The following is a 288,358-nucleotide window of genomic DNA, read 5'->3' as shown; positions in this document are numbered from 1 at the left end:
TGAGGTCGAGAACCCTCCACCCCAATGGACCCCCAGAAAACTTCCCTACCCTTCGTCAGTCTTCAACCACCAACCCACAACTAGGGGGACCCCCCCGCCAATTGTACTACCCTCCCCCCACCCCATTATTTACTAATTCACCAACCATCCTCTTAAGACACTTCAGGTGTGTTCCACTCCCACTCATTCAGTGGCCTATGAAGGCCAGGGGCGAGACACCCCAGCTCAAACAGCAGCTAAAAGACACTAGCAACATGTCCCACAAAATCCTCATGTGCCTTTTTCCTGGGTGCCAGCATCCGCCTTCTCCGTATCTAGAACATCGCCCGATGCAGACCGCCGTCTGGACCTGGACCTCCAGTTGTCTTTTGTCCGCGCCCCCCGGGAAGACCGCGCCTGCAGCCCACTGCCAGAGGAGTCAGAGTTCAGTCCCGGTGGCGTATGTACTCTCACGGGCACAGTTTCATCCGTCCATTTGAACACCTCTTCAGGGGACTCGAAGAATTGAGTGCGGGTTTCGTACACTACCCTAAGGCGAGCCGGGTACAGCAGGGCATATGGTATTTTCAAATCACGCAGCCGGGCCTTCGCCGCCGTGAAAGACTGCCATTGCTGTTGTACCATGCGGGTATAGTCTGCAAAAATCATGACGCGATGATTATCATATAACATTGGCTCTTTCGCTCTGGCGTGCTGTAAAATTATATCCCTATTGTGATAGTTCAGTAATTTGGCAATCAATGGCCGAGGCCGTGCCCCCCCCCGGTGGTTTTTGCATCAATGCCCGATGCGCTCTTTCAATTACAAAGCATCATGAAAGGGACTCGGGGGGAGCCAGCTCTCAATCCATTGCGCTAGAAAGCTCTCCATGTTGCCCTTTTCGCAGCCCTCCGGCAGTCCAACAAAACGGAGGTTGTTACGCCTGGCGCGCCCCTCCGCATCCTCCACGCGGAGCGCCAGGTCTTTCTGAGCCGCCTCCATACTGGCCACCTTGCGCTTCAGAGCCGCGATATCATCATCCGTCCCGGAGATACGCGTCTCAGCCTCCGTAATGCGAGAGACGGCATTCCTCAGGTCTTGACGCAATAACATGACGTCGGATCCCAACGCCCCGATCTTCACCTCTAACATGTCCCTTGACTGCGTGATGGCCGCCATGAGGGCCGCATTGTCAGGCCCCGCATCATGATGTCCGCCCATGGCCCCCGTATATTTGTCGATCGGGCCTTGCTTAGGGGGACCACACCCTCCTGAACCACGCGTCATGGTTCACTGAGTGTCCCCTCCCGAAGACCCGTGAACACCGGCCTCCAGAGCGTGACCAACAGCGCCACCCAGAAGCACGCCGCGACCCGGCCTGGCCGCCGAAGCACCCCTCGAGTGTCACCTCCGCTATCTCGGACGCCCAGCAGTGGCCCCCGCACACTCTACTAACAGTCCGCGGTGGCGGCGGGCAGACCACCCCAGCTCTCAGGCAGGGCTCCCCCAGATCACTCCCATAGGAACCCCACACACCTCCTTACTGTTCGCCCCGGCCGGGCCCGCTACTGTTGATGCCAGTCCTCAGAAAAGCTTAGCCGCCAGATCCATGCTCAGGGTAGCCCCTCAAAGGCAGTCCCCAGCTGCAGTGTCCGGTCCGCGCCACCACTCCGTCCCTGTGGCCTGCGCCTGGTCGTTGGGCCACACTCGCCGCACTTCCTGTCAGCCTAGATCCGTAGCTGGTCCAGCCAAGTCCGGTCGGGCTGCCACCTCCGCGTCACTGCACCAGGGGCCTGTACCTTGCACCCCTCACCACCAGTATCACCTTTTGCAGCCGCCACTGGGTCCCCCGTGCACACTGGGTCTCGGCCTCACCCGATTGTGCAGGCTCCACCACTTCCGGTCACCATCCTGGGCCCTCAGACCCCCAAGTACTTCAGGGACCGCTGACCAGGCCCACTACTTATGCCCAGGGCGTGAGCGTGATGTTCTGCCACTGTCCACCAGGCCAAGTGGTGAGGCGGCGTATGAAGGTAGATGTCTGGTGTCACTCCGTGGGACCCCCCCACTTACTGCCTGAGGGGCGCCTCGCCCCACGTCACTGTCTACTGCCACCGGGCCCACCGCCACCTCTGTCGATCTGCTGTGCAGCGCCCGGGCCAAGTCACCACACTCTGGGGCACCCTCCAAAATTGAGGCCCCGGCTTCTCCTCCTGGGCTAGGCCTCTCCGCCACCACCAGCCACCAGTCCGGCCGTCCAGCTGCACACCCAGCACTTCTCCCGATGTCCAGCGCCTCCACGGGACCAGACCGTGTCTCCCGACCCCCGCTGCCTCTGCTCCTCGTCCGGGGGCGGCACCGCTCCTCCCCGCTGCCTCTGATGCCTCCGCCGCGGGAACTCTCGAAACTCGAGGTCCCCGGCTTCACTCCTCAACATAGGCCACAAGCGCCCGGGCCACCCTCGCTGATACTCAGGCCCCAGTTGCTGCGTGTGGGGCTGCATATCAGAGTCCGACAATGGATTCTCCCCTCTGTGTCGTTGCTGGGTGGGAGGAGGCAGCATTAGATGTCGGATATCGGTAATGCGGGACGGAGCTCTTCTAAGCTGCGTCCGCCATGCTTGGCTCCTAGGCCACGCCCCCGTTATGGGTGCTTAACCCCAAGAGTCGCTGCAGAGGTGTCCGCCATCGCAATAGTTACGACGTGAAGCATAGGTTCTTAGACCTACTCGACCTCTCATTGGCACGGTTGTAACTATTGGCAGGCCTGTGAGATTTTCTTCCCTTCCAGAGGGCCCATGGTCAATATTGTCTTTATGGAGCTATATTCTGGAACATCTTCAATGATCTCTTTGTGCGTTCCCAGAACATTTCATAACTGCTGATATTTAAAGAATTGGGATGTATATACCTCCAATATCTTAGCTATTTCCTGAAAAGATTTGATGTGGCTCATCTCCCAGATGTCTCACACTCTCAAAATACCAGTATTAACCAAGCCGTAGAACCCAACCTGTTTAATAACCTGTTTTAGCCATTTCTGGTGCCAAAACGGGGTCTCTTTTCCCATCACTACTGGATCCATGAGTTTCTGTATTTCAACCCACATTGCTGGCCCCCCCTTCCCCAAAATAAACAGTCATTGAGGACAGTTAGTTGGGCTGACCAGTAGTACAAGTGTGTTACCGCCATTCCAAGGCCACCCTCGTACCACTATTGAACACACTTATCAAATGTGACTCTGGTCACCTTATGTGCCCTCAGGATTGTGCATGAATATTCACCTAACTTTTGAAAGAAGCTATGTAGGATTTCAGAATGGTAGTTCTAGGACACCTGAAAGAACATGAGAAATGAGACCATTTGAAAGAGGGTCCATCTTCCAGCAATTGCTATTGATAGTGACTTCCGGTAGCATAACTCTATCCAAGTTATTTTAGCAATATGGTTAGATCTAATTCCCCGGTCAACTGGGAGTCTACAGTGACCAGCATTCCCAAGTGACCGTCCTGACTCCTTGTGAAGCGGTCGCTCCCCACGCTCCCTGGCCTGGGTATCGTTGTGCTTTGCCCGCATTGCTTAATTGAATTGATGCCTGCTTGAGCTTACTGCTGCCAAGCATTATTTTGCCCATTACTCGCTTTGTATTTGTGCAAATTTTCACTTTGCTCGCATTTTTATCTGTTTAAGTTTCGGAGCGCTCGCACTGCTTTAATTAATTAAATAATCATTGCCTGATTGTGCCGGTGCTACTGCCCATAGCGACACTGTACTTTGTGCCCCAATCTCGTCCTGTTTTCGGTTTTGCTTTCGCTGCCATCTTTGCTATTGTGCCTCGTAGCCAGCCTCTCCCCCCGCTCCCGCCTCCCAGCTGCTCCTCCCTCGCCCCTCCCCCTCCACTATCCACTTATGACAGATGCTTTTGCGTGCAGCGTTCACGCGCAACGGTCGCGCCCTATGCGCGCTGAAGGTGCGCCAAAGGTAAGCCCGTCTATGCCCGTCCGCGCCTGGACCGCGCCCAGCGCCAGACCCCCTACCCCCCGCAAAACCCATTCCACCCGCATAACATACGACGCTGCAACCCTCTCAGCACTTAACCCCGGCCGCACACCACAATGCTACCAAGCTGCCCCAGGACACACCCATGGACCCTTCACCTGCCACTCCTGCTAGTTCGACTGCACCAGGACCCACACCAAATCCACAAACTCCGAACAGAGCTCCGACACTAACCACCTGAAGTGCATCCTGCTCAACACCTGCTCAGTCCACAGACACTCCATTGAACTCTGGAACCTACTCGACACTACTTCGCCGGACGTCGCCTTCCTTACAGAAACATGGATGAACGCCTCTTCAGCGCCCGACATCGCCATAGCCATCCCGGACGCCTACAAGATCATCAGAAAAGATCGCACCAACCAAACAGGAGGAGGCATCGCCATCGTCCATAAGAACACCATCCGCATCATGACCAGTTCCGACGACAACATCGCTACCGCCGAACACCTTCACTTCCAGATCCACACCGACCCCAAAACCACACTCAGAGGCACCCTCATCTACAGACCACCAGGACCCCGCACACAATTCAGCGAAGACATCGCTGACTTCATCAGCCCACATGCCCTCCCCTCCGAGAACTACATTCTACTGGGAGACCTCAACTTCCACCTGGAAAAGAAAAACGACAGCAACACCACCACCCTTCTGGACAACATGGCCAATCTCGGACTCAAACAACTTGTTGACACCCCCACCCACCTTGCCGGACACACGCTCGACCCTATCTTCACCTCCAGCAAGCACATCTCCTTCGATCACGCCACAGCTCTCCATTGGACGGACCACAGCTGCGTTCACTTCAACTACAAAAAGACCACGACCCACAACCCCCCACAACCTATTCCTCGAACAAATTGGAACAAAATCACCACCGACCAGCTCTTCACATCGCTTCACCAAACCCCCCCTGCCAAATCATCGGACCCAAACCAAGCAGCCACCAACCTCACACAATGGAACACCTACAGCGCCGACGAACTAGCACCCTTGAAAAACCATCTAATCAAGCAAGGTAGCATAAAAGCCCCCTGGTTCAACGATGACCTTAAGAAATCCAAGAAGTTCTGTCGTTCTCTCGAGAAAACCTGGAGAAAAAACCCAACCACTGACAACCTGACCACCATCAAGAACGCCACCCGCAAACACCACCAACTGATCCGATCCACCAAGAAATCAGCATTCAAGGATCGACTTGACAACAACGCCCAAAACAGCAAGGAACTATTCAACATCGTCAAAGAATTTACCAACCCCACCGCCGGCACCAACGACATCACCCCCTCCCAAGACCTCTGCGACTCTCTATCCTCATTCTTCCACAACAAAATCGCCGAAATACATAACAGCTTTGAAAACCAGTCCGAAGACCAGTCCAATCCACCCACCTCCGAACCAAAACCGCACTCTAACAACCTTTGTGCCTGGAACCCAATCACCACCGAAGACACCATCCGCCTGATGAACTCCATCCACTCAGGATCGCCAACCGACCCATGTCCCCACCGCACTTTTAACAAAGCAGACTCCATCATCGCACCCCATCTCCGCGATGTCATCAACTGTTCCTTCAACTCCGCTACCTTCCCGGAAAACTGGAAACATGCAGAACTCAGCGCCCTTCTGAAGAAACCCACAGCAGACCCCACTGAACTTAAGAACTACCGCCCCATCTCGCTCCTCCCATTCCCTGCCAAAGTCATCGAGAAAGCCGTCAACAGTCAGCTCGCCGCCTTCCTCGAATCCAACAAATCCCTCGACCCTTCACAATCCGGCTTCCGAGCCAAACATAGCACCGAAACCGCCCTCATAGCAGCAACAGATGACATTCGAACACTACTGGACAACGGAGAAACAGTTGCCCTCATCTTACTTGACCTCTCCGCAGCCTTCGACACAGTCTGTCATAGCACCCTCATACAACGCCTCAGCAACATCGGAATACGAGGAAAAGCTTTGGACTGGATCATCTCGTTCCTCACCGGAAGAACCCAGAGAGTCCGCCTTCCCCCTTTTAGATCAGAGGCCACCAAAGTCATCTGCGGCGTACCACAAGGATCATCACTCAGTCCCACCCTCTTCAACGTATACATGAGTCCCCTCGCATCCATTGCGCGCCTACACAACCTCAAAATCATCTCCTACGCAGACGACACCCAGCTGATCCTCTCCCTCACCTAAGACCCAAACATCGCCAAAACCAACTTACATGAAGGAATGAAAGAAGTAGCTGAGTGGATGAAGAACAGACGTTTAAAACTAAACTCTGACAAAACGGAAGTCCTCATCTTAGGGTCATCCCCCTCTGCCTGGGACGACTCATGGTGGCCACCGGCCCTGGGAACCGCACCCATACCTACGGATCACGCACGTAACCTGGGATTCATCCTGGACTCCTCCCTCTCGATGACCAGACAAGCCAACGCCGTCTCATCATCATGCTTCAACATTCTACGCATGCTCAAAAAAATCTTCAGTTGGATCCCCACCGAAACAAGAAAGACGGTCACTCACGCACTGGTCACCAGCCGACTGGACTACGGAAACACCCTTTACGCCGGAACCACAGCCAAACTACAGAAAAAACTCCAACGCATCCAAAACGCCTCAGCCAGACTCATATTGGACATCCCTCGGCAAGCTCACATCTCCGGACACCTGAAAGACCTCCATTGGCTCCCTGTCAACAAGAGAATAACGTTCCGTCTCCTCACCCACGCACACAAAGCCCTCTACGACCCAGGACCCGAATGCCTCAATACGCGACTATCCTTCTACACCCCCTCCCGCCAACTACGATCAAGCCCTCGCCGCAATTCCGCGCATCCATAGATCCACCATGGGGGGAAGATCCTTCTCCTACTTAGCGGCCAAAACATGGAATTCTCTCCCCACCTACCTCCGCCTCACACAGAACCACCTCTCCTTCAGAAAGCAACTAAAAACTTGGATATTCAATAAGTAAAGCACCCCCTCCCTCAAGCGCCTTGAGACCCTCTGGGTGAGTAGTGCGCTATACAAATTTTGGAACTTGAACTTGAAGTATTTAAAGCTTTTCTGTGCCACAAGTAGCTGGGACTTTAAGTTAATTGCTAGGCAGCCCCCTTGCGGTGGATATATCATAGACTTAATCATTCCAAATTTGTTGAACATTTCCATTAGTCTTGGACTCGACCTTTAGGGTATCTGATGTATAAAGTTATCTGTGTATAATGACACATGATTATCTCTGTCTCCTTTCCATTCCAAGCCATGTACTAGGCCATCTTTCTGGATCCGTGCCTTGAGAGGTTCAATAGTAGGGCAAATAACAATGGGGAAAGAGGATATCCATGGCATGTACCCCTGTGAATAGAGAACAGGGAGGACAGTATGCCATTCACTCACATGTGCTTGAAGGGCTTTGTATGCAAAAGTCTAGTGTCCTTCATAAACGTTTACCCCAACTTAGACCTTTCGAAGACTTGAATTTATTAATTCCAGTTTGGAGTCTATTAGTTTAAGTCTATTTGGATGACAGAATGCGATTAAGGTAGGGTATGGATTGTTTATCTAATTGTATACATCTTATATTATGTCTTGTTCCCCTCCTGGGCATGAAGTCATTTTAGATCATGATAACCAATGAGGTGATTACTTTTGCCAGGTGGGTGGCTATGGCTTTTGCATTTACTTTGGTTTTTGTGTTAATGAGGAATATGGGGTGGTAAGAGCTATATCGATCCGATGTGTTTATTGGAGAGCCAGTCCAGGAGGTTTGTCCAAGGTTATTACGTTTTTCAGAGTAGCAAGAGGAATTTGTGACTCAGGAAATGGAGGCACTTTTAAGGAAAGGGGCCATAGAGAGAGCGAACAAGAGCCCGACTTGTTTTGCAAGCAATATTTTTCTGGTCGAATAAAAGGACTTAGGGCCACATGTAGGAGCCTAAATACCGGTCGGTAACGGCCGATTTCAGCCGTTACCGACTGGTATTTAAGAATTGGCATGTAGGGGCATTTATTTTACAGAATCAGTAAATTTACCGAATCGGTAAATTTACCGATTCTGTAAAATACCGAATCAGTAATTTTACCGATTCGGTAAATCCAAATGTAGGTGGGACTCTTCTGAGTCCCAAAGGCAATACAGATTCGGTATTTTACCACCCAATTCAATTGGGTGGTAAAATACCGAATCCAGGTGTGCATGCACATGTGTGCATGCACACCTATGCCATGTGACAGACAGACAAGCCCTTAGGGCATGTCTGTGTGCCACATGGCACACATGCCTGTATTTGGGGTGCAAGAGTGTGTCAAAGTGACACCCCCTGCACCCTTGCAGAATTCGGTATTTCCCATTGATTCCTATGGGCATCACAGCCCATAGGAATCAATAGGAAATACCGATTCAGTATTTACCGAATCGGTAAATACCGAATATTAACAAATCGGTATTTCAACATCTGGAAATACCTACATCTCCCCCCTTCATATTTACCGATTCATAAATACTGAATCGGTAAAATTCGGTATTTATGAATCGGTAAATAACATCTACCTACATCTAGCCCAAAGTGATTTGGCCCGTGATCAATCTGAGAGAGCTGAGCAATCGGGTGTATTACAATCACTTCAAGATGGAAGGGATACACATGTTAAGAGATATGTTAAGGAAAGGAGATTGAATGATAAGACTGAATTGAAGATGCGTATCTGCCGGTTCCAGTATGTGTTGACACTGTGATTATCTTCAGTTCCATTTGAAGGGTGTGGGATGGAGGTTCACAAGTCTACCATTCGGGTTAACGTCAGTGCCATGATGCTTTACAAAGGTCATGAGACCTGTGATGGCATGGTTGAGATCAAGGGGTCTACGTCTGATAGTGTATCTGGATGATGTTTTGATTATGGCAAAGGAGAGAAAGTTGGCTTTGAAGCAGACCAAGTTGGCTGTGTGAGTATTGGAGGATTTAGGATTTGGGATTTGCCAGTACTGGTGGCTCAGTGGACTAATGCATCCACTGCAGGGGCCTGTGTTCAAACTCATGGTGACAGGTTCAAATCCCGGCGGGTCCACTGAGCCTTTCATCCATCTGAGGTCATCAAAATGAGTACCATTGAGTTGAGTAACAATAAACATCTGTTATTCGGCGCCAAGATGCCTACGGGTGAACGTGCGCTTTACAAATACACGTTAGTTATGTTATTTGTAGTAAACAGGCAAAAGTCTTGTTTGATACCGGCGCAGAGGATTCATTTTTTAGGGTTTCGGATACAGACCTTGAAGGGTGTGTATACCTATGGAGAAGGCTGAAGAAAATTCACAAGAAGTTGAAGAGAGTGAAGCAAGCGGAATGAATTTCTTCCCGTCAGAAATCAAAGTTGTTAGTGCTCCTATCAGTGTCGATTCAGGCAATATGTCTGGTGCTACTGCATTACAGAGCACTGCAGAGGATGGGGTTATCATTTTTGCATGAAAGCAAAGTATTCTCAGCAAATAAGGATGAATCAGGAGGCAATGCAGGAGGTGTACTGTGGTTGTTAAACATGGAAGCATGGGAGGGCAATTTTTAGGGAAGTGCCTAAGGTAGTAATCAAGTGAGATGCAAGTCTGTATAGACGAGCCAGATGCATGTCTGTAACAATGGGCCACATTGGTCACTGGAGAGACCCTGAAACAGGAACTGGCATGGTAAGGGTCTCCTAGGTTAAGTACTGTACATTGGGTGGAAAGTGGGACTCACTGCAATCCTTCCACCATTCTCGCTTCCAGTTCCAGTAACTGTATGCATTCTGTATAGGCGCACCCGACTTACTCTTAGACCCCACTCAAAACCCCTCGGGGACATCAACACTCTCTCTCCGCACTTTAATAATTTTTTTCCTACCTCCCCATGTTTATTGCTTTTTTATCCATATTTGGAAAGCAGTGGTGCTTTTTTAAAAACTGTTTAATTGCAAATTGTTATGGTTTTTACGAACTAAAACAATACATTTTGAATTTGAATTTGGTCAGTCACAGAGGGGGAGATTTTATATCAATTGTCTGGAACTATTGGCAGGTTCATTTGCAGTGAGGATCTTTAGGAAGCTCATACATGAGCACCCATATGAACCCCCTCCTGACAAGACCAGAGCGGCACTTACCTACATGGCAGCCACTCCACAAAAGCTGCCTTTTAGCACCCCATGTGGTGTGCGTTTCTTTTTCCTCTAGCAAATGGGCTCTAATGGATTACTTTGCAATAAGGCCATGGTCTCATATCGACTATCTAGCCACTGGATTTTCCCTCATAATTTTTTCCATACAACTGAATCGGCGGAATATGGTAATCCCTACCCCCATATTATCACCACTCTGAATAAGGCCACTGGCCGATAGACACTGTCTGACCACTGGACCTTCCCTCATTTTCCACACTACCGATTTGACAATACGAGACAATACTCGTGAACATTACACATGGAGTTTTATTATTCTATCACTATACACCAATCTTCAATTTCCGTCAGTTTGTTAAAACCCAACACATTATTACACTCAATTAGTCCACTCCAACATTGCCACCAAACTCGTGCCCAGAGTTTGGATTGACGAAGGCTTCATCGGCGCGTTATGCGAATACGCGCGCATGCACACCTATCCTGGGCTGAGGCACTGTCACTCTGGCACGTAACCGTTGATCCTGCTCACCGGCACGTACCAAGCCATGCCATTTTACTTAAAAGCGCACTCCCTCGCAGCGTTCCACACCAGCCGGGACTACGAAGGAATCTTGCAGGTTTGAATCAGGACACTCACCAAGACCAAGTAAGGTAACACGCCCTCCCGTCTCCATTTAGACGAACGATCATACATGGACCTCCATGCTCACTATGCCGCTATTTGCCATCTTTATTCTATTTTAGATTGGGACATCGGAAGAGAACCTCCCGAGCCTCGATTAGCTGCCATAATATAGTGTAATTATGACTTTTGGCATCATGCTTTCGCGAATCTATACATAATGTTTGTAACAGAGCACTATGTCACATGACTGCATGTTTGTACCTCATGTATGGCCATTTCTTGATAAGCATAGCGCGCTCCTGACCACATGTTATATTTCTCATGTGGCTAACACTTGTCACACGGTGCACAACTTGACAACATGTCAAAACCACACGTGTGGCCAATACTAGCTGCACAGCGCGCCACTTGACCGCATGTGTATTCTGGCCATCATCTGTCCAGGCCAACAGGCCCAGGCTTCGCTATCTTTGACCTCTAAGGAGCAGCACACCCTTACACAGCGCGTCACCTGACCGCATTCTCTTATGTGGCCATCATCTGCCAAGGCAAACACGCCGAGTTGATCCAAGGCTCCACTTGAAGCCAGTAACTACTCATTTGCAGGCGCAGCATGCCACGTGTCATCGCACATCGCCATCAGCATGCGCCGCATAAAGTATACATTCACTGTGGTAGTCACCAAGGCAATGACTACAGCAACTTTTAAGATTGCATTTTATGTTGCTTTAATCTATGTTTCTTGTCTTGTCCTTTCTCTCTCCAAACAGGTTTTTGACAAGTGTCAGTAAGTACGCCGACATTTATACCACACACCTTAGCGCGTGTGTAGGTACTTCACTTTTTTCACGTGGCTGTTTTCACCTTTGCCACTCACCAGTCTCACTAACCCGGCCCTGAAGAAAGCCCTTCCATACATTCTGTTACGGGCTGAAACATGTAGACCTCAACACAGTCAACTATAGGTAATAACCTCCTGATAGTTGCACCACACATATTTTTAACAATATACTGAGCCGCCAATAATAAAGTCTAGAGGCAAGGATTCTCAGAGATATTTTTAATATAATTAATTCACGTCACATCACATATTTGCACCACACCAGCTCTGCTGTAATCAGGCATCGTAGCACAACCGGGGGGCACTCAGCCACCCGCTTGGGACACCAATGATGAAGCATGGCACCAACCAGGTTGGTGTATGAGGTGTCTTTTAAGTACACCTAATAGGTCCATGTACTTACCACACCTAGTGATTGTAACACACACTCATAGTGTGTTTGTCCACATTGTTTAAGTCGATCTTTGTGAAGCACCAGGTAAATTAATTTATTTTATTTATTGATTTATAAAGGTTTTTATAGCGCAAACATGATCCCGAAGGTTATCAAAGCGCTTTACAATTGGAGGGAATGGAAGGTAACAATTGCATTACAGGCATCAAAAGGAATACCAACCCAAGCACATATCAAATAGGCATACCAAACAAAAAGGTTACAGTCGAAAGGGGTCAACAAAGAATAAGATAATGGCTGGTACATAGCGAACTGGGAGGGGAGTAAATGATTAGTAAAGAAGAATAACAACCAGCGCAGGGCTTAGGGTGTAAGTCTAATGCATTAGAGCAGATGATCTGAAACCTTGTTAAGGTAAGAACTTGTTCATAAGGAATCTTTTTACTTCCAATTTGAAGGCAATCTTGGAGGATTCTTCATATTTCCTGTAGGAGAGAGTTCCAGATCTTCAGCTCAGAGCCGGAGAAAGCTCGGTGACACATTCTCTTTTTGAGAAAGATCTGTGGTTTCAGGAGGTCCTAGAAGGTCTACCTCCTCCGAATAATTCTAAATTGTGCGCTAAATAACTGGGGGTATTGGAATGGAGGGCTTTGTGAGACAGGCAGGCAATCTTTAGCTGTATTCTTTCTTCATAGATTTGGCTGAGTCAATAATGAGGGGGGAGCAGTTGAAGGCTTTGATGTGGTTCATTCAAAGGTCTAACTCGGGGATGTGATTGGGAGGGGAAATGAGAAGGAATTCTATTTTAGAGGTGTTGAGCAGGAGGTGGTTCTCAGTTAACCAGTTTAGAGTATTTATTAGGGTAGTGTTGAGTGATATGAGGTTATGAGGGGGAGATTTTAAGATAAAGTTGCGTATCATTGGCATACATATGGAAGAGAAAGTCAGTGGAATTTAGCGCATTAGCTAATGGTTTCAAGAACAAGTTAAAGAGTATGGGGGATAATGTGGACCCTTGGGGGACCCCCATGGATACTAGTGATGGCTGGGAGAGAGAGTGGTTTGCCTTAACTCTTTGGGATCTGTGGTGGAGGAATGACGAGAACCATTGCAGCACCAAACCAGAAAGGCCCATCCTGTGCTTCAAAATGGATAGGAGGTTGTCATGATTAACTGTGTCAAACACAGAGGAAAGGTCAAGAAGGATAAGGAAGTAAGATTAATTTTGGTCAAGCATTTTTAAAATGGTATCCATAACGTGAGTGAGAGCTGATTCGGTAATGTGTCCACTCTGAAAGCCAGATTGATGTTGGTCCAGGAGATGGAAATTCTCAATGTGAGCACAGAGTTGAGATTGGACGCATTTTTCTAGGAGTTTGGCTAGAGTGGGGATGTTAGAAATAGGGTGGAAGTTGTTAAGGTCAGTACTATCTGCCGTCGGCTTTTTTAAAATAGGTGTTACCTGAGCGTTTTTTAGGCAATTCAGGATCGTGCCTTGTCACAGAGACGCATTGACAATCTTTGTCCAGATGGGGTGACAACATCCTTGATTCCTTTGAAGAAGGAAGGTGGCAACGGGTAGCTAAAACGATTAGAAGGGTTGATACTCTGAAGAATCTTGGGGCATATTAGCAACAAGTAGCGATAATTATCGCTAAATGAGCTTAGCGATTATTTTTTTAGCGCCGCGCATCGCCAGATTTTATCGCAGAGATAACGTGCTATTAGTAACGTTTATCTCAAATGCGATAAAATATCCAGCGATAGCGGCTCAATGCGTGAATATCGCTGGAAATCCAGCGATATTCAGGCTTCATCGCCAATAGGGTCTTAACCTGAATATCCACCTCCCATTGGATATACAGGTTAAGAAGTGGTCTGAGCAGGAGTTAGGTTTTGGCGAAATTTTTTTATCGCTTTGCCTGCGTTGGTAATAGGCGATAGCGATGTTAGCGACTGCTTTCAGTCGCTAACAGTTTGGGTACGCCCACTTTGCATGTCATTAGTGATAAATATCTCTGACATGCAAAGCGGGCCCCAAACCGGTCGCTATCGCCTACAAGCTGTCGCTAACTGCTGTTAGTGACAGCTTGCTAATAGGGCGATAAAATTATTACTGCTTTAGCGGGAAAAAGTCCAGCTAAAGCGCCATAATGCCCTTGATAATATGCCCCCTTGTTAATGTCTCTTTCACTGAGGGGAGTGAAGGTGCCCCATGAGGCATTGCTCTTGGTGCTCAGGCTAATCGGTTCTATCGTCTCCAGTAGGGCCCGGAGGGCGCAGACCCACCGGATAGCAATAGAGCCTTCCTGGAGTCAAGATCAATGTTGATGAGTCTTGATTTCTCAGTAAAGAAACCACCCAGGTAATCTCATGAAGGTGGGCTGACTCCAGAGTCCGGGCGATTTGGTGCTTCCACCGATTGTTGTTTAACCAGCTCAAAAAGTATCTTGGGGTGATTAGCAGCTTCATTAAGTTGGGATCTGAAGTAGTCGACCTTAGCGATCTTGATTATGTTTGTTATAAGAGCTCCTAAGGATTTTTAGCTGGTCTGAGGATGGTTTGGGTTTGAAGGATCGTTCGATTGCCCTACGGTTGCGACGTTCCGAGTTTAAGTTGCCGTTGAACCACGGTTTGGATATCTCTGTTGAGGCATTTTTTTGTTGGAGTGGAGCAATGGGATCCATGACACTAGAGAGAATAGAGTTGTAGAAGTCAGTGAGTGCATGTACCTCAGACATGTCAACTTGGGAAGAGAGGCCACATTTACAGTGTGTTTCTAGATCGGATGTATTGATATCTCTGAGGTCACTTTTCCAAATCTTCGATTTCGTTGGTTGAGCCTTCCTCAGAGAGACCTCCATGTTGATATAAAAGAAGATGCTGTGATGATCAGACCAATTGCAAGGGCTAATGGTATCCAGTGTGATGGTGTGACCTTTGGCGATGTTGAGCTCCAGAATTTCTTCTTTATTATAAGTTGGCCGGTCACAATGTTGAATCAAATTGTGATCCCTTAAGAAGGATTTGAGGCATGTTGCAGCTTGGTCATTGGGGTTAGACCAGTGAATGTTGAAATCATCGAGAAAGATTTGGGACAAAAGGGAATCAACGTTGCCAGAGACAATTTTCATTAATTGTTAGATGAAGGGGAGGGTGTCCCCAGGGGGTTGATAAAAAGTGTGTAGTTTGCACACTGGAAGGTTGTGACTAGAGATGTTGAGACAAAGGTATTCGCATGAGGATGGCATAGAGGACTCCGAATGAGAGACCGCAAGTTGATAATGGAAAATGTGTCAGTGGTTAGGTATGTCAACAAGATAGGGAGCCCTCAGTCGAGGGCATTAGCAGAAGTGACAAAGGAATTTTGGAGCTTCTGTTTAGAAAGGGAGATTATGGTTCAATCACAGCACATTCCAGGGAAGTTGAATGTAGAGGTGGATTGGAGTTCACAACATTTTTTGGATGCAAGCAATTAGAGTTTAAACAGGGTGGTGTTTTTGAGTCTAGACAGGAGATGGGGCTCGTTAGAGGTGGATCTGTTTGCAAACAGGTTGAATGCACAGTTGCAGAGCTTCTACATGTGGAGAGCGGACCTAGAAGCAAAAGCAGTGGATGCTTTTCCACAGAATTGGGGGAAAGGAAGATTGTACGCTTTTCCTCCATTCTCATTGGTTCAGAGTGTACTTATGAAGGTCCAGAGGGAGAAAGCGGAGTTCATGTTGAGCACTCTGTTTTGGCAATCACAAGTGTGGTTTCCGGATGTGATGAACCTGTTGATAGACAATCCATTCTTGTTATCATATATTTCACAGCTGCTGGTGGGTGCCCAAGGAGAGTGGCACAAGTTGGTAGAAGAAGGACAGTTTGTGTTAATAGTTTGGATGATTTCAATGGAGTGTGGCAAGTACCTGGATTATTGGAGGAGGCTACAGAGCTTATTAAGGAGTCCTGGCTCCAGGGACAAGAAAGGCGTACAAGAAGGTATGGAGGTGCTGGAGTACTTGGTGTGTTGCAAGGACTCGGGATCCCGTATCAGCAGATGTAGTTGAAGTTGTAAATTATTTGACAGAGTTGTTTAGGAAAGGTTTGGCTTACAGTTCTAGGAATCTGAGCAGATCAGCAATTTCAGTGGATAATGAGTTGGTGCATAAGATTCCAGTCGAACTACATGCTTTAGTGAAAAGGATTATTAAGTATTTGTTTTGAGAAACCACCTATGACCAAGAATGCTCCTTTATGGGATGTGTCCAAGGTATTAAAGGAAGTTAAGAGATGGGGAGAAAATGAGTTTATGCTGCTGAAGATACAATCATGGAAAATGGCAGCTTTACTGTGTTTGGTGTCTTTTTGGAGAGTTTCTGATATATGCACTTTGGAGGTGACCTCGAGGAGTTTTCAGCAGTGGGTGTGTGTTTTGAGACATGTAAACGTACAAAAACTATGTCCCGGATGGTATTTTATCCTAGAATGGTGGAACATTATGATTTGTGTGTGGTGTGATGTTTAAGGGAGAATGAGAAAATGACTGTGCGTTTGAGAGAGCTGTGATGTTCTCAGTTACTAATATTTTTTTTCAGAAAACTCTTCAAAGCAGTGTCTGCACCTACTTAAGCAAGATGGGTTAAAGAAGTTACACAGTTGGCTGGCATTGATGCAAGTGTATTTGGAGCACATTTCACAAGGGGGGGCTATGGCAAGTAAGGCTTTTCTGTGAGGAAGCAATTTGAATAGCATCATGAGGGTAGCAGATTGGTCAAGTGATTTTACATTTAAAACCTTTTACTTTAAACCTGTGGACAATGGTGTACAGAGAGTAATGGATGAGCTTTGAACATGCATAATATTGGTCTCTGTGCCTTGCCATAAAATTCAGATTTTTCACAGATTTAATGGGAAGAAAATCATGATTGTATTAATGTCATGGAGGCGTATATTATCTCTCCGAAAGGCAATGCCCAGCCCTATTGATCTGTCGGATTTTGTTTTGTGGGACAAAACTAAGAAGATGGTTTTGGGGGAGGACCATGGTGAATTGGAAAACGTATTCGGATTTATGAATGTTGCAGTTTACAGTTTTTCTTTGAGTCTGGACTTTATGGGCCTGATTCACAGAACTAACTTACTACAAAATCCTAAACATTTTGGTATTCACAGAAGACACTCATTTTGGTATTCACAGAGGTACTTACTCATTTTGGTATCCACAGAATGCACTTACTCATTTTGGTATTCACAGAATGCACTTACTCATACTAACTTTAGGTCCACACTCGGGCCGGAGATTCCGGCCCGGTGGTGGAGATTCGGCCCTAAAGCGGAGATTCCAAACCGGAAGTGGAGGTTCCGGCCCAGAGGTGGAGATTCCGGTCTGATGGTGGAGATTACGGCCGGTGGTGGGGATTTCGGCCGGTGGCGGAGATTCCGAAATCTACGTCACTGGGCCGGAATCTCTGGGCCGAGTGCCGACCTAAAGTTAGTATGAGTAAGTGCATTCTGTGAATACCAAAATGAGTAAGCGCCTTCTGTGAATACCAAAATGACTAAGTACCTTCTGAGAATACCAAAATGAGTAAGTGCCTTCTGTGAATAACAAAATGGTAGTAAGTTTAGGATTTTGTAGTAAGTTAGTTCTGTGAATTCGCAGCAAAAAATAAGGAAGATGGCTTCAGTCCAGTGCTTATATGTATGTTCTAACTGTTCTAGAATTTTTAAAGATGTTCTGTTCCATTTCTACATTCTATGTTGTTGCAATGTATGAGGCAATAAAGGAGATAGTGTATAATATTCGACACTGTGTCTTTACTAAAATCATGATTTTCTTGCCATTAAAACTGTGAAAAATCAGATTTTTTTGTTGTTGTGGAAGGTTGGACTCCAAGGAGAACATAGATTCTTCTTGCGTTCTCTTTTGTTTACATTAGTATGCCGATGCTGTACTCCTTATGTGACTGTCTCTTCTTTGATATATTTCTTAAAGCAATCAAATCTTGTAAGTCAGGTTCTTCCCTTGATCAAATTCCTATGTAATGTAATTCAGATGGAAATTCCCTAAGGTTCATTAACTATTTAGAAACATATCTGTCTATTCTACCATTCAGGGACTGTCCCATAGGAGCTTAAACAAGGAATTGTGAAACCACTTTTGAAAAAGCCCATTTGGCAACTATTGTCCCATCATCCTCCTGCTTGTTGTAGCCTCAATATTAGAAAGAGTAGTAGCCAAATCACTCTGTTCGTACCTTAAAAACCGCTTATTGCTAGAATGATGATCAAGGCAGTTTCTGTCCTAGTAGAAACAGAGTCTGCACTAGTCACTGTTTTGGACAATCCACAAATGGCTGCTGACTATAATTTTAATTTGACTTACGCAATGCTTTCAGTCGCTTAGGGATATGAGCGGCAGGCATACACAGAACAAGAGTCAGCAGATTTGCAGTTCTGATTTAACAGAGAAGTTCATACATTCTGACTTGCAAGAGTTCAGCATAAGGAATGTGGGGCAATCCAATGTCAAATTGCTATGAGGCAGTTGGATACTAAATTGTAATGCATGTGCAAATGTTGGTAAGGAGGACACAATTTGGGTGTTATCAGCATACAGATAGTCTGAGAAGCTGAATGAAGGAATGAGGAGACTAGGACTATAAAGCAAACAGGGAAAAGCAAAGCACCCAGAACTGACTCTTGAGGAACAGCAGCTGGTATAGGACTACATCTTGTTGAACATAATGTTACAGAGAGGGATCGGGCACACATATAGGTCATAACCAGTTGAGTGCTTGTTCCATTAGTGTAGAAAGTAGAGTACCAAGGTTGATGGTATCAAAAGTGACCATTGCTTTAAATTATAATTGTATTTAGTGAGCACATATGAGGAAGATAAACAATTTCACATCTAGTTGTGAAATAAAAAGCATAACTTTCAAACTCTTCCAAATATTCCATGTTCAACAATTCAGCAGTTGAGTTACATCTCAACTGACTAGAGCATTGCAGCAGTTAAAGTCCTAGGGATTCAGAAAAGGGGGTGGTGATGAACAGAGTGCCTGAATTAAGCAGACCACTCTTACCCAGTCCAAAGATCAGGGCTTGATCCATCACCGTTTTTTAGCTCACTGCACCATCCCAGCTAAGAACTTGGCTATATGCAAATTAGCCTGTTCCTGTCCCAGTGCATGATGGGAACAGGGCAAACCAAACTACCAAGCCAATTCCTATACTGGGAAGGAAACAAGCTTCCGGGGACCGGTTTCTGCCATTTCAGGCATCGTCGGCCCGGCTTGCTTGAATCCTGATGGTGCAATGAGCAAGGGACTCACATCTCAGTATACCCTTCCACGCTTATGGTGGACAAAATGATTCAGAAAAGGGGGTGGTGATGAACAGAGTGCCTGAATTAAGCAGACCACTCTTACCCAGTCCAAAGATCAGGGCTTGATCCATCACCGTTTTTTAGCTCACTGCACCATCCCAGCTAAGAACTTGGCTATATGCAAATTAGTCTGTTCCTGTCCCAGTGCATGATGGGAACAGGGCAAACCAAACTACCAAGCCAATTCTTATACTGGGAAGGAAACAAGCTTCCGGGGACCGGTTTCTGCCATTTCAGGCGTCGTCGGCCCGGCTTGCTTGAATCCTGATGGTGCAATGAGCAAGGGACTCACATCTGAGTATACCCTTCCACGCTTATGGTGGACAAAATGATTCAGAAAAGGGGGTGGTGATGAACAGAGTGCCTGAATTAAGCAGACCACTCTTACCCAGTCCAAAGATCAGGGCTTGATCCATCACAGTTTTTTAGCTCACTGCACCATCCCAGCTAATAACTTGGCTATATGCAAATTAGTCTGTTCCTGTCCCAGTGCATGATGGGAACAGGGCAAACCAAACTACCAAGCCAATTCTTATACTGGGAAGGAAACAAGCTTCCGGGGACCGGTTTCTGCCATTTCAGGCGTCGTCGGCCCGGCTTGCTTGAATCCTGATGGTGCAATGAGCAAGGGACTCACATCTGAGTATACCCTTCCACGCTTATGGTGGACAAAATGATTCAGAAAAGGGGGTGGTGATGAACAGAGTGCCTGAATTAAGCAGACCACTCTTACCCAGTCCAAAGATCAGGGCTTGGTCCATCACCGTTTTTTAGCTCACTACACCATCCCAGCTAAGAACTTGGCTATATGCAAATTAGTCTGTTCCTGTCCCAGTGCATGATGGGAACAGGGCAAACCAAACTACCAAGCCAATTCTTATACTGGGAAGGAAACAAGCTTCCGGGGACCGGTTTCTGCCATTTCAGGCGTCGTCGGCCCGGCTTGCTTGAATCCTGATGGTGCAATGAGCAAGGGACTCACATCTGAGTATACCCTTCCACGCTTATGGTGGACAAAATGATTCAGAAAAGGGGGTGGTGATGAACAGAGTGCCTGAATTAAGCAGACCACTCTTACCCAGTCCAAAGATCAGGGCTTGATCCATCACCGTTTTTTAGCTCACTGCACCATCCCAGCTAAGAACTTGGCTATATGCAAATTAGTCTGTTCCTGTCCCAGTGCATGATGGGAACAGGGCAAACCAAACTACCAAGCCAATTCTTATACTGGGAAGGAAACAAGCTTCCGGGGACCGGTTTCTGCCATTTCAGGCATCGTCGGCCCGGCTTGCTTGAATCCTGATGGTGCAATGAGCAAGGGACTCACATCTGAGTATACCCTTCCACGCTTATGGTGGACAAAATGATTCAGAAAAGGGGGTGGTGATGAACAGAGTGCCTGAATTAAGCAGACCACTCTTACCCAGTCCAAAGATCAGGGCTTGATCCATCACCGTTTTTTAGCTCACTGCACCATCCCAGCTAAGAACTTGGCTATATGCAAATTAGTCTGTTCCTGTCCCAGTGCATGATGGGAACAGGGCAAACCAAACTACCAAGCCAATTCTTATACTGGGAAGGAAACAAGCTTCCGGGGACCGGTTTCTGCCATTTCAGGTGTCGTCGGCCCGGCTTGCTTGAATCCTGATGGTGCAATGAGCAAGGGACTCACATCTGAGTATACCCTTCCCCGCAGTCCTAGGGATGGCCTGTGTTCCAGCTAGCAAGCATGGAATGTTTATGTGTATTTGTATAGTGCTATCACCTGCAAGGATATTCTGGCGCTGAGCAGGTCTGTGTACTTTGCACTGTCCATGGTACATTAGTTAATTAAAAAGGGTTTGATGTAGAGTGGGAGGTTGTTCCACTGTTTAGGAGTGATGTAACAGAAAGGCCATCTCTTGATCTGGTTCTGTGTATGCGTGAGATGTGTGTGAGTAGGAGTCCTGAAGAGCGGAAGTGTCTAGTTGGTTGGTGGAAGGACAGCTATATGTTACAGAAACCAAAGCAAAATGCTCAGTTTTTTAAATGTCACCCTGTGCTGGAAAATAGCCAAAGCAAGTAAGGACAAAGAGAGAGAGAGGAGCTGTTCAAAGATGGGGTACATGGCCAGACCCGGATGCAAGCCTCCACCAATTCACCCCCACCCCTTTGTATTCTTAAAAACACACTCTTGACTCACACCCTACATATATATGTAAAACGCTTCATTGCTTCCCTGCTGTGACCTTGCTTTATAAGTACCCATGCATACATTACCTAGGTCTATATTCCCAATTGGGGTTCCGAAGAATGAATACTGGAGCACTAGAGCTGACAGTTCCTAGCATTTCTCTCTGCGAGTTTCCACTGCATCACACTGGCTGTTGAGTGACAGCAGGTGCCAGGTCAGATGAGGAACAAGGTAACAAAGTCACATTTGTGGCGTGTGATGTGATCATTAATCTCGCGCTTACTGTCCCCTCCTAAAATCTTGTTACATGCTTACCTTAAAAGAATATAAAAAGGACATCCTCCTCGCCAAAACTGCGTATTTTTCTGGGAGGGTTCTTGATGCTGAGAACCATTCCAGGGAGATATTCTCTATAATTCGGGAACTGTCTTCATCTGACAGGGCCTCCTCTAAAGTTCCTCCTTCCCAGCTGTTGTGCAACTCCCTCAACGATTTTTTTGTTGAGAAGGTCGCCCTCATTAAGGCCGGGATTCCGGCTCCATCCTCTACCTTTTGTGACCCCCAGCCTCCTCCTCCTGTCTCCCGCCTGACCCACCTACCTCTATTAACTAGAGACTCCTTCCTTTCTCTACTGACTCGCGTCAAATCTGGCTCGCCTGTGGACGTTGCTCCGGCGCATATTCTTCGCAGGCTCTTCACGAGCTGCTATCTCCCCCCCTCACCTTCCTCAACGATTCCCTTGACCAGGGGATCGTCCCAGCCCTTCATAAAACTGCTATTGTCATTCCTCTTTTAAAAAAACCAGGGGCTGACCCTACCTCCCCTTCCAACTACCGTCCCATTTCCCTCCTCCCCTTTCTGGCTAAGGCCCTGGAGGCCCACGTTACTCAGGTCCTAGGTGCCTTCATTGAGGAGAGTGGGGGATTTGCTTCCCGGCAGGCCGGCTTTCGCCCTCGGCACTCCACCGAGAAGGTTGTTATTTCTGTGTTGGACGACCTCAGAGAGGGGCTTGACACCAATACGCCCCAGGCCCTGGTCATTTTAGATCTCTCCGCCACCTTTGACACGGTTGATCATTCCATCCTTCTCACCCGTATCAGGGCGGCAGGCGTTGAGGGTCCTGCCTTGGCCTGGATCAGCTCCTTTCTGAGGGATCGCTCCCAGGCCGTCCATCTGGCCCAATTCATCGCCTCCCCTCACTTAGTCCGGTGTGGTGTTCCCCAGGGTTCTTCCCTTTCTCCGTTATTATTTAACCTATATATCTATCCCCTTATTTTTGCACTTCAGAACATGGAGGTCACCGTATACAATTACGCTGATGACCTCCAACTAATTTTTCACCTATCACATTCCCCTACCAGTATACCCAACTTCCAGTCGGTCATGCTGTTCATCAGTGATTGGATGAACGGCAATCATCTGAAATTAAATCCGGACAAGACGGAACTTGTTGTTACTGGTAGCACTCCCAGTCCTTGGTCCCCTAGCTTTTGGCCCCCTTCCCTGGGTTCCTCTCCCACCCCCTCTTTTTCAGTAAAAACTTTAGGGATTTCACTCAACAAGCACCTCACCCCCCACACTCAGATCAATTCTGTTGTTTCCTCCTGTTTCTTTGCCCTTCGCACCATACGTAAAATCTCCCGGTTCTTATAAGCTCCTGCCCTTAAACTCATCCTGATGGCGATGGTTCTGTCCCGGCTGGATTATGGGAACATTGTATATAATGGAGCCCCCGCGTATGCTTTCCACCGTCTCCAGCTAGTCCAAAATCAGGCCGCCCGACTGATCCATGGCCTACCTAGATTTCATCACGTCACTCCCCTTCTTCAATCCTTACACTGGCTCCCTATCAAAGAGCGGGCTCTCTTTAAATTGGGATGCACCACTTTTCAGGCCTTGGCGGGGACTGCTCCTGACTTCATCTCCTCCGCCATCAGTACCTACTGTCCCAACAGAGAACTCTGTTCCTCTACTAAATCTCTGCTCTCTGTTCCCCGTTTTAAGAAAAAGAAATCCGGGGGCTCAAAATTTAGGGTTCTTGCCCCTATTTTTTGGAACTCTCTTCCCTTTCACATTAGTTCTATTCCCTCCTATTCTGATTTTCGCAGAGCACTTAAGACCTTTCTTTTCTCCCGTGCTTTTCCATCCTAGCATTCTGCTTCACTTACCACCCACCTCTGGCTAAGCGTCCTCCTAGCGCCATGAAACCGCATGGTATAAGTGCGCTATATAAATTGCTGTAAATTCAAAAATTCAAATTCATTGAGGATGTCATATGTGATGCCTCAGAGAAGTAATTTATGGTCATAACAGTGATGATATGTGTGAAGTGATGAGCAGTGCATAGTGAGGAAATGTAAGGTTGAAGAGCTAAGTTAACTGGCACATTTCTTGGGGTTGGAGGTTTTAGATCAGAGTCTGTACATCACTTTCACTACAGATGTTTCACTGTCTTTATAAAAATCTTATACTGATACAGATGACTGTTTAATTTTTAATCAAACATATATTTGTACACATATGAAAAACATTTTCATTTTTATAGTTAAATAATATTTCAGTACATTTTTATACTAAATAATACATGTAGATAATGTTTGAACAGTGTTGTACATTTTAAATGTTTATTTCACTTTATAGAGTGTTGTACATATATTTGTTATACATATATACACTTGTTCCACATTAAGTTTTGTTAACAAATTCTAATTCCTTTTAAAGTGAATTTTAAATAGTACTATATTGTTTATATTATTTATTTTATACTACATAAGTCTTTCATCTACCTTTTGATGACATGTTTCATATTATTTAAACATTTTTAAATTTTTAAAGCAATTTGTAAACTATTTGTTATTTAAACCCGCATTGCTTTCTATACGTTGATAGTCTTTTTTTTGTTAAGCTTAATTTAGTCGCCATTTTTTTCTGCTATCTTGTTGTTCATTAGATCAGGTAAGACCTTTTTTAAGTTTTTCTGTATGATTTTAGCGATAAGAGGTATAGAAGGTACTAATACTAGTAAATGGTTGTTATAGTGTTTCTTTCTAGTTTTTTGAAAGTTTATTTGTAGTTTGTGTTATTTTGTTTACTAGTGTTCTGTGTTAGGCCTAGTTAGAGATTTGTAGTTATGTATCAATATTTTATATTACGTTATGTATTTTGTATAGTGTAATTGTAATGTTTATATTACGCTTGAAGATAGTTTTTTTGTTGCTGGGTATTGTTAATTTTTTTTAGAGGTTTATGAAGTTATCGTATGGCTATTTAGTGTTGTTTTTTTTTAAAGGAAATCCTTATGGTTTTTAGTAAATCAATATGTTTAGTTTTGATTTCTGTTTATTTTTTTGTTTTCCTGGCTCATTTCTTTTTTAACACTTTTTCAAGGTTTCTTTTATGGTTCCTTAAGACTTTGAATTGCTGTATTGGATGTAAAATTATTATTGCCATTTTTGGGGCTTTTTTAGTATAATTCTTCCCATTTTGGTGATTTACATTCATGATTACATGGATACAGATTAAGATCTATAGCTACAGGACAGTAAGTTTTAAGTTAGATTTTTTTGGGTAGGAAACGTTATATTTTATTAGGGAAGCGTATTTGATGTGATTGGTATTTAATATATTACAATTTATGTGTTGCATTTAATTGATCCATTTAGGTTTGTTATTTTGAGCTTGGTGGGTGATGCCTTTTTTAGTTTTTTAACAAAATATTATTCATATTCATTTTACGCATCAGTCTTATTTGCTATTTCAGTTCTATTTACTTTTAGTGATGGATATAAATAACTTATTAAATTTGTAGTTACAAATATTTTAGGTATGCTGGTTTAAATTGTGCTTTAGGTTTATTGGTTACTGTGTAGATATTTATTTTTTTTATAATAGGATTTTGGGTATTGATTCTAAGTAGTACACTCCCTTGTTTATTAAGAGTTTTACTTTACATTGTAGCATGTCGGACATTTAATTGGTTTGTTTACTAATTGTAGGTTTAATTTGGATTACTGATTGCTCCATTTGTAGTTGTTGGTAGCTTTGTTCTTTTTGTATGGCTACTTTGAGTAGAGTAGAGTTCTGGTTCTGACTAATGTACATTGGAAGGCATTGTGCCATACTTTTACTGCTTTGTTGATCTTGGCTTCTTGAGCCATGGTACCATCGTATTTTGGAATATGGGTTGGCGTCTGTGTCCAGAGCAGTACAGTCTGCCAACACAAGTGTTTTCAAAGTAGTCCATTAGGGCACTTAGTTTGTTTCCATATTGTTGCTTGAATGGACTTTCTATAAGTAAGTTGCCATGGTTAAATGCCTCTGTTCCAGGGACATAGGCTAGTGCAATCATTTTTAAATTTCAAAGGCAAATTGGCTATTTGGTGCATATTCTATACTTAGTGCGAATTGTTTTTGGTGTCTTCAAATGCTTTTGTTAAAATGGTGGCAACAGCCCTGTTTGACTGTGTGTGGGTATAGTTTAAGGATAGTTTGCAATATGGCTTGTTCAAAATCAATAATTATATTATGTAGGGAGTAGTTATTTGTTTCAATTTCAATGTGGTTTATTAGTTTGTAGTAAGTGCTACTTTGGTCATTAGATATGTTAGTGTTTGATTTTAGTATAGTAGTGTTTTGCTATTTACCATGTATGGTATTTATTTGAGTAAATGGCTTTGGGCACATTTTAAAAGTCCCATCCATCCTCCTTGTTTTATATTAGCTTGGTTTTAATAAGTTATTTTCTTTAGCCAATAATATAATGTGTTTTTGTTTGTTAAGACTGTCACATAAGATGAATGGTTCCTCATTATGTGTGGTGGTTCAGGAATTTGGGTGTCTTGGTATCTTCTACAGGGAAGAGCAGTATCCCTGGTGTTTTATTTAGTTTGTACTGTTAAGCGTTTAAAGGTGGGTGTAGCTGGTCTGTGATATGTTCAGGATCTTTAGGGATTATATATTTAGCATTGTAGTTGTGAGCTCTTGGAAGCTAATGCTTGACTCTCTTAAATCTTGTAGTACTTGCCACACTTCGATTTCGGTGATGTTTGAGAAAGGTTATTGTTATGTTTATAATCTGCGTGGCGGCTCGTGACTTGCCCTGGCCTCGTGTCAGCTTGTCCCTGTGATCTTAGCGTTCTGCACGCAGCCGTTAGAAGGGGTGGAGAGACCGCCGCCAGCCGCCACACCATTATCGCCTCCAGTAGGTGTCACCTCCCCGTGTATCCCGTTCTGCAGGAAGATGACTGTCACCATCACACTAGGTATCAGGTATGCTAGGAATGAACTCTTAGAACTTAACGCCCCTCATGCCCTAGCATCGGAGGCACTATTAGCAGACATTTGGGCGGCCCCTTGCTCCCTCAGTGTAGAACCGCCTGCTGAGAAAAGGACTAAGAGGGCAGAGCCTAATGTCAATCCTACCATTTCAGCCCTGAGCAAATTGACGGCTATCTATCTGAACGCCAGATCAATTCCCAGGCATGCACTTGATATATGGAGCCTCCTCGATGCTGAAACTCCAGATCTGTGCTTTATATCAGAGACCTGGCTGCATGAGCATGCCACTCGCGATCTTCATGTAGCTTTTCCCCAACAATATGTAATAGTCAGAACAGACAGAAGGGGAGCTAGAGGTGGGGGTTTATTGATTGCAGCTAAGGAGACTATGAATGTCTGCGTTATAGAAAGTGTGGTGATTGATCTTACGGAAATCATGGTTTTTAAAATGAGCGGCCCTCTAAAGGAGATCTGGAAAGGGGCTTTGCTCTATCGACCTCCGGGGAACAAAGGAGAGTTCGCCAACACCCTATTAGAAACTATTGCTCCCCATGTACTAACGGCTGACAGGTTTCTGTTATTGGGCGATTTTAACTACCATGCAGATGATCAGTTGGACGCTGAGACAGAAAGACTAATCTCTGCTATGAGACTCTTAAACTCAGTCAAAGGATCATGGGTCCTACGCACCGGGCGGGACACACACTCGATCTTCTATTTACTAACTCCCCTAACATCTGGACGGATCCCCCAATTCCACTACTGTGGACCGACCATTGTCTGGTGAAATTCACCATAAATAGATGGGTATTGGGATTGCCCAGTAAGACCAATTTGAAAGTGTGTAGAACCCTGAAAAAGATCACTCTTGCACCTTCTCCGATAAATTTCAGAAGGACTCAATAGATTTGACGGCAAATATTGATTTAGCTGCACTACACTTGGAGTCAGCCATTGGCAAGGCACTGGATAGTATTGCCCCCCTGCGCATGGTCAAGTGCAGAGAGAAGTCATCACCCTGGTTCACGGACCAGCTAAAAAAAACTAAGTCCATTACGAGGACTGAGGAGAAAAAATTGAGAAAAAGTAGGGACACAGCTGATCGTAAAACTTATCAAACTCTGCACACCAACTACATGAGGGAAGTGAGAACAGCTAAGAGGCTATATTTAGCAGAGCGCATAATCAAAGCCGGAAACTCAGCGATAGAGCTTCATTGTATTCTAAAAGAATTCACTTCTCTTAAAAGTCCATTAGCGACCCCTGACACTATAGAATGGACCGAAGCGCTCTCTAAATTCTTGGAGGATAAAATCACAACTATATGTGAATCCTTCGATGCAGACACTGTGCCTATACTGTACCAAGATCACGATCCCATGACTGAAGAGCTCCCTCCGAGGTGGGCCTCCTTCGAAATGTTTGACGAGGATAAGACCATTTCTGTAGGGAAAAAAAATTAAATCAGGCGCCCTGAATAACCAACTATCCCCGAAATTATTCACTATACTTGCCCCGGCTTTAGTGGACTGTCTCTCTAGCCTCCTTAACAAGTCTCTGCGGGAAGCGGATGTTCCAACTATGTGGAAGGCGGCGAGAGTAAGGTCAATATTGAAAAAGCCAGGAGCAGGCGCTAATATCCTTATAAACTATCAACCCATCTCCTTATTGCCATATTTTGGAAAAATGCTGGAAGCAGCTGTCAACGAACAGCTGGTAAAATATCTTGAAATGAATGACCTACTTGACCCCTCACAATCGGGCTTCCGTGCCGCTCATAGTACGGAGGCAGCACTGGTTGAGGTCGTAGATAACATTAGGTGTGACCTGGACAAACGACAATCTTCCACTCTTGTCCTTTTGGACCTGTCTGCGGCCTTTGACACCATCTCCCATCGTATCCTGATGCAGAGACTATGGGAGATTGGTGTCAGAGGGCAGGTATTGGAATGGTTTAACAGCTATCTATCCAATTGGACGACCACAGTTCAAATAGGCAAGACCTTGGCGAGTTCGCGGCCAGTCACAAGGGGTGTACCGCAGGGCTCTATATTGAGCCTTACGCTTTTTAATGTTTATATGGCCCCCCTGGCCAAAGTAATCAGAGCGTTCGGCTTTGATGTTTTATCTTACGCCGACGACACTCAAATCCTGGTCACTCATGGCCCTGACATTTGCGAGACCAAAGGTCGTTTTAAGAACTGCCTGATAGGGGTAAGAAACTGGATGGGCCGTAATCACTTGCAGCTGAACTGAAGCAAGTCAGAGGTCATGCTGTTTGGCAAAGCTACCGAACATTGGACCCAGGACTGGTGGCCTTCACAGCTGGGCGAGAGTCCTGCCCTTAAGGAATCGGTCCGCAATCTGGATCTGCACATGGATAATAAGTTATCCATGAAAACCCAGGTAAACCATATTGTGGGTACCTGCTTTGGAATCATGCGTAGTTTACGCAGGGTTTTCAAGTGGCTACCAGCTGAAGCCCGCAAGCCCTTGGTACAAGGTCTGATTATAAACAGGTTAGACTATGGCAATTCGCTACTTCTGGCCACTAACAAAGGCCACCTCCGGAAACTGCAGGTTCTACAGAACACGGCGGCGCGCTTGGTTTTAGATCTTCCCCGAGGGTCTTCCTCCGCGCCATGTCTAAAAACCTTACACTGGCTGCCTGTAAAAAAACGGATCATTTTTAAAACACTATGTATGGTACATAAACACATGTATGGAGGGGCCCAAAATATTGGAACCAAAAGCTCACATGGTATGTACCAAGGAGGCAGCTGAGATCGAGCATGGAGTCACTGCTCACTCCGTTGAGAATCCAAACTACCAGGAATGGAGGCCGCGCCTTCTCCTTTTTGGCCCCATCCCTTTGGAATAATATTCCCTTGAGCCTTCGCACAATCTCTGAACACACCAGTTTCCGAAAGAAGCTTAAAACCTGGCTTTTCTGCTAAATTCATCTGCTCACCTTTGTCAGAACCGTCTGCATGCGCCATGAGACTCTTTGGATGTAATATGTGCGCAATATAAATATCCTGACTTGACTTGACTTGACTTGGAGAGCCTGGCACTGCTGGTCGGGTTTTCCCTATGCTTCATCTTTACTGAATAAACCCAATTACCTTCACCAACAATGATTCCCGCTTCGTGTTCACTACATTTTCTGGCGACTTGGTCCACGCGGTGCTACCATTAAAGACACGAAGGGAAAAGTCAGTTGACGAGCAGAAGCAAGAAGCGAAGACCTTGGGAAACCCGACAGCGCGCAATTCACAAGGTACTGGGTTGGCCTTTGTGAGGACAAGGTACGTCGTTTAAGATTTTTAAGACAATGCCTTACCTCAGCGTTGGCAGTAGGATCGAGGTGTAAGCGCTGATAACAGAGACACGATTACTTCACTTCCCGAGGGTAAAATAACACTGACTCCACCGCTTTTCGACAAAATTAAAAGAGAAATCCCAGTTAAAGCGGCGATGCTTGTATTGTGGGCCCCACTAAGTGAAGTACCCAGTTAAAGCGGCGATACCTGTACAGTGGGCCCCACCAAAGTAAAATAGACGCTACATTGCAAAACTACTGCTAAAGTGAGCCTAACATTGTGCATTTTGACGAAAGGGCTGCAAGCTTTAGGACAAATTGCTGTGCACAGAGGGAGTGAGACTGTCACTGCACATTTTTAACGGAAGTAGTGTACTTTGAGACAGTTGCTATATGTTCAAGTGCATATCCATTTGGAATCAGCTTCTCTGATACACACACATTACAGCGTGTATCCGAAGTGCTGTTTACTTTGAGATAGTTGCTGCACATACTTGTTTCAAGAACTAAGTACTCCTCATTCTGCATCTCCATTTGAAATCAGCTTCTGTGATACACACACATTACAACGGGTATCAGTTTCCTTCGGATTGTTTTTCTTCTGTGATACACACACATTTCTCACAACTGAGATACACCTCACTCACCATCACTCAAGATGAATGTTAATACAATTCAAGCGCCTGTTCAATTTTTGGTTGTTCCCGAGGAACCAGCCATGGAGTGGAATGATTGGTGTGAGGCATTTGAGAACTATATTATAGCTCTAGATGGCACAAAATTTTCAGCAGTCAGGAAGAAGGCATTATTATTGGGAGCGTTAGGCAAGGAAGGCTAAAGGATTTTTAAATATTTACCCGCCCCACCAGTAGAGATTGATGATGTCTATAAAGATGCATTGTTCAGACTATATACTAGGTTTGCTAAACAGGAGAACATTGTCATGAGAAGGCATACATTTTATACCCAGCCACAGAAACAAAACTAATCTATTGATGAGTTTGTTTCCAGGTTAAGGGAATTGTCTGTAAAGTGCCAATTTGGTAGCATGCAAGACGAAATGATCAGGGATCAGTTAATTGTCCAATGTTACAGTAAAAAAACACAGGAGAAGTTATGGGCTGCCAAAAACCCTTCCCTCACAGAGGCTATAACCATAGCAAAAGTAGCAGAAGTAAGCGATAGATGCATGAAAGAGTTGAAAATTATTCAACAAGGCAACACTTCGGAGGTTGGAGCAGTACAGGTTGAAGGTAGCGAGACCATAAACCCTATAAAAACAAAATACGCACAAAGTTCACAAGCTAAAATAGGTCATAGAGGTGCTACTTCATTTACTAAATCAAAACTACCGAACAAACAAAAACAGAACATACACTCATGCAGTAGATGTGGGAGTCCGTTTCATCTAGCAGATTCAAAAAATTGTAGTGCTTTGATGAAAGACTGTTTGAAATGCAGCAGAAAGGGGCACTTCGCACGGATGTGCAGGTCAGCCAACAATAGACAAGTTGCGATGATAGAGTGTGACACAACCGATGACGAGGCAGAAGTGATGATGATTATGTTCAACGATGACCCAGGGGACACTAACCACATTGTCTTATCTTGTCCAAAAGCAGACTTTGATGTTAATGGGAAAATTTTGAGCCTCATGGTAGATACAGGTTCATTATACACAATCATCTCCAAGAAACTGTATGACGTTTCTTGTGCCACAGAGAAATTGATTACATCAGATGTCATTTTAAAAGGTTATCAAGGGGTAAGCATTGGTGTGTTGGGATATTTTGAGGCATGCATCACATTCAGTGGAAGACTTAACCATGGTAAGATTTATGTTTCTCCTCATGGTCCTGCTATTCTGGGCTGGTTACACCAGTATGACTTAAATATTAGGGTAAATCCTTGGGCTGATCCACCAGTCATGTGTGTTGATGATGACGCCAGTGATGTACAAACCATTTTGAGTAAATATGAGAAAGTATTCGACACAATACCTGTTAAGCATGTCGCACGTAAGATACCCTTGTCTGCCAGGGATGAGGTAAGAAAGGTTATTAATAAAATGCTTGATGAGGACATCATCGTGCCGGTGGAGGCAACACAATGGTTGTCTCCAGTCGTCATCACACAGAAACAGGATGGCTCTTTGCGCTTCTGTGTAGATATGAGAAGCTTGAACAAGGCAGTAGTGATGGACAATTTTCCTTTGCCCAACATCAATGAGATCGTTCTAGGCTTGGCTGGTGGTAAAGTGTTCTCTAAGCTCGACCTACGAAGTGCTTATCACCAAATTAACACCTTCAGCGCGGCGCAAATTTTCGCACTGTGCTGAAGGTTCTAAAAAACGGTTGTGGCCGTGACGGAATGGTTCCGTCATAAGCACAGCCCAGCCGGCGCTTGTGACGGAACCATTCCGTCACAAGCATCGAAGGGGTTAAACTTCATCAAGATTCAAAGGAGTACACTTCGTTCATCACTCCGGAGGGCACCTACCAGTTCAAGAGGCTACCTTTTGGGCTGTGTTCAGCTGCAAGTGCTTTTCAAAGGATTATTACGGATATCCTCAAGAACATTGAACGTGTGGTCTTTTTTCAAGATGACACATTAATATATGGTTTGGACTCAAATGACCACAACTGCATTTTGGGTAAAGTGTTGTCGTGTTTAATAAAAGCTGGCCTAACGTTACGTAAGGAAAAGTGTGTTTTTGCGGTCAAAGAAGTTGATTATCTAGGATACCATGTTACTGGGAATGGGATCCAACCAAAAAAAGATCTTGTTAGCGCCATACTCAATGTGGCAGAGCCAGATAACAAAGATAAACTACGATCGTTCATGGGCATGGTGGAATATTATGCGAAATTTGTGAAGAATTTTGCAGAGAAGGTTGAACCTCTAAGAGATATTTTGAGAAAAGGGAAAGTGTTTACCTGGGGGGCAGCACAAAAGGATGCTTTTGAGTTAATTAAGAATAATATTGTGAATGCCAATATTCTTTCAAGTTTTGAACATTCCTTACCTACATTTCTCACCGTGGATGCAAGCTCTGTGGGCATTGGGGCGGTTTTAACACAGAAGCGTGGTAGTCAGTGGAATACAGTTGCTTTTGCGTCTCGTTCGTTGACCATGAGTGAGAGAAATTATTCGGTCATCGAGCGAGAGGCGTTGGCGGCTGCATGGGCAACGAGATATTTTAGAGTTTATTTGTGGAGGGTTCAATTTACACTCAGGACGGACCACAAACCTCTCTTGAAAGTTTTGGCTCCTGGAGGCATCAAAAATTTTTCAGGCAGATTGGCTAGATTGGCGGTCAGTGTTCAAGATTTTACATGCAATGTAGAGTATGTACCTGGATGGTGCAACAGTGTGGAGGATTGTTTATCCAGGTTGCGGGACATCAAAGTTAGGCCAGAAGAGTTGGTGACTGAAAATGTTGTTGCTTATCTGGAAGATCTTGCGGGGATCTTTCTAAATCAGTTTCTAAAGACGAATGGATACAGGCAAAGAAGGAAGACCAGCTTATGAGAAGTTTGATTAGGGTGTGTAGGGAAGGTGTTTCCAGACAGAGCACAGTACCACCCAATCTTAGACCCTATGTACAACTACAGGATGAAATATCAATGCATGGAGATTTCATTTTAGTAAGAGGGGAAAGGTATATTCCACCGGTTTCATTGAGACCTCGCATCATTGGCCTGTCACATGAAGGTCATTTGGGCCAGACTCTCACGGCCAGGCGTCTCAAAGAAAACTTTTCGTGGCCGGGTATATACTCCCAGGTTAGAGCTTGGGTGGAACGCTGCGAGCTCTGTAGGGAGTCGGAGAAAAGGCTTCAAGTAGGAGCGAGTGCTTGACTTGGTGGACAGGTAGTATCTGAGGAGGGGGTTTGGAAAAAAGTTTGTATTGACTTTATAGGACCTTTCCATGAACTTCAGGAGAGTGAAAATTTTGCAATGGTACTGGTTGGTTCAGCTTCGAAGTGGGTTGAGGCTGCATTCATGAGGAGCATTAACGCACAGTCCACTATCAAAGTACTTAGTGACATTTTCAGGAGGGAGCGCATTCCAGCTATGGTTTTGTCAGACAATGGCACACAGTTTACATCCAAAGAAATGGAAGAATATTTTGCTCACGTAGGTTTGAAACACTTGCGCACGTCACTCTATAATCCCCAAAGTAACGGTCTGTGCGAGAGGGTGAATAGATTGGTCAAGGGCACTATGCAGCTTGCTCTGGCTTCAAATCAGTCTGTCCAGGGGGAAATCAAAGAATTGCTTTGGGCATATTGCACAACTGTACACCAGACATGAACAAAACACCTTTTGAACTCATGAGAGGGAGATTGGCTGGTACAAAATTAATACCCACATGGATGCAAAAATCACACTTGGCAATGGACCAACACACTGTCACGGTTGGCAAAACGAGTATTTCTGAGGGTGATTTAGTTAAGGTCAAACCGGGAGGGAACCACAATATGTTTAACAAGTTCAGGTGACGTTTTCAGGTAAAATCTGTGTCTGGTAACTATGTCAGGTTACAAAAAGGTCAAACATGGAATCTCCGGAGGGTGGCATTGTATCAGAAATGTGATAAGAGTCAGGGGTCTCAGTTACTTACATCACCTCCTCCTCGTCAAGTTATTGGTGTGAAGGGGGATAGACCTGTTTGCAAGAGAAGGACACCCACATATTTGAAAGATTTTGTTTAATGTTTATGAAAGGAGTGGGTAGGATTGTAATTTTCTGCCATTGTAATTTTCTGCTCTTGTTGATTAATGTTTTTATTGTGCAGGTTCTTGTTTTTTGTCCCTTGTTTTTTTTCCTTCATTAAGCCACATTTTATGTTTATTTTTCCCAGCATCCACATGATATTTACTATTAGAGTGTAATAGTTTTCAAATTGATATGTAACCAATCTGTCCTCATTATTTCAAGTCAAAGGAAAGGAGATGTGTTAGGTTTATAATCTGCGTGGCGCCTCGTGACTTGCCCTGGCCTTGTGTCAGCTTGTCCCCGTGCCTGTGATCTTAGCGTTCTGCACGCAGCCGTTAGAAGGTGTGGAGAGCCTGGCACTGCTGGTCGGGTTTTCCCTATGCTTCATCTTTATTGAATAAACCCAATTACCTCCACCAACAATGATTCCAGCTTCGTGTTTACTACATTTTCGTTCTCTTACATTAATACCATTATCATCTTTTGCAGTAACCTTCCCATAGCAAGCATTAGATTAATATTTAGTACATTTCCAGTTTCTATGCTAGTACTTTTTTGGCTGTAAGTGTAGCTCATGTGAGAGAGTAGTTGTTTTCCTTTTTGTGATGGGACGTATCTTGCTCTTTCTGTCATTATGTCTGAAAAGAGTGTAAACATGCAAATAATTACATGTTACATTATTTTATGTTATGTTATGTTAGGGTCATTTATAGAGCGCATGGCTGCCCCAGCAACAGGGTGTCCCAGCGCTAGCAAACGGGTGACCAGAAGATATAAGGCTAGATAGAGGAAAAAAACAAGTTTTAATCAGTCTCCTGATTGCCCAATGATCTTGAGTACTGCGGGCAGCCAATGGAATAAAATTCCATAATGCCGGGGCCTGAGCTTTAAAGGAGCGTCGCCCTGCTCTACACCGGTGCACCTGTGGAATGCAAAGCAGATGGTGGTCAGCGGAGCACAGTGGTTACGATGGAACATATGAGATGCACAGTCCCTTTAAGATTTGAGGACCCCGGCCGTGTAAAATCTTATGTGTGGTGCAGAGAGTTTTAAACTGGACTCTCTGTTTGATTGGCAGCCATTGAAGACGATGTAGAAGATTGGAGGTATGGAAATGCCTTGGTAGGACAAAAAGAGTGCGTGCCGCTGCATTCTGTACCCGTTGGAGTTTCGCAGTAACTGTTTTATTCACGCCAAGAAAAAGCCCATTGCAGTTGTCTAGACGCGATTGAACAACAGATTGAACAATCAGTTTGAGGATAGGAGCATAAAAAATAAAAAAAATGGGTTGTAGGCCACGCAGGAGGCCAAAAGATGTACCAGCCACTTTTTGTGCATGAGGCTCGAAAGAGAGGGCGGTATCAATCAAGACCCCTAAATCCTTGACTGCGTTTTTCGGTTGGGGAGGGGTGCCCAGGGCCGCGGGCCACCATTGGTTGTCCCATTTAGGGGTATCACGGCCTACCAAGAGCACCTCCGTCTTGGCAGAATTGAGCAGTAGATAATTGTCTGCCATCCAGTCTGAAATGGCCAAAACATCCGCACGAAATTTCAGTTGGTCCTGAGCAGGATTGTTAGAAAAGGTGAATACCAACTGGGTATCGTCCGCGTAGGATACCGTTTTGCTGTTCCGTGCTTTGGTCAGAAGGGCTAGAGGGCGGACATACACGTTGAACAACGTGGGGATCAAGGCAGAGCCCTGAGGAACAGCACAGCTAAGGGGGTAGTTACTAGACAGATAAGTGGGGGGCATGTACCTGAAAGGAGCGCTTGGATAGAAAAGAGGCAAACCAGGCCAGAGCCCTACCTTTGACCCCGATCTCCTCTAGCCGTTGGAGTAGAATCTTATGGGAGACCGTGTCAAAGGCCGCACTAAGACCGAGTAGAAATAGTGCCGAAGTATTACCCTCATCTAGCGTGGCCCACAGCTACTCAGTGACCGCCAAAGGAGCTGATTCCGTGCTGTGTCTGGATCGGAACCCGTTCGGAGAACTGTCTAGAATCTGATTAACCTCCAGATATATAGTCAGAGTGATGTTACCGTGGGACTCCATAATCTTGGCCAGGTATGGAAGCAGACAGATTGGTTGAAAGTTCTCCGCCACAGATGTGTCTAGTGTGGGCTTTTTTTTAGCAATGGAACGAGTTTGGCATGGTTCCATGACTTAGGAATCACTGCGAACAGGAGCAAGCAGTTGATGAGTTCCCGGCCCTCAATCATAAGACAGTTACAAAATTTCCTAAAGATGTCCGGTTTTATAGGATCATCAGGAGAGCCTGGTTTGAGTTTAGCTGCCAGGACAACTACGTCTTCAAGAGATATGGGTGGCAGAATTTGTTGGGAGTAAGAGGACGCTATTGAGGTATACAATATTTATATTACATTTGTTATTGATATACAAAGTTAGGGTATTTATTTTCTATTTTTATATTTACATGTGTGTTCCTGCTGGTAATTGCAGTCTTAATTTTTGGGTTTCGCCTGCCGAAGGCTGCGCTCTGCGCAGCTTTTCGGCGCAGGCGAAATCCATTGATTACAATAAGGACTTCAGGAACGTCCCCCGGCTCCCATTGGCTAGCTCCATAAATGGAGGCTAGCCATTGGGTGCCGGATCTGTCCGTCAAGGCCGGACCAGATTCGGGGGCGTTCCCGAGAATTTTTCTCTTTTGGCCACGTCATGCAGCGGTGGGCGGGGCTTTTTTTTGGGCTCGTCGAGGTTTGTTTGGGCCATTTGGCGGCCGACCGCCGGCCGAGGAAGTCCAGGTGAGTGGTTCCTTTCCTGTCCCCCCTCCCGCTGTCCGTTCCTTTTCTGCCCCCCCCCTCCCGCTGTCCGTGTCTTTCCATAGCATGAGTGATGTGCCCTCCTTCCCACAGCTAGGCCAAGCTACACGGAGCTGTACCCACGTGGCTGGGAGCTGTGTTCGGCTGAATAAGATTGTACGAAAATACGGGTTCACACCAGTCTCCTATGCTGATGACACTCAGCTCCTCTACCCTTTCACCTCCCTTGGCCCTAAAGTGAAGGAAAACTTTGCTGAAGGTATGAGGGCAGTGTCACATTGGATGGCAGCAAACTGCCTCCAATGCAATGTGACAAAAACAGAGATTATGCTCTTCGGCAAAGCTAATCTCCTGTGGTCTCCCGATTGGTGGCCGCTGGACCTGGGTCCAGCCCCAACATCAAAGCCACATGTCAAAAACTTAGGGGTGAAAATTGACCAAAAACTAACCCTCAAGGATCACACGAACCATATTGCAGGATTGTGCTTTCACACCATCGGCCTCCTAAAACGAGCCTTCCCATACCTCCCTGATACCCACAGGAAGACTCTCGTACAGGCTCTGGTCACTAGCCGCCTGGACTACTGCAACGCCCTGCTGACACTTGCTAACGCGGATGCAGTGGGACGTTTGCAGGTAGTCCAGAATACAGCGGCTAGACTGGTCATGAATGCACCACCTAGGACGCCATCCAAGCCCCTACTGGAGGAACTGCATTGGCTTCCTATACGGCAGCGAATTAGTTTTAAAATTTGTTGCACGGTACACAAAAGCCTATATGGAGATAGCCCCAAATATCTCGCACAATCACTGGAGCTGTATCAACCTTGTCGGTCACTTCGCTCCTGTAATCAAGCCCTCTTGAAACCACCAGTCACAAAAAAAGCCAGACAGGGTGACCGAGCATTCTCCTCTATTGGCCCCGCCCTATGGAATAAACTTCCCATTGAGCTGAGACTGACTACTAATCATATGTCTTTCAGAAAGTCTCTAAAAACTTTACTCTTCCGTGAGGCATTTCAACCGTAATAACCCTCACCATATCTACTAACTGTGACATTCTGGCCCTGACGAGCAAAGCGCGGAGATACCCTTACGGGATTGATTCCTGCGCGATATAAGAATTTAAATAAATAAATAAATAAATAAAGACGTGTCTGTTTCACAAGCACCATGACTCAGACGGAGAATTGAGCCTTGATAGGGGGTACCAGAACGGCGCCAACTTCCTGAGAGTTTTACCAAAATAGTTAAAAGTATAGCCATGATATCCCAGAGGCAGCCTCGGATTGGGATCACAATTAGTCCCCGGAATTGCCCCAAAAACTGCGCCACCATCTGGTTAGTCAATTAGCTTTATACAGTGTGAACACATCACAAAGGCACTGACTAGAGCAATGCCCTTAAGCACCAGTCACATTGAACATTTCAAATGTATTTTTATTTGAGGGAAACTAATTTTACTTTAGGGAAGATAAAATGATTTATCCATAATCACAGGAGCGGGGCTTTTTTTTTGGCTCGTCGAGGTTTGTTTGGGCCATTTGGCGGCCGACCGCCGGCCGAGGAAGTCCAGGTGAGTGGTTCCTTTCCTGCCCCCCTCCCGCTGTCCGTTCCTTTCCTGCCCCCCCCCCTCCCGCTGTCCGTGTCTTTCCATAGCATGAGTGATGTGCCCTCCTTCCCACAGCTAGGCCAAGCTGCACGGAGCTGTACCCACGTGGCTGGGAGCTGTGTTCGGCTGAATAAGACGTGTCTGTTTCACAAGCACCATGACTCAGAGGGAGAATTGAGCCTTGATAGGGGGTACCAGAACGGCGCCAACTTCCTGAGAGTTTTACCAAAATAGTTAAAAGTGTAGCCATGATATCCCAGAGGCAGCCTCGGATTGGGATCACAATTAGTCCCCGGAATTGCCCCAAAAACTGCGCCACCATCTGGTTAGTCTAATTAGCTTTATACAGTGTGAACACATCACAAAGGCACTGACTAGAGCAATGCCCTTAAGCACCAGTCACATTGAACATTTCAAATGTATTTTTATTTTAGGGAAACTAATTTTACTTTAGGGAAGATAAAATGATTTATCCATAATCACAGGATGTTGAGCTGATGCCAGGACTTGAACATAGTTCCAACGTTTGCAGCTCTGACCATAACGTGGAGTATGAGATTTTGTATGACTTTCAACATTCTCAGTTGATTTTAAAATGTTCTTTGGTTGGTCAATTGCCATCTGAAATGTGTTGACAGTGGTGAGGTTTCTTGGATTTTTCATACTTCATTTATACATTTCGTACTGTTGCTGCTTGCCTACCAGATAGCTTTTAGCTGTCTGTAGGCCAAAGACTTATGTGTACCATGCCAGAAACCTACAGTGGGCTTACAGCTTTGCTATTGCGTACCATAGTTTGGCTTTGTTATTACTCTTGCTTGCTTCTTAATGGATGGCTTGTCTTCTTGTGTTTGTCCCTTCTCTGAAGCATTGCCTCTTTGCTCTTTTTACCACTTTTTTGATTGGCTACTTCTATTCTTCCGCTGCACACATTTAGGTAGCTAAAATGTTTCTTTAGCCCCTCCATGCTCTCTCCCTTATGTGCTTCTCCCCCCAAAGGCCTGCCACACATGCTTCGTGTTGCTCTCTACTGCCCCATCTTCTCTTTCCCTCATGTGCAACTGTTCCATAATTCCAGCTTCATCATCTCTCTACTTGCTTTCACTCTGGTGTGCTATTCTTCGTGTCTATATATCACTACGTGTTCCTCTCTTCTTTCCAGCCCCACCATTTTATTTATTTTTTATTCAAACCCCCGCCCCCTGGCTGCGCTTGCTTCCCTGCCCCCTCGCTGTGCTTGCTCTCCTAGGTGTGTGTGTGTCTCTGGGTGTGTGTGTGTGTTAGTAATTGCTGTCTGCTGAGATCGTCCAGTAGGGTACAATATGTCTTACATTTGCGAGAGATTAAGCTGTTGGCAATGTAAATGACAATGCCATTTATTTATCTCTTTTAAAAACCAACACATAAATAACATTTTTGACATTTACAATGCCAATAGCTCTAACTTTTGCAAAGGCGAAACCGTTGCATTGTAAATGCTTGTTTTGTTTTCCTTTGAGGGTGCTGTAATGTTGGTCAGGAGGCCTCTTTTCTGTTGGGAAAAAAGTTGTTTTTGTTTTATTTTAAACGTTTATTAATTGGGAGCTAGTAGGAGGTGTGGGAGTTTACTTTTATTTTTATTTTTAGCCTCTTAAGGTGAGTTGGTCTTCAGAATTTTGTTTTATTTACTTTTTCAGGTATGTGGTTGCTGTACTTTTTCAGTAGATTAGTAGTTTGTCGATGGTGTTGTAATTTCTCCGGACTGTTTAAAGTTTAAGAGATAAAAAAGTAGAGGTTTTTTTAGTTATTTATTATTTTACTATTTTAAATTAATTAATTTATAGGTAAGTTTAAATAAATGTTTTACCTAATTCAGAAGGTATTTGTTTGCATTCTTCCACTTCTCTTTTCAGATTGTCTTTGGCAAATTGTCATCTTGCAGCTTTTGAAGTTTTTGGCGTAGTAACTAGTCATGTTTTGTGTGCCCTCTTTAATGTTAGTTTAACTGAGAATATCGTTTTATTGGTATTGGTTACTTTGCTTTTCAGTTTGTTTGTGAACACTAATTAGTGTTTATTTTATAATGTTGAATTTATGGTTCTATTTTTTTGTTATTTTGTATGGATTAGTTATGCATATATTTAAAATAATTTTGTTTAATGTATATGTTAGTACTTATAAAGATATGTTTAAATATTTTGATGTATTTTAGTGTATTTTGGGGGGGAGCTTAAGTTTATTTTAGTGATATGAAATTGTAATATTGTTGTTACAATATTTAGGTATTTGTATGTTTAGTTGGATTTTTTGGTTAATGTAAAATGCTTTTATTTCAATATTTAGTAATGAAATATCTTTTTTGGTAATGTTAATGTAGTTCATATTGTGTGTTTCGATATTTTTCACAATGAATATGTTTATTTAAAGGTTATGATATTTTTGTTATTGATATAAGTAAAATTAGATATTTTTAACTGTCATATTTTGGTTATTGATATTTGTGTTTTTATTTGTTAAAATCTAGGAAAGTGATACAATTTTCATTTTCCGATGTTTGTGTGAATCAATATAGCTGCTATCGATATTATGTCATGGATCCCAGCTCCATAGCTCTTGGCAGTGAGCTACCATCTCTCAAACTTTAATTAGCTGCCAGGCTTCCCCTCCACACACACACACACACACACATTTCATGTATCATCACATTCTCACAGCACCCACACTCAACATTCTACTGCATGTCCATATAGCTCATGTGTGTCCATGCTCACACACACACAAACACACACACACACTTGCAATAATCACTACATTGCCCCTTCCCTTACCAACAGGATGACACAGTCAGACCAAGTCAGTACACTGAACATTGAACATGACGTTCAACAGGACAACTACATGCACTAAATACATTAGTCTTACACAGCCTGCAACATTTGTTTACAGACCACGTTTGTTTTATGTGAAGTTGCGCTGATACTACCATCAGACACCCGAATATAGGGGCTCATTATGATGGAGGATTTTCCGCATCCTCCAGGCCGGCGGAAGCCACCGCCGGCCCGGAGGATGCGGAAAATCCTCTGCGGACCCACCAGAGACCCACCGCCACATTAGGATGGCTGGTGGGTCCTGGTTTAGGTCCGCTGCTGTTCCGCCGCGGTTGGCTTACAACCGCGGCGGAAAAGGCCTGATATGGTGGCGGTGTCTTCCAGACACCGTCCACCATATTAGGATGTCTGTATTTTAATGCCTTTACACGGCGGCATGTCCGCCGTGCAAAGGCATACGGATTCTTGTTTGGGGGCCCGTTGCGGGCCCCCAGGGGTGAAGAGGGGGTGGGGGGTGCACATGGGGGGTACCTATGGTACCCCCCTGCATTTGCGAGCACAGAGCGGCAGGCACCGCGCGGTGCCTGCCACTTTGTGCATGCAAATGCAATGCGTGCATTTTTACCATTGCGGCGGGTGCCGCTTGAAGCCGCACCCGCCGCAATGTTAAAAATAGAGGATGTGACCGCCAGGGTGGCGGTCACATCCTAATTGCACAGGAGGGAACTCCGCAGGACATGCGGAGGTTCCCTCCTCCTCTATGGTCTCGGACGGACTCAAGTCCGTCCGCGATCATAATGTGCCCCATAATGTCTTATACTTGTATATTGCTATTACATGCTCAGATTGAAGATATGATCCAGCCAACATCTTTCCATCGATTTTCATATTCTGTTGTTTCCGTTGGGGATTTATTTTGAGAACTATCACTGATAGTTTTTGCTGAGTTCTTACCTTACTTAGACAGCATTGTCCCTGCTCAGTTAATAAAAGAGTTAAAGTTGAGTTGTATTACAGGGCCATTGCGCTATTCACAACAATTTTATTTAATGGAGAATGCCATCATCTATAGGCTTGAACTCCTCGTTACTCAAAAAACAGGTCTAGGCAGCTCTGTGCTCGGTCACTTTTGTGTGATCATCAGTCTTCCATTCTGCCACCCAAGCAAGTAACTAACACAATCCTGCATATCTTACCTGTTGAAGGACCCATGTTGAGATGGACAAAGAGACCTGCAAGACACTAGGGGGCAGATTTACAAGCCCCTTGCGCCTCTTTTACGCCACCGCTGCGTCACTTTTGTGATGCGGCGGCGGCGCAAAGCCAGCGCCATGCTGCGGGGTATTTATAATGTGGCGCATCTGGGAGATGCGTCATGTTGTAAAGCCCTGTGCCACATGTAGGCATTCAGGCGCGGGGGCGTTCCGGTGCAGGGGGAGACGTTCCGGTGCAGGAACGCCTCCTAAAAGTGACTGAGTGAAATCTACAAGGTTTCACTCAGTCACTTTTAAGGCCATGTTGCGTCAAAACGCTGCGCCTGCTTGAAGCAAGCGTAAGGATTGACGCAGCATGTTAGGGATAGGGCACCCGCGAGCCTTGCTGGAGCTGCGTCGCGCTTGCGACGCAACTCCAGCAATGCGCCGTCTTTCTAATGGGGGATGCGACACACATCTGCCCATCCGTGCGCCACAGTGTGCTGCATTGTAAATGCAGCGCATCAGTGGTGTTGCAAGGGTGGGAAGATGCATCGCAACTCTTTTGGCGCATCCCTGCTGATTAGCAGAGATGCACCAGAAGTAGTAAATCTGCCCCTGGAAATGTGAGTGGTAGGTGAGTTTTACACACACACACACACACACTCTAGCTCACATGCACCACATCTAAACTAGCGTATCACAGGCTTTGATTATACACCAATCTGGTGAAGAACATAGCTGGCAAAAATCATTAGCATGGTTAAAATAGGACGCATAAGGAACGTGTACAGAATAGAATGAAGGAAGAAATCATTATGTATTCTCTGCATGTCCTAGCACTAGCAATTGTGCCAGTAGCAGAGATGAAATATAGCGGCGGCAGACTTGGAAAAACAAGACTGAACTTAGCCCACAGCTGGTTGCCAAGCCATGTCTGCGGATGATGTCAAATGTCCTTGGTAATGTTCTTTCCTCCCTGGGAGATCAGTCCTCTCTGCCTGGAGGCAGAGCATAATGCCCCTTATGAGCAATACAGAGAGTGATACCTGAGAAGATGCTCCTGTATTTGTGACTTATGGTCTAAGTGATTATCTGAGAAATTATGTGGGGGAGAGAATGTGGCCAAATGGCTAGGGCGGTCGACCTCCAAGCTGGGGAACCGGGTTCCAGTCTCGGCAGGGACGCTCAACATTCTGTGATTATGTGCAAATTACTTACGGCCACATGCATCATTGCACCCGTTTGCGATTCCTAAATTGTGAAAATTAAGGAATCGCAATTTAGAAATCGCAAACTGCAATGCATTAACAAATCGCATTTATTTTTGCGATTCTGTATTTTTCCTTAATTGCGATTCACAATTTGCGAATCGCAATTAAGGAAAACCCTTCCCATTCATTCCTATGGGCCAAAAGGCCCATAGGAATGAATGGGAAGGCATTTACATTTTGCGAATTTCAAATTGCGATTCGCAAAATGTAAATGCAATTTCAAGGGTGCAGGGGGGGTCCAAAGAACCCCTCCCTGCCCCCCTGAAATGTAACTTTAAATGCAATTACACACACACATGCCCCAAGGGCATGTGTGTGTGTAAATAAAACTTTCAAAAATGCAATTTGTGCATATTGGAAAGTTTTCGGGAAATTAGCATGAAGTTCAATGTCATGCTAATTTACCACTTCCAAATTGCGAATTCGCAATTGAAAAATGATCATGTATTGCATTTAAGAAATCTGAAATTGTGATTTCTTAAATGCAATCGCAATTTTAGAAATCGCAACATGGTTGCGATTCCTAAGATTGCGAAATGCATGATGCATTCCAAATTAGTCAATTGCATTCGCAAACGGCCGAAAATTACGATTCGCACCGTTTGCGAATGCAATTGACTTTGATGCATGTGGGCATTAATCTCCCCGTGCCTAACAAAAATGAATGTGTCCTCAAGTAACACAACTGGTGCTCATGTAAATTGCTCTGATACCTTCAGGTCTAGTTGGCGCTATATAAAACTCCACCCAAAAAAATGTGTAATACACTCATGTATAGGACTTGTTAGTTTTCAGATATTACTCTCATATAAGATTCTATTATTGTGCATTAACAAGAGAGTAAACTGCCTTTGCTAGGTTATAAAACACGGGCACACTATTGCGAACGCATGTTAATAATATAACATAAGCACAACATTGTGGCTTTATACAAAACAGGTTATACGGCAGAGGATAGGGCTTATAGGCATTAGTAATGGTGAGAGGTCACACAATCATGACAGAGCAGAAAACAACATTGTTCACATATTTGAGGAATAAAAAATGGCTTTGTATGATTGAGCATCAGTGACCAAAGGAGCATCATCCAAATCTCAAAATAGAATTTAAAAAACAAAACTCTAAATGTAAATCTTTAATCAGATCAGCTAATTCTTTCTTCTATACAGAAAAATTGTATAGTGTTCTGAACCTTTCATGAGCTATATTTTTAACTTCGACTGAGCTCGAAACTCCTCAACAAACCAATGACATCAATAGATTCGATGACAAATGTATCCAATTTGCAGATTATTTTCAAATTATAATTAAGGTGATTAAAATTAGGATGGTTGTTTGTTTACCTTACTCATAAAACATAGTGCTGGCCCCAAAACTCTGCAGGGACTTTGTTCCTTTTATACTCCCACGCGCGCACTTCGCTCAGCGGACCTTTTTCTAGCTCGCACTGTCAGGATTCGGAGGAGTAGAGCCGGTGGCCGCTCCTTCAGGTATTTGGCCCCTAAACTTTGGAATTCTATCCCCTCAAAAGCTCGGGTCACTTCAAATCACCTGCAATTCCGAAAACTTATAAAAACCTGGCTGTTTGCGTCCATTTAGCACACTTTCTGTCGCACTAGCCTTAGGCATGTCCGCAAGCGCTGGGACGCCCCGTTGCTGGGGTAGCCATGCATACAAGATTCCATAACATAACATAACATACCAGCTATGCCACCCCCAGCTAAAGCCTTAGGTTGAATGTGCCTACAGCCTCTGCATCTTTCTCCATCAAGTGATCGACAATGTGCTCGGATTGTACACAACAGCAGCCCCTCGCGGTCCCCAGACATCCTTTTGCCAGGCAGACTGTACAAAGATCATATGCAATGAGAAGATGCAGAGGTCAAAAAACATATTCAGTGGTTCACTTGTTACGTTCTGCTAGAATGAAAGCGTGTCCACGACAAAGCAGATGACATTGCCTGCATTATAATACATCGGAACCTGTAATCCACGTATAAACAACAGTCACTAATTTCTTTAAAATTGGCGACTTGGGACCAAGAAACAAAGTCAGAACTTGACCATTACAAGGTTATTGGAGTCGAGTTCTGACGTCACAATTCCTGTTGCCAGAAGCTGAGGCGAAAGGCAGGGCAGGGAGCATAACTGAAGCAGCTGTTTAAAGCAAAGAAACACGGACTGTTGCTTTTCTTTCTTCTGTTCTATTTTAATAGCTTACAATGCCAATCACAGAGAATATCTTTCTTTTTTGCGCTCCTTAGCTCGAGAAAAGCAAGATTCTTTCTGCCTCTTTCTACACATTCTGAACTACTAAGGCTTGTTTTTATAAAAAAGCGGACTTGTTTTGAACTGTTTCCAATATATGTTTGCAACACATATCTAAGAGTTGTCTTATGTGTTTCATTTTACACTAGAGGTTTTCTTTTCATTCTTCATGTTTCCAAACATGCTCACTCTTTCATAGGAAAGAGATATGCACCAAGGTTTTAAGTGGTTTATGGGAAAGGTGATGGTGAGGCCATGTATTATATGGGATAAAGTACCCCCTGACATACATGATAAGGACATTGCAAGTCACCTCAGAGTTCCATAATATTATAAAGGAACTTGGCCTTCAGCCTCAATCCTCTATACGGCTATAGAACTCCTCAGTGACTTATAATATCCTTGTAATGAATGGCAGGAGGTACTTTATCCCTTTTATAAAGATAATCAATTCTGCTATAAACATCCTCTGTGCTAGTGTTGGCAGATAATTATAGGATATCCAGAGGCACTAATCCAAAGCCAAACTTCCAGTATCCAGTTTATGGGGCTCCCATTGGTCAGTGCAAAGGGGGGGCCCTAGATTCAGTGTAGACGGGTAGCTGCTTCAGCTGGACTCTAGGGTCAAAGTTCAAGCAAGGAACTACTAATGCTGGAAGTTGGTGTAGAAAGAAGTACCCACGAGGGTTGGTTGTGCTCCGAGATGGCCAGGAACACCACCCACATGGGATATCACCTAGTTCCTCTTGTTCCGGCTAGTAACTGTGGAGCTGAGATTTAATGTTATAATCCAGATGTGTCTTTAAAGCACAATATCTCTGTAACTGTTAAAGATTGAAAATAATGGTTGAAGTTGTCGCCAAATCTGGGGTATCAGACTCAGACAACGTGACTTCTCCCCAAGACTGAGGACAGCGGGAACATGGGAAAGTTCATTGGCTACCGCTCTAGCTGGAAACTGAATAATATGTTTTGAGGTGTACATTCATGGGAATAAATATTACATTAGTCCACCTCTTTTGGGGGTGCTTGGCTCCCACCATGCTGTCCCTGGGCTGTCAGTATCTGGATCATCCGTTCACATATTGTACAGTCACTTTATACAGGAATTAGTCTTGTGTCTCAGTTGTGCACGTTTGAGGAGGCGAGTCTGAAGGGTCTAGTGTCTGTATCCATTTCTTTAGTACTGCGTGTAGTGTTTCTTCTAAAATTGTCATGTAGTTTTGTACAAATGCAAATAAATCCTGACACAACATCCCCCACCTCTTCAAGAAAGAGGAGATGTCATCTGCCCCACTTGAAAAGAAAGACCCCTTTTGCCCCTTCATTAATGCGTTGTTACATCTGGTTTTGCAGCTGCTGTGGTCATCAGGCTATGCCCTTCATTGGAGATTGAACTGTAGCAATGGGTTGACCCAATATACCCTTGGAGGCATGGGCGACTATTGTATTAACAAGTAGAGGGTGCCTACACGGGGATTTATTTGAAAGTGTTTAGTTATTTTTCAGATGGGTCTTAGTGAGTTCTAAAACCAACATTCGCATTAATTCAAAACAAAAATGCAATCAAAGCATTAAGCGAAAGTGACAATTGGGAAAAAAACAGAGAAACACTGGAATATCTTATCAAAGTGTGTAAATATATTTGATAGGGTACATACAAAAGAATTTCATAAGATCAAAATGCAGAAACATGAAAAAGGCCCAGTAAATTCCGACCTATAATTTATGAATACAAATGTCAGTTCCTCAATAAATCAAATTTTAAACAATTGTCATATTTGAACAATTTGTTGTCATGCAAACATTAATTGGTTGGGGAAACAGACAGTCAAGTCGACGTTTCGGTCTTTACGATATTTAGAACACAAGATGATATGATATGCTGATAGGGATTTTGGCTATACAATTCAGCACATGGATTGATGGGACATCACTCGGCCAGCTTGTATTTTGTATTGTTCTGCTACTGGCAATATCAATTGTAGCATATCTCTTGCGAGAACAGTATATCGGCCCTTGCTCATTTCTTTGTCTCTCACCATGTGTGCATGTGTGTTTTATCTTCTTAGTCACTTCTGTGCAGTGCTTTAAATGAGAAAACATAAGTGCAGGTACTCATTACAATGAGCTAGAGGTGTGGTGAGTGGGCGGGAATAGGGCAGGGCTAAGGGCAAGACATAATAATACTTAAAAATATAATAGTTGCAGCACATACCAAAACACATAAGAAATGTGTTTATATAAAGAAATCAGGCTAACATTACACAAAATGAAAGCCAAACGCAAAGATATATTTCCTTGTTTTGTAATAGTTGTATCCAGTGGCAGCCGGCACGGCTTGCGGGTGGTGATGGGGGAGTGGCTAGGAAGGGGGGCACGGGCTGCAATGTAAAAGAAATAACACTTATTTTGCCGCTGGGTCCCGCGCCTTTGCTCCTGCTCTCCTGCGTCTGACTCCAGGAACAGGAAGCTGGCAGCTAGGCTCCCTCCCCTAAATCCAATCACAACGCGTGTTACACGGCGCTCAGCCAGTGGCTTGAGGAATGGGCATGTTCTCCACGTAGGCTGTAATGCAGCCTGCATGGAGAACAGGGAAGTGTGCATGACTGTTTTGGGTGGACCGATAGGCCGACCAAACAGTCATTGTGCACTTAAGAGAGGGCAAACCCCTCCTTCCCTGCTCTACAGCCTCGCCCACTCATGCAAAGCTGCTGCAGCAGGAGGACAAAATAAAATGATAATAACATTACGTTATTACATTTTATTTTTTCCTTTCTTAACTGCTGAAGATTGGGTGACGCTCCTCCGCCTCTGCGGAGGAGCCGCCACTGGTTGCACCTTCTTAATGCCATACTGTTAATTGCTGTTCTTTGGCACAATACTATATATTTTTGAGCATGGCAGTAGTCAAAAATTGAAAAAAAACCTACTTCGAACCAAAGCTCTTATGGCACTAAGCAAATAAAGAACTCATCACGTCCCTCCCCAGAAGAGATCTCGTGTTTCTTCCATCGATCTATCCACCCTTTAACTCATCCATAAATCCTTTCGCACATCCATCCATCTACCCTTTCACTCCTTCATTCCATCCACCATTTCACTCCATCCACTCTTTCTCTCCATCTGTCCTCCCTTTCACTCATCCATCCATCCTCCCTCCCTTTCATTCATCCATCCATCCGTTGTTTCACTTATCCACCCATCCACCCTTTTATGCAACCATCCATCCACCCTCTCTTTCACTCATCCATTTCACTCATCCATTCATTCTTTCATTCATCTATCCTTTCATTCATTCACCATCCATCTATAGATCCACCCTTTCACTCACCCATCCATCCAGCCTTTCACTCGCACACCCATACATCCTTTCATTCACTCACCCACCAACCTTTTTTTTACGTTTATGAACCTTTGTCGCCGAGCAGACATGAACACACAAAGCGCCACGCATTTTCTTTAAAATACCTCCTGAGAGTGTCTCGATTATCTCCCTCTTTCTGTCACATTTCTCTCATAGAAATAACACATGCAGGCAAACACACAAAAGCAGACACACAAAATACTCAGGTATGGTTAAAGCCATTTTAAACTCTTTACTTCCCATGGGTTTCTTAATTGGCGCTGTCAGCGGACTGCCTTGATTACTGTGTTTGCACAAATGCACACAATAGTGTGAATGTGATTGACATCACAGGCCCTGAATGGACCCTGCTCTGTCAAACACAGCGTGATGGTGAGCACTCGGGCAATATGCAAACGAGCACTGCTGAAGAGCTCAACTGCGGCTCAGATCAGGGCTACAGAAGCGGCAGATTGGCTGCCAGAGACAGGCTCCACTCCTGCTCGCTAGCACTCGCAGCCAATGAGCCTACCCCTTCATGAGTACCGGTACTCTCCTCGGCAGTAGAGAAGTGCCAGTACTCAGAGTGATAAAACTAAGAAGTGCCGGTACTCAGTACAGGTGAGCACCGGCCCATTTAAAGCACTGCTTCTATGGGATGAACTAGTGGTGTAACACAGGCCCCTGCAGTGAGGGGGCCCCGAAGCTCCAGGCGGGCCCTCAGCCCAGTACTCTGGTTGGAGAGCTCCTGATTGAGGTCAGAGGGGACCCCTACACATACCTTGCAGGGGGGCTGGCTCAAGTTTCGTTACGCCAGTGGAATAAACTGCCAGTTGACCCTCACATGGACACGCCACTGCAGCTCGACGACACAGGAGACATGCTTCTCCCTGTGCTTCATGACTCTCTGCAGATGGTCGCCAAACAAGCACTTTCTCATCCTCCACTCACACCACTCTGTGGTATCTTTGAGCTTCATCTCTTCAGTGGTGCAAGCCAATATACCCTTTACCTTCCTTACTGCTGTACCGATGCTGTCTTCTGATGTATATGTCACGCATGAGTACTTAGGAATGCTGCTGTCCTCTAGAGTATACATTTGCTCCAAACTATGTTGGTATACTGCTGCCGACAAAAGGTACATTTCTCTCACTTGCCCTCTTAGAGTACCCACCTTTAATATTTAACCCTCCTGTGAGATTAGTAACCTTCACTTCTTACTGATAGGTCTCTGTTGCACGGTTTTCTGCCACCATCCCCAGTCTAGCAGCCCTCTATAACACATAATGAATTCAATTTAAAAAGTGCAATGCTGCCTGAGGTCACAAGCAAAGTATTATGAACAGGGCATAGGCTGTGCAATGTATGTACTGACTGTGTGTACTTGGTGAAGCTCATTTACATATATCCTGTGGGTGCTATGCATTGTGTGACCTGTACACAGGGCGCTGGCCATGCCCTGCCTAAGTATACTCAGGCCACAGCAGCTACCATGCCCTTGCTATACTGCACAAAGTCTAATTTTCCACAACCCCTGCTGTTGCTGGCATACACAGGAAGTCATGTAGCCCAAACTCACCTCAGGAAAATTCATGAGTCGTGCCATGTACTCCTTGAACCCAGCAACTCTGTCCGGGGCTGACTTTAGGGCGGTGCAACCAGTGCGACTGCACTGGGTGCTAAACTGGAGGGGGGTGCACTGACTTCAGGGGGGTGCTGTATTAGCAATAACATAGGATTTAAAAGCACCTGCTGCAGAGTTCCTTGTGCATCCTACTTTCAGGCAGCAATAAAAATGTCAAAGATAACTCTTATGATTAATGTTTCTGTTACAGGGAGAGAGATGTCCAGTGGCAGTTTTGACTCGCCATAAAGAAGCGCAGAGGGTTACTATGCCTGCTGCAAAGAAGACATCTGTATTTTATGTGGGTAGCTGAGTGGATTAGTAAAGCCAGTCTTTACCAGCGCTTTTAAACAAATTAAATGTATTTGAGGGAGGGGCTATGGAGAGAGAGCAGCGCTAAAGCCGGCCCTGACTCTGGCCTGCATTGATTCGTTGGGACCAAGACGGTGATCACACATGGCTGCACTTAGTGCAGGGCTGTGATGGGGCCATTGTGCACATCTTGCACCCAGACTTGTGTGTGTTGCTGTAGTTCATTAGAACTCATTGTACCAGGGCCGGCTTTAGCGCTGGTGGTGCCCGGTGAGACAATCATTTTTGGCACTCACACTCCATGACCACCTCCTCGGATTCTCTCACTACCACCAGGCAAAAGTCCCCCTCATCTCTCCAATCATAAGTTATTGCTAAACACAGCGCCCCCTCCTCCCATGAGGTCGGCGCCCCCTCCACAGGTCAGTGCCCGGTGCAGCTGCACCAGTCGCACTGCCCTAAAGCCGGCCCTGCAGTGTACATAGTGAACAGCAGCTCAGCCTCACACAGTCTTCACTGGGCTCTCTGCGTGTCCGCCATTGCGCTGCGAGCCCGGAACAAGCGCTGCAGTCCCGGGGGAGTTGCAAAGAGTCGGTTATTGACCGCCAGCCGTCTTCTTTAATTTGTGTGACATACATTGTGCTCGAGCCTATCGCTAATGCCAGATGCTGCGGAAAATCCATACTTGGATAACGTGACTTTTGTCAGCAGAGGTGACTGTGTTCAACCCCCGCCCCTCGGCGGGTGTCCTGCAAGGATCCGTTTGGACGAACAGAGCATCAATCACAGCCTTTTAGATAATTAGACATCATTGCCTTTTTCACTTTCTTGCCCTTGATTTTTATGGGCCTATTCTCGTCATCTCCAATTTGCATACATCTCTGCTCTCACCTTCCTTTAGTTGCAAAGCTTGTAGATACCCCCCCTCTTCTCGTATGTATTGTGTCATGAGTTCAATTTCTTGGCATTGACTATTTTTGTGATTTGAAACAGTGAACTCTACTTTTACCAATGTAGGCTCTAATTACAAGAGGCCTGGGGAAGGCTGAATAGTTACTGCACACAACAAATACTTATACCGAGGGATGCAGCGTTTGCAGGTGTGTGTGGTAAATACCACTTATAATAATATTTCCTCTAGAAAACGAGGGATTACTGCACATTTCTGTTTTCCACCCACAATTTATCATGGATCAGAGTCCACTGCATGTTTTTAGGGCTCGCCTGCTGATGCGCATGCACATAGCTGGCGAAGCTCTATAGTGGCTTATCCAGAGTTTAACCACTGGCGATTCCACTGGCGATTCCATGCAGTGCATGTGCTTTTTAGGTCATTGCGCAAGCGCAAGCCCTAAAAAGCGCGTGCACAATGCCACCAGCCGCCTGCCTGCCTGCCTCGCATTACCACATCAAAGGCAGCCCAGCCTCTCTCCCCCTAATTATTCATGGCCGGCCGGCCGTACTTTCCCTTTTCCTCCCCCCAGTGTACTTTTTTAAAAACTTGTTTTATTTCACCCTAGTCAGTCGTTGCTTGCAGTCATTGATGTAACAGAGTGCCTACATATTGGCTTTAGCTTCTGATTGTCGCTATATTCATTTTGTTTTGCTTGCACCTCTTCTCTCTCTGTTTTTCATGTTTTTTAATTGATCTCGCGTTTCTCCTCCCCCAGTGTACTTTTTTTTAAACTTGTTTCATTTGACCCTCCCCACCCCTCCTCCGAGATCGCTGTTTATTTTTTAATAATTAAATAACACAGTCTACGCAGAGGCTCGAACCCTGTACTCCAGCTCCAACATCAGAAGCTTCAGCAGCTGCGCAGCCTGTCAAAAGATAAGCGCACCTTTAAATCGTGGCATTGTGGTACAATCAGTTCTGCCCATGCTTCTTGTTGTTGACCTACTCTTTACGGGACATGCGCTTTTTCAAAACTGCACATATTATGTAACGCATTTTTGCTTATTTAATCTTACTCTTTCTATGCCTATAGTTTATTAATCCAGCATGCAGTATGTACAAGCTCAGAGCAGCCTCAGAATGGAGGTGAGATTTGACATTTCTTTTCATACAGCTTGGGGCTGCCAGACACTGGCTCGGATTTCGCCACTCTCATCCTGATATTTCAAACTGGACGAGCAATGCGCTTGCTGGTTTCGAACAGCGCTTAGCACAAGATGGTGCATCGAATTCCCCCTCCCCATACAGAGAGCATTGGAGCTGCGATGGATGGAGATATCAGCAGTTTCTCTGCGTTCCCTTTGTCCGATAAAAAGTTGTTTGCCAACTTACTACGCGGCCTTTTTGTTTCAATTCCTCACCGACTTCTAGATGGTTTGATAAATCGTCGTGACAAGGCCCTTTTTCGCTTGCACATGCCTCTGCTGTTACAGGGTCGTATGTAAACGCGAGCCGTGTCTCTTGGGGTTCTGGAAGTTTTGCGTGCTTTGTTAGTGATACTTGGTTTCCACGTCCATTACTGACATTCCGTTCCGTCTATTTGAGCATTCCATACTAATAGCGCCAAAACTTAGACCCTGTTTACACTAGTTCAAGGCCATGAACGTCGGCATGGCTCGCTGTATTAATCGGGAAGTAGACATTCCAAAAATCCGACAACTGCACATGGTTTATTTTTCTTTGTTATGTGAAGTGTTTGAAGCCAGTAAGAGCGCAGTACATTCAGTTGTCTCTTTTTCTTGTTCTCCTGTTTCCACCTCGACTCTTTCCATTTTTCCTTCGTCTTTATTCATTTGACAGGCTTCCTATGTTTCCCTCCCTCATATTAAACAATCCACACCTTCCATGCTCTTTTTTGCAGACCCTCCTTCTTCCCTTTTGACCATTAGATGTCCCAGTCTCCATCCCTTCCAGTCTGCGCTTCTGTGCGTCTGTCCATTTGTTGTGTACACTACCTTCAGTGTGAGAGCCTAATGACAACTTTACAAAATATCTTGATGTCCAGCTTTTGAAGGGACCTGAGAGACATTGGTCTGTTTTTACAAGCATCAGAGACAACTGTAGTCATGGACAGAAGGAATTCTTAGCGAATGTACATGTACTAGACGAACACGGACACATTTAAATTCACTATACAGTTTCAACGTACACGTTGCTTTATTGCTTTTAATGTAAATCGCAGTGAGCTGGAGGTTGCAATCAGGCAGCCGCTTTTTGAACGCCTTGGCCCCCTCCTTTCTGCTGTCAGGATCCCAGATCAGTGACACCTGATGCGGCTTGATTCTCAAAGGTATTTCTTCACAGCACTGCCCATCCCCCTGCGTCTGCAGCGTAAACTGACTTCAGCGATTCGGGCACACTGGCCTCTTGACATGCTAATGGCCCCTTTGTTCTGCGCAAGTGTGTATTTGCATGGGGGTATCTGCCCATCCCGAAGCCTCTCGAACAGCAGACCAAGGGAAGGGCTTCGTGTACATGATGGAGCGTAAATAAACGGCTTGCATGCTTTAACTACCTTGCAAACGGAATGTGAAAAATATTTCCTTCTTTAGTCAGAAAATTCTGCATTTCATAGTGATATGTTTTCACGCGTATTTTACATGAATTATTCTAAGAATTTCTTTACAGACTCATCGAAAATTGGTAATTCATTCAAGGGGGCACTCATATTTTAAAATAATACCTCACATATCAAATCTTTTTTTTAAAGATTCACGGCTTCCGTGTCAATGTACCTCCTACATTATCACTCAGCACCACCACAGCACCACTCAGCACCACCATATTATCACTCAGCACCACCACATTATCACTCAGCGCCACCCCAGCATCACTCAGTGCCACCCCAGCATCACTCAGCGCAACCACAGCATCACTCAGCGCAACCACAGCATCACTCAGCGCAACCACAGCATCACTCAACGCAACCACAGCATCACTCAGCGCAACCACAGCATCACTCAGCGCAACAGCACCACCACTCAGCACCACCACAGCATCACTGGTTCAAATATGTTCTTTCAATGTTTCAAGCTGTTTTCAAGCTTTCACGCTTTATTACAAATCACAAAAAGATGTTCATATTTCACTACTGTTCTTGGATTTTCGTCACAATAAAAAACACTAAACATAATCTTCACAAAAGTTATTTACAAAAATTTAAGCTATTGTCATTACAAATTAAATAAATTATTGACGTACTAATTATTTAAAAAAATTAAAAGCATTGTTATTTGTAATATCAATACATCTAAGTCACGTAAATACAAAACATGTTGCATTACAAATGCTATAGGTGTCACATTTGCGAAAGTTATAACTATTGCCATTGTAAATGACAAAGCTATTAATTTAACTATTTGAAAAAATAACACTTAAATAAAAAAAAACATTTATAAGACCAATAGCTCAAACTCTCCTAATGCGAGCCCTATTGCATTTCCAATGCTTGTTTATTCCAGTTAACTTCAGCAGATTTGACCTGCTAATGATATCAGGTAATAATTGTGAGGGTGCAAGGATACGAATTTACCACTTGTATTCAGGGTCTAAAGGGTCATGCAAATATCAGGAATCTCTGGGGAGGCCTCAAGACACGTAAAATAATGCTGACATTACCGTTTTGGACATTGTAGCATTTAAAACATCTTTTTGGGCAAAAGTGTGTAATGTGTTGTATTCTGTCTCGTGCATTGTGCAGGCCTATTTTAAAACCCACTTCTTTTATAGGAAATAAACAAAAATGAAAAAGAGCTCTTCTTCTTACCAAAGTCTTCCTCATGCACTTAAGACAATAATGGAGAAATTGGATATAAGGGCCATATGCCACGGTTGGGAGAGGGGCCGCTGTTGGTTCTGATTCATCTTTTTCATTGAGGCATGGGTAAAAATCCAAGGGTCTCAATCACACAGCCATTTGTAAATACACCTTATCCGCGGATGCAGCTCAACTAACGTGTGTAAGGTAGTCACAAAAACTGAACTCACACTTGTAAATCAGTTTACTCACAAGTAATATTACCCATCGTCTTTACCTCTCCACAGCAGGAAAACCAGATTGGATCTGTAATTCCACTTAACTTTCCATCATCCAAAATTCTGGAGATTTTGGGCCACATTATGATGGCTGTCTGACAAGCTTCCGACTGCCATCATAGCGGGATGGAGAGCATCCGACAAGTAGTCAGCGGCTCCACCCACCATATTGGGATGTGACCGCCTTGTAGGTTGTCAAAAACTTCACTTTTTCTATTGTGGCTTGTGCTGCGGCCTGGAAAGGACCGCAGCACAAGCCACAATAGAGAAAGGGATGTTTTTAAACATCCATGCACCGTGTGCCAGGAACATGGTGCATGGATGTTTGGGGAGCACCACATGGGCTCCCCTGGCCACATAGCGGAAGCCCTCTGGGGACAGGGGCCATGCTATGGGCTCCAAAAATCCCTTTCCACCAGCCTTTCCATGACAGTGGGACCGCCATGAAAAGTTTGTGGGAAATTGACATCGTAATCCCTACGGCGGTGCCTGCGCAGCATTGTAAATTGTAAATTGATACTTGTATAGCGCACTACTCACCCGCAAGGGTCTCAAGGCGCTTGTACGAATACCGCTGTGGAACCCATCCTGGCTTTCCCTGTGAGGTGTCCACTCCTGGGCACCCCCAAGGTGGAGGCCAGGCATCCTTAGCGTTGTGGGGGCCATTGTGGAGATTAAGCAAGCTATTGCCCAGAGTTGCAGAGTGGGACTCCATGATTGGAATAGGCACCGAGGCGAGAATTATCAGGTCCGTGGAATTTTTGAGCCCAGGACCCGCCGAGGCAGGGAATTGAACCCTGGTCCCAGGCTAGACCTCTGCATCAGGGTCTGCCGCTCTAACCATTGATAAGTACAATCCTGTGGGGAGCGTCTAGTCAACGCTCCACTCCCAGACGCACTGCGCATTTCTGGATACCAAATCCAACCATTGATCATCCGTTTTAACCTTCTCCATCTTCGTCGTGTTTTTATAACAATATTAACATATTTTCATTCTCTTTGTTAGCTATTCCACGTCTAAAACAAATTGTAAAGATGAGAACCTGACGTTTGTTGCTTTGCAAGGAGAAAAAGATGATTATTTAAGCAGGTACGCATTGAGTTCTGTTTTGATCGGTCACACGTGGCTGTTAACAGCTCATTTGAAAGGTGAATGACCGTCGGTAGGCGCCCGTTAAATGTGTGGTGCAAGTCAGCAGGATATGTCCGTTGAGAGAGGGATAACAATGTTTGGGGGTAGACAGAAAGCTTTTTTTATAAAAACGCTAGCTGCACAAAGCATGAGTTCGGGGTTCTAATTATAATAAGAATGATGTTTGAATTGCCGGTTTCTCGTCTCTATTGATGAGCATAATGCACGATTCCCAAAAAAACAAAGTCTGATTTTTAAGAATGTAAAGATACATATTTGTTTGAGTTCTACTATGCTAATGAAGGGATGAACACTAGATAAAAATCGGGTTAATTAAAGAAATGGTCATTGTCAATTCACATGCAAAACATCATATGTGCAATGTTAAACCAAGATGAATATAATTTCACTTAAAACAAAATACATAGTAAAATAATGTATGTTATTTTCGACTTTCAGTTACCCCTGACGAAGGGCTGGTCAAAGCCCGAAATGCATTGGGTTGAAATAAAGAACTGCTGCTTTAAGCTACTGGTTGTATTGGACCCTATTTACAAGGAGGCCTGGATGGGCACATGTGAATATGTGAAGTTTTCCAAATACAATTTGTTTTAGACATGGAATAGCTAACAAAGAGAATGAAAATATGTTAATATTGTTATAAAAACACGACGAACATGGAGAAGGTTAAAACGGATGATCAATGGTTTGATTTGGTATCCAGAAATGCGCAGTGCGTCTGGGAGTGGAGCGTTGACTAGACGCTCCCCACAGGATTGTACCTAAAAATGGTGCACTTCAGGGCATGGCACTGCCCAGTTCCGCACGCGAACTGACAAAGATGTTTAAGATTTATGAACTAAGTAATGATTATAAAGAATAAAAGCGGTGTGCATACCACCACTTTCAATGCTCTAACCATTGAGCCACACTTCTCCACCCCATTGTAGAGATTACAGTCTGCACGCCTCCCGACGGGCTCCTTGAGTCTGCCTGAGGCGACGTCTTTCCCCCGGCCACTGTGATCAGACCGCCGATATCTTAATCCGAAGGTCAGACCGTTTCTCTGGCTGTTGGGCGGACTGCCACCGATGGCCTGTCGGTGGTGGTCCGCACGATATCCTAATGAGGACCATAGAGTTTGCCTGATGGGGTATTCTGCCATTAACAGGGCGCTGTACCCTGTCTGGCAAACAGAAGGTCCCCCCAAACTATTTTGAGTTAGGTGGATCGTCATGTTTCCCAAGGTGGCGCCCGCACTGCTCTGTCGTTAGAAACGTAGACTGACCGCTGACGTAGTTGGGACCGTTTGTTTATGTGGATCAGACCGTCAGACCCATTTAGAGAGGAAGGTGTGATGTACGTTTTTTTCAGTTCGAGACCACCATGGACATTCTGGTGACCTGAACTGTAAAAAAAGAAAAATGACCCCCCTCACACTGGGAGTGTCAGTGTCCCAGTTTGAGAGTTTGTTTTTTGGAGAACAAAAAAATCTGATAAGCCACTCACCAAACTTCAAACATGCAATGAGGTGGCTCATTTAAAGGGACAGAGATTTCCATGGAGGTTGCTGAGATCTCAAAGTGAGGGGGCAGTAGTCCAGCGATGGTAACTGAGAAAGTCACCAGCCATAGTCAAAGGTAGCAGAATCCTCATGCAGAAGGGCACTGAGATGTCCAATAAGTGCACTTGGCACCCATAAGCTTTTGTGCACACTTTGAAGTCCTTGTGGCTCGGAAATCTGATTTCCAGGTGTTTGTACATGTACGGTTGAATGCGCATGTGATAAAGTAGCATGTAGATTTAGGGCATGCAGTAACATCACATGCGATGATAGTGCATGTTCTAAAGCCACATGAGGTAGCACTGCACGGAATTACTACTGTTGCCTACAGATAATGTTTCCAGCAAAAATATTTCTGCAAGATATTTTTCCTGCAAACTTCCTAATTTTTAGGGCATGAAAACTCCTACTTAAGTATATATATGGCATTTGAAAATTGAGGTTAAAAAATTTGAGAGCAAAAATATCGAGATTTTAAATGCTGAGGGAAAGGATATTTGTTTTACAATAATATTGATGTTTAAAATATTTTTTAGCAAAATATCATTATATTTAATATTAATTTAATGTGTTTTACATGGTATTTATTTTTGTTATAAATTAAAATAGAAAAATGGTAAATGTTTGACTGCTGATAATATATTTTACATATGTTACATTGTTCGGGTTGTGTTGGGTATTGGGATGTGGGAAGGTAATGCTCTTTTAAAAATAAATGTTAATTCATATTATATAAAATTTTCATATTTATGATAATTGTTTTACTTTTTATTACTTTCTTAAGATGTTTAATTCTGTTTTGATTATGATATAAATTTGTGTGATGTGGTTATGGGTTGTGGGACTTGGGAGGGCAGGAGATATGTTAACTAGATTTACAAAGCATTAATTGTAAAACATTCTATTGATTTAAATTCGTATTATTTAATTTATTAGATGAAAATAAAAAAAATTCTTTAAAAATATTGCGGTTCATGAATTGGTATTTTTTAGTATTAAATCTTTTTTATTGAGCAACAAGGAAAAACATGGCATCTCATACAGCCGCCTGCACCTGTCTGAGCACATGGCGGTCAAGGACAGTTTACGAGCGCACAATTGGTATTTTTTAAATATAAAAATATTTTTTATTGGGGAATTAGATGGGGGTTTTATTATTATTATGCAGACTATTTAGAATAAATAATGGGTGATATTCATATTTTCATGAATGTGTTTATTTGTTTAAACTTGTCTGAATTAAGTAAACATATTATTATTTAATTATATTTTTACAAATGTTAGGGTTCTGAATTGCTTCATTTTATTACTTATAATGTACCTTAGATTCTAAATAAAAAAATAAAAGTAATATTATATATGAACCATAACAGTCTATTAAAAATGTAAAAAAACCTTTTAAATGTATGTCTACATTTATTTAATTGAATTTAATAGTTCAAGTCTAGAATATCAAAAAAATACATGTAACCAATTGTTTCTTATTGTTTCATATTTTATTTTTACAAATATCAATTTCATGTTAAAAATAATTACATGTGGGGGCGTGGCTTGCCGAGCTGCGGAATGGCTGCTCTGTGAGAGAGCTCTGCCGGCCGAGACCCTCATTTTCATTTATCTGTACATTTTATAGAGACAAATCCTGCCTTTTTGACCCATCTGAAGGCGTATGACATGTGGTGTCTGTCGGAGGAAGTCTGATGCGTGACGCTGCAACAAGAAGGGAGTGAGCGTGAAGGCCTGCACCCACAGCTGGGACCTGAAAAAGCTGTGTGGTGGCCTGATGGACTGGCATTGCAGGATAGCCCCTGAGGCGCCATTTTAGGTGTGCTGCGACACTGTCGTTCACACAGCGGGAGCACTACTGATTGTACTTCAGCGAGGAGGGATCGCCCTGAGCTTTTGGGAAGCTGTTGTGTGCTGATAGACTACCTGTAGCTGGGACTGAAAGATAACCCTATTAAACGTGGTGATTTTTGCGCTGCTGCGACATTGACAACTTGGCCCCGCCATTTTCTGAACCTCGCTGTATGGGCTGATGTGAAGACGCTCAGAGGGACATGCGGATGGCGCGAGGTGGATGGCATGCCACTGGGCCAGCAAAGAACCTGCCATAACATCTTTTACCCGGAAGTGGCATACCTCGTGGCAGTGGCGTGATATTTAGGCCTGGGGGTGAGTTCGGCTGCTGCTGCTTATGCATGGAGGTGAGACCCCGGACGGGCCCTGAGACAGGTAGCTGTAATTGGTGAGTCCTACCACATACTGGTCACCCTGGGGCATTGAAGACTCATACTTTGTGCGGGTGGACCGCGATGCCAGCGGAGGGAGGCTGCCTGTGGGGCACTTGCAGTGCGGGGAAGGGTCACTAATACTGCTTCGCCATGGGCAAACAAGACGTCAAACAGCCCAAACTAAGCTTTGAACTGGGCCGGTCCACCAGACAACAAGAGTCGAACACTGAGGCCGTTGCGGGTGGGTCCGCTGATGGGCAGTGCGATGACCAGGGAGAGGACCTGCGCGCCCTTATGCTGGAGATGCGCTCTAGCCTACGCACAATCGACGCCAAATTAGATACTCTTACGACGCAAATGTAGTCAGTGAAAACACAGGTCGGAGTGCATGAGCACAGGCTGGATGTCTTAGAAAATAAACATACAGACCTGCATGAGTTTCAGGTGGAAACCAAAGAACAAGTGTCCCAGATGGACATACTCCTCCACGTGATCCGCGCTAAGAACGAGGATTTGGAGGCTAGATCGCGTCGCAATAATCTACGCATCACAGGAGTGCCAGAGACTACGGCGATCACGAAGATGGAAGTCTATGTGACAGATTTGCTTCGAGACCTGTTTGCTGCGCATCTGTCACCGTTTTTTGCAGTGGAGAGAGCCCACCGTACTCTGGGATCGCGACCGCCAGTGGGGGCTCCCCCGTGGTCCATATTGGCGAGAATTTTGAACTACCAGGACCGGGATGTGGTGCTGCGGCAGGCCCGAACAATGGGCACAATCACACACCAAGGGAATCAAGTCGCCTTCTACCCAGACTTCACCCCAGCGGTGCAGGCTGCCAGAAGAGAATTACTGCCTGCAAAGAAGATCCTATTGCAGGCGCAGATTCCTTACTCTCTCCTCTACCCTGCGAAACTCAAAGTCTCCAAAGTCTCCTATGATGGCTCCGCTCAAATCCGCTTTGAAATTTGCCAAACATGTGGGGGGCAAGCAGAGCAAGAAGAACCCCGGGACCAGTGGACGCAATGAAACGGCAACTAAGTGATAAAGACTGAATAATAGACATTTGTAGTCTTTGTGTAAAATAGTTTTTTCCAACACAACTGCTCGTAATTCTGGTAAATGTAATTTTTTGTATTTAGGTTCCGGAATCTAGTTTCCGGCTTTCTCTGTAACACATGTTTGCATCTGATTTTTTTTGTTGCTATAATAATTTTTCACGGTTCACAGCTCTGTATGCGATAGGTCTCACTCGCACCCGCACCCGTGTGCTTCTTTGGTTAAAACGAAAGAGGCGGTCAGGGAGGGAGGAATGATTGTAACCACAAGTTGGAAGATGCTAATAGTACATCTTGCCTTACGACCGCATGTTATGTTTGGTTAGCTACATTGCAGGTCTAGTCTCTTGCAGTATCTCAGCCACCCTGCTACGGTACGGAAGTATGCCGGTACTCATGCGTCCCCATGGGAGATTTCCCTGATATATTCCGTTTTGAGTCCTTTCGGGTGGGAGGGGGGTTATTGCTTCAACCTAATTGGGCGGTTGTTGTGGGTGGGGGGTAAGGGTAGGGTTTGTTCTAGGTTTGTTTGTGGGTGTGCGGCCATTGAATGATGAAACTGATACAAGACGTATAAGCAGACTTCTGTGTCAGATAGGGTGCAGCGATGACACACGTGCAACTTTACTGACGATATCGAGACTAAGGTGAATTGTTTAACATGGAACATACGAGGCCTTAATGACAGTAGGAAGGCGAGGTTAGTTCATGCATACCTCACAAGACACAATATCGACATATGCTTGTTACAGGAGACTCCTCCCCGATCCCAACAATCGACAACACTCAGAAATAGGCGCTAGGGCTCAACATACAAGTCAGTGTACTCGAATTTCTTTAGGGCAGGGGCTGTGTTGGTAAGGTGAGGCATAGACTGGAGAGAGAGAGAAGCATATTCAGACCCTGATGGCCGGTATGTTATACTCTTGGGGTATTTGGGAGGCACTTTACTGTCAATTGTAGCACTATATGGCCCCAACACGGATTCCCCTGGCTTCTTTCAGGAAGTATGGGCTAGAGTTAGAGCCACAGGGTGCACCACGACCCTTTGGGGTGGGGACTTCAACGCCATTATTCATGATGATCTTGACAGACAGGGTACAGCTAGGACACATCACCCCGCAGCCAGCAAAGTACTAGACACCCTATTAGAGGAGGGCGACATGGTAGACATATGGAGACTTTGCAATCCACTGACTAAAGAGGGCACCTGTTTCTCCGAACACCATCGTGCCTGGTCTAGGTTGGACTATTGGTTACTGATAAAAGATGTGGCCAGCTGGGTGGTGGATGTTAGGCACCTGTCAAGAACCATATCGGACCACTCCCCATGCCTGCTGACTCTTTCCCTGCCCAACACTACACGGAAGGCCTTCTCTTGGAGACTGCCCCCACAGGCGCTCTTGGACGAGGCATTTAAAGAAGAAATACATACTGATATTATTGATTACTTCACACTTAACACGGGGTCCGTCGACACTGAGGCCTCACTATGGGAAGCGTTCAAGGTGGTCATTAGGGGTCAGTGTATCTCACGCCAGGCAGGTGTCCTTAAGGCCATACGGAATACTTTGTGTAATATTGAGACATGTATACAAGCGGGTGGTGAGGCCGGCCTTATGGCCGTGTTGAAGGTTAAGCTGTTAGAATATGAAGAGGAAGCGCAACGGGAGGTGAAATTCCTGGGGAAATATGCGGAAGCCAGAAGGTATGCCGAGGGAGATAGACCCGGGAGAACGTTGGCTGTAATGCTTTGGGTCACCCGTTCCATGGCCTTTATCCCCGAAATCAGAAGTCCAAGGGGTGACATCGTCAGGGGCTCCTCAAACTTTTTCAAGAAGTTTTCATCATTTTACACCAATGTTTACACTGCTACACAAAGTGAGTGCCCGGAGGGTATGCAGGAGTTCCTGGATCCAGTGGCGCTGGTGTGGTTTAATGATAGACACAGGGAATATATGCACCTACTGTTCTCAGTGGACGATGTCAAAGATGTTATCATCAGCCTGCCTCTGGATAAGGCTCCTGGGTCAGATGGTCTGACGGCGGCGTTTTACAAAACATATGCGGAGGAACTGGCGCCCAAACTCCTCGCTGTCTATAGGGAGGCACACAACACGGGCATACTTCCTCAGTCAATGCGGGAAGCTATCATTATTACCCTTTTAAAACCTGGCAAACCTGAAACTGATTTGGATTTATACAGACCACTGTCACTTATCAACGTAGATGTTAAAATCTTAATAAAACTAATAGCGACTAGGTTACAACCTTTACTTTCTATGATAGTGTTACCTGATGAATCGTGTTTTATACCAGGAAGATCCACATCCCACAACCTTAGGACAGTGTTCTCAGTGTTGCATTACCTGCACTCTGATGTTCAGGCAGCGGCGGTCTTCTTGGATGCCACAAAGGCATTCAACTCGCTTGAATGGCCTTACCTCTTCAGAATTTTGACACATATGGGAATTGGCCCCCTTTTCCTTAAATGGATACAATTGCTATACACTGAACAGCTGGCTAGGGTGCCCTTGAATTATATGCTCTCGGCCCCAGTCCATGTAACACGAGGCACTAGGCAGGGATGCCCTCTGTCCCCTTTACTGTTCGCCATCGCTATGGAGCCATTGGCTGCTCGTATCAGGCAACATTATACCGACAAGGGCATAGGATTTGGAGCAAGAAGTCTTTTGATTTTGCTATATGCCGATGATATCACATTGTATATTTTGAATCCTGAGCGCTATCTGGATACAGTGATAAGGGACCTCATCAAATTTGGCGGCCTCTCTGGGGTGACCAATAATTGGTCTAAATCTCTGGTATTTCCTCTCACTGATAATACAAGGACAGTTGCCTCGGAGTTCCCATTACGATGGGAAAACGAAGCTGTGAAGTACCTCGGAATCTGGATAAGCAGGGATCTGCAGGAGTTATGGAATTTAAACTTTGGGAAGGCCATTGCCTGGCTGGAGGAACAGGTTATCCTGTGTGCTAAACTTCCACTCTCAATAGCAGGGAAAATCGCTTTGGCTAAGATGGTTGTACTATGTAAATTTTTGTATCTATTCATGAATCTCCCACTTATACTCACCCAATCTTTTTTCAGGACACTGCGGTCTCTGCTAATATCTTTGGTATGGGACAGAGGTCAGGCCCGGGTTTCCTGGGAGCTTTTATCCTTACCGACCAGACAGGGAGGGTTGGGTGCCCCGGACATGAAGCTGTACACTTTCTGTGTGCAGGTGTAGTTCTTGCAATGTTGGGTACACCAGATGCCATTTCAGCCTCATGTGGCTGTTGAGAAGGATGAGGTTGTGCCTGTTTCACTCAGAGTTGCAGTGTATCAGTCATTTAAACACCCCATAGACTGAGACTCTCAGATGGGCTTGGGATGGGTTGCGTAGACGGGCAGGTGCACAGATTCTGTATGCACCTTCAATCCCTCTGGCGCAGAACCCCATGCTTCCAAATGTTAAGGATGAAATCACTAAAAAGGTAGAGCAGACTGTCGCTTCACACATTCGCTGATCTCTACCCAGGCGAAGTATTCAGGGACCCTCCAAGAGCGTAAGAATGCTAGCAGTTATCTTTCGGATTGACATTTTTATATCATAAACTCCGTGCAGCATGTAGGGAGCTCCATGCAGAATTCCCATCCCAGCCCACCCCACTGACTGCTCTAGAAAATTTGCTGGTTACGCCATCACCATGCAAACTGGTTACCAGACTGTACACTCATATGCAGAATGAGGCACCTGTGGCTGTCTCTGCTGCTCGCCTTAAATGGAATACCGAGATGGTTCCATCTGACGACCAATGGTCATATTGCTGTGCCCAGATGATGGACTTATCGCCCAACTATAAACTTTGACTAATTCAATTTAAATTTATACATTGCTACTCTAGAACGCCAATCAGTTTATTTAAAATGGGAGTCAGAGAAGACGACTGCTGTTGGAGGTGCGGAGCGTTCGAGGCTTCCTTCCTTCATATGGCATGGACATGTCCGGTACTCGCTGAGTACTGGAATCAAATTTTTGAATCCATAAATCTGATTTTGGGCCTGGCGTTATCTCCATCCCCACTGCTCGGATTGTTAGGGTATGTCAGGGACACACGTTAAAAAACGCAAATTACATGCGCTGTTATTGTTATTTGCCAAACATCAGATAGCTTTATGTTGGGGGAAGAAGAGAAAACCCACGGTCCGGGATTGGATTCGGGAGGTTATGTATGGACAACCTCAACTTGCTATATTCTGGGAACTAATGCCACCTACCCCCAGACCCAAAGATATGGGAACCTTTTATCGACTGGGCTCGTGCCAGGTCTACTGGTCCTGATGCTGATATGGCTGCCGGAGCTACTGTTGGGCCTGCGTGATTCATTTTTCAATGTACCTAGCAGTATGCCTTTGTTGGGTGCTGGAGAAATCTGATTTGTCTGTATAACTTGTGGATATTATAGAAATCAATGTTCTACTACTGCCAAATTAAATGTTGTCTTGCATGATTTGCACTAGATTTAAAAAAATGCAGACTGTGAAGACTGTGTTGTACACCACTAAGCCCACTGTCTTAGTACTTTTTAGGAAATAGTTCTGTGAGATGATCAGAATGTAATAATGGCCTCCCACACACCACTGTTTGTTTTTGTTTATGATGATGTCTTCATTTTGTTTTGTATGCAATTTGAAAATCAATAAATAAAAAAATAAAAAATAATAATTACATGTACTTTCCCCACTGTTTGCAATACTGGAGGTAGGATAGTAATTACGAACCACTAAAGATATATGCACTTTACCCAATGTTAGTAGAACTGGAGTTAGAATAGTAAATCTACCTCCCCTCCCCAGTAATATGCACTTTCCAGACTTTCTCCAATGTTCATAGAACTGGAGTTAGACTAAGGAATCTGCCCCATCAAATATATTGACTTTCCCATTGTTAGTGGCACTGGAGTTAGCATAGTAATTCTGATTCCCCAACTTTATGCACTTTCCCCAGTGTTGCTAAGGCTGAATTTAGAATAGAAAATCTGCCCTTCCCGCACATATATGCACTTTCCCCAGTGGTACTAAGGTTGGATTTATAATAGAAAACTTGCCCTTTCCACAAAAATATACACTCTCTCAAATGTTTGCAAGATTGGAGTTAAAATAGCAAATTTACCGTCCCACTATATATGTGCTTTCCCTGTTGCATTTTGGGTGGCATTAATAATAGCACATCCTTACTCGCAAAGGCAGTGACATATAGAAATATATATATATATATATATATATGCAATACTTTACTTTCATTTAAAAAACAAAAACAATATAGAATCATTTATTATTAAGCCCTTCGCTGCGGGTGTAATTCCCCCGCTGTGCTGGGGGGTGGGGGGGCGCGCACAGCGCCCCCATGCTCATGACGAGCTCAGCTCGTCATGAGGCACAGTGCTCCTGTGCTCATGATGAGCTGAGCTCGTCATGGCCGCACCCGTTTTTGTGGAACGTTCAGCACAGCAGGGGAATTAGCCCCGCGTCTGAGCGTTCCACGGCTCATGACGAGCTGAGCTCGTCATGAGCATGCATGCTGTTAATCACAATATTGGAATTAAGATCATATTTGAAACTACATACTCTAAAGGCATTTAATCAGTGTAAATCATTTTAATAATGTTTAAATAAAGATCAAAACATTAAAACAATTAAATAAATTAAAATGTATTTTCAAAAGAATATGTGTGATTTGGTTTTGATTATTGACATTTAAATTACATTGTAGTTGTTTATGTAATTTATTAAAGGATTGAAAAACATTTAAATATTATTAACAATATTTTGAGTGGTTAAATGTGTTTAGAGCATGGGTTTTTAGATATGTGTTTTACATTAAGTACTAAAATATTCTACATTGTTTTTGATTTTAAATGACAATATTTAATTTTCATGTTTTAGTTTGTAAAATGTTGTAATTGCGTACATTATTTCTGTAGTCAAAAGTATTTAATGTTAGTCATGGAGTATGATGAAAGAAAGTTATGTTAAATGGGGAGAGGAGTTGACCTAACGGCTAGGGCGCTCGACCTCTGGGTTCGAGTCTCGGTAACGTCGCCAAAAACCTCCTGTGATTCTGGGCAAATCACTTAATCTCCGCGTGCCTAAAATGAATGTGTGTCCGTCCTCATGTAACGTAACTGGTGCTATGTAAAGCGCTCTGATACCTGATTCAGTTCGGGTCTAGTTCGCGCTATATAAAACTTTGCACAAAAAAAAATATATATATACTTCTTTTTAAATATGAATAGCAAGTATTTATTAATAAACATGAAACATATATTTTAAATTTGATAGATGATTTGGTTAAGTTAGTTTTAGAAACATAGGGCATCACTATGAGCCCGGAGACCGCCCAACAGGCAGGCGGTGGTCCGACCGTCCAATTACAATTTTACCACTGTGTGGGCAGTCGGAAACTGCTCCTGCATTTGGTGCCCTGGTCTGTGGCCCAGAAGAAGGGCCAGAGCACATGCCGTCATGTACAAGAGCAGTTTGTGCACATCCATGCACCGTGTGCCAGGCACCATGTGGTGCCTGGCGCACGGTGCAGGGGTGTGTGTGGGGCACTACATGTGCCCCCAGGGCCACTTTGCAGTGGCCCATGAGGGCCCTGCTTGGAGCCCCCAAAGTCCCTTTCTGACAGCCTTTATATGGCTGTCGGAAAGGGGAATCGTAATTCTGACAGGGCAGCATGCCGCAGCACCACCGTCCTTCGGTTTGCGATTCCCGACCCTCACCACATCTGGATCAGTAGATCTTGTCGGAGGTGGCGATCTTTCCCCCGATGGCAGCCAGTCCGACCGCATGCATCCAAATGTGGCGGTCGGACCTAAGGGCTGTCTGTCGAGCAGACCGCTACTGATTGCCTGTCAGTTGCGATCCGCCCAACATCTTAAACAGCCCCATATTTTTTTTAAATAAGTCATGTTTTAATTACTTTAAATTATTCATTACAAATGTATTATTTTAAAAATTATTTTATAAATATTTTGTAGTAGATATTTTTTCATTTCTAATTTTGCTTTACAATATTAAATGTGGTTCTACATATTTTTATACTGTATATATGATTTCCAGTAGATATTTTAGTTATTTTAATTTTAATTAAAGAAATTCAATATTTTAGTAGTAGTTCATTTGCCATTGATATTTTGGTACATAAATACTTTTTGTGCTAGATAGTTAGGACTGCAACCCTGCAAAAATAGGTCTTGCATGGTAAGTGGTTCTTACCTCAAAGCTGCCTTTCTGTGGGATTTGTCAGCCATTATGTTCTTAAAGCTTTATCAATTTTGTGAAGCTTTCAAAAAGTACAAAACAGACTTCATGACATTGGCCAAAGCCAACTTTGCCATTCCCTTGTTAACCTTTTTTTCTCTCCTGGTGGAATATGACTCATTACATCACATAGCAATACCACACATGCCATTACAATACGGGTATTACTACACAATATCAATTACAACGACTACCATTACAATGCAAAATTTTACCATGACTATGCCTTTATCACGCATGCCATTTCAACGTAAAGGCATGCGTTGTAAAGGTATACTCATGGTAAACGTTTGCAAGGTAAGTGACTCCACCCTACCCTACCCTAAACCCTAATGTAGTACCCCTGCACGACACTCCCCTGACCCCCAGTCCTTTCCCTACAATAACACTACACTACCATGCATGACCTCCCGACACTACCCTAAATCCTAAAACACTACCCTACACTACACAAACATCACAACACTACCCTAAAACACTACCCCCAGCACAACCCTCCCCATACCCCAGTCCTGTCCCTACACTCATAAACTACTCTGCACGACCTCCCAACACTACCCTAAAACCTAAAACACTACCCTACATTGCACAAACACCACAACACTACCCTAAACCCTAAAACACTACCCCCAGCATGACCCCCCCCCCCCTCTTCCCCCAGTCCAGTCCCTACACTCAAACACTACCCTGCATGATCCGGACACGACCCTAAAACCTAAAACACTACCCTACACTACACAAACACCACAACACTACCCTAAACCCTAAAACACTACTCCCAGCACAACCCTCCCCATACCCCAGTCCGGTCCCTACACTCATAAACTACTCTGCACGACCTCCCAACACTACCCTAAACCCTAAAACACTACCCCCAGCATGACCTCCCCCCCCTCCCCCCAGTCCAGTCCCTACACTCAAACACTACCCTGCATGATCCGGACACGACCCTAAAACCTAAAACACTACCCTACACTACACAAACACCACAACACTACCCTAAACCCTAAAACACTACCCCCAGTCTGGTCCCTACACTCCAACACTACCCTGCACAACCTCCCGACACTACCCTAAAACCTAAAACACTACCCTACACTACACAAACACAACACTACCCTAAACCACTACCCCCAGAACAACCCTCCTCCTACCCCCAGCCCGGTCCCTACACTCTAACACTACCCTGCACGACCCCTGACACTACCCTAAACCCTAAAACACTACCCTACACAAACACCACAACACTACCCTAAACCCTAAAACACTACCCCCGCACGACCCATCCCCTACCCCCAGTCCGGTCCCTACACTCAAACACTACTCTGCACAACCCCCAACACTACCCTAAAACCTAAAACACTACCCCTAGCACGACCCCCCTACCCACAGTCCAGTCCCTACACTCTAACACTACCCTGCACAACCCCCCGACGCTACCCTAAATCCTAAAACACAACCCTACACTACAAGCTGTGTGCATGGGTGGGGTCTTGATCTTGACTCCCTTGGCTCTGGTGACAACTTGAACGCCAATGAACAAATGCAGACACCTTGAAGAATTTGGAACTGACACAGTACTAGGAAGACAAGTCCTTTCACTCATCACTTTGTCTGTGGCTCCTTCATTGTCTTACGCTAGACTAACCTTTGAGGTCTTTGTGGTACTTCTTTGACTGGTTTTCTATGTGACCTCGGTCCCTTTATTGGTACAGATCTTACAGTGGCAAGTGTTTATCTTACGTTAACATCTTAAATCGAAATGTTTATGTCCCAAACATTTGAGGGATGTGAAATACCTTTTTGTAGCTACCAGATGCATAGTCCTGCAACAACAGCCACAAGCCCTCACACTGTGTCCCAGCCACATGTGTATAGCAGGAGAATTTATGCTGTAACACAGGGCTTTCTTCATCAGTGAGTGGCAGTTTCCAGAAACAAGAAAATGGCTTGGCAGGCATCCATAAATCTGAGAACCCTTGTCACCAATATTGTGTAAGCATGGCTGAGGTGAGTACAGTACACAATTGCACATAATGGATCAAACACAGTGAATGGATGCATGCCTAGTGGCTTCTTCAGAAGCAAAAACAACAGTTGATGGACAGAATGCAGAACAATGTCATACATTCACCCCAGTACAGAGATATGGGCCTAAATCCATCGTTTTTTTGCTCACCATGCCATTCCAGTTTGAACCCAGCCATATGCAAATCAGTCTTGACGCTGTGTCCCATGGGAACAGTCCAGCCCGAACTGCCAGGCCAGGTCCTCCCTTGACTGGAAACAAGCATCCTAGGACCGGTTTCGGACGGGTATGCTCTGTACTGGGGTGAATGTATGACATTGTTCTGCATTCTGTCCATCAACTGTTGTTTTTGCATTTGGAACCCCGAGTGGGACGGGTTTGTTCAGACGTGAGTCCCGTGCTCTCCATGACACTTGAATCAAGCTATCCTGGCTGATGAGGGCTGAAAGCCCGAAACCAATCCTAGGATGCTTGATTCCGGTCCAGGGAAGACATGGCTTGGCAGTTCGGCTGGACTGTTCCCATGGGGCACAGGGTCATGACTAATTTGCATATGGCTGGGTTCAAACCGGAATGGCATGGTGAGCAAAAAAACGATGGATTTAGGCCCAGATCACTGTACTGGGGTGAATGTATGACATTGTTCTGCATTCTGTCCATCAACTGTTGTTTTTGCATTTGCGGCTTTTTCAGGGCACATCCCACTTCAAACAGAGAAACCTTGTTGAATTGGCTCCATAGATAATCTCACCCTCTTAGAGTAGGTGAACATCCCATTCCCCCCTTAGTAAGGATAAAAAGGATTTGGTGAATTACTACATTCTTTAACCAGCCACTAGTACCTGTGCAAATCCTACTACGAGTGCCCTTGTCAGCCGCTAATGAAGGACATCTGAGAAGAAAAGTTCATTCAATGAAAGTTTAGAGCAGCTGCTTGAAGCCAAACAGCACACAGCGATTCTGATTAAACTACCACCACCACCCCCTGAAACGGCCCACTCTGCTGCAATGACTAGAAGCCTGCGCCAAGTGAAAGGCTGGCTTCAACAGTCCTAGCAGCAGGACCACCCTCTTAAAAGGGCGACTTGTTTTTAATTTACATTACAAATGTAAGCAATTACGTAGGTTTACACCATACCAGATGCTATATATAGATTTCAGCTGGGATGGCCCATAAAACGCTACATGTTTTCTGTGAAGTTTAATGAGAGAACAATTCTGGGTGATATATTTGTAGTTCTTTTCAGTAAATGACGCAAGACTGCTGACGTGAGAATCTCCTCGTGGAATTTCCTGCAGTAAAAAAGAAAACAAGCATTGGCAAAATCAATAGGTCTGCCTTTAACTCCAATAAAGTCTGCCAAGAGCATTTTTTCATGCTGATGTTTCCATGTGTTGCGCATTACGACCAGACCCATTGAACGTCTTTGACGCCTTACTCTCTGTAAGCGGATCCCTTACTGAGGCTAGCTGTATGGCATTATTTCAACTTGTGGTAAATAATCATTAGATTTATTTGTTTGCCACACAAATAGTAGGAGCCAACATGGAAAGTTGTCTAGTGGGTTAATGCATCTGCTGCAGAAAGCAGAAGCAGGATATGAGTCATAAAAATGAGTTGCCGCCAGATCCAAGGGAGTCGTACATTTTTAGGTCTCGCCTACAGTAAGTTGCCTAAAGACCTCACACTCATTTGCTTCTTAGTCAATGTCTTACTTCCCTCATCTTGTGTTTGTCCCTCTCCTGGGACTTGGCATCTTTACCATCTTTTTGATTGAATGACTTGTATACTTTATTGTTCATAGTTAGGGGAAAACTTCTTAGGACTTGTCTACCAGACAGCACAAGCCGTCTATTTACAAAAGACCTCTTGTGCACTTACAGTGGGCCCATAGCTATCCCAACTCCCTCTTTGTTTGCTTTTCAATGATTTCTTGTATCCCTCTTGAGCACTTTGATTTCCTTTCCTTCGTTGCTCACTCACCTACTCCCCATTCGTTCCCTCCCTGTTGACTCTCCTTCACCCGTTTCCCCACCCACTCTTCTGTTGCTGTGCACCCTTCCTTGTTAGGTCTCGCCTATCCCATTCCGCAAGGAATGGATAGGACGAGACTATTGGGGCTAAACTAAGAGCTAAACTAAGCTCTCAAAAAATGTGGATTTCCAGAAGTGCATGTGTCCCGTGCACGCGCTTCTATCCGCCTGCCTGCCTGCCTCGCATCACCACATCAAAGCCAGCCATCTGTTGCTTCCCCAGCGTGGTGCCGCCAGCAGCTTCACTTCAAAGGGATCCACTCCGCCCCCTGCTGCATCAAAGGATTTTTTTTCTTTGAACTTCCAGCCTTTTTGTAAATTGTACATTTTCCGGAGTACGGAGCAGAATACAAAAGTACAGCAGACTAACAGCGACAGTACATGCAATGTGCAATAAGCAAGCCTTAATTTGCAGGCAAACCAGTAATCTCTTATAGCATCATTCCTTGCTTCGCTTCACATTACTCAGATTACTTCACTGGTTTGAACAGCCACAGCGACCGTGCCAGCGCCTTGAATTTCAGCCCTCCAATTTAGCTGCTGCCGGTTTAAAAAAACAAAAAGCATCTGTGGCATCCTTTTCACTGTCTTTCACTGCTATTTTACTTCATTTGGAAAGCCTCGTTCCTCCACCTTAGAGCACAGCAATCATCGCGCTTTTACCTTGGGATAATTGCCACACATCCAGGAGTCCAGAAATCCTTGTCAGTAGCCCCTAGCATGCCACAATCACTCCTCGGCATACGGGGACCTAGCAGCACCTGGAGCAGCCTTTCAGTGGCGTCCCAGCAGAGCCATCAAAGTAAGAAACAGAGTCAAGCAGGAAGTCGTGTGGCCGTCCCCGATATCATCACCTAGTTCCCGAAACTCGCACGACAGCGTCCACCACTCGGCACTCGAGATGCTTCAAGATGCGTCCCGCAGCACTGTGTTTTACCGCGTTCTCAGCGTTCTCGGCGTCTCGCCTTCTGGCGCCATTGCCAAACTTGCGAACATTACTGGCGATCGGCGGAGCGACCAGCACCTGAGCTACGGAGAGGCGAGAATCTCCATATATGCACCCTTTCTTCTATTTTGATTGTGGATTTCTTATGTAGTATTTTCAGACCTTGAGGTTGCAGAAGTAGAATTCTCCCTAAATGAAAAACTGTTTTCTTCTGTTGAAACCTTGCTTAATTTTATTAATGATTTTGCCTCCTTAACACTTGAATAAGCATGTTATCTGAGATGCTTCGTAGGTGGGTCTTTGGACCTCAGCCTGTAGTCCCCAGAATGTCTTGTTTTCTTCTTTTTATCGGCTCTGTCAGCCCCACCTTGCTGTATTGCCTCTTTGATCCTTCCACACACACAAACACCTCTCCTTATCTCGCTGCCCCTCCCTCCCCTTCCCCCTCCCCCAACTGTACCCCACCTGTCTCTGGCTGGTAGTCCTGGGGTTAAACTATCCTGAGTCAATAATCACCTTTGATATAATCTGTTTTCAGAGAGGTGCTGTAATGCACCATGTTGCATCAGCTGGCCATTCCCAGGCCCAACCCTAAGCAGATTGGAAAAGCAAATTGTTTCATCAATCTGGTGGTTCACGGGCAGTATGTGTGTGTGAGTGGTGGGGGCACCTATTACACCACAGGTTACAGAGAACAATGTTAGACGGGTGTGTGTTGTGTAAGTGTGTCTTTATATCTCTGTACAGCTGCTTATAACATGACTTACCTGTCTAAATCTCTAGTGGCACATGTGCGTGTGTGTTTTTACTGTCAGAATAAAAGCAATTATAATACAATAGCTGTGTGCCCAACTGTGTCTGCAGTGGCACCCATGTGGCTGGCTGTCTTGGTGTATGCATATGTCTGTATCCAACTATGTGCCCATAAGTATGTCTCCCTGTTTAACTTTTTGTGTGTGCGTTTATGTATAATTGTCTCTCTTCAAGAGTGTTTGTTTTCAGGTATCTGTGTTTGACCTCCGTAGGTGTGTGTGTGTGTTTGTGTTTTTGTTTAGGCTGTGATACGTGACTGTTTGCGTTGTGGTGAGTTGATGTAATTTTGCCTTCTCCTGCCAAATAATTTACTTAGCCCTACCATATAATTCCAGTTGCCCTGGTCTTAGCATTTGTACGTTATTGTGTGAATGTTCAAGTATACTTCAATGTGTCTATTCTAGTGTCTCTTTATTCTGGGCAAATAACTTAATCTCCCCTTGTGTTCCCCTTGGATCAATGGACATGTTTGACCTTCCTGCTCTTTCTTTCCCCAATTGTCTTAATTGATTTATTTTGCTTCCACCACCTTGCCATGCTTGTCCTACTTTCTATGTATGTTGTTTCTCTTCCACCCTGTGTTGTAATTGGCTTTTGCTCCTACGCTACTTTATTTCTCACTCCCCAACTTCTCACTTTCTTCTCACTAGCTTCTCTCTGCTTCTTTCTCCTTTTCCGTGCCCCCATTTATTTTTTGGATCGGTGTTTTCCCATACCTTTCACATAGTGTTCCGTTTATATTTTCCTTTCTCTTTCCCTAGTGTCCGCACTGTCTTCATTCTCTCGTGTACCTCGCTTTACTTCTCTCCTTTGCTGTTGTCCCTAGATCCTTATTCTCACTCTCCAGTTCTCTTTTTTGCCTATCTCTCACTATTCCTCTTTCGCTCTCTTCCCTTTCTCCCCGTCTCCTTTCTTTTGTTGTTCTCACTTCCTTGCATTGCTTTCTTCCCCGCTCTCCAAGCTTCTTTTGCAGTCCTTCTTTCTCCTGTTTCATGCCTCTTTCTGCATTGATGTCAAGTGCTCCCTGACAGGTGAGACACATCCAGACAGTCCTGTTTTCTTTAACCCAATAGAACATGTGTTTAAAGGCATATTCCTGCAACGGATAATACAAAACTACAAAGTGGTAGAATGAGTCTGAAGGTGTCACATAGCACTTCGTTGTTATGTGAGCTATTACACAGTTTATAAGCATGCCAAATACAGATGTTAGTTGTATTTTTATAGCGCCATCAGTGGATATATGGCACAAGACAGGTCTATTGTATGCCCCTCTCTTGTTGAGATAATGCTTGAGTTTAGTTTGATTTATATTGAAGCATGTCTTTCTGAAAGAATGTGCACACTATTGCAGTGCCAGAATAAAACGTATCAATTATGGAGCTTTACCGCTCATATCTTCTCTACTTCTACCCTCCCCCTCCAAGAGAGCCTCCCTTCAGATACAACCCCGTCGCGTATTGTGAGTGCCAATCTCGTTCTTTCACATGGATTTTTTTTAAAAGGCGTTGACGATCTGCCAAGAGCCTTCTTTTCATGTCAACTCTGAGTCCGTCTGCCCTCCTCGCTTTATTATGGAAGTAATCCTTCCTGTTCCTCTGATTATTTTACTGTATCGAACGATGGAATCCTACCATTCGCCGTTTTTTTCAGGGAGGAAAGAGTACTCTATTTTCACCCAGCAAGCATTACCCCACAAATTGGAGTTTGGATTTTTTATCTCGGATTGAAAAACGACAAAACGATTTACATGTAGTGTCTACTTTTTTAGGTCTCGCTGAGCCAACGCACACACACACAATCCCCACCCCCACACACACAACCCCACACACACAACACACACACACAACCCCCCAACACACACAACCCCCACACACACAACCCCACACACATACAACCCCACACACACAACCCCCACACACAACCACACACACACCCACAACTACACACACACACCCACACACACATAACCACACACACACCACACACACAACCCCACAACTACACACACAACCCCAAACACAACACACACAACCACACACAACCTCAAACACAACACACACAACCACACACACACCCCCACACACCACACACACTACCACACACACACACAACCACACACACACACATACAACCTCAAACACAACACACACAACCTCAAACACAACACACACAACCACACACACCCCCACACACACCCACACACACACAACCACAACCACACACACACACAACACCACAACCACACACACAACCCCAAACACAACACAGACCACCCCAAACACAACACACACAACCACACACACAACCTCACACACACAACCCCACACACACACACAACCCCGCACACACAACCCCACACACAACCACAACCACACACACAACCACAACCACACACACAACCACACACAACCACAACCATCTACCCATCTATCTATCTATCTATCTATCTATCTATCTATCTATCTATCTATCTATCTATCTATCTATCTATCTATCGCCCTCCCTCTATCTATCGCCCTCCCTCTATCTATCTATCTCCCTCACTCTATCTATCTTTCGCATCACCACAGCATCACTCAGCACTACCACAGAATAACTCAGGGGCACCACAACATCACTATGCGCTACCACAGCATTACTGAACGCCACAGCATCACTCGTCGCCACCACAACATCACTCAGCGCCACCACACAATCTGTGCAACCATTCAACAACAACTGGTTCAAATATGTTTTCTCAATGTTTCAAGCTTTATTACAAATGTCACAAAAAGATGTTAATATTTCACTTCTGTTCTTAGATTTTCGTCACAATAAAATACACTGAACATAATCTTCACAAAAGTTAAAGCTATTACCATTATAAATTACAATAACTTTTATTTAAGTATTAATTATTTAAAAATTTAAAAGCCATTGTTATTTGTAATATCAATACATCTAAGTCACGAAAATACAACACATATTGCATTACAAATGCTATAGGTGTCACATTTGCAAAAGTTAAAACTATTGGCATTGTAAATGACAAAGCTATTAATTTCGCTATTTTCAAAACCAACACATAAATAAAATATTTGTCATTTACAATACCAATAGCTCAAACTTTCCTAATGCGAGACCTATTGCATTGCAAATGCTTGTTTTTCAACTGTCAGTTTTTGAGACGACCCAGCAGCTGCCATTTTCTGCTGGGCTGATCTGGGTTTAAAAGTTCTTTGGCACCCATTTAAATTAATTTTTTAATTTACCGCTCCAAGCGGTGTTGGCCTTTTTGGATATGTTAAAGCAATTTTTCATAATTAATTGTTACAGTTATATCGACATTAACATGTGCACATGAAAATATAATTACTATGTGTTATTGACACGTAGATTGGCCATAGCTAATGTAGGCCTTAATTTTAAAAGGGCAAAAATCTGGTTGGCATCTTGCCTTTTCATAATGTGCCTTATTTTATTCCAGGAGAAGATGAGCCCTCATTTACACAGTGAATGTGTCCGTGTTCATGTTCTCATGTAAAAAGTTGTCTTTTACCCAATATCTAGAGAATGTCCTGCATCTTGTGCTCTATAGGTTCAAGATACATACAATGTTTCTTGTTATGTTACAGATAACTGTAAGTTTGAAGGACATTTAGAGAAACCTCATTGTGTAGGAGCTTCAGAAAATAATGAGCTTAGTTATCTACTTGTACCTAACCTGATTGGTTTGTTATATGGGAACTATGGGGTGATTACGATGGACGGACTGGAGTCCGTCCGCCACTGTGGTGGTTACCGGGACCATCCGCAATACATGCAGTGGTTTCGCACACCGAATTAGGATGCAACCATCCCCATGGCGGTCGCATTTTGCATTTTAACATTGCGTTGGGTGCTGCTGACAGCAGCACCCTCCGTGATGTCAAAATAGCATGTTGTGCATTTCACTGCACTACGTGGCAGGCACCACACAGTGCCTGCCACTTGGTGCAGTGAAATGTAGGGAGGTACCATGGGTACCCCGTGCACCCACACCTCCCCCAACACAAGTTGGGCCTGCAATGGGCCCCCGAAACCAATCTCCACCAGCCTTTCAACTGCGGTTACCTTGCCACAGACAGGCTGGCTGTAAACCGCGTCCTAATTTGGCGGACGGTGCCTGCTAGCCACCGCCATCATTTTAGGGATGAAGACTGCTCCACCAGGCAATCAGAACAATTGCCTGTGGCGATTCCGTGGCGGACAGTCTTTGCGTCCGCCACGGTCCTAAAGCGATTCCCCCCGCCATCCTAATGTGGCGGGGGGAAACTTGCGGTCCGATTGTGGAAGGACCGCCACCGCATGGTTGGCAGTGGCAGTCCTTCTGCAATCATAATTGGCCCCTATGTGTAGGTGTATCTAATGGTTAGAATTGTATGATTTTAGCTTGTGCAACGTAGATGAACATTTGAATCCAAGTTCCTGAATTACTTTCACAGTCCTTTTCACGACTTACCAGACTAGAGTACTCTCCCTTTTTGAAAAAACTGATTTGCTAAATCCCTTATTTTATTTGCACTTACTTCTTATTACTCTGATCCTTACTTATATGATTCTAGCTGATTTGAACTTATTACACTTGATTTGTATTCATGTATGGATTATCGATTAACCACTCATTTGAAGATTTAAATTTGCAAATTGGTTAACCCTTTAACAAACCTTTATAGTTTGAAACTTAACAACTCAGTCTTCCTTGTGGGGCCAAATGTGCTCCACCTTATCGAAATCTACTGATTTGATGACCAGCCTCAGCTGGAAATACAGGGCCAGATGTATCAAAGGGTTTTGCCCATTCTGTGTCTATGGGGAAATGTGATGATACATATGGCCCTAAGATTCATAGCAGAGCGCTTTAAGGGCCCTGGATTTGCAGGAAGCAAAGGACCCCATCGCCTCGTTATGCTGTATATGCATGTTGACGCATGTGTAAATAAACGTCATCACGCTTGGACACCATCAAGGTAGGTCACCATTGCGTAATGATGCATACATGTACATGTAATTTTGTTCTTTTTTCATTCTTTTTCATTTCTGCTGATGCTGCCCAGCCAATAGGTTATAAAGACGAGACCCAATGACTTTCACTCCTCACAGATTTAGGTTTACGAAGATGTGTCAAGGAAAGTCTAGATTTTGTATTGTTCCCTAAAAATTTTGAGAGGAGGGAGACAATTTTCTTAAAGTAGACATTTGGGATGTGAATGGGAATCATAGAAAAAATATATAATAAAATAGGAGTAATCATCATTTTAATAGAATCGAGCTGTCCCCAACAATAAAGAAATAGAGGGTTCCAGGAAGAAAGAAGTTTAGAGATACGATCCAGCACATCCTTAATGTTAATTTTAATTGAATCTAATATGGAGTTGTTAATCTAAATGCCTAGGTATTTGATTTTAGAACTGTTCCAACGGGAACCAGTGGCATTAAAGTGCTGTTTAAAACAAAATTTAGTGATCGGGAGAATTTCTGTCTTGTCAGAGTTAATTTTATAACCTGAAACAAATCAGAGATTTTTGTAAAAGAGGAGGGATAGAAGTTTTGGGGTGAGATATGAAGAGTAAGATATCATTCATATAGGCAGATAATTTCAAATGTTGATCACCAGTAATGGACAAATTCTGGCCGATATGCGATAAAAAGGGTTCAAGTGATAAAATAAAAAGAAGGGTTGAAAGAGGGCAACCTTGATGTACACCGCAGTTTAAGTTCAAAGATTGAGAAACAAGACCATTAACTGTTACGGAAGCTTTAGCAGCTGAATATAACAAAGATATCAAACGAATGAATTTAGGACCAAAACCATGCCAATGGAGAGCTGTAAATAAAAAGGACCAATTAACTCTGGCGAAAGCCTTCTCTGCATCGATAGAGACTGCAGCAAGAGGGTAAGAAATAGAAGAGGCCTTATTTAAAACATTAAAAATTAGACGAGAGTTGTCAGATGTTAATCTACCTTTAACAAAACCACATTGCTCTAAACCAATTTGTTTCCGTAAAAGAGGCTCAAGACGTATCGTAAGCAGTTTGGCAAAGATTTTATAATCTATCTTTACAAGGGATCTACGGCGATACTTTTTACATTGTTTGGGATCGTGGTCATCTTTATGGATTAAACAGATTGAAGCATCTAAGAAATTACCCTGTGCGGAAAAATTAAAAAAGTTGTAGATGTTTTGGAAAAAGAAGATGAGAAAAATGTAGAAAACATTCTACCGTAAAGCCATCAGGACCTGGCATTTTATTTTTCTTAAGAAGATTTAGTAATTGAGATATTTCTTGGATAGACAGATCAGATTCTAGAGAGCTAAAGTCAAGGTCTGTATGAGGTAAGGTGAAACATGATTAAGATAGGAGTCAATAGAAGAGGGGAGTGAAGAGGGTTCTGGGGTATATAAAGTTTTGTAAAATTCTATGAATTCATTTAAGATGTTTTGGTCTTTGAAAAGTGTTTCCCATCCGATGAATGAATAGAATCTATCAAAACACGTTCTTTTCGAGATTTAAGATAATTCGCCAGGGGTTTACCAACTTTATTATGTCCGCCGTAATACCGAGCGCTCGTTCGGAGTAGAACAGATGAGGCGTTATCAGTAGTTGTTTTATTAAAGTCAAGTTTAGCACAAACAAGCTCCTGTAAGGAGGATTCAGAAGAGGATGTATAAAAATGATGCTCTAGATATTAGCTAGCAGAATTTTTTGCTGATTAAGAAAATGTTTCTTTTTCTTGGATACATAATCTATAATAAAACCTCGAGCTGTAGCTTTAAAAGTATCCCAAAGCAGTGAAGGAGTGGTATCAGAAGGTGAACTCAAAGAGAAAAATTCTTCTGTAAAGGAGTTGAAAGAAGAAGAGAAAAGTGGATCCTGCAGACGGGAATTATTAAACCTCCATCTAGAAGATTTGTGATGCGAGCGAAGCAAGTCGAAATCAGCAACAACCGGGGCATGATCGGAAATGACAATGGGTTCGATTGAGGAGGAAATAATAGTCTGTGTTAAGGCAGAAGAAAGAAAAATATAGTCTAATCGTGTCAGACTGCCATGTGGGGGAAAGAAAAAAGAGAATTCGGAGTTGTCAGGGTTACAGTGTCTCCAGGCATCTACAAGATGAGTCTGAGATATTGTGTCTTGAAATTGTTTATGGGTCTTGTGAGGGATGAAACGGACCTGGGATTGTTGATCACTGAAAGGGTCCATAACTTGGCTGCAATCACGACCCAAAATAAAAAATTTGTCTTTATGTTCAATGCCTATTTTCGTGATGTTAGGCCAAATGGAAGAATCAGGTTGAGTTGGACCTAAATATTAAAAACTCTATGAGAAATATTGTTAATGATCAACTTAAGCTGCGGGAAGCTCGGATTGCCCTTTTAAACTGCACACAGATGATATGGTGGGTATCCGGTTTTCTGCCGGCTCCACGAGCGGGAGGTGAACAGGCGCACGTCCTCAGTGGACAGGACACCACGACTCTGGTGTCTGAAGCCCCCTTTAATACCAAATGGAGTGGGTAGTTTCCTATAGCTAGGTTACCATTGGGATAGACAGGACTTCGCACTCGCATCCAAGGAGTGTGGTATGTAGGAGCCTCATTGCCCACCACCACCACGTGTAGATAGTATTAATACACTAGGGGCCAGATGTAGGTATCCAAATACCAGTCGGTAACGGCCGAAAATACCAATTTTCGGCCGTTACTGACCGGTATTTGGATACTGAGATGTAGGTCCACCTAAAATACAGATTCGGTAAGTTTACAGAATCAGTAATTTTACAGATTCTGTAAAATTACCGATTCTGTAAAATTACCGAATCTGTATTATGAGATGTAGGTAGCACTGTAATCAGTGCTACAGGGCTTTAAGAATTCGTTATTTACCACCAACTAGAAGTTGGTTGTAAATAATGGAAAGCCTTGAAAAAGCATTTTTTTTGCTTTTCAAACGCTGCCATGTTGCAGACATACATGCCCTTAGGGCATGTATGTCTGCAACATGTGCACCCATACACGATTGAGGGGTGCAACAGGGTGTCAAAGTGACACCCTGCCACCCTTCAATGTTTCACCCAATTACCGAATCGGTATTTACTGATTCGGTAATTGACATTCGTTCCTATGGGCCTCCAGGCCCATAGGAATGAATGGCAATTACCGAATCGGGCCCATAGGAATGAATGGCAATTACCGAATCGGTAAATACCGATTCGGTAATTACCGAATCTTACCGATTCGGTCATTTAAAAAGAGAAATTACCTACATCCCATTTACCTACTCTTAAATACCGAATCGGTATTATTCGGTATTTAAGAGTAGGTAAATCGAGATTACCTACACCTGGCCCTAGGTCCTGAAGAAATGCAATGGATCAATATTGACCGCTACGCATGAAACATGTCGACCATATCACATGAGATGAGCCGAGCTCTACAGGACCATAGAGCCAGAGAGCAGCCACTCATTTTGGGACAGATTTACAATAACTGGCGCATCCCTGCATATCAGCAGGGATGCACCAGTAATTGTGCGCCACGCCTCCGCCACAATAGATGCGCCGCATTGTAAATGCAGCGCACCATGGGGCAAAAATGGCACAGATGCATGACGCATCCATGCCGGAAAGGCAGCGCATTGCTGGAGTTGCGTCGCAAGCACGACGCAACTCCAGCAATGCCCTGTGGGGCCCTATTTTTACAATGCTGCATCAATCCTACGCCTGCTTCAAGCAGGCGCAGGGTTTTGACGCAGCATGGGCTCAAAAGTGACTTAGTGAAATCTTGTAGATTTCACTCAGCCTTTTTTAGGAGGCGTTCCTGCGCTGGAACCCCCCCGCGCAGGAACGCCTCCTTCTGGCGCAGGGCTTTACAACGTGACACATCTGGGAGATGTGTCACGTTGTAAATACCCCACAGCATGGCGCATCTTTTGCGCTGCCGCTGCGTCACAAAAGTGACACAACGGCGGCGTAAAAGAGGCGCAAGGGGCTTGTAAATCTGCCCCATTGTTTTTAAGAAGGTGGATTACCAGCCTACTAAATAGTTTATGTGGACTATCCAACCTTTTTTAACATCACCCACTTGCACCACATCTACACTGATTTTTATGACCCTCACAACCACGCATCATACGTCAGGAACAAAAGATCTCCACTAAAGAGCCCCTTTTAGGGTGCCTGTCGGGTATTGCAGCGCCGACTCGACGAGGGGCAAGTCCATATGATGAAGCATGACACCTAGCTTGCTGGGTGAGTGAGGATTTTAGTTCCGACAACGAGGCCTTCCCTCCTTTTACCCTTTGTCTCGTTGTCCGCCTTACGGAACAGCATACCTTTCTTGTTTAGTACAACTTAACTAACAACCATCCACCCTCTGATTCAGTTTCCTTAGAGATAACAAAACATTTCAAACTTTTATGAACTAGAATAATTACCCAATTTTTCTTTGTGATCGTAGGGGATTCTAAGACTAAACCCACCCACTGATTTAGGTTTTAGAGCTTCTGACTCTTTCAAATGTGTCTCTTGCAATAAAACAAAGTCAGGGTTATATGTAGCTAGGTGGGATAATATTCTCTGCCTCTTTATGGGATTAATAAAAACCATTATATTCCATGAAATAACTTTGAATGTAAATAAAATTTAATATAGAATCACACAATCAACATTGATGCAAAGAAATAGAAAGAAGAATGAAAAAAGAAGGTTGTAGAATAAAATCTCCAATGAAAAGAATAAGAGAAAGGGAAGAATAGAAGAGATGTAACAACTCTGAATGCAAGAAAAATAACCATAGATAGAAAACAATGGAACTGACAATAATGTAAGAGTATTGGAAGAGCAATAGGCAAAGCCAAAATGTAGAATAAGATCGATATGGAAAAAGTTTATAAAGAGCTATATGACCTTCAATAGTAAGATAAAAGGAAAAGAATAGAGAAAATAAATAAATATGAGATGAAAAATAGGCTGGAGCATATACTGGGGGGAAAAAGAGAAGAAAAGTAGAAAAGAGGAGAAAAAGAAGGAGGTAAAAAGATAGCTAGAGAAGACAGCACATGTCAAATTGACGACTGTAATATGTAACATTTAAGGGGGGAATGAAGACAACAATAAGGAGTGGCGACAGCAAATGAAGACGGAAAAACCGACAAGGGAGAAGGTATCACGCCGGGGCGCCAACACGACAAATAGGGAACCAGGCAACTGAATTCCAAAGAGTTTACAAAGAAATTGACAAAGGAAAAAAGTGAGAGAAATCAGAATTACAGAGCAACCTGTATTGGAAGCAAGCATTAGTAAACAGAGAACAAGATTTGCGTAAGAGTCAAGTGACAGAAGAAGAACCAGGAATTTCCATTGATGATGTAGAGTGCGAATGAATGAATTTCCTCAGGTCTGCAGGATCATCAAATGTGGAAGTGTTATTCTGAAATGTCACCTTAAAGAGACATGGATGAAAAAGCCCATATCATGCACCTAGGACCCATAGTGCGGGTCATAGTTCGAGGAAGTCCTTCCGTCATTTAGCTGTTGCAGTAGAAACATCTTGAAAGATAAACAAGTTAGCATCAGACCAAACGAGACGCTTTTTAGACTTAGCTGCGTTTAGTACTTGGATGAGATCTGTAAACTGCAAGAAAAGAAGAGTCACTTCACAAGGTTTTGATGGAGCTGACGCCGAAGAGAGACGAGGGCCTAATCTGTGAGCACGCTGAATGATCAAGTTAGTTGAAGGTGGAAGATCTAGAAGCTTTGAAAAAAATGAGGTGAAAAAGGGGACCAGATCATTCCCTTCAAGGCCCTCCAGAAAACCATATAAACGAAGATTGTTCCATCTATTCCTATTTTCAAGGTCTTCTGCTGATTTTTTAAGCAGTGAAATATCTTTTTCCAACGTCGCTATTTCTACAGCAGCATCCTGGACATCACTGACATGTTGTTCCACCAAGTAAAGCCTAGAGTCCATGGATGACCACTTATTATCCATCACTTGCAACCGAGTATTAGTCTCCTCAATGAATGGGTGTAGCACACGTATCTCCTCCTAAATAGTATCTAATGATACAGGAGTAAGGGGTTTAGAAGGAGAAGGTGGGTCTTGCTTGAGGCGCTTATTAGCTGTAGCTGTTGTCTGCGTCTTAGAGGTCGACAAAGGCAGAGGTACTGACTCAGAGGCAGTAGACTGAGCCATCCCCACTGCAGAGAGCGAACTGTCCATGGAAAGGACAGTAAGTGAGGATTCAGACTTAGAAGCCTTAACAGTGCTGCTTTTATTTGAATGCCGTAGGTTTTTACTTCTGCCCATATAAAATTTTGAAAAAACGTTGAAAAACCGCAGACAAGAAAGGGACGCAGCCAACAATAAATATATATCGCCTTCCCTAATCTCTCAATGTCAAGGATAAACAGGATATGTCCAAACAATTAGGAGAGAGGTGGGAAATAGGAAAAGAGAGCCACAAATAGTTAACTTCTGAGGAGATCAAAACAACTGGAGCACAAAATGGCGGCTGCAATACAGACTCAGAGCTCAGATCTCCAAAAACCAGTAAAACGGTACTTAAAAGGCATAAAAACGTCAAACAAAACAGGGCATGCTCCGATGCTAATACCTGCCTGTTTCCAGATCAATTAAGGTCGCAGAAGCCGCATATTCGTAGCGGCGTTCCGACGCGACACAATGCTCCGCTATCTGGCGGCTATCTTAGGTGCCACTGCGCGCGCTCCCCAGGAAGACTTGATGTTTATAGCACTAATATGGTGTAAGCGCATGATAGGCACTCTACTAATACAGGTTCAGCATGCTAAATCTAAAATAGCCAAAATCACATACCTGTTGCACATAGAGGTTAAAGTATGCCTAAAAGGGCGATTTTCATGGCAGTCGCCTAAAGGAATACTTTGTTCTATTATTTAACCGAACTATGTGAATTTTTAACTATTTGCACTGCCCAGTAGATGTTTTGTAGTCAAAAAATGAATACATTTCTATTTACTGGGAGGGGGTTAATTATTTGAGTACATTTTAACATGCATCAAGGGTAGCCATCGTAGACCGGTAGAACGGGTGTGATAACTTTAAGAGAAAGAAGGACAAAGGAGAATAAAGTGGTGCATGTAGGATCCCCATGTCACTGCAGACTCTCTCCTCTAACTGGTCTTGAGATGCCTATGGGAAAGCATAAATTGTTTTACCACCCTCCTGTGCTTAGGACGGAAGGGGTAATGAATTTCAGCAGGTTCTGGCAGAGAGATCTTTGGACTGTGTCAGGACTAAGAGAGGAGGCGGCCAGCTCCAGACCAGCCACTTGGGATTTCAGGAAGCCAGTTCAACTATGTCTGCTTAGTTCAAGGTCTTAGATTGACAATCCTGTGCTGGCTGTATCTCTTGGTCCTTTGATGTGTTTTGTTACTTGGTTGTCATGCTGCTTCTCTGCCTCCAGCTTGTCTCTCGCATTACCTGCCATCAGGACAGGAAACATCATAGGACATTAAGGAAAAGATTGTGTGGCACATCAAACCCACTTTATGTTTCTGCTTCTCGCACTGTGAGAAAGCAGTGGGACGACCCTCCTCCGCCCTAATGGAGGAGCTGCCCCTGATAACCCCTGATTGCCCTGAAACCCCATCAAAGCAGTTTCCACAACTAGCAGCAAATACTGGCGCATTGTGACAGATTAGTAAATTCCATTACAGTCAGTGCTAATAAATGTCCAGATTTTTCAGGCACAGATGGCACATACAAATGGCGTTAGGCATGTGGAGGGTACCTTGACTGCTCAACCTCACATTAGAAAATGTGAAAAAGTTCTGTTCCATTTTGGGATAGAAACTGCCTGATTCTGAGGATAATACAACTTCATAGAGCATGCTTTGGAATTAAATATGCAGTAATAATGACACCTGTACAGCACAGGTAAAATAGGAGATTTTTGAAAACTTAAGGGAGAGATTTAGAGATAACATCCCAAAGCCCCTAGATGTCTTCCATCTCCATGCTTAGCATATCCCCTATGCCACGGTTTGCTCTTCAACTTGCCTATTGTCAAAGCTCATAGGTAGTTGGTGATTGATTGAGAAGAACCCTTTGACAAAGTCAGTAGCCAGTAGATTATTTCTTTTGGATGGTTGGGACAGAAAAGATTCCTTGCATGGCTTTGGAGAGTGTGCACCATTGCCTCAAATTCTCCATAGCAAGTTCTGCAGGTTCTTTGACTTTTCACCTCTGCACATACAACAATCATACATGTGCGCCAAGGGCTTCTGGTAACACGTACTGTGACCTAGAGCATGGCTCTGTAGTCTGGAGGGTCCCACTATGTGCAGTTACTTATGCTAAGCATGACAATCATCATCTCACCAGGCTTTAGATGACTGACACTGGTGGCAGCAACAGGTTAGAATGGCAGGAGAGGCCTGTTTACCTATCACCAGCAAGTTGCAGACTGGCATCTTCTGTGTTTTTAATTTAGTCTGCCAGTCACATGCAATCAGGTCCTTTACTTTATTCATGTTAGACGTGCGTGTGTGTGTGGGCATGGTAGGTATGAAATGTTGTGTGTGTGTGTGCAGGTGCACACAGGTACATTCAGAATTCCATTGTAATTCCCCTCACTGAAGTGGAATCTAAGATGGGGGTTGGAAACAGCCTCAGGCAGCAATGTAAATTGCAGGGCTTCTCCCCAGCGGATAGTTTAGGGTCACCCTCCTGCTTCTTTCTTTCCCATAAGTGCTAACTAAACCAGTTTAAGTGGTGGTTAAGTATTGCTGTTGTGTGCCTTTGCTTGGCTCTCATCTGACAGGAAACTACCAACTTCGCCCCACCATACTGCTGACAATGCAAGATAAAGAGCAAGGCTGGGCCAGTCTGGGTGAAATATGCAAAAGCAAGAGCTGCCTGAACCGTGTCCCAGAGTGTACTTATGAAATACACGAAGTCTGTTTGCAAATGTAATATAAGTATGGGGCAGAAACTACCAGCCATTGTACCAAGATTTGTTTACCGGAATCGGGGGACCCAAAGCAGCGGTGACCAAGAATCTCTTCAGTGCTCCAAGGTTGGGGTGTTGACCACCAAATCCCCTTTGCCAGGTTTGAGACCAGAAACCTGGTAAGTTCGACAGTCTTCCAGAAAAAAACTCCCTTATGCCTCCTTGAAAGAATGAGCTGACTGATGGCTTAGAAGGGGCACAGTATGTGCCATTGAATTAGGAAGATACCACCTAGAAGAGGTGGAGTGGCAAAGGACTGGAGGAAGTATGAACTGAAGTTGCATGTTATGGCTTGGGTAAAGCCCTGTATCACTGAACCAGAGGGTGATGTCTTGAAGACCCAGGCATACCTGCATCATGGCTGAAGCTGGAGCATCTATGAATGTGGGGTACTTACAGAAACTGTCTGCATGCTCTGCAAGTTTCCAGGAAGATACATCAAGCACCTAGAAATGTTGGCCACTTTGAAATTACGACCACATAGGCGTTCCCAACTGGCAAAAACTTGAGTACAAGAGCAAATGCTCTAAGAAGGAAGGCATCCTCATTGTCTGTGGGGACATTGGGCAAACCTCACTTGTGTGGGATCCGAATTGTTTTTGGGTTGTGGGCTTCTGTTTGAGATAGAATAAAGATCCATCAGACTGCAGGCAGCATGACCAGAGCATTGTCTTTTCATGACCGTCACTTGTGCTCTCCGAGCGTGTGCATGCACACTAGATGCAGACCACAAGAAGTCATTCTGGGCCGGGCAGAGTCAAGGGGATCCTTGCTTAATGGTGTTTAGACAAAATATCGAAAAAAATATGGTGATACAAAAATATTGTGTCAAGTAAATTGGTATGTCAAAAATGTCATATGTCAAAATATCAATGTAGAAAATATCCTTATATCTAATATCATCTGTAAGTGCTAATTAGAATGTAATTTATTGTTGTGTGTTTATTTTTTTTTTTATTTTTTTTTTTTAAACTTTATTTTTATTGCACAATTAGACAATATACATCCAACTGTTCCGGGCAACCCGCTAGTAATACACTTATATGCCTCGCTTACAACATAACTTATGCATATCACGGCCATTTAGCCCACATCCCGGAGGTCGGCCGGCGTTAGCAAATCAATATCACAATTGGTGTTTCCTGCGGGGTACCTTAGGTTCTGCCACTCGGATCATCCAATTTCTGCTTTTCTGTAGTACCATGTGCTATAGCTCTGTCAGGCAACCAGACTTGTAATCTAGGTGTTTGTATCTCAAGTGCTATCAGTGTAGTACCCAGGTCCCGTGTAAAGCCTCTGTCCCATTACCGTATACCTCATTGTAAAATCGTTTACTTCGGCCGCTCCTCAAAGGGAGTCGCCAGATTAATTGCACCACCTCACTGACCATCTATCAAATTCCAAAAAGTGCAACCCCCCCGGAGTAACAGTAGATGTTGTCACTATTCTAAATAAACCTACCCCCCCTAAACTGTAGCTGGTGTGGGTCTTCGTTCAATCTCTTAGTACCTAAAAAGGAGGAAACCTGTAGGATCGCAATTATGTTCCTGTATCTTACATGGAACAACCCAGACAACTCTCTTGCGTTAGTCTTCCGCTGGGGATAGGCTGTCACTTAATGCTCTTACTAGTTCTGCCCATGCGCGCGCTGCTTCTAGACTCCTCTCATCAGCTGTGCGGGCCGCCTGGCGTAATCTAATCGTGCTCTCACTATTGGCCCATTTAAGTAGTTCGTTCGACCAACGCCTATAAGAGGGACCCTCTTTCGATTTCCAACGCCAGGTTATTTCCCTCTGGGCCAAAATGAGACCCAAGTCAATGAATTTACTGGTTACTTTGGTCGTTTTAGTGTGAGGAAACCAGAGCAGCAAACAAGTCGCCATGTTATATTCCACTCCCCGCTCAGTGACGTCAGTAAGAAGCGCACCTACCTCGGACCAATAGGACCCCAATTTCGGACAATCCCACATCATGTGGTCTAGTTCCACATCAGGTGCTAGGCACCTAGGACACGCTGCATCCTGCACGTGGAAATATTTCCGGATCTTTCCCGGAGTAAGGTAAGCTCTATGTATTACAAAAAAGTGTACCTGCTGAAACCGTGCATTCCTACACCCTTTCCAGGTCCTCGTCATGAGACGACCCCAAGTTGTGTCCGGAATGGGCTTCCCTATGCTTGCCTCCCATTTCTGTTTGAGAGTCGTCAGGGGTTCCAGACCTTCGCACAGCATTCGGGAATGTAGACAGGTGACCGCCTTAACCGTACCCGCCGCCATTACCACATATTGGCATGCCGTCGTGATCTGCGGCTCTAACTGCCCCACCTTCCAATGTTTCCTCATGGCTGTAGTTACCGCCATGTGCAATAGGAAACCTCCGTCAGGATGGCCAAATTGGTCTTGCAGCGCCCGCAAGGGTAACAACTCACCATCAGCATATAAGTCGCCCACCATTTGTAACCACAGCTCTTCCGAGTCCAGTAGCTGGGACCAGTCCCCTCCGTGTGGCAATGCTGTCAACATGCCGAGAGGTATCTCGGGTGCATACGGGTGTGCTACTCCTGCTCTCTTTTGACTTTTATTCCAACATAACCTCAGGGTCGTCTCCTCCAGGGTTAAGTCCCGGATCACCAGGTGTTGCTGCATAATAATGTATGAGAGGACATGCCTCTGTATCTTTATTGTTGTGTGTTTAATTCTATGTTTACTATTTTTCATTTGTGTTTATTTATTAGCTATGAAATTGTTGAAATTTGTATTTTTTGTTGTATGAATGTATATAAATCATGCTTTTATACTTTTCTTAGTAGCAGGATCATGGGTTTTTCGGTGATAAGGGTGTGGAGATTTTAAAATATGTATATTTTAAAGTGAATTTTATGTCAATTATTTTAATGATATGCACATTAATATTTTACAATTTGTAACGTTTTTTTAAATAATATCTTTAATAAATGGTATTCTAAAATAAATAAGATATATATTAATGGTATTAAATAAAACAATGAAATATAAAAAAAAATTATAAACAATTATTGGAAAATTTAAGATATATAACAAATATATTTTAATAAAGTTGTATAATTAGAATCTTTTTATATACAAATGTGTATAATTTATGAGAAAAATAAATTAAAATATCACAAATATTTTAATTTTGTATTATGGTTTTATATTAACAACGTACGTTTATCTTTTTTTAATAACAAATTGTTTATATAATTTTTATTTTTTGATTATTATTTATTAATTATTTTTTTCTTTTTTGGTTTAAAGTTTAGGAATGGTAGTTCAAAAATATATTCATTAGTAATGGTATTAAAATGTTTTCTTATATGCTAATGTTTAAATATGAATACATATATATATTAGTAATTTATAGATTCAATTTTAGTTAATTTTATAATGTAAAAAATTAGGTATGTGTATTGGGTATTGATTGTGTATATAACATGTTTAATTTGTATTTCCTTGTTTAAAATGTTTTAGATTATTGTGAAAATAGTCAATTTCAACTCTTTAGCATTTAACACTTTCTTCGAAGAGCCTTAGATTAGATTGGGAATAGTAATGTCACTGCTTTAGTGTCCAACACCTTCTCCCAATATTGTTAGATGGAAGTGGGAATTATAAATGTAATCGCTTTAGTGCCCAAAACCTTCCCCATATATGTTTAGATTTGAGTGTGAATAATAAATGTCTCCCTTTTACTGTCCAAAACAGTGTCAAAATTGGTATAGATTGGAGTGGGAATAGTAACTGCTATCTTTTAATGTCTAACATCTTCCCTAAATTAGTATAGGTGGGAGCCGGGATAGTAAATGCCACCCTTTTAGTGTACAACACCTTCCCCAAATTGGTTTATATTGGAGTGGAAATAGTTAATGTCACCCCTTTAGTGTCTAACACTGTCCCCAAATTGGTTTACATTGGGTGAGAATAGCATTTTTCACATCTTTACTGTCCAACTGCTTCTTCAAATTGGTATTGATTAGAGTGGGAATAGTAATTGTTATCCGTTAGTATCCAATACTTTCTCCAAATTGGTTAATGTTAGAGTGGGAATAGTAAATTACACTCTTAGGGGCCGATTCTGATTCTGGCAGCAAATCGTTTCACCCGACACGTACCCATCATTTTTTCCAACCGAATCGTACACCTGCCGTCCGAATAGGCAAGTACGATGCGAAGTAATGAATCACCAAACGATTCGGTGAAAATCGTTTTACCCGACACGGATCCGTCAGTTTTTCCTACCGAATCGCATACACACCCAAGCACATACACGACGCGACAGACTCGAACGATGCCACATTGTTCAGGATTAACACAACCCATTAGACACGTACGCGAACGATCTACACAGCCTGGCACATACACGACGCAACAGACTCTGTCTCATCTCCCTTGAACGTGTTATGGTGCCACTCGAAGCTTAAATACACTTCGTCCGGAAGCTGCGAGGTACTGGAACTTTTGCCCTGTACGCCGCGTATGAAAAACACATCGTACTTGCGTATTCGGAAATGGGTTGCTTTGGGCCTCCGTACGACACGATATCCGTGTTTCCTGAGCCTGTTAGGTACTGACATAGTGCACGAATCGGACACGAAGATTCGGTCGGGATTTGCCTGGAATACTCATCGTACTTGCACGTTTGTTGAAAAAAGCTCCGGATACAAGTCAGTTGAGAGGTAAGACTACGAATAGCATTAGGAAGGCATTTTTTCCGGAATCAAAATCGACCCCTTAGTGTCCAACACTTTCTCAAATTTGGTTTAGATTAGAGAGGGTATTATATATATTATTGTAATAGAATTCAACACTGTCCCCAAATTGGTTTAGAGTGCAGTAGAAATAGCATGTTTTACCCCTTTATTCCCCCGCACCTTCTTCAAATTGGTATAGATTGGAGTGGGAATAGTAGATGTTACTCTTTTACTGTCCAATACCGTCACCAAATTGGTATAGAATGGAGTGGGAATAGTAAATGACACCCTTTCAGTGTCCAAAACATTCTCGAAATCGGTTTAGATTGGAGTGGGGATAGTATATGGCACTCCTTTACTGTTCAACACTGTCTCCGAACACTTTCCTAAAATAGTTTATGTATAGTGGGATTATTACATTTTATAATTTTAGTCAGAAATCCTTCATTTTATTGTAGTAGAAATAGTTTGTGTTATGTCATTAGTGTTGATGGTGTTTAGAAATATAATACAAATGTTTTTGTTGTAATGATTGTAAGCAATAATATAATTAATTGTGTTTTTTAATAGAATATAGACATGTAACACATTTTCTTATTTTTGTTTTTAAAGTTTATTTAATGTATATTTTTACATTTTTAACATATATATTTCAACTTAAAAATAAGCATTTATATATAGGTGAGAAAATAAAACATTTTTTTAAATTCTCTTTTCAACATCATTTTAACATAAGACATTTTACATGTTTACATTATTTCCCATTGATTTCTAGGGCAGATAGTCTTTTCATTTATCGGCCATTTTTTTACCACTGCCTTCTGTTTTGTAATCTATTTCTGTAACTTTTAGTCTATTTTACCAGAACCAGATTGAGCTATGGTGATGCTATTTGTTGAAACAGGTAAGTCCTTTTTTAAGGATTGTTTTAAGGGATTTGAGGGTGTGGAGTTTAAGGGGGAGGTCTAGAAGTTAGTTAAAGTGTTGTTTTTTTTTTTGTGTATATGTAGATGTATTAATAGTAGTGTTTTTGATTTTCCTATTCACTTTTACTAACGTATCGCTATGTTATGTTAGATTATGTCATGTTACTTGTATTTTGATGAATAAGTGCAATTTTTATGTATATTTGGGAACGTATTGTGTTTTGCAGTGGGTTTCCTTATTTACTTTATAGGTATTTGTCTACAAACGTATCCTGTGGGCATTGGGAGTTTTCCTTTTTTTTAAAGGAAATCAGTGCTCTACCTCAGAATTTATCTTAGTCGATACCCACGGTTCACCCTCTTTTTGACCTCTTGGCTTGTTTCTATTTACTTCATAAACCCACTCACAGCATTTTCTGACAAGGACCAGGTTCCTGGAAGCAGCATACTGCACAATCGTTAATAAAGTTTAGCCAACCCCCATCTTCTGTTCTACTGGCCAAATCTGCTATGTTCCATGACATAATGTCCAAATAATAAGCTCCCACGTATTGTTGTTTTACCTCCATATTCTTCAGGGATACACCCCTCTACAATTACAATTAGGAGGTGTCTGGCACCAATGAAATCAATTGGAGTGCAGATCCATGGTATTCCAGCCTTAGCTTGTCAGAACTGAGGCCAGCCATGACCAATCCTGACTTCCTTCCTTATCAACAACTCCTTCTGTAGTCAGAAATTGTATTGACCGTGCATAAACATTTGCTGTTATTCATTGATTGTAAAACCTTAGCCTCAGTGTGACTCCGATGATTACTAGGACATGGATTTCTTAGAGGGCCGGGAGTAGATTCAAGGGAGGATTGTGTAGGGGAAGGTAGTCCCTTTAAACGTAGGTTGAAGGAGTGGAATAACATCTATCCCCTTAATATGAAAGTTATCTTGATGATTCAGGAAAAGCCTCCTTACAGTTGATGTTACAAACTCCACTTGAAAAATTTGGCAGTTTCTGGTGTTGCAGGTTCCTGGTTGACTCACTAACGTTACTCACTTTATGTCCTGAACCTTCCGCCCACCGATTTGGTAGAATTTTGGCTACTCCTCGTTACTCTGTAACCTGGAGCTCTGGCCAAATTCTGCCAGTTGCCACATGGTGGAATTTTTCTCCCATGAGACTCCAGAATATGTGAGCTTGCGAGGTCGAGCAGATTTCTTGTCCCCTATCGTGATTATCTAACAGAGGCGATCGCTGCCGGTCACTGTCAGCGGCTGCAGTTCAAGTAGATTTCTACCCGAGTGGCAGCAAATTCAACTCAAATGGCAGCACACTCTTGGTACTGTTTGCAATGATTTTCAGTGTTGCTGGTGCTACCGGAGCTACATAGAAGGAAGAGCAGCGCGAGCTGCATATTTTTTGCCCATTTTGCCCATTAGCAGAATTCTGCTGAGTTTTTCTGTAACTTCGCAGAATTCCGCAGAGTGAAAATCCCTGAGTTCCTTCCACTTCTAGAGACGTTACTATCCTCAGTTCTGGGATTGCAAAAAGAAGAGTCAGAAGTCTGGACCTGTTTAAAGGGGTGATAGCACTAACATCAGGAAATAAATGAATTAACTCACAACAGCGGGTTAAAACACCCATCTCTCAAGGATCCCCCTTCTTGGAACAAGTTTCAACATTTGCTCCAAAAGGTTCAGAATTTGCAGTTAAAGGCTCAAGTTTAACTTGTGCATAGAAAAAGAAGTGTCAAATGGATTTAATAAGTACGATTTTCGGTCTTCCTCTGCTAGAATATTTATATATTGATCTGCTTTGACTGCATCTTCTGCTGAGCTCACAATCATGATATTAGTTTCAGCCAGAAGCTCTCTTGGTGGCTCCTTACTTTTCTTCTTTTACTAGAGCTGATTCTTTCTCTGTGCTTTTTTCCCATTTTGCTTCATGTTTATTTGGGTCCCCATATCCTTTCCCCTTTCTTGCCAACGACCTCACCCCTTTAGGATTGAAGATGGGGTAAGTTGGTGTGTCAATTGTTGATCAACAGCTAGCCTATTTGTTTTGCTTATTATTTCTCCCATATAGACCGAAGCAGACTCAGGTTCACTTTCAAATGATTGGGAAAACAACCACCTCGTGAGTATGTTGAAGAGCCCTTCAGCGTTAGTTCATTCACACTAACTTTGGGGGGTTTCTTCCTCCCTCCTTTCCTATTCACAAGAACAGCTTCCTTAGCCTTGCCACCCACTGCTTTTGCCAGCTAAATATTTATTTCATGCACTACTTTTGTTAAATTTATTGCAGGTGTTCCTCAACTCTTCTTTGCCCATACCTCCATACTCGCTTGTATGTGTCTTAAGGCTAAGTATAGTGTTTCCTTCATTTCTTTGTGGGGTAGCTTGAGCATCTTCATTAGTTAACACTTCCTTTCCCTTATTGTGAATTGACCCCACTCCTTGCGAACTTATACATTTTAACAATTTTGTTTCTTCTTCCGCTAAGGATGCTTCTTCTACCTGTGTGGCGACTTCCCTTCGAGGCTTAGGATTGACGAGAGTTTGAAGGATAGTGGTCAACATAGCTGATACATGATCAGTCCCTCCCAACAATTTCTCCAGTAATGCAAGATTTGAAGTCAGAAGTCAATGGATTGCATTCAAGGCTTCTGAGATAACACAGGCTTGACGATTTTTAAGAAGTTGAATACTTGCAGCCTCCTGCTTGAACCCTTCAGTGCTGGTTTTACTGTGCACTAAGCCAAATCATCAGGCTCCTTGTGCACTTGTTCTCCAAATGTAATTCCTGCTCCTATGTTTGTGCCCTGCTTTCTCGGCTCCTCTCTCAGAGCTAATTTAATAGGTACATCCGGGAGGGTATAATCATAACCAATTGGAGAGCTAATTCACGGGAATATATCCTCTGATGAGTTCCTCATGTATTCTTCCGCTTTGTTACTCTTGGCTTTTACTATTTCAATGGTCATTGGAGGGTCTCCATCAGTTGACGATCTTTCATACGACCCACTACTCCTGGTTCCATAGCTGCTAGATTAATCTTGCCTTACTCTACATTCATCCTTCATTGGCCTCTCAATTAGTCCGAACTCCTCTAAATTAGTTAGGCAGACCTGTTCTATGTGCTCTATCTGGCTGGGTTCAGTAGGAGATTGCCACCCTAACGGTATACTGTGATCTCTTCAGCGTCTATGTTACAGATTGCCTTATTGCTTGTTCTAGTTGTCTTAGATTGTACAGATTGTGTCATTTGGATAGCTTGCACAGATGGATCTCTGCCCACTTTAGTCTTCTGGAATTCGTTCGTAAGTTAGTCTGGACATCAGGCCTGTCATTGAGGTAGATTCTATGGGCCCCATTCACAAAGGTAAACTTTGACATCTGATCTAAACTTAGACCAAACGTCTAAGTTTAAGACTTTGAGAATTCAAAAAGGACATTTACGAGTACTATCTTTCTGTCCGCATTTAAGGCAGATCTCCGTCCGCATAGATGGCGTAGATGTCAATGTTGTTATGGTCCTTTGGATAGGGCCAATTCCTTTAGGGTGGTTCATAATTAGGCACTTGTAGATGCTCTGTGAACGCCTGGGCACCCCCTACCTCATTTTCTGCTTCCTCTTTCTGCCATTGTTTTTATCACTTAATGTGTCACTTGCCAAGAGCTTAACTGGTGGAAAGATTAATGTAAGCAAGAAAGGGTAGAGTAGAATTAGGCACCTGTCAATCGGTCAATCAATGTGAAGTTGGATCATACAGGACAGATTATAACACAGACACAAGTGCTAACGTCAAGCCTCCAGTCTCCAAGTTGTTCTACTTTACAGCTCCCAGCTAGCACTTGCTGATTTTCAACAGTCAAAACACACTAACTTCTAGTCCTTAGCTCCGAAGCTCAATCAGGTGGGAAAGTTTAACAACTTAATCACCAATCAGGTGCATGCAATGTAACATGAAGTATTGAATGATAGCTTCTGAGGGGTTCACAAGTAGCCCTTTGGTTCATCATGTGGCTTGTGTCCCGCAAGCGGTACAAAAGGGGGTGGTGATGGAAACTGGTCCTAGGATGCTTGATTCTGGTCCAGGAAAGACATGGCTTGGCAATTCGGGCTGGACTGTTCCCATGAGGCACAGGGTCAAGACTGATTTGCATATGGCCATGTCTGAACTGGGGTGGCTTGGTGAGCAAAATAACGATGGATTATACCCAGATCTGTGACTGGGGGTGAATGTTTTGCCATTGTGCAAAATTCCATCCATCATCTTGTGTGTTTTGCTGTTCATCCTATGTGGGAAGGGTATGCCCAGACGTGGGTCTCTTGCTCACTAAGCCACTGGAGTCAAGCTATCCTGGCTGAAGACGGCTGATAGCCAGAAACCGGTCCTAGGATGCTTGATTCTGGTCCAGGAAAGACATGGCTTGGCAATTCGGGCTGGACTGTTCTCATGAGGCACAGGGTCAAGACTGATTTGCATATGGCCATGTTTGAACTGGGGTGGCTTGGTAAGCAAAATAACGATGGATTAAACCCAGATCTGTGACTGGGGTGAATGTTTTGCCATTGTGCAAAATTCCGTCCATCATCTTGTGTGTTTTGCTGTTCACCCTATGTGGGAAGGGTATGCCCAGACGTGGGTCCCTTGCTCACTAAGCCACTGGAGTCAAGCTATCCTGGCTGAAGACGGCTGATAGCCAGAAACCGGTCCTAGGATGCTTGATTCTGGTCCAGGAAAGACATGGCTTGGCAATTCGGGCTGGATTGTTCCCATGAGGCACAGGGTCAAGACTGATTTGCATATGGCCATGTCTGAACTGGGGTGGCTTGGTGAGCAAAATAACGATGGATTATACCCAGATCTGTGACTGGGGGTGAATGTTTTGCCATTGTGCAACATTCCGTCCATCATCTGGTGTGTTTTGCTGTTCACCCTATGTGGGAAGGGTATGCCCAGACGTGGGTCCCTTGCTCACTAAGCCACTGGAGTCAAGCTATCCTGGCTGAAGACGGCTGATAGCCAGAAACCGGTCCTAGGATGCTTGATTCTGGTCCAGGAAAGACATGGCTTGGCAATTCGGGCTGGATTGTTCCCATGAGGCACAGGGTCAAGACTGATTTGCATATGGCCATGTCTGAACTGGGGTGGCTTGGTGAGCAAAATAACGATGGATTAAACCCAGATCTGTGACTGGGGGTGAATGTTTTGCCATTGTGCAACATTCCGTCCATCATCTTGTGTGTTTTGCTGTTCACCCTATGTGGGAAGGGTATGCCCAGATGTGTGTCCCTTGCTCACTAAGCCACTGGAGTCAAGCTATCCTGGCTGAAGACGGCTGATAGCCAGAAACCGGTCCTAGGATGCTTGATCCTGGTCCAGGAAAGACATGGCTTGGCAATTCGGGCTGGACTGTTCCCATGAGGCACGGGGTCAAGACTGATTTGCATATGGCCATGTCTGAACTGGGGTGGCTTGGTGAGCAAAATAACGATGGATTAAACCCAGATCTGTGACTGGGGGTGAATGTTTTGCCATTGTGCAACATTCCGTCCATCATCTTGTGTGTTTTGCTGTTCACTCTATGTGGGAAGGGTATGCCCAGACGTGGGTCTATTGCTCACTAAGCCACTGGAGTCAAGCTATCCTGGCTAAAGACTGCTGATAGCCAGAAACCGGTCCTAGGATGCTTGATTCTGGTCCAGGAAAGACATGGCTTGGCAATTCGGGCTGGACTGTTCTCATGAGGCACAGGGTCAAGACTGATTTGCATATGGCCATGTCTGAACTGGGGTGGCTTGGTGAGCAAAATAACGATGGATTAAACCCAGATCTGTGACTGGGGGTGAATGTTTTGCCATTGTGCAACATTCCGTCCATCATCTTGTGTGTTTTGCTGTTCACCCTATGTGGGAAGGGTATGCCCAGACGTGGGTCCCTTGCTCACTAAGCCACTGGAGTCAAGCTATCCTGGCTGAAGACGGCTGATAGCCAGAAACCGGTCCTACGATGCTTGATTCTGGTGAAGGAAAGACATGGCTTTGCAATTCGGGCTGGATTGTTCCCATGAGGCGCAGGGTCAAGACTGGTTTGCATATGGCCATGTCTGAACTGGGGTGGCTTGGTGAGCAAAATAACGATGGATTAAATCCAGATCTGTGACTGGGGGTGAATGTTTTGCCATTGCGCAACATTCCATCATCATCTTGTGTGTTTTGCTGTTCAGCCTATGTGGGAAGGGTATGCCCAGACGTGGGTCCCTTGCTCACTAAGCCACTGGAGTCAAGCTATCTTGGCTGAAGAAGGCTGATAGCCAGAAACCGGTCGTAGGATGCTTGATTCTGGTCCAGGAAAGACATGGCTTGGTAATACGGGCTGGACTGTTCTCATGAGGCACAGGGTCAAGACTGATTTGCATATGGCCATGTCTGAACTGGGGTGTTTTGGTGAGCAAAATAACGATGGATTAAACCCAGATCTGTGACTGGTGGTGAATGTTTTGCCATTGTGCAACATTCCGTCCATCATCTTGTGTGTTTTGCTGTATCCCGCAAGCAGCACTAAGCGCCGCCACCTTTCAGGAATGATGTAATGTGTGAAGTCATAAGCAGTGCATTGCGGGGGGTAAGTTATACTTAGCTCAGGTAACTATAACTACTGAATTTCACTGGCTTTGTACAATTGAATTGAATTGAAATTGCACTTGTATAGCGCGTGTCTACCCGGAGGCCTCGTAGCAATTAAAATGTGAGCCTAAATATAACGTTCCTGTAACCTTTACTTTTTCTGTGAATTCCTAAGGTTTTTTTAAATTCTTTTTCCTAACTATAACATCCCTGTAAGCCTTGTTTTTTTGTGAATTTCGAAGGTTTTTAAAATTTTATGTCCCTGTAATGTTTTTTTTTTTTAGTGAATTTCTAAGGTTTTTCGAATTCTATTTACTACCTGTAACCTTTGAAAATGAGTGTGTGAATGAGTGCAAGAGTGCCTCAGTGGGTGTGCAACTGAGTGTGTGAGTGTCTCAGTGGGTTTGTGACTATGTGTATGTGTGTGTCTGGGACGACCTGCATACTTGTCTCACTGGGTGTCTGAGTGGGTGTATCAATGTCTGAGTGAGTCTCTGACTGAGTAAGATGTCTAAGTGGGCGCATGAGTGTCTGAGTGGGACACTAACTGGGTGCATGCGTTTCAGAGTCAATTTGACACTTTAGAAAGACCTATACCATGCCAAGTGAAGCAAGAGCACGGACAGGATCTGCACTAGTAGCCATCACCCATGTTTTAAGGACTATTCCTGTACATGGCTTAGAAGGTTGTTTCAGTACTTGCCTGCATATCCCAGAGAGTGTAGGAGTACACCTCTATCAGTGCCATGAGATATTTAACTAAATGTGCTGGTATGTAACTGCCTGTTATAATACCTCTATGGCTGCCTACATGTGTATGTAAGTGGCTGCACAAATACCTCAGTGCCTTTGTTAGGCAATAGAGAACTATGTAGGTGTAGCTGCGACTACCTTTGAGTCTGTTGTATGCATAAATAGTTTCTGGTTAGTGACTAAATGTATAAGTGCTTCTGTAGCTTTTTCTGTAACTGAAAGAGAGGTTCTATGCTTTTGTGAACATATATGTCAATTGGTTTTGTGATGGCATACTCTTTGTAGTATTTGGCATAGATGCCTGCAAGTGCACAGGTAATTTATTCAGCTCAAAAGGACATCTGTCAATGTCTTAAGCACAAAACAGCATACTTTATTGGATACCTGCAGGTAGAGGTGGACGAAGTTCGGGGAGTTGCACTTTGCGGAATTCCATGGAGTTGCATATAAACTCAGTGGAATTCTGCTCCACCCTACTAGAATGTATTCCTCTAATGGGATCAACTCACTAACACAAGACCATATTTGCCCTGCCGATCACCTGCTCTACTCGATTAACCTTTGCAGACACTACCATGGTTCGACAACCAGATTGCTAACAGTGGGGTATAAATGCCTAATGGGGAACCTATATAATACGGTTTGGCTTCTGTGCTTCCGTTATTCACTGCCAGAATTGACTTGTTCTAAATGTCTACCCCATTGACTATTATTATTCTTCCGACCGCAACGCGGTGTTCAATGTTCACATTCTGCTGCCAGCGATCCGGGACACAAGGACACATGCACTCTACACATTTTTGGTTAGCGGGAAAATAAAAGCTGATTTTCAGGTACAAATAAAAATGCTTACAATATAGTTTGTATTATGTAGTAACGGCGAGAAGCAAGAAAGAGCTGTTACAGGGGAACTTTCTGGCAGGGACACTAGGGAAACTGTGAAAGTAGGGAAGCCACGAGAGTAGGAGTGAAGGGTAAGTTCGCTCTTTGGTGTTTGGAGTGGTGGCTGGAATGGGGTTCAAGTACTGGCATCACTAGGTTTAACAGGGCGCATTTAGCGCTACCTCTCTCGAGGCAAGGTATCGCCTCATTCCCTTATTGAAGGAAGACAGCTAGCACCTCGCTATAACTCTCCCCTATGGGGGGTGGTAGGTGTTGGTGTTGGGACTCCAAATGTCAAGCGAGGGTTCTGGAACCCAGGACTATAGGGGAGGTAGTGCTGGGATTCCCTACTTTCTAGAGAAGATGATGTGGGGCTCCTGCTCATTAGAGAAGAGGCCATAGTGACATTGGTCTTCATGTGGCAGTGAACCACGGCTTGTAACACAATATTTACTGCCAACAGTACACAAACACTTCCTGGTCTGGGGCATAATTGTTGCCAGTCCCCAGTTCCTCCCCTAATCCTAATTGTTAAATGTTGACATAAGGTTCAATCCCAGCTTCCCCATGGACCAGCATGCTCCTTGTCTACCAACACTGGATGTTCTTAAAAGCACCAGTTTGACATCTGCGTCATTCTCAAACTCGGAGCCAGATCTACACATGACACAAAAGCAACACTTTGGTTACAAAGACGCAGGATCTGTAAATGGAGGTATTTTTGTTTCCCCTTCTACATGAATGGCAATGTCCAAGTGTGAAATGCCATTAAAGAACAGGCAGACAGAGGTTCAAATCCAGGCTCCTCTGTAGACCAATATGTGTGGTCCAAGAAAAATGTCGATCTTATTGTGGCCCAGTTAGTGAAAACTGGGAGCGTTTCAAAACAGGTAACTCCAAAATGAGCACTATAACAACGGGGACATTCTGTTCAGCTTAGAAACTGCATTCCCTCACTATATCTTGAAGTTCAACTCAGTCCAACTCATTGGGTTAATGTGCCAGTTTCTGAAATTAGTGATCATGTGAGGCTGCTTGACCCTGGCAGAGCTGGCACTGCTGCTGCTGGCTCTGAGAGCAGAGCGGCACCAAGCACTTCTGCACAAACCCTAAGACTACACAATCTGGAATCAGCTCGGATTCCTTCATGCACACTTTTTTTTTATTCTCACACACTTTTTTAAACAGTACAGACAATAGCAGGGATGGGCCGGCGGGGGCGCTGGAAAACTCCCCTATGCGGGAAGCAGAGTTTTTGACCAAACTTGATGCTTCAAGCGAGCGGGGAAAACTTTGCAGGCTCACCCAGCGGAGCGGAGTTTACCACCCATCCCTACCTATAGCATATATTAGAAGTGTATTATGTGCACTAAAACTTGGGTTTGATACTTGAGAAAGACCAGTAAAATGCCAAATGAAGCTTGGTGTAAAAATACACAGAGAGGGTCTGCTCTAGTAGCCGTTACCCATGGTCACAAACTATTTCTCTGCATGGTTCAGAAGGTTGTGCCAGTACTCTCCTACATATGTAAGTTAGTGTAGCAGTATACCTGTATGAGTGCCATATGATGTTTAAGTAAATGTGCTGGCATTTGACTGTGTGTTTTAGTATCCCTATGGCTGTCTAAATGTGTATGTAAGTGGCTGCACAAATACTTCAGTGACTATGTAAGGAACAGAGAGCTATGAACGTGTACTGCAACTACATTTGAGTCTGCTGCAGGCATAAGTAGATTCTAATAAGTGACTGTAGTTATTTGTGCTTCTGTACCTGTCTGATTAGGCTGCAGATAGGGTCTGTGCTTTTGTGAACATGTATATCAGTTGCTCTAGGGGTGCATACCCTATGTAGTACTAGGCATAAGGGGCAACAAGTGCTCAAATAACTTATTCAACTCAAAAGGACATCTGTCAATCTCTTAAGCACAAGACAGCATCCTTTATGGCATACCTACAGCATATTTCAGAAACATGCTATGTGCACTAAAACGTGGGTTTGACATTTCAGAAACACCTATAACATGCCAAGTGAAGCTTGCAGTGACAGTGCACAGACAGGGTCTGCACTAGTAGCCATCACCCATTGTGAAATAGTATTTCTCTGCATGGTTAAGAAGATTGTGCCAGTATTTGCCTACATATCTGAGAGAGTACACCTCCATCAGTGCCATGAGATGTTTAAGTTAATGTGCTGGTATGTAACTGCCTGCTATAATACCTGTATGGCTGTCTAAATGTGTATGTAAGTGGCTGCAGAAATACTTTAGTGCCTATCTAAGGCAATATAGACCTGCGTAGGTGTGTATGCAACTACCTTTGAGTCTGGGGCATGTATTAATAGTTTCTGGTGAGTGACTGAATCTATATGTGCTTCTGTAGCTGTCTTAATAGCTGAAACAGAGGCGTTATGGTTTTCTGAACAGGTACGTCAGTTGCTTTAGGGATGGCATACTCTATATAGTACTTGGCATAGGGGCATGGAAAGGCACAATTAACTTAGTGAACTGAAACGGACATCTCTCATCTTTTCAGCACAATGCAGCATGCTTTATAGCACACCTACAGCATCTCTCAGATCTGACTTGTGCATACTGACTCTTGGATTTAAGACTTGACAAACAGCTTTTACATGGCAAATTATGCTACATGTGAAAATGCACACACAGGACCTGCACTATCAAGCATCATCCATGTTTGAAAGAGTATTTCTCTAAATGAATGAGAAGGTTGTCAGTACTTGCCAACATATCTGAGAAATTGTAGGAGTACACCTGTAGCAGTGCCATGAGACGTTTAAGTAAATTTATCGATATATGACTGTCTATTTTAGTATCTGTATGACACGCGTAATACCTATGTAAGTGGGTATAAACAAGCACCTCAATGCCTCTATTACATTCTTTTATAACATTTTCACATACAAATACCTTTTCAATCATTTTTTTCTTAAATTAAATGTAATTCACATATCTGAAAATTGAGTTTGTTGATCAAATATTATTATTTGGTCTTATATAGATACAACACTATCAGGAAATGTAAAAACTAAGCATAGGAATGGCACAGCACTCTTACATAAAACAACATTTAATGACAACGCTGCACCCTCTGATAGTGCGGAAGGCAGCAAATAAAAACATATCTTTCATTTTTTTATTTTGTCACTCCATTTCAGAATGGTTAGTAGGTGTTAACCCTTTCATGCACTTTGGTAAAGAAGCCTAATATGTGTGGGTGGTTTGCACACTTCTGACATTAGGCTATACTTGGGCTATATTTGGGTGATATTTGTGCTACATCTGGGCTTTTTTTCTCTCTGGTGTCCATCTTGGGAGACTTGTTATGAAGCACCCTAATCTCCTCATGTACTGCAGTATCCTCGGTAAAAAATCCTTTCAGTTTTCCACTTCGATTCCATCAAGATGGCAGTCAGATATGCCACACGTTTGGCATGAATTCAGAATGTTACCACTCTAGTTGCTCATCAGAACACTGTAGTTTACTGCTGATCACCTGGGCCGTATCTGACAGTCTACTGCTGGTGTTGAAAGTGCATGTTTCAGTCTATATGTCAGAATGTTTTAATGAAATAGAAGAGTAAAATATTTGATAACGCACTTGAAATGTGTCCTAATTTTTCTTTCTACAGCACTAACTATAATTTTGTTCGTTTCTCAATTAAATGCATGTATGAATGTAATTCACAAGAACACAATCCAATACAGCAGGGGTGACAATGAGATGAGCCACATAGTGAAATCTGCTTCTGCTGCAAAAAGCTCAAAGGGTCCAAAGAAATTTCAAGGGAAATGGTGTAAATGTGGCAATATTAGTCACAAGGCCAATTTTAAAGATTGTCCAGGTTGGGTAAGCAGTTTGCAAAGCATGTGGTAGAAAGTAATTTCACTAATTGTTGCAAGTCTAGTACAGATAATAAAAGGGTCAGGGAAGGTAATTATACTTCTGGGCTGGAGTGTGAGGAAGTAGTTTTGCAGGTTTCAGACTGGAATGATGATCGGTCTTTTGGAGAAGTGCAAGTTAATGTGTTTCCTGTCAAGATGTTGTTTAATTCTGGAGCTAAATTTACTCAGATTGCGTGATTTAATTTGAAGAGAAGTTGAAGGGTATCGCTTAATGATTAAAGTCTGATATTAGACCAAAGGGTTATAGTGGATTAGGTTGTTGGCTTGCTTTTGGGGGACCATAGAATTTTGTGTGAGAGTAATTCTGGGAAAATGTTTGTGTCTATTAAAAGTGATTTGCTAATAGGTTGGTCTCACCAAAGTGATTTATATGTATACCTAGATCCCAATGAAGTCCCTTCTGTGAGATTAAGAGAAAGGGTGAATGTTGCTGAAGTTGTTCAAGACCCGGTCAGACCATTCAGATATGAAAAAAAGTATCCTGAAGGTTTTATGAACAGTCTTGGTTGTTTGAATAATTATGTTCACTTTATAAAGCTCAATCTGAGGTCACAACCAAAAGAAGGAAACAATAGAAGTGTTCCCGTCATGGCCAAGCAAGCTATGTTGAGAGAAATTGAAGGAACAAGGGATAACTCAAGAGGTAGAGGCGACAGATTGGCTTGTTCATGTGGTTATGGCTCATAAAGCGAATGGAGATGCGAGATAGTGTGTGGCTCAACATGCGCTTAATAAGTGTGTAGTGGTTGATCATTATGCTTTTCCCAATATAACATAAATGTTGTATTCTATAGCTGGTGCAAAACATTTTTCCTCCCTGGATTTGACTGCTTACCAACAGGTCAGGTTGCATCCACAGTCCCAGGAGCTAATGTCATTTGTCCCACCTTTTGGTATTTATGAGTTTGTAAGCATGCCTTTTAGATTAATTTCAACCTCCTCAGTCTTTCAAAGAGCTATGGAAAATGTTCTGAAAGTATTTAGGAAACATGATCATGGAAAAGGGTACACAACCCAAGGAGGGACTTGTGAATACCATCAAAGAAATGCATAGGACCAAGAACAAAGATGAGTTATTGAAATTTTTAGGACGGCAGAGTATTAAAGTATGTTTTTTCCATGTTTTGCTGAGAAGAATAGCTGCATGAGGAACCTGTTAAGGGAAGGTGTAGACTTTGAATGGAGTCAGAGTTGTGAGGAAGAGTACAATGGCATTAAAGAGTGTTTTTACAATGCTTCTAGTTTAACCCCTTCACTGCGGCGGCTATTCTGCCGCAGTGCTAAGGGGGCGGGGCGGAAATACGGCGGGCGCATGCTGGTGACGGAACCGCTCCGTCACCAGCGTCGGTTGCGCTGTGCTTGTGACGGAGCGGTTCCGTCATGGCCCGCCCAGCTCAATAGAACGCTCAGCACAGGCGCGGAATTCGCGCCGCGCATGAGCGGCGAGCGGGCCATGACGGAACCGCTCCGTCATCAGCACAGCGCACCCACAGCTGATGACGGAGCGGTTCCGTCATCAGCATGCAACGGGTTAAGTAGTTTTGAGCCATTGGCTGAAATTATTTGGATGACTGATGTTTTGGGCTGGACTTTTCAGACATCTGGGGACCAGGAGAAACCCATATTGTCAATTTGTCATGGATTGAAGGGAGCAGAAAATAGCTATTTGGTTATAGAGATGGACGCATTGGCTGTATATTGGGCAGTGAGGAAACTAAAACAATTCTTCTGGGGTAGTTATTTTTAAATTAAAAGTGACCACAAACAGTTGAAGGTGGCCTTTCATAATAAAGGTATTGATTCCAACTCAAGTAGGATTCGCAGATGGATTGTGGCTCTGCATAAATTTGATTTGAACAGTGAGTACTTTGATGAAACTAAGGTGGAAGAAATTAATTATGGTGTGGTTTCAGAAAGTATAGTATAAGAGGACAAATGGAGAAAGGAACTGTTGTGTAGTTTCCTCTAATCAGTGGGAACTGCACGATTGCTAGTGACATAAACTTAGGATGGTGCCAGACTGATTCCATGCACCCCCGCAGGATATTTTTTCCGGTGGACCAATGTAAATGTAAATGTATAGGCATTTATATAGCGCACTACTTACCCGTAGGGTCCCAAGGCGCTTCGACCGCTGCGAAACCCTTCCTGGCTTCCCTGAGAGATGGTCCCTTAATGGGTATCTCCAGGGTGAGACCAGGCATCCCCGGCGGTCTGGTGGGGCCGTTAGTGAAGATGAGGCAAGCTAATGCCCAGAGTTGCCGAGTGTGAACGCTGATCAGAGTGGGCACCGAGGCGAGAGAATTATCGAGTCCGCTGACCCTGGTCTAGAAACCTGCCGCGCCGGGAATCGAACCCTGGTCCCGGGCCGTCCTCTGCTCTCGGGTCTGCCGCCTCTAACCAGTGAGCCACACTACTTCACGCACCAATAAGCTCCCAGGGCCACGATTAGCCCCCTAAACTTAGGCAGGGAGCAAACAGTTTTGGCAACCACTGAACGGTACAACCCTGTTCCCTCAGTAATTGTGGTGACAGACCTAGGACTTTTCGTTCAGTCACTCGTGCTTTCTTTTGCTCAGAGAAATATACAAAGAATACACAAAGGGACTTTTTCAATATTTATTAAACCATAGTGATTCTTGTATAGAAAATATGTGCTGCAATGATTAATAGACAAAAGCAGATAAAAGTCATAACGAGTGTCAAAACAGTGAATAAAAGAAAGAGTTACACCATCTTGTTGAGACAGCTTATATATGCATACATATACAGTAGTATAATATAGCGTACTTGTATGATGCAAACCCTAACCTACATGGTCTGCCAAGAAACCCCCTTCTAGATTATCTAACCCCTTTAGGTGGTGGGTAAGAATGTAGTACCCTGTCTAGGTCATGAACGGGACACCCCTCACGGAGATGTCAGTCAGATGTAGGCGAAAGCTTCAGCATTCAGGGACCCCTCGAAGTAAGCCTTTCCACCACCTTAGTGCCCACGAACCCAGGACCGACTAGCTATAGTGTCACACTTGCTCTCCTACACACTCATTAAGAAGATAATGATTAGGATTAGACACCCCAGAACGCAACACTCCCGGATTTCTCAGGAATCGTGGTAACAAAACACACCTTTTCGCTCACAGTTAGCATTGCAGCAAGACCATAGATCATAAAGGGAGATGCCATCATATAAAGACGGTGGAGAAAGGAATATAAAGCCTAACCACTCTCCCCTTGGTAAAAAAAGCTTTATTTTGTAATAAAAGATCTCTGGGCTTTGTCAGCAGACCCCATACCTAAGTGCCTAGATGGTATATCTACATCATAGGAACCGCATGGCTCTTCTCCCTGGAAAGCTACTTCTCCAAGTGTGTGTTACCTAAACCTGCATCCCCATAATATCAAAGTACGAGTTTCCAGCAGCAGCAGTATTAACATATTTTGTCTAGGTACTAGGGACTGACCAGAACAGAATAACAAGGGGCATTAATGCCAAGGCAGTATGGTAGTGTTCTCACGAAGTTCTTTTGTGTCAGTAAGGTCTGTGTTTCTTAGAAATTTAACTCAAGCATTGTTAGTGTGTGTCAAAATTCAATGTGGCAAAAGGGAAGGCAACATTAGGGAAGAACCATGTACATGTAAATTGACACTATTTCCTACCAGACCTAACTTGAGCACATGACATAACTAGAGGGCGATAAGACCCTTCACTATGTGATTTTCAAGTTGAGAGATGAATGGAAGTTGAAAGATGACACTGATGAGTATGTAAAGGGGTATTAGCATGTAAAGGATGTCCTTTGTCTTATGAATGGAATAGTTATGAGGGATATTAGACTAGTGCCGCCCAGCAGTTTGAGATTGGAACTGATTGATTATGCACATAAGAGTCAACTTGGTATATCCAAAAAAATGGAAAGAGTCAGAGGGGTGTATTGGTAGATGGTTATGGACTTCAAGATGGACAGAGTAGTCCCTGGTTTCTTATAGTGTGTACACAGTGACAAGACTTTTAAATGTAGGCGTCAGCCCATGGTTGTGAGAGAACCTGCATTTGGACCTTGGGTTGAAATCGCCTTGGCTATTGTAGAGCCCATAAGAATTTCAACAATGGACAAGTTTATTATAACTTGTATGGGCATGTATTCTCGGTGTCCGGAAGTAAAAATTGTAAATTCAGTAGAAACTTGGGATATTATTAAGCTCCTTGATGATCTTTTTGGGAGGGAGGGTTTCCCTTCCACTCTTTTAACTGATAATGAAGTACAACTCACATCTAAGGCTACGCTGGAATTTTTTAGATCAAGAGGGATTGTGCATAGGAAAACAGCTTTATACCATCCTGAGGCCAATGGCATGATTGAACATTTTAACAAAGTATTGAAAGAGTCCATACAACAGTCTCAGGCTAGTGGTCTAAATTGGATGTATGACTTAAAAAAAAAAGTGAAAATATACAGATTGACTCTACATTCCAACACTGGAGTGTCTCCATTTGAGTTGTTGAGGAAGAGAACAGCTAATTGTCTTGTAAGTTCCAGCTGGGTGAATGAGATACGTTTGAGTGGTGATAACACTGAGTTGGGAAAATAAACCAAGAGAAAGCGGTAAAAGAGAAGTGAACTTTTTTTTGTCCTCATTTCACCTCTGATGAGCATACTTTAAATCCACGACTCTTCCTTGTGCTCTTTCTCTGGCTCAAACTCAGTGAGTAATTCGTGCAACGTCTCCCTGATGACACCTCCCAAGCCATTACTGACTTAAGAGGTCTAATCATTGAACTCATTTTGTGCCTTCATCCAGCTCTCAGCTGGTCGCAAAATTGTGCATTCTTGATCCCTTCCATACATTTCTTGTCCAACTCATAGAAGTATCTAACGGATCTCCATCCCTCATACCAGACCGAGGGGTTCTGGCTGATGCCATTTCTTACACATTCCTCTCCTCACCAGGAGAATTAAAAGAAGATTAACTTAGACAGGTTTGTTAATCCCCCACCATCTTTTAGCTGTATACCAAAGAAAATGATAATAGGCCTTGCCTCCACAGCCTCCCCCAAAATTTCTGATATTGTCTGTCCCACATTTAGCAAGTATCCCCTCAAACTGGGACAACTGGCAAACAAGTGAACATTGTCTGCATCTTGGGCTCCACTCCTCTTTCATCTGGCGTTGTCATTCTTTCTAATTGGCTCTGTGGAGGATAAAAAATGGTTTCCCCTTAGTGCAGCAAGCTTGACCTCCAGTAGAGCATACTCATTAATACTTGCCATAGCTCCCCCAGCTCTGTACCGGGCAGGTACCCGTCCCAAACGTGGTGCAGTCGTTTCATGCTCTCCTCTGCTGCATTCAGGAAATGCTTATACCAAAAGGATACTTACTTCTTCCTTGCCTGGGATCCTGAAGTTCCATCTCCACTCTGGTTGTCTCATGATGTATCCACCCTTGGGCTTTGAGCCAAGTAGTCATCTGATAGTATTAGAATCTTGATATTGTCCCATTTGTGATCACGGTGCTCGTGTGCTGACCGTTGGAACGCTCGCACGCTGGGCTAATTCCCCTGCTGTGTGAGCATTCCACACAAACGGGTGTGGTCTCGTCATGAGCACACGAGCACCGTGGCTCATGACGAGCCTACCTTGTCATGAGCATGGGGCGCTGTGCGCGCCCGCCCTCCAGCACAGTATACCGAATCGCTAACAGCGGGTTCACTTTCAAGGGTGCCAGGGTTTCAAAAGGACACCCTGTTGCACCCCTGAAATGTGCATGTGTGCACATGTGGCGCACATACATGCCCTAAGGACATGAATGTGTGCCACATGGCACTTAACAAAAAACAAAAAAGTGATTTTTTAAAGGAAAACAGTAATTATCACCAACTTGAAGTTGGTGGTAATTACCGATTTCTTAAGGCTCAAACGCACTCTTTAATGTGCTTCCTACATTGCATTTAAGGAATCAGTATTTAATGCAAGAGCAATAAGGAATCGGTATTTACCGATTCCTTATTTACTGATTCCTTACCTACATTAGGAATGGCTAAATACCGGTCGGTAATGCTGAAATTTACTGAATTTCGGTGTTACTGACCGGTATTTAGCCACCTACATCTGGCCCTAAATCATCTGCATAGAGTGCTATTTTCCTCTTAAACACATCTATTGTGAATGGCTTAATTTCCTTTTCCAATCTTAAGCTTTGAGCCAGGGGTTAAATATATAAATCGAAGAGGAGAGGGGCCACCCTGGCCTGGTCCCTCTTTCTATCCTTAGTGGTGCTGTTAAGTTGTCCTTCACCAACACCCAGGCACTCAGGGAACTGTACGTTTGCGGCAGTACCCTAGAGAACAAATCCCCTTCCTCAAAGTGTTTCAGGGTGATTCCCAGTTAACCCAATCAACGCTTTAGCTGCGTCTGGTGTTATAATTGTCAAAGGAGTCTTGGAGCTATTGCTGGGCTGATGGAGCCTATCATTGTGTGTGTTAACTCCATTAAGTGTCATCCTGGCAGGAAGCCCTTTTGATCTTGATGTATCAAACGTCCTACAACCTTGCTTGAGTGCACGGCTAAGATACCTGAAAACACCATATAGTCACAATTTAGCAGGATAATGGGACGATAGGGCCGGCACTCACCCTGATTCTTGTCTAGCTTCAGAATCAGGGAGATTGTTGCTTCATTCCAAATGGTATGGGCGAACACTCCAATAGAATAGCGTTGAATAGCCTTACACAGGCAGGGATTACCCTCTTTACCACTAGAATATACAACTCATTGCGAATCCCATCTGGTCCTGCAGATTTACCTCTTTTAAGTTTTATTTTTATGCCTTTAAGATTTAATTCCCTGTTATTTCATGATTTAAAAATTGCTGCTGTTCTAAAGTGAGCCTGGGTAGTTTCTTATCTTTCAGCCAACTTTCTAGCTGCCCACTATTTAAGACCATATTTTATGAGTAAAGTTCCTGAAAGAATTTATGAAACTCAAGTTCTACACCATTACTATCCACTATTCATAATTTTGTTTCCTTATTCTGTACCTCTATAATATAGTTCCTATTCCTTTCCAGTCTCATTTTCCATGCTAGAAATTTTCCACACTTCTCCCCATAGACGAAATTTCTGACCTTACTTGCCTCCCACTATTGCCTTAATTTTTCTTCGATTTTTTGTCTAAACTTCAGCTGACAAGCCTCCAGGTCTTGCTCTATACCACGTCTGCTATGCTCCTCTAAGGAAGTTACTTTCAATGCAGCCTCTGAAGTGGCAATTTCCTTCCCTAGCTACTCTTTTTGCTGTCTCTCCTTCCTAATCCAAGCAACTGACAGGCTCTGTAAAATCCCTCTTAAGCAGGCTCTGTATGCATCCCAGGTTATATGTATTGGGGCTGATGTCTGGTTCCAACTAAAGAAATCTTCCATTCCCTTCTCCAGTTCCCTCACTATTTCTAACTGAAGACAAAGCTTCCTATCAACATTTCACCTCCTACTCCCCATTTGATCCAATACCTTAATTTCTAAATATAAAGCAGCATGCTCTGATAGATGAATTGGAAGGTGTTCTATCTTTTGAATACTTTCTGCTTCTTAGCGGTCTAGAAAAAAATTATCTATCATGAGTAGTGACCATGTTTATTACTATATAAAGTCTAATCCCTGTTGTTTCCTTCTCCGGATCCTTCCTCTTGGCATTACCTATGCCTGTTTGAGCTCCTCCTACGGGTGTTCATAGTGCTTACCCTTTTTAAACTGTTCATCTCCCCCTGACCTCATATGTTAGAAAATTATTCTTGTTCGGGAAAAACTGTACACTTTGTATCTCCACATCACATTCAACATTTCTGGGATCTGGAGTTGTTCACTGGCTCCGGCTTTCCACAGCTCCTCCTTGCGTTTACCCAGCTCCCATAACCTAGCTTCTGTGCCACATGAGATATCCGGCCTTATTGCAAAGCCCCTGTGCCTGTGGGGTTTTTTCCTTTAGTGCTGAGCTGAGGATTTTTCTTTTATTGAGTATGACAAAAAATGTGTTAAAATGTTATAATGTTTCTTTAACCTTGGGCTAAATTTGAGCGTCTCTATGCACCCTATACATTTCATTCATAGGGATTTATATTTCGGCATATTGGATAACAGTCACTGTTATGACAGAGTAACCCGTCTGCTGAGATCTAAATCAGTACCTACGTTTGAAGACATTGCTTCTGTTTCTGTGTTCAACTCAACACAGGGATTATAATTTTCTCAAGCAACAACCACAATTCTTGTCAGGTAGCCAGTAAATTGTATTTTGTACAGGCATGCCATCCCCAGTGTCAACATCATAGGTACACAGATGGGTGAGCCTATAGGTCAGCAACAAAAAAGAGGCAAACTGCCCCAGCAATTGGCAACAGACCCTCTGCTGCTCTGGGGAGAGGTTAACTCCATCCACTCACCCACTATGCTTATCAGATGATAGGAGGTTCAAGAGAGGTTTATTCTCCTCACCTGCTCCATCTGTCACCAGGACCATCAGGAGCAGAGTGACTTGAAACCTCTCATAGTGGGGCTTGAGGCGGTTAACATGGAGGTCCCTTTGTGACCCTTTAGGTTCATCAGGTAGATGATGTCCCCCTTTTTCTTTTTTTCCTCATAAGACACAGACCAGTAGTCTTGTAGGGCCGTGGGTTCCACTGGCTCCATCATCCACACTTTTTGGCCAAGTTGAAACTCGACCAGGTGGGTGTTACAGGTTGGTGGCAGCTCCTGTTTTCCATTGGGGGCATTGCGATTACAAGGGGCAGAACTTGTGTTACATTTGGTCTGTGCAGCTGATGACACGCCGGCGCTCTGCATGATTAGATGCAGGCGCTTTACTTTTTAATCTATTTGTATCCAGCACATCGGTGCCTTGTTTTTTAAAATTTCACCATCTCTGTGCAATTAATTACCTGTTGTGTGGCCTCCCCTTCCCCGGTCCATCGCGGCTCTCCTTGTCGATTGTGTGGAGGGCGGCTCTCCCACCGCGGCTCTTCATGCCGGCTGGGTGGAGAGCGGGCGCCATCTTGGGGGTAGCCTGAAGGGCGCTCAGACCGGAGTCAGCGGTCTAGCTGCTCGAGGCTGATCGCCATAAAGCGCACATGTGTCCTCGTGCGCGCAGCAGACGAGCGCATCGGGCGCGCCTTTTGCGCGCCGAAGGTGCACCTAAGGTAAGCTCGTCTGCGCCCGTCCGCGGCCGGTAGGGGCCCGGGGCTCCTCACCATGCCCTTTTTATCACCTACTCCTTTGAACTCCTCTGCTCCTACCAAGGCCCCTGGAAGCTTAACAACGCAACTCTGGCTCATATTACTAACAACGGCCTTGTCCGAGCCAACCCCACGCCTTCTTTTCCTTTTAACAGGCCTTCTTTACTCTGTCCCCGCACTACTGACACAGGCCCCTCCCCCTCAGCTGTCCTTTCGCCCACCATTTCTGCTTTTCTGTTGAACACTGCCTTGCACCGTGCCAGGCGGTGTTTCGCCCGCTACATTCCACCGAAAAAGTGGTCGTCTCGGTTCTGGACACGCTTAGAGAGGGGATGGATGTCAACTCACCTCAGGCCCTTGTTCTCCTCGATTTGTCCGCCGCCTGTGACACGGTGGACCACACCATCCTTCTTTACCGTGTCGAGGCGGTGGGCATCGGGGGCTCGGCTCTGGCTTGGATCACCTCCTTTTTGAAGGATCGAACACAAGCCGTTCACTTGGCCGACTTTTCTGCCCCCTCACACAAGGTGCAGTGTTGCATTCCACAGGGTTCTTCTCTCTCCCCTCTCTTGTTTAATTTATATATTTTTCCTCTTATTTTTGCTTTACAGTCGATGGAGGTCACGGTGTTCAACTACGCCGATGACCTCCAGCTCATCTTTAATCTCTCGGATTCTCCCCATTCCATTCACAATTTTCAAATTGTTATGACTTTTATCAGGGATTGGATGGATTTTAACCACCTTAAACTCAACCCTGATAAAACCGAGCTGGTTCTTACAGGTGGCAGCTCCAGCCCCTGGTCCCCTGTTTTCTGGCCCCTGTCCCTTGGTCCTCCCCCCTCACCTTCCCCCTCCGTTAAAACACTAGGGATTACACTCAATCAACACCTCACTTTACATTCCCAGATCAGCACGGTGGTCTCCTCTTGTTTCTTTGCCCTACGCACTATTCGAAAGATTTCACGTTTTTTTTTCCTTTTCAGCTCTTAAACTTATTCTTATGGCCATGGTCCTTTCACGTTTGGACTATGGCAACATTTTGTATAATGGGGTCCCCGCTTACGCCCTACGGCGTCTCCAACTTGTCCAAAATCAAGCCGCCCGTTTAGCCTATGGTCTCTCTAAATCACATCATGTCACTCCGCTTCTTAGATCCCTTCACTGGCTCCCCATTAGAGAACGTGCCCTCTTTAAGATGGGATGCATGACTTTCCAGGCTCTCGCTGGGACGGCTTCAGCCTTCGTCAACTCCAAAGTCAAGGCTTACATTCCCAGCAGACAATTGCACTCCTCTTCCCTATCTCTTCTGTCGGTCCCCCGGTTTAGGAAGATCAAATCGGGGGTCGCGAAGTTTTCTGTCCTTGCCCCACCTTCTGGAACTCCCTTCCTCTTACCATTAGGTCAACAGTAACTTATCTGGAGTTCCGAAGAGTGCTCAAAACTTTCCTGTTTTTACAGGCTTTCTCACCCTAGCTTCCTTCCCTCTTCCCTCTTTGTGGCCTGCCCCCTAGCGCCAAGAAACCGCCTGGTAATCGTGCGCTCAATAAATACTTTTAAATTCAAATTAAAATCAAATACCAGAGCTTCATCATCTCCTGGCTGGCTCTCAGTGGCCTTCTTCCACAAGTGCCCCATCTGAGTGCGGAGAGCCATCATGTGCTGACTATATCCTAGGGGGGCTTCTTGGGAGCTTGCTCCCACAACTCATTCACAAGAATGAGTGGTCCTGTAACAGGGGACCATACAGGAATTTGAAAGGACTGACCAAACTCTTTTCTGTGGCACCTCCTTGTAGGCAAAGGGAAGGCATGGTAAGAGGATGTTCCACTTCCGCCTCAAGGGTTCTGACATGTCTTTAGGGGTTGTGTTGAACCTTTCAACAAGCCCATTGGTCTGGGAGTGATAGGTTGTGGAGAATGTACAAGCTACTGCACACTCATCCCACATTGACTTTATGTAGGCTGACATGGGGTTTGTACCCTTGTCAGAAACTACTTCTTTGGGAAACCACACTCAGGTAAAAATCCCCATAAGGGCCCTGGAGACTGTAAGTGTAGTTGCAGTTCTCAGAGGTATGGCCTCTGTGTATCTAGTGGCATGGTCCACCAAGACCAGGATAAACCTGTTGCCTACGGCACTCTTGGGGTCCAGAGGCCCAACAATGTCGATGTCACACTTTCAAAGGGGGGTGCCAACAACAGGTAAGGGAACCAGGGTACTCTTTCTTCCTGACTTACGCTGGCATGACCAAGAGAACGCATCTGAGGTCACCTTCAGCCAAGGCCAAAGGTGGGCGACAAACTTTGCAAAGGTTTTGTCTCGCCTGAGATGTCCTGCCAAGGGTATATAATGAGCCAGGTTCAGTAGGAAGGTTCTGTAGTACTGTGGCAACCACCAACACATGGGTTGCCCCAGGCTCACTATACAGGAGGTCATTCTCCCAAAATACCAGATCTCTAGAGGTGTCTCTAGCAGCCTGGGCCGCGGCCTGCCACCTGAGGCCCCAATAGCTAAAGTACTCCTTCGGAGCCTTGCATAATTCCTTCTTGATAGGCCCTTCCTCAGCTTGCCAAACAGTCAGCTCGGTGGGTCACCAATGTCCTCCCCTATAGGTTCCAGGGCATCGCCCTCAGGCTCAGCCTCCTCCCAGATTGTGGGCGTTTCAGGGTCAGGTTTCCCACACCACTTGCCCTTTCTCCTCAAATACCTGGGCCATTTTCCGAGGCCTTCTTGACTACCCCTTTGGGCTGCCAAGGACCTTGTGGTCAGGCAGAACCACTCACACAACCCTAACATCTACAGGTGAGATCTGAGCTCCACTTCCTTCCAGACAGTGTGCTCTAAGTCATTACCCATCACCCCCACACTGAAAGGGAACCAATGCCACTGGGTAGTGGCACTCACAGTTGTGTACTATCAGAACCTGGTGGAACCCATTAGGGATTGCGTAGTAATGCATATATGTAACTTCTTGCTCCTGCAGCCCCGGTCCACCGCAAGCGCTAGGCTTGATTGAGTGGAGGGCGCAGGGAGGCACCTTCTTTCGGCTTCCCAGCCGAGGCAGGCACCCATTTGCCGAACGGGTAGAGGCGGAGCTGAGTAAGAGCCCGTCCTCTACTTAATCCATAGTATCCTGTACTCTCCTTGATGACGCTCACACGAGCAAAGGAACCTTGGTAAATTGTATTCGTGACACTGTTTGTGGGATGCGCGAATGAAATAAGACCTGCACTGCCCACTACTACTTGCTGTTACCTATTGCAGGAGTAGCGCATGCTAAACGACTTTGGTTTAGGTAGCGCGTCTATTTTAGAAACACTGCGCCGATTGAATTTTAAAAATTAGCACTGTGTAATTGATTTTTGTTTTGATTTTAATAAAACACTCTGACCTCTGTAACTTCTTGCTCCTGCAGCCCCGGTCCACCGCAAGCGCTAGGCTTGATTGAGTGGAGGGCGCAGGGAGGCACCTTCTTCCGGCTTCCCAGCCGAGGCAGGCACCCATTTGCCGAACGGGTAGAGGCGGAGCTGAGTAAGAGCCCGTCCTCTACTTAAACCTTTTGCCTCCTACGACGCGCAGAGAGAACGCGCAACGTCCACGCCTAAGCCGCGCCGAAGACCCGCCAAAGAGCCGCCCGTCTGTGCCCGTCCGTGACAGTACGGGGCATGGGGCACAAATTCATGCGCTACCTATTCCACACAATAAAGGTATGACTGCAGAATACCTTAAATCCTTACGCCCCAAACCCCATAAAGATTGTACTGTACTTCTGCACAATAAGGCGAAAACACTTTTCAATACAGTCAAAGACCTCGCTGGAGAAAAAACGACTGCACCAGTCCAGCCGCTTGATAAAAAACAATGCCAAGACCTCGCCTCTTTCTTTTGTGATAAAATTGAAACGATCATCTCGGGAATAAAAAGCAACCTCCCTACCCATATCCTCGAAGAGGACACCCCCCCAAATTCAAGTGTTAACACTATTGAACACTGGCCTGCCATCACACTGGAATCACTCAATTCTATTCTTAGAACCGTCAAATCAGGCTCCCCTCGTGATCCAATTCCTGCCTCTGTTCTTAAGCAATTGGACTCCCCCTCTCTGACCATTATTGCTGATACTTTGAACTCTTCACTTCAGCTTTCCGCAGTTCCCTCACTCTGGAAACACGCCATGGTCAGTCCCTTATTAAAAAAACCGACAGCCAACCCCGAACTTCTAACAAACTACCGACCCATCTCCCTTCTTCCAATTTTTTCAAAATTGCTGGAACGTCACGTTCACACCACCCTTACCCTCTTCACTGAAGAGAATTCTCTCCTCCACTCATCACAGTCCGGCTTCAGAGCGGGTTTCTCTACGGAAACTGCTTTACTAGGAGTTACCGAAAACATCAGGCAACTCCTAGACGATGGCCAGACAGTCGCACTCATTTTGTTAGACTTGAGTGCGGCCTTCGATACCATCTCCCACTCCAAACTCCTGGCCACCCTAGAGAGAATCGGTATCCGTGGTGAAGCACTAAAATGGATCGAGTCTTTTCTATCACACAGAACCTTCCAAATCACATCCCCTATAGCTTGCTCAGAGTCAGTAAATGCCCCTCACGGAGTACCACAGGGCTCCATCTTGAGCCCGCTGTTTTTTAATTTATACCTCAGACCCCTGGCTGACCTAGCGGATACATCTGGGCTTACTCTGATGACTTATGCCGATGATTCTCAAATCATCTTCTCCCTATCAGAGGCAAGCCCACTGACTCCATCATGTCTCAAGCAAGGTCTCCAGAATATCTTCAGCTGGATGTCAGCAAACCAGCTGAAGTTAAATGGAGACAAGACCGAGGTCCTCCTTCTGGGGAAAAACAAAGACCTGTGGAATCCATCTCATTGGCCTGCCGAACTTGGCTCCATCCCTACCCCGGCCACACATGTGAGAAATCTTGGTGTTATCATTGATAACACCCTCTCAATGAAACACCAGGCAAACAAAGTGGTAGGCCTTTGCTTCACCATTATGAAATGGCTAAGAAAGATCTTATGGATGCTACCTCTTGCCACCCAGAAGACCGTAGTCAATGCACTCGTAACATCTCGGCTTGACTACGGCAACATCCTTTATCTGGGCTCAAACCAAGCCGTTACCAAACGACTGCAACTTGCCCAAAATGCGGCCGCAAGACTGCTTTGCAATCTCCCTAAGAAATCTAGTGTGTCCAAACATCTAATTGACCTTCATTGGCTCAGGGTGGAAAACCGTATAAAGTTCAAAGCCCTGAGCTATATGTTCAAGATTAAATCTGGTACTGCACCAAAGTATCTACTATCTCTTGCTACCCCTTACCTTCCTGCTAGAGAACTGCGCTCCCAGACCGCGGCACTTTTCGCAACCCCGAGATTCAAACTAGCGAGAATGGGAGGGAGATCATTCTCGGTACTCGGGCCTGCTCTTTGGAATAAGCTCCCGCTTCACATCCACAAGGAAGATAATTATGCCAGATTTAGGAAGAACCTGAAGACCTGGCTCTTCCACAAATAATTCCTGTCACTTATCAATTTTCTTCCACTTGTTCTGATCTGTCATCGGCGCCGGGAAACCCTTTTTGGGTAGCTGTGCGCCATACAAGTTTAAAAAACTAAATAAATAAATATATGTACGTAGAAATATTTAAATGCTTCTTAGCAATTTACTTTAGAATGAAAAGCCTTTGTATTTCAATGGGTGAGTTCATTTGTATATATTTGAGTAGCACCATGGTAATAGAACCTAGGGTTAGCAATGTTCTGAAAGTTTGTAAATAAACCCCAGCACTCTAATCAATTTAAAATTGATTCAAAAATGTTTTTTAAATACGGGTCAATTTGAAACATCAGAAAACAAAAAATATATTACTTGCTGTTCAATTTTAATGTACAAAATAGAGAATACAGATTTGGACCATATATTTAGAGACAATAACATTATATTTCAAATGATGGAAAACTTGATACAATGATCCTTCTGTCAGATGTTGGACCGGCAGCCGACACGTGTTTCGTTTCAAGGAAACTTTTTCAAGGCTTCAGTGAATAATGATTGAATTCTCAAAGTATTTCATAAAGCAATCTGATTTTCCAGCGTCGATATTCATTCCCTATTCAAAATATTATATGCATCGGAACGAAAGTGGTACCCTGTGATTTCAAGTAGGTCACGTAATTTAAATACAATTAGTCCGCGAAGAAGGTTTTTTTGACCTACTCGGAACGGCCTCAGAGTGCGGCGCAAGACATGAAGACAGGGGCATATCATAGCCCGACGTTCTTCGCGGACTAATTGTATTTAAATTACGTGACCTGCTTGAAATCACGGGGTACATGTTTTGATATTACCACTAGGTTCATTTGGGCCACAGTGGGCTAACACCTTAGGTAGTGGGGTGTGGATCTTTTAACATTGAGGGGCACCAATACTGTGAACCAATGGATAATGCACATAGAGAGTGATGTGCTACCAATAAGACTACCACTACCATCTGTAAATATTGTAATGTTCTGAAAGAGGTGAGTTGCACCTGACTCAACCCACTGGATGGATGGGACCTTTTCCTTCTTGGATTAAACGTATTTCTTCATCTACAATATTGATTCTTCATTTAATTAATTTCAACCAATTTTACACTGGTGACGATCTGAGGAAGCAACCCAGTTCTCAAGATCCATGAAGCACACTGTTTTACATCTAAAAGAAGTATTTGGTCTCAACAACCTGAACGTTATTATGGAATCATAAGCAACCTGCAAGTTTATTTTCTTATTATTTCATCACTTTAAACTGTCAACTATCGCCACACACCTCACCCTTTGACTTTGGGTTGGGAGGCTCAGGTGTGAATGTCTGTTCAAAAGCAATCGCCGCACACCTCACCTCTTACTGTACTTTTGGGGTTGGGAGGTTCTGGTGCGGGCTTTTTGTCTTTCCAAAAGCAATCACCGCACACCTAACCTCTTACAGTACTTTTGGGGTTGGGAGGTTCTGGTGCGGGCTTTTGTCAATTAACACGATTCACCACAAGACTCTTATCTGTGCATACTATACCTTTATTAAGTTGGTTGGGAGGTCACTGCACGTCTACGCTTGATTGGTCAAATTTAACGTGTTCCTCACCATTTGTGAGTGAGCTTAGTAATGCTGGAATTTCCTTCACATAGTTTATAGAGTTTGTTTTACTTGCACAAGAAGGTTTTTGAAAAGGAATGCTTGCAAGTTTTGTGATTCATGTGGCACGTTCTTCTAATAATTGCAATATGTACATCAACGTTGAAACTGGTTTACTTTTGAAGGCGATTCAAATTTTTACTTACACGTCGCCCTTCATGAAGAACTCGAGCAGCTGCATTGTTTAATTAATCACGCTCCAGTGACGACATGCTGAACGCTTCACCTTGGTTACTGCCATTACTAAGAAGAACTCCAATCCTGCGTGCCTGCATAACCTGCGTCATCTCACCAAGTTACGTTTTCTTTGCTGTACGTGCGTAACGTGGCGGCCATATCGCTGTACTTTGCTTTGAAGCTTTTAATAAATACCAACAACATTTATCAGCGTAGCGTACCTGTCGCAATGGTGAACGCTGTTGTTTCTCAACCTTCACTTCAAGAATGTTTAAGACGATTTTAATTTTATGGATTTTTTGGGGGGGATATGTTTCTTTCTTTGGGGACTCTTGCAAACGGATGGTGACTCCCTGATGGTACTGTTTCGTCACTCCACTCATCTAATATAAACACTCAGTTTCATTTTTCGAAGAGTATTATTGCCTCCATATTCAAGTGATCTGTATTCTTCAACAGTTTTATGAGTCTTCAACTGAGATACTGGTGAATGTGATTGCTTATTTCTCATGTTTCATTCCTCTCGTCATTGCAATATTGAATGAGACTGTTTGACTGACTTTACTTCATACACTTCAAGATAAATTTCATCCTGCATCCCTCTCTTCAATGTAATATTAAAGGAAACTGTTTTACTGACTTTAAACTGTGCTTACACTTCAGGATATCATTCCTGTTCTTTAGTGGGTTCAACTATGCAAAACGTTGCAACACCGCCGTTCTTCATTTCATCTCCTGGTGATCCACCTATCAAATGGCAAACGTGGAAGGTAGTTTTTGAAAGATATGCCAAAGTCTGTGGTACAAACCTTAGTGCGGAAAGGAGAACTGCTCTCCTTCTGCACTGTCTTGGCACAGAGGGTCAAGATGTTTTTGATCATTTACCTGATATTGACAATCAAAGCTTGAATGAGTATGAAATATGTATTTTTGAAATTAGATATAGCACTATTTACCTAAAGTGAGTACTATCCTAGAACGTTATCATTTTGGTCACAGGACACAAAATGATGCGGAATCTGTAGAAAACTACATTACTGCTCTAAAAAAATTAGTTAGGGTGCAATGTCGCAAAAGTCAGGAGCGATCTATGGCAAAAAGATCAACCTTCACTTGAAGAAGTCATCACTATTGCTGAACAAATAGAACATTCCCTAAAATGTGTGGAAGTCATTACTAAGCATGAAACAAAGGATAGCAGTGTTCATTCTGTAAAAGGACATTTAAAGGATAAGAATGTAAAAAAAAAGTCAGTATGTTAAACCAGATACAAAAATATATGTTAAACCACAAATGAAAGCTCACCGTAATCTTCAACCTAAGTGCTACAGGTGTGGTCATGATGGTCATCTTGCAAATGACACGAAATGCCTGGCTCTTAAATCTACTTGTTCTAATTGTAAAAAGATAGGTCATTTCACTGCTGTTTGTAAGACAAGGAAAAGTAAAGGAAAGAATTACACCATTGCTTGTGACAGCGATAGTGATCGCGATACTTGCTCAGAAATTGACTATGGTCAGGTCGTCTCTCAGGTTAGCGACAACTCTAAAAAAGGCCCTTTGGATAATATCTCTGTCGAAGGCAAAGCAACAAGAGTTCTATTTAATTGGGGAGCTAAAATCACAATTGTCGCTAAACAATTGTATTTATCTAATTTGATAAACACAGTGAAGATCTTAAAGGCTGACATTAATTCAATGGCTTATGGTGGTGAGCCTATAAAACTTATAGGATATTCTTCTGGTTTAATAGAATACAAAGGAAGATATACATCAGGAAAAATGTATGTCTCACGGAAGGGTGATAGCATCTTGAGTTGGTTTCACCAGAGGGATTTAGGTGTGATGTTAGATCCTAACAATGAACTATCCATCATTTTGAAGGACAACTTTGTAGTAAATAATGTGCTAACCGATGATAGTAATTTTACCTCGGCTCTCAAGGAAGAGTTTCCCAGTGTTTTTAGAGAAGAATTGGGGTGTTTACATGGTTATGTTCATAAAATCAGATTGGTTTCAGGGGCTGTTCCTGTAGCTGGTAAAGTGCGTGGAGTTCCTGTTGCTGTGAGAGAAGAAATGAAAGGCGAATTAGAAAAACGCAAAGCTGATGGGATAATTAAGAAGGTTGAAGGTAAGCAGTGGTTGGCACCTGTGGTCGCTGCCAGAAAAGCCAATAGTAGTCTTCACTTATGTATTGATTTGAGGGAACTTAATAAAAAGGTAATTGTGGATAAGTATCCTCTTCCTAAAATCTCAGACATGTTGATTTTGTTACAATGGGCCAAGGTCTTTCCCACCGTGGACTTCAAGTCCGCGTACCATCAAATTAAGTTGGATGAAGAATCCAAAGATTTAACTGCTTTCATTACAACCTTTGGGACTGTTAGATATATAAGACTTCCCTTTGGTTTAGTGTCAGCAGCATCTGTTTTTCAGAGAGCATTGAAAAAGGTCTTAAAACGTCAATCAGGTGTCAAAATCTACCAAGATGATATGTTAATTTATGGGAAGGATGTGTGTGAACATGATAGGAGACTCAAAGAAGTGCTTGAGAGGTTCCATAAAAGTAATCTTACAGTTAGGTTAGATAAATGTAAATTCAGGAGGTCTTCTATTGATTATCTAGGTCACACTATTTCAGGTCAAGGTGTTGAACCCAAGGGTGATTTGGTTAGTACCATACAAAACTTAGATTCTCCGGTTTACAAGGAAGAACTATTTAAATTTTTAGGTATGGCTGAGTATTACAGCAAATTCATGAAGGATTTTGCTGAAAAGAGTGTTAACATGCAGAAGTTACTGTGCAAAGGGGTTGATTTTGTTTGGTCTGATACTTGTGAGTCAGAGTTTATAGAAGTCAAGAAAATGCTTGTAAATACCCCTAAATTGAAGAGTTTTGATCCCTTCAAAAAGTCCACACTTATCACAGATGCCAGCATGAAGGGTTTGGGGGATGCCCTACAACAAAGAGATGGTGACAGAGAAAATGTGATTCTCTTTTTGTCACAAATTACGCTATTCAGTTATTGAAAGGGAGGCCCTGGCTGTTCATTGGGCTGTAAAGAAGCTCAAAAAGCTTTTATAGGGTCTGAAATTTGTAGTGAGGACTGATCACAAGCCTCTTTCTCAAGTGCTTAATAAGAAAGGCATCAATGCCATTTCAGGGAGAATATCCAAATGGGTGGTTGCACTTCAGGGATATGACTTTGAAGTTGAATATCTACCAGGAACGAAAAATAGGATTGCTGCTACCCTGTCCAGACTTGTCCCACGTAACGTTTGTGATTTGAGTATTAAGTGCGACAAACTCAATCAATGGGTTTGCAGTATTGAGAGTGATGGCATGAAGGAAAATAGATGGCGTGAGAAGTGTAGTTTGGACAAAGAACTTACTGAGTTATCCTCGTTACTCAAAGAAGAGTGGACCAACAAGGTCAAGGGGGGGCTGTACAAAATATTGGAATGTGAGGGGTGCACTCTCTGAGTGTGAAGGTCTCATTTTTCGAGGTAACAGATTGGTCCCACCTGTTTCTACTCGTCAAGAACTCCTGAATTTGGCACATCAGGGTCATCAAGGTGTGTCCAAAACAAAAGAGAGACTCATTCTCAATTATTGGTGACCAGGTATGGATCTGCAGGTTGGGCGCTTGGTCAGAGAATGTGTGCCGTGTAGTTTGTGTGAGAAGAGCCTCAAACCTAGAGTTCAGCGCATGGTTGTCAGCGAACGTCCCAAAGGGCCTTGGGAAGAATTTGCATTTGACATCATGCGGCCCATACAAGGGAATGGGTGTGAGAACTATGTATTTGTCCTCAGTGACATGTATTTCAGATGGCCAGAAGTCAAAATTACAAAGAGTATTGGTACCAAACATGTAATTTCATTCCTCAAAGATGTGTTTGGACGAGAAGGGCTACCTGGAGTCATACTTACAGATAATGGAGTCCAAGTAGTGTCAAAAGTCATGGAAGAATTTTTATTAAGTTGTTCTATTAAACACACGCTGTGTGCACTATATCATCCAGAGACACATGGTTAGTAGAACGCTTTAATCGTGTACTTAAATAAACCATCTCCATGGCTAAGCAGAATTGTCTAGATTGGAAGGAGGAAATTATTTAAAAAGTTGTAGTATACAGAATTTCACCACATGCCACCACTGGACGCACTCCCTTTGAATTGCTTACGGGTAGATGTCCCAATACCATGATTGCTCCTTTTTGGGTTAATGAAGTCCAATCAAGGAGAGTTATGACGATTTCTGATGGTAAGTGGAAAACAAATGAACGTGAAAGGATTGAGAGACGGAAGGTAACTTTTGATTCCAGGAAAAGTGTTAAAATTACTCCGGTCAAAGTTGGAGATATTGTCATGATTAGAGCTCCTTTTGGTAAGAAGGGGTCTAGTTTATTTCAGAGACCTCCCAGAGTAGTTAAAGTTCTAACCAATGCTATTAAGCCTGAGGACTCCCTTGTGTGGAATTTAAACAGAGTGGTAGTTATCAAGAACAAGAATCTTGCAGATAGTGAGAATAATGTTTTCTTTTTAAATTTACCATTATGTCTAGAGGAGTCAGCACCGTGTAAAGATAGCAAGATGGTGGCATGTCAAAGAAAAAGAAGGGTTTCTAGACAACCCGCTAAATTCAAAGAATATGTCATGTCGTAATGTTTTTTTTATAGTTTTTCATTCTGTTTTGTTATTTGCTTTATTTATGAACTTAGTTTGTTTTTATATTAAGAAGGAAGGTGTGTAGTAATGCTTATATGAACGTAGCAATATTTAAATGCTTCTTAGCAATTTACTTTAGAATGCATAGCCTTTGTATTTTAATGCCTGTGTTCATTTGTATATATTTGAGTAGCACCATGGTAATGGAACCTGGGGCTAGCAATGCTGTTCTGAAAGTGGTGAGTTGCACCTGACTCAACCCACTGGATGGATGGGACCTTTTCCTTCTTGGATGAAACTTTTTTCTTCATCTACAATATTGATTCGTCATTTAATTAATTTCACCCAATTTTACAGATTACTGCTCTGAGAACACCAGATGACACCTTACAGTAGTCATACCTGCTCATGTGTCCCGCAGAGTCTCCACCCTCTGGCCATTAATGGTAACCCACACTGCCTATATTTGTAAGTATTAGTAGGCATGTGGGCACCATCTCCTTGTCACCCAGGCAAATTAGGTTACCCTCTGTACTATTCCCCATGATAACTGGGACAACCTCCTCCCCAAGCTTTACACTAGCCAACTCGTGTGTATGCCATGGGGAGAATGGTAAGGGCTGTCTACGTATTCTTGGGGCTTTTGGTGTCTTCCTTTATGTGCCCATATCTATAGTGCTCATACCATTTGGGGTTGAACGTTACTGAGAACATTTTGTCAGGGAACTCATTCTTCTTTTGGTCAGGTTGGAATTAAGAGCCCTTCCTCTGAGAACTATTTTGGGGGCCATGAGAACACTCCTTGTTTTTATTTTTGTTTCCTCTCTCTTTCATTTTGTGAGGCTCCTGTCCACCCTTTGAGGGATTGCCCCAGATACATTCTTGGACACCCTAGTGCTGACCCAGAGGTCTGTCTCCTGAGCAAGCTCCCTAGGTGAAGTGAGCTTGTTGTCAATTACGTTTTAGAGACGTAAATACTGAGCAGGTGCGCCCTCAAAATAAGGTCATACAGGCAATTGAAATAACTCACCTTACTGCCCCTTACCCACCAACGTTGTGCCTTACTGGAATAAGCAATGAAATCCCCCTAAGACTGGTTAGGCAACTTCTGGCTGTTCCTTAATCTCATGCAATACTTCTCTCGGGTGAGCCCAAACTTAGTGTGAAGAATGGCCTTAATGGGATCATACTTCATCTGGTCTCCTACTTCAAAATTGAGTAGAGTATCCCCCTACTGTAGCCATGTGTTTCCAGAGACATGCCACCAATCCTCCTCTGGGACCCTGTGTATCCTCAGGACTACCTCTTAGGGTGAAACAATTTATCTATGCTATTCCCCACAACTTAATGAGGCACCAGGTCTTGGGAATATGAACCCTCAGTTCTCCAAGAACACTGTATTGCTGCCACCCTTGCTGCTGGACTTTGAGGCTTTCCTTGCTTTAATTTCCAGCACTTCAAGATTCACTTCATGGGCCATTCTCCTCTCTTCTACAGCGAGCCTTTTCTCCTCTTACGCCCCCTATGCAGCAGCCTCCTCCGTTTTGAGCTTGGTCAGCTGTAGCTGAAACTCCCTCTCAGTCTTCCTGTCTCCCAGCGGAAAGGTTGTGGGAGGACACACTGCTCCCTGCCCAAGCAGAGGGCCTCACTCCAGTGGCCACATGATTCGACAGACGGCAACAAGGGAAAATGTATTATTTATTTAATTTTCCCTGTGGCCGTCTGTGGAATCCACCCCAACTCGGCCCTGCTGCTTTTACCTGCAGGCCCGCGTCTGCCTGGGGGGCACCACTTGAAGGTTGGTACTTACTCAAACAGTGACCAGTGGCAGGATATACAGTCTCTGTAGCTTGTTATGTCCCTGTAGCTCACACAGGAGGACAGTCAACTAGCCAATGGCGTCCCTCTGGTAGTCCTGGGTTCAAGGTGATGTGCTCGCTCCTTGAAAAGGTAAGGCAAGCCTCAAGCAGCAAGGCAGTCCTCTGAAAAATAAGGCAGGCCTCAAGCAGTCGGGCAGACCTCTTGAGTACAAGACAGTTGTTTTGAAGTCTTCCACTGGCCCAGGAGTGTATTGAAGAGGTTGTCTAGGAGGTTCAATATTTATACATAGTGCCAGTCTTTGAAATGGGGACGACATTCTGGCTATCCCCACATCTGGTTCTGTAAAATTCTTCCCTTCCCCTACCAAGGCTCTAATTAGTCTCGGGTGACCAAAGACTGGTGTCAGGTTTCTTTCTTTGTGTGCTTGAGGTATCCCTTTGTCCTTATGTATTCCTTTCATTAGTATCATAATCTGAATATATTTGAACATTCAAATTATGATACTAATGAAAGGAATATTTAGATCAATGAGAGCGAGAGGACTAGAAAGGCTAGCCCGTATCCCCTGGATTATATGTATATATCAATAAAGACTAGCTACTTTAGAGAGAATTTAGGAGACTCAGATAGGTACGTCAAGAAAAAGGAAAAAGCACTGTTTTCCTTATAAAGCCCTCACCCACCGACCTAGTCGGTGGCATGCTTCATCATCGGGCCCACCACAGTGGCACCGAATGTGCCCCGGGTGTGCTGCAACGCCAGGTGACTGCGGAGCTGGTATATTGCTGAGTGTGCTGTGAAAAGGGTGAGAGAAGTGAAGTTTTAAAAAGCTATACAGTAGGTCCCAGCACCCGAGGGATACTTATCTTTAATAAACTGGGCCTCTGTTAGCAGATAAAAAAGGCAATAATAAACTTAAATTTAAGTGGTTGTGTAATTCTTTGGCTATGTGAAGCGCACGCTAAGGCGCTATAACTGTTAGAGGGGGATTCCCTCAAGCTTGAAAGCTTCTAGGGTCGCCTGGCAGAGAAAGAGACCGAGTAGTTCGGTCTGGTTCCTCCTTGGACCTATTCGTCCTTCCGCGGCGCCCGATGAAATTTAATTTGCACCTTTTCACATACCAAATGGTCCTGAGGAAAGCCAGCTTAAAATCTACAAGGCACTGGCTGAAACATGTAGACCACACTAGACGTTGGAGGTCATAATCAGCACTCCAGTCCACGTCTCCTTGCCTTTTTTATCTGCTAACAGAGGCCCAGTTTATTAAAGATAAGTAACCCTCGGGTGCTGGGACCTACTGTATAGCTTTTTAAAACTTCACTTCTCTCACCCTTTTCACAGCACAATCAGCAATATACCAGCTCCGCAGTCACCTGGCGTTGCAGCACACCCGGGGCACATTCGGTGCCACTGTGGTGGGCCCGATGATGAAGCATGCCACCGACTAGGTCGGTGGGTGAGGGCTTTATAAGGAAAACAGTGCTTTTTCCTTTTTCTTGACGTACCTATCTGAGTCTCCTAAATTCTCTCTAAAGTAGCTAGTCCTTATTGATATATACTAATGAAAGGAATACATCAGGACAATTACATTTTATAATTGAAGCTACTCAGAAATGTGAATCTGATAAATGAAAACTAATGTTTTCAGTTTTATATTCTTTGATGTTTACTCACAAGAGATTCTGAAAGAACTTGATTGGGACCCAATAGGGACCATAAGCAGTGCGGCGGGAAAGACTATACCCAGTCTGTTATATTGCAGTGCGCATATTTCTGAGGGCACCTATGATCAGTGGATGACACCCGACCAGCACACTAAATAAGATAAAAAATTGAATACAACAAAGTAAACAAGGGAGTGAACTGATATTCTGACGTAATCTTTCTAAATGTGGCGTTTTCAGACTTGGCTAATAAAAACCAACTTTACCATTCACAAGAATTTTAAATTATACTTTCAACACAAACCTGACATTCCTAACTGTCCTCAATGAAAAGTTAGGGTAATAGGGTAACAAAATGTTATCCAATGGGAGAGATAGGTCTTACAGTAGTGAAAACGAATTTAGGAGTTTTTTACTACCAGGACATATAAAACCTAAAAACATATGTCCTACATTTTAAATACAATGCACCCTGCCCTATGGGCTGTTTAGGGTCTTCCTTGGGAGCGGTTTATATATTTTTATAAATGATGGTTTAGGCCTGGCAAATGGTTTATTTTGCCAGGTCGAATGGACGGTTTTAAATCTGCACTACAAGCTGCAATGGCCGGCCTTATATATGTTTTAAAGTGCTACATAAGTGAATCACACAATGGGGTGCTGCAGGCTCACTGGTAGCATTTCATCTACAGGCCCTGGGTACATGTAGTACCATATACTAAGGACTTATAATACCAATCGGGTGTAAGCTATTAGTGCCATGTTTTAAGGAGAGAGCACAAGCACTTTAGGACTGGTTAGCAGTGGTCAAGTGCACAGAGTCCTAATGCCAATAAAAACGAAATTAAGAAAACAGGAGGGGTAAAGGCAAAAGGTATGGGGGAAGACCACACCAAGTATGTCAGGTCCAGCAGTGGCTTTGTTCTTTTTGGGGTATTTCTAAATAATGGTACAGTGTAGGGTAGCTCAGAAGGAATTGTGCCACCTTTCCGTGCATTATTTGTCTTTCCTTCAGGGGACATAGTACTGTGATAGACATTCACCATGAAATATGATATCTTGGGCTGGAGTCTGTGTCCTGCTTGGTGCAGGCGACCAACCCAAGTATCTTCAGAATAATCCATTAATGGATCTAGTTTTGTTTCATGTTTTTGATAACGGGTGACTCAATTAGGATTTCATAATGTCTAGTCACTTCTATTACATGGACATATGGTAAAGCTCTGGGTCATTTCATTTCATGTGCGGATTCTAGGTTACTTGCTCAGGATGAACAACAGCTGACAAGCAGCCACAACACCAGCCCACACACTGTGAAACTGGTTGGCACACACCCACAAAACTGGCACACATACTGATCTGTCATGTTGGCCCCTCTGGTACTCCAGACTGCTTTTTTATGCCAGTTCAGTCCTATTTTAAAAGGTGAGCGGATGTGTGAATAAATGTGAAGCAACACGTTTGTGTGTGTGTGTCTCTTACTAACTGTTGTTTTGCCACTTTGCATCCTACTCCATAATGTACCTTGATCTTACATGAACAACACAACAACAGCTACAAGATTGTAATATACCTATGAACTGCTGTGAATTATCTTCTTTTTTAGGTCTTGCTTGAGACAACTCATGTGCTGTTGCTTGCAAGACATTTTGTTAACTAAAAGGCGCCAGGAGGCTGCCCATTGCTTACAATTCATTGGCTTCATTGTCAGTCTTATTTTCTTGCTTCTCATTGGTCAGTGCATGCTGGTTTCATTCTCTCTTTGTCTGTTCATCCCTTTCCTGGAGCATGAACCAAGTACTCAATAATTTCTTTAGCATTGTCCTCCAGCTGCTCACACTCAGATTGATGTAGATTTTTTTCTTGTTGCTTCCCCCAGTGTCCTAGTTTCCTTGCCGGTTTTGCTTGCACACTCATGACTCCCATCGTTGTTGTTTGCTCCTCCTCCCATCGTTGTTGCTTACCTCCTTCTCCCCTTCTGGCGTTGTTGCTTGGTCTCAGTTGTTGTTTGCACACCGTCCCACTGTTGTTGCTTTTCTAACATCCCTCCCCCTCAGCCACTGCCGTTGTTGTTTGCACCCCCTCCCTTTTTTGTTGCTTGCCTCCACACCCTTCCAACTTTCTTCATTGTTGCTTGCCCTGCCTTTTGTTGTTTGTCCCCTTGCTCCCCGTCACATTATTATTGTTTGCGCTTTGTTCCACCACAAAAGAGCTATGACACAGCCATCTCTACTGTGAAAGGTGTGTACAGTTGAGCTGCGAAGTCACGTTACCCCTGGCAGAGCCAGCAGAAAGGGTGAAAAGGAGCTCCTGAAGCAGAACATTTAATTGATAGGATCTTCATTCAATGCAGCTCTTGGAACAGTGCCCACCAAACTTGGAAGTGGGACTAGGGAGGAGGAGATTAACAGGCTAGCTTGATATTCCTCCGCTGCTGAACCTGGCAGAAGAAGAGCAGCAATACAGTCGACAAATAACACGCTGAGCATGTATGGGTGGAAGATTTGAATTTCAGCCTAATCTTGCATACCTAATGTGCATCAGAAAGGTAGCGATAAGGCCAGGCAGGTATTGTCAAAAACTCTACTTTTACAATGGCACCAGGAGATCAATGAGCACGCCTGAAGCCCTGAGATGAGGTGTGACCAGACTCCAGGCCTCTGACCCCTACTCTCATTGGCTGAGCCTTCATATACAGCCAGCAAATAAAAGGAGGCATGACATCGTGAGAGGCAGGTATTACTGCATGCTTCCCCTTCACTCATTAACAAATGAAGTGAAAAAAAGATGCTGTAAAGATTTTGATAGATAACTGATATGCTTTTTAGAATTGCTTACTCAGATTTGTTTTAACTCTTTCTTATACATATATCTATTTAATGAATTGTTTGATAAACTATGTTAAAAAATTCAATCCACAGTATTGCAAAAAACGGTCATCTTTGGAATAGTAAACCTCCAAATTATTGGAATATTTCATTTCTGTCCCTTCAGAACCTCTGGATGTTTTGTCCATTTATGTGAGAATTGTAATGTAGCAGTCCCTATTTGGCCTTGATTTTAAAACATTTAACAGGGGTCACCGCTTGACACCCTACTAAAGGAACATATCCTTTATTCCAGTTCTGTATCTCTGTGTACCATTGAGTTTTTATTTTTTCATAACTTTTGTTTCTTGTTCATTTATGTTCTCATTGACTGGCTGTTCACATCTTTCTTTCGTATTCAGATTGCCTTTCGAAGGTAAAATTATTCAGGGTGTCGTTTACAGTTCTTTAAATGGGCCGGTACTCACCGGTACTGAGTACCGGCACTTTTTCATTTTCTCCCCTTGAGTACCGGCACTTTTCCTAGAACGAAGAGAGTACTCATGGGACCTGACTTCAACCCAGGCAGTGCTTCCTTCATCCCTCCACTACCTCTGCAGCACCTTTAACAAGCACTGCACAGAATTATTCACGGGAGCTCTTGTCACCAGGAACCAGCATGAGCTGCTTTGGAAGTTTGGAAGTCATCAGAGGAGAGGGTGCCAGGAGGGGATCTGCAGAGTGGTTATCTGATCCATTGTTCTTTCACAGTGGGGCTGAGAGGGGGCTGTAAAATCAAATGGGTGGCAGTGGGACGCACTGTTCAGGATTGAATATTCCGTGGACAGAACAAAAGAACGTTTGCTAATGCTTTCACCATCGACACACATCTGAATTGCCTATCACACATGTGAATTGCCTACATCCGTGCTGCTGCTTTCTTTGTTTTTGTGTTGTTGAAAATGTTAGGTATCACTGACCAGCAGTTCTTCATTTAAAAGTGGGTTTTATGGCTGTGGGAGTGATGTCCACTGAGTGTTATCTAACAGCGGCACATTAAGCGCACCTGAGGACAGGCGCCAGCTGGCCGGCCCGTCTCGGCCTCGGACCGCTCCCGGGTACTGGCCTCGCTGCCTGCCCTGGGTGTATGATCCACTCGAGGGCACAGTTCTTCAGCTCTTATTAAGCAAGTGCTTCACTGGCTACCATTACAACTTGATCTATATTTCCAGAGTGCCTCTTTGTCCTAAAACTCTATCTTGTTGTGAAATGTGTTCTTTCTGTAAAGTATAATAATGCCTCATAAGAGTAACAGTAACGGGGGCGTGGCCAAGATGGCGTCGGAGTAAGACGCTTTTTCAGGTCCCTCCGGCGCCGATCCTAACATAGCGGCTTACTGCAGGGTCTCACTGGCGCAGATTGGCCCCAGACCAAGAGCGGAGGTCGGCGAAGTGCCGTGGTGTGGTCCGGTTCCATCGGCGGAGCGCTGAGCCGCTCGTGGCTGTTGCTGGCACGGGGTGTCTGAGAGGCCTGGGGATCCCCGGGCTCGGGTGATCGGAGGGCCGGCCGGAAGCTCGGTGAGGAGCGGCAGAGGAGAGTGGCTCGTCCGGACCCAACCGAGGTCCGCTCCATACGCCGGCTGCCTGAGACGGGGTCTGTGTTCAGCGGAGGGCGGCGCGGCCTGTCGGGCCCCGGGGAGCTTGGTTCGCCCTGCAGGAGGTGCGGAGAGGCCTGCGAGCAGTGGAGACGTGGATCCCGAGGTGCCGGACAGACCCGGACGCTGCAAGCTTCCGCGACGCGCTGTGTGGCCCGGACGCGATTGATGGTGCTGCACCCTGCATTGGAGGGGGGAGTGGGAGCTAGCAGTGCCCACAGCCCGAGCTTGGTGCTGCACCCTGCATTGAGGAGGGAGTGAGGGTGAGAGGCGCCCGCAGCCCGGCTGGGTGGTCGCGGTTGGGACAGTCCTGACCCCCTGCGGAGCGGAGGAGCCCGGAGTGCGGCGGTCCGCGAGGGCCCGGGGAGACTGAGCGACAGATTACTGTGCATGGGCATCTGGAGGGCCTTATGGGCCACGCGCCCCTACCGTGCATCTAGATAGTGCGGGCCCCGACCACTGGAGGAGATCTGGAGCGGGGCTAGAGGAGAGGCTGGGAGCGCACGCCTGGTGGTCTGGAGGTGACCGGGACGAGGGCGGGACGACGCCATTTTGTCTGGCTTTCTTGGCCGTTTTGAAGCTTCGCGCCGGCTCCTGGATAGCTGGTATCTGTGTTGCCCCACTGCACCCTTCCCTCTGGGACTTGCCATTGGAGGCTGGGGGCCCCAACTTGCATTTGAGTGTGGCTTTCGCGTGCTGCCCGGCATCATGTCTAACCAAGCTCGCAAGGGACGTGTGGTGAAGGACGGAGCGTCTAAATCTTCGCAGCAGCCGGCCTCCCCGGGTCCCAGTGGCTCGCCAAGAGTGTCTGATGATGAAGCCCCGGCTACCAAGGCTTTTATGTCCGAACTTTTTGCTTCCATCAAAGAAGATATCTCTGAGCTGCGGGCGCAGCTAGCATCTGACCTCCGGGAAGTACGGCGGGATGTCGACGGGATTGGCGAGAGAGTCGCGACTCTGGAGGACCATGACTTAAGCACGGCCAATGATGTCCATTTGCTCCAACAGGATGTTCTCCGCCTCACGGAACAAAATTTGGACTTGCAGGCGCACGCGGAAGACCTTGAAAACCGTTCCCGCCGGAACAACATCCGCGTCAAGGCGGTGCCGTGGGATGGCGAGGCGGGAGACCTGCGAGGCTACATACAGGCACTGTTCCTGCAGGTCCTGGACGAGGAGGACGTGAAGGACGTCCAAATGGATAGAGTCCATCGAGTTGGTTTGCCCAGGAGAGGGGGGGGGGCCGCCTCCGGACATCCTTGTCTGCGTCCATGATTTCCAGGTAAAGGAGCGCATCCTTCGTAAAGCCAGAGCTATCGCATCCTTGCAGTTTAGGGGCCATCACCCTCAGCTCTTCCAGGACTTGGCGGCCTCTACGCTTCAGAAACGGCGGGATTTTCGCCCGGTGACTGCCTTCCTGAGGGACAGTAACATCGCATATTCTTGGGGTCACCCCTTCAGGATCATCTTCCGGTGGCAGAATCGACTGGTGCAGCTGCGCTCCCTTCAGGAGGCGAAGGATCTCTTGGGTCTGCCTGACACTACGCCGTCCCAGGGTGCGGCTGCTTCCACATCTCGGCGGCGCCACCGCTCATCATCCTGGCACAGAGTGGGGTCCTCCCCAGATCGGGGACGTCCGGACCGCAGTTCCAGTCTGCTAGAAAGGGGGAATGCTGTGGCCTCGGTTGCCTCAGCGACGCAGCCGGAATCGCAGGCCAGCTCGGGTGCGGCATGACAGTGCATTGAGTGAGGAGGATCGGCGCTGGAGGGGGCATTGGCCCCCTGGTCTGGGAGAATGGAGGTACTTTTGGAGGAGACTCCCCGGACCGTGACCTTGGGAGGAACCGAGTTGGTCTCCCTATTCTGTCCCTGGAGCGGACGGATCTCCGTGAACTTTGGACTGATGAGTATTATCATTCTTCTTGTTCTGGGTTTTTGGTATTTTTGTATGTTGTTATTCCCTTGTGTGGGGGGGAGTTGGGGTGGGGAGGATTGGTGGTGGGGTATGCCTGATGAGTGCGTGACATGTCCCTTCCTCTTGCAGAGATACTCCTTGGCTTCCGTGCTGTTGCCTCCTCTTGGGCTCGGCGGAGGTTCTGGTTCTGTATTTACTGTGGGGTTTCTTGGCGTGGATCCCTTGGAGTTGCAGGGGGGGTTGAGGGATGGTTTGCAGGAGGGGTTGTCGATTTGGCCCTTGAAGATGCTGTTTCTGCTCAATTGCCTCTGTCATGATGTGTTTGTTCGCTGGTGGAGGGTGGGCCCCGGTTCGTCAGTTGCCTCCCAATGGGATTTCATGGGCGGACTCTCGGCTGGGCCTCTATCTTGGGGGGGTTCTGGGTGTGGGTGGAGCTCCGGGCACGATGGTTTCAGAGGGCTTGGGGGTTCTTTTTACAATGCCTGTTAGTATAGGAACTTGGAACGTTAAGGGTCTCAATTCGCCCCAGAAGCGGCAGAAAGTGTGGAAGTATGTGCTGGAATACCAGCTGGATATTGTGGGGCTTCAAGAGACGCATTTGGCACGCAGGGACGAGCTGCGCCTCAAGCATAAGGCGTATCCCCTTATATATAGATCCTCTGCATCAACGAAACATAGGGGGGTGGCCCTTCTCTTTCGAGCTGCTTTGCACTTCCAGCCCATGGAGGTGCGTACTGATAGGGATGGCCGGTGGCTGATGGTGAAAGGGCTTGTTCAAGGGCAGCTATGTTCATTTGTAGTGGTGTACCTTCCAAATGCCGGTCAGAATAAGTTTCTCCAGGACTTGTTGCAGAAGGTGGGGGACTTTGCTGATGGCCGCTTGTTCCTCCTGGGGGACTTCAACTTGGTGTGGGACAAGACGGTGGATAGCTCGGGGTCTCATAGGACTGGAGCGGGGGTCTTCTCAGACTCTTCGCGGCAGACGGTGGGGGAGCTGGGACTGATTGATGGCTGGCGCTTTTATCACCCCTCTGCCAGGGATTACACTTACTTCTCTCACGTACATCACTCCTACTCACGCCTGGACCACATTTTTCTTAGTCAGGCCCTTAAGGGAGATGTCCTAGACTCCACCATACTTCCGCTTTCGGTGTCGGACCACAGCTTGTTGGTGCTTAGCCTCCGTTGGTCGTCGGCTGGGGGTGGGCAGAGAAAATGGTACTTCCCGGCTTCGGTGATCCGGGATGATGCTTCCAACAAAGCCCTGCGGATAGCCATTAGGGAATTTTTTGAGCTTAATCCTGCATCTGACACGTCGGTCGCTAACACTTGGGATGCCTTTAAGGCCTCCATTCGGGGCACATGCTTGGGCCTCAATGCACGTCTAAATAAGGAGCGGCGTAAGGACCGGGAGGCTCTGGAGGAAGAAGTGTCCCGCCTCGAACGGGCTCACAAGCTTAATCCCTCAAGGATAACCCTCCGACCGTTGACTGCGGTGCGAGGGAAGCTGCGAGCTCATTATAATAACAGGGCTGAGCTGACAATGCTGAGACTGGGGCGGCAATCTTACTCCGGTGGGAATAAGGTTGGGCGGCACTTGGCACGTCAACTTCGAGATAAGAGGGAGCGCGAGTATATTGGGGGAATACGGGATGAGGCGGGGGTGGTGCAACACAAGGACGAGGTGAAGGCGTCTATCTTTGGACGCTTCTATGCGGGCCTGTATAAGGGTGACAGCCTAGCCGTGGAAGAACAGAGGGAGTACCTGGGGCGATTGCCCCTTCCGCGAGTTTCCGCCGAGTGGAATGAGCTGCTGGACGCACCGATTACCAGGGAGGAGGTCCTCGAGGCCATCAAGGGCCTGAAGTTGCACAAAGCGCCGGGGCCAGATGGCTACACGGCGGTTTTCTATAAGTCTTACGCCTCGGAATTGTGCGACTTCCTCACTTCTCTTTTTAATGATATGGCCGTATCCGGCTCCTCGGTCGGCTCCTTGGCGGAGGCGGTTATCACGGTCTTGCCGAAACCCGGGAAAGATCTTGCCCAGTGTGCGTCGTTCCGCCCCATAGCACTGCTTAATGTTGACGCTAAATTGTATTCCGCGATCCTGGCGCATAGACTGCAGGATCTGTTACCGGCACTCATACATCCGGATCAATCCGGTTTCATTAAGGGTCGTCAGACCCACGATAATACTCGCAGAGTGGTTCACTTGATAGAAAAGGCCGACAGGTTCCGCATTCCAGCGGTGCTAGTGGGGTTGGACGCCGAAAAGGCTTTCGACAGAGTTGATTGGGGTTTCCTCTTTAACACACTGACTGCCTTTGGGTTTTCTGACAAATTCCTCACTATGGTCCAGGCCAACTTTAGCGGCCCGAGGTCTAGAGTAACAGTGAACGGGCATGTGTCGGAGTTTTTCCCGCACTCCAGGGGCACCAGACAGGGGTGCCCCCTTTCCCCGCTCCTGTTTGCGCTCAGTATTGAACCTCTGGCGTTGGCGGTGCGAGAGCATGAGGGGATCCGGGGTATTCCTTTCACAGGAGAGCAACACAAAATCACGCTCTTCGCGGATGATATCTTATTATCAATAACGGAGCCGGAGCGCTCCCTGCCGTGCCTTCGGGAGGCCCTGCTGGCCTATGAGGCGGTAGCGGGCTTCAAAGTCAACTATGGCAAGTCCCATGTCCTGAATCTAACTCTTTCTCAGGAGGAGGTGGAACGAGTGAAGCTCTTGACCCCTTTGGCTTGGGCGGATGGCTCACTGGTCTACTTGGGGGTTCACCTAACCCCGACGATCGGGGGGCTGTTTTCAGCTAATTTTCCGCCGCTGTTTGCGAAGACTCGGATTGAGCTGGAGAAGTGGAAACCCAAATTTATATCTTGGCTGGGCAGAATACATGCTGTTAAGATGGTTCTCCTCCCCAAATACTTATATTTATTTCAAGCTCTACCCATCCCTCTTCATACCGACTTTTTTCGGCGCCTTCGGACCCAGATACTGCGCTTTGTGTGGCAGGGGGGCCGGGCACGATTTGCATTTACGGTGCTGCGGCAGCCCAAATCTGAGGGGGGCTTGGGACTTCCTGATTTGCAGCTTTACTATAAAGCGGCGCAATTGAGAGTGCTGGTGGAGTGGTCGCAGCAATCGTCCGAGAAACATTGGCTGCATATGGACCGGAGTGTGGCAGGCAGATCGGTCTGGGACCTGGCGTGGAAGCCCCGGAAGGACCGTCCGCTGAACGCCTACATTAGTACTCCTACGGGTACCACATTGAAGGTCTGGGACTCCTTGGCTGCAGATGAGAGATGGACTACCTTCCCATCGCCTTTTACGCCCATACACTTCAATCCAGCTTTCCCGCCGGCACTTCGGGAAGGGATCTTTGATGCTTGGAGGGAGGGAGGTTGCCGGGCGCTGACCCATCTGTTTCATGGGCGGGTTCCCCTTACCTTTGCTAACTGTATGAGGGACTACGGGCTTACCAACGCTGAACGGTTCCATCACTTACAATTGCATCACTGGGCCACCACGCCTGGGGTGATGGAGGCGGCGACGCGGCCTCCGTCGCCTTTCGAGGCGTTCCTATTGCGATCGACTGTCATGAGGGGTGCCATCTCCTTCCTATACCAGCTCCTACTTAAATCGGCGGTGACGCCTAGGCATCGCTACATGGGCCTATGGGAGGATTTGTTGGGGAGAGACGTCTCGGATACGGAATGGTCGGCCCTGTGGCGGGACGTGTCGAAGTTCAAACACTCGCTTCACTTGCGGGAGGCTCATCTTAAGACACTTACGCAATGGTATATGTGCCCGTCCCGGCTTCACCGCATTTATCCGTCCACGTCTGACCTATGCTGGAGGGGATGCGGGCTACTTGGGGACTTCCGCCACATCTGGTGGGACTGCCCGGTGATTAGGCCGTTTTGGGAGGAGATCCTTTCGCATGTCAGGGACATCCTTCATTATCCTGTAAAGGATGATATTGCCTTTGTTCTGCTGGGACTGCGTGACCCTGGCCTGGAGCATCAGACCCGGGCCGACAAGAAGATTCTGTGGCTATGCCTGGGCGCTGCCAAGCTTACGCTGGCGGCTGCCTGGAAACGGAGGGAGGCTCCGGCAATATCTCTGTGGCATGCCCGACTATGGAAGCTTCTAAGTATGGAAAGGATGGCGGACATCTTCCTAGGTAAATTCGAGAATTTCCAGTTCCAATGGGGCCCGTTAGTTGACTTCCTATCCAAAGGTCTGCCCTCAGCTGTGTGTCCGGCTTCCTTGAGGTCGCTGCATCTCTTTCAGGTATAGGTTGGGGGAGGAGAGTGTTTGTATGTCTGTTTGGGCCACCACCATGTGGGGGGTGGGGGGAAGGGGGGGGGGGACTTGTTATTTTCTTGTTCTGGTCATTCTGGGAGTTTACTGCTTATTGCTGGGTCCGTAGCTGTATGGATGTGCTGTACGGAGCATTGGATTGGGGATTTCTTCCCTTGGCACCCGCCTCGAACGATTTTGCTGCTGGCTTCGCTGGACTGTTGGTGCTGTGGCTATGCTCACGAGGCACGGACTTATTATGCCATCAGTAGAGGTCCTGCTCATGATTTAGTGCCCTTGCAAGGCGGACTATGTAATGCTTAAGATGACCTTTATTTGTGTTCTTGGTTGTACTTAAACTGCAAAATAAAACCTTTTACAAAAAAAAAAGAGTAACAGTAACTCCTTCCAGAATGAGTACACTCACGTAGTGGGACGACGAGGCACGGCTTTCGAAATTACGAAACGGGTTTCTTTATATCGGATAAGTGCCAAATGTTTGTGTACGTGGTTGAGAAAACAAGTAGGTGCTGGAGGAAGGCACTGAACTCTGGCTGCTGTTTCAGAATGAGTCACAGGAATGAACACAGCTCACTCGGTAGAACACACTCTTCGGATACCCTTCAATTTTACTAAAATATTATGCTCGATTTCACTGTTGCACAAAATAAAACACACACTCCACAAATAGACAAGCACCATAGGCAAACAAAGTAGTGACGCACACAACACAGTAACGGATACATGCACACAAACCATAATGCACAGACACAGATGAGTACATACTGCACAGATGTACATGCACCAAAGATTCGTGCCCAAGCACGCACACGCAAACATTTGTGAAAACCACAAGCACGGACACACAGCACACACAATCCATCGGTAGACACACACATGCAACATGCACACCTACAATTAAACACATACCAAACGCATACGAACTCACCAAAGAAACTATGGAGCTTCTACTGGTCACTTTACAGTATCTTGCTACGCCTTTCTTCACAGCATAATATTTGATGACGTCACATTTCCTTTATGGTCATCTTGATAAATAACTACCACCTATAGTGTGTGCTGTACAAACTGAGCAAAAGACACACAATTGATGGACGGAATGCAGAACAAATCAAAACATTACTGTTTTTGTTGCATAGCGCCTTGTGTTACCTGCAGGTCAAAAGTTAAGATCCTTGTAATATAGCTTAGTGAGTTATGACCCTGCAGCAAGGACCTGCCTACAAACAAGAAGGCATATGTTTAGAACCTCGATGTTATTTCCTCAATCTTTTCTTATTTTAAGGATGCTAAAAAAGGCTACTTTGGGTAGTAATAAACACTTATCAGAAAGTGCCATATATATAGTTATTAGTGAGATAACTAATGGACAGATACATCCGACATTCTAACAATGCATGCAGATTTTGTGCATACAACCTTGGCAAAGTCAAAATGCTAACCCCGCCCCTTGTCCCACCTTAGCACCTCCCTTCACTCTGCCCACTGATCCTATTGGTGAGTACCTGCACTTATTTTTTCCATTTAAAGCACTGGTCGTTTAGGAATCATAGATAATTGTTCCGTAGATAATATCACAGCTTTACAGACTCGATCAATGTTCGCCTCTCACCCTTTGAAGGATGAGTAAAAGTACCATTTGTAGGGCCAGGATCACAACAACGATCACAATAGAAATAGTAAACTAGTTTATTAATCATTTGCTATGTACAAGTTTAATGGAGAAATAGTTTATGAAACAATTAAAAATAACAACTCTTTACAAACAGTCACGGCATTGACGCTGACACGTTGATCCAGGTTCCGGGTTGTTGGTCATGCTTCCATCTGCGGTGAGGCAGGATGGCCAGGGCAGGGGCTGCCTCTTTTCAAAGTGATTTACAAACAGAAACAAAACGTCATCTTGTAAAATGTCAGCAGCGGGACAGCTGGACAGTACATGCCATGGCTACACTAACAAAACATTCAGACACCGCCTGTTGCATTTAGCAGAAAGTCAACCCACGCCTAGAATATGAATTTAAGCGTTAATACAGCCACACTCTGAAGTAAGACCAGGGCCTGGATTACAAAACTGGCCAGGTGGTGATGTATATACTGGTTTGTGCTAAAATGCACCAATAAGCTACGTAGCACAATAGTATCTATTTGTAAGGGAATGGATGTATTTTGTCTCCAGCAGACAAAATATGGAAATTGATATTTGCACTAAGAAATGGAGTTGTGCTACCTTACAATATATCTGATATTATGTTAAATAATACCGTTGCACAAATTATTATAGACCAAAAAGAAACCGCACTACCAGGGCAGTTCATGTAATCCAGCCCTAACTGTTTAAGCACCCAAAGGTCACTGTGTTTGTGCTGTGTTCAGTAAATATACCATTCAGTCAGGTCCATACCCTGTAGTTCTAAACAGAATTGGAATTGAGATAGGACAAACAAACATGTATAAGTTATAAAAAATATAGATGCCTATATAAAGCGAAATGTGCCATGTCCATCACAAGAGCGCTGTTCAGGGAAAGGTTAAGCATTATTTGTGTAATTGAGGGTAAGGTTTAACGAATAAAAAGAAGGACCTAAGCCAATTTTAACAGATTCATCACACAGACATCTGTTATATTCTATTTTATTGTTATATTCCTTTAAGAAATATATGTAATGGTCGCATGCCATTGCATGCGACAACATCCTTACCAGGACGTCAAAGAAAGAAGCTTTGGTATATTGTCTATTAGGGCCACTGCTGCAGGGACATAGATCATCACATAGTACCATAATCTGGTTAGATGGATTTCTTTTACGCCACCGAAGTTAGTGAACAGGATTTACATCAAAATGTGCCAATAAATGGTTCACTGATACTTTGGCAAACTTAAATCTCCAATAGAGGAGATATAAGAGTACCTACAAACCCGGTACATATTGTCAAGGCTCAGTCCTTCTGTAATCTGAATAAAAGAACATTTATTTAAAAAAATAAAAATTATTGACTCATCTCATATGACCTCCGTAGCTAGAGCACCCATTTCACCTGTGCCTCCACTGATGCGCATTAGCTTGGTGGTTCCACTCTCAGCTGATGTTCTTTACAGGGAATACCCATAACATACAACCTGAGCTGACCAGAGGTTTTAATCATTGGGTCATTGTCCTGTCCCTACACTCAACCAGATGCCGCATCATCCAAAAGATCCCAAAACAGCCGTGAATTAACACTGTGGCTGCTTGAGATATTCCCCTGCTGTGCTGAAGGTCAATAGAAACGGGTGTGGTCACGACGAGCTCATCTCGTCATCAGCACACGAGCACCGTGCCTCATGACGAGCTGAGCTCGTCATGAGCATGGAAGGAGATATAGAACATTTTAACGTATTTCCATACAGCAGGGCACTCCGTGGCTAGCAGCAGTTGGTGGCCAATTAATTGTGGTTTTCAACATCTGACGGACTCTGGCCAATCGCTGGATGCTTGAATAGGGAATATGGGAAAAGTAGGACTCTGTCAAATGCTGCTGTTGAAGAGAACCCCACAGATTATTTCACTTTCAAAGTCAAAGCAATCATGTCAAATACTGACTATGCTAACTGTGTGTAACTTGGCGGCCCTGACTATTTGCTTCAATCTACTTAGAGCATTCAGAATGCTGGGGCTGGAGCCATTACATTTGCTTCACATTTATTCCTTTAGCCAGTTTCAGGTGTTCTCCTTTGCGCACTAGGCTGTCAACAGCATAGGTGTGTGCCCTTTCTCAGTAAAACAATGTCAATTATACATGCTTATTCACCAACTCCTTCTTTCAATGCAGTGCTTTTCTGAGATCCCTAAAGTGACGAAACATAGTTTTGGGTGGCTGTTCATTCTAACTCCAAACCACCTATTAATGTAATAATACTTCACTTTACCCTAAAAACAATTTTGGACGGCTTTATGTTTAGGGATTTATAAAGTACTTTATGCACCTTATATTTCCTTAATACACAGAGTTGTGTTGCACCAGATCACAGTTTACACTGCCGGCTGGCAACAGTGAGCTTACAAATGTGAATAGCATCACATACAACACAACAACATTATATCGCATAACACATATGGATACCAATGTTCAACAATGCAATGTTCATGCTTAGCCTCAATTGTGCCAGAACCTATTGGACTCGTCCTCATAACCTAAAAGGAATATTGCTTTTTGAGAGTCAACTTTATTGATTATAGAAGTAGAGACCTGCACACCACAGCTGGTGGTGCATGGTCTGCCCAAGATTGTGTCTCCGAAAATTCATATCAGCATAGAGAATGGTGTCTTGTTGTGTATTTACTTAGCACTGACTTTGAGTAGAGAAGCCCACAAGAGGATTGGATGGTTGGATATTGTGTTAAGCACCAACAACTTAGGCTTTGAACTGTTGAGTGAGAAAGTGTTAGATCTGATCATGCCACATAGTTCAACAAAAGAGATTTCCAATGAGGTGTATTTTACTAGCTAACCACCAGCATCCTGAAATACATACCCATCACTGCTCTATGAGAGAGGAGGCCCTGCAAACCACCAACACACATATTCCATAAAGCTCACCATGTTGAACTTTCCACCAAAATAACGTGGAAAGCCACTCTTTGACCTTTGCCAGCACTATTGTATCATTTCCCCAACATTCTGTACACATTTAATTTATTTAAACAATATTTGTGACCCAGTATACCAGTGTGCTACTCCTGGTGTTTTAAGCAAGCTCGAGCCTTTGTTGTCTAATAAAAAACCACAGTGTATACAAATGGAACTCACTGATATGTTAAATTTGGTTTAATATTTTCTGAATTACTTGTGTTAAGGCTCTGAGGTCAGACAAAGATGAATGAACCTATCCATAGAAGTAAACAATTATTTCCACCTATGTTTCCACTCACCTAAACTGTCAACCTGAGTGCACTTGCTGACTTCCCGTCAAAGATAAGTCTCTCGTTAGGCCACCCTAGGTATGGGCATTCTTTGAAGAAGCCTATAGAAACATGTTGTCTGTTCCCTTAGACAACATGTTTCTAATGATTTGGTGCCTTTGAGTAAGGAGTTTAAGTCTAGAATGTCTTAATGAAATTGAGAACCTTTCTCCATTGAGCGAACCTTCAATAATCAGTGTTTTTAATGCTCTGCACTGTCCCAGTGTTGTTCTTTGTCTCGTCATATCTCAGTGTTTTGCAATACGTGTTCTAACACTACTTTATCTCAAGGACCTTAATAATGTTGGGGTCTTCCACATTATTTAGTGCAAAAATGTATGGTTCTCTTCATGGGATTCGTAAGCACAGCATGCAACCTGGGGCTTCTTGTCTCACTACAATTTCCATTATAAGTGATGTGATAATGACATAGATACCACTATTTTTTAAGGTTCTTCTAAATTTCATATAGTGGGCTTGCTTGTGCTGGACTGCTGGTAACTTACCCCAAAGCTAATGTTCCTGCAAGGAGAATGTTCTTTCTTGTAGGCGTGTCATGGAAAGCTGAAAAGCAAAGGTGCTAGTAAAGAACCACCTGAATGGAATGGGAGACCCAAGTTTGTAACCTTGACATTCAAGACTGTGAACAGAGGACTGAACTAGATGATGATGATCCAAGCTTGAGGGTATAAGGTGGACCAAAGCTTAGCAGTTTCTTCCTATTTGCGGACTGTGCAGGCGCAGGCCCAGCTGAATGACCCTGAGGAGCTCTCTCACTGTTGATCTTGATTTGGATGTTGTCCAATAATTGCCAACATTAATCTGAAGCCTATCAACCTCTCTTTCCTTCAAGACCAATTACGCGCTAATGCTCCAAATAAGACCTCAGATTTGTAATGTCTTTCTGGAAGGCTTTAAATACACTCTAGACTTGAGTTAGGGTTGGGTGTTATGGAAAATACAGTGATTTGTGGAGGCGCTGGTAATCCTTCTGTAGGAGGATCATCCGTCTGTAGTGAAATCTCTGGTGTGATTACTTCCACCACAGAGACAGCATAGCAGAGCAGGGGGGATAGCATAACACGCATATTTTTGCCTTTCTCAATAAACTGAAGGATTTTCTGTTACAACTCAAAACGAATAAGGATTGTAAAATGTCAATTCTCTAAACGAAAAAAATCACACATAGACAGAAAAAATTCTGATAGCAAAAACAGAGACAAAGTTCAGTGAGCCTCTCTCCCCAAAAGCTCAAACTTAGCACTGAGAAATCTGAGGGCCGTGCAAAGCATGCTCTTGAATGTGGAGTGTTCTAAGAGAGCAAGCTCTGGTTTTAAAGGGACTCGTGCCATTTTTGAGGACCTCAATGGCTAATAGTTGAATAAGCAAAATAAAGTTTACATTATTTAGTATGTTGTTTGAAATAGTATTAAAGGGATCATTCCAAAAGAAAGTATTATTCTTAATGTTCTGAGTAATGATAATCTTGCTGCGACAGACAGGTTCCCAGTTTGTTAAGATTCAAAGACATTGTTGTAAAGTTGTGCATTTTAACTGAACTTAAAGTTCCTCATCTTTGGCTTATAACAAATTTCGAATTCCTTTTTGTACTAAAGTAGTTAATATAATTTTGATGAAATTTTGCTAGAATACTTTCCCACTGGTGCTATATTGCCCTATGATTCAAGCATAAAAACAGATAACAGAAATTTGTGGACATAACACAAAAAAAACATAAGGACCAAACATTGCATGAACAACATTAAAATGAGATCTCAGATAGTAAGTCACAAGCTGTAGGAAAACAGTTCCTAAAGTGGTGACCAGCTATTGCAAGCGATGCAAAGCTGCCCAAGCTAAAAAGATTACAATGGCAGAAAAATTTATGTTCTCCATAGATGGTTAATATGTCTTTTACTATAATACCCATTTTGTCCGCCCAACAAAAGGTTCCTTTTTTCAACTGGAAACCCACCTCTTCATCAATATATAAAAGTAAAGATGGTGAACGGTCACGTTAGATCATCCTTTCTCTGGGCTTCTGCCAAGCTAACTTGTAGAAATCCAAGTATCAAAAAATAATGACTACATCAGTGGGATGATTGGAGACAATAGGGTAGAATACCACTTAAGTGTTATTTCCTTTTGGAAAGGGACTTTTTTATAGCCTTATAGCTCGCCGTAGCGGGCTATACTGGCTAATAAATGCCCGCTCCAGCATTATAGGGAGCAGGACTTTAATAGCCGGTATAGCCCAGTTACGAAGGGCTATAAGGCTATTAGAACATTCTGCCACTAGAGGGCAGAATGTTCTAACAAATAAAACAAAGGCTTCAGGGAGCGTGAGGGGTTTGAAATCCCTCAGGCTCCCTGAAGCCTTTGTTCACAGACACAGCTAGGAACAAAGAAACATGTGGAATGTTGGAGCTCCAGGCTTAAAACTGCCATTATAAGCCCGGAGCTACTCCATAGTTTTCAATGGAGCTCCCAACATTCCAATGTTCTAATAGTGGCTAACACCCTCGGCACTGGGCGTTAATACCCTACTAATTGCCACCCTTGCGCTTATGAATACAAGCTAAAGGGAAACGTCAATAATGGGAAGAAGGGCAAGAAAGGGCTGTTAACGCCTGACAGCATGTGGGCAATGGGTTATTATGAACAGTACCCCAATCTCACCCAACACAGGCAATAAAACAGTCTGCTTTCTATCTTTGCCACTGAAAAAGAATGCAGAAAAAGAACAGTATAGGGTGTCAATATTCTAAGTATTCTGAATGGCCGAGCCAATCTCAGCCGTCGATAAAGGTTTATTTCCATATTCTCATAATATTAACAGTGGTTTACCCTCTCTGCCGAGGGCGTTAACCTTTATTAATAGGCTACCCCACAATTACAGGCCAAAGCCAAAAGCAAAGGCACATAATATGGGTTAGAAAAATGACTAGTTGGTAATGCCTAAGAACATGTGAGTAATAACACTATTAGCACATTTTCCCCTATTTTCACCCAACACCACAGTAAATGGTGGTGCCTGGAGTAGAGAACTACTAAATTAACCCCTACGTTCTTTGAATGAAGCGTGATTATATAGTGCTTTAAATGTCTGTGCCATTGTAATAATCGATGTACTATTTTTCTGTGAAATGTAAAACAATACTTAACATTAGGAGAAGTTACAGGCTCAGTCCTTTGTATCTGAGAAATGCCTGTGACTGAGGCTTGTATACCCCTGAGACAATTGCTGGTAGACAGTAAAACAAAATGCTTAGATTGCAATAATTCAAAGGAAGGACATCTACAAAACTCCCCTATTCACTTCAAGTGCAAGACTTTGAAATTTACCAAGGAAGGTGAGATGCAAAGGAAAAGGTGAACGCTTCAGCATGGATTTTAAGTAATCCTTCATGTTAAAGCAGTAGTTTTTTTCTCACATCAAATACACAATGTACCTTTCTGATAGTTGACTGCCATTAACCCGTAAATGATTAGGCAGATGTGCTTTGTTGCCACTAAAGTCATGGTAAATGTCTTAAGTTGATTTTTCACTGATTGGCATGCCCATCGCATCCAATAGAGAAACACTCTCAAAGTTCCAATATATGTTTCCCACCCACACCTGTGGTAGTTTCTGGTGGCAGATATACCCTCAGAGTCGAAGTGTGTGTGTGGTGTCAGATTTACTAAACTATGCTACAGGCAATTTATGGTGCACCATTTATGATTTTAGAAAATGGGATTTTTGACACCTGCATAATTGAACAAAACGTTTGATGAATTTGTGTCTTGGGTGAAAAAGCACAACTCCATACTTAAGTGGATGTGGCTGATGAAAGAAGGAGAAAAATTGATAAATTAAATTTTATACTTTCAAACCCGGTCTCAGAAATTCAATGAGATGAATCTACTTTTGACACCTTCCCAGCATAATTTGCACTCACATTGTAGTTATCTTTTTCTGAGCTGTTTTATCTAATTTAAAGAAAGAAGACATTTATGCAGTGTACATGTGGAGAAATATCTATTCATGCTTTGTAGCGCCTTTGGGTACAGTGGTTTCTAAATGCACTCCTTGGGTGAGGTTGACCTTTTGCCATGGTAAGTTCTAGATACATTTATGAAATGACACTTTGAAACAGGGTCTTTAAATTTCATTCTGTTCATTAAGATCAGAGGATAAGCTGTCATATTCACTGGAGCGCGTGGACATGCCGAGGTACTGCTTGAGAAACTGGCTGAACCTCTTCTGGTTGTTCCATTTTCTGGCAGATTTTCTGACACCGATGAAGCCTCCGTATCTCTTCTGCATGCCCCGCGCAGGCTCCATGAACTTCCGGTAGCTGTACTTGCCCTTTAAAAAGCCGCCATACCTCTTGGAAATCTCTTTCGGCTCCCCCTCCGGGTCGCCGAAATTGTCAACCTCCTTAGTCAGCCCCAGGGGAGTCTCACGGCTTTCAAGGCCGCCATCTTTTTCTTCCCGCTCGTGGATCACGCCACTGATTTTGGACACGCGTTTCTCCCCCTCAATCTTGCTTAGGCCAATAACTTTAGTGAGGTCATCCAGGTGCTTCAGGCTGCCCGCAAAAAGGTTGTCACGCATCGCTAAGGGCTGGTATGCTTCTTCCTCCATGCTGTCGGCATTGACTGGGAGCGAGGCCCGCCCCAAAGCGTTCATGCACACTTCCCAAATGCCGCTTGGATAAGTCTTGCCTTCACATTCCACAATGCACAGCTGAAGAGAAAGAAAACCGTTGTTAGCAGTTTGCACACAGCGCCATAAATTTAACTTCTGTACATACTAGTATGATATTGAGGCATGGGCGTCCGCAGAACTTTTTTCGGTGGGGGGGTAGGGGGGGGGGCAATAACTTTAACCTCATCCATCCTCTGACCCTTTTTGAAAATCTCAAAGGGCAGAGGCATATTTATTAAATGGCAAGTGAATTATCTGGGGGGGGGGGCAAGAGTCATCCCTTGACCCCCCTATGCGGACACCCATGCATTGAGGTAAGACTTCAAATTTCTTCATTCACAGGTCAAATGCAAACTAGCGCCACCCTGTACCTGTAAGCCCGCTGCATTCTGAATCTTGCACTGCTTACATTGCAGAGAAACATTTTCAGAGTCTATGGGAAGGTCAATTTATATGTTAATACAGTAACATAGTTGCAGTCTCTTTATAAGCAGATATGGCCTTTCCAAGCATGGTGGGAGAGGTTTATGCTAGGAGTGTGGCAAAGTTCTGCAAAGGTTCAAAGTTTTTAACTTCATGAAGTTGCCAGGCTTGTGAAGTCTGGAAAATTAAAGGCTTGATTTAGGGATTGGTGGACGGGTTACTCCATCACAAACATGACATATATCTTGCCCTCCTTATCTGCCAAACTCTAAATCAAGCCCTCTGTCTGGGAATATTTTTCACCCATTACATTATTTTACAACCTCAACTTGATCAAATTCATGAAGTTGCAAAATTCACAATCTTTGTAAAATTTCGCCTAAAACGAGAATCACCCTAAAAACATTTGCAGCTTTTTCATCTATCCCCCAAAAAATGATGTGAATTTTTAAGTTACTTTTTTTATTGCAATAACTACAACTTCATGAAGTTGTGAAATTTGTCACTTTCATAAAAACTTTGCCTATTAGTGAGATTTTCGGCAAAAGAACGTTTTTCTGTTCTTTTTTCCTGCAAAAACAGATGCACAGTGCAGGATTTTTTCAATAATTGTTTACTTTACGAACTTAAATAAGTTGGCAAAATTAATTAAAAAAATTCATAAAGTGAAGTTTAACTTTGCATAATCCTATTATTTGGCCTTCAGTGTGCATAGAGTGAATCAACGTGATTAAGGATTTGCATGTCCAAACTGTAGCTTCGGTGCGAAGTTAAAGACAGGGTCTATTTAAAGGCCCATTAAAGGCAAGAGTACTCTTGAGGCCCGATGTAGGACGGCAAATACCGGTCGGTAACGGCCGATTTCGGCCGTTACCGACCGGTATTTGGTCTTTGACATGTAGGGGGCCTTATATTTACAGAATCGGTATATTTACTGATTCAGTAAATTTACCGATTCTGTAAAATACCGAATCGGTAAATTTACCGAATCGGTAAATACAGATGTAGGTGGCACTTGAAACAGTGCCACAGGCCCTTACCGAATCGTTATTTACCACCAAATACTATTTGGTGGTAAATACCGAATACCTGTGTACATGCACATCTGTGCATGTACACCTGTGCCATGTGGCACACATACATTCCCTAAGGGCATGTATGTGGGTCACATGGCACACAAGCCAGAAACAGGGGTGCAACAGGGTGTCAAAGTGACACCCTGTCCCCCTTGGCAATTCGGTAATTTTACGGATTCGGTAATTACCGAATCGGTATTTGCCATTGATTCCTATGGGCTTCAAGGCCCATAGGAATCAATGACAAATACGGATTCGGTAATTACCGAATCGGTAAATACCAAATCCTACCGATTCGGTATTTTTTACCGAATAATTACCTACATTAGATTTACCGAATCATGAATACCGAATCGGTAAAATTCGGTATTTATGAATCGGTAAATCTAATTTACCTACATCTGGCCCTTAATTCTTTCCAGATTCTTTTTTGATTGGGGTCTTTTGTTATAGACCGAATGAAAACCAGGCTTTCTTTTGTGTTTCTCAGCCTCCCTACTGACTTCCTTTGCTAGGTCTCTTCATCTTGGGATCTCCTGATGCTCCTTTGATTTTATAATTAGGGCAGATACCCTGTGCCTGGTTTTGCTAATGCATAGGTTCTAAACTCTACTTTTCCATTTTCACCACTAATCTCTCATTTTTCCTGGAGTGTTTATTTTCCCTAGCTTGTCATTTATTTAGCATCCATCTGGATTCAAGTGTCCCATCCCACTGCACTTCACTGCTGGTGCCTCGCCTGATGCCTGAGGTATTCACCATGTCCTGGGTGAGCTAGAAGGGTTTAGGAGCATAGAGAGGAGAAAGAGCATTGGAGACACTGGATGCCACCTGGTCCCTGGTACCATGTGAGGAAGCAGGTCTTCTAGAGCATGGGAGGCCATGGACCTCAGTGACATATGAGGAAGAGGAGCTCTGGTTAGCTGGAACAACAAACTATTGCTGTTCTGTTGGTCCATGGACTGTTTCCTTTCAGTCTACAGAAGATTACGAGCCTCTATTGACTACTAATCATTCCTTTACATAATGGGACAACCACTTTGAGGAAGGGCCTTCCTGGTAAGAGACTACACTTGGGTGGGGTGAATGCAGACATCTTATCTCTCCTGCTCCACTTTTAGGGGACCATTAGGATGTAGGGTGGATCGCCACCGCCCGCATGGCGGTGGCGATCCGCCCTACATTCTTTCCCGCCTGCCACCCATTTACCCCCGCCATATTAGTATGGCGGGGGTACGGTGGCGGACGGGAAGACCGTCCGCCGCTTTTCCGCCTGGTTGACAAGTCGACAGAGCAGAAAAGGGTTTAATATGGCGGCGATGTCTGCTAGACACCGCCATCCATATTCTGCTTTCGGGGGCCCATTGCGGGCCCCCAGGGTATTGGGGGGGTGGGTGCGGGGTGGACATGGGGGGTACCTATGGTACACCCCTGCATTGTCATGGACATGGTAGCAGGCACCGCGCGGTGCCTGTCACCTTGTGCATGACAATACACGCAGTGCATTCCCAGCATTGTGGCGGGCGGTGCTGTGATCACCGCCCGCCACAATGCTGGGAATGGAGGATGCCACCACCACGGTGAGGGTCACATCCTAATCGCTGGTGCGGGACCGCCGCACCACTGGTGGCCAGTCCCAGTACCGCTAGGGTGGCGGGCGGACCCAAGTCCGTCCGCCATCCTAATGGGCCCCTTAGTGTTAATCATTTGAAGACGTCATGTGTTGTCCTGATCCTCTTGACAACATCTAGGCTACTAACCCCCTGCTACTATGTCCCCAATAATCTTGGGGGCATATTCTGGGATAAGAACAATAGTTACTTACCTGTAATCTGTGGTTCTCCAGTATTGGTGTCTTTCATAGATTCACATGCCTGAATCATTCCCCGTCGTCGGAGTAGGAGTCCCACGGTATATAAAAAAGCAGTAATATGCCATTTGTACATAGCAAATAACAGTTATAATAAACCAGGAAGTAAAGTAGCCTCAGCTACCAAGGAAAAAACTTCCACATTAGTGACCATCCAAGTCATTATGTTAGACCAAACTGCAGCCAATCAGGCCACAGCTCCCACCAAGGTATTCTCCCCAGAGCCCCAGTCTGTCAGATTTTTGTAGCACTGGAGTGTACCAGAGTATATCTATATATATAAATCTTAACAGTCTGGGTGAGACTCTGAGGGGAGGTGGGTGGGTGCATGTGAATCTATGAAAGACACCAATACTGGAGAACCACAGATTACAGGTAAGTAACTATTGTTCTTCTCCAGTATTAGGGGTGTCTTTCATAGATTCACATGCCTGAATCCGAGTAGTTAGCAGTAATACAATATGTCGCTCTTAGACGCCAAAAGAACAGTTTTCATGCATGAAAATAAAGCAATGCAACAACATATGAAAGCCTCAAAAGAGCAAAAGGAGGAGGGAGAGAACATCAGAGGCTCACCTTATTGAAAAAGATTACGCAGGACTGCTCTCCCCACCGAGGCATCGGTATCACTTGAAGAATCCAGACAGTAATGCCTCGTGAATGTGTGTCTGCTGGACCATGTTGCAGCTCTGCAAATGTGCAGGAGAGGCACACCAGCAAACAAAGCAGTTGAAGAGGAGACTGCTCTCGTAGAATGCGCTCTAGGTAAGGTCTGTAAGGGTTTACCTGCTTGTTGATGGCAGAGCCCTATCGTGGATGAGACCCACCTGGCGATAGTCTGTTTTGTCACTGCACAGCCTTGTCTTGGTCTGCCATGCGCTACAAATAGCTGATCCGTCTTTCTGATGGCAGCTGTTCTTGAAAGATAAAACTTAAGGCATCTCTTAATGTCTAATGTGTGTAAAGTTCGCTCCGCTGGTGACTGCGGATTGGGAAAGAATGTCTTAAGTATCACTGGCTCATTTAAATGAAAATCCGATGGCACCTTGGGCATGTACTTCGGGTTGGTGCGTAGAATCACAGAGTCATTCGTGAATTGCTAGAATGGTGGCTTAGACGTGAACGCTTGCATGTCACTCACCCTTCTGGCTGATGTTAACGCCAGCAGTAATGCAACCTTCCAAGTGATGAACTTGAGATCAACTTTATGGATTGGCTCAAAGGGATGGCGCATAAGCTGAGCCAGTACTATATTCAAATGCCAGGATGGAGGTGGTCGACGTATTGGTGGAAACATACGAAATAAACCTTTAAAGAATTGCTGGATTATTCTTGAGGAGTATAGAGAATTCGTACCATCCTGACGGTATCGTGATATAGCCGCTAAAAACACTTTAAGTGTTGAGTGCGCCAAACCTGATTTAGCCAACTGCAAAAAGAAAGGTAAGATCTTTTCCGGTTCCGCATTCATGGGATGTAAATTCATAGTTTGGCACCAAACGCAAAAACGCTTCCACTTGAGTTTGTAAGTTTTGTTCGTTGAAGGCGCTCTAGCATTGGCTAGGACTTCTTGACAGTCATGTGGAATGTTCAAGTGTGCAAACTCATGGTGTTGAGGAGCCAAGCCGATAATTTCAGAGATTGAGGGTCCGGATGATACACCCTGCCTTCTTGAATTGTCAGAAGATTCGGAATTTGAGGCAGTTGGACTGGTTCGCGCTCTGACAGAAGAAGAAGCTGTGTGAACCAATACTGACGTGGCCACCGTGGAGCAATTAGAATTATTCGACACGGTTGTCTCCTCATTTTCTTGATGACTTTGGGAATTAACGGAATTGGCGGGAAGGCGTAGGCAAAGATCCGTTCCCAATTCATTGACAGAGCATCCCCGCAAGATTCTCTGTGGGGAATCCAGCTCGCAAAGTGAGTACATTTCTTGTTCTGATATGTTGCGAAAAGATCCAGATCGGGGAGACCCCATCTCTGGAAGATCCGATCCAGCACTGGCGGATGCAGTTCCCATTCGTGAGTGCTGTTCTTGGATCTGCTCAGTGAATCTGCCAGCACATTGGCTACTCCTGGAACATGCTCCGCTGACAAGTTGATGTCGTGAGCCAGAGCCCAATTCCAGATCTCTTGAGCCTGTTGAGACAATCGGGCTGATCTTGTGCCCCCCTGCTTGTTCAGGTAATGCATGCTTGTTGTGTTGTCTGTTCGAATTAACACTGTCGAGCCTTGTAGAATTGCCTGAAAGGATTTTAAGGCGAGGAAAATGGCCCTTAATTCCAACAGATTGATGTGCCATTTCTTTTGTTGACTGTCCCATTTGCCACTGATCGTCATCCCTTGAAGGTGAGCGCCCCAACCTTCTAGCGAGGCATCTGTGGTCACTATGAATCTGGGGACTTCTGCGAGGAAAGCACAACCCACTTGCAGGTGGTGTTTCTGACTCCACCATAGGATTGTATTCTTCATTCGAGGTGTTACTGTGATGATATCCTCGAAGGAACCTGATACCTGCACCCATTGGCGACTGAGTTCCTCTTGTAAGGGTCTCATCTTCAGACGACAGTTTGGAGTGAGAAGGATGCACGATGAGATCATCCCTAGGAAAGATTTGAATTTCCGAACAGAAACGCACTCTTTTCTGAGGAGCGTAGTTGCCATTGTTCGGATCTTCTCCTGTCTTTCGCTTGAAATGAAGACCTGAGCGAGCTTGGAATCCAGCGTTGCTCCTAGGAAAGACTTCCTTTGTGACGGTATCAGATCTGATTTCTCGAAGTTCACTGAAAAACCCAGGCTTTGAAGCAGGCAAAGACATTTCTGGATTTGTTCACTTGTTGTGTCGTAGGAATTGGCCTTGATAAGGCAATCGTCCAGATATGGGTATATCTGAATACCCTGCAATCGTAAGTGGGCCGCTACAGGTGCCAACATTTTTGTGAATACCCTCGGGGCTGAACGTAGTCCAAAAGGAAGCACCTTGAATTGGAAATCCCTGCCAGCCACTCTGAACCTTAGGAACTTCCTGTGTCTGGGGAAAATAGGTACGTGGAAGTAGGCATCCTGAAGGTCGAGTGTTGCCAAGTGGTCCCCTTCTGCCAAAAACTGGAGGATCTCTTGGAGAGTTAACATTCTGAACGTTAATTTTTTGATGTATTTGTTGAGGGCACGCAAATCGAGGATTGGGCGCCATTCCCCTGATTTTTTGCGTATCAAGAAAAAACGAGAGTAAAAGCCTGTTCCTCTCTGGTGTTGAGGTACTCTCTCGATTGCCCCCTTCCGAATCATTGTATTGATTTGGATGAATAGCTCCTTGAGATGTGCTGGGGGCGGCCCTTTTGGTGGTGAATTTGGAGGGGTCTTTACAAATTCTAATATGTGGCCCTTGGACACCACATCCAGCACCCATTTGTCTGTAGTAATCTTTGACCATTTTGAGCAATGTAGGGATATTCTTCCTCCAATTCGTTTTTGGCTGGGACACAATGGCGGCAGGAAGTGATTCTCACTTTTTGTTGGTGTTGTCTCTACCCCGATATGTGGATTTCCCTCGGGGCTGTGAATAAGTATTTCTTCTTTGGCCATAAGGTTGTTGTTTATATGGCTGGTACCTCTGGGTGTTTTGGGTGTTTGTATAGGAACGCTGTTGGTAATATCCTCCTCTATTTGAGAAGCTTCCTCTTGCTCTAGCGCCACGAAAGGAAGATTTGCGATACTGCAGAGTACCCAAAGATCGTGCAGTTTCGGTATCCTTTTTGATAGCCTGTAAAGCCTCATCCACATGCGAGCCGAATAGGTACTCGCCATCATAAGCCATGTTTAACACCTTGGCTTGTACCTCCTGCCTAAAGGTTGTAGATTTCAGCCATCCCTCTCTTCGAAGGACTGCGGCTCCTGCCAACTGTCTGAATCCTGTAGCTGCTACATCCACTGCAGCATCAATGATCTCCGACGAAGCACACTCTCCTTCTTGCAGAATTTTAATAGCCTCAGACCGGTCCGGTTCAGGCAGTTTCTTAATGTAAGGCGATATGTCAGACCACATTTGCCTATCATACCTGCCAAGAATTGCCATAGAATTAGCAACCCTCACTGTGGTCGCTGCAATCGTTGATACCTTTTTTCCAATGGTATCGAGTCGTCTCCCGTCTTTATCCGTTGGTGTGGAGATTTGAGACGACGGGTTCTTTGCTCTCTTTTGAGCTGCCTGCGCAATGACTGACTCCGTCTTGGCCTGGCCAATCAGGCAAGCGGGTGAAGAAGCTGGTGCTCTGTACTTTTTATCCACTCGAGGTAATACTGCAGGTAAAGAATTTGGTGTGGCCATGATTTTTAGACCTTCTTTCCAAATAAAGTCTATAATAGGAATAGACCAACTTTGTCTCTGAGACAAATTCTTAAAGTCGTACAGGAAACATTCGTCCTGTTTAGTCTCCATGGTAATGAGAAATCTCTAGGTTGCATTGTCCATAATCCTGTGGAAATTCGCAATATCCACCGGTGGTGATTCAGCCTTTGGTTGTTCATCTGGAGAAGGTGAGTCAGCCTGATAATCTTCATACTCCGACGAATCCGATTCATCTAATTCACCTTCTTCCTGAGCCTCTTCCTCAGTAATCTCATCCTCGCTTGGTTATAGGGCACCGGTATGGATAGGTTATGCCCCGTTTCTTCCGGTATAGTAGGCATTGAATTCGGGGTCACTCTGGGCTGTGGGGAAGAGATTTGTGATTCGCCAGACTCTGAGGGCGGAAAACGGCGATAGTAATCGTCCAACATGGACATTAAATTTCTGAAAAGTTCCATAGGCATTTGCGTCCCTGGTGTTGGTGTAGTATCCAACCTGGGCGGTTGTGTCACTTGCTCCTCCTCTTCCTGATCCTTGACTAGTATAAGCAAGTCAGATGGACTCTTGGCTGCTTCAAATAATTAATCACCAGAGTTTTCTTCCTCAGAATCCAAGAGCCTGTCTGGCATTATTAATGGCGACATACATGCAGACTGGGATGGGCGCTTTTGTAGTAGTGCCGCAGTGGTGGCTGGAGATGGCAGCGATATCACGTTGCTTTTTGCTGACCAGACTTGGATATCCGTGCAAGATGACAGCTTTGGTGTCATTGGATTCTCTTGTGCCACTGGGAAATCTTGTGGCTTAGATTTTGTTGTGAGCGATGCAGTCGCCGTCGTTGATCGCTCCGTCGACAACTGTGGTTGTTGAGACTTCGTCGACGAGACGTGTTTCGTCGTCGACGACGGAACTATTTTCTTTGTCGACGGGGCCGTCGACGGGGCCATCGACGGGGTCGTCGACGGGGTCTTCGTCGACGGGGTCGTCGACGGGGTCTTCTTCGTCGACGTCTGGATGGTCGACGGGGCCTTCCTCGTCGACGATGGGATGGTCGACGGCTGCTTCGTCGACGGTGACGTCGACGACGGCAAGGTCTTCTTCGTCGACGGTAAAGCTGTCGTCGACGGCAAGGGTTTTGTCGACGCTGATGAATGCTTCGTCGACGGTGGCTCGTCGACGGTTGGTGAGACCTTTTTCGTCGACGAGATGGGACGAATCTGGACATGAACAAAAGTTGGAGAGGACGCCGAGGACATCACCAAAGAGGTTTTTGGTGAGGAAAAAGTCATGGTAGAAGTCACTGGAGTGGCTGTCTGACAGGAAACCGGCAGAGAAGTTGCCGCCTTGGTAACTGGCCTCTGAGGTGACAATAAAGACACAGTCTTTTTAGATACTGGTGGCTTCACAGATTTTTCAGAGGATTTCTTCATTTTTGAGGTAGAAGGCTCATCAGCGTCAAGAGTGAGCTGGGTCTGCTTCGCCACCTTTGCCTTAGGGGTAGTCACCTTACCCTCAGCCATTCTTTTTCTAGAACCCATAGAAGACACATAGGCCAAACTTCCTACCTCAGAAAGTGGCAAATCCTTATCCTTATTCCGCTGTATCCACAGGAGCAGGCGACCCTCTCTGTCCCTGAGGGTTTTTGTAGGAAAAGTGCGACAAATCTTGCACTCCTTAGCCTGATGATCAGGATACAAGCAGTATATGCATAGAGTATGCGGATCCTCCTTGAACAGTCTTGCCTTGCCGCAAGATTCACAGGACCTGAAAAGGGACTTAGAAGTAGACATGTTTGAAAGTGAGAACTTTCAAGAGTAGAGAAAAAAACTGAGCAGAGCTCAGAGAGACTCCCTATCACACGACGTGCGGTAAAAAATCTGACAGACTGGGGCTCTGGGGAGAATACCTTGGTGGGAGCTGTGGCCTGATTGGCTGCAGTTTGGTCTAACATAATGACTTGGATGGTCACTAATGTGGAAGTTTTTTCCTTGGTAGCTGAGGCTACTTTACTTCCTGGTTTATTATAACTGTTATTTGCTATGTACAAATGGCATATTACTGCTTTTTTATATACCGTGGGACTCCTACTCCGACGACGGGGAATGATTCAGGCATGTGAATCTATGAAAGACACCCCTAATACTGGAGAATCTGTTGTTTTCGTCATCAGGTCCCTACCTGGCACAGACTATATCATTCTGTGGTTATATGTTTGAGACATGTTTTTACTGATGTTAATATATATATTATTTGTTAAATACCAGGACCTTTGTGACTATTTTTTTTGCACTCTGATTGCATTCAGTAGATGGCGTGATGCTAGTGCCAAATGTTACCCCCAAGCAATCTGTGGCATCCAGGCCAGCACAAATGATGTATTTGCCCACGTTCTGACCAAGGTGAATTCTTCGAGCCAGAAAGGCCCTAAATTCTCCTAGTGGTGCTGTCAAGATCTTCCTGGCACACATTTTTGAGGAAGAGAAAGACAGAAATAAATGTGACAAAGGGAGAAAAGGGGTGAGATAAAGGGGCAGGGAGTGTCGGTTAGTAGATTAACACCTTCACCGCGGGGCTAATTCCCCCGCGGCGCTGGGGGGAGAGGGGGCGCACGCAGCGCCACAGTGCTCGTGACGAGCTCGGCTCATCACGCTGCACGGTGGCGCTGTGCTCATGACGAGCTGAGCTGAGCTCGTCATGACCATGCCCGCTTAATGGAACGCTCAGCACAGCAGGGGAATTAGCCCCGCGTGTGAGCACTGTGCTTGTCATGGCGAAGGGGTTAAAGATGCATGAGGTGGATTCAAGACTATGCAGCCTTGGTATTTAGCACACTGACATTTAACAGTGCCAGCTTCGGACTTTGGAGCAAAACCTTGGGCCTTAGCACCTATTCTTTTACAAATCAAGTACTGCATGGCTTCAGAAGTACACTGCTAAAATTATAAACTAACTCACCCTTTGTGTAGAGCTGTATTTGGTTCCCAATCTAACTGCACAGAAACGGTGTCACACAGAGTTTAGGTCACCTGGCTGTATGCAGTAATGAATGACTACGTCTAGCAATGGACAACAGAAAGGTGGTGTCAGAGCCTCTTCTGCTTAGTATCCCCACACCTACACATCTCTCTACCTCTGATATAGTAAGGTAAGTAGCATTCTTTAAGAAGTAACTTAGTAGTTTGTACTACTTCATGTCTGGAAATGCCAGTGTGGGTGCAGTGACAAGAGCCAAGAAGGTGTTGAGTTTGGTGTGAAGGTCAAGCGTAAGTGTTTGTCTTTCCTCAGTGTCCACCCCTGAACAATACATACTCCCACAAAGAAAGAGGCACACTGACCTGTAATGAACCAACCAATGCACAATCAGACCCTTGTCTCAGAACAACAGGTATGGCTGGTGCTGAGTCTGCTCAATGCTAGACATAGTGCAAGCTTTACTGGTCTTGCAGAGACCCCAGGTTGGTAGTCAAGAATTGGGAGATTCCAGTTACACATCAAGCAGCAGATAGCATGCGACTGAGCATGCCCGAGCTGCACCTACCTGTCATAAACACCACCTTGATTACAGAATTTTGAGTTTTTGTTCGTGATATGCCAATCAACTGTAGCCTGACATGCGATTCACTTCACTAGCTCCGACTGGCACAAGTCTGTTGTGAAACTTTCCTGTAGCCTAGTGTTGTTGAGTCCATGAGTGCAGCCAACAATGTGCCAGATGTACGACTATCTGGACACACAAAATACTGGTCTTGAACTGCGACGAGTATGTTTTCAATCCATAAAGATTTTTAAAGAACCGACTTATGTTCTAATAGGTCGGATCTCAAAAATCTGAATCGTAGTGGGTCGGAATACAACCTACCTCAGGAATATTAATGAAGTAGGTCACAAATTGCGACTCACTATGATTGAATGCTGGGATCAGCAGACCACCATGTCTAATCGCATTTCAATAAAGTAAACCTTTTTTAGGTCAGAGCCTACCAGAGAACGAAGCTATGTGGTATGCGAAAGACATCTTGGGGAGTTTCAGAAAGTTGACCTGGGAATGCATTCTGCCCGTTGCTTGCCAATGGTTTTGTGATTTATAACTCACCTTTTCTTGCTTCCCATTTGCTGGCTTAGGCTCTAAAGGCTCACTTCCTCCCTCCCATGCTAAAACTTGATTTACCAATATTCTTCCAAGAGCTCCCTTTCTGTAAACAGGCCTGTAAATCGTGTTCTTATCTCATCACATTTGCTGTGCATTCAATGACAGAGATCAAATGTCAGGCTGTGTCTTCCAGAGAGCTTGTACCTTTAGCTGACTTCAAAATGAGAGTGTTTATAGGAAAGTCTCCGCATGGAGTCCACTGGTGCTCTCCTATGCTCCATTTACGAGGCTGTAACATAACCCTTAAATCGGACATCATGTAACAAGTGATGACAGATTTTTTTTTTTAGACACAGAGAGATAAGTTTGTTTCTTATTTTTTTGCTCTCTATGTGACTTCTGTCCTCCTGGATTTTTCACTTTATTATTTGTTGAATTACCCCATACAGACACGGTTTTTTAAGAGATCCACTTGAAACTGTTGCATGAAATGGCCTTCTGCTTTAAGTGGGAAAGTAATTTGTAAATCTAAGTGAGTTCATGTTTAATACTACCTTTTGAATGGAGCTAATACAAATATTATAGAAATCTATGTGCAACCTGCTTCAGGGATTCAAATCAAAACATGCTGACTCAGTAGTTCATGCTCATGAGGTTGATCAAATGGACATACTATTGAACTCGGCAGCAGTATCACATTTTATTTGCAGTGCCTCAATGCTGCAAGACCCCAGCAAGTTCTATGAACAAACAAAATATTCTTTTTAATATTACAACTAAAGCTTGATTAGGAGTGTAGCAGTCATGGTGCTTCCCCTTAATGATAGCAAATATGGGAGCGACTGGGCAACAAATACTGAAGTAAAAACGGACGAGTGGTTTCCCTGTAAGCTATCAATTGAGTTTTGGTGGGTACAAGTTAGCTTTTAGGAGCTCTATGCTGATTGCAGCGCACTTTATCCGCGGCGCGAATTCCGCCGTGGCGGTTTAAATGAGTGGGCGGGGCCACGTCGGCCAACGGACGTGCGCAGCACTACCGTGGTAGTGCTCGTGATGGCCATTGGCTGACGCGCGCAGCGAAGGGGAAAATGGAAAGCAGAACAGGCAGGATGACGATGGCATAAGGAAGACAAGGGTGCTTGGGAAGAAAAGACCAAGTGATAGAAAAAGTGATAGAAAAAGTGGTTATCTGATCACAAACAGGTTTGCACAAAGTAAAAGTGTTTCCATTAGCATTTCCATTAGCATTATTCTCAAATGTTATTTCAGAAATCTTTGAGCAGAGCGAGAAACAGATTACAGCAATGCCAGATGAAGCAAGCATGCAGCAGAAGCAAAACACTTCTCATGGCAAAGTTCAGAGAACACTCTGGCCCCCTAATTCCCCACTGCTGCTGCACAGGGTGCTATGCACCAAACAAAGACATCTCCCTCACTGAAGAAATTTGCACCACCACTCACATGGAATCAGGTGGAGAACCAACCTCCTCCAGAGTATCAACTTTAGTGAAAACAGACAGAAAGAGAAAGTCTAGAGCTGCAGACATGAACATAAGTGCATTCACCCTGAAGGAAATGGTCTCTCTTCTAAACATACAGAAACACTAAATTGCCTATCTATAACATGGCTGAAAGTAAAGAAAAAAAGCTGTATGCCACAGCCAGCGTTGACCACGTCATAGTGCTTTTTTTAATTTCACCCATGCTGCACTGCAGCCAGCGCTGCTATACAATATAGCTTTAAAAACACTGACAAAGCCAATAGCTCTAACATAGGTGAGACCTATTGGCTTTGCCAATGCTTGTTTTTAAATGCAGAATGCAGACATTTTTCTTAAAGAAAACCGGGCTGCTTTTTGAAAAGGAACGTTTTTTTCTTTTTTTTTCAGTTTGTTTGAGAGATTGCAGTAGTCCTGTGGACGACTGCCAACTTTCAAACTTTGTTTTAACATTCACAAAGGGGAGGGGTCCCAAGTGACCCCTTCCCTTTTGCGAACAGGTTACCATCCTATATTTGCCGGGTCAGTATCTTTTAAATGGATTGCAACCATTGTTTTGGCCCCAAACCATTGATACATAAGGATCAGAATCGCAATTTTTAAGGGACACCAACAACACGGCCCATACGGGAAACATCACTTACAACGCAACTTTTACCACGCAATCCTTTTACATTGCAGCTTTACAACGCAAACCATTACAACGCATTGCGCTGGGGGTCGCTCTAGGATAGGGACTATATTTAATTTACTATCCAACACCTTCCCTACTATCCACGGGGACTGGAGTTGGAATAGTAAATTAAATAATTCACTATCCAGCGCCCCAAAGCACTATGCGTTGTAATGGTATGCGTTGTAAAACTCGCGTTGTAAAAGCATGCGATGTAAAAGCATGCGTTGTAATATCGTACATCTGGCCCATACAATCAGTGATTCTTTATCCATTTCTAACCCCATTGTAGGAGATGTTAAAAAATTACCGACTTCTAAAATGGGTTTAGGACATTGCTAGAAAACAGTTTTTCGGCAGGAGACTCCGAATTGGGAATGGAGAATTTACAACCAAAAAAGTGCTTTGCATACCTGGTCTTCACAGGTCGCGACTCACAAGACATCACATTCCCCATGACAAAAAAAACAGGACAGGTGCGGGGATAACTGCAGCCTGACGGCCAGGCGCAGGGGGTTTCACCCTTCAGTACCTTTGCATGACCTTTGCACTTAGCTAGGTAATTGGAATCCAATGAGCCAATACAGCCTGTTCTCATCAGTAGCACACAGTGTTTTGGGATGTGTTGTTCATTATTATGCAGTAGTAGTGGTGTACGTATCATTAGTGTTGTAGCCCAAGCGCCCAGGTGTGCGAGGTGCTCTCAGCAACTAGTTATGGTTGTCTTTTACTAAACTACCTGAGTGGGGGGGGTGGGGTACCTGGTCCCATTTTCCTTACATATTTTGGGTCCCTTACTATGCCATTGAGCAGCCATAGTTGCTAGTGAGGTGAAATGTAACTTTCAAATTGAATTCTCTGCCTTCCTTAGTCCAGCCATGTTCGGTGACGGCCCTCTCAATGGGGCGTTACTGGCTAAGCCCTGGGCCACCGGATGGTCTTTGAGGCACGTGCTGGCACTTGCACTGGCGTAACAAAACTTGAGGGGGCCTCCCTGCCCGGTACGTTGAGGGGCCCCCTGCGGGCTCAATGAGGCGCTCTCTGGCCAGAGTGCTGTGCTGAAGGGGGCCCCCACACCGCGGGGGCTGCGGGGGCCTGTGTTATGCCCCTGGGCACATGTCTCAATCATTCAATCAAGGACTTGTAAAGCGCGGCAAATCACCCGTGAGGATCTCAAGGCGCTGGATCACAGTGGAAAAGTACTGCTTGGTAAGGGGCAGGGAGTCTTTGAGCAGTGACGCTCCGCTGTAGCTCCAAGTAATGGTCAGGGTGTAAACCAAAATGGCGGGCCGGCGGCTGCCGGCGCAGAGATCGATGCGTCTGCAAGTGCGGTGCAGGGAGGCGGGAGAACGCGGGTGACAGGACATCACTGGAGCCGTCTCACGTGTCACTGCTCTGCCTACAGGCCAGAGATAAGAAAACAGACCCGACGCATTGCCAATTCGGTGTCATTGCTTATCACAAACAACAAGGAGGATAAGAAGCCGATAGATGGGCTTGTGACACGTGAGGTACGAACACAAACAGCACATCGACATGGATACGGCGGGCACAACTCAGAGAATGAGCTGGACAGGGGCGCCTTGGCGCAGGCATCGCGGCCACATGTGCTTGGCTTACACCATAAACTGAATTGTTTCTTAGTCCTTTATTTTTATTTGTTTATTTTATGCAGTTTTATATACCGCCATGCAGTTTTATATAGCGCCCTGAAGGTATTGGAGCCCATTGCACAAGCACCTGTTGCATTACACAAGGTCACATTCATTGTTTCCAGGCATGAGGAGATTAAGTGATTTACCCAGAATCAGAGGATGCTGACCAGACATGGAGACTCGAACCCAGTTCACAAGTTACAAAGTCAGAAGCTCTGATCGTAACATCACATCCTTCACAGGGGACACATTGCAGAAAGTGTCCTGGGGGAGCAACTGGCGTGTGAGCCTGTTTTGTACTCCTTTGAGGCACTTTGGTATTACAGAATTGGCCGCAGATACTTGTGCAAGCGCACATGTAGCGCCAGCGCTATTGTGAGAGGGCGTGCCCTCATTTACATAGGCTACGCAAACAAATGATGGACAGAATGCTGAATAAATCATACATTCACCCCAAGTCAAGAGGTCTGGGTTAACTCCATCATTCTTTTGCTCACCATGCCACCCCAGTTTAGACCCAGCCATATGCAAATCAGTCTTGACCCTGTGCCTCGTGGGAGCAGTCCAGACCGAACTGCCAAGCCAGGTCCTCCCTGGACCGGAAACAAGCATCCTGGGACCGGTTTCTGTGTATTACACTTCATCCCCCAGGCTAGCTTGAATCCAGTGGCACAGTGAGCAAGGCACCCATGTCTGGACATACCCATCCCACTTAGGCTGAAAAGTGCTACGCAAACAAATGATGGACGGAATGCTGAATAAATCATACATTCACCCCCAGTCAAGAGATCTGGGTTAAATCCATTCTTCTTTTGCTCACCACGCCACCCCAGTTTAGACCCAGCCATATGCAAATTAGTCTTGACCCTGTGCCTCATGGGTCCAGACTGAACTGCCAAGCCAGGTGCTCTCTGGACTGGAAACAAGCATCCAATTGTTCTTTTTGTATTTGTCACCCCGAGCGGGACGGGTATGTCCAGACGTAGGTCCCATGCTCTCCATGCCACTGGAGTCAAACTATCCTGGCTGAGAGGGCTGAAAGGCCAAAAGCTGTCCTAGGATGCTTGTTTTCAGTCCAGGGAGGACCTGGCCTGGCAGTTTGGGCTGGACTGTTCCCAATGGTCACAGGGTCAAGACTGATTTGCATATGGCTGGGTCCATACTGGAATGGCATGGTGAGCAAAATAACAATGGATTTAGGCCTGTGATGTATTCCTATAGGTTCTGTATCGATCCCCCTATTCCTGACCCTATTCTGGTTAACAAACTAACAAGTTAACTAGCAGCCATCCCATGAGGCAGAAAACCCCCATGATGCAGGAAACGTTATCTGATAAAGCCACACTACGGCACAGGAACGTGTTATCTGATTAGGTCATAACGCTTGCCATCTAATTAGACAAGCGATATTCCTCCAGCCCCTGATAAGGCATACGGAGTTCTCAAAACAAATCAAACCTATGACAACCTGGGAAAAACCCTGCGGCTATTGTTTTGATTTCACCGAGAACTTCAGCAAAAGAATGTGCTAACGACCTGGTCGTATGACATCTTTATTGACGTATCTATGTCCATCCTTACGTCAATCTCGGCACCTTAAAGGTATAAATATTACCGATATTGCCCTATGCAAACACACGCGGTGGTGACGAGGACGGAGCAGCCAGACTTGCCGAAGCCCAGAGCAGAGCAGACCCCGCTGGCGCAGCCCCGCCTTCCTGACGCGCTGAGAACGAGCAGCTGCCTATTTCTCCTGCCGAGAAATCCAGCTCCGGCGCTTCCGGGTAGCCCTCGCAGGCAGCCTGGAATATCGAGACCAGAGACGAGAGATACCATCCCTCATCCATCCTAGATTCCAGGTACAGAACTGAATAACCCCTCGCAGAGAATTCTTTAGTCAGTCACTTGGCAAAACAAACTTAACTTAAACTGTAACTTTCTATTCCCGCCCACGTATTAGGCTTAGGTCAGGTACACGGGGTAGGCGTAGCTAGAAACACCAGTTGAGTACGATTAGTCAAATGTATATGTGTATGTAATATATTTTATTCATTTTAAACCATCTTATGGCTTAGAAACCATATCAATGTTTTTACAGTATTATTTTATACTTCTGCTTTTAATGTATGCACTTTACTTAACCATAAGTATTGCAATAATATCGATCCATTTCTCTTGTATGAGAAAAGAGACTGATCAATAAATAACATCTTTTATTGAACACGCCCGTCTCTTCCTTTTCTCTACAATCTGATGAGACTAAGAATGCACGTACTGACTGAGTAAAATAAATTGCCTTTTGTTCACACGACTCTAGAGATACACTCTTGATTAGGGGAGAGCAAAGTTGTCATGTTCTATGGTTGTCAGAAACTAAATCCCTTCTTGTCTATCCAGGGAGGTTCAACTCCTCCTTGCCTATTCGAGAAAGTTTCTAGTGAACTCTGAGCTAGCTGGCAAACCCAAAACTTTAAGTCTAATATCGACAGTAGTAGACCTAGTTAACGTCTGGTCTAGGCCTATACTATTGAAGGTATTATTCCAATGCGCAGAGCCTATTGGGATAATAGGAACTACACTACATGGCGCCCAACTCGTTTGGAAGGGCGATAAAACTAACGTAAGACATTTAGAGTAACTCAGTCGTGCTTTCTCACTCAGACCCCTTTTTCCCATAATACTCCAAAGACGTCTGGAGTGGGTTATATCCGCCAGACCTCGCAGGAGGGAACTCCTATGTATGGTTCTTGGTTTAGTCAACGTTGAAGGATACACTGTTCCAAAATATTGTGCATCTAATCTTTGTTTCCATAAGAAACCTGATCTGCAAACAAAAGAAATAACCTTCCTGTCGGTAAAATGGTAGACAGTGATGATGAAAGAGAGGCAGTTAGATTAGCAGCTGAAATAGTAGCAGCTGATACTGCACTGCAAGAAGCGGACCAGGATATAATACTCATCCTGGTCATCAAAAGGAAATCTATAACCTTAAAACTTATAGAAAATGGACTGACACCTAGAGGTGGCACAGTCATATTCGTAATTGAGGCACACGAATATCGGCAGACAGAGGTATACTATTCATGGATACATTTTCCAGCAGCAAATGCTGTAACAAAGTACTTCCACTATTACAAAATAGAGGAACCTCCTGAAATGTACACTCCTTTCGAGGAGGTGGAAGTACCACTTAAATTTCAAGAGCATTTGCTCTTATTTAATGGCACCCTAAAACATAATAATCACATCACCAGGCTCGGTCCCTTAGGTAGACCAGGAGCAACGTGGCCGGTCCTAGCCGGATACACACCACATCCAGACTTCGAAAGAATGTCTGCAGCAGATCTTTTAGTACAACTAAAACAATTAATAAAAATACATAGACAATTAGTCCAGTATGTGATGCGGACTTCAACAATTCAACCAGCAATTAAAATTCCACAGCTGACCCCTCACCAGGGGAACACAAATAAAATTACACCACAGAACATACAGTCCTGCCTAGGTAAAGTACCGGCTAAACGGGAACAAATACCATTCTGGCTAGCACAGAAAATCACCCAAATAGAGGCGGTGTTTCCAGACACCACCCCGTTAGAAAAACACAGGATTCTGACTATCTGTCTTCCAATGGGAATCGCACCACACATTGAGGACTGTGACACTTGGGGTACAGTCTTTGCTTCCATTTACACAAAAACGCACGGTGTTCCATCCATTTCGGTAATACCAGATGTGCTAAAACAAATTCAAGATGAATATGGTCCAGAACCCGCTTTAACTCTTGGTATGAAATTACTAAAAGACTTCAAGCAGGTCTCGGCTATATTATTAGCCAACATAAAGGGAGAAGCAGCAAACGTGGCGATCCGCCAGAGGTTAAAAGAGACAGATATAGCAGACCAACCAGCTGAAATTGCCAGAATCATAGAAAAATCCTATGAGGAACTAGGTAGAGATAGTTTAGGTGGAATACCAGTAAAACCACAACTGATTGAAAGTCCTGAAAAAGTATTTTTTAATAATAATTCAACATCACAGAAAAAGAGCTGGGATGGAAACAAACAATCCAATCCTAAAGAAAAGAAATTCCAGTCCAGAGGAAGGTCTCCTCGGCGGAGAGAAAAATCTCCGAACCAAAGACACAGGTCACCCCAAAGTGACCCCTCTGGGAAAAGATATAACCTTAGAAATAGGGATAATATAAAGAAGCCTGATAGATATCAAGACATTGATACACGTCCCTCTCAATCTTTTCAGACTTCCTCGCAGAAATCGGAAAGAAGAGGACGATCAGAACAAAGAGAAGAGCACGCCAAGTCCAAAGACAAGGAACCTGCTCAGCTAAAAAAGAAATTACAATTTCCAATAAAGAAGGTAGCCAGCATTAAAATAGTTAACAATGCTGAGAGTTTTGAGGACACAACTGAAAAACGGAGAATGGGCTCAGACAATGCTAGACAGCGCAGCAGAAGTGAGCATAGCTCGCAAAGTCCTTATGAATCGTCTGGAGACAGTGGACACGAATGAAGATCTTCAAGTGGAAACTGCAGACACCAGAGTTAGCAAACCTCACAAAATATATGAAATAACATTACGTATAGAAGGGGATAAGACTAGAAAAATAAGGGGACTATTTTGGGATAATCTCTCCAAGGGCAATGACATCCTTCTAGCTGAAAAAGACTGGCCACCAGAGTTTGTCAGAGATTGCCCTCATGGCGAAGAAATAATTATGCCTGCCTTCTCAAATCACATCCCAATTCATAAAAAATACACACTTGCTAGAAAGTGGGCAGTAGCTCTAGCTCCTGCTTTATATAAAGCACTCTCCTCCTCACAAAATCCAGTTAAAATCACAACCTACTGCACAGAGACAGTACCCAATTAAGCAAGAAGCTAAAAAACAGGTAAAAGAAATACTAGATCAGCTAGAATACCAGGGGGTGATTGAAACTTGCACCTCACAAATGAACAACCCTTTGTTTCCGGTCTCCAAACCAGACAATTCATATCGTCTAGTTTTGGATTACCGACACCTTAACTCATGTTGCAAAACTTTTGCTGTGCAAAATTCGCATAGTGCTGCACTAATGAATAACATAGTGCGCAAAAAATACAAAACAACCTTAGACATCTCTAATGGATTCTTTTGTCAAAACATAGCACCAGAGAGCAGATATTTGTCTGCGTTCTCAATAAATGGCACTCAAAAACAATTCTGTCGGTTAGCCCAGGGGTACAAGAACAGCCCGGGAGTATTCTCAGCGAGAGTAACAGAATTACTACAAACATATGATGACGAAGCATTATCTTATGTCGACGACATATACTTGACAGATGATGACTTGGATACTCACTTGAAGAGAGAGAACACCATAATACTTGGGTTCGCAGCAGAGGGTTACAAATTCAACTTTAAAAAATCCAGAATTGCCCATCTGACAGTCCTGTTCTTAGGATATGAATTATCAAGTGTAGCCTGGCTGACAATTTTCTAGAGAAATGTGCCGTACTCCAAGCACCTAGAACACTAAAAAACCTACAGTCAATTCTAGGCTTCCTAAATTTCGGAAGAACATACATTGCAAATTACGCAGAAAGGGTCAAACCCCTTTATGATCTAATAAAACCAGATTATAAAAGAACCAATTGGACTCAAATACACACAGAAATTCTGAGATCCTTACAAACAGACATGTTAATTAAAACAAAATTAGATACACGTGATAACACACGCAATCTTGTGATTCGAGTCATCCCAGGAAGATGCGGATTCACATACCTGACCTCTAATGAGGGAGAAAAGGTACCAATTGCATTCAAATCACACTTGTACACAGAAGCTGAAAAGAAGTTCAGTATTAAAGAAAACATTGTTCATGCAGTTCAAACCGCAATAGCTAGAGAAAAAGATCAAGCTGACGGTAGACGTATCACAGTCAGAACAGCAGAATCAGCCTTTGAGGCATTAACAACACCGTGTAATTTACCAACAACAACATTGAATCCGGAATGGATACAATGGGTGAATTCAATTACAACGGACAAAGTATACTACTACTTTGATCCAGAACTGGAGGAACAAAAAAATCTAGACTATGAAAGAACATTCCCTCTGCCGATCGACATTCTGCCCTTACAACAATACGCTTGTGTAATCTATACAGACGGACATGCTCAACCCTCCGTTTGGGGAGAACAAGCATACAACCCCACATGTGAGATTACAAAAGAAGTGTGGCGCGGAGGTAAACTAAAACCTCTATTAACAAAAACACACTCAGTAGAAACTAATTCAGAACAACAGACTGAAATAATAGCATTGAAAATGGCGCTAGATAATGCGGATCGCGAATTCCCGACACTTATAGTGTCCGATTCATATTACTACGTCAAATCATATAACAGCGATTTGCAGACATGGATTCAAAACGGTTACAAAGAGGACACAGATGCAACAATAAAGCAGAAACTGCTCTGGGAACAAATAGCTCTTTTACAAAAAGAACTACCAAAGACTCACGTGACACACTCACTGAGTTATCAGCGTGATGGCGTTCACGTTGCAGGGAATTCATTGGCTGAGACAGCCACAGCGGTAGCAACTAAATCGGCTTCCGTAGTTCGAAAAAAGCGTACATTAAAATACATTGACGGTGAAACAGTGCTGGCGGTGAAAACGTCATCAAAAGGCGACTGCTCAGCGCTACCGATCAACTATCCACTCAATTATACATACATAATCGATGCAAACTCCGTCCCTTTTGCTCGAATCCCTGGAGTGGGGGATAGAGTGATTCCAAACATGGACAGGAGAAACTTGTTAATCGCAGACGCACATATGGGCGAGGGTCTGAGACACCTCAAACTAAAAGATTCTCTGGAAGAATTACAATCAAGGTACTGGTGGCCAGGCATGAGCCTGCATCACACCATGTTTGTAAAAAACTGCCCAAACTGCAACAGGAATCGCAGTGGTGAGAGAAACGGTGTAATACCGTGTCGTTTCACTCCAGAAAAAATCAACAGTAAAAAGCAAGGCTTGCGATTAACATATACAGGCTAGTTTCCACTTATAATGTAGATCACCAGCACTCGGCTGACGTCCGGACTGTTATACAAAGATTTGCGAGTCTAAATGGCATATACGCTAAGAGCATGCTACGTTTGACCATTGTTTTCACTCTAGCCCTCCAGCCTGAGGGGAAACATGGCCAAATGAGCATAGCACAGCGGGAATCTTCTCACTTCCTTCCTGAGGGATACGGGATGGTGTAAAGAAAAAACCAAGGCATAAAGCTATCTATAACAGAAAGGATATTAGGTTCGGGAGCTGGGTGGGTCAAACATCTAATAAGTGTCCAACGTAGTCTAAATAACCTGCCAAGAAATTCTCTGAGGGGATTCAGTCCGTACGAATTATTATTTGGAACTAGGATGTTAATCTCTGACCTTGACAGTCAGACTTCAGTGGTAAAGGGAAAAAGCTTTGATATCAAAGACCGTTTGGCTATTTTACAGGACTTAAACGAAACAAGAAAAGACCTGAGCAACATAAAGTTGAAACAGCAGCCAACAACCACTGAAGAACCACCACCTGTCCCAGCAAGACCTGTCTGGATTCCAAAAGTCGGGGATCTAGTCAGAGAAAAGATCGCGGTAAAGAAGGAATTTGGGCCTTCTTATAGAAAAGCAGTTCCTGTCTTGTCTGTCAACGGGACAAGATCAGTTGTACTACCGCCGCTTGCTGGTAAAAAGGAGAACCGAGTTGTATCCATCGACCTGGTAAAAGCACAATCATGTGGCCGATAACAAATAGTAGGCCAAGTGGACTCCCCATAAGTAGCAGAACACCAAGGTTCGCTACCAGTACAGAGGTCCTAACAAAGAGGCTAATCACATTCGAAACGCCTACAGATCTACAACAAGGACTATGCAACACTGCAATGGAACTTAGACCTCTGAAAACCCAAATAAAATCATTTAGCAGAGACACACCAATCTATAATGAAGAAACAAACGACTATGCAAGAAACAGTAATCCTGAAGCAATTGGAACAATTGACAGAACTGCATCCGGCTACTTCATAAACTTCGATGATTCCTCTGAAGGCTTCAGTGAATCAAAGACACAGCCATCATCAAAAACCTTTAAAGATAAAGCTAAAGGACTTTTGAAACAACTGAAAGAAACATATCTAATTTCTCCATGGATCGAATTTTGGGTGGGTTTTGGTGCATTTATCCTCATACTTTGGTTCATCATGGTACTTACTTTGGGACGCTTCATTGAGGGAAAATATGCTAAAATGGACACAGCAAGTCAGAAAATCAACTTGATCCTCAAACCACACACATCTTCACACGTCGAGAAAAGAGAACTTTCTTCAGTCAACTTCACAGCCAATCCTATACCGGGTGGGGTAGCATGGGACAACACTGACTACGAAATCTATGGTCCGGTTGAAATCCTGAAATATCCACACCAAATTAAGATCTCATTGAGTGACTTTGTAAAACCAAGCTCATTTGCTGATGATTGGGACTTCGAAAGTATAAATAATATGATGTCTGACTTAGTAATGTCTGCTAAATTTACCAAACATGATTATTTGCAGGGTTCTACAAATTATGATAGTATGTATTGTTATAACCACTATGGCAACCATTTTCTACATAGATCTGCACAACCTAGAAATGTTTTAAATTATAATCAATGGGAACATTGTGCAACCCCTCCAAAAGGAAGCTCAAGAACCTTTTATGACAAATATTCATACTTTTCAGGTTTTAACACAAGTAATGCTGAAACATTTTATTTCAAATTGTCAAATAAGACAGGGACAAAGACCATGATAACAAACACGAAATTGATATATTCAGACTCATTCTTTGAACAAATGAATACTTTTGGTTTTGATTATTGGGACAAAAATGTTGAATTGAAAAGTGTTTGGGGTACAAAAGAATGGCAAGTACAGGGTATAGAATCTTTGTTTAGAGCCTGCATGATCCCAGAACAAATTATATTTTTAAATGACACTGTTCAACAAACTACCTGTCTTGGCCTAGCCAAAATCAAAGACTTAAATAAACCGTCTATTCCAAAACCAACAATGAACAGCAATAGCTCTACAGATGAGGAGATAGACGTAAACTATGTATTAAACCAAAACAGAACACATCCAGATTGGAAACAGTGGTTGATCTGGCCCACAGATACTAATAACTGTCAAGACAGATTCCTGAACAAAACGCAGGGGTTCAAAATGACCAGGCCAGACCCTAGATATCCCCAAAGACATCACCCAGGGATAATAACCACCTACAGTGTGGGCAAATTATGCCTTCAATGGCTACAAACTTCCACACTGGCAGAAATTAAGCAACACCTAACTTTACTTACTGATGGTGCTGACTTGCGTGATTTCATTATGGGACCACGCAAACAGCGTCAAAAGCGTTTCATAGCAGCCTCTGTATATGCAGCATACAACGAGGCCTGGAAGGTGACTCAAATTGAAACAGCAGAGAGAATACGGGAAATTGACCGTATTAATTTGGAAAAATCACTTTCTGTAGTGGACAATGGGTTAATGACTCTGTCCTCCAGAATTTTTTCTTTGGACAGCATTGTGTCTTCAGCAATCGACATATTATCGCAAGACTTACTGTTATTACAACACGGTCAGTCTCAATTGCGTTCTATTGTACAGCTTGGCTGGACGTTACAAAATCTGCGTTCAGGCTATGTGCCTTGGCGTTTAATCAACACAACGTCACTATTCCATATCTTTAACCTTACTGATAGACAAATCAGTATGGCACAAAAGGGTGCTGATTATACAATCCTGAGCATTGAGAAACTCGAAAGATTACCAGTGACAATGTCAGAACGACCTGTCAGTGAATGGATAATACATGGGATAATTAATATTCCTATATCAACCTTCAGGTTTCAATACTGCCAAAAATATATACAGGCTGGCATGTACGAAAAATTGGGAAAAGGGTACATTAAAACAACATGGAACTTGCCCTATTCACATGCATGTGTCAGTAATAAAGGACAGAAAGTGTTTCTTAGTGGCAATAATTGTGCAATGTCACTAAGCGGTACACTTCTGTGTAATGGAATTAGTTTGCATGGAGCCTGTGAAGGGAACTCAAATAACCTTTCATGTCACCAGCAAGGCGCACCTGCAACAGAAATAGAACCATTCTTTCAAAGACTCTATAATGGGAGTTACATTCTAATTGTAGATCGCAGATGTTGTAGTCTTATGCCCGGGACTCCTTATCTCGTAACTACGACTGCGAAGGTCAAGTGCTGTGGACACTCATTGTTCCCCGGCTCCTTTCCAGACAGGGAGGCAAGGGCATGGCCCAACTTGAAAATTACTTCTATTCGAATAGATACTTTAAGCAGAATGAAAACAGTGCTTCTTCAGACGCCGACCAGGCTCACGTCATCAAAAGAAACGTATGATCTCCAAGTCGCAAGGACGACTGCAGAGATTCACTCATTGTTATCAACTAATTCCCCCATACATTTCGCAGAAATCCTGAATGAAATCTTAAATATTTCTGATAACAGTGGAGTCTCAAAGGTATTTAAGACAGTATTTTCGATGGCATTAACACCATTCAAAGCCATACTGGGTATTTTTCCAGATTTCGTCCATTCGATTTTTGGCGGACTTCCCCTCATTTTAGGACTAACTGCGGGAATCCTATTCTTAGTCCTTATATTTTGTTATGGCAAACCATGTCACAGACAAAACACCTGCGACAAGGGAAGAAACAATCCTAGCCATTGGATACCGGGACCGGATATCAAAAATCCTGGGACTATCCCGGCTTAGAGACCTGAACATGACTTGGTTTCTATCATTTCGACCAATGTGGCAACGATGTGTTTTACCTGTATTAAGGTGCCTGCTGTGCGGAGAAGAATGCGTGTTAGACACCTGTCTGACGCTACAATCGGATGCGCCAATGGATGCAGAAACATTGTTGAGTCCAACAAAGGCTCATGCTTTGTGCTGCCCTCAACGGCTACCAATCCTGATGACGGCATTCGTGGAAGCTTCACCACTGCGATTAAGGGGTAGTGAAGTTCAAGATGAAAGCAGCATCGATCAGGTACGACCTTCTGTCAGCAATCCAAATCAGAACGTCAATGGAGACAATCATGCGCACGAATGCATGGTTACACCTTTTTCCGAGTTAGTGGAACTTTCCCAGGAAGCTGTTGACAGCTTTTTCGAAAGCCTAAATGATATGATGTTCTCACCAGAGCAGAAATAGAGACTTTTGAGCAAGCTCGTACACGGCGTTCCCTGAATTTGGCCTTCAACTAGAAAAGCAAAATACCATGAACAAATTTTCCCTCCAGTTCACGGACAGCAATTTTTTCAGCAGCCCCAAAATATTTTTTCATATTTTTCGGGACACTATCTATCTTCTGCTTAAAGTAAGAACTATTCTTAGAGAACTAAAATTTCTAATTTTAGATAGCTTATAGACATTAGCTGCCCGCTGGTATGTTCATAGTTATTTTATTCTGTGATGGAATGGTCTCGAACCTTTTTTCTGTATTAAGAGCCATTTCATGTGTAATTTCTCATATACCAATTAGCAATAATGTATACTAATGCGTGATTACTTTAGCATTATTTCACAGCTTGAGTGCATACAATACATGTAACTGCTTTTTTCCGTATATTTGATAATTTCAAAATGCATTTATGTATTTTGGGGTAGTAAGGTATACACGATACTCTACAGTATGTTTTACTATGCATAGATTAGTAAATATGTCCATAGTTAGCGTGGAGTGGGTGTGATGTATTCCTATAGGTTCTGTATCGATCCCCCTATTCCTGACCCTATTCTGGTTAACAAACTAACAAGTTAACTAGCAGCCATCCCATGAGGCAGAAAACCCCCATGATGCAGGAACCGTTATCTGATAAAGCCACACTATGGCACAGGAACGTGTTATCTGATTAGGTCATAACGCTTGCCATCTAATTAGACAAGCGATATTCCTCCAGCCCCTGATAAGGCATACGGAGTTCTCAAAACAAATCAAACCTATGACAACCTGGGAAAAACCCTGCGGCCATTGTTTTGATTTCACCGAGAACTTCAGCAAAAGAATGTGCTAACGACCTGGTCGTATGACATCTTTATTGACGTATCTATGTCCATCCTTACGTCAATCTCGGCACCTTAAAGGTATAAATATTACCGATATTGCCCTATGCAAACACACGCGGTGGTGACGAGGACGGAGCAGCCAGACTTGCCGAAGCCCAGAGCAGAGCAGACCCCGCTGGCGCAGCCCCGCCTTCCTGACGCGCTGAGAACGGGCAGCTGCCTATTTCTCCTGCCGAGAAATCCAGCTCCGGCGCTTCCGGGTAGCCCTCGCAGGCAGCCTGGAATATCGAGACCAGAGACGAGAGATACCATCCCTCATCCATCCTAGATTCCAGGTACAGAACTGAATAACCCCTCGCAGAGAATTCTTTAGTCAGTCACTTGGCAAAACAAACTTAACTTAAACTGTAACTTTCTATTCCCGCCCACGTATTAGGCTTAGGTCAGGTACACGGGGTAGGCGTAGCTAGAAACACCAGTTGAGTACGATTAGTCAAATGTATATGTGTATGTAATATATTTTATTCATTTTAAACCATCTTATGGCTTAGAAACCATATCAATGTTTTTACAGTATTATTTTATACTTCTGCTTTTAATGTATGCACTTTACTTAACCATAAGTATTGCAATAATATCGATCCATTTCTCTTGTATGAGGAAAGAGACTGATCAATAAATAACATCTTTTATTGAACACGCCCGTCTCTTCCTTTTCTCTACAATCTGATGAGACTAAGAATGCACGTACTGACTGAGTAAAATAAATTGCCTTTTGTTCACACGACTCTAGAGATACACTCTTGATTAGGGGAGAGCAAAGTTGTCATGTTCTATGGTTGTCAGAAACTAAATCCCTTCTTGTCTATCCAGGGAGGTTCAACTCCTCCTTGCCTATTCGAGAAAGTTTCTAGTGAACTCTGAGCTAGCTGGCAAACCCAAAACTTTAAGTCTAATATCGACAGTAGTAGACCTAGTTAACGTCTGGTCTAGGCCTATACTATTGAAGGTATTATTCCAATGCGCAGAGCCTATTGGGATAATAGGAACTACACTACAGGCCCAGATCTCTGTACTGGGGAGAATGTATGACATTGTTCTGCATTCTGTTCATCAATTGTTCTTTTTGCATTTGTCACCCTGATTGGGACGGGTATGCCCAGACATGGGTCCCGTGCTCTGAATGCCACTGGAGTCAATCTATCCTGGCTGATGAGGGCTGGAAGCCCGAAACTGGTCCTAGGATGCTTGTTTCCAGTTCAGGGAGGACCTGGCCTGGCATTTCAGGCTGGACTGTTCTCAATGGGCACAGGGTCAAGTCTTATTTGCATATGGCTGGGTCCAAACTGGAATGGCATGGTGAACAAAAATACAATGCATTTAGGCCCAGATCTCTGTACTGAGGTGAATGTATGACATTGTTCTGCATTCTGTCCATCAATTGTTCTTTTTGCGTTTGTCACCCCGAGTGGGACGGGTATGCCCAGACTTGAGTCCTATACTCTCCATGCCACTGGAGTCAAGCTATTCTGGCTGAGGAGGGCTGAAAGCCCAAAACCGGTCCTAGGATGCTTGTTTCCAGTCCAGGGAGGACCTGGCCTGGCAGTTCAGCCTGGACTGTTCCCAATGGGTGCAGGGTCAAGACTGATTTGCATATGGCTGGGTCCATACTGGAATGGCATGGTGAGCAAACTAACGATGTATTTAGGCCCAGATCTCTTTACTGGGGTGAATGTATGACATTGTTCTGCATTCTGTCCATCAATTGTTCTTTTTGCATTTGTCACCCCGAGTGGGACGGGTATGGCCAGGCGTGGGTCCTGTGCTCTTCATGCCCCTGGAGTCAAGCTATCCTGGCTGATGAGGGCTGAAAGCCCGAAACTGGTCCTGGGATGCTTATTTTCAATCCAGGGAGGACCTTGCCTGGCAGTTCGGGCTGGACTGTTCCCAATCGGCACAGGGTCAAGACAGATTTGCATATGGCTGGGTCCAAACTGGAATGGCATGGTGAGCAAAAAAACTATGGATTTAGGCCCAGATCTCTGTACTGGGGTGAATGTATGACATTGTTCTGTATTCTGTCCATCAATTGTTCTTTTCTCATTTACATAATGGCGTGGCTTCATGCAATTGAGGGAATTTCTTTGCCTCTGCGCACCCGCCGTATTATGGACACGGGCCCAAAAGCAAAAACGCCATCAAGGGGGTCACTGATATGCGCCACAAAAAGGTGGCTCACTGTCAATACGCGCCCTGAGGGTAGCCCTCGCAAGGGGCAAAAGGTGGTACGATGGACCTTCAGACATCTCCTTGCAGGCGGGTACAGTCACTCACTGCATCCGCCTACAGGGGGATCTGTGAAACAAGGAGCAGCTTTGAAGCAGCACTTTCGTATTTCACTTCAATGTGCTGCCCCTAGGTAAGCATGAGTTCGCGACTGCCCTGGGGGCAGTGCCTTCTTTGTAAGGTGTGAGTGGTGCAAATAGGGAAAGGGCACCCTTATTGTAATACAGGCCCTGGACTTCATTTTGTTTTACGGTACTGCACGTTTAGCACAAATACCCCACCTCCAATATTTTTCGTGGTGCAGAATTCGGAAAACTGTGTGATATTTCCAAAGGGAAACTACATAGAAAGGGAGAAGTCTGGGTTAATCGGTGGACAAATATCATTTTTTTCAGGCAGGAAAGCTAGGATTGATGACGCCTTCGGGTCGTAGTGCACTATATAAATAAATAAATAAATAAATAAAATAAATAAATGTAATACTATACGGGGAAAAGCGCACCGTGCTGGGCTGGATTGGAAATCAAAATCAGCCCTGGAAAAATGTTTGAGCCAGTCTTGCACAATGGGCCCACTTGCACAAATTAAAGCAAAGTTGTTCAAATATAGTAACAAAGCAAGTTCAGAGCTGAATCATGGCAGCCCATCCGGCCTCGAAAACAGCCACCTATCTTGCAACCCACCGAGGAAATATTACAGCCCAAAAGGCCAGTCTGGCCATGTGTATTTTTTCCCAGGAAGTATTACCGGACCCAAATAGAATACCACTGACTGACCTAGTGAATGAACAATCGCCTTGATATCTGGGCGTCAGTCGCGCTGGACTCTAAGAGCCCTTCCTGGACTCTGCCCAGATGTAGACTGGCAAACTACCACTGCTGCCGTGATAGATAGGGCCTCAAGAGGCAAACTCCTTAAAAGTACTCCTGTCCTACTCATTGGTAGCACTGGCGGGGGTCAAAACATATTTTGAGGGAGTTGTGTGGAGGCGTAAGAACCAACTACTCAGATAGCAAATTACGGAAATGGTAATGTACGATCGAAACAAACTTAATACAAAAGAAAAGATTAGTGACTGATTACCAATAAATCTGTAGGATGACAGTAATGGAATGGTGGAGAAAATGGGTTTGACCATTTGAATGATAGTTTATGGAAGCAACCCCTGATATGAGCTTGCACGAAACACAATGTATGTCAACGGGAAAAAAGTAACACTTGGGAAAACATGCCTGGCAATAGGAAACGTGGGGTATTTAGCTGGCAATCGCCTTGTCCTGCGAGATATTCCCCATGTTTTTCAAATAGAGCTATACACAGCAGTAATACAACACGGAAATGTAATTACTGCCGCGGAGTACCATTGTTTTATTTCTTAGTCACTCTTGTATGATGGCTTCAGTCTCTTTTAAAAAGTAAAATGTTCACCAGCGTGACTGGCTCTTAGACTTTATCTGGTGATGATGCTCAAGCTGATGCAATGAAGAAGAATAATGTTCAAACACCCAAGCCGTGTAGGTGCCTCAGGAGGACAAGCACTTCAGATGTGCTGACAGTTCCTTGGCCACATTTTTAGGTCTCGCCTGTCGATGCGCATGCGCATCGAGCAAGCGAGACTATAGGGGCTCATCTACACTTTATCTAACTTGCAAGGAATCGTGGCGATTCCTTGCAGTGCCCGTGACTTTTAAGCTCAATGCGCATGCGCATTGAGCTTAAAAGCGCGTGCACATGCCCCCAGCCGCCTGCCTTGCCTACTCTCCCGCCCCCTCACTTCTTGATTGCACGGCCGCTAGGCCGTGCCTCCCCTACTCTCCTCCTCCTACTCTGTCTGTTCCCGCACTCCTCCCACACCCCCGCTCCGCCCCCTCCCCTGCCAGGTTCCTTAACTGTTAACTCCCATTGTGTTAGTTATACAAATGTACAAACGCCATGTCCTTGCGTCCCCTCGCCTGCCCTCCTTGTTAATGCGCTTTCCCAAATCTCGGGGTGTCCCGGTACCCCCTTTTGACTCAGCTGTTTCCGAAGTCCCCTGCCTTCAGCTCGGCATTAACATGGCTGGCGAGCCTCATAGAGAAAGAAGAGATGCGTAAGGCGGAGGAGGGAGGGGGCGCCCTCTAACGACCCTTCTCTGCGCTCCCCCCTGCTTCTCTTCTTGAAAAAAATGCCGCAGCCCCCACGGCCATCGCTTTTCCTACCTAGTCTTGTCCCTTTGGTGGGCTTTTTTGCCTTCTACGCTTGAATAGTCACTTTTTCGGCAGCTCTGCCGCTCCTGTCTCTGCCGATTGACGGACTGTATAATGGCTGCGCTGTAGAGTCTTTGTTAAACAGTGCAGCGCCAGTGGCGGAGGAGGGGAGACGTTTTAAACCTCTTGCAGTTCTTAAACGGCTAATAATTTTTTAATGAATAGATAGGGAGTTTGTTAGGAAATAGCTTTCTGCTTTGAATGCTGTTAATCTGGTGTGTTTTGGTGGTTCCGTCGCCTTTCAGTGCTCTGTCAACCACCGACGAGGGTGTGTGCGTGGCTTTGTTAGTGCAGCCTCGTTCCTGACAGAGAAGCCATTTTAGTGAATGGAGAGCTATGGCAAAGAAACAGCCGCGGCTCGGCTATATCCTCAATACCACAGTATATACTATCATTGCAGCCGTACCCTTGATGGGAAGTGCGCTCTCGCCGCCCCCAGCGATCCTGTTCTCAAAAAATAACTATAAAATAGGGCTCTGGGGCTCCTTTGAAGGGGACTTTCTTTCATGAAGAAGCTTTTCACAAAATGGAAGATGAATTATTGGTGTCGGGGTGACCCGTAGTTTGTGCTGTGGCTAGCCCTTCAGTTAAAGTACACCTCATACATACACAGAGCCCATTTCCCGCACGTTAAGCGATCCCGCGCCGGGACGCTTACTTCTCGCAGGTAGAAATAAGTTTTTAAAGCCTATTTTTTTTGTTTGTTGACGATGACCTTGGGTGTGGAGAAAGGAAAAGATGGCGGGAATCAAAACGCTGCATTTTTAATCGGACATTTTAGTAAATTTTCATAATTTCTTGGATGTTCGTTTTATACACGGTTCTAATACACCTGTACAGCAGTTGTTTATATCGGCATTTTTTTCCGCTTTTTCATCACTTTTTTTTTTTACAATTATGAAAAAAGTGATACATATTTTTTAAAACCCATTTGTGTAGACTAACTGAAGCGTTAGGTGATTTACGCTTTTTTCGTTTTTTTTCACATTATCCATTTCTACGAATTCGTCGTTTTTAGGGGATGGTGAAGATATTAATCCTGTTGTGCAAAGCTATAAGCCTTTACTTATCTAAAAAAGATAGATTTCTATTGCAGACTTAAACGGCATCACAAGCAATAACTCGACCTGTGCTCCATTTTTTGTGTTGACACTAGATGTTTAGCTATGGTGCTTTCTAAATCCTCTCGTAGAATAGAAATGACTCGCTTTTCGTCTCTTTCTCCCCTCCTCTCCTCCTATTCTTTTCCCTTACCCTGTCTTTTCTCCCCCTTTTGTCTTTCACACCCTCAACCCCTCACTCACCCTCACTCACCCTCAACCCCTCAGCCTCACCCTCACTCTCACTCACCCTCACTCACCCTCAACCTCACCCTCACTCTCACTCACCCTCTCTCACCCTCAACCCCTCACTCACCCTCACTCACCCTCAACCCCTCAGCCTCACCCTCACTCTCACTCACCCTCACTCACCCTCAACCCCTCAGCCTCACCCTCACTCTCACTCACCCTCTCTCACCCTCAACCCCTCAGCCTCACCCTCACTCACCCTCAACCCTCACCCTCACTCACCCTCAACCCCTCACCCTCACTCACCCTCAACCCCTCACCCTCCCTCACCCTCACCCACCCTCAACCCCTCACCCTCACCCTCACTCACCCTCAACCCCTCACCCTCACTCACCCTCAACACCTCACCCTCACTCACCCTCAACACCTCACCCTCACTCACCCTCAACCCCTCACCCTCACTCACCCTCACCCACCCTCACCCTCAACCCCTCACCCTCACTCACCCTCACTCACCCTTACTCACCTCAACCCCTCACCCACCCTCACTCACCCTCAACCCCTCACCCTCACTCACCCTCAACCACTCACTCACCCTCACTCACACTCACCCTCACCCACCCTCACGCTCACCCTCACTCACCCTCAACACCTCACCCTCACAAAGTGCAATAGCTCTCAGACCATTTCAGTTACAGCTTTTATAAATATTTATGGCTTTTTTTATTTGTAATTCTTTAGCATTGGCTACAGGAAACAAAAATGCTAAACATTTACAAAAAAAAACCATAAACAATTCTAAAAGCACTAACTCTAATGGTGCGAGACCTATTGCATTTCCAATGCTTGTTTTTTGTGGAGTATTTTTCTCTTCAGCTGGCGACGGTTGGCAGACAGAGGCCGAACAGGACTCCAGGCCTTTGGAAAGATGATAATTTACGTTTCTTAATTGCGGAATCGCAATTTTTTTAGATTGTTGCAGTGCATTTAGGGAATCGCAATTTGCGATTCCCTAAATGCAATCGCAATTTAAGTAATCACAATTTTAGCAATTACTTAAATAGCGATTTTTGCATTTGAGATGATGCACCCCAAATGCAAAAACTACAGACGCAAAGGGGCAGATTCTATAAATCAGCCCCTTTGCAACCGCAATTTACAATGAAGCATGTGGCCCAAAATGTCTTTCAGTCTTCCAGCTTCAAGATGCAGGAGGGTCTTCAAGAACCAGAACAGACACTAAGTCAGCTGGTCCAAGATTGGCACTACACAGGCATAGGCAAGGCAGTTTTTGTGCGTTTTCTAGACCTAAGGCTCACCCATGGTAGTGATCAATAAATGAATCAACAATTGGAGAAGTGTGGCTCACTGGTTAGAGGAGGCAGACCTGGAAGCAGAGGTCAGCCCAGGACCAGGGTTCAATTCCCGGCTCGGCGGGGTCTTGAGTCCTAAAATGTCCATGGACTCGACAATTCTAGCTCCAGTGCCTATTTGATTCACGGGTTCACACTCTGCGACTCTGGGCAATAGCTTGCTTAATCTCCACAACGGCCCCTCGCGGTGGGATGCCTGGCTTTCACCTTGTGGATACCCTGCCGGGGTTATCTCACAGGGGAATACCAGGACGGGTTCCCTAAGCAAGCGCTTAGAGACCGCTTGGTGATTTGCGCTATATAAATTCCTGTACATTTACATTTACATTTACAATTATTGTTACTACCAAAAACCTTCAACAACCCTCATAGAGTTGATTTCATGCTAATCTCACAATCAACTTCCTCTTAATTCCAAGATAAGAAATACCTTTGTTTGGGATTCAGACCTCTGCTAAGAAAAGTCAGAAGAGTCAATGAGATAAGGCAGAACAGAGGGAGGGGTGCCCCTTTTGAATTTGGATCCAGGGTTTGCCATGGTCCCAGAAACAATAAGACTCCTCATATGTTTATTTAACACTAACATACCATCCGGGGCCTGACCAAAGTGTGAAATTCCACTGAGGCATTCCCAGGAAGATGGATGGAAAGTATGGATACATCTGTTCAAGTCATGCCAAAGCATAGCAATGTGCAGGGCCGGACTGGCCTATAGGGCAATCATGCAATGTCTGATTGCCTGGCCTTACAGCTCAGTGTGAGGGCCAGCTTTTTTTGGCTGTTAGTGGGCCTGTTTTATGGTCTGCTGGGACAGTTTTTACTGTTGGTTTCCCCGATATTAAAACAAACATTGCCTGCAGCAAGATAAAATTAATTCAGTCCTCCATACCTAGCAAAACTCTTAAACAGCATGCCTGTACAAATTCAAACTGCCCAAATTTGAAAACATAGGTGGCTTTTCTATCTATCTAATTTACCAACGTGGGCCACTTTTATTTTGGTGCCCAGGTCTATTTTGTGTCCCGGTCCAACCCTGACAATGTATATTAGAGCTTACTAGGCCATAATTTGTTCCTCTCATCAGAAGGCAGATATCAACATAATGATTCTAACTTTAGAAGTTTCATGGTAAACTTTACTTTTCACATATCATTAAATTAGAAGCTACAACGGGGCCTGCTGGCTTTGCTATTTCAACCCATACTGGCACGGCTAGCTCAAGCGTAGACATCTGTGTAAGAGGGAAAATAACATTTTCCTCCAGTGAGCTTTTAGAGTAAAGAATAAGCCCACATGCAATTATCACAGTTTTAACAGGGTGTCAGGTCACACTGATTTTACAATGTGCAAATGAGCGTAAGGCAGCGTCCATTTGCGGAAGCATGTCTGCTGTGAGAGGTTTACAGGCCTAGGCTTCAGTGGAGCACAGAAAGAGGGTACATCAAAAGCTCAAAAACATTGGAAGTTCACTCATATTGCAGATGTAATCTGCAGAGTCATAGTTTATACTTTTTGCACTTGTGCTCACCTTGAACTTTACGTTCTATAGCTCAAATTCCTTACCACCCCTTACGCGTGCATAGCTTCGCAAAACTTGGGCACCGGAATCTTGGCATTCCCAGATTAATTATGGAAAATATTCTTAATCTCCAACAGTTCAAGTTATAAATTCCACAACATGTGTTGTTTTCAAGCCCCCCCACCCTAACAAGCCAAAGTTATGAAGATGAGAAGAATCAGAGCAGCACTCAATGCATACTTAGGAGTTAACAATAGTGTGATATCCACAGCCATCATCTGATGTTAAAACGTTATGCTAATCGTTTTATACATTTTCCCCTCTTTTGCTTGCCCCATAGTTCCACCCGAATATGCAGAGCATGAGTACTTCTAGACACCTCCTTAAGTAGCCATCACTTATACTATTTACTCTGCCCCTTGGTTACTGTAATCAATTACACACTGCCCTTGTGCCTTAGTAGCCATATCTTTACGGACACAGGCCCATATTCACTCACAGACATGTGTGCTCGAGCACACACACACACACACACCAGTTCATCCTCTCACTATCAGAAGACCCCTCCACCACAAGGGTCAACTTCTGCAGGTGTCTGACTACCGTGACCAATAGGATGAAAAGCAACTCTCTAAAACTCAACACAGACAACATTTAAAGTGCTGCTAATCAGGTACAACACCTCCCCATGGAACGACTCCTGGTGGCCTTCCGAACTAGGACCTTCACCAACTCCGACAAACCATGCCCGCAACCTTGGCCTTATCCTTGCCAGCAAGCTCACCATGAAAAGCCAGATCAATGCTGTCTCATTTGCATGCTTCCTCACTCTTCGCATGCTCCGGAAAATCATCAAATGGCTCCCAGTCAACACCAGACAAACCGTCACTCAAGCCCTAGTCATCAGCCAACTGGACTACGGCAACGCACTCTAAGTAGGAATTGCCACTCTCCTCCTGAAAAGATTGCGGACCATACAGAACTCAGTGGCCAGACTCATTCTCCTAAAAAGGACCCACATCATGCCCCACTTCAAGAAACTCCATTGGCTCCCATTCCAGAAGAGATGCAAATTCAAGATGTTGACCCACAACTAAAGATTCCTTCACAACCAAGGACCACCATATATCAACCACCGCAAGAACGCCCACTGACCCTCCAGACAACTGCGATCCACCTCCTTCTCCCTTGCACATCCATCGAAGCAACAGTGGAGGACGCTCCTTCTCCTACCTCGCTGCTAAGTCAAGAAAGAACCTCCCCCTCCACCCCTTCGAACCGCATTCTCTATTCTAGAATTCAGGAAAGGACTTAAGACCTGGCTGTTCAACTGAACCCACCCAAAGCAGCAAGGCCCTCAGCACCTGGATACCTACATGAGAGATTAGTCATGCTTTATAAATCCTGATTGATTGACATGCACATGTACACACAATACAGAAGCCGTAGGCCGAACAGCTCAGGTTAACTTCTGTAGTCAGTTTCTCCATCTCAAGTGGCATAATGGGCAAACCTAAGGAGATGTTCTCTATCTTTTCTCCACAAGCTCGTTGTTGCCCTCTGTATAGAGAGCCTTTTTACCTTAGCATTAGAAAGAACGGAGTTCATTCGTTAGTAGCTAAAGTTCCATCTCCTAACCTCCTGGTGGGTCCTCCTTACACATATATATATAAAACTACATACTGTCATTTATTCTGGTTGGACCAGAGAGCTGGAACAACTAAAAGTAGCCACTCAGAGTGAAGGTCCCCTGCATACACCCTTGCCCTAGCAGGCATTCACCACTAAGGTTCACTGTCTGCCCAACCCTGACACAATCTCAGCTTACTATGTCCAAACATGATATTATATAGTACCTCTCTTTCAGCCTATACATATCCACTTTATTATGACTCGGTTTGTTCCTTTCTCTGATGCACTGTGTTATAATTGATGTCTTCTCTGTAGCTCGTGATAGCCTCGTGGATGCCTGTGTGCATTCTATGTTCTTTTAGATTGTTAGGCTGACGGCACTCGAACAGTGTCAGTTGCACTGGACTGTCGAGGTGGTCGGATGCCAGGTTGTGTTTCTTGATGCTTGCTGAATAAACTTACCTTATTCAACGTTGCTGTCTTCAGTTTCCTGTAAGAACCTTCACAACAATTTTGGCGACGATACTTGAAACGAACTCAGCTGCAGTTCCTGTTGTTTTTCCATCGTTTATAGCATAACCTGGTAATCCATGATCGCATAATCGGAACCTGTGAAGCTGGCACGTTTTCATGTTTTCAGCGACTCCAGGAGGACTCTCGGAGGTACTTTTACTGAATAATTCGACTTTTATGCTAATTCCCTCGTCTGTTTAATCCCGAGAGCAACCAACGGCTGTCCTGAGATTTGCCACGTCATCTCTGACTTCACTGGAACGCACGTTCACGGTGCAACGCAGCGTTACACGCAGCCATTTTACATCATACAAACCTTGGCTTGCGTGCGTAACGCATCACCTCATCAGCGTGCCTCCATTTTGTTTCCGGTCAGCTGTTGTCTCACACGGATTCCGGTTTACCTCGTCTGAATTACAGGTTTTGTTTTCTTGCATGATTTCCTGGTTTAAAGTACTATATCTCTACAGCGATAAGCGTCACTAAGAAGTTTCCCTTCTTTTGACTGATTTGTCTTCTTTTGAATTATAACTCGACGAACTTTTGAATTACACATCGGCCATTATTTTGCTTATCAGACTTCTGCGAAGGTTATACTTATTCAACTAATAACTTCTTAATCCTCACGGTGATTTGCACACATTTTCTTCAAATTGTGCAGATTTAAAACAAAAAAAAGTTTTTTTTTTAGTTATTATTATCACAGTATTATTACCTTGCATTTACACACTGTTTGCAGTAATTCATAGAGTACAGAAACTCTGATATTCTTCATCATACACAAAATAATTTCTTTATTTACTGTAAAAGATGAATACTAATGTTGTCACTCCTCCTATGTTTTTATCTCTTCTGGGTACTCCTACTATTGATTGGGAAGATTGGGTAGAGATGCTAGAAAATTACATTGTCGCACTAGATGGGAAAAATTTCCACCCTGAAAGGAAGAAAGCATTATTACTTAGCACCTTGGGAAATGAAGGCCAAAGAATCTTCAAGTACTTACCTGTAGCCATGGGTCCAAACGGACAACCCATGGATGATGTTTTTAAAGAGGCCCTTACTAGGCTCGAAACAAGATTTGCTAAGGAAGTCAATCTAGTTATGGCTAGATATAGATTTTACACACAACCACAAGCCGAACATGAAACCATTGATGAGTTTGTTTCTAGGTTACGTGAGTTATCTATTAAATGTCGTTTTGGTCTTATGAATGACAAACTCATTCGTGACCAGCTCATTGTCCAATGCCGCCATAGAAAGATTCAGGAGAGACTTTGGGCCGCTAAAGACCCGTCACTAAAAGATGCCATTGACATGGCTAAAGTCATAGAAGAGTCTCAGAAATGCATTAAAGAACTCGAGCGGCGTGATAGAAGTTCGTTAAGTTCTTCATCACAAATTGGTAATGTTGATTTATCTCCTTCTGAGGATAATCCCGATGTAAGTGTGGTTTCGAAACGGTTACACAAAGCCAATTCATTCCCAAATTATTTTCCTAAACCTAAAGGAAAAGAGTGTTGGCGTTGTGGCAGTCAGTTTCATTCAGGTGACTTGAAAAAGTGTTATGCAATTGAACAAACATGTAGGAAATGTGGTAAAAAGGGACATTATTCTAGGATGTGCAAACAAAATGATAATGCTGACAAGAATAAATCTAAAGTTAATGTTATACATTCTCCTGACAATTTTCAGATTTCTAACAGAGTATTGGTGGTACAACATAATAACCTCATTTGTGTTATCAACGATATTGATACTCGAAGAGTTACTCGTCCATCTGTAGAATTCACAATCTGCGGAAAAAAGGTATTTTTGATGGTGGATTCGGGTTCTCTTTTTACTATTATTCCAGAATCCTTATATGTCAGACTTTGGAAAAGTATCTCTCTGTCAGAAAAAGACATCAGTCCAGTGGGGTACCAAGGTCAGACTATCGAAATTCTTGGTTACATGTTAGGAATCATCACTTTTGGTTCCAGGAGTGTAGAAGGAAAAGTGTACATTGCTAAAGATGGTCCGCCAATACTAGGTTGGATGCATCAGTTTGATCTACACATTATAATCAATCCAAGGGCTCCCAATTGTATAATGGTTGTGGATGACGATATGTCAATTGGTGATGTCTTGAATAACGCTTCTGATGTGTTTACAGATAAATTGGGTTGTGTCAAGAATTATGTCCATAAAATTATCTTGAAACCCGATGCCACACCAGTGCAGCATAAACTTAGGAAAGTTCCTTTGTCAGTCAGGGAAGGTTTAAAAGAATTACTTCGTGATTTACTTGATAACAAGGTGATAGAACCTGTTGAGATTTCTCCTTGGATTTCCCCAGTAGTTTTGACGCTCAAATCGGATGGCCGTCTTAGATTTTGCATAGATTTGAGATCACTCAACAGAGATATAATTGTAGACACCTTCCCTCTACCAAATATTAGTGAACTTTTGCAGTTAGTGGGTGGTGGTAAGTTCTTTTCTAAAATTGACCTCAGAAGCGCATACCACCAGATCATGCTACATCCCGATTCTAAGCCGCTTACAGCATTTATTACAACTGAAGGCACTTTTCAATTCACTCGCATGCCGTTTGGCTTGGCCTCGGCTGCGAGTGTCTTTCAGCGCATGATGTCCAACATGTTTGAGGGTTTGGTAGGAGTTGTATATTTTCAGGACGATATTTTGGTTTCAGGACAGTCTGTTAAGGAACACAATACCATTTTATGTCATGTGTTATCCAGGTTGGGAAATACTGGTTTGACTGTCAACAAAAACAAATGCACCTTCCTGGTTGAGGAAATTGAATATTTGGGGTACACCATATCCAGTGGAGGTATTTCTCCAAAGAAAAACCTATTGTTGGCAATTGAGAATGCTCCACAGCCTATAGATAAGGATCAACTTAGGTCCTTTCTAGGACTTGTTGAATTCTATTCAAAATGTGTTCCTAAGTTTGCAGACATTTCTGAACCTTTAAGGGTTCTGTTGCAGAAAGGAGCTAGATTCACCTGGGAACAACAACAATCTGATTCATTTAATCACATAAAAAATGAAATTTGCAATGCAGGAATTCTTTCTCCTTTTAATCCCTCTAGTAAGTCGTTCTTAACTGTGGATGCTAGTCTTATCGGTATTGGGGTGGTCTTTTCTCAGTTACAGAATGACACCGAGAAGACTATCGCTTTTGCATCTAGAACGTTGACTATGGCGGAGAGAAATTACTCAGTGATTGAGCGTGAGGCTCTTGCTGCAGCATGGGTTGTGGAACACTTCAGGGTGTATTTGTGGGGTGTAAAATTTGTCATACGCACTGACCACAAACCTTTAATGACAATTCTGTCAGCTGGAGGTGCAGGAAAAGGTTCCGCACGTTTAGCCAGGTTCGCTGCCAGACTACAAGAGTTTCTTTATGAGGAAGTCTTTATTCATGGTTGGCGCAACGTTCAAGCAGATTGCTTGTCTCGTTTGCCTCTTGATTGGCAGTGTGTTGATGAGAATTTATTGCAGGATTTGCACAATGAGGAAGCTGTTGCTTCTATTGGTGATGGTTGTGAGAGTTCATTGGGTGTTTTCTCTAAAACCCAGTGGGTCTCAGAAATGGAGAAAGATTCCATTTTGCAGAGTCTCATTGTTTTAATAAAGAATGCAGCATCATGTGAGAGTTCAGTCCCAGTTTCTATCAGACCTTTTTGGAAAATTCTAGATGAATTATTTGTGTATTCTTCAAATGTCATCATGAGAGGTGATCGGTTTGTGCCTCCTTCAGGTCTCAGACTTCACATTTTTAACCTTGCGCATGAAGGCCATTTGGGAAAAGGTTTGACCTCTAGAAGGATCAAACAAGAGTTTTGGTGGCCTGGTTTGGATGAACAGGTAAAAGGTTGGGTTCAAGCTTGTGGTGCCTGCAAAGAGAGTGAGAAAAGACTGAAGGTTGGCTGCCAAAGCGTTATGGGTCAGATTGTTCATCCTGGCAAACCTTGGTGCAATATTTGCCTGGACTTTATAGGTCCTTTTTCTGACTTATCTGAAGATATGCGTTTTGCCATGGTGATTGTGGACGTTCATTCCAGATGGTTATGTGTGGAATTCATGCGTGACATCACTACTAGATCCACAATTCTTGTTCTTGAAGATCTCTTTATGCATGAAGGTGTTCCTCAATTAGTTTTGACAGATAATGGTACTCAATTGACGTCTAATGAGATGAAATGTTTCTTTGACAAATGGGGCGTTAAACATTCTTGCACTTCATTGTATAATCCCATGGGAAATGGTATTGTGGAAAGGACCAATAGAATGGTTAAAGGCACCATTCAATTGGCTTTAGCTAATGATTTGCCTCCTAAGAAAATTGTTCTCGATATGGTATGGGCGTATCGTACTACTATTCATTGTGTCACAAATAAGTCACCTTTTCAGGTCATGAGAGGACGCAATCCTGGTTCTCGGTTAGTTCCGGGTTGGCTTAAGATTTGGATTTCATCTGATGGTGAGAGTTCTCCTGTTGTCTTAGGAGATAAAATTGAAGTTGGAGATTGGGTGAAGATTAAGTCTGGTAGAGTCAGAGCTGGTTTGACTAAGTACAGAGGTCCGTTTCGAGTAATAAAAGTTGGAAAGTTTTTTGTTGTCTTGGAGGGTGGTGACAGATGGAATTTAAGGAGAGTGGCTTTGTACCAAAAAGGTGGTTTTGTCAAACAGGTGGTGGAGGATGATGGTTGCTCTGGAGCTATGTTGGAGGCTGGTTGTTTTTCAGGTCCTGATGTTGGACTGTCCTCTGATGAAAGTTTGGGTGCTGATGCAAGATGTGGTAACAACCTAGATGTTCCTAGTTCTGAGCCTAGAATTCGTAGACCTCCTAAATATCTCAATGATTATGTTGTTTATTAATTTCTTTGGTTTGTTTTTTAATTTAGTAAGGAAGAAGATGTGTTATAATGGATGTCTTCTCTGTAGCTCGTGATAGCCTCGTGGATGCCTGTGTGCATTCTATGTTCTTTTAGATTGTTAGGCTGACGGCACTCGAACAGTGTCAGTTGCACTGGACTGTCGAGGTGGTCGGATGCCAGGTTGTGTTTCTTGATGCTTGCTGAATAAACTTACCTTATTCAACGTTGCTGTCTTCAGTTTCCTGTAAGAACCTTCACAACACACTGCAGTGTGACCTATTTTGATTTTTACGCACATTGTTTGCTTTAATCTATATAAAGTGTTGATGTCTCCATACTGTGCATCTCTTATTCCCTCAACACCTTTGTCCACTGCCATTTTTTATGTTGTACATCTGGTGCGATTGTAAATCTCAAGCACATACGTCCAGTGCTCTGAAACACACCATGGGTAAACCTCATGTTGTACAGTACATACATACATACATACATACATACATATATACATACATAAACAAATAAATAAATAAACAAACAAACAACATTTTTTTAAATAACCAGCATGGCAGTGGACAGATTCAGTCCTGGCTAGCAGCTGTCATGGACACTCTTTCATAGGCACAAAGACAGTGGCTGTCAGACTGAGGGCTGGTGCTGCGCTGAGTCTGGCAGGGTGGAGCTGGACTGTTCCCCTTGGGAACAGGGTCAAAACTGATTTGCATGTAGCTGGGTCTAAACTGGAATGGCATGGGGACCAAAAAAGTGATGGATGTAGACCCAGCTCTCTGTACTGGGGTCAATGTATGACATTGTTAAGCATTCCGTCCATCAATTGTTCTTTTTGCATTTGTCACCCCGAGAGGGACGGGTATGCCCAGATGTGGGTCTCGTGCTCTCCATGCCCCTGGAGTCAAGCTATCCTGGCTGATGAGAGGTGAAACCCTGAAACCGGTCCTAGTCGGGCTGGACTGTTCCCATTGGAAACAGGGTCAAGACTGATTTGCATCTGACTGGGTCTAAACTGGAATGGCATGGGGAGCAAAAAACGATGGATTTAGGCCCAGATTTCTGTACTGGGGTGAATGTATGACATTGTTCAGCAATCTGTCCATCAATTGTTTTTTTGCATAAACCTCATGCTATGCAGTACGTACATACATAAATGAATGAATGAATAAATAAACAAACAAATACATTAATAAATACACAAATACATAAATAAATACCCAGCATGGCAGTGGACAGATTCAGTCCTGGCCAGCAGCAGACACGGACACTCTTTCATAGGCACAGAGCCAGTGGCTGTCAGACTGAGGTCTGGTGCTGATGCTGCGCTGAGTTTGGCAGGGTGGGGCCACCCACTGCCTCCCCGGCGCTGCCGACAATGTTTCCAGCTGCAAATGATTTGCGGTCGGCTTCGTTCCTGCCAATCAACAGCCCAAGCGCTAACAGCCAACTGGCAATTTTAATTTACAATGAAACATTTACATGGAACCGATTTCCACTTATTCCACTAAAGGCAGCGGAGCATCCTTTGCGTCGCTCCTTCTGCAAGGGGGACATGTTGACAGGCCATTACACGGCGGGAAAACATTGTGGAGGAAAAGGACTGCGGCGAGGCATTGTAAGACGCCTGCAGGTAATGCAGCGCACCGAAGGTGATTACTCTCGGCCGTGGCGCTATATTAGCAGACCAAACGCTGAAAGAGCAGGGCGCTTGGATTAGCCATAGACAGCCGAGAAATCATTCACTCGGATGCAAACTCTGCAAGAGTTCAGGCCTCTGGAGATGCTGAGGCTGGCAGTAGAGAGTGCATGGTACTTAGATATCCACAAAATTCATTGCAGCTCTAAAATTCTATTGGCTTGCTGGGAGCAGCGTTACATTTAATGTGCTGCTCTATGCTTTGTGAATCAAATGATGGCTGAAGACACAATCACTCGTGGGGCAAAGGAACCGAGACAGAGGTAAATCAAAGGGGAAGCAGGCGGAAGCTTCCAATGGAGCGTAAAGAAGGGCGTCACAGGCAAGATTAAGGAAAGGGGAGCATCATCAGCATCCTTTTCAGCATCCAAGCATCGAATGCAGTGGCAATAAATACCACAAATGCACTGGTAGTGCTCGTTGCACAGATTTTTTTATGCACTTCTCGATTCCATGCAGCACACAAAGATGAGGGCCGGAATGCTGAGCATTGACAAACATTCACCTCCGTCACAGATCTGGGTTAAATCCATCATTCTTTTGCTCACCACGCCACCCCAGTTCAGACCCATCCATATGCAAATCAGTCTAGACCCCGCTCCCCATGGGAACATTCCAGCCCGAACTGCCAGGTCAGGTTCTCCCTGGACCAGAAAACAAGCATTGTGGGACCCGTTTTGTGGTATTGTGTTTCCCTATTTTATGGGTAGCCAATGAAGCTCTTTCTGAGTGGAGGTTGTGAGCCCTTCCACAGACTTAAGTAGATACTGGTAGCTTTATCCTGGATCCTGTGTATGTTTTTTTGCAGAGCACAATTTATGCATGAGACCACCACTGCCCTTGGGAGTTCCATCTGGTGTTCAAACTGATGGAGAAAGAGGACCTTCCCATGTATTATCAGTTGGAAATCCAACCTCTTGGCATCAGCACTGATCTTCAGGAGGAAGGAAGGGTCTGAATCAAAGACAGTGCCCAGGTTCTTCACTTGGTCAGTAGGGGGCTTCCTGAAGACTCCTAACAATCAAAGGCTTGAAATTCCTGTTTGCACCCGCAGCGCCAAAATCTCAGCTTACATCTCCAATGAAGTAAGATCTTTCTCATTCATCTTACGGTAGATGTGCAATGCTGTACCATTTTATATCCATTTTGCAGTCATCAATAGGTCTGAGTGTCATCGCTTTACATTAAGGAAAGGAGTATTTCTTATGAAAACAGCTCCGCTATGTATACCGAAGAACTGCGAATAGAGCACACAAATTCTAACCAACGAAATCGCTGGAGGAAGAAGAGAGTCTGAAATTATTGGTATATAATGGATTTGATAATTGCTATTTTGCATATTGTGCCGGCACCCATGTCCAAGAACATAAGAAATTCTTATATACAATAGGAAGGCCACAATAGCATGAATATTTAAGTAAAATCGATTTAAAAGGAAAAGTTGGGAGTGGCACAAGATAGTGAGGAATTTCAAAGAGTGGGCTCCACAAGATGGGAAACATCCATAACAACGCGGGCATTACCCTGCACTGCTATTACAACGCTGCTATTACAACGCAAGTCGTTACAACGACTTGCGCTGAAGGGCGCTGTAGGATAGGGAATAGTTTAATTTTCTATCCAACACCTTCCCTACTGTCAACCTGGGCTGGAATTGGAATAGAAAATTAAATTATTCCACTATCCAGTGCCCCCCAATGCAAGTCGTTGTAACGACTTGCGTTGTAAAAACTGCAATGTAATGGCATGCGGGGTAAAAGCCCACGTTGTAATGCCGTACAACCCCCACGATGCTGCTGGAACACAAACTAGCTGCATAAGAGCGACACCCCCAAGCACTGACGTCTGCTTCGTTCAGTTGTCTCATTCCACACCTAAAGATGCAGAGTAATCACTGCCATCACCTTTGTGAACGCCTGCGGGGCAGATGTAAGGCTGAAGGGCCCACTTTACACTACAGAGAACTCCTGTGGAACTTCAGGACAGCTATAAGGAAACACGAGCCCTACAAGTCCAGGGACACCACCCAGTCTTCTGGCTCTGGAACACAGGCTCTGAGCCGGCATAGGCATTTTTCATTTTTCTTCTTCAGAAAGGACAGAGGTCAATAACACGCCTGAGGCCCTCGTCTTTCTTTGAAATGATGAAGGAGCCCGAACAGCCCCCTTCTCCATTCTTCAAGTGTGGTACCCAATTAATATCACCCTTAGGATGACCAACCGTCTGTAAATTTCACGGACGGTCCATCATTTCGGTGTCCAGTCCGTTATAATTCTTTTACGGACGCCTTATGTCCGTAATTCGGAGGTTTGCAGGGATGACCCCTCTGAGAAGCCTCATGGGTTTCACAGAAGTCCTTGTTGGGGGCCAGCTCGCATTTCTTTCAAGAGACGAGGCTTCCACGGCTCCTCCTGGACCTCGCAGACTTGTCAATTAGCCCCATTGTCCTTCTGTCTGTATCGATTCTCTCATACAGAATGACAATGGGCCATGCTGCAGTTATAGCATGTGGTGTGTCTGGGCCTGCATTCGGAGTCGGGTGCCATAAATGCTGGGTGTGTTCCTGACTGCCCAACAACAGAAACAGTATTTTGCTTTCACTCCAACGGACAGCGATGGCTACACAGCCTCTAGTTTGAGAGCTGTTTTTTGTTGAGTGTCAGTCCAGCGCACTCCAGGAACTGAACTGTGCCCATAAATTCTCAACTCCCTGTTTCTACATAGTTTTCACCCTGCGGGATGGGTATTTTTGTCACCTGCTTTCCCCGTTTCTTTGTTGGGGACACCACCACCCACCTAATTGCCAGGATGTTTGAATTAGTGTGTGTCACTTTGCCATGTAAAGCTTCCTGACGGTTAGTTGAGCTGACATTTTTTTCTCTTCTTATTAGTTGTTGGCGGCGCCTATACCCTCCTTTTCGGCAGACTGGCTCAATTTATGCCTAGGACACCAGGCAGGAATGCATAAGCTTTAGGAGACACACATCCCATGAACTTCAAAAAGAAGTGAATACAATACAACTAGCCCGTATTTAAAATTAATTTAAAAAATTTATTGAAAAAGTACACTTTTAACCCACTTTGTAGTTTAAGAGAAAGGAACTATTTTTAGGCAAATGTGAACAGTGGCTGTGACTGTGTGCCATCGCTCACACTGAAGGGTGAAATGATAAAGAGGGTTGATCTACAGCCCCTTGCTGTATGCTGTAGTGGGCTGAAGCAAAGTGTAAATTTAACAATTTACTTTAACAGGCCAATGAATGATGCTGGCTCACCAAAGGCCCTTTTATGTATTTATACTACTGAAAAACGGGAAACATCCCTTTACAACGAAACATTCCTTTACAACGAAACTTTTACAACGCAGTACTTTTACAACAAAGGTTTTACAACGAAAACCATTACAACGCATTGCGCTGGGGGGCGCTCTAGGATAAGTAATAGTTTTAATTTACTATCCAACACCTTCCGTACTATCCACGGGGACTGGAGTTGGAATAGTAAATTAAACTATTCACTATCCAGCACCCCAAAGCGCTATGTGTTGTAACAGCATGCGTTGTAAAAACTGCGTTGTAACAGCAAGCGTGGTAAAAGCATGCGTTGAAACGTCATACAACCCTGAAAAACTCTAGCTATGATTTGCATCAATCAGCATCACATTCAGAACAATTTCAAAAACCAAAATGTATTGGTATTTAGAATAACCTCCATTTCGAGTGTCATGATTCAACAAAAGCAGACTGCCTTATTATAATAATAGCACGCACATAAATACACGCATCTTGATGATGCATTCCAAGCCAGCACTGGCAAAGCCAATATACCTGGTGTTGACTGTCAGCTTTTTAGTTTTGTCAATGCTTGTTTTGCCTTGCTTTTTGCAAAACATTATTGTTAGGGAATCTGCCATGCTCTAGTCAAACAGTCGCTAAAAGCCAAGCTATTTTTCGGGTCTCTAAAAGGACACATTGCCATAGCAGTCCGTGGCACAGTTGGGAGCAAATTTGTGCGTGGATGTGAACCTAGTAAACTGGAGAATGCAGTCACTCACAATTAAGTGAGCAAAACACTGAAGTTGGCTGACCACTCCCCCATGCTTTATATAATGTGCGGAATAAAAAGAATGACACGATAACAGACCAAGAGATGAAGCAGGAAGGCTGAAAGCTCATATAAGTATGTATTTTTGGCACATATCACTTTAGTAAACTCGAAAGGTTTTGGCTAACACCAGATCTAAAAATGGAAAAAATACACATTCAAAGACACATAAATTGCTTATGTGTCTGTTTTGAGTACAATTGTTTTGAAGGGGATTTGAATTTGTGTGTCTATAAAAACATGTGACATACCTACAAACACTTATCAATTTTCTTCACTGAAAAAAAGGGTTAATGAAAAACAACTCTGGTGTACACATACACCATCTGCTTGTTATTCTACGTATGTGTGTGCAGGCAAGGTGATTGGGGGTAACCACGGTGTGAGTGGGGATAGCTTTTCTTGAAACCACATCTGCTATGGCTTGCATTGCCTCTTAAAGAAAAAGTTGACTCAACCAATGTTGAGTGTCCGTGTTTCCCACCATCAAAGTTCTTATTGGCCTTAAGACATTGAGGTACCGATCTAGAGTTTATTGCATGTGTAAAATAGAGTGCTGAGCTGAAAGTGGGCTATTTAGCAGAATTATGGACTGATAGTATTACTGCAACCTGCCAACCCTTCTCGTGACGCCTTCCGGGTAGTTTTCATTGCAGGAAGGTTGTTTAACATCTGTAGATTTCGGTTTGCATTTGTCCCCGTTTTCCCATGATAACCCGTGCACCGTATTCTTTCACCTGCTCCCAAACGAGACATTAACCATTCAAGAAACGAATGCTAAAAAATAAAGCACAAGTAAACAAAACAGGTTTGGGCAGTGCACGTTTCTTCATTTTTGGGCTGTGTATGCAAAAACCACCAGTTGGTAGGACGTCCACAGATTGCACCATAAAATGTTCGCGTGTGATGGTGCCTACACCACACCCCCTGCTAAGCCAGGCCTCCTGAGGAGACAGGCTGATTCCATTCCCTATGCAAATGCGCACAACACGCAGCTACAACGCGCAGCTGCTCCACGCAGAGGCCTGCGGGGGCCGAGATTATATCTCCCCTTCACCCTCCCCACGCACAGTGCTAGCTGTTCGCCTGCTGCTCTGAGTGGAAATAGAAGGAACTCGTTCTCACAGCGAGCCGTGCCCCACGGTGGTCTCGGTGACGTCATGCGTACACCTGGCGCTACGACAGGAAGTGATGACTGTTAACTGGGCGCCTCAAGTCTTCCACAGACGTTTCAATGAGAGTTACATTCAGGGCTCGAGTCGGGGTACCACGCGGGTGGACGGCGTCCCCCCACTTATTTTACCGGGAGCTCGATAACTGGAGCAAATGGAGCCACGCATTCACTCTTTGGCCTCTCTGGGGCGAGATCTCGCCCCAGAGAGGCCAAAGAGTGAATGTGTGGCTCCATTTGCTAAGGGGTGAGTGGGGGGAGGCAATGAGTTTGATGGTGCAAGCCACCTTTCGTGATGTCACTTCCTGTCGTGACGTCAGCGTCCCCCCACTTCTTTTTTTAGGACTTGTGCCCTGGCTACATTTATGTAAAAAATATTTTATCAAATCAACCGTGATCCACCCTCCTGGTTTTTCTGGGTTCTTGGCAAGTTCAACACTAGGCTTGCTCCAACATGCCATATTACTGTGGACCAGGTTACCATGCAATCCTGCGTTGATTATGGCAGTTATCTTCATCTTATGTGTAGCTGTCTACCTCTCTCAGGGACTCCAACTCATTCAAAACTCTGCTGCAAGGCTCATTCCTGGGGTATCACCCCGTTCGCCAGCTCCTCACATCAGGCAATGCTACAGGAGGACTTCCCGTGAGAGCCTTCATGCACGCAAAAGGACTCAACTGATACAAGTACTGCCCGAGAGGGTGCACCGTGGAGGAGACGGCATACCAGCTCTTCTAGGAGTGCACGTACACACAGGACCCTACCCATTTTGCAAATGGATTCTTGCATTTCACATGTAAAATGCATCGCAGTTCATGTTGCTGCCCCAGCCTGCCCAGGGGTCCAGGCTTGACCCCAGCTCCAGGGCAGGAGAAGGTTAGGATGAGTCAACACTTGCCCTCCCAAACCATGGCCCGGCAGTAGATCAGAAACCCCTGATGGCAGGTGGGTGCGCCTCTTAGCTTTACTGTTAAGCAAAGGTGACCTTACTTGCTCATGCCCAACCCCTAGGTGCCTATACCTGCCTTATCAGTGAGGGTAACTTGAATATGAGACTAGAAATGGGAATAGTTTGCAGGTGAGTAACAATCCCTGGTGTTAAATTGAAAAACAAAGTAAACAGGGTTTGCATAATTCTAAATACACTGCAGAATATGTTTCCTTACTCAATGCATGCCTTGTATTTCACTCAACTGGTAATGTGATGATCGAAATTGCGTGTGCCTTCTTAGATTTGTTATTTGGACGTCTAACATTTACATACAGACCAAATAGGTTTGCTGTGTTGTCATCGGAACAGGGTTTTTGCATTCTGCTCTCCTATCTGCTTCTTGATTTTTGCAACACCGAAGCCATGTCTTCAGATGCCCTTAGATGCAATCTATAGCTGCACTGATGCTCATGCTCAATAGTTCTGGATACAATACTCTCCGTGCCCAATCCAGAACCACAAGAATGACTTGGGCCTGGTTGTTCTGGAACTTCTTGAGAACTCTGGAAAGAAGTGGTATCGGCAGGAAGGTCTATAGCAGGCTGGAATTCCACTTGAGATGAAAAGTGTTGCAGCATGAAAGCCACCTTGGAACTCCAGTGTGCAGAAGTGCTGACATTGTGCATTCTCGCCAGTGGCGAACAGATCCAACAAAGGATCTCCCCATTCTTGAAAGAGACCCTGCACCACCTCTGGATGAAGGTGCCACTTGTGATCCACTAGGTTTCGATGGCTGAGTTTGTCCACACTGGCGTTCAGAGAGCCTGCCAGGTGTTAAACCACTGGTGTGAGCCGGCTTTCAACAGCCCATCGTCGAGGTAGGGGAAGACTGGAACCCCTGACCTCAGCAGGTGTGTTGCAATCATTGCCTTCACATTCATGAACACCCACAGGGGCTAAGTGAGGCTAAAAGGGAGTACAGCAAAATGGAAGTGCTCTTGGCCAACCGGGAAGTGCAGGTAACGCATGTGGGCAGGCAGGACGGGAATGTGGAAGCATGCATCCCGTGAGTTTAACGCTACCATCCAGTCCCCAAGGTCAAGGACAGACTGGAAATACTAATGTGAGCATTTTAACTTCTCCTTTTTCAGGGAGAAGTTGAGAAGGCGCAGGTCTAGAATAGGACAGAGGCCTCTGTTGTTCTTGGGCACCTAAATGTAGCAGGAATAGCAACCACAACCTACTTCTTATGTCGGCACCCTCTTGATGGCTCTCTTGGAAAAGAGACCCAACAATTCCTGATGTAGCAAGTAGAGATGGTCCTCCATCAGCCGGCCCTAAGTTGGTGACATGGACAGAGGGCTGTCTAGAAAAGGGCTAGAGTAACCCCTTTGAACTATCTGTAAAACCCATTTGTCGGATTTTATCGCTTGCCGGTGGCAAAAGTGATGGTCTGTCTCCAAGCACTACAGGCAAACCAAGTGTGGACCTGTGACAGACTCCACATGGCTTGAAACCCATAGGTTTCTTAGGGGACATCTTCGTCACCCCAGGAGAATAAATTCTCAAACAAGTATTGACAAAAAGTTAAGAAAAAAACAGTCAAAATGTTTCTTTGCAGTTGGTTCTCACGCTAACTGGTGTAAAAGAAAAAAAAGTGACGCCTGCATAATGGGGTGGCGCCTATATAGGGACTGTGCATGTCACTTCTGGCGCGTACAATGCTGACCCCGAGCCGAAAGATGCCACCTACCGGGTTGCTGGGGTGCTGCTCGAAAATTTCTAGATCCAGTCTGAGGTCTGGGGAATATACTAAGGAATCTGCAGCTAGCTGTCTCTATCAGATTCATTAAATAGGCAAAAAGCTGTTTGTTAGCCGTGCTGACTATACGTTTTTTCGTATGGGCTATCCAACTCAAACATCACTACTGCTACTTGCGTCATTTCTCAAAGTAGAGACTTGATCTTAACTTGTGTCCCCTCCACCACTGTCAAATATTAGGAGTAGGAAGTAGCATGGCACATCGGTCCATGCAGGCCACTCACACGGTGCACATTAGTCCATGCAGGTCAACGACCAAGGGCACAGCACTCCATGCAGACTAGTCATCCAAGGGACAACACTCCATGTAGACCATTCAACCGGTGCAAATCCCTCCACGCAGGCCACTCACCCTGGGCACATCACTCCACGAAGACCAGTCACCCTGCGCACATCCCTCCATGCACACCACTCTCAGAGAGCAGGCAACTCCTGCAGACCTCTCCAAGGTCACGTCTTCCCCTGCAATTCTCTCTCCTAGGGTGCGTTCACACTCTCTTGTAAACATTAGGGCTGGACTTGCCCTAGTGGGCACCATGCATTTCCCCGGTAGGCCGCCAGGGTGGGGGTCGGTTTTGGGCCCCTGGGAGGCGCCATTTTTGTTATCAGGGGTTGGCAATATCGGCCCTCAGTAAAAAAATCAGCTGAAACGACCCTATCAAACAGCTCGGCAGCCCCCCCCCCCCAGGGGGGCCAGCCGAGAAGTTTGCAAGGGCCGTTTTCTGTTCCCAGTCTGGCCCTGGTAAACATGGAGGCTCCCCCACCCCATCTACCTGTTTATCAAAGTCTCTGCCATAGTTGTGGCCTCTCCTCTCACTAGGACCCCCCTGACCCTGGCCCCCATCCACTAGGACCCCTGGCCCTCCCTCCCACTAGGACCCCTGGCCCTAAATGTCTTATTCCAAGTCTCACTCCTTCTGACGAACTAAAGTGCTGTTCTACTCCAACTCCTACTCCTCCTCGCCTCCTACTGTGATCTTTAGGGCTGTAGAGTGTCTCTACTTATTTATTCTCTCCCACCCCCTTCTGCCCCCGGGCCGCGGCATTACCAATATATCCAACTCCTTTTTTGCAGTTTTATACAGAGCAAAATCGACACGATGGTACCGGAGCGCTTTACACGAGCACCAGTTACATTACACAAGGACACATTTTTTTTTTGGTAGGCACAGGGGCATTTAGTGATTTGCCCAGAATCACAGGATGTTGAGATGGCGCCGAGGCTCGAACCCGGTTCCCCACATCCAAAGTTGGCATCTCCGGCCGTGAGGCCACATCCTCTCCCTTTCCCCTGAATATATGAACACAAGAAAGCTGTTCACTCTACAAAACCCAGCACAACTCCCTTTGTCAATATTTGATGAACTGGAAATAGACGAGTTTTCCACCGTCAAAGCCCATGCGCGTGCTTGGTGTCATGGCAGGCACCCGTCACGCGCGCGCGCCGAGTGTTAATTTTAACACCTTCTTCACGGGACAATCCCGGGCCCCGGGGAACGCGGTGACGATCGCGCGCGCCCTGATGATCGTCTTTTGATCGCACAATCAAACGTAAATTTAGAACTGCGAAACACATGTTATAAAACACATAAGGGATACACACTGGAGGTACTTCTATAACATAAATAGAAAGCGATAATTGTAAAATGGATGCAAACCTATGCCTAACATTTTACACAACACTAAATTTATCAAAATGGATCTGTTATCTTTTGTTATGAATTTATATAGCGGGAAGTCTGTCGTTTACTTCCTTCTGGGCGCTTTTGTTTTGGTTGTCTTTGTTAGGATTGTTTCAACTTGGTTTTTACCATACAGCGTAGGCCATAGACATAGGAGTTTTGGCCTCGATATAGGCTTGAATGTGCTTTTCTTGAAATCAAGATTATGCACAGATGTTTTTTTTTCTCTCGTTCAGCACTAGAGTACTTCCACCAGGGATGCACGTGCAGCACTCCCATAAGGCAAGATAAAACAGCTGCATTTAGGGTGCGACCTCGTGTCCCCCAGTGCATAGTGCACCATTCATTGGGAATACCAGGTGCAGTGCAGGATGAGCAGCACACCCAATTATGAAGAAAACAAGCATTTGCAATGCAATAGGTCTCGCATTATTGAAAGTTTGAGCTACTGGCGTTGCATTTTTATTTGCAAAGCCAACAGCTCAAAACTTTCAGTAATGCGACACCTATTGCATTGCAAATGCTTGTTTGCTAGTTGTGACTTGGCTGCAAGTGTCAGCAATAAACAGAAACTCAGCTGGAGACAGCCACATCTCTGTACAGACTCAGCAGACCATTGGGGGTAAACAAAGATACAAATTGGAATGTCACTTCACAAGTTAACCAAGATGTTAGGTGTTTCACTTTCTTAAGCATTATTTGTTTGTAAACTGTGTAGGTCTATTTATGTCATTACAACAATATTGACTATTTGTAAAGCATGCAATAAAAACTGAGTTCCTATTTGGACCTACATTTTGGTGTTAATTACTACCCATTTTAATGGAACCCACTTGGGGCAGGGGAAGGCCAAATTATGCGGCAGGGATGAGTAGATTATGCGGCAAGAAAAGACAAATTATGCAGCAGATTTTTTGTGACAGTATTACTGTATTATAGTGTCATTTTTAAACTTGTTAAAACTGTCTGTACATTAATTGCAACTCATTAGTACCAGTTTAACACCCAAACACAGGAATACGCTACAGAAAGGTGACCAGGCAACCTTTGCAAAGGGCCTTCCACTGCGCTGCAACACTTTGCTGCATTTTTATTAACTTTTGAACCGTTTGAGCTAGAATTTTTTTTTTTGTTAAAATTAGCAGATTATGCAGCAGATGATGGACTGTTTGGCAAATGCGAGAAGAATCTATAAACATGCGAAAGTCGACGTGGTCGCACAATCACATAATTCCAATGGTCCTGTATAAAGGGGACTTGTTGACACCCCATGCCACGTGTTTACTTGTTTCCAGCCCAGAATTTCCAGGTAAGAAGAAATCAGAGCACCTGAAACAATGAATTGTAAAAAGAAGTCGAAAAGCAGAATATTTATGTCCCAGTGGCATGAAGTTATCTGATAACCTTATATTTCATGAACTTTAGAAAGGGAAAACGTGCTCTTTTTCAAGTTTCATGTAGCTGTCTGCAGCAGGCAAATTACTCACTGAGCTATTTTACCAGGACTGGAACATGTGACTTGCAAGTTACTTAATCATCTCTGCAATAAATGCATTGACTAATTGCGCTATCTTACTTGCAGACAAACTTACACGGAGCTCTGCAGTATGTGCATTAACACTCTAAGCTATTTTGTATTGACTCAAACCTTTGACCATCAGGTTGACGCAGATCCCTGCAACAACTGCATGCACCTGAGGGCAATGGGCTGACAATCACTCGATCTCTATTTTTTTTTATGCCCCCCTCCCCCACAGTGTTGGGGTTCCTTATATGTTTTCCTTTTACCCTTACATTACACCATGTGCTTGACAGGCACACCCAGTGTGCAGGATTCACCTTTGGTGTTTGTGCCACCTTGAGTTTGATTTATTGATTGGTTTTAGATTTGTAAAGCTCAATGAATGCCCAGAGGCGTATTGGTGCTAAGTGACAAGAATCCGTGACCAGCTACGATTTCTAATGACTAAACAGCCAGGTTTTTAAAGACTTTCAGAACATGAACAGCGATGCAGCAGTTTTCCGATTGTGAAGGAGAAGTTTTCAGTTACACGCTGTGCACCTTGGGCTGTTGCACATTTTTACAATGCACAGAGCCGTCTGAGGTGCGAGGAGTGTCTTGCGCTGTGAATGCAGCGTGCAGCTGGCAATTAAACTGGTGTTAACAGACCTTTCCCCTAAAAGAAGCAAACATGTACCTGAAAGCATGTTATCAGGGTAGAGTTCATGCAACCACTGCCCAGATACACAAAAAACATGGCCTGGCTCAATGTACAACAGCTGTTGAAAATTAGTACGGTTTGGTGAACATTATCTGCGCCATCTTGCCTCTTCCCCTGATGCCACACTTTTGTCGTGCGCACCCGCCATTTTAAGATGCCCTGATCAGAGCGAACCCTTTTGCATGCCGCTGGCCCCTGATATAGCCCTTCGCCCTCACTAAGCCTGCACGCTGACCAACCCCCTGCTTGCACCTGCCTTGAACCATAAACCCCTCTTCGGCGCTGCTCTGCCCCAGGCCCTCATCCTGTTCCCAGCGCGACACCTCCCTTCTTCCCTTTCACGATCCCCGGCCCTTAGATGCAAACCCCCTTTTTTCCCCCGTGTGCCCGTTTGTCTTCCCCGTTCCCAGGCCGACACCCAGCTCTGCCGATACCATTCCTTGCCCCTCCCCGTACAATAGAAAGCTTCCCCCACCAAAGGATCCCCGGGTTGATCAAAGCCCCCACTCCATGAGATCCGATCAAACCCCCCACATTCCGTGAATCGACGGAATATCCAGCTGCGCGATACTCATCACCTGTTGTGACTAGGGTGGGGACTTCAACTGTAAATGTGTGTGGGAACGGGCCCAAAGGGGAGTTCCGGGAATGTCTTTTCCATACATCAAAGCTTTAACATGAATATGTAATCTGCAATAAAGTCATAAAACAGTGTATAAGAGGCCAGGCCTCAGAAATGTAGCTAGAGCACCTCAGAACGATACCTTCTGCCCGTTTTGTTGTGTTCTCCTCCGGAGAGAATAAAAAACCTTGTTTCCTGCTTTCCAGTCTCCAGCGCCTGCCTCTTCATTGATTAAATAACTAGAGGGTCACAGAGGCAATACCGCCGGGCAAATATCGATTGTCCCCGACCCGTCTCAGGTTTAACAATTGGCGTCCCAAGCGTGGGGCCCATCAGCGACTCGTGGATCCAGTGGGAGAGGTCCCGACGACAGAGTGAACGACTGCAACGATCGGGAGAGCTCTTGCCCAATAGACCCTCGTCTGGCAGCCGATCATCCGAACTTCACTAGTTCCGAACAGACCTCTCTCGAGTGATCTACGGTCCTGACTGGGAACCATTAGGAGTGCCGTGAGAAATACGAGAAAAAGAGGACGAACGGGCGCTGGATTCGGAAGACAAGAAACTGTCCACATGGTCCGGGTAAGGTCGTGTAATCACGACAAGTTGCGAAATGATTGCTTGATTGTTTGATTGCTTGATTATTTATAAAATACTAGTATTACTCTTTGTTTGACCTATTTGGAGATTCACTGTCTGCACACGGAGAAACAGTAGGCTCCTTCTCTTTTGCAAACGGTGAAGGATAGGTAACGTAACCGTCGCGCCTATCTTTCTCCCCCACTGACTCTATTATTTCTTAACGGTTTTTGGGAGACTCCCCACTCCCTCACTGATTAACTGGGTTCTTTAACCCCGAACTACTGTTCACAGATTGTCTTCTGGAGATTCTCTGTCTGCAAACCGGAAACAACAGCTTCCTCTTTGCGGTTAGTGAAAGGGTAGAGGACGCAGACTTTTGCGCCCTACTTACTCTCCCCATTGTCCTTTTTCTATCCTATTTATTTATTAATTGCTTGATTGTTCCGCGCTCTTGGTTACTCTTTTTTATTTTTTGTTCATGAGGTATTCACTGCCTGCAAACAACGTAGAATAGGAATATTCTGTCTAGTCTTTGCACCTAGTGATAAGATAGGCACTGCTGACTTATTAGTCCCTCGTTACGAGCCGTCATGTCTGTCTTCTCCCCATTGATTGATAATTGGTTCAGCCCGGACCGTGTATTAGAGGTGGACCATATAGCTCCACTAGAAGGCACCCCTAATAAGGACATGTTCATAAACTATGGATTAGTTACCATAGCCTATAATAAATTGTGGCACAGGTATACCAAAGAAAGTCAAGACAAACAGTGGCCACTGGCAGGATCCTTTGACCTTGATAAAATAGAAACGTTAGAAATAGCCCTTCGAAATAATAAGACAACGCCTATTATGCTCGACAGTCTCGGTATGTGGCGCAGAGAGGCTATGCAACGACAGAGAAAAGACGAGGACAAACCAAGTAGAGAAATATACCGACAGGACAACCCCAGGACACCGCTACCCACAAGTTATCCCCCGACACTACGCAAAAGACGACCAGACTTAGGGCCAGACCAATGCGCTTTTTGTAGATATGTCGGACACTGGAAAGCCCAATGCCCGACTCTACTGAGCGTGAGTAAAGGCAAAGGGCCGACAGGAACGACAGATCGGCAGTATGAGAAAAAGCGCGAGACAAAGAAGAACCCGACTTACATAGACAGACCAGATAGAACCACCACGTTTGATTATGCCCGATGGCACAGATTTCGCCAGGACAATTTCAGCGGCATGCTCAAGTTCTCCTAGGTCGGGCAACGACAAGACGGGAACCCAGCCACGCTTTAAGATTCACAAACGGAAAGAGATAATTATGACCAATAACTGTTTGATATTCGTCTTGGGTCTTTGTATGTCGTACTTGTACTGTCCACCCCCCCGTCTGAGTTTGTGTGTATGTAATGTACGAATCTGCGTCATCCCTCTACACGTGTTTCCGTATTACTCAACCTCTGTTAAGCAGAAACTTAGCATAAAAGCAACCTGGAAAGAAAGAAATGGTACAACAAAATCCGTAGACCATTGATGAACTTGAACTTTTAATATTACACAGCAAACAAGAAATAATAACGGTAAACTGTAGAAAATGAAAGTCAAACAGAACATTCGCCCCCCCCCATTCTGGAACCTTCCAAAGTAGGGCAGGGTTACGGCTACGCCCAACCAGCGGCAACCCATATAAGGCGGGCCCCGCTGCCAACTCTTGGTCAGGAAATCTTAACATATGGGGAAGCCGGAGGAGAGGCAGGGGCCAGCGGAGTCCAGCCGCAACGGCCCTAGGTAGTTGCAGGCAATCCCGCCACATGCCTCCTCGGCTCAGCCGCAACGGGCCTGGATAGACTTAAGTAGTCCCGCCACATGTCCAGAGAAGAGCGAGGCACCTCTTCCTTTTCTCCTCCGCAACAGCCGCAGCTGCTCTGGGCGGCGGATGCCCTGTCCATACCCCTGCAGGAATGCGTCCAGGTCGGGCCGGGAGGGAGAGGCGACGCGGACGAGCCTCTCCCACCTCCACCGATAGGAGGCTTCCCAGCCCCGGCCCAACGCCAAACTCCTCCAGCCAAGCGGCGACGCCAATACTTGCGCAGCACCGAATGTACAATGGTGCCCATATTTTCGGAGCACCGAATATGCAATGGCTGCACCGATACTTGTGCAGCACCGAATGTGCACCGCAGGTGGCCATACTCCCACAGCGCTGAGCACAAGACTTGGGGAACACCGGATGTGGAGGGACCTTCATGCGGGGCGATGAAAAAGAGCAGCATGGAGTGCACCGGGAGAAGGAGACGGCGCGAACGAGTCTCCCTCGCCCCCAGGTGGGGGCATCACAGCTGCACCCCAGCCGAACGTCCCGCTTTCACAAAACAGAGCCCTTTTTCTTTCACTCCGAAGGGCCTCTTCCACTCTTATAGACTTGGCGAAGGGTGACTGCTGCAGGACCTCAAAATGGCGTCTGGGCCTGCTGGAAGGCGGGTCTCGGCCGCTAGAGTAACTTTGAACAGCAATGTAACTCGGTCGCTCGCCCACCGGAGCACGAGCCCCCCATCTCCGACAGCATCTCCACAGCCTTGAAGATTCTACAAAAGTCCCCGGCGGAACCTTCGGCCTCTGCAGGTTTCCGGTAAGGGACGGCTGCCTTGACCGCCAACGAAATAACCATGACATTGCCACTCCTTCTGTTAGCATGAATTCTAGAACTGCCGAAAAGGACTCTGGTCCAAACTGCCAGTAATGGGAAACATTTCCCCCTGATGCTACTTCCGGACTGAGCCGGCCCCGCCCAAAATGGCGCCGGTATCAAGAGGGACTTGCGAACACCTCGTGGTGTTCCTTCGCACTAATATAAACTTGATGTTCTGAGACTTTATATGATCCTTTGTACACTTGGCTAGAAAAGACAAGGAGAGCTCACTCGACGAACAGTATGAAAGGATCCCGTTAAAAATGTTGATTACAAATGTACAATGTATTATATTTTTATAGCTGGTGTATAACCTCACCTACGACGCACACATACAGTATGCATATAGGAAATCTGATTGCAACTATTATGATTATGCTTCTAAATTATGAAATAAATGCCCCCGAACCCCCAGCCAATTAATAGACGTTTTAGTTTCCTGCAAATGAATGAATAAAACTTTCCAATGTATTTATTTCCGCAAGACGACACTCCCACTGTACGCGCTTTAACCATTGCCATGTCCGACCAAATACGACTGCACCCTCATCAGCCACGTACTGAAATGATTCCGAGAAATAAAGGTTTTCGAAACTATGGACGGGTATTGCATGCTTTATTTTAAAAAAAAATGTGGGATCGGTGGGAAAGTTCTTTTCTGTGCACCCTACTCTGCTCTCTCTTTAAGGTTGAAAGAAGATGGTTGCCCAGCCCTGGAGGACGGATCGGATCGACAGCACGACACTCTGCCTTCAAAGTACGCGACTGACTCATGAACTCTCGCGTGGAGGAAGACCTTGACTTCCAAGGATGGGTAAAACGAACGGTGTAAATGAGGGAATGTAAAAGGAGGGTGAAATGAAATGATGTAAACGTTATAAAGTACAACGTTCCAAGGTATCAGGGAACGGAACTGACCCAAGAACCGAAGAACCTTAGAACGCCACAGCGTTGAAGGAGGTTTAAGGATCCCGATAGTGAGATACGTCCTTCGACTAGATACCTCGCACTAGGCACCTCTGGTTTCCTTTTCACGTTCCCCGCACACGACCTATATGGACACACTGCCCCCCGACTCCAGAAACCATATCCCCGGGGACTCTGCCCCGAGGAGGGAAGGCGAGTAAGAGGTGAGTAAAGGACTCTTGAATACATGTATTTAAATATGCGCGAATGCTGTTCCCTCCCCTCCCCCCTTTTTCCTCCCTCTGCAGCTTACATCAGAAATTACAGCCGAGGTGTGGCGAAGATCTGAAGCCTTGCCATGTCTAATACACAAAGCAGACTAGCGCCGCAAGGTGGTGCCTAAGCACGCCTGCAAACTACTCACGTATCGAACAAGCCCGAAAAAATTAGCACGACCTGATAAAAAGTGATCACCCTTAAACCAGACCGGACGAATTAACCCATGTCACGTATGATGCGAAACTATGAGAGAATGTGTATGTGTGACCGAGGCGCTGACCCAACTGGTCGAAGGACAGAGAATGCGAGAAAATGCGACAAAATGGTACCTCCTCTCTTCTTTCCTTTTCTCAAGGCACGTCCCCTCTACCCTGTCTAATACTCAAACTGCATGATTACAAGATCCTAACGCAGACCCGTGAATGTCCTTTACTGTGTAATGCACTAAATAGCCTTTCTTGAATACACTGCCACCCTCTCTGTTGCACGTATACTATTTAGCCTGCCGTTGCACTCTCTCTCTCTCTCTCTCTCTCTCTCTCTCTCTCTCTCTCTCTCCTTCTATTTTTGCACTCCCACTCTTCCGAGCGATTAGCCCCGAAATTGGCAGACTGCCACCCCTAGCGCACCACCTAATTGGCTTCAAATACCGTCAGTATTTGCACAAAAACTTGTCTTTAATACAATCACCCTGAGACCGTGTCATTACCTCTCCTTTTCCGCTAGAAGTCAATGAACCGAGGTTGGGCCGGAAGGGAAAGGACAGGTAAGACGACAGAGGTTCCCTAATCTGGCCCGTAATAAGGGAACTACATGTCAACGGCTCCTATGGTATAAAACAAGGACCTCAGAATACGCGACCCTCCCCGCCCCGAATTGTCGCAATACCCAAGCAGGAAAAATGATCACCCCTGTTACATCCCCTGTATCAGCCGCTCCAAACTGGAGTTATGAAACTACCCCTCATTCCCGGTTGTGAGGAATGGGTCGATTTACGCCCTTACCACAAGTTTCTATGTCCCTAGTTGTCTCCCATAAAACCCCTGTCTTTTCTGATGAAGTACTCAGGCCGTAGGAAGCTACGTAGGAACCAGAATGATGTTTTACAAGGTTAAAAGACTAGACCAAAGTGAAGAAGTCGTTGAAATGAACCAGGACGCATTGATAAAAAGAACTGTTTAGCCTATGTTCGTCCCTCAGCAAAATATCTGTTTAGTACCATGTCGATAGCACACAGTACCCTTGGTAAATATAAAGCCCTAGAGAACGGCATAACTTTGTCAAGCCCGTCTTACGAAGGTGGGTCTCCATCAGATAAACTGTCGAAACTGTAATAAATAATTATGAAGGAAAGCCATAATACCTCCAACAGGCCCGTCATCGGTCATTTATATGTTAGTTGTGAACCCTAAAATAACGGACGTTTTCATTTCTATCTGAAGCTGGGAGAGAAATAGACTTTTGTGACTTCCTTCCTCTGCAAATTCTCTAAAGACTGTCTTTTCAAACTCGTTTAAGGGTACGGCTGTCAGGAGAGAGAAGGACCGGATGTGGGAGCACGAGGCCTGACTGCAGACTATGGAACACCTACGACATGGGCCAAGGCGAGACCGCGACAGAACAGAGCTACAGGACGAGGCACTACCTCCAGCAAAGTGAGAAGAAAGGGCTAAACTGATGCCCCCGCTCTATGTTCGAATGTGTGCCGAAAGGTCCCCGCTCTCCAGACTCGGTCATGAGCCCGCCCATCTGAAGTCTCTCGTTCCCCCCTAGTTTGTTCCTAATTTGGCCTTGCTCCATCCCCCTTTTTCTCCGACCTACCCTATGGACTGTTTTGTACGCTCTTCTTCCATCTGAACTTTCTGACAATCACCTCAAAGGACACAGGGCGAAAAGGACCTTTCCGACCAGAAACGCGAGGAAAGGGTCGTGCCCTGCAACGCAGAACTTAGAATAGAGCTGGACTTGTAGCTCCACCGCCGGTGCTCCACAGCGCCAACGAAAGACAACAAAGAATAATGAGAACTCGTTAACTTCGAACATTTGACATCCTCAATCACCGTTTCTGCTATGCCTCATTTCTCTCCCAGCCGCCATTGTATTGATCATGCTCCAATCCGAATCTGATATATGTAATAACCTACCAGTTCACGTTATGAAATGTACTTGCTGCTCTCGCTACAGAATCGTTTTTTGTATTACATTTCTATGACTTTCCTGCTAAAACAAATTGATCAAAGTTTATCAAATAGGTCCACCTCCTAAAACTAGAAATGTTAAAATGTATTGTTTACAACTCTTTTCATCTAGGGTTCCTACCGTTTTCTTTCTCATGCCCACCACAATAGAACCGAGTAGAAAATGAACCAGCAAGATGTCTTGAATATGTTAAAGGGAGGACTGTTGAAAATTAGTACGGTTTGGTGAACATTATCTGCGCCATCTTGCCTCTTCCCCTGATGCCACACTTTTGTCGTGCGCACCCGCCATTTTAAGATGCCCTGATCAGAGCGAACCCTTTTGCATGCCGCTGGCCCCTGATATAGCCCTTCGCCCTCACTAAGCCTGCACGCTGACCAACCCCCTGCTTGCACCTGCCTTGAACCATAAACCCCTCTTCGGCGCTGCTCTGCCCCAGGCCCTCATCCTGTTCCCAGCGCGACACCTCCCTTCTTCCCTTTCACGATCCCCGGCCCTTAGATGCAAACCCCCTTTTTTTCCCCCGTGTGCCCGTTTGTCTTCCCCGTTCCCAGGCCGACACCCAGCTCTGCCGATACCATTCCTTGCCCCTCCCCGTACAATAGAAAGCTTCCCCCACCAAAGGATCCCCGGGTTGATTAAAGCCCCCACTCCATGAGATCCGATCAAACCCCCCACATTCCGTGAATCGACGGAATATCCAGCTGCGCGATACTCATCACCTGTTGTGACTAGGGTGGGGACTTCAACTGTAAATGTGTGTGGGAACGGGCCCAAAGGGGAGTTCCGGGAATGTCTTTTCCATACATCAAAGCTTTAACATGAATATGTAATCTGCAATAAAGTCATAAAACAGTGTATAAGAGGCCAGGCCTCAGAAATGTAGCTAGAGCACCTCAGAACGATACCTTCTGCCCGTTTTGTTGTGTTCTCCTCCGGAGAGAATAAAAAACCTTGTTTCCTGCTTTCCAGTCTCCAGCGCCTGCCTCTTCATTGATTAAATAACTAGAGGGTCACAGAGGCAATACCGCCGGGCAAATATCGATTGTCCCCGACCCGTCTCAGGTTTAACACAGCAAACAAATGATGGACGGAATGCTTACAATGCAAACATTCTCCCAGTCAAAAGATCTGGGTTAAATCCATTGTTCGTTTGCCCACTACACCATCCCAGTTTGGACCCAGTCATATACAAATCAGTCTTGACCCTGTGCCCCATGGAAAAAGTCCAGACCGAACTGCCAGGCCAGGTCCTCCCTGGACCGGAAACAAGCATCGTGGGACTGGTTTCAGGGTATGTCACCCTTCATCAGCCAGGCTAGCTTGAATCCAGTGGCACAGTGAGGAAGAGACTCATGTCTGGGCACACCCATCCCACTTAGGGCGAAAAGTGTTACAGCAAACAAATGATGGACGGAATGCTGACAATGCAAACCTTCTCCCCGGTCAAAAGATCTGGGTTAAATCCATTGTTCTTTTGCCCACTACACCACCCCAGTTTGGACCCAGCCATATGCAAATCAGTCTTGACCCTATGCCACATGGGAACAGTCCAGACAGAACTGCCAGGCCAGGTCCTCCCTGGACCGGAAACAAGCATCCTGGGACCGGTTTTGGGGCATGTCACCCTTCATCAGCCAGGCTAGCTTGAATACAGTGGCACAGTGAGCAATGTACAGCAGATCACAAGTTGCAAACAGACTCTCAGATGTAAACATGGAGAAAAACAATTGTATTCCCCATTCCATACTGGGCACTGCAGGCCCAGACTTGTGCTTTCTACCTCTAGTGGTTGGTGGTAACTAGCGCCTGAAATCAGAGTGCATAGAAAGGTCAAATAAACATTGCAAGTGTGCACTTGCGAAAGGACATAATGTAAAAAAAAGTTAATGTTTTATGTAAGCGCGCCGGGGTTGTTTTGCGAGAAGCATGTGCTAGAAATAAACCGGCTTTATTGGTATCCTGAGAGCAGGAACACCGGTCAGCAGATACTGTTTTGATCAGCTCTCCAAGCAAAAACAGACAAACAACAACCTGAGTTGTGCAATTATTCTGTCCGCATGCATTTAACCACGACCTTTTTCACTTTCTCCTTTATCAACGCCCTTTTCTCTCTGCATGAGATGCAGCACAAAAAAAACAAAAGCATTTACAATGCAATAGGTCTAGCATTACTGAAAGTTTGAGCTGTTGGCATTGCAAATAATAATGCAACCACCAATACAGTTGGATTCGGATAAAAAATCGGCACGTGAATGTTAAAAAAAGTGGCCCTCATTTGCATATTGTGTTTCAGAAAAATACTGCTTCGGCTAAGTTTTATAAAAAGAAGGGGGTGTCTCTTACAGGGGCATGTTTCCTTAACTTTACTTAGATTTTAAAAATGCACGGATTAGTTCACGCTGGTGAAAAACACCTGAAAACAAGTGAGGCCCCTTCTGCTCAGATCCCCTGCCCCTGCTCAATATGCATACATTAATGGCCCGGCCCAGCAAGAGAAAGTAATCTACACCTCTGCCCATTGATAAAAGGGAGTTATTGGACGGCCATCTGCCTCCAGAAAGGCCACTCAGGCACCCACTGGGCCGCTGGCGGCCCCCCAATAACACAGACATCGCCCTAATCTGCCCAGGCAGCACAAAAAAGCAGCCCACAGCTGAAACTCGGATAACGGCCCCTCGGCCATTGCCCGAGTGCCCGCCTTACCAATCCGACCCTCAATGCCAATAGCTTACACATTCAGTAATGCGAGACCTATTGCATTGCAAATGCTTGTTTTGAGTGCTTGCAGCCCACTTACTATCAACGGCTGTCACGGGCTGGTTAATGCGGGTAGGAGGAGTAGGGGAAGAAGCAGACATGAGGGCGAGGTAGTGAAATGAAGCAGCGATGGGGAGTATGGGGGAGCGAGAGAAAGGAATGCTGCTAATGAGCTAGCTGGCAACATTTGCAGATCGACATGAAGAGCAGGGTCGGGTGGGGAGGAGAGCAAGGAAAATGAAACGCACAAAGTGGTTGATGAAAATAATAATATAAAACAAGCAAAAGTAAACAGGCAGGAGAGAGACTGTGGTGTACCCTCCACAGCTGACAACTTCAGACCTGGGTAACCAGGTGCAAGTCTTGGCACGGGTAAAACTGTGCCAATTAAAAATAGAATGTAAATACATGATGCTTGTTGTTGTCAATGGCAGGAATGCCGATAAAAAAAAAAAATATATCCACTAGTAGCAGGTGGGAGCTGCGTCTTCGGGACGACCAAGAGGAACCCTGAACGCGAGGTTGAGTGGCGAAAAGGAAAGCATAAAAAACAAAACAGAATTAACACTGTGCAAAGCCTGTAAAAGTTTAAATAAACACAAAATATCATCCTGCGAAGTGCAGAATGTTCATCAGCGGAGAAGCGGAAGCACTGGTTAATGATTCGGCTGGGAACCTTTTAGCCTACACAAGAAAAGATAACACGCACACACGAGCAGAGGCAGGCCAACAAAAAGAAAAGAATGCTCTCCAAGTCCCATACATTAACATGAAGAGTAACAACACAGTAACAGGGGCAGTCCCCGTGGGAGGTTACAACATTTGAAAAGGAGGGACTACTAAGCATATTAACCAATGAAAATCAGGCATTTAGGAAGGACAGCAAGAGGAACCATTTGAAAATATGAGCGCTTTTTCAATCCCATATCCCAGACACAGCATATATCGAAAATACAACGCTAGCACTGCCTAGGCGAGACCTAAAAAGTGCAGTCTGAATGCAAGCACTGCACTCACTGTAAGGCAAGCTGGTGGTTTGAAACCGCTGAGCGCCATTTCAATTCAGAGGGCCCGGCGGCTTTTTGATCAGGAGGCCTGGATCCCCGTGCGGGCGGCTGCAGTGAGCGACTTTACCAGCTTGCAGGGGATTGTGTGTAGGAGCCCTTGAACACCCATGCTTCCCCTGTACAGTCCAAGGTGTACCTATGAGGGGCAGGAGAGATCCTGACGGTGCAGAACCTCTTATGTGGTACACAATTAGTGTGCCTTCTGAAGCTTGTTTGCCCTTGCATCCACATCTATGAAAAGCATTTGGTCTTGCCTTTGGCACATATTGGCTTTGCCAATGGATATTAGCCATGCTGTATAGCATCCATGATGATAGGGGAGGGTGGGGGAAGCAATATGAAGAGCAGGGTTAGGGAGAAGAAGCAACAAGCAAGTGCAATTTGGGGATGGAAAATCACACAAGGGAGAGAGATGGAAAACACATGCCCTCTAACGGAGTACTTACACTGAAGTAGTTCCCTGAAAGCCAGCATGAGAACAAAGCAATCAAACACATTTACAGAGGCAATGCTCCAATGGAGGGACCAACACAAGATTGATGTGAAAGTCAACAAATCAGGAGGATAATGAGAGTGACAGTAAAGCCAACAGATGGTGAGCAATGGGCAGTCTCCAAGCCGCTGTATGTTCCCGGTAAGCCTAAAATATGTCTCACAACGGACTGCGCATGCAATGTCTCAAAGCATCAACCTAATACTACAGTTAAATATTAATGGGGTGCACTTGGTAGTCCTAAGAATCTGGGCCTATTTTATATAAAATTCCAGAATGATTCTGTTGGGAAGCCACATTAACACCAAATCAAGAATGAGAAAACCAATTTTTTGATAAGGGGAAACCCCCTTAAACAGGTTATGTAGTGACTTTTGCATCACAAATCATATTGAGCATACAGTCCCTCCTCTGATAACTGTTTCAGAACCAAGAACTTTTCTAGTGTGCACCAGCAAGAGTTTATCACCACCACCACTCGCACAGCAAATTACCAAGGTAGGAGATATGGCAATAAACAACAAAAGAAGCAATTCTAAACTCCAAGGTTGAAAACAAGGAAACAGAACGAAGCAGGGAAGAGGTAGATGGGGGAGTGGGGATTCATGGGTGGAGGGAGGAGTATGAGTATAAAAATACAAAAGTTACTTAATTTATGGAACTTGCGAAAGAATCTGTTTCGAGGGCGTGGTGCGGCCTCACATTGCAAGGACTGTGACAGGTGGACAGATGAAGGGGTAATGAGTTGTTCCTTGAGGATGGTTATCCAGGGCCACTTCTTCAGTAAGGCAAAGTAAGGAAGCAGCTTTAGGGTGCCACCTAGTGGTGGCCCCATTTTACTACATAAGGTCTGAAAAATTGACATTTATATTGGGAGCGCAGCTGCCCGGAGCGCCAAAAACCCTGGCACTATTCCAGGGGGCATCTCAAGCTCTTTCCTGAAGTGGAGGCGCAGCAGTGCTATACGCATCTATGTCTGGATGTTAAGATAACGGGTGACATCTTGACCTCACTCCCTGAGGCAGCCTGAAACTCAACAGAATTTTGCGTGAGATATTAATGTAAAGATATAGTCTAGTAAAGGCACATATGAAAATCAGGACCGAAGACATAAGCAGTCTGCCCACTCCCCTAAACACACACCACAGCAATAGGTTCATTTGCAAGTATTGATTGACACCACATATATTCACCTGAGTATGTGTGAAAAGTGACTCTTCTATTTGTATCGCAAAGCAAATTTGAACCCCCTCCCTAGACATAAACCATATATATATATATATACAAGATAGCAGAAGAAACAGTTATGGTCATGTACTGGGTCCAACTGAGGCAGACACACGGGAATGACAACACATCAGATTGAATCTTGAAAAAACCAGAGCCAGAAACTAAAAAATATACATGAAATATGTGCAACTGCTCAAACATCCGAAAAGTATGACAAAAGTGGTAACAAATGATGCTACGAACATCTAAGAGTCACACAACTCTAAAATGAAAGCAACTGAAAACATAAGGCACCCTCTTTATGTAAAACTACTAAGTGACAATTAGTTTAGAATATACCACGTCATTATTTACAGTGGGTCAGTTCACATACCTAAATTCCACCCAGGTACAAAACTGCCATGAATTACGAGTGAAAATTCACGTTTTGTGTTAAAAAAGTTAATTGACACTCATAAATTGTTTAATCCCATGTAATATTACATCAGTATGGATGATTATGTGGGAGCAAATTTGCTCCATGGGGTGGAATTGCGTATTGCAGGCTGGCGATGCTATGAAAATTATCGGGCACCCACAAACTCGTGGGCTTGTGGGTATACACAAACCTGTACAGGCACATTCCCATCTGAGGCACTTTGGAACTTAAGCATAAATACATTTTTATCCAGGGGGAGAACTGAAAGGGAAACCCTTCAAAATTGTCAATGGGTGGGAGGGGAGGCTTTCTCCACGGATAATAACATTTTACTCATGGAGAAAAAACATAACAGTAAGTGGAAATACCTTTTTGACAGCAACATTACGCATGCGCAAATACACATGTCATATGTATGTCTAAAATATTATGCCAAGGGTACTGCTGGAAATATGAAAATGTGGCAGATTCCTTTGAGTACTCCTGGAATTTGTTGAAAATCTCAAGAAAATTGTAAATGTACATCAAAGAAGGGAAGTAAATGACCATTTTGCTTTCGTTGAATGAGCTCTCTGTTTTCAGTGTGGCTTTACTGACATGCCTTTCTACTACTGTGTAGTAATGTTGTAATTTGTAGAATGTTTAATAAGCCATTTGTAGAACACTGCTGTTGCTTAGTGCAGTGGAATGTTGATATTCACTGTTGGTCTTGGCTGCTGAGCCTGGGGAGCTTATGTCTACTGGCTCCAGGACCATGTAGTTATGAATAAATATCTTCAAATGTATGCTATTACTACATACTGCTTTCTCCTCTCCTTTATCAATGGATTATGCAACCTGTACCCTTTCCACAACACAGTAAGACAGTATGAGTTAACGGAGAGTTGAGCCCACACTGGACAAATCAAACCACCATGAAAAGCTGGATTTTTAAAACAAGTATCAAAGGAGACAGCCAGCCAGTTCTTTTTCTGGAAAAGAACAAGTTTACAAGAATCTTTCCTGTTCCTTGTGAGCATCTGCAGTGCTCCAGGCGAGGGTCCAGTCATGCTCAGGCAGGTGGCACAGCTGGTGAGATATGAGCAGCAAATCCCTGGGGCAGAGATCCATCCGTCGGTGCCACGAGGGGCTTTGCACATGTTACCTCTACACTGTCTGAGGTACAGACAGCTGGCTATGACACTTCACCAGTACACCAGAGCAGAAAAGACCCATCAAGAGCTTAAAGCGGGCATCTGACATCTATGATGGACTGTCCTTCCAGCACTTACATTTCTGAAGCTGTGCAGGCGAAACACATTCACGTTCAGAATAAATGGGAATTCTCAAAACTTTACCAGGCGTAATCCTGGAAACCTCTCACAATTCCAGAAAGTAAAAAATCACCAAAAACATGCATGTAACCCTATGAGTGTAGATATTTTCATTTCTTTGGGAATCATGTTGAGAGCAGGCCCATGGGGTAACCTGGAAGTGAGTTTATTTACAGCAGGAAAGGTGCTTTGTGTTCTGTTCATTGTAGGAAGAGAACTGATGGTGTGAAGGTAAAGTTAGTGTTGTTTTGGAGAGGCTGCTCCACATGTCCTTACAAAAGTCCAGGCACGGGCGCACCAGATCCACCACCAAAGTTTTAAAAGTAGACTAGATGATAAAGCTGCTAAGCATGTCAATGCTTTTGAGTATGACCACCGTGGATGACAGAGGACTTGAAAATTATACTTACCGTCCATTTCCTGGGACATTTGTAGTCTCAGACCGACTAAAATTAGCATGAAGTTGAGACAGCTAGAAAGAATCTGCGATAGACCCCGCTCAAAAGTGGGATGTAAAACAAGGGTAAACGGTGTGCCAATTAACATAAAAGCTACTTCATCTGTGGCGTGCCTTTCATGCATTCTCCATTTTAGATTCAACTCCTTAAGATGACATCTCTTTCTCGTGGTGCCCTTTGCCACAGTTCTCTATTTTTCTGCTAACACGTGAATGAGCTGCATTTGTATGCAATAGGCATTGATGCCATGTAGTCGGTACAGTTAGTGCACATACAACAAGATGATGGACAGAGTGCTGAAACTTTTCAAACCCTCACCCCCAGTCAACAAATCAGGGTTCAATTCATCATTATTTTGCTCACCATGACGCCCAAGTTTGAAACCAGCCATACGCAAATCAGTCTTGACCCTACTCCCCATGGGAACAGTCCAGCCCAAATGGACAGGCCAGTCCTCACAGACCAGAAACCAGCATTTTGGAACCAGTTTCGGGGTGTCACCCATCATCAGCCAGGCTATCCTGAATTCAGTGGCACAGTGAGCATGGGACCCACGTCTTGACATACCCTTCCCACTTAGGGCAACCCTATCAACACAAGAAGATGATGGATGGAATTCTGGACATTGTCAAACATTTACCCCAAATCCCAGATCTAGGTTAAATCCATTGTTTGTTTGCTCACCAGGGCACCCCAATTTAGACCCAGCCATATGCAAATTATTCTGGACCCTACTCCTCATGGGAACAGTCTAGCCTGAACTGCCAGGCGAGGTCCTCCCTGGACCAGAAACAATCATCCTGGGACCATTTTCAGGGTATCTCCCCTCATCAGCCAGGCTAGCCTGAATCCAGGGCACAATGACCACGGGATCCATGCATGTATGGACATACCCTTCCCACTTAGGGCAACTATAGCAATACTATCCGTCCATCACCTTTTTGAGTTGCTATAGTCCCGTGGTACTCATACTATAGCCTGCGGGCCGCCAGCAGCCCGGCAGACCTTCCTAGGCGGCCCGCGGACCTTTGTCTGACTGCAGAGGGCATTCCCAGACACTTGAAGTTACTCAGCATGTTATTAACGGCGGTGCAGGGTTTAAGATATAAGTTAAACTATTGCTATTAGGGCATTAATCAGGGATCGAGGGTGGAGGAAATAAATAAAATGTTCTGATCCTGCAAAAAACTTCCAGTCTTATGATTAGGGTTGCCAGCTCATTATTTTGATGTCCCAGACGAACAAAAATAAGCAGTCACCTAAAGATATGTTTATCTGTGCATACTTCAAACAGCAAATATAAATAGAAAGCACTTTTAATTGTGTTCTAGGACTGCCTGAATGATCCATGACTGATAATTAAAAGAAACAAAGACAGAAAAGTCATATTACAAATGACAACATACTTTTTTATTTATAACCCTATTTAGTGTCAAGACCAGGTCTTTGCAGACTCTTTAAACACATGGCTGGCATTTTTCTTTTGGCAACCCTAATTTATATTCCTTTTCATGAAATGCATTTGCACACTAAAGCAGTAAATGTAAAATACAAATGTAAGGCAGAGTGGGGGGCCCAGGGTTTACAGAACCAGAAAAAAATACTGAGCCTCAGTAACCAGTTTACAAAGGTATGTAAATATGCAAATGGTCTTTAAAGACATGTGAACAATTCAGGCGTGCTGGAGATAAGACTGCAGACACTGCCCAGTGGAGGCCACAGCAGCTCGAGTTGCACCAGCCCGAGACACACGACTGGATGGGTGGGGCTGAAGCCCTTTTCAGTTGCATGCCTGCTACCCACGATATTATAAAATGTATGGATCGTAAAATGCATAGGAGGGGAGTTGCAGCCCCTGGCTGTGGGAATTAAGTGTAAAAATAACCCTGAACTGCTCAAATACTGTGTGTTCGTAAGTGAGTGTTTGCGTACACACAATTGCATGTCTATGAAAGTGCGTGTGTGTGTATGTGAGTGTGCATGAGCGTTTTGCCCATTGCCCACCATGGTGCAATAAATAATTCTGAATGCATTAAAGTCAAAGTAGGTGCAGAGAAGAGAGGAACCAATGCAAGTGAATACTTCCAACATCACGCTACAATACAGACTTAACCAACCCTCTTGCCTCCTCCTTGTAGCTTTATAGTTACATCTGCTTTTGAAATACAGCACTGTCAAGTAATGTTTTGAAAAGGTGGTGATCTTTTTTTACTCTAGTTACCTCCACACCACCAACCCCACCCCACCACCCCACTCCATCTAACCCCGCCCCCCCCTGCTGGCACATCGGTGCGGCCCTCGGCCACAAACCAGACTATATTTTTGGCCCCTGAGGTAAAGTTTGTGAGTACCCATGCGATAGTCTGTACAGTTAGTGCCAGGGTCGTACATAAAGAACATGGTGCTACTGCTTTCTTTCTTTCTGTGCTCATTAGGAGACACTTCATTTCAGCTAGACGAAGCCAAATGGACTGCTCTGCTCCTCTGCCACAGTTGATGAGAACAGTGTTTTATTACATAAACAGCTTCCATTCTAAAGCTTTTTGAGGGGAGAATTTCCATGCTGGGAATTATCACAGAACTGCTGCAGACTCTGACTGAGATGCAGCCCTGCTCAATCCGATCTCCATCCTGCTAAGGAAGATAACCTGTGCACTGCGGCCAACTTCCTGACACTTAAGACGAAGGTATGGGGGTTAGATTACGTCACATGATTTGGAAGACTAATGCTATCGCTATGCTCTCTTTAGTATAGTGTAGCTACAGATAGGAGTTGGCTAAGATTAGCAATAATTAACATGTAAAACTGTTCATACTGTTTACCATTCTAACGATGCGGATTACAGTAATATGTCTCCTCTATCTGATAATCGCAGATTACGCTTTTTATGCAACAATACAATCACTTCAATAAATGTTTGAAAATGCATTGTCGTATCTTTCTTGTGTTTATCTTGGACTCGCAAGAGTGACAAACGAAAGGGCTTGAATCAGTTTCAGTGTCATGTTTGAGGTTGCCAATGACATCTGTTACCCTGTTTGTTTTAGGGGTTAGACGTGGTACTGCGATGTAGGCGAAACCCACCAACACTCACTGATAATATATGTGGACTGAATCCCTATATTTTGAAGTTCGTGTTGGTCTAACACACAGTACTGCTATATCTATAGTAACCGTATAACACATCCAAGATATCGACCACAGAAAAATGACATATGTCAATGATGGGACAGAAACTAAAATGGCACTGCTTGCTAATGATTCACTTGTTCCTAAGAAGGAAATTGCCTCAACTGATTAGCCTCCAAAACCCTTTAACATGTAAATTTGATGAAAATATTTAAGTATAAATGGAATCTCTTACTTTTATTTTGTGGGCTTTTTCCTCAGGCAAACTGAGACTTCAGACTGCTGGCCCATGTGAACCCAGTTGCCTCCATTCATGAAGACAAAGCCTGGCCACGCACCACAAGCGTAGCATGAGGCAGCGCAGGCCTCTGGCGCTGCACATCACCTGCCGCTGCCCTATGACGAAGTGAGGCTAGTAAACCTACTCCCACAGTGCGAGTGAATACATCCTACCAATCGCAGCCTCCCTGGCCTCAGACTAGCCTGCACACAGGCCAGGAAAGTCCTGAGTGGCCAGTGGTAGATGCCCTTATGGCCCGCCCGCCGCAACCTTCTGGGCCTCGGGCAATAAATCCATGTATCCCCAGCAGCGCCACACCCAGAGATCCCATACAAACAGTGCACAAGTGTGGTAGACCCTTGTTGTGAAATCAGGCCTCGTCATAGGTAGGGAAATAGGGCAGGCATTACAGTATAACCTTCCAGAGTAGATGCCATCACTGTGGTAGGTCTTCTGCCCCTTCACAGATTGGCTGGACAGGTCTGTCACTTGCCCTGAGGAGTGAAGTGCATGTTAAGGGCCTTATGCATTGGCTCTGGTCCCTGTTCACGTAAGCCAATGCAATAAGGCAGGAATGTGGCGTGGCTGGTACAAAGGCTTTGTGTTGAAAAATCAGGCGTGTAACCAATGCACTGAATAAAGACTGTATACTCAAAATCGATGCTTGGATACGTGTTATTCATTAGAAAAGGAAAAGGATGTGACGTACATAAGGGCAAGGGATAGAATGTTGTGGTTGAAAATCAAGGAACGGTGAGGTAATGGAACAGACTGCAGGAGGCAATGTGATCACTCTTGCCCCTTCCACTGGTGTTGATTATCCGAGATTTGGATTTCTATTGGAAACATGCAGGTGACAGGTGGCAAGACTTCTAAATAAAGAAATAAAGAAACATCCTCCTGTAGGTACCTAGAGTGCAGAGGGCCACAGCTATCAAACTAGAACTATTTTACAACAAAAATTAGCACATTTTATTTAAAGGTAACTACTGTCAAACAGCATGCTCTTCCAGCTTGCCCTTGATCAGCAACTATATTTTGCAAGTTGTGCATCACACAGAACCCTTTTATGCCTCAGATATTCAGCCTTTGCCCAGCTGGGGTGATTCATGGACTTAAAAGGTTCAGCCACAGAGTCCCTGCAAAAGTCATCAGGGATTTGTCAGGCGGCTGGAGTTTGACATAAGCCTTTCTGATCCCACTGTTTGCCCTCTCGGCTACTCAACTACCTTGCCCTTGACAAACTCAGCTCCTTCACAATCAGGGGATTAGGGCAAGAGAACCTCTCTTTATGTGAGTTCAGCTTTATCTGCCTTAACTCTAACTTCACGACTGAGGCTTATCTACACTTGTCTTTAATCCTATTTCTCAGCAGAGAATGCAATCTCAGGGATTCCAGAGATCGGCAAACTTTGTCATATATCTTTGTTAAATACTTTAACAACCTGCAGAAAAGTAATTGGAGCCAAGTTGGAGAAGTAAAGGGTTTCTTTCTTCAATTAGAGTTACTGATTTTATTGACAAGATTGTTTTGTAAGTCTTGAATGTCTTGGGGTCAATCATAAACATTAACAAGGCGCTGAATGTTTCGCCATGAATTCAAGTATAATGTCTCTTTTGGTGTGGCCTGGAGACAGCTTTAGCTGTCACAACAGACTCATGTATTAAAAAACAATCATAGAAATAAAGAATGCAAAGCTATATTTCCATACATAGATGGTCTTTAAGTCAGCCCTCTTCATCCACTGGTCTGTGCAACTGTTATTCATATTTTCTCTCCATCCAAAACGCCATACAGCACGGGGTCAGCCCATTTCAGCCATTGGTTTTCTTGGATTGTGAGTGACACCACTTTGCCCCATCACAGTTGCACAACCGCCTAAAAAAGTGTACTTCAGTATCAGGTCAAGTTTGCATTTGCTGAAGATTTTAAGGCTACTCAGGGAGGTAGTGTGGGCTAATGACTCCGAACTTAAAATACACACAGAATAATCTTCAATAAATCATTGTCCAGGCAGTGTTTTTATCTTAAATCTTAAAATAAGAAAAAAGGACATTATTCAAATCAGTTGCCTAAAAACTACTCAGAAAGAGATAAGAAATGAAAATAAATTCATAAAGCGCGAAACCCGAAGGTATAATGTCGCTAATGCTTTGTATAGCTCACAAACTCTTACAGGGGAAAGGACCACCTATCCTCAAGGATATGGTCCAAGCGTACAAAGCCCCCCGCACTCTCCGTTCCGACCATCAACACTTGCTGCAAGTCAGTAGGGTGAGGAGAGAAAGAACTGGTGGAAGAAGATTCTCCATAAAGGTGGCCACCCTGTGGAACTCCCTCCCGCTGGATTTACGGTCGGAAGCAAGTTTTCCACGTTTTCGTAAACTTTTGAAAACGTTTCTGTTTCCTGCCTGATGCCCTGTGCTGTTGTGACTTCGCCTTCTTCTGGATAAGCGCGGGGATGCCTTTTTGGTAACCAGGCGCTATATCAAAATTCGCAATAATAATAATAATAATAATAATGCCTAAATCCATATTCCTAGGGATCTGAAAGGTAATGCTCTTCAGGGGTATTGTGATTGCAAGGAGCCCTGCGGATTGTTTTTGGCACTAGTTTGTGTCCATGTACTCTCAGGGCCTGTTGGGACGCCTAGGTAATATGTCCAAGATTTCGCTAACTCACTGACGAGTTACGCCACTCAGCTAAATTTCGTTTGTGGTTCCACTTGTGGTTATTGTCTCAAGTGAAATAATTCCATAGCTCATAATGAGGGCCTCAGTGAATGCCCTCAGGCATGACTAGAGGCTGTATAGGGGAGATTTGAACTGGTAATGCTACCCCACCACAGAAAATCGCAGATATTGCCTGTTGGTTTGATGAATAGAAAGATGTATAATTAAGGCCCCAATAATGATATCAATCGGTCGGACAGCTCTCCGCTATTGCGGCAGTCAGGAAACTGACCGACAAGCAGTTGGTGGGCCGACTGCCCAATATCGACATGACCGCCGTGGTGACGGTGTGAAAGTGCTCCTTTACATTGCGGCTTGTTCTGCGGCCCAGGAAAAGGGCCGCAGCACAAGCCACTGTGTAAAGGAGCACTGAGTGGACATCCATGCGCCATGTGCCAGGCACCATGGATGTGAGTGGGGGCACTACATGTGCCTTCAGGGCCACATTGCAGAGGCCCATAAGGGGCACAGGCCTTGTGTGGAGCCCCCAAAGTCCCTTTCTGACATTCTTTTCATGGCGGTAGGACTGCCATGAAAAGGATGTCGGAAAGGGATATCGTAATCCCGACAGCTGTGCCTGCCTTGGCATTCGGGATCACTGATCTTGGCTGAGGCGGCGGTCCGTCCCCTGACAGACAAGGGTCCCACTGCCAGCATTGTAATGCGGTAGTCGGACCGAAGGGATGTCTGGAGGTGGGGCAGCCACCGATGTGCTGTCAGTGGCGATCCCACCGCCATCGCAATGAGGCAATAAGTCTCATGAAGACCTGAGGACATCAGGAAAGCTTGGAGCAGAGAAAGGACGCCATGTAGTGTGACCATTTTTCAGGTCTGCATCTAAAGGGCTTGTTCAGATCATACAGATTCACTATGGGTCTCCATTTGCCTGTGCTTTTCTTAACCACACACAATTTAGAATAAAAGCCATGATTGTGCTGGTACTTTGGTAGTTTCTTGATTGCACTCTTCAGGAATTTGACAATTTCCCACAGTGCAATTGGTCCTGATGGTGAGGACACTTGCTGGGTGGTAGTAGCAGGGCAGCTTTTCCAAGTTTTCTAGCGTATGTCCGTAACAAAGCATCTGGAGTACCAAACGTTCTGTAGTAGTGTTCTCCCATTCTAAGGCAACATATGACATTCTACATGCCCCAAGATGGAAGGTGTGGACGGCAGGCACTGTGAGGAAGTCAGGATCATTTGGTTTTTTTTTGCATGCAAGGATCCTCTTCATCTCTGCGGAGTCTTGCTGTAAGTTTATTCTGGTTTCTTTAGTACTTATGGTCAGTATAGTGTTGGCAGTAAAGGAGCCTCTTCTATAGGCGTGCGATCTTCAGGAGCCTCAAAATTCAAAGGACTTGAGAATCTGTAGCATGCCAAGGGATAAGGACCTTTTTGTTTCAATTTTTATGCTCTGAAGTACCTCATTAACATGCTTCCCAAATAGCGTCGGGCCATCAAAGGGCATGTCCATGATCTTGCTTCGCACTTTGGTCTGGAAATAAGTGCTCTTAACCCCTTCACTGCGGGGCTGTTTCGTCCGCTGTGCTGGGGGGCGGAGGAGGCGCGCACAGCGCCGCGGTGCTCATGACGAGCTCAGCTCGTCATGAGCCACGGCGCTCCGTTGCTCAGCTTGTCATGACCGCGCCCGTTTAATGGAACGCTCAGCACAGCAGGGGAATCAGCCCGGCGTGCGAGCGTTCCATTAAACGGGCACGGTCATGACGAGCTAGCGCCGTGGCTCATGTCGAGCTGAGCTCGTCATGAGCACAGGAGGGGTTAAGGCATCCCTGTCTTCTGAAAACAGCCAAACCCACTAGTTGGCGGAAGACAAAATTGGAGACATTCATGCCTGCATCGATGACAGTAGCTGTGCCATTGGTTCCATCCTTCGTGATTGCGTTCGCATTCACGAATGCTGCAATATTACTCCACATTCCTAATTGCCGCAGCATACAATGAGGAAAGAGTTTGCTTCTTTAATGGATGCTGTTGCCATGGAACTCAACCTCTTGTCCAGGGCTTTGAAACGTATGTCATCTCGATCAAGAGGTGTGACATTAACTATGATCGGATTACAAGATCTTCATTGAGCATCTGAGCCCATAACTACATCTAGCAACAGGTGAGTAGAATCTAGTGCATGACATTGAGCCTCCAGATGTGGAACTACAGCAGGAACAGTAGCTTCTATTTTCATTATTTTAACTCCTTCCTGCCTGGCAAAGTCTAGAACGACTTGCAAATATTTTACTGTGGGACAATCACAATGCACTTACAGTGCGAGTGTTTGCCCCATAGTGATTTTTCCATCGCTTTTTCTCTTGCTCCGCAATTCTTTTTTTATTTACAGGGATGGTGCCACCCTGTGCTTCTGCTTCTTTTTTCTTTACGTGGATGCCCTGCATCCATTCCCTGCTTCCCCTTGCCCCCTGCAGTGGCATGTCACCACCTGCATCTGCTGCATTGCTTAATTATGCGGGGCAAAACAGGCATCAAAATGTCCATCACCACTAAAGACAGGGCACAAAGGCTGCATACCATCTAGAAAAGGGACGGATTTCATGGTCTGCTCCTTAAAACCATACAAGAAGCATTGTTTACTTGCAATGGGTCCCTGGCGCACTGTGAGCTCAGCCAGATGTCTGCAGGCTGACGGAGATCTTTAAATAATTGAACATTTGTAGATTTTCAAAGGGCAGAAAAGAGTTGTGGGTAAGGTCAAACAGGACATGGGAAACCACTCCAGGTAACTGACAGCCAAAATGTTACTCAGGCTCTTTGGGAGGTGAATTGGGCTGAGGGAGGACTTGGTGGGTGACTGAGGGTGGAGTGGTATGAGTGTGTGGGTGTATGTGTGAATGTGTGTGTCTATGTGTGTGTGTCTGTCTGTGTGGGAAGGAAGACATCTCCTGAACCTATGGATTGTATTTTCATTGATGGGAAGACTGCCAAGTCATTTGCATGAGAGATGGCAATGTCTCCTGGGGCATGGGTGGAGGGATGCAGAGAACTGCAGATCTGACATTGAGCATAAAGTGGGTAGATACGTACCTGGTTGAGTACTGATGAGCACCACTCCCTCCATGCCATAGCAAACAGTTTGCTCCGCTTTGAGCAAGCGAGAGCATTTTGGACTCTCCTGGCCAGGGAACCACAGTGTCCAAGGGATGGGATCCCAGGACACTGCAATAGAGCTCCAGAGATGGGGTCCCTAGAGATGATCTTCGAGGGGTGAGGGGGGGGGCACAAAAGCCCCTCTCCCTCAAAAAATGCCTTGGCACCTGGGAATGGAGACCCTCGGGCCTAATGCAGGCTAATGAAGGGGGGCCGCACGCCTCCTCCCCATTATCAAATTACCAGCCTCAGGGGATGTGGTCCCAGGGGCCTAATAAGGCTAATATAGGTTGGCTGCGCACCCCCCCCTCCTATTATAAAATAAAGTGGTCCTGGGGGATTGAGTCCAGATGAAAGCACCTATCTCCCCTAAAACAAAATAAAGCGTTGACCCTCGGGCCCTTGCCCACCCTTGGCGGGTCATTTATTGGAAATCAACCACAGCCACCATCTTGTTTTCTTTTACCGCAATCCCGCCAGGTGGCGACGAGAAACATATTCCTCTATGCAAATCAGAACACTCCTATATACATATATATCGGTGTATGTAGTACTTGTACATGCTCGTCGAGTCTTGCCTCAGTGAAAATACCAGGTGCTTCTATAACTCGATGGCTCTCATTTTTTTAGTGTTAGAATAGAGATTCCTGTATTATGTTCGTGGTCATTTATGGGTGACCATGGGTGAAAAGTATATTTTTGTACATTAAATGTATATTTGACCAGTGTGAAGAAGGCCAAATAATGATTACAATAAGAATAAAGGCTAAGAAGTCAAGTCACCCCACCAGCTTGACAACCAGTGTGCCTTCAGGAAGCACCTAAGCCCAACGTATTGTTCAGAGTCCATAGAAAGGACAACTTGAGTAGTGCATTATCACAATTATTTCATAGCCTGACTGATGCCGGCTACAGCGTTCCGACCCTCTTCTGCCTATTCATCACAGCAGCACTTCTAAACTCGCTTACTGATTGACTCATCTCTGCTCACCAGGCTCGCTTTAATTGGTTTATTGGGACATCGAGTGCCCCACCGGTCTGAGCCCAACCTCAACTGATTACACTGCATATCAAATATCACGTAACCTGGTCCTGATGATGGCCTAATATTTCTTCAGGCCGAAACGCCATCGACTTCCACAGCGAACCTCTTGCCGCCCTCACCATACGAATACCCCATCTAACAGCATAAAATTGTAAAACTTATTGTTCGGGTATTCCAAATGTATAGGAACTGTTTTTACTTCACCTACCCTGTTGCGCCCACCGCAATCGCTGTATATACCACGTCCTGTGTCACTTGTGCCGTCACTTATACTTCACGAACACTTGTGCACAGTATCTCTATGGTTACATGTCATTTAATGTAACGCAGTGCTTTCGCCTCATGTGCCTGTACATATGAAAATTAACATGTTCTTTGATTGAATATATGTTACTTTCATAAGAAAATGTCTCCCTGGCTTTCTCCTCCATTGGATTTAATCCATTGTAATTAATTGTGCCTTTTGTACTTGTACGCTAAATAATACCCTTGCTTGAGACACTGTTTGCAACTAACTATTGCCCCAGTTTCCCTGTGGTTTATGGGCTATCTCCTGTAGTTTGCTACTGCCTTTATAACATTCCTAGGCATTCCACATGTTCTTTGCCGCCACTTGATGGCACAAACTTACGCTCTTGCTCAACTGACTATGCATGAGTGGGTGACTCCTGGAAGGCTGGCACCGGAACACTCTCCTTGAGGTTGCACGCTTACGCTGGGCCTCTTTCTTTACTGAAATATCCTGTGTGGCATGGTGTCATGAGGTCGCCACTCAGAGTTTTTGAATCTTTGCTGCAATAGTTCAAATCCAGGCTTATATTCCTTGCCCATAATGGGACTTCTGCTTCCCAGCTTGCTCACACAGGAAGTAAATCTGAAGGCGTCTCTCTTCCTCTCCCGAATCTAAGATGGTGTACGGCTTTGTTACTCAACCTGTTTATCGCAGTACAAGATGGAGGAAGCCAGAATTATGGAATACTTTCCTGGTTGTAGGGTCTAAAAGGCCAGATTTGGACAGAAACAGACTGCACTGAAACACATTTGAAGTATCTGTTTCATCAACCCCCTTTGCCTGTTTACATTTTTGTCCCAGTTTTTAGTTTAAGTCTTGGAGTCTTTCATTTGTTAACTCTCAGCCAAAGTCACCAGTGGACGATCTTCTGGGACCATTCCATCCATCTCCCATCGAGGGTTTTTTGTGCCAATCAGCTTGCTCCTTCTATTTTTGGGAGCTCATTATTAAAGGTGCCAGTTGTCCTGTGTATATTATTTGCATAAGGGGACACAGTGGCTCCTGGAAGGATCTCCCTTTCTTCTGGCAGTCCTCCTGGAGAAGAAGCTGTGACCTCGGTGTCAGGTCCTTGACAACGAGAAATGGGTCAACATTTCTTTGTTCTAGATTTGCCTTTATCTTCATAAAAATATGATTTATTAAAACACGTGGACAAGCAAAAGTACCACATTCTTTTCTATCTCCTCCTTGAGCCCCACTTTGGTGATACTCGACTGGCTGTTAGATTTACTTCCACGGTGGCATCATTTTAAAATGAACCTGCTCTCCGCCTCCATGCCTGTCGCCTTTTCTCTGCACAGAATAACAGTGAACGCCATTCTGAGTGGATGTCATAACAGCTAACAGTACTCCCTTCACTCCCTGCCTTGTGCTCCGGGTCAGTGCACAGACAATTAAAGCTGGGACAGCTCTCATTTAGCTGAAGATGTGAATCTCCCGCCTCTCTTTGCTTCTTGTCTTTGGACTGTCAGCTGAATCATTGTTCATGCTTCATTTGCAGAGATCCGAGGTAAGATGCTGGTGTAATGAGTTATCAATACATGACTGGCCTCTCGCAGGGCCTCTCAATAGGGATTAACCAGTGTAAAGTAAAATTTACAATTAATAGTAGGCCTAGATGAATGAATACATGCATAGTACAGATTACTTTGTTGTTCCGACTTGCGGAGTAATGGTATGCGGAATCACAACGCTGTCGTTGTAACGACCGCGTTGTGATTCCCTGCAGGGAAAAAGACTGCGGGATACCAAGATACATTCTTGGGGGGTAAACAACGTTTACCACAAAACTTTTTCCCGCAGGGTATCAGAACGCGGTTGTTACAACGACCGTGTTGTGACTCCGCATACCATTACTCCGCAAGTCGGAACAACGACGCATTGGTATGCGGAATCACAACGCGGTCGTTGTAACGACCGCGTTGTGATTCCCTGCAGGGAAAAAGACTGCGGGATAACAAGATACATTTGCAGAGTTTGAAACATAATGGTAGGCTAAGAGTATTTGTGTTACTGCTTTTTTTACAGCATGTTTTAGACCGTGCCCTAAGTGAGCCAGTACTATTCCCTGGAGAAGCCTAACAAGCATTGGCAATGGCAATATGTCTGGTTTTAAAGTGCTTACTCATCCAAACTCAAACATGTACAAATGTGCACTTGTACACACAAATCGCTGGATTTAAAGTGATAACTCATCCAAACACAAGCATACAAAAATATGAACTTGTACATATGTTTGGATGCGTTAGCACTTTAAATCCACATCTTTTGTCATTGACAGTGCTTATTTTTCTCTGTGCCTTGCTGTGGGAGGTCTTAAAAACTGAGCTTCAAACTATAATACAAATATTATTGCCTTCAAAACACATATCATGCTGCCAACAGTGAAACCAACACACAATTCAAAGAATGAAAAATGTTAAATACATCATACTGCAAACAAAAAAGAAAAAAACCAATGTACTTTTCTTAATAAGTACTTCAAATTTAAACTGCTGAAAAATGTAAACATGTTGTAATGTGACATAGTGCAATGGGTGCCTGTCTTTGAATAATTTATACTAAATATTATAATAACTGTCTCTATGTTCTGAATTATTATATCCGTGTGATCTCATAGCAGAGCTTTTCTTAAACTGCAATTAACTATTTTTACATTCATGCAATTGTTCTCTTGTTCATTCAAGTATAAAAGTATAAGGGACTGCTGTTATGTATAAAATGATTTAAAGCTTTGGTTCTTTTTGAGTACGGTGGCCTTTGTGTTTAGATAATGATACTAGTGGGCCTGCAGCACTGTTTGTGTCACCCACATACGTAGCCTTTAAACATGTTGCAGGCCTGCCATTGCAGCCTGTGTGTGTGCAGTAGTAAACTGTCATTTCGACCTGGCACAATGGACCTTTTGGCCAAAACAAAAACTTTATAAAGGGGTCCGAAGGGGAGCAATGATTAAAGACCGAATAGTACCCTACCCCCTAAGTCTAGCTAGCAAAAAACACACAAGGGGTACTAAAGGTCTGAAAGGCTGGCAGAGAAAGAGTCTACTTGTTAGACAACACAATTACTACCACTAAAAAGTGTATATATAAAGTTGAGAGGAGAGAAAGGACATAGAAAGATGGAACTATAAAAGACCCATCAGCCCACCCGTTGGCGGAGCTTCCTCATTTGGGATTTTATTCCTCACTGGTAGCATCCAGAATCCTCACTAAACAATCATGAGGAAGAGCTGGCATCCAAATTACCGGTGTGTGCCGCCACAGGAAGAAGGTAAAGAGCTGTGGGAAAGGAAAAATTGCAGTGCAAAAAAAGGGGTGTGGTGCAAAAATTGTGAGTGTAAAATTGCCTATGAGGATGCCAAAAGAACAATTTTATTAATGAGGCCACCCAAATGGCAAGATTAAAATGCAGAGTGAGGGTAGTATTTAACAAATATAACTACCAAGTGGTCTAATCGCTGGTCAACATGTTTCAGCCACCAATTTCTCTGCCAGGAAGAAGGACTGCTGTAGGACTGCTACTTTGTTCTGCTGCACTCTAGTGGAGTATCTACCCTGCTGCTGCCTTGATGTGCTGACCCGCTACCTGCCGCCCTTCTGCCTGGGTAGGAAAGGCTGGACCTGCATCTCTTTAACCCAGAGTGACTCCAAGGGCTAGTTGGATTGCTTCCAGATCTGAAGTCTCAGGGACATAACAGGCTTCTAACAACCTTGTACCTGCACATGTAATTTGCCATCTGTGAGTCTACCCGGCCAAGTGGTGCCACCCCAGTCCTGGACCCTTGGAAGTGGGCTTAGGCTGCTTATCACCCTCTGTGGATCCAGTAAACTGATTCATCTCCTCTGCTGTGCGGCACAAACCAAAACAGCACCGGCTCATCGCCACTGCTGAGAGGATTGGACCAGTCACAAAGACCCACATCGCACTTCAGCCCTTCGGAACTGTCGCATTACCCCGACTGCACAACGCATCCTCGGCGCAGACCCTCGCATCCCAAATCAACAGTAACTTCAACGACGACACCGAACTCCACATCACAACCTCACAGCTCTTCGGAATCGGTGCATCATCCCAACTTCAAAGCACATCTTCAACATCGGACTTTGCATCACTAGCTTGTCAAAGACACAGGCCCTCGTATCGCAGCCTGATTACACCTCAGACCCGATGCATGGCTTCCACTGCGTGACGCATCTTCGCCGCAGATCATCGCAACACCCCACAAGCCAGGATTTAAGGTACTTTGTTCAGGGGGCCTAAGTGGGTCCCTTTAGCCGTCCCGTGCTCCATCGTGGTCAGCCTGAACTTTTGACTTTGTCCCAGTCTGGCACATCCAAATATCCACTGTTGGCTCCACAGCTTTTTCCTCTATTTTTACTAAAACCTCTAAAACGTGATACCTCCTGTTCTACTAGTTAGATTTTTGTCATTCTGGTCTTGTTTTATTTATTAAAAATTGCTCTATTTTTATAACTCTGTTGTGGGCTCCTTTCGTTGTTTATTTTCACTGTATTATTGTTTGAAGTGCTGCACAAATACTTTACACATTGCCTCTAAGTTAAGCCTGACTTCTCTGTGCTAAGCTACCCGAGGGTTGAGCACTGGTTGATTTAGGGTTTGCTTGTGACTTCACCCTGATGACATCTCAAATGACATAACTGATGACATCGCCAATACCATCATTGCCATATACAGCAGAGAATTACTGAGTTTCATGAATGGGTGTGTAGCATGGAAAGAGAGTAAGCACTGAAGGTAAGTATGGTTATGCATGTTCAAAGTTATAGGGTGCACAATTAACAAATCTCTAATGTTTGGGGTACTAGATAAAGGCTGAGCACACCTGATGTGGACTCAGAGGTATGTTTCAAAGTAGGTTGTAGCTTAAACCTATGCCTGTTGCAAAAAATCTTTAAGAAAGGCCAAAGCTTCTGTTGATAATAGATTGTCCAGCAGTGGATATCTGAGCATTTGCCCATGTTAAATAGCTGCATGCAGTGCTATAGAAAAACTTTATGGAGTGAGGACGTTTATAAGGCGTTGATGTTTATTTTCAGAACTTTGCTGAAGATTTTGAAACACTGCTGATTGTTGAATAAAGTAGAATGTAGGAGTGTCCAACTTAGTGGTGGTTTATCTTACACTGGCATAAACATGGCTCTAAGGTTATATGCAATTATGTCTGTCTTGGGAATGTAGTGTATTTTATTTTACCACACTACTGAGAATAGTTTGAAGGGCCTGGCAGAAGGTGTAATTTCAGTTTCAAATGTAAACCTGTCAACCTCTTGACTTAAAATTACTGGTTAAGAGGGAAATCCCTTTAAGGTGATGCCTCTGTTTTGGGGTGTGTTCAAGGTTTAAAAAGAGTGTGATCTCATTAAAGGTTATGGAGTCTTTTTGTTTGTTAGGTAGGTAAATACCAGTAAAAAGTAGGTAATATCCACCAAATGTGGATGAATTGATAAATATGCTTTCCGTCCAGCAAGTGGTGAAAGGTTATGTCCATTTTCACATGACTATTGATAGAAAATTGGACACAGGTGTAGGGTGTTGAATTGCTTCAAGGTCATGAACTATATAGGACGCTATCAAAATGAGTTGATTATGTCATCAGTAATGTCATCTAGGATCTCATTTGAGATATCACCAGTGTTGTCATCAAAGATGTTATTTAAAATGTCATGAGTGATGTAGGAAAGTAGGATCTGCTTCTTATAGTTACCCCCACTTTTTGCTAAATGTGATACTGTTTTTGACTAGTCTGGCTGGGATCCTGCTGCCATTGCAGCCTGTTTAAGATGGTGCATGACCAACTTACTTTAGATAAAGGTTCCCGATATCTAAAGGGTAACTGCACTTAAAACATATAAGTCACCCCTATAGCAGGCCTTACCAATCCTGAAGGCAGGGTGCTTGGTTCTAAGTGAGAGGGTGTCCTAGCATGAGCTGGACACCCCTGCTGCCCACGGAGTCCATCTCCCGGGTTGTCAGTGATACAGCCATATACAACATATACAGTGGCATTATGCGACCCCGTACTGACTAACTCTAAAGTGGATGAATCAAACCCTATCGTGTTTGGTTTCAGACATTCTGGAATCATACTGCCACAACGGTTGAGGTATGATTCCACCCCTCAGAAGCGGGCTTTGTGGGGTCCCTGGTGTTCCTAGTCCCGGGTAGCACTAAATGGTTGCTGCTGACCAGAGACACATTTCTGCCCTCCTGCTGCTGAGCCAAGCCTGAGAAGGGGAAGGCAGAACAATAGGCATCCTGTCACAGGGAGGTGTGGCCTCCTCCCAGAAAGGATTTAGGGTATTAGGGCTGGGTGGGTGCGCTTGCCAGCGACCGAAATTCTGCATGAGGGGCACATTTGGTGTCCCTGTGCATAGTCCAGTTCAAACCAGTCCTGGGAGCCTTTGGCTCCTGCTCTGGCATGAAACTGGACAAAGGCATTGGAGTAAGCTCCGCCCTGTCCAGACCCTCCCCTGGGAGGGTCCCCTGAATCTGTCCAACCCTCTCCCGTGGGTAAAAAAAGGCTTACCTGGCTGTAGGACCCTAGATTTGACATGGACAAGATTCTGATCAAGAAACCACTGACCTTTGACTGTCTGGACACTCTGAACTTTGTTTGGGCCCAACTTCGTCTGCCTCTCAGTCTAAAGCATTGTCTGTGCCTGTGCACCATACAGACTCCGTGTAAGACCTGTGAAGCATCAAAGACAACTGAAGATATCTCCCTTGGAGTGAAGGAGTCACTCCTCTGCATCCTTAGGCACCACATCACGAACAACTGGTCTGCTGCTCCTGAGCTCCTATGGACTCCGAAGGCTCCAGCAACACAGAAGGTGGGTTACTATATCCCTCAAGGTCTGAGTTACCCTCTCACCAAGTTTAAGGACAGAATCCCTTGTGGGGGCTGCAATTCCCGTAGCCCTGTGCACCATGTTCATTTGCAAGTGCATATGCTTGTTTGCGTTTCCCGAGCAAGTGCATTGGCCTCCAAGTAGCCCCAAATTCGGACTCCATTTCCTACCAAGAACTCCTGCCTCCTCGCACCGAGTGCTCGTGAGCTGCTGTTTAGTGAAATCGCTCGAGGTCCTCTCGCGACTCCTGTGCCTCCAGCCTGTGAGTCCACTTGAGGGTCAGCTTTGCTTTCCTTGGGATCCCTGGTTGCTCCCGGCCTACCCTGACTCCCCTTGCTTTGGTGAGTCTCCTCGACCTTGCTGGTCCTAACCATAACCTTCTTTGATCTTCTACATGGGTTGCAGTTGCCAAGGCTTGTTGGTGCTCCTGCGGACACTGACCCCTCAGCACTTAACATCCTTTGTGGGACAGCTAATATCTAGCTCCTGGTCATCCTCGACATCTCCTGGTCCCCGTGGCTGCAGAGTCGAGAATCCCCTGAAGCACCCAACAACTATAGGCATTTGTATATCAGGGCCCTGGTCACTCCTGAATGACCCACACTCTGTCTTCTCTGCTTTCAGGTACTTTTCAACCAGAATCCACCTTTGGATTCCAAGAGACACTTTTCTTCCTTCCAGCATTGGCTCTTCTTCAAAGTTCTCCATTGAGATCGACTGCGGTTTCCGACGCCACTTCAGACCTATGCGCCCGGCTTCCCTGGGATAGGTAACTCTGATAGCAAGGTATCCATGGGTGGGGTGGCTTTCCCACCTCCTAACTTCCACAGGGTCTTTTCAAAGTCCATTGGGAAGGGTCCCTAAACTTTAAAACTTCAGACTTCCCCATAGAATTGTACGGAGCACGTTGTTGTGTTCCCACATTGCACCCGTCCTCCGTGGGGTCTCTACTTACTCACCTTGGGTGGTTCCCTGGGACCCCAGCAATTCTACATCCTCAAGACACTGTCTTTACTTGAGCTGTGGTACTTATACCACTAATTTATTATATGGTCTGGTCTCCCCCTGGAGCCCACTGTGTATTAGTGCTAATTACTATTGTTTCTGTGCTACAGTATTGTGTGCTTTGTGAGTATCTTCGTGTAGAAGATACTGTGTCGTACTAGAGAGTGTTATATTAATAAATACATATTTTTATAACTACTGTGTGGTTCTCCTTTCATTTAACCACTACTATAATGTAGTAATCTGGTAAAACAAGCTGCTTAACATTCCTTCAAGACTAAGCCTGAAGGCTGCTCTCCACAGCTACCACTTGGATAGCTTTCTAAGGTTATTTTTGACCTTTTAAATCACCATAAGGGTTGTTTGGACTGGTGCAAGGAGCCCACTTTAATTAGTGGACAGCATAATGTAGAGTTCTGGTTTAGATGAATAGGTTTCTGTGAGTTTATTCTCCAGAATAAATACATCTAACAACCAGCACATCTGCATACATCGGAGGTCAGACAGCAACTGCCTCCGAACGAATTCCACAACTAGAATCCTCATAAACATTCTACAAATGCATCATAGTGATACACCATAGCCAATGAAATAGATAAGCATAGAAATGGAATATTACACATATTCCAGGCCAACTTCTCACAAGTGATGGAATATGTGCAATCTTAGACAGTGCATGGCAGGGGTTCAAGTTATACTTAGGTTACTAAACTACAAATGGTAATTTTTTTGTGTTTTTAGGTTTTAAAATGGTAATTGTGATCTTATTTCAACAACTAACTATAACCTCACTTTAACCTTTACTTTTTTCAGTAAACCTGTGTTTTTTAACTTCAGTTATAATCATATTACCATACCTGACTAAACATGTGTCTTTTTCTGTGAATTTCTGGGGTTTTGTGAGCATATTCAAAATTGAGCACTCCCTACACCTCTCCGCCAACCTACAGGTAACGCAGATGCTGCACATGGCCTGCACTTGCACAGCAGAGGGTTGACTGCAATGCCTGGCCTGTCCTATTCGAAAAAAAGCAACAATATTCAGGGGGTTGGGCACCCAAGGAGGGGGGTGGGTGGTGGGGTGCTGGCAGCAGGGTCTGGCCTGAAGATACTTCCCTTTTTCAAGATGGCCACCGCTTGTTCGCACGCATGCACAATGTCATAACGCCCCAGCAGCCAGTTTGCAATTTGATTATTTACTAATCCAAAATGGAAATGCATTTTTGGCTTACTAATAACTTTGGCGCTGTTTGATAAATCTTCACAAAACGTACCCCCAAAAATGTTCATACATCTTAGCTCCTTCCTTAAAAGTTTCGGGGTGATACTTTACATACATGAAGTGTGTACCTAGCTGAAAAGCAACATAGTGCTGCACATAGCTAATGGGGGCATGTGATGATGCAAGCTCATATATACAACATGGAGTGGGAGGAAGCATTTGGGTAGAGTATACTGCTGCTGGAAAATGAATACTCTGATTTGCCTACATTAGGGACCTCATGACGAACTATAGGAATATCACAGTTTTGGCACAATAAGCACCAACATCTGCATGGTATTCCACAAAAACCTGTGTTAGGCAATATTTTACTCCATAAATACTCACCACCTCTGTGTAGGTTTTTATCGGTCAAATCATAATGAGGGCCTAAATCTTTTCTTTGAAGCTGGATAACCACATAACAAACTATGTTCCAGTTAATCACTCTACAGTCTTGTTTTTCCAAGATAGCCCAGTTGTCACGGCTCTATGCCCATGCTTGGGTCTGGTTGGCCGCACACCCCGCGGGGACAACCTGCCAGGGACAGACACACACCTGGAGGTCCAGCTTAGTTCAGTGATGCTGAAGGGTAGCCTTGGGCCTCTCATCGAGTTCTGCGAGTCAGAAGATGGCCACCTGTCAGACTGCCCTCTGGGATATGAGGCATCTGATGCACAGTGTCCTGCATCATCAGTCGGCCATGTTGGAATGCTAGTGTTAGAAGACACAAGCAAATCCTTAATCTTTGAGCATATATGGGTGCTCGTTCACTCACTGACTCAATATATAGGCAGCTCTGCTGCTGTGAGATGTAAGTGTCTGCTGGAAAACACAAATGGTAGGACACAATTGAGGTGCACAATTTCTTTTCATGCACCTCAAATTCACATTGACGAAATTTGCATTAATACGTTGTCTTCTGTTTGCCTCTGAAGGTTCTTCTATACGTTATATTTGGACAAAGGCATTGTGGGCCACAATCACAAGGCTATTTGCATAGGTAAGTTCAATTTACACGAGCAAATGTCTTGATTTGCAAATACAGGGAATGCATAAAGGATGAAAATGTGGTTGTAGATCGCCTTGTCATGGTGAAATATATTTGGCATCCATGAGTCCCATTCTGGAGGGGCGGAGTGTGTGTTCAGGGGTGGGTGGGTGCCCTGGAACGTTTGCTAACTGGAAGGTTTCTGAATATTCCCAAGCTTATTTCCGACCAATTTCAACCCTTGAGAAGGTTGGCAAGAATAAGAGTAAATCGCTTTTGGACTGGGTGCGGGAACGGGGAAGGTTTTACATACAAGAAAAGAATATTTTCCTGAGAGATGAAAAATAACCCTAAAGAAAAAAAAAACAATTTAGCAAATGGAAAGACTTTTTGGCTTGCTCCAATGCACCCTATTGACAACTGACCATGCAGGGATCTCTTTGGAGGAGCGCAAATCAGAATTCACAAAGGTGTCCGTGAGGGCTCCTCGAGATATGCGACTAGGAAATCTGTACCTATGAGAGGTGGGAAACCGACAGGTGAAGATTTCCACATCTTTGTGAACTGGCCCTCTATGTCCAGAATACATGTCTAATTTGGCAGCCTTGCTTTTAGAATTAATACAGATGGTATTATTCAATGGTCAGGATATAATGTAGTTCACAGTGCACAGTGTCGACTTGCTGTTGCCAAAGCTTGTTGGCTCTGCACTCCAAAGATCTTCGGGCAACAAGAACCTCCAGCATCTCTTCCTGCCAAGAACAGCGTCCTCACTGCATCCTCGGCACCATGAGGCCTTCATCTTTGGTGAGCTGCTCAATGTCCTCTTGCAACTCCTGTGTCTTTGGCCTGTGAGTCTCTTGAGGGTCTTCTACTACTCCAGTGGGCTCCACTGCTTACTCGAGGCCTGCTCTGAGTCTTCTGCTTGTGGTGAGTCCTTTGGACCTTGCTGGCCCCAACATTGCTCCTTATTTGCTTTTCAAGCCTGATTCTGCAGACAAGGCTTGTTGGTGCTCCCGCTGAACACTGACCCCCTGGTTCTCGACTTCCGACGTGGGACAGCTCGTATACGGCTTCTGATATTCATCAGCGTCGCCTAGTCCTCACAGCTGCAGCAACAAGTGGGCATTACTCTTCTGTGCCTCCTGGTCACCTCCGAGTGGCATAGACACTGTCCCCTCTGCTTTCAGGTTCTCCTCTTCAAGAATCCACCCTGGGATTCCACTGGGCTCTTGAACAGTCTTCACCAGCGGATCATTTCTGAAATCCTCCATTGCGGTCTACTGCAATTCCCAATGTCACATTGTACCTATGCCGCAAGGAAAGCTTAACCTCACAATAGCAAGGAAAGGGTGTCACTATGCACCCGGCTTCCCTCATGCGGGTATCCTGGTTCCTGGGATATCCACTAGTGGGGTGACTCTCCAACCTCTTGTCTCCCACAGGGTTTCTTCAAGGTCCACTAGGAAGGGTCTTCCTTCTTCAAAACCGCAACCTTTTCGTTGACTTCTGTTGAGTACGTGGCTGCGTTTTCTCTCTGCACATAACCTCCCTGGGGTTCTTCGGCACTTTCCTTTGGTGGTTCTTTGTATCCCCAGCTCCTCCAAGTCCCGACTTTGGTCGCAGTTCAAATTCCACGTCACTTAAATAAGTGTGCACCATATATGAATCCAGCCTCCTACATATATATGTTATAGTTTAAATAGCCACATATAGGGAATCTCTATGAGGAGTTGGCCTAACGGCTAGGGCGCTCGACCTCGGACCTGGGGATCTCGGTTCGAGTCTCGGTAACGACGCCAAAACCTCCTGTGATTCTGGGCAAATCACTTAATCTCCCCGTGCCTAAAATGAATGTGTGTCCGTCCTCATGTAACGTAACTGGTGCTATGTAAAGCGCTCTGATACCTGATTCGGTTCGGGTCTAGTTCGCGCTATATAAAACTCTGCAAAAATAAAAATACAATTTAAAAAAATGGTGTGCACTTTGAATTTGTGTGCCTTGCTGTTACTTATCTCTTTCTCATTCTTACCCGCACAGGTTGTGCCACACGGCTGAGGGGCTACAGGGAGCACTTCTGTTGTCCTGCATCAGGGACAGTGCTTTTCTGCTGGTGACAGAATATAATTGGTTTTGGATTTAAAGAGAACTATTGTAAATGTTGGTGTTCTGGGATTTCCGAGAACAATTGCTTAGCAGCCAAATCTGATGATGCAGCGCCTAGAAATAAAAAACAAACGCTCCAGCACGAGCTAAAGGTATTATCAAGGAGTCTGCAAACTGTGCTGGGCCACACTTAACATATACATTAGAAAATGCTTTATGGTTAGACAGAGAGAAGGCTTTTCCCCTCTCCTTTTTCCTTCTGTGTCCTCTTTGTCTTTTTAGTTACTCCCGCTCCATGAAACAGTGACTATATGTATGGATATCTGGGACAACGCTATCTCTGCTACACTATCTTATGGACCGATTGTGTATTTCCCACGAGTGTAATATGACATTAGCATCGTGTTGTTTCGTACTGACTGCACTAACTGTATTTATCCATGCATTATTCATTGTATCTCTCCCGCGAGCCCATTACTGTATGTTTGCTTTCTATCTCTTTGCAATCTTTTGTTTTGAACTTTAATAAAAAAGATTTGAAATCAAAGAAAATGCTTTATGGTTCATATAGACAATAAGAGGCTCCAAAGTGAACCAAGTGAAGTGGTTCAGTGAAAATGTAGTGATGGTGAAAAAATTCAGTAATAACAAATGACTGAATCAATATGGAAGTGCCCTGGGCTGCAATTGGTAATTTAGAATTATGGATGCAGTGTAACAATCGCAATTTTGAAATGTCATCCAAATTATGTAATAGAGTATAAGGTAAATACAGGTGACGTTTCAACCCCAGAGAGGTTAACTAATACAACAGGGACTATCCCAATGACAAGAAAGAGGTACCTTCAAAACAAGGGTGGAATATAGCCTCCCCAGCCATTTTAGAATTGTGCTGAAATGTATACTGCCTCTGTTGCTAGCCGTGGACTGGGTATAAATCGCCCAAAAACGTCCCTTTTGGATCACGAAAACAATACAACCCAATCCAGCACTGGCAATAAACCTAAGTGGACTTTTTGAGGAGGTTCTTAACTAGCCAGATTTATCGTATGTCCTATGAAATAATGCAAATTTCTCTTGACTGGGTATTTTTATCAGTTTCTCTAAGTGTAGGTTTATTCTTTTCGACTTTTCGGGATAGCTCTATGTGCATTTTAAGAATTTGGCATGGGTGGTATTTTTCCGACATTGTAATGACTTTATTTATTATTTATTATGGTTTTAAATATTTTTTTTTTGTAATGCTATGTTTTATTTAATGTTTATCGTGAAATGAAAACAATGCCGTTTTGATAATATTGTTGTAAAGTTTTTATTTAAAAGCTGTGTAATAAGGAGACAATGTGACAAATGCACAAACCGTTTTTAGGTTGCAAAACACTTCAAATCAGGGTTTGCAAGAAAGGTTTTTCATATGTACCTATCCCATTTTAGGAGTCTATAAATGTTTACCAACTCCTAAAACAGGATCATTGCTGGATAGGGTATCAGTATTTGGGAGGGGTTTGATGTGGGCGTCCTTTCCAAATTAGTATTCAGCAGGCGCGCAACACCCATTGGGCTCACGGGGCTTCAGACCGTGTGTGTCAGCCCGGGCTGACACGTCTTCGCGGGCTGGCGAGCATCTAATTGCAGCCGCACCCGAGTACTTAACAGGTTTTTAAAAGACCATTTACTTGTTGTATGTTCACCCCTTCTTACAGCCACTCTGTCTATGGTTGGAAGAATTAGATCCCCGGAAATATTTTTCACCGCCCCCCCGCCCCGAAATTTGCCTCTAGTTGCCCGCCGGGTATCCAGTGTATTAATGGTGTGCAACAGTAATCCAATTGCAAACCATAGAATGGTTACCGACTCCCACGTTGTGATGGTAACTGATTCGCAAGGGGGAAGTGGTCCCCTTACTGATTTTTTCCAAACGTTTAAAAGGGAATAGGCAGTGGTCCAGGGGACCTGACGCTTGCAGGCCCCCATACTTGCGATTGTGGTCAGTCAAAGTGAGCTGCAATTTGCAACCTAAATATTAATGTGGCAGGTTGGACTGCGACCCACTCCGATTCGGAATTTTACAAACTGACTACAAAGGTCCTTTTGCAAAGTCTATATTGGTCACAAAAACACAGGTCACATATATTGACCGCTTTTTGTTGTCTGAATAATCGTACATCTGTAAAAACATGTTAACGCTATGACTGAGGTTCTCAAATCCGCATAGAGTGAGCAGGCGTGGAGTCAATGCCAGGGTGGAAAACAATGTACCTGGGGAGGAGCATGACCTAAAGCAGGGTTTCCAAAGTCGGTCCTGGAGGGCCGGATCCATGCCATACTTTCAAGATAACTACAATTATCTAAATGGGGATATACTAAAAATCTGGCATGGATCCGGCCCTCCAGGGCCGACTTTGTAGAATCCTGACCTAACGCGCGGACCCCTTCACTGCCATGACTGCCAAGCATCACTGCCCACCTCTTCATCCCGTGGAAGCGCATTTTCAGTGCAAGCCCATGGTTTGGCCCATTAAGCTGTCTACTTATCCTGTGCCCTTGTTTGGCTCTTGCTGTCTTTATGTATCTTTTAAATGTATATCTGAGCCAATATTCAGCACAGAACGGACAGAGCTCAATCACAGTATAATTGTGTTTGGTTCATTTCTGATTCAATAGAAAACAAACCACCAGGTGTGAAATCATTGGTTGTTTACTATGGGGGAAATGATGGCGCGCTACATTTATTCAAATGTTTTCGATCTTAGCTCGATAAATATGCATTTAAGTGGATGAATGTTCATACACAAGTGTAAATATTCATCAATGGTACCTCTAAAATTGCATTTGAATATGGTAATGGAGACAGGGAAGCCGCATAGGTAACCGTCTTGAGTTTCAAAGCTGAAGCCCGCATCCACTGTTTGTGAGATCTGAACCAAATATTTTTTCCTGGAAACATTTTAAAGGCCAGCGAGTTTGGTTTTCTTCCTAACTTTGAATGAGATTAAATACATCGCAAAAAACAAAATAACAATCAATATCGGTGCCTCTCAAATCAATTTCTAAATGCACATTGAAGTCCTACGACTTAAATCTTTAACTCCTCAACTGTATGGAGGAGACATCCAACAGGCCTACAGCCATAAAAGCACATCAGTGTAGGAAAAAAACATCAAATCAGTGAGTGTGTTTATATATGCAGCTTGAATACTCTTTTTTTATTTCTGAGAGTTGTGTTGCAATCAGTTTCTACCACTGAGGGCCGGATTTACCCATTTCTCACACAGCACACAGGCGCAAAGGAGAGAGCAGGAGAACACCAAATTTACTGAAATATGGCATTCCGTCCCCTCTCCCTAGCACCGGTGCTGAAATCAGCTGCCATCCGCCCCGCACACACCTTTGCACCATAGTACAAGGGTGTCTCCGTGAGTTTAGCATAGGCTTTGTACTGGAAGGGAACGTCAAGAGTGGGAGTTGACGACTAAATTCAAACCCGATTGCAGACGAAAACAATCTCAAGATGGAGCAAATGAACATGTGCATTACTTCAAAGAACAGGACCTTGTGCACAGCAGGTGTATCTACAGTCACACATGTTACAAACAGGAAAAGGTAGGGAAAGATAGAAAGAAGTAAAATAAAGACAAGAAAAAAAGGAGAAAGGAAATGAAAAAGAAAGCACAACTAAAAAGGAGGAAAGGAAAAGGAAGCAGGGAAAGAGATCTAGTTTTGAAAATTAGGACGAGGAAGAAGGGGATAGAGAGTATATATAGATATAGGGGATAAAAGAAACTGAAAAGGGAGAGAAAGACATGAAATCAAGGAAATAAGAAAGAGAAGAGAGGCAAGAAAGAAAGTAGAAAAAGAAGTAAAGAAAACAAATTTCAGAAGAGGGTAGGCTGCATCATCCTGCACTGTCAGCCTTCGAGCCCCCACAGAAACGGGCATAGTGTGATAAATAGATGCACATCCTTAGCCAACCAATCAGGATTCACGCTCTGGGTCCAGACAGGAAGAGACACTACAGCCACCCACTGTTCCCAAGGCAAAAGAGTGCCCCCACAGCCCATGATCAGACAAGGTTGTGTGATTCCTTAACACACATCTCCAGCAAGTCAACCAGGAACCCCACTATGGTTCCCGCCATGAGGCAACCTCAATTACTAATGCCCCCCACTCCCAAGGCAACACAATGCTACAGCATCCATTGACAAAGCACCCAGACTTAAAGAACTCAAACCCTTACACCACGCTTTTAGAAAAGACAGACCTAAACCCATACACATCGCACTATCTGGCACCCACAATGAACAACTGACATTCTGCAAATGATGCACAATACTGATTTGCTTTAGATGGGCCTCCTCCTAGAGCGGCACTGTGGGGAAAATTTATGTTGGAATGCTACCTGACCGATTGGCAGTGGTTAGACTATTTGCCACCATTCGTTCCATCACCTTTAGAGAGTTTGATTGCCAGTAATGTGCTTGGAAACCTAAGACTGGTGTCGCATACCACGCCTACTACTGCCTATGTTTGAGAATTATAAAAAAATAGCACATTCGTACCCATTTAAGAAGTACTTCGGTGAGTGCAGATTTACTACTTTTTTTGGTAAACCAGTTACTATATATATTCAATTTCACAATCCAAAAAATGATCATGTTCATACCTTTTAATGAAATTAAACCAACAACAACAAAAACAACTCAGGCAGTGCAGGCCTGACAGAGTGGTGCCCCAGACCCAACTACCAAGCCAAGAATATATTTATTTGGGAGGTGTCACACCCCAAACTCCCCCCACCTACCCACGAGCTATTCCCCTCCAAACCTCTTTGCCCCCAGCCAATGCTGGCTGGCATTACAGGAACGCTTCAAGGTATCTTTTAACAACATCACAAGCAGTTTATCGCCAGTACCTTTAAAATGGCGTTCTCTCAAGTCTAGTACGCGCCTTTGCATGGTTCTCAAAGGCGAGCATAATATTAACATTAGTATTACTGCACTAGAACCATGAACTGACTGAGTCGCAATTATATTTTATAAAACCTAACGAGGAGTGGATTGAACTAGTGGGCACTCTGTAGTTATAGTGCTGTAGGTAGGGAAAGAACAAGAGAGAAAACATGCTCAGAAAGGTCACGCTACAGCCAGCCTCCATTGTTGCTGTGCCACTCACAGTGAAAAGGCAGACCAGCTTTCTCAATGTCCTTAAGATAGATTCCTTTATTTGAGCACTTGAAGGTTTTTCCCCAGGGAACCTGTCTCAATACAAAAGCATGGGGAAAAACACGGCTTGATAAGCATGGGTCTTTAGTAACTGTGACTTTTAATGGGTATTAAATGTGTGTAGGAAGGGCATTAACATTGAATTGGTGTTCACACTGAAACTGTCAGGTTTAATTAATAATAATAATCAGCACACTTCTATATCCTTTTTTACATGGACTGAATTGGCTCAAAGTGCAGGAAACCAGTGTTAACAGGGATTGCAAGTGGAAGTCTGAGTCTTTCTGAGAAATGAGGAATTAGCAGGGACTCGTTCATTCTGGAGCTGACTGCGCAGTTATTCCTAGTTAGTTCACGCAGTTTCACTTGGAGATTTTGGCGGCTTTCAGCAGGCAGAGTCCCCTTGAGCAATGTACCAGATATATGGATTCACCACGGAACGTGTAGTTCCCAATGGCTGTAGTAACTCAGTACCCATCAGGAACGCAGGGGCCTAGCAACAGGCCCCCAGATTTCACAGTAGATGCATTAAACTGATCTACCATATCAATACGTGACATAGGAGCGCATTGTGCTTATGATAGAAAGTCATCCTTTTGCCCTGTTCACCCCCATTTTTTGCTGAATGATACTGATGGTAACTGACTCTGCTGGCAGGCCCAGGCCAGTTCTATGTTGAAAACACAACACGTGTATAGGGTACACTATGTACTAGGGTACACTTATAATTGACCTGACAGACCCTAGTATTTAATAGGGCAAGGGGGATTAATCTACCCATAAGTCCCAATAAGATAATAGGGCATGAAGGTTGAGAAGCCCAGCAGATTTTATGCACTTTGCATGTGTGCACTGCTTAGTGGATGTGTGTCAATTTAAATGCAGCCTTGCCTTGCAGGCTGTCTTTTAAAGTAAATTCTTACAATTGGCAGGCCCCTAGTAGATAATAGGGCAAGTGGATTGAAACTACCTATAAGAACTTTGCTTAGAGGCAGCAGCTTTATTTGCAGTTGCATGTGTGCACCGCTGAGTGACTGAAATAATTTTAAAAGCAGCCCTGTAGCACTGTTGTAAAAGTACATTCACTGCAAACTCAACTTTGGTCCTATGGGCTCTTTCCAAGTGATAATCTACATTATTATTTACATATTAGGTACCCCCCCACCCCCACGTCTCCCCTAGGAGTCCCCTGGGTGGAGGCTAATGTAACTATAAGCAGGATCACTGGTGAGGGAAAGCAGCCCATTTCACTTTTTTACACATTGTAGATAGTAAGCCCATAGGCTAACATTGCAAGACTTTAGCACGCATAAATGTTGCTAGGACGGGAATAATATCATTCAAAGACTTGCAAGAATTGCACTGATGAATCCAACAGATTGCCATTGTTGGATTTTATGATAACTTGTACAGAAAAGATGTTATAAGATTTTCTTTTCTGTAAGCCAAAATCCAGTCTTTGTATAGTCTTCCTTGATTGGTCGTCTCTAACAGGATTACCTAAGCTGCCTTGATTAGGTGATATGTGCCTTGGCTGAGGACTGGCTATCTGATAGAGGGAGTTCTGCAGCTGAAAAGGAATGCCTAAGCAGGGGGATGGCCCATAAATGGAAATGGCCTTCACTACGCAGGCTGAGCCATGCATGACGTTTCCCTACAAGCTAAACCACGCTTGCCTTAAACAAGCTTATGCTGTAACCACACATATGCGTGGTTAAGTCAGTGCGTGGTCTAGCTGTCTGATGGGCAGGAAGACTGAGAGGACATGTCGGGAGACCAGATGTCGGAACAGGAGGCTCTGGACGCAGACAGGTAAGTGGGGCTGGGTCAGTTTTAAAGAGTTGAGGATCGGTTTTAGGGCTCAGGGCAGAGGGGTTGGGGTAATTTTTGGAATGGGGCAGAGTTTTTGGTTTTAGGGTTCAGGGCGGGGGGAAGGGGCCTGGGGTCGTTTTCAGGGCTTCTCCTGCCTCGCAGCCAAGACCTGGAATGATCTCCCCCTTCATCTTCAGCGAAGCCTGACACCGCACCAATTCAGGAAAAACCTCAAGACCTGGCTCTTCGAACAACCCAACTGAGCTGTCCTCATTCTCCCGGGTGAGTAGCGTGCTCTACAAATCCCTGATTGAATGAGGGCTTGATTTGGGATGGGTTTAGGGTAGGTTTTAGGGCTCAGGGTGAAGGGGGTTGGGTAGTTTTAAAGGCTGGGGATGGGTTTGGGGGGGGTTATGGGTGAGGGAAGGGTTTTATGCCTCAGGATGGGGAAAGATGTAGGGGTAGTTTTACAGGCAGCGCTGGGGTAAGTTTTAGGCCTCAGGGTGGAGATGTGTCAGGGTCATTTTATTTTAAGGTGGCAGGGTTTTAGGCCTTTGGGCGGGAGGAGGGGCTAGGGTAGTTTTAAGGGCAGGACAGGGTAGGTTTTAGGCCTCAGGGCAGTGCGTGGGAGTGCAAGGTAGGGGGGATAGAATTTTAGGGCTCAGGCTGGGAGGGGAGCTCAGGGTAGTGTTGAAATTAACCACGCATATCCCCTTACCAATCATGCCTTTACAACAAAATTGTGTGGTAAAGGCATGCGTGGTAAAGGGATGCATGGTTAAGATGCATTTATGGCTCGGGCTGTGTTGAAGAGGCACACATGCTTTAGCCATGCGTGCCTCTGTCATGCAACCAGCGACAAAGCATAAGCTTGAAAAAAGAAGTGGATAGTCTAGAATCCAGGTTGGGCCCATCCCGTCTTCGTACAAGATGGCAGGCTTAGGAGATGAATTTGCAGATGTAAGGAGGGGGAGCTTTTGGAAATGAGCCACAGTGGTATAGCTAGCTCTTACTGCTCTGTTGCGATTTCTGTCATGATGGATTTTGGAGGAATAATGCTTTCTGGGACAAGAAGATGCCACACTTTGGAGGAATAGTTACAAAAAAATGGTCGGTTACATAACATATTTTAACGATCTTTTCATCATTCGATTGTAAAGGTACACACATGAATCAAGTAACATTGAAACTGAATTTAATTCAGCTGTAAACATTAGTATCCAGTACTTTCACAAGTATTATATTTCATTTCATACAATACAGTTTCTGAAGTCTTCATTCAAAATAGTGCTCGGTAAGTGCCAGAGAAAGGGGGGGATTTCAGTAGGATAGGGTGTGGTTGGAATAGATTAAGGGACAAAGAAAAGGAATTGTGTCCTGTAAACAATTCTATCTCATTCCGAGAACATTTCTAGTCAATGTAAGATCAAACAGGGTTCCCTATATACACTATACACGGGAGCCATATATGGCCAACTTTGCTGCGGCGTGTATGTATAAAGGTGGTGTTGTCGACGTTTCGACCCCTAAGGTAAGGGCGGGTGGTTCCTCAGTCTAGGGTCTTCATCAGGACAATAAAATCAGTGACAGTGAGCACATATATTTACACAGGCGTTTTGATCAGGTCCCACTTCAGTTGAGACTTGCGCCTTTGGGGTATTTAGGTTCTTCGATCAACAGGAGTCATAAGTCAATTAGTCCCAGATCACGGGGAAGGAAAAATTTGAAAGCCTCCTGGTTATCTCAATAAGTGGGTGTGGCAAACGTCCTACATCCACTGGAAGAATTAATCAAGGGTGGGGATTTCTTACACCAACTGTGGTACTGCCGGCAAGCGTCTCCACAGTGACACTTTGGAGGAAGTGGTCATGCGCCTGGGTGTCACCCTGCATCCCGTTGGTCAGGGGTGCCCCTCTCTTGAAATATTTCCTATTTTTATAAATTAGTGTGGGATTTTTATTGTGTGTGATGTCTTACTTATTTGATGTATTGGTGTTTTCAAATGCTGTAATTTACATTCCTGTCTTGTTAGTTAGGCCTGAGTGCTGCTGTTGAGCAAGGGGCTAATTAACTGAGACCTTTACAGGAGGCTATAAAGTGTTAGTGGCCTTATTACTAGTGATAGGTGCATACCTACCCCTACCAATAACCCACTTTCCAACAACTTATCACTGACCTGTGTTGAACACTTTAAGTTATCTTAAATCCATCATCACTTACGTGCAACAGAGAAAGGATTTACATTACTACTCTCTGCTAACCCTCTCGTGAGCCTAGTGTGTCCTGAAAGATCAGTGCTCACCTACATACGGCACCAACTATTTCGTCTTACGGCTACCAGGAGGTGGAAGCACCAATTTGCCGATATGATGGCTGCATTTTGAATCAGCTGTAGCCTACTTAAGGAGGTTTTAGATAATTGCTGATGGAGCGCATTGCATTAGCCAACAAGGAACCAAAAGAGCATTCATAATCAGAATTTTATGGAGGAAGGGAATAATTTTCTCAGCAGAAGAAATTGGAAGAAACAAGAACCAACTACAAAGCTGATCTGAGGAGTCACGGTCAATTTTCACTCCTATGTTTTGACTCAGTCAATGGGCGTAGGTGGACCTCGCAGGGACTGCAGTTAGAAAGTACCCGCCAGAACGATGAGTTAATTAACAGGCACCATTTTAACATTTTGTCTCTCTTAAGCTTTAAGTGGGTTTAGCACATCTATTTTGTATTGCCGACATACAATGGTGAACATGGATGGCATACGTGTCTAGATCTTCAGAGACCTAAAAAAAATTCTGTATATCTTTGCATACATGAAGAAAGAGTAGTCAAAAGAAAGCATAAGGTGTGCCAAAAGGGAGTCATATGTTAAAATGGTAGAGCCTACTGAGCCCAAGACACCACTGAAGAGATACTTGAATTATTTTATGGTGACAGCAGAGGGGACATGCTAACAGGCTGTCTCCATTCTGGTGACACTGTAGGCAATGTAACCACTTGCTAAAGTCACGGTGCAGTAGAGCAGTCATTACTGAGCTAGGTAGATGATTTGCTGTTCTGTATGTCAGCTTATCTGATGTTCTTCAAATATTCTAGTATGGGCTGGTTCAGACAGCAGGAAGCAAAAAGAAGACTTCACTGGAGCTTAAATATATAAGATTTGGTTCACTCTTGAAAGGGCCGCGAACGGGTTCAGATTTAATTAAACTTCTTTGGCTTCATAGTATATGGTGGACTGACCACTTTTCACAGAGTAAGCCTCAAGCATGTAAAACACTAGAAGAGTATTCATGCACCCTGCGAAGATGCGGATGTTTTTTTTTTTTTAAATCATGTAAAATTGATGCGTGCATGACATCTGAAAAATATTCTCACTACAGCTCAGGGTAATGAGCCACCCAGCAGCAAAGCAATCGCATGTCACCATCCATGCATTTACAGTAATTCAACACTGTATTATGTATGGAAATTCTAGTTATTGGGAAATGTGAGCCTAGAGCGGTGTAACAGTGAAAACCATCTGAATAAAAACATTGATACATTTTCTAGATCAATCTCTTCGGAGCATTTTTTTCTCTAAGAGATTTCAAAGCCCAGAAAGAATATCTTGTTCGCATTTCCGAACTACTGATGCGGAACTATTAACACGCATTAATTGAAAACGCCGTAGCCTTCCCTCTATCACGAGAAGTCGTGCCTACAATATACATTGTGTGTACATACAAGTTTGCATGAACCTGAGAGTTTTGTTTGTCTTGAAGAAGGCGCTGGTCGCCGAAACACGCGTCGACTACATACTTATCTATGTTTGACTCAGGAATTAACATTATGTTTTTATGAAATTGTGATTGTTGTAGATTATTTCTTGTTTTATATTTTATGTTATTGCTCACAGGCATTGCATGTTTTCACATGCTTTCTTTTAAAAAGTATTTCTGTCATTGTGGTTTTTTAACGAATTCTGTCTTAATAAAAGAAACTGTCTTTTGCTACGGAAGTGGGTCGGTTTGTTGTGTCCTATCACTATTTACGTGGGCAAGTTTTGTCTATTACCGCCTGGGTTGATACCTACACAGTGCTTTTTCCCTGACCTAGGGGTTACTATCGTATTGCTTACAGGGAACCCTTGTTTATTACAAGTACAAAAAACGAGTGGAACAGAGGCCAGAAGGGCACAAAAAACGAGGGGAAAACGAAGTGTAACAGAGGGCAGAAAGGCACAAAAAAACGACTGGAACAGAGGGCAGAAGGGCACAAAAAACGAAGGGAAAATGAAGTGGAACAGAGGGCAGAAAGGCAAACAAAACGAGTGGGACAGAGGGCAGAAAGGCACAAAAAAACGAGTGGAACAGAGGGCAGAAGGGCACAAAAACGAGTGGAACAGAGGGCAGAAAGGCACAAAAAACGAGGGAAAAATGAGTGGAACAGAGGGCAGAAGTGCACAAAAAACGAGTGGAACAGAGGGCAGAAAGACACAAAAAACGAGGGGAAAACAAGTGGAACAGAAGGCAAAAGGGGCACAAAAAACAAGGGAAAAACGAGTGGCACAGAGGGCAGACGGGCACAAGAAAACGAATGGCACAGAGGCAAAATACAGAATTCGGAAATATAGGGGCAGCTCAGAACAGAAGGCAGAATGGGCAGAGAGGCACGGGGCAGCGAGTGAAACAGAGGGAAGAAAAAGGGGCACAGACCACGTACACGCTGCGGGGGAAGACAGACAACAGCAGTCATAGACTCAACAATGAAAATACAGGCATTACAATAATAGCAATAAAACGTTGAAAGGCACATGTGTATAGGTTACCGTTACTTGGCAGGCAGGTAAAAAAGTAGATGCAGCCAGGATCAGCAGTAGGATTTTCGTGCTGCTGTCTGATTGCTCACTTTCCACAAGCCCTTGTGTACCACTAAATAATACACTGCTGTATGCAGACATGTCCATGCCAATAGCCCCAATTCAGGCTGTCTCCCTCTTGAAATTGCCTCTGCTTCAAAAGGCGTTTTAAAAAGAAATTTAAATTGTACAAATTGCTTGGGGGTCCCCGGCTTCCAGTAGTGATTCAGTGGGGGTCCTCGGGAGTCAAAAGTTTGGGAACCACTGGCCTACATGAAATATCATTTTAAACAGACAAAGTGAAATATAGAAAGGGGCAGCCTAAAAGACGGGATAATTCCTCATTTATCCTCCACATATGCAACCTGCATTTGGTGTCTCTGCCACACTCCGGATGGAAGAGAACAGAGTTGCTGCGTAACCTCCCTCATCGGAATTTCAGAGCAACTCTGAGACTTGAATACATAAACAATTACATTTTAATTGTATGTGCATTTATCTCATTTTGCATATTCTGAAAAACCTGGCCCATGTCTGACCTACATCTAGGTTTTTCCCCCCTCACTGTTATTCTAGCGGTATTTAAAGTTTGAACATGTTCTACGGCTGCTTTAATGGTCAATAACTAATAATCGAAGAAAACTAAGACAGAAAAGTCATGTTACAAACGAATAAATACGATTTTGTTTACAGTCCAATGTATCTCACGTCCAGGCCTCTGTTGACATAGGACACTGGATTGAGAATTCCAAAGCGGATGCCAGTTTGCGGCAGTACTTATCAATTAGTTAAATGCATAGGTGTAGACTGGTAATTGTGTTGAGGCTGATTTCACACTGAACTGCATCGTTGACTGATGTAAAAGAACAAAAACAACAATATGCGGCGAAATGCATAGAGTCGCCCTGCGCCGAAAGCTTTTCTTGAACTGCTTTGATGCACTTAGTCTGCGCGGATGCTGCATTCCATCAAGTTACCCGGGCGATCACTTTACTCCAAGTGCGCATACAATGCCCTCAGGCCTCTCCTTCTGAAGCTGCCGAATAAACATAATGTTATAATTGAGCGTGAAGCAAATTGCTTGTTTCTCTGCCGGGGCGCTTCGGAGAGTCTTAGGTGCTCCTCGGGGCGCTGTATTCATCACCTGTGACAGGTTCCGTGCTGCCCCGTAAACAGGATTTATTAATTTGCGTCGGATGGGCCGCGAGGCGCCCGGCTGCCGCACGCGCCGCCCGCTCCATCAGTCACGAGGCGTGCTCGCGCGCGCCAAGCGACGTCCGCACGCGCTCCCTCCGAAGACGCACGGCTGATTAATCCCGGAAGAATAAAGCCAATCAGCGTGGGTGGACAGGGCCGGCTCTGAAGTGGTTTCCCCTCAGCTTCAGATGGCAGGCTTCCTTACTCAAGGGCCGGGCGCTGATTGCTGACATGGACAGTCAGATAATGTTTAATTATTGCAAGAATACTTGGTGAATTAGGCTGATTAGGTGGTGCAAACCTGGGTGGATGCCGCCTAACTGGTGCCTTGCACAACATGACAATAGGTGATTAGGAGGGAAGGTAGGCCATACTTTGTAAACGTGTGGAAAGCCCCAAACACAGGAAAACGATTCTATTTCAGACTTAAGGCAGTTGTCAAGGCAGAGAGTAGACGATTCCATATGGCAACACATGTTTTATTAGTCGATTTAAGGTTTTTGTATGGCACATCCATACATGCCAACATGTTAGAATAGCAAAGTGTGGGATTTAAAAAACATAATCAGGAAAGTTTTTCCCCTATTGACTTCTGTGAAAGCAGAGACAATTTCAGGTGTGAGACAGCCGAATAAAGCCACTTTTGGGTCAATGAATCGGGAGTCTCTCGCCTGAATCGGGTCTGTTGGCATGTATGGGCACATCATGCTGCCATATAGACCGCTCTGTCACTTCCGAATGGTACAAGTCTTAAGGTAGGATGTACCGACAGTAACTGGGGAGTTAAAGTGTTAGAGATGTAGAGAGAATGGCTGTAATCTGGCTAATAAATAGTGGTCTGTTGTTGATATATTGACTTCTTTTTGGAGCTCTGGATTGGGGAAGTTACAAAGAAGGACTGCTCCACAATTAAGCGAGCAGTCTCCATGGTACGGTACCTTGCATCGTTTGTTAAGTACAGTAAAGGGTTACTGGTGGAATTGCTCTATAAGCCTAGGCATCCAATCTCGAAATTCAGCCTCCTCTAAACAGGGTTGGATTGGGGACACAATACGGGCCCGAGTAGCCAATAAAAAGTGGCCCACATTCGTAGATTGCAACCTTTGATAACACACTACTTAGTTAGTTAATGGAGCTAAATGAGGACAAACAGTTGCGGCAATAAAAGTATTTTAAAGCTTATAGAGCCTGTACCTAAATAGGAAATTAACATTCCAAGGAAAAAAAAAATGCTTTGGAAGCACATAATTATCAAAAACTGAGGTGCCTCCTCGCTGGGCCTAACAAACCCCAACCTCTCGAGTCACCAGTCCTCTTCCCTGCTTCAGGCCCGGAAAAGTAAATGCAAATGGATTCCCATCCACAGCTCCTTGAGGCCTCTGTCACACCAGGATGGAGGCAGGCACACATCCTGCTGTGACAGTCAGAGCAGCCTATTGTCATTCTGCCGCTGACATTAGCCCGATGGCCTGACTTTAGCTGCATGGGGTCATGTTTGTCAAGGCTGTAACAGCCGTTCATTCTGTGCACCATGGTTGGGATCCAAAAAGCGGCCTACCAACTGGCCTCAGCCAGAGGCCCATTGGCCGATGCCCGATTGCCCGCCTCACCAATCCGAGACTGCCTCTAAGGCGCATGCATGTCCACTTTAGTCTCTATTACTGTATTTCTCCAAAATGCCCACACCTCATTTCATAGATTACAACTTCTCCTTCTTTGAAACAATACCTCTGTAATCTAACAATACCTAGTCTCTTCTTGTTTATCACTTAACCCCACCAATCGTTAACATAAACTCACATCCCCCCCCCCCACTGATCACATCTAACACCTTCAGTTTATCCACCACAAAGAACTGGAGCAAATGCAAGGAATGGACTCCTTAGAGCACAAGACTGATCCCAATAACCGAAAATCACCAGTAACCACTGGATTAACCATTAAATTGGTTTGGGTGCTGCCTGGCATATAGCACTTCATCCCCTCGTCAGGAGTAGTAAGCATGATAAAAACCTTTCTTTTGCTCTATAGACTTCATCTATGAGATACAGCTCTGGTTGACCTGAAGTCAATGCCTTTCCTTCAGAGTAGTTGTTATATTGCCATCTTTTCTGAAGATCAATGGCTCAGAAAGGGCTACGCGGATAGTAAAGCTTCACGAGTATGGAAAGAGCTCCAGTCAGGGGTGAGTGAATATCCTCACCTGAACATGGCTGTTTACACGAACTATGTGAAATGGGTTTGGTTCCTTGGTCCAGTCCATTTTATTAAATGCCTTCATCGTATTGCATAAGTTACTCCCTCTGCAGCTGCTGTGTCACTTGATACACAAGCACCAATAACTGCCCAGTGCTTAGTGAGACAGAGCCGAGAGGTCTTGGAGAAAAAGGATCTGGGTTTAAGAACTGCATTATAAGGCTAAATTGAAAGTTGTCTCCCAACTTAATAAAAAGGAGTGCTTCCTCTCTAGCTTCAGAAACAAAGGCCATTACAATATCGTAAACTATGTGAGCAATAGTTGCTTTTCCTGCGGCATAAACTATTCAATTTGTTCACCCATGTGCCATGATTCACAGTCTGGGTTTCTGATTCCTCCCTTCCTTTCCCCTTTCCTCATTCAAACCTTCAGGTTCTATTTTAAGTTAAATCTAGACACAGCTTTGCCTTTCTCGACAGCATGGTAATTTTCCACAAAATCATGATAAAAATATGTACATACACAGAGGGACTTTCATTCAACCCTCTTCATCCATTGATCTGTTCAAAAGTCATTCAGATTTTGAATGTACCCACCACACAGCATGAGATACTGTGTCCGCCCACCTGGTCCATTGGCTGGATTGCAGTCTGAATGATGACATTTTACCATATGCTACATACCTTAAAAATAGTGCACTTCAGTTCCAGGGTTAACGTGGCTCGTCAGATGGGACAAACCTTTATTTTAATATTGTTTTATATTTTGGATTTTTTTTGTTTGCATATTCCATATGTTTACAGCAAATAAATAAGATATTGCAAGCTTACCAAGGCCAGAACCTATTGGATTAGCCACTGCCTGTTTTTCTTTTTCCCGTGTCAGACTTCTACCATGATGATGACTGGATATGAAGTGTTATCTGACTTCTGGCCGGAAAACCGTTTTTGTTTGTGCTCCCGAGGAGATAACTTTTGACCTTCTGTCTAACCGGAAATTTTATCAGCCAATCAGCTTGACTGAGGCTTGAAACAGACAAGACGCTGGACAGAATCGTATATTCTATTTTGTCCCCCCCCCCAAGATGGTATGTAGGAAGTCACAGTACAAGGCAGGGACTTTTGTCGACCCTTATTATTACAGTGGAAACAGCTTTCAGTTAAAAGGAGTCATAATTTCTCTCTGGAAATTGGTGCCCCCTCTAAGAGTAGATCTTTGCATTAAAGTTATTTCGTTATATCAAGATTCTATGATTTTTGAAGCACTTTGAAGCTGAAGTTCAGGATTTAAAAGTGGTGGGATGGAAGAACCACATTTATGGTGCACATCCTCTCTGCCACTCTGTGACTAAAACTGCACCTGCACATGTGTTTACCTTTAACCAGAGTTTTTTTGCTGGATAGCCAGCTAAAGACAGACGAGGATTCGTAACAACTTGTTCCTTGTGCATTCATGAAGTTATTATAGCTGCATTAGCAAACAATTTGCAGATACTCTGATTAGCTGAACATGTAAAACATTATGTAACATTGAGTTAGGTAACAATGAACATCTGTTATTCAGCACCTTGAGACCCACTGGTAATAATGTGCTTTACAAATACACATGTTATGTTATGTTATTTCATTTAATTCCTTCCTTCCAACAGAGACCCCATCTGTTTTGTACATGTTTCTTTTTCAAGGCTACACAACATAATCATCATATCAATCCATGTTATCGACTCCACCTCTGAACAAAAACATTCACAATATTTTAGAATAGCACTCATTTTACTCACTTGCTTTTAACGGTGAAAGGAGAATGCTGGCAGTGTTGCCTCCACTGCCTGGTAAGACCAAGTCAATTCAAAGAACTAGAACTCTTGTCAGTGCCGATTCACTTTCAGACTTAGGCCAACAAAATGGTGATCATGGGAGACGTCAATGCATGTGCCAATTGACCAGCCTTAAAAACAGCCATTATCCTCATTGTGAACATGCAATCAGTTGTTTTCTACACATCCCACAAGGATCCTCCCTTTCGTGCCCCTCGTTCAATATCTATTTTTGCCCCTTGGCAGAACTTTTCGAGGAGTATCAAGTAATCTTTCAAATGTAGGTAAACCAAAGGCAAATTCATTTCCAGCTATAAAATAACCTAAAAACACTACTAACTTCATCTAATGCCTGGACAAGACCCTACACTGGATGAAGGAGAGCTACCTCAGCATGAATAGAACCAAGACTGAGATCACCACAATGGGAGAAAGTGAGCCCATCTCACTACTTTTTAAATCAACTTTTGTTTGTTCCACCATTCAAAGCATTGGTCAAAGGGAACATCTTCCGCTCTCTCTACTCTCTTCCATCGGGTGGAGATGAAGAAAGCCCTCCTATTGCTCTCTTTGGACTATTGCAACATCATTTACACTGGGCTTCCCAAATTACTCAATGTTAGGCTACAAAGCATACAGACTAGGGAGCCAAATCTGTGCCTTAACATGCATAAGCAGTTCCACATCAAGCATGTTCTGAAAACATACAACTGGCGACCAGGCGAAACCTGGATCGAATGAAAAGTTTACTGCACTCTCCACAAAGTCTACTGGAGAAAAGCCCAAATCACTTTCAAAACGTAACCCCATGCTACTCTTCAGTCTAATCACAGGCAGCTAGTTGGATCTAGCAATGATCGTTCAAGCACCTTGACACACGGAGGCTGATTCTTGGGAGTAAAATTCCCCAGACCTCTTAAAAACCCTGAATATTGAACTATTCAGAATCACTCAAAGGACCTTTCAGTATTTTAGTGCCTGTTATTGCTGATTATTAGCATTGGGTACCACCCTATCTTATTAGATGCTTCATCCCCTCCATCACTCTTTTGCTAGATTGGACACTGTTCCTCTTTGCTTCTGCACTCTGAAGTAACTGAAGAAGCCCACATACAGCATTATTAAACTCCTTACTAAATAAATAAATACATTTGTGAATATGTTGATTTCTGGCCTGGTGTTTTAATATGAATGTCATCATTTTGACAGCTAAAACTGAAGGCTTAATTTGTCTTGAAAATGGGGAATTTTCAGCTGAAATGGCTATACTCCTTTTGGCTTCTGGCACTCTGAGAATTTGCCTGTTAGCCAGTGCCAAGTTCATATACATCTTTTGCAGAATTCAATACATTTTTGCATACACACAAATCATAACAACTTCATCTTTAATACAGTGCAGCTTCATGTGAATTTGCTGCACCTCACTCAGACAGGAAACCCTTGCTGCTTGGTAGCGGGTACCAGGAAAAGCATGGAATAGCACTCTATGAATCATAGTTAAACTGTGTTATTTCCTGGTTAACATTTGAGCAGACACTGAATGATAATAATGGCACAGTTAAACAGAAATCTACATAAGCTCATGTCCCTTAACCTGTTTACCGCAGCGGAATGTCCGCCGCAGTGCGGGTGTTCTACAGAGAGGGCAGTGCTGCTTCGGCCAACGGTCGTGCGCAGCACCTGGAAGGTAGTGCTCGCGTCAGCCGTTTACCAACGCGAGCACGGAACGGGTTAAAGCCACTTAATTTCTTTCTTTCTTTGTTGCCTTTCTCTACATTTAGGATTATAGCATTGTATATAGGGTATAATTGAATGTAAGCACCATGGATAGTACAATGGTGTTGATTTATAAATGTTTACATTGACATTGTCAGGCCAAAAAAATACAACAATTCATCATGGCAGTCAGAGCCCTCGACTGAAGGATGTGGAGAATCACAAGATCTTTTAACTAAAGTAATGAAATTGTTCTTCATTGTAAAGGAAACATAGCTTCAGAGTGTAATCTGTGCTCTTTGATGGATGGCCTCTGATCCAGGGTTAATGAACTGCTGAGGGACTCTCCTGTGGTCCCGCGTCAATGCAGAGTTGTGGAATCAGAAGCAAGAGAGCTAAAGGCTGCCTTGTAGGAAGCCCGCACTAAGGGGCATATTATCAAGGGGGTTTATCTCCGCTTTTTTGGCTTTAAAAGCCAAGAAAGCGGAGATAAAATTATCTCCCTATTACCAAGCTGTCGCTAACACCAGTTAGCGACAGCTAATAGGAGATAGCGACCATCTTGGGCCCCGCTTTGCATGTCAGTGATATTTATCACTAATGACATGCAAAGTGGGCGTGCCAAGATGTTAGCGACTGGAAACAGTCGCTAACATCGCTATCTCCTATTACCAACTTTTGGAGATATTCGCGCTAAGCGCGAATATCTCCAAAAGCTAACACCTGCCCTGAGCAGTTCTTAGCCATGTTATCCAATGGGAGGTGGATAACATGGCTAAGAGCATTTGCTCGATAATGCATGAATATCGCTGACTTTTCAGCGATATTCATGCATTGCGGCCGTTTTTTATCGCATTTGCGATAAACCTTGCTAATAGCAAGGTTTATCTGCGATAAAAATCGCCGATGTGCGGCGATAATTTTTGTCTCTAAACAAGTTAGAGACAAAAATTATCTCTATTGGTTGGTAATATGCCCCTAAGTCTGCATTTACAGCATGCGATATTAAAACAATTACAATCACAAGTTGGTGCTGTGTCCTGTTTGTGGGCAGCCAAAGCCTGCCAAGAATTCAAACACAAATACCGCAAGTGGAAGCAAGAAGTCTTGTAGAACCACTTAGAAATAAAATATTCCAGAGCCTCATCGGGTACCCATTACCATCAGTGTCCAGTTAACGTCATAACTAGGGCTCCCGGTTTCATGGTATTTTTTTTTTTAATATTTCCATCTGTATTTATCCATATATTTTTTTGGGCCATCTTATTGGTATTTATCCATATTTATTTTGTGTTTTGAGAATAAACAGAGTCGTAAAATGGTGTATTTGCACATTTTTTAACTGCTAAACATGCATGTACACTTTGATGCCTGTCTAGTTTTAGCAAATTAAGCAGCCAAATATAACACATACTACACCCACATGTAAATATAGCATTATATACAAATATATGTTACCTAATGCCTGTATTTAAGGAAATCTCATCCTTTGTTTTTTAACTCCACATGCTTTCTATCTGCACAGCCTGGAATTCATGAATTCATGAAGGAACACATGGAGAGTCCCTCATAAGGAGCACAATTTCTGTATTTTTCCACCAAATACAGACAGAAAACATATTGGTTTTGTCTGTATTTATCTATAAAAATAAGTAACCTAGTCATAACTGTAATCATCTTGCGTCATATGGAACTAATGTAAAGGAAAACATGACTTATATGGCTGCCAACAGGGAATGCAGGTTTAACTGCTTTAGGGATGTGCAAAGTGTGATGTCTCATCACAGTCAGCTTATCCCCCCCCCCCCCATCCGTTTCTCTGCTTGGTTTTCATGTGTCATTACTGGGCTTGTCTCATTCCTTTGTTTCATTCTTCCATTTTGTTGTTTTGCAGAGCTCCATCTATGTGTATGTATCACTGTTACCATCCCCTTTCACGCCCACCCCCTTCTCCATGAACTTCATTGTACCTTTTTGTGGCTTTGTCCCTCCATGCCTCATATTTCCACGTGTCCCGCCACCAACATTAATATTGTTTCCCCTTTATTCTTCACTCTCTTTTAATCTTCTAATTACAAGAGTGCTAGATAACTCACCAGGGCCAAGTTCAAACTTACTCAGCTTCATACATTATACATGTTCTCAGACAGAGGATGGAGCAGTGATGCTGGTACAGTTTTCAGAGTGGGGGTGCTGTCATTAATATTACAATCTAATACAATGGGGTAACCCAGTATCCCTCAGAACCTGGGCAGTAATGACAAAATTCACAATTGGTTCTGTCGGATGCGTACTATTTCTTTAGGTTTTTGATTATTAAATGAGCTATTCACAAACAATGAATTATTCGAAAGAAATCCAAAACCAAACCATATGAGGTATTTCAAAAGCTGTTATAAATGTGCATAATTTATTAATACCCTCATTTCAATAATTGCAAGGCTGGTATTAAAGGCATGTAGTGACACAAAGTAAGTGCGAAAGGTGACATTTTCTGATCAGTGATAATGTGAAAGTGTAATATATACAACAGAGATTTGGGGGGGGAAAAGGGGAGATGATTTTGGCCAGAGATGCAAGGAGTTTATCAAGTAAATCTGCGGACTAAATGAATAGGCCTCGTCGCAGAAATCTTTACTACTGGTCCAATTGTTTATGCTGTCGACGTTTCAACCCTAGGTCTGCACTGTTAGAAGGTCAAAGCAGGTGTTCATCAGGACTGGGTGAGTGGGTGAGGGGATAACAGCCTCAGCGGAGCCCAGGCGAGCTCACCGGAAATCAGCTCGAGAAGATTCACTTTCAGGGCTGGGGGTAGTAGTAGGAGCCTGTTGGTTCCTCCATCTAGTGGTTCTCAATAGTGGATTGTGGTGAGTAAATGATCCACTCATAGGGTACTTCCAAATGTTTGACAGGTAAGATTCAGGTCTATATGATTAGTTCTTTTAAATCCTTCGGTCCACGGGTGATCAGTTTCCTTTTTGCCGCGTCCGCGCTCAAAATCAAGGCTGTTATCCCCTCCCCTTTTTTCCCCCCAAATCTCCGTTGTATAAATTACACTTTCACATTATCACTGAGCACAAAAAGTCACCTTTTGCACTTACTTTGTGTCACTACATGCCTTTAATAACAGCCTTGCAATTATTGAAATGAGGGTATTTATAAATTATGTAAATTTATAACAGCTTTTGAAATACCTCATATGGTTTGGTTTTGGATTTCTTGCGAATAATTCATTGTTTGTGAATAGCTCATTTAATAATCAAAAACCTAAAGAAATAGTACGCATCCGACAGAACCAATTGTGACTTTTGTCATTAATATCACATCACTAAAGTTCTTAGGATTGTAAAAACTCCAAGTGTCACACAAAAAACATGTGTGGCAAATGTGCCACGGCTATTCAGCAGGAATGGGGTTGGTCTGCAGCCGGTGGTGCATTTTGGATCACTGGTCAGGTTGCACACTGTCAGGTACATAAAGCACATTTTCTGTTGAAACGGCCACTACATTTGCAGGGACCTGCAGTTTCACTGGTAAAACTATATAGTGCACAAACAATGATGTGTGGAAATCCGGTCTCAGCAAATATTTATCAATTTTACTCCAAGTAAAGTGCCTTGACTTGTTCCTATTAAATTCTTTGTTTCCACCACACTTCAGAATTAATAAAAAATGTCATCTCCCCTCCCCAGCACGATTGTCCTCTAGGTCACTTTATAAAAATCGTCCCACTTTGTAGACAGAGAAATAAAGCTAAACGCTTGTTTCTAAATAAGCAGGGATTTGTCAGAAGACATAGTCTGACATTTGACCTTTGTCTTTGAACGTGCAGTAATTGTGATATAAAAAAATGAAAAGGTATCTTTACTGCTCATTCACCTTCTGAACTCCAGCATGGTATTTTGGGGGGTTTTGCAACGCCCCTCCACCCCGCAGCCCTGCTTCCAGCGCCTTTGAGATGGAACTCGTAAAATAGATCTAACAGTGGTTTTGAGCCATCCATTGATATACAAGTGTATACGTGTGGCAAAAATAGTTATCTCATTTAGAAGGTATGTCTTAAGTATGGTGATTCTGGCCTGCTTCAGCCTCTAAAGAATAGTGACACTGTCTGTAAAGGTCACAAAATCCCCAGGTGCAAATTGAGGAAATGTACTTATGTACATTATGCCTACATTTTGAGTACATTTTTGAATTTTCATGTAATTCAAAGGGAGTATCAGATGTACTTCTGGGGTTCTGCAACTGTCCCCAGAGCATTCACATGCGCATCCATTTACACATGTAAAACATTTACACATGTACATTTGTGAAAGGCGAAAGTACATCTTAGTATGTAACTTTCCATTTTTGTTTTTCCCCAGAGAACATGTTTTGGATTACTGCAGAACTATGTGCTACTGGGAACAAGTATGCGTGGGTCTAAATGTACGATCAACTACAGTTAGACTGTAATTGTATTTCTTGCTCATACACTGCAAGAACACTGTAGTGTAACTCAGCACATACAGGCTGCTTCTGAATGCTAGCAAAGCATCACATATTTTGTTGTGCTCCACCTCCTTTTCAAGCCCAGACAATGTCATGAGGCCTCTGCTCGTAAGGACTTCATAGGGTCCATGCACACGATGTAACTTAAGTTTCATGTAGAGAGATGGGCGGGACGCAGAAGGGCCTGACAGTGATCATTTAACCACTGACTCCAAGCATGAAGTACAGGATGAGAATGCCCCTTAATTTACAGAAGAGTAAAGACAAAGTGTGTCCCAGAGGCCTTGGTGCTCAGTCAAACCTTCTTCAAAGCTACTGCCCATTTTTAGATATCCACTACAGGCTGAGTGTTGGCCAGACCTACTGTTTTCCATATACAAAGTATGGATTTTGGGTCAGTCCCTTGCTCATGATTGGATGGCTGTATTGTCTAGCTCAGTTGTCTCCTCTCAATTCAATGGGCTTTCTCCATATTCTTGTCTTTGTCCCACCCAGGAGCATTTTGGTTGACTTGCACTCTTTCAGTGCTGATGTTGATGGCATTCACAGAACTAGTTTTTTTCCTTACTTTGGAACTCTACGGGAGTGCATGCATTTTCTTGCCCTCTACCAGTGTGCCCCCTCACTCTCCATGTTGCTTCCCTACTGTTGTGGGGGTGTGCGCTGGGCCCCTTTTGGTAGGGATCGCTTGCGCAGGGGCAGGTCGCGCTGGCGCGACAGCACTCAGGCACACACCGTGTCACGGTCGGAAGTGACGTGCACGAGCGCCCGTCCTTCTTTTATTGAGCCCCGCAGGCCACGCCTGGCCTGCGGATGTGTGGATGCGTGTGCGTAAGTAAGCTAGACCATTACATCACTACATCCCTATCCAACTCTATAAAATTTTCCACAATGTCCAATCATTTGTTCCATCTAGGTGCGGGTTCCCAACAAGATGCTCCTGTACTTGCGTGTCCCTTGATGTCAGCTACAGGGCCTCAGCAGACAGGCATAGTCCTTTAATTTTTGACTCGGTGGTGGATTGGGCCGCAGGTTGTACCTCTGAGTGTGGCCCCGGCCACCTTCTATGCTTTGGTGACTGTCCATGACCGTATCCGACGGAGTTGCGTATATCGATTCCGGCTCGGATCTCTCCGTCTGGCTCCCTGAGGGCGAACTACCTTCTTCCTCCGGCATGGCTGCCACCTGCGATCCACGGTTTTCTCCTATGCCTTCCGAGCATTGTCTCGATGCTGGCGGGATCGCTTTGAACCAGGAAATATTCCTCGATATTTCCTCTTCGCCTTTTCTTGCAGTGATCATGGTGCCTTTGGTGGATGTTATGGTCCAAGTGCCCGGCTCGTATCGTGTTTGGAATTTTCCTCCTGGACGCCTGTTTCGTATGATCACTCGGGTCCCCTGCCTTAGGAGTCTTGGGGTCGCTCTCCGGCGTCGGCTCGCTCGCTGGTTCCCATCTTCGTCGTGCCCTGGTGTCCTCCGTGGGCGAGTTGTGTTGCCCGGTGCCTTAGACTTTGTGGGATCACCAGCCGCGACCCTCTGAGTAGCACTCCATCTTCTGTGGCACTTAGCTTGTGCCGGACACGCCAGATCTTCGTGAGTGCCTCTTTGTCTTCTGCAGTCCAGGAGTGGGGTGGGCGTAGGTAGTCAGCCCACGAGCCTTCCTGAACTGCCTGCAGCGAGCTCATGTAAATGTTGTCGGCGGCGGCCGCTTCCTTGATATCTTCTATCGACATGCATTGTGGGCATGAGGTGAGTGCCACCCATCATGCGTATTCCTTGCAGTCATCATCCACAGGTGCCGGCTCCGGTTGTGTGGGGTGACGCGACAGATAGTCTGGAGGATTCTTGGCCCCTGGGCGGTACACCACCTCCATTTTGTACGATTGAAGTTGAATCACCCAGCGCTCAATGCGAGGTGGTGGGTGAGGTGCAGATCCCTTGAAAATGGGCACTAAGGGTTGGTGGTCAGTGACCATGACGAAAGAGTGTCCTTGTAGGTACAAGTGAAAATGGCTACAGACCCACTTGATGGCGAGAGCCTCTCTCTCGATTTGTGCGTACCTGGTTTCAGTTGGGGTTAGAGCCTTACTGGCGAAGGCTAATGCTGTCCATTGGCCGGGTTCATGCTCTTGGGTCAGGACAGCGCCAAGGCCCACCGGACTGGCATCGACGATCACCTCCGTGCGTTTTGCGGGGTCGAAGTAGGAGAGGGTGGCTTTCTCCAAGAGGGCATCCTTGATACCCTGAAAGGCTTCATCTTCCCTCAGGCCCCACTGCCACACGGCGTCCGCCTTGGTCAGTGCTCGCAGCGGCTCGCTTCGAGTAGCCAGGCCCGGTATGAACCGGCCACAGTACGTGGCCATCCCCAGAAAACTCCTCACCTCCGTCGGGGACTTCGGCGCTGGGGCGTCCTTTATGGCTTTGGACTTCCTCGGGTCAATCTGGATCCCCTCCTGGTTGAACACATAGCCAAAGAACTCAATTGATGGTTGAAAGAATTGACATTTTTCTCGGTGGAGTGTCGCTCCATAGGTGCTCAGTCTCTTTAGGACATCCCGAAGGTGCTTGTGGTGTTCAGACGCGGTGGCAGAGTGTATCAGAATGTCGTCGCTGACATTTATCACCCCGGATAGTCCAGATAGGAGTTCTCTGATTGTGTTCTGGAACACCTCTGCCGCTGATGAGATGCCAAAATTCAGCCGCTTGTAGCGCCGGAGACCCAGATGGATGCTAAAAGTGGTGATGAAGCGACTTTCCTCCGCTAGTGGTAGTTGGTGGTATCCCGCGTTGAGGTAAATTTTGGAAAACCACTTTGACCCATTGACGTCGGCCACTATGTCGTCCATAGTAGGGGTCAGATGTCTTTCCCTTCGGATGGCGGTGTTCGGTAACCGCATGTCGATGCACAAGCGGATTTCGCCCGGTTGCTTTGGTTTCTCTACAATGACCATGGGCGAGACCCACGGAGTGGGCCCCGTGACTTTTTCGATGACGCCCAGGCCCTCTAGTTTCTCGAGCTCCTTTTCCACCAGCGGGCGAAGTTGAAAGGGTATCCGTCGGTGGCGTAGTGCGGTGGGAGTGACAGATTTGTCAATGTGGAGTTTAATAGGTTCACATTTTATGCATCCCAGTCCTCTGAAGAGTTCTGGGAATCGTCCCAATAGCTCATCTACTTGGTGTGCTCTGATACGGTTGGCGAACGCTATTAGTTTCAGGTCCTCCGCCGTGTGACTACTTAGCAAAGTGTCAGCCTCTCGGTTGATGATATGAACGGTCGCCATTACCTCTGACTCGTCTGCCTGGATGGGTATTATGATTTTGCCCTTGAGGGGCAGTGGTGTGTCTGCTCCGTAGGCGAAGATTCTTGTCTTGGATGGTAGTACCTCAGGCCATGGGCGTAGCTTGTTGAACTGTTGCAGGCCCATTACATTGACCGTGGCACCAGTGTCAATGATAGCCTTGACCTCGTTGTTCCCCATCTGAACAATGCATGCTGGTTGTGGTCGTCGTCGTTGTTTGAGCTCCCGTGCGAACGAGATGACGTATGCCTCTTCATCGTCCGACTCCGAGTCATCATACACTGTGGGTAGGTGTCTTTCTGCTTTCGCCAGGGGTGGGTCAGTTAGCGATAGTTGACAAACGGCCTTGGTAGGCGTCCGTGGTCCCTTGAAATTCTTTTATTGGTTCTTCCTGCGACAGACCGATGCGAAGTGGTTTGGAATCCCACAACTCGCACATGTTTGCCCCTGAGCTGGGCAGTCTTTGGCCGCGTGGGGCTCATGGCCGCAATATCCACACCGGGCTTGGGGTGGATCTCTCCAAAAATCCTCTCGGTGGTGGTCCACGTGGTCGCGGCCGCACGGCATCTGCACGTTCCACCTTGATGGGTTCGGACTTGACTGAGGTTTTGTGTAGGGCCTGTTCCATGGCAGTGGCTCTGACGCTTGAGAGTTCGTGGGACCTGGCCAGGATTAAGATATCTTCCAGTGAGATTCCGGGTTTGCGCAGAATTAATCCTCTCAGTGTCTTGTCCCTACACCCTTGAAAAATCTGTCGTCTTATGGCTCTTGCTTGGTCCTCATCAGTGGAGCTGGCTAGTTCCCTGACACGGGTATGGAATTGGTCCATCGACGCACCCTCCCGCTGACGTGCCTGGCCCAATTTGAATACTTCGAAGTCTACATTCAATTGGGGATCAAAATGGCCAGTGAGGGCCGCAACAGCCGCGTCATAGCTATCTGCAGCACCCGTATTGGGTAAATGTTTAAAGAGTCTGAAAATCTCATCCCCCGCATAGTGAAGTAATAGTGATTTTTTTACCGCATTGTCTGTTTCTCTCGTGACCACGAAGTAGTTTTCCAGTCTCTCGAGCCAGATTTTCCATTGCGGCGAGGCTGTAGACGGGTCCGCTGCCTCGCTGAATGGTGGTAGCACCCCCGCAGCGGCATGCTGAAATAGGATGTTGATGGTGGGAGCCGGTGGATCTCCGTCCCCCATGGCGAAAGTGTTCCTGTAGGCAGCTGGACTGCTGCAGAAAGCGTTTCTGCCTTACCGGCGCCGCTCTGCGATGCCACGTGGTAGCTGTGCGGCCCACCTCGGTTCCGTCGCGGGTGTGGTAAGCCTCCCGTGGCTTGAGGGCGTCGTGATGCCTTCTGGGGCCTTCCTGCAGGCACCAGGTCATCAGTAGTGTCCCTCCAGGGAGCGGCAGGGTCTCCTTTTGTCAGCACCGAGCACACGCGCAATACGTGGGGGACAGCAGGGCGTTTTCCACGGCTCACGCGCAATGTGTGAGCATTGGCAGGGTGTCGCGCCGGCTCTTGAGTCACGCGGGATGCGTGGCGTTTGGCTGCCGGCCGCGTTTCCAGGCGGCCGGAGCAGTAGCAGTGCCGACTTCTGTGCCGTCGCTACTTTCCCTTTCTTTTTCTGTTCTTTGTTGTTTGCCGTGTGTGAGGCACTCGCAGCGTGGCCACCCAGCAGCACCGAAGACCCAGGCAGGGAAGCAGGGACAGGTGGGCCGGCCCAGCGGAGGCAGGCGCCACGGCCGGGAGACACGCGGTAAGCACCGCGGAGAGGAGCAGACCGCTCCGGGCAGGCTGTCGGTGGACGGGCGAAGGTTGGGCCCCCTCCGCTCGTCGCCAGTGTTGTGGGGGTGTGTGCTGGGCCCCTTTTGGTAGGGATCGCTTGCGCAGGGGCAGGTCGCGCTGGCGCGACAGCACTCAGGCACACACCGTGTCACGGTCGGAAGTGACATGCACGAGCGCCCGTCCTTCTTTTATTGAGCCCCGCAGGCCACGCCTGGCCTGCGGATGTGTGGATGCGTGTGCGTAAGTAAGCTAGACCGTTACATCACTACACCTACCACTTGCTTCCAGCTTGTCCCCTGCATTCCTGCCCCACACCATCTTGTTCATTTGTTTATACCCTCCCAACACCTGCGGCTTTGTGCACTCCCATGCCTTCCTGCCTTCCACCTCCTACACCCATTGATCTCACACTTTAATTTAAAATGGTTTATTCACTTTTGGGCATCCCTGTGCTCTTGGGAGGCATCCATCTAAAAATGGCTATTTACTCCTTACTAGATGGCCGCAGGCAAAAGTGCATGACGATCCTCATGAGGCAAGCACCTGGAAATGGGTTTGTATCATTTTAACAAACCCATTTAACCCCTCCCATTCTCCCGCGATTTTGCGGAAGTGCGGCACTTCCGCAAAATGGGCGGCGCCGCATCGGCCATTGGCCGACGGCAGCACCAGCGAGGTAGCGTTGCCGTCGGCCTATGGCCGACGGCAGCATGGAAGGGGTTCAAGATGGCTGTGCCATGGTGCAGACGCATCCACTGCAGCATATCTGAATGGGTTTGTTGAAACATTACAAATTAATTAAAAGATGGCTACAGTGGATGCATGTTCATTCATACATTCATGACACGATTCAAACTCATGACCTATGGCTCAGCAGCCAGCAGAGTTCAGCAGCCACCATTAACTCATTGAGCCATCTATCCAGCTAACTTATAGCAAGCTTGACAAATAAAGTAAGATCTTGATTTAGAGTTTGGAGGATGGGTTAGTCCATCACAAAAGAGACGATATCCTGTACGCCATAATACAGGTTTTGCGTTATATCCTATGGCACTAATAATAAGGGGGACGGGACATCGGCCACGTTGTGACAAGGTAATTGGTTCGCCAAAGTCTAAATCAGACCTTAGTAGGCAGTTGAGCACATTATTTATGTTTACAAGATTTCACTAGTATTAATATAGTGGGTGGCCAACACATGTTCATTTTCGGTTTCAAGCACAACAGTAGCTTCACAAGAAAGCCCATTCGTTTTGTCAAACTTTTCACAGATAAGCTAATATTTTCTGGGACCAAAAGATAATGTAGGATTGCTGCCACTACACTAATATCATGTTAGGACAAACATGTTGTGATAGGTCTCTGTGGCTAGTCCTAATTTCTTCCTTGAATAGACGGAGAACCTTTCCCAGGGTCTGGGAGATGCCACAGCAAGCCAACAACAAACTGAATCATGTAGGGATCTGGAATAATATATATTTCAATAAGTCTGTGATTCACCTAACAATAATCTAATAAGCAAGTTGCTAAATATATTTCATGCAAAAATGAGGTGAGAGAACCTAGATGCCGAGACAGCTGCGGCTCCTCCGCTATGGCATAGGAGCGGCGTCCCTGTTGCAAGTAGCGGCTGAAAACTTAAAAAATAAAACGATAATAGAGCATGTTAAATTGTTGTTTTATGTTTTTCCATAGCATCGAGTCTGGGGTGGGGCATGGGGATGACAGACACGAGGGGGAGTGAAAGGTGCACTGTTTTTTTTTTTTTTTTTTTTAAACCTTTATTGAACAGAGAAAGCTCACAAATACGGGCCTACAACCCACCAGGGCTGGCCACCACATAACAAAAACAGCAGGAGACATATATCAGGTGTCACAATATACTAAGGCAACAAATCAGGGGAAAGAGCAAGCATCTTAGAGCAATCTCAGAAGAAAACAAATAGAAAGGTAGTTTTCTTTTTTAAAGAACGGGTTTGGGAGGTCAGGAGCCTGGCGGGCCATAACACAAGCCAGAGGGGCGGGGTCGCGGCAGGCAGCAACGCAGCGATCGTAAAGACACAGGAGAAATAAATACGACAGAGGTATACCAGTAAGTACCGGGCAAAACAACGGGTAGAAAGAAAAGCAATTATGAACACAGTCCACTGCCCGCCCACCGCAGCCACCACCCGTCCCACCAATCAGCACAATAAAGGACCCAAATACCAAAACGATACGAGATGCACCCCCAAGTAGAAAAAACCCCACAAAAAAGGGGGGGGGAGAGGGAAGGGAAAGGGGGAAAAAGGAAAAGGAAGGGACCCCAACCCAACCACCCGCCCCCAGGTGACGAAGCAGGAAAAACAAAATTCCGGTACAAAATCGACCACAAAATAGGAAGACAAACAGAACAAATCACCATCTTTGTAATACCGGAAAAATACACCAGAAAGACACCCGGGGGACAGACGACGATACAGAGCCCCGAAAAAGGGGATACACAAGGGCCATAGAACCAAGTAGAGGAAAAAGGAGGAGAGAAAGACCCCTCCAAAAAACAACAACAGACCCTCCCACCCACCCCACAAGCCCTCCCTACACCCCTGCAGAGGGCTATGGCCTACCCCCCGGCAGCGTGCCTGTCGCCCTAAATAGAACCCGAAATATAGAAGAAAAGGAACAGGGTAGAAACAAAGATAAAGGGGAAGGGGCAGGGGAAGGGAAGGAACAACGCACACGGGGGAGGGCGAAAAATCAGTATCATCTGCTCCCGTCCCGCCACCTGCTACAAGGGAAGGGTATAGCCCATGGGAAGTTAACGATATTAGAAAAAGTTTCAGGAGTCCCATAAAATTACAGGAACATCACAACAGCACTTGTCAATCACATAGCAAAGAAACCAGACTACCGCATATAAAAGTCGGTTCAGCCCTGTCCACTTTTGTCCAAGGTTGTAACCATCCGAACAAACCAAGAGCAAACGATGAGGGACACAGGGCACAGGAGAAAATTTCGCGGCAGTCCAAAGAAGAAACTGGAAAGAAAATATTGAAGATCCAGGAAAGACACAGTACAACAATCGTATTGCAGACAGAGTTCCAGGGACAGTTCGAACGAGGCAGGCCCAGCCGGGCCGGAACATACTTCTCGGTCGGGGAGGCGATGCGAAGAGAGACTGGAAGGATCGTCGATGCCAGGCCAGGATACAAGCGGACCGCAGCCCAGTGGCCGAGGCAACCAGACATGACAACGGGGGGCGTCGGAGACTCTCCGAGCCAAGGATGCGGTCCCCTCCGGGGGCACAGAGTCAAGGAGCACATCAGTCGCGATCATCGACGAGGAGGCCAAATCCGATGACGGGGGCCCGCATTGTTCAAAATGAGGGTCCGCCTCCACAGTGGAGACAGACGCAGCCACGGTAGTCCGCCAGGAGTTCAGTGCATCCAGGACAACTCGAAGCGCAGGAAACTCTTTACAAAATCCGACATCCGGGCCATGCGGCGGGCCCCCAGTGCTCGCCCGGGCCCGGCAAAGACTCTCAGGGCCGGCCGCCATTTTAAGAGCCCAGCACGACCCCGGTCGTCGGGAACCCCGGCCGGGGTAACACCAGAGCAAAAGGAGGTCAGCCAGACTGCGGCAGGGCGCCCCAAGGCAGAAAGGAGAGCCAACAGAAGAAGGATGTCCGTCGGTCCCCCCGTACCGCCGGCCCCGTTCTCCGAGCCCAGGCGGAAAAATTCAAAATGGCCGGGCCGGGGAATAGAAGGGGGACCCTACCAGACAATTAAGTAGGCTCTCCCGCGAGGAGCAGCGTTCGTACCTCTGGGCCCAGGCCAGTCGGGTCCGTCAAGGGGCACAGCCGGCCAATTCACACATCAGCCTCCGCGTCAAGCTCCACAGCGCCAACAAGGGCCGACCAACATGCTCCGTCACGGCCCAGCGTAGCAAGGAGGCCCGGCCAGACCGCCCCGAAGGCTCCGAGCGGGATCACTGCACAGGATCGACAGCACTCAGGATCACCGGAGCAACGGGTAAGTGTCCGCTAAGTGACTGGAGTACCGAAACACAGCAAGGAGGGCTTCCCGGGGCAAGAGGAATACAGGATAAGTGAAGATAAACAGGCGGCCGGACGGAGCCGAGCTAAAACGCGGCCATCTCGGTCGCGAGCTAGGCTCCTCCCCCGAAAGGTGCACTGTTGTCAGTGCGCATGAGGATTTGGCCGGCCATCTCAAGACGGCCAAACAGACATGCACACTGAAGCTGTCTCCATCCCAACCTGCGTTGGCGGGTTGGAAACAGCAGGCACAGGCTCCCAGTCGCTCTGGGAGCACCAATCCAGACCACTGAGGCCGATCCTGATGCTGCTCTCAAGCATGAGAGCAGCGTCAGGATTGGCTGCTGGGCAGTCTGAAAGCTTGTGCCTGCAGTGGAGCCAGAAGAATACGTTTTTTAAATGTTATTGTTTTTTGTTTTGTCTACCCCCGCCCCACAACTTTGCCTAGACACCAGACGCGAATGTGCAGAGATCGTTTTAGGAATTAAATTACCTGATATATGTAAAAGAAATAGTTAATAAAACAGTTGGTATGATTGAAAAATATATCAAGCCATTAGTACCCGTTAGCATCCCCACTTCTTAGACATTTTTATGATCAGGGTGCGTTAGGTGTTTACATACATATGTGTTGTTTTGATTGGAGAGGTGTGGCGCCGCGGCCAGGGCGACTGACGCTGGAATCTGGGGACCACGGTTCGATCCCCGGCTCCGGCGGCAGGTTAGCCCAGCACCATGTGACTCTGGGCAATAGCTCGCTTAATCTCCCCGACGGCCCCCCAGCGCCTAGAGACCCTTACGGGTGATTGTGCGCTTTACAAATGTGGACTTTATTTATCTGACTAAAGCCATACACACATTCCAACAGATAATATCACATACAATTCTTTATAGCCTGCCCACCATCCATAAAGTTACATAACGAAATACAGTGAAATATCAAAGGTCCAGATGTACTAAGAGACAGGTCACAGAATGTGGTTGTAAATTCCACAACAGCTTTTTATGACCGCTCTCTGATTTTCCAGGGAGACCTGTGTATTAAAAGGTCATATCAAAATCTCCACTTGCAGGGGGGTTGGAGAATGACCTTCTATTGAATCTTAATTAGGCATGTCGCTATTTGCAACACAAAGTTGGTAGCCTGCATGGACCCGTGGACCACCATCCCTGTGTTTGCATTCCAATAGAAAAACATTTTTATTTTTAAACAGTATGTGTTCTTTAATGCAACTTATTCTGCACCGAAAACAATAAAAGTTTCCTGAGAGGGGCAACCTTGTGGGGGGTGGGGGCAGGCACTAGCCATCTGGGCCATTGTCTACGTCCCCTGAGGTAACTTAACACTATCCACAAAGGAGAAGGTTTCTCAAGAGGACACCTCCCTTCCCCTTTGAGAATCTGTTGCCTTCTCAACCTGGGAATTAATAACTGATCAATGGTCTACAACAGCAATTGCGATCGCAAACCATTGATACGTTCCATATCAAGTTGCAATTAGGAGCAAACGCCCATTTCAAATCCCTTTCTAATTGCAATTCATATTGGTTACTAAACCTATTACAAGTCAAAAAGGAGATTCTGACTCTCAAAATGGGTTAAATGCACACTTCAAAGCCATTTTGCAATTGCAAACCAGGTGTTTTTGCAAATTGCAAGCTTTGTGATTGCAAAATGGATTTGTACATCTAGTCCAAAATGCCTACTAGACTCTGCAAACTAGGCATATTAAAAGTCAATAATGAAGCAAAACCATATTTATCCTACTAATTTCGGCGTGACCCACAGCTCATTGCTGGGACTGCAGTTTCACATGTATGGTCACCAAGCTGGGGAAGGAAGGATATTCGCTACACGTTGTAAATGATGGCACAACGTACACTGAAGGATGGGTGATGATAACAATTAGGATTTGTGGAGGATTCAACAGCTAGAGCACGGACAGGTTGACATATTTTGGGATCTTACTCAGGGGCACCAGGCAGGGTTGCCCATTGTTCCCATTAATATTTGCCATGGAGCCCCTGGCAACAAAGATGCGATCCCTGAACACAACATGGAGCATTCCAGCCGCTGGCTCGCTGCAAGCGATCTCACGCTACGTGGATGACATGTTGCGACACGTTTTGGATCTCATCTCAGACCTTGATAGCAGACTTTCTCCGTGGTTCTGGAGGGGTGACGGTCCTAAAAGATAATTACAATAAATCTTGTGTTTTCCCTCTGAGCCATTCCCAGACACAGCAAGTGGTTTCTTTGAGCGGTCAGGAATTACAGTGGGTTTTTTCCATTTTCTGATACTTGGGAATTCTGGTCTACCACAAGACCCCTCAGTGGCTGGATGGCAATCTAGAGAGAGATGTAAACTTGTTGAGGACACATGTTGCATGATGGGTCACCCTCCTGCTTTTTGGGGCTGGCCACATTGCCATAGCTAAGATGCGAATGCTCCCTTACTTTCTGTACTACTTGCAAACTTATCAGTTGTGGTTCCACCTGCATTATTTAAGCGACTGGATACTTTACCAATCGAATTCATATGGTGTAAAATTTGCTGGAGAGCGGGGCTTGCCAAGCTTCAGTCATCCCTGATGGGAGCAGTTTGGGGGTATCATTTTTCAGGGTTATTGCATAGCAGCCCAGCTCCAAAGGGCAGCATAATGGCTGGCTGTCCACCACCTCAGCGAGATAGGTCTCTCTAGAGAACAACTCCAGAGAGGGGATTTGAAAAGGCTATTCTTTCCAGGTGCAAGAACACCAAAGCATTCACCACTTTTGTTTCACATGGTTTTGGAGTATTTGCAACACTGCATCACATACACTCGACTCCTCCAACACCACCATACGTGCCACTAATTATATTAAGGCCTCCTCCCAGAGGCGGGATCACTTGTATCAAGAGCGCTGCCATAGTAGGAAGAAGCAGGTTTGACTTCAATGGGTGATCTTATTAGTGATGTGTACTGTGTACTCCAAACATTATAAACACTGGTTGACACACACAGGCTGCAGGGGGGTCAATTCCAAATATGCATTAGAATAATGCAAGCCTTTAGGAAATTTAAAACACTGAACCAATACTCATGCACTTCTACAAACTCTTGCACACCACAGGACATGGACGTAGATTGATCACATGGCGTTATAAAGTGATACGACACCATGCCGGGATATCCAGACATTTGCTTACTAATAAATATGAGTCAGATTCTGCCTAATTCGTTAATGATAAGAAATGGTTGAGAGCCTTAGAATATCCTCGGAAAGTGTCCCTAAATGCCTGCTTTAAACTTATCTAGTTTAACATCCTGCATGTAGCATATCTCACTACCACACAGGCTCATCACTGCTTTGGCTGGCTGCCTCAGATATCCCAATGTACCAGCTGATATACTGCATATGATGTGGAGACAACCCAAATTACGTGGCTTCTGGTCCGGAGTGCTACAAGCAATATCTCAGACAACTGGAAAATCTAATTTAGAGACTGTGGAATGTTGCTTACTTGGAGTATATCCCAAATCAAATGGCGCCAAAGTTGAAACGAGATTTACCGGTCTGGCACTCCTCCTTGCCAAGCGGGTGCAAACCATGAGATGGAAATTAACTCTACCTCTTGCAAAGGCAATGCGGCGAAGAGAGGTGCCACACTTGGCTGAAGCGGAAAGTAAAGCCCTCCGCAGAGATGGAAAGAAAGGGTTCTGCAATTGGCCCATCTCTTTGCAGTGGGATGTCATACAAAGCCTCTGGAATTGCCCTGGCTGACCCATACATTGAAATAGGCGCTTGGATGGGTCGCGCCCCCAATTGGAGGTCCCTGGCTTCTGCAACACTAGTCTATCACTAACATACATTGCACTGGCTGATCTTATTCCAGGTACTCGATGCCATAATGCCGATCTCCATGAGCAGAGGACAACTTTATCTTTTTAGCATACACAAATTTGTAACAACACAAATGTCCTTGGCTGGGATGAGACAGGATGATTCCCCGGCAGTTGCATGGAGGGGGTTGGGAAACAGAGGTTAGAGTTATTGTTCAGTTAAGATAATTTTCTTCTTTCTATTCTATTCTATTTATGCATCTGATGAATTGATGTTGTACTTTCGTGGTATGTGTACTGAACTTTATATACATGTTAAGTTGTGTGGATGTAACTACACACTTAAGTGACACGAGTCATAACGTGAAATCCATGCTGATCCATTCATATGAAGTTAAATACATATGGCCTAAATGTTTCACACTTATTAGTAAGAAAAGCTCAATAAAATAGCATTAAAATGCATTTGCAATCCTAGCATCTATTAACTGAGGAAAGCAAAGAAACCTTTTTCTGGCAAGAGAAGCCCACCTTGAAAAGAGTTGGATGTTGAGCAGAATGTGCATGACTTGCCTGAAAGAGGCACAGCAAGGATGCCATGGGACTAGTGCAGGCATGGAAATTGGGTGTGCATGACTGGTGGCTTGAGGTGTAAAATACAGCAATAATCAGGAATCCATGGGCCCCTCAAGCTTCTGGGCCATGGTTTATAGCTACTCCCCGCCTGCCCAAGACACTTATTAATTATTTCCGCTTAAAAGAGCCTCCAATGGAACAGAAGCTGAAGATGGGGGTTCATCAAGACAAAGAGATCTTCACCCCCTAAATCAGAGGAGCACAGAGATTCAGCAAGTTATCAGACCTCCACAAGTGTCACCATAAGATATTTCACAAATTCACTATTCTGATATATAAATTATTTTCTGGCCCATCTTTCTATTTGCTTATCCACTTTATCACGCTTCTGGGGAGCTTCTGTTCTAGGCTCCACCTTTTACCATCTCAAGTCATCTTTCATTTCTGTATTTAATTATTTTATTAACTGATGTCAGATAGAGGCCTCTTCATTTCCACTACCATCATATCTTCCACTACGTCTTCAAAACCCACTTGCTCACTGTGCCTGTTCGTGGCCATTAAATATGTCAATTGCCAATGTCTGTGAAACCTCTTAAAGATAACCCTCCCTGCATGTCACTTCCTTTTTCAGCTTCATGACAGAATATTTCAGAATCCAGGACAGAAGTGAAACGAAAATATCCTGGGTACCTCATGCTTAAACATGAATTCATGTAACACCATTCAGTGCTTAATGCCTTTAAGTTCTCTGTTTATTTCTTAAGTTGCTCTGCTATATTGAAGCTTCCAAGATGGCATAATAAATGTATTTGAAACATTAAAAAAAAAAAAACCATTAAAAAACTGTTTAACCCCTTCGCTGCGGCAGCAATTTCGCCGCAGCGCTGGGGGGAGAGGGGGGCGCGCGGCGCTCCCATGCTCGTGACGGAACCGCTACTTGTGACAGAGCGGTTCTGTCACGGCCCCCCCGCTTAATAGAACGTGCCACGCAGGCGTGAAATCAGCGCCGCGCAGGCGCGCCGAGTGGGCCGTGACGGAACCGCTCTGTCACCAGCACAGCGCGACCGAGGCTGGTGATGGAGCGGTTCCATCACCAGCATGGGAGTGGTTAAAGAAGATCTCTGGGCTGGCTGTTTTTTATTGGGGTTCCGAGGAGATACCGCTTTAGAAAACAAGGATGATTATGTGGCCAATGTACAGAGAACAAGGCCATGTTAGGGGGTGTGATGCACTGGTTGATGAAGTGCTCTCAAACTAAGTGTTGTTGCCCCCAGCTGAAGGCGTTAATAGCTGTTAATTTCCAACTGTGCCATTACTGGATGAGTCAAGGACGTAGTGATTAAAACAGCAATTTACAGCTATCAAACACAGCATCATGGGGCAACAGGGGCCTGGCTGTAAGCCTTATGATGAGCTGGTGCAATCTCAGCATCCCCTAGACTGTAACTCTATGGGATTTATTTGCAAGCTTCTTGCGCCACTGGTACATCACTTTTTCCCATCTTAAAAGTGACGCACTGGTGGCGTAAGGAGCTTGTTTCTCAGTTTTCAACTCTGGGCCTGGCTCTTGACCCAATCTCAAGGACTTCGTAATGTGCAAGAGACCTCTACTTACAACAAAAATGTAGATACTACACCGCCTTGTACTACGACCACATGTCGATTGCTCAAAAATAGGTCCAAGCTAGATCAAAGGAGTATTGTTGTTGTTGTTGTAGTTTTATATAGCGCAAACTCGACCCGAAGGTATTGGAGCACTTTACCTGAGCACCAGTTACATTACACAAGGACACATTCATTTTTTGGAAGGCACGGGGAGATTAAGGGGCATATTTACAATACCTGGCACATCCCTGCAAATCAGCAGGGATGCGCCAGTTATTGTGCGCCACAGCCCCGCCATCATGGATGCGCCGCATTTACAATGCGGCGCACCATGGGGCAAAAACGGCACAGATGCGTGACGCATCTGTGCCGTAAAAGTGAGGCATTGCTGGAGTTGCGTCACAAGCGCGACGCAGCTCCAGCAATGCTCTGGGGGCCCTATCTAGTTAATGCTGAGTCAATCCTTACGCCGGCTTCAGGCAGGCGCAGTGTTTTGACGCAGCATGGGCCTAAAAGTGACTGAGTGAAATCTTGTAGATTTCACTCAGCCACTTTTAGGAGGCCTTCCTGCACCGGAACGCCCCCCCCTGCACAGGAACGCCTACATGTGGCGCAGGGCATTACAACGTGACGCATCTCCCAGATGCGTCACGTTGTAAGTACCCCTGCACCATGGAGCAGGATTTGCGCCGCCGCTGCGTCACAAAAGTGACGCAACGGCGGCGTACATGAGGCGCAAGGGGCTTGTAAATCTGCCCCTAAGTGATTTGCCTTGAATCACAGGATGCTGAGCAGGCGCCGAGACTCGAGCCTGCATCTTCAGCTTCAAGGCTGGTAGGTCTAGCCGTTAGGCCACATCCTGTCCCCCATGATTCATAAACTAGGCCAACAGACCAATGAATCTGTGCTGCAGCCTGCACACGCAGAGATCTTTTTCAGAAGAACTTCCATCAGGTGCTAATGTTTATGGAATAAAATTCAGCACTTTGAATGATATGCGCCGCGCTCGCCGCCATTACTCATCCCCACTGGAGCCCTGAGCAGCGCCATTAGTGACGCCTTGAGGGTTTTATTACAAATGGCTTCCGGAGGAGCCGCAGCGCCGCCACTTACGAGAGTGTTGAAGTTGTCGCCCTGGTAGATGTGCGTGTTGCACGCGAGGCAGTCCCGCTGGCAGTCACCGAGCGCGTGAGCCAGGAGGCAGAGAAGAGCCAAGTTCCCCAAGGCAGCCTTCATGTTTGCAGGGTGTTGGTAAGGACCTGAGAAGAAAAGGGGACAAGGAACACACTTAATTATTTTTATTATTATTTATTCAATCGATCAAAAATATGATCATTCACATCTTGAATACAGTACATAATCAATAAAACAGTAAAATGTACACCAGTATAAAAACCATTAACAGGTTATACAATGCAGTAAAACAAGTTTTTAAATCTTTCTTATTATACATACTTGTTCTCTCACCAGACATTTACAGTGATTCAGCAGACAAGATGTATGGCAACATTTCGGAGAAAAAGTATCGATCTGCACATATCGACTTCAAAGTAACAACTGCCACTGTATTCTCAAATTAAGGATACACACGGAACTCTGGAATTACTGTTCTAACTCCACATCTGTTTACCTTGCTGAAATAGTGCAAATCGGTATCGTGGGGTACACAATATGCACGGCATTATCGCGAGTGAATGATTGAAATCTGTATTT

General features: G+C 44.7%; 1 protein-coding gene across 1 annotated transcript; it reads right to left on the bottom strand.

Annotated features, from left to right (window-relative positions):
* Positions 1-152,513: 152,513 nt before the first annotated feature.
* PNOC (prepronociceptin) lies at positions 152,514-287,881 on the bottom strand. The gene is made up of 2 exons (XM_078647133.1): positions 287,759-287,881; positions 152,514-153,241 (listed from the first exon to the last, which is right to left on the bottom strand). Exons 1-2 carry the CDS (start codon positions 287,879-287,881, stop codon positions 152,654-152,656), a joined length of 711 nt encoding a protein of 236 aa, XP_078503259.1. The 3' UTR covers positions 152,514-152,653.
* Between the last annotated feature and the right edge of the window lie 477 nt (positions 287,882-288,358).

Source organism: Lissotriton helveticus, chromosome 6 (genome assembly GCF_964261635.1).
Source record: "Lissotriton helveticus chromosome 6, aLisHel1.1, whole genome shotgun sequence".
NCBI classification, from domain to species: Eukaryota; Metazoa; Chordata; class Amphibia; order Caudata; family Salamandridae; genus Lissotriton; species Lissotriton helveticus.
This window is presented reverse-complemented; position numbering and strand designations above follow the sequence as displayed.

What these genes read in the sequence shown, in the direction of transcription:
- PNOC (XM_078647133.1), bottom strand. Translation starts at nt 287,881, where the DNA reads ATGAAGGCTGCCTTGGGGAACTTGGCTCTTCTCTGCCTCCTGGCTCAC. An exon ending in GCGACAACTTCAACACTCTC is followed by an intron (nt 153,242 to 287,758) that starts GTAAGTGGCGGC and finishes CTTTCTCTTCAG; the next exon opens with CTGTGCATTGTGGAATGTGA.